This window comes from Orcinus orca, chromosome 1 (assembly GCF_937001465.1).
Source record: "Orcinus orca chromosome 1, mOrcOrc1.1, whole genome shotgun sequence".
Taxonomy (NCBI): domain Eukaryota; kingdom Metazoa; phylum Chordata; class Mammalia; order Artiodactyla; family Delphinidae; genus Orcinus; species Orcinus orca.
In genome coordinates, this window is record NC_064559.1 from 104532919 (window position 1) to 104757416 (window position 224498).

The 224498-nt window shown below is 41.1% G+C and overlaps 7 protein-coding genes and 2 long non-coding RNA genes across 26 annotated transcripts; 4 read left to right on the top strand and 5 right to left on the bottom strand.

Annotated features, from left to right (window-relative positions):
* Positions 1-986: 986 nt before the first annotated feature.
* CIART (circadian associated repressor of transcription) lies at positions 987-5615 on the bottom strand. Of its 2 annotated transcripts, XM_033415535.2 has the most exons (6): positions 5513-5615; positions 4535-4951; positions 4292-4367; positions 3986-4064; positions 3750-3852; positions 987-1646 (listed from the first exon to the last, which is right to left on the bottom strand). In XM_033415535.2, exons 2-6 carry the CDS (start codon positions 4937-4939, stop codon positions 1119-1121), a joined length of 1191 nt encoding a protein of 396 aa, XP_033271426.1. In that variant the 5' UTR covers positions 4940-4951; positions 5513-5615; the 3' UTR covers positions 987-1118. The 2 variants fall into 2 exon arrangements, with proteins under 2 accessions (XP_033271426.1, XP_033271425.1); XM_033415534.2 differs by lacking the exon at positions 5513-5615 and having other exon boundaries at positions 4535-5506.
* Positions 5616-7672: 2057 nt separating this feature from the next.
* On the bottom strand, positions 7673-15193 carry C1H1orf54 (chromosome 1 C1orf54 homolog). Of its 5 annotated transcripts, none has more exons than XM_049693886.1 (7): positions 15114-15193; positions 12902-12967; positions 11627-11710; positions 11167-11225; positions 10639-10749; positions 8424-8525; positions 7673-7751 (listed from the first exon to the last, which is right to left on the bottom strand). In XM_049693886.1, the coding sequence occupies exons 2-6, from the start codon at positions 12945-12947 to the stop codon at positions 8427-8429; spliced, it is 399 nt and encodes a 132-aa protein (XP_049549843.1). In that variant the 5' UTR covers positions 12948-12967; positions 15114-15193; the 3' UTR covers positions 7673-7751; positions 8424-8426. The 5 variants fall into 5 exon arrangements, with proteins under 5 accessions (XP_049549843.1, XP_012394301.1, XP_033271395.1 ...); XM_012538847.3 differs by lacking the exon at positions 15114-15193 and adding an exon at positions 13408-13745; XM_033415504.2 differs by lacking the exon at positions 15114-15193 and having other exon boundaries at positions 8424-8522; positions 12902-13319.
* A 131-nt stretch (positions 15194-15324) lies between these two features.
* On the top strand, positions 15325-18962 carry APH1A (aph-1 homolog A, gamma-secretase subunit). The gene is made up of 7 exons (XM_004285137.3): positions 15325-15671; positions 16229-16399; positions 16566-16639; positions 16876-16998; positions 17152-17279; positions 17701-17824; positions 18162-18962. The coding sequence occupies exons 1-7, from the start codon at positions 15334-15336 to the stop codon at positions 18224-18226; spliced, it is 1023 nt and encodes a 340-aa protein (XP_004285185.2). The 5' UTR covers positions 15325-15333; the 3' UTR covers positions 18227-18962.
* Positions 18963-19295: 333 nt separating this feature from the next.
* On the bottom strand, positions 19296-26279 carry CA14 (carbonic anhydrase 14). 2 transcript variants are annotated; one of them, XM_049693855.1, is made up of 12 exons: positions 25550-26279; positions 25285-25346; positions 23293-23313; positions 22149-22328; positions 21494-21636; positions 21172-21267; positions 20910-20976; positions 20555-20712; positions 20326-20446; positions 20086-20106; positions 19880-19964; positions 19296-19757 (listed from the first exon to the last, which is right to left on the bottom strand). In XM_049693855.1, the coding sequence occupies exons 2-12, from the start codon at positions 25337-25339 to the stop codon at positions 19694-19696; spliced, it is 1011 nt and encodes a 336-aa protein (XP_049549812.1). In that variant the 5' UTR covers positions 25340-25346; positions 25550-26279; the 3' UTR covers positions 19296-19693. The 2 variants fall into 2 exon arrangements, with proteins under 2 accessions (XP_049549812.1, XP_049549808.1); XM_049693851.1 differs by having other exon boundaries at positions 25285-25388.
* Positions 26280-41289: 15010 nt separating this feature from the next.
* ANP32E (acidic nuclear phosphoprotein 32 family member E) lies at positions 41290-56052 on the top strand. 3 transcript variants are annotated; one of them, XM_004285134.4, is made up of 7 exons: positions 41298-41659; positions 44504-44653; positions 45137-45259; positions 46371-46536; positions 47606-47787; positions 52912-52966; positions 53704-56052. In XM_004285134.4, exons 1-7 carry the CDS (start codon positions 41606-41608, stop codon positions 53772-53774), a joined length of 801 nt encoding a protein of 266 aa, XP_004285182.1. In that variant the 5' UTR covers positions 41298-41605; the 3' UTR covers positions 53775-56052. The 3 variants fall into 3 exon arrangements, with proteins under 3 accessions (XP_033271393.1, XP_004285182.1, XP_049568120.1); XM_049712163.1 differs by lacking the exon at positions 44504-44653 and having other exon boundaries at positions 41299-41659; XM_033415502.2 differs by lacking the exons at positions 46371-46536; positions 52912-52966; positions 53704-56052 and having other exon boundaries at positions 41290-41659; positions 47606-47770.
* Positions 56053-59044: 2992 nt separating this feature from the next.
* On the top strand, positions 59045-100640 carry LOC117198531 (uncharacterized). 4 transcript variants are annotated; one of them, XR_007471958.1, is made up of 5 exons: positions 59045-59180; positions 61769-61924; positions 68728-68790; positions 82496-88731; positions 93117-100640. It is a non-coding gene; the product is annotated as an uncharacterized LOC117198531 (long non-coding RNA). The 4 variants fall into 4 exon arrangements; XR_004479738.2 differs by lacking the exon at positions 93117-100640 and adding an exon at positions 59708-59744 and having other exon boundaries at positions 82496-90112; XR_007471957.1 differs by lacking the exon at positions 93117-100640 and having other exon boundaries at positions 82496-90112.
* A 3488-nt stretch (positions 100641-104128) lies between these two features.
* PLEKHO1 (pleckstrin homology domain containing O1) lies at positions 104129-113836 on the bottom strand. 2 transcript variants are annotated; one of them, XM_004285133.4, is made up of 6 exons: positions 113696-113836; positions 112865-113011; positions 108196-108336; positions 107368-107472; positions 106884-106985; positions 104129-104948 (listed from the first exon to the last, which is right to left on the bottom strand). In XM_004285133.4, exons 1-6 carry the CDS (start codon positions 113723-113725, stop codon positions 104244-104246), a joined length of 1230 nt encoding a protein of 409 aa, XP_004285181.1. In that variant the 5' UTR covers positions 113726-113836; the 3' UTR covers positions 104129-104243. The 2 variants fall into 2 exon arrangements, with proteins under 2 accessions (XP_004285181.1, XP_012394284.1); XM_012538830.3 differs by having other exon boundaries at positions 108154-108336.
* Positions 108196-187550, bottom strand: VPS45 (vacuolar protein sorting 45 homolog). 6 transcript variants are annotated; one of them, XM_049698609.1, is made up of 18 exons: positions 187308-187550; positions 186548-186682; positions 177237-177297; positions 173630-173709; positions 172491-172559; positions 172233-172370; positions 171685-171792; positions 169310-169444; positions 168756-168869; positions 168169-168336; positions 159163-159321; positions 158850-158957; positions 157927-158048; positions 144641-144772; positions 113696-114301; positions 112865-113011; positions 109884-109978; positions 108196-108336 (listed from the first exon to the last, which is right to left on the bottom strand). In XM_049698609.1, exons 1-15 carry the CDS (start codon positions 187398-187400, stop codon positions 113722-113724), a joined length of 2202 nt encoding a protein of 733 aa, XP_049554566.1. In that variant the 5' UTR covers positions 187401-187550; the 3' UTR covers positions 108196-108336; positions 109884-109978; positions 112865-113011; positions 113696-113721. The 6 variants fall into 6 exon arrangements, with proteins under 6 accessions (XP_049554566.1, XP_033271477.2, XP_004285180.2 ...); XM_033415586.2 differs by having other exon boundaries at positions 171685-171795; XM_004285132.3 differs by lacking the exons at positions 108196-108336; positions 109884-109978; positions 112865-113011; positions 113696-114301 and adding an exon at positions 119450-120090 and having other exon boundaries at positions 171685-171795.
* Positions 187551-187557: 7 nt separating this feature from the next.
* On the top strand, positions 187558-191165 carry LOC117198530 (uncharacterized). Its single transcript, XR_004479736.2, has 2 exons — positions 187558-187936; positions 188492-191165. It is a non-coding gene; the product is annotated as an uncharacterized LOC117198530 (long non-coding RNA).
* Positions 191166-224498: the final 33333 nt, after the last annotated feature.

The following is a 224498-nucleotide window of genomic DNA, read 5'->3' on the forward strand; positions in this document are numbered from 1 at the left end:
ATTTTCAAGAAGGGGTACCTAATCATACTTGCGCGAGGAATAATTATTACTTGTAGGAAAAAGAATAAATAATTCAATAACAAATGGAAGTTACAAGGTAAAGAGGGCGTAAGTGACTCAGCAAAAGCTCCAGAGGTGCAAGGTAATCAAAAGCACAACTGGAGAAGTTTGCCCTAAGGGGAGGGCATGTTGTCTGAAATAAAATGAGACAATAATTCACTGAGAACAGAGGACTTGGGAAACAGGTGAAAGATGTATAACCAGCTATGAGAAATATGCTAAGTAGCCAATGTGCAATAACTAAAATGACTAAGTAGTCTGAAACATTGCCAAGGCTGGGAGAGGACATGGTTTTGATGGAAACTGTGACAAATCAGAAAGAGTAATGCATGGAGAAGGGTAGACGTAGGTAAATTCACAGACTTCAGTTTTGCCCTTTGATGACACTGGGTAGCATACATTTAGCAGCTGCAGGTTTTTGAAGAAGGAGGCCCAGCATCTGAGGGGACTTCCCATTCTGACAGTTCTGGGGCACCGCTTCCTCTTCAAAACTGGCAACCACAGTGGCTGTTCTGGGCTTTTGTGTCCCTCCTCTGGCAGCAGTAGATTACATATGCATTTAGCCACAAGCATCAACAGCTCCCAATAAAGCAAAGAGCTACCCCAGAGCAGTAGAACCTGCTAGTCTGGGCCAGCTGGAAGGTTACAAGAGTGAGAGACACAAACAGAAAGATACTAGTCTCTGGGCCTGAATGAAAAAACAACCCAACTCTGAACCCTGTAACTGTCCCAAGGGTGTTCCCTAGGAAGATAGCAGCAGAGAGTCCCTTTTCCTCTCCCACAGGACGTATATTGTCCCATCCAGACTTCTAATTTGGTGGAGCTCGGGTTCACAAACATTCCCATCCCCTTTCTTTCCTGCAGCTCAGAGGATAAATATTGGTATTCGAGGCAGAAGGTTTCAATTTCCCCCTGTCAGCAAACTGTTTAGGTATAAAATTTATTTAATCAGAAAGGATTTCTCTTCCCTCAACACAAATTCACACATTAACAGTTTAAAAAGTATATAGAGAGACATATATTTACACAAATTAGAAACTACAGTCTCAAGTCCTGCATTAGGGATTGAGAGGATGGACATCAGGAGCAACAGAAGGGTGGCTTCTCATCTGTTGTAGGTCTCCCATGGTCATCTCTCTGGTCATGGTGGGTAGACCAGGAGGGGATGGGGTACAGCTCCAGTCTGATGGCAGAGTTACTGGCAAATTGTGGCAACAAGGCCCCTCTCCAGATAGTTTCTTAGGATCACCAGGGATGACAGGAGATGCTGTAGTAGTAGATGGAACTGGAGAGGTTGGGGCTGAGTGGGTGAAGGGCTGTACTCCATGCTGGAGGAAAAGGATGACACCGATGCTGGTTCCAGTGCCTAAAGGACCATGGCTAAAGGAGATGGTACCTGGGGAACTGAGAGGGGGATTGCAAATTGGAGTAGTGTGGATCCAAGTGAGGTTCATAGCTGGCCATTCAGTGAGGTGCCAAGGCTGCTTTGGTTTCAATATTAGCTGTCCTAGCTGTGTCTGGTCCATCTTTTCCACAGAAAGTGCAGGAGAGGAAGCAGCTGGATAACTGTGGTGGCCTGGAGAATGCTAGGGACAGGGAGAAAAGAGAAAAAATTATATGAGAAAGCTTTCAGATTAACTCCACCCGGTTGCTTAAACATTTGCTTTCCTTGGGAACTCTGTAATGCTAACATACCTTGTTTTATGCAATAGATAATTTCCTGTCAGGCCATGATTAAGTAAAAGTTTTAGTAACCAAACTGTACTTTCATTTACTTAACAAATTCTTGTACCACACACTATATAGGCGCTGGCTATTCACACGTATACAAAATAAAACAAACAGTCCCTTAGATTCTCACTATTTATAAACTAATTTATTTTAGAACTTCTTTCTAAAAAGTCTATTTTTAACTGGAATCATCATTTCCCAATTTCTGTATTTTAAGTTCTAATTTCCTATGTTGAGTTCCTTAAGAAGTGTAGATTAATATGCAGGCAAGATCCTCCTGCTTATGTTTATGTATTTATTTTTTAATTTTTAAAATAAATTTATTTAATTTATTTTTTTGGCTGCCTTGGGTCTTCGTTGCTGCGCATGCATGGGCTTTCTCTAGTTGCGGCGAGCGGGGGCTTCTCTTTGTTGTGGTGCACAGGCTACTCATTGTGGTGGCTTCTCTTGTTGCGGAGCACGGGCTCTAGGCGTGCGGGCTTCAGTAGTTGTGGCACTTAGGCTCAGTAAGTAGTTGTGGCACACGGGCTTAGTGGCTCAGCGGCATGTGGGATCTTCCTGGACCAGGGCTCGAACCTGTGCCCCTGAATTGGCAGGCAGATTCTTAACCACTGCACCACCAGGGAAGTCCCCCTCCTGCTTTTTTTGTTTTTTTAATTTATTTATTTGTTTATTTTTGGCTGCGTTGGGTCTTCGTTGCTGCGTGGGCTTTCTCTAGTTATGGCGAGTGGGGGCTACTCTTCGTTGTGGCGCGTGGGCTTCTCATTGCGGTGGCTTCTCTTGTTGAGGAGCACAGGCTCCAGGCACGTGGGCTTCAGTAGTTGTGGCACGTGGGCTCAGTAGTTGTGGCTCGTGGGCTCTAGAGCGCAGGCTCAGTAGCTGTGGCGCACGGGCTTAGTTGCTCCGTGGCATGTGGGATCTTCCCAGACCACAGCTCGAACCCGTGTCCCCTGGGTTAGCAGGCAGATTCTTAACCACTGTGCCACCAGGGAAGTCCCCTCCTGCTTATTTACAACTCAATTATTCCCACAGCAGTTGAAAACAAGGACTGTCCATTAGCTACAGGAAACATTCCTCTCCCTATCATTTGAGTGCCCCCTACATACTCTATTATTTGAAGGCACAGAAAATAGGTCATTCCACACTAGATCTAAGAATCTTTTCAGGGACTTCCCTGGTGGTGCAGTGGTTAAGATTACACCTTCCAAGGCAGGGGACATGGGGCCGGGAAGATCCCACATGCAGCGGAGCAACTAAGCCCGTGCACCACGACTACTGAGTCCGCGTACCACAACAACTGAAGCCTGTGCGCCTAGAGCCCGTGCTCCACAACAAGAGAAGCCACCACAATGAGAAGCCCGCGCACCACAACGAAGACTGGCATCCGCTCACTGCAACTAAAGAAAGCCCGCGTGCAGCAACGAAGACCCAACGCAGCCAAAAATAAATAAAAAATAAAAGAATCTTTGCAACACTCTCCTTATGGGTGCCCCATGGGTGCCTTCACCCCTCCCAGTGATGTACTTCTTGTGACCAGTCCTCAAAACCCATGCTTCCAGAAGGATACAAGGGTACTTGGGAAGGAGTAAAAAGAGGGAGAGGGAAAGGGGTTTAGGGGCAGCAGAAGAGAAAAGATTTGCAGAGAGAAGCTGAGGAATCTTCCTGCATGATTCATTTGGCCAGGTAAAAAGCATTCTGTATCTATGCAGAAAGCAGATAAGCTACAACATGAGGAACAGGGCTAAATTCCATGGAGTTCCTTGAGATGATCCAAACAAAATAGAACCCCCAAACACCTAGGAATCAAGACAATGAAGGAAGTTTAGGCATTCCCTTCCCTGAAAAGAAAACTTGTTGAAAAGATCCAAAAGAAAATGCAAGAGGGAGCCCATTTCTGCATGTACACTTCATTTCTTTGGTTATTTCCCCACCTTTTCCTCAGGTTTATAAGTTCTCACCTTGGTCAGCTGACTATGCAATGATGACTTCTGGGCAGCTATATGAGGAAACCAAGTCTTTAACATTCCTTCTACCTGTAGCAGGGTTCCAAGATAACGCTCTCTGTGAGGAGAAAAAAAAAGCCATTAGGTATGAAAAAAGCAACAGGACAGGACTGGAGATAGCTCCTTTTTTATGAAGTACTGAGGAAAGAGCTCTTTTATGAAGTACTGAGGAAAGAATCAAGGGGACTTACCCCATCTGTGGCTTCTGCAAAACACCTACTATACGCTGGATCCTGTCCATTGCCACGCTCTGCTGGAAACTGCTCAATCCTGGGGTCAGGAAAGAGAAAGATCAAGGATCGAGATTCAAGAATTTAATCAGGTAAAGGAAAGACAGAAGGGGTTAAAATGGATTCACCTAAAGAAATTGTCACAGGAGAAAAAGCTAATCATCCAGGCCCCAAACAACGACTTAAGAGAAATACACATTCAAAACATATTTTGAGAGACAGAGAGATGAATGTAGCTCAAATGAATACAAGTAATCAGATAACTACCTCTCTCAAATCGACCCATCTTCAGTCCATTCAGTAGGTCTGTGAGAGGGGGTATGAATCCTCGGAGCTCTTTACACTGTAGAAAAACAGGACAAAGGGTATGAGAAGACCAAGAACTGCCCACACCAGTACTTATTCTTCCATCTCCCAATCTGAGAGCCAATACTATCCTCATGGGGTCCTTACCAACCAACTGGGTGCTAAGCCACTTGGTCGTATCTCCTTTCCCCAGCTTTCTCTTACCTTCTGAGCAAAGAGCAGGTCTCCTTCTGTGGTACAACCCTGGATGTTTAGACTGGTCTCCAATTCACCACCTCTTGATCTTTTGACCCCAGATCCTGACATAGAAGAAGCCAAGCCCCGCTGTTCCGAGTGAGATGCTGTAGGTTGCTTACTGGAAACCTTGGGTCGTTGCCTGCAGCGGATAGGACCAGGGCTGGGCCGAGAACCTCCCCTCTGACCAACAGTGTCTGGCCTGGGGCCATGGGCCCACTTGTCGTCCCTCTCACTATCGGAGGGGAAGCCAGAGTCACTGTTCACTGGGGAGGTGGAAAAAGAGGAATAAAGAGAGTAGGAAGAAACGCTAGATGGAGAATCCATGGGTTCAGAAGCAGGGGCTGGAGAGCAGCTCCCGGAGTACCCAAACATCGGGACCTGCAACTGAAGAGCAAAGAGAGGGAGTTTGAAACCAGAATCTGAGTATTAGGAAATGGACTGGGAGACTAGGGTGTACTGTCTGCGATCACAATATCTCCTCCCTCCCTCCCCAATATTACCTGTCTCAGGGACAATTTAAAAAGTCATCTTCCCCACCTCCCCTCCTCCATTAAGAACCGGGATTGCCTCTCTGGCCTCCGCAGAGCAGCTCTTAGCCTGACACAGACTCTTTTCCCTTAGTTCAGAGTAAATATAATGATTTGACACCTTTCCCCGGTTCGCCTCTTCTGGTCTCATCCTGACCCCGTAGTGAGCCTCTCTACCTGAGATCACGCCACCGGCAAGCTGGAAATCTGCGGCACCCGAACCCACCTAGGGACCCGCAGCAACCTCCCTCCTCTTGCCAATCTTTCTGATCAGGATCCCTGCGCCGGACCATCTCCAGTCGCGCCTGCCACGTGATGCGATCCCTCTCAATACCAATATCCGCGTTGAGTCCCTAAGCCCACTCCCACCGGGTCTGATCCTGCTGCGCGGATCGCTCCCTGACCTGAGTCTCCTCACCTGTGTCGGTCGGCTCAGCCCAGGCTGTCTCCAGCTCCTACTCCGACTGTCGGGTCAGGGCTACCCACCTCCACCTCCCTCCCACTGGGTCCCGCCCCTTCCCCCTCCCAGACACGTGCAGCTCCGCACGTGCCTTCCCCCGGCGTACACAGACCTCGCACCCTCATTGGTTGTCTAGCCGGTGGCACGTGACTCTCGTTACTGAAGTTCACATTCCATTTGCTACAGCATACAGGGGCTCGGCCAATAAAGAGGCAGTCAGGTGACGATTGGTTGGAAGGTAAGCATTCCGTGCTCCGCCCCTACATGCGGCTAGCGAGGAGGACCCGGTGATGAGAGAAGGAGGAGGATGGAAAAAGAGTGGAAAAGAAGGGAGGGGAGGAAAAGGGCGGAGCCTGTGGCTTTAAATAGGATGGTGGTGTGCTGGAGCCGCGCAGCTGGAGTGTGCAGACTGGTTGTGTGACCTAAGGAGTGCGCCTTGAGATGTGGGACTCTTGGCTCTTCCTTGAGAACCGACCCCTCTGCCCCCTCTTTCAGCGCCTCCGCTCACGAGTGCAGCACGTGGAAACGATCAGCGACTTGCGTCTGCAACGTGTGTGAGACAATGGATGTGTGCCACTATGTATACTCTCCCCCTCTCGGCGGCCCAGCTCTCGTGACTTCCCGGTCTCTGTTTCACCCTCCCCTCCTCCTCCTACAAGTTGGGTGCCTCCTGCCCTGCTGGGTGAGGAGGGTGGGGATTGCTGCCGAGAACACCGCGTCCTTTCCCCGGCTCCCGCTGGGGCGGCTCCACCAGCCCTTTCCTTATGTAACCCGCCACGCACGTTACCAGCTCAGATGCCAGCCCGCCACGACTCCAGAGGTCAAAGCCCCGCCGGGTTGCTCCTGACTTTTCTACCCCGGTTCCCCGGGCCCTGCGCCCTTAGTTCTGTGTTTCTTAGCACAAGAAAAGGAGAGTGGGTAGGTCTCTGATCTCCTAGATTATGTACTTGTCCAGATTCAGTTTCTTCATTTGTCCTCTGGAGAAGATTTGGAGGACGGAGGGTGGCAAGTCCGGAGTTTACTATTCACTGGCCCTTGCAGTGCTTTGTTTTGTTTTGTTTGTTTGCTTTCTTTTGCTGTGCCAGGAGGCTTGCGGGATCTCAGTTCCCCAACGAGGAATTGAATCCGGGTGACCGCAGCGAAAGCCCGGAGTGCTAACCACTAAGCCACCGGGGAACTCCCCCTTGCAGTATTGAGAGCACAGTGGAGAGAAGGGGACAGGACCCAGGGATTGTGGGCTGATTGAAGCTATAACATCGAAGAGGCCGCAAGGGGGCAGCCCAGTTCTTTTTAGGGTCGAAGGATAAAAGGAAAAAAAAATTTTTTTTCTTTTTAAAGTTTGTCCCTGGGTTTCCCTGGTGACGCAGTGGTTAAGAATCCAACTGCCGATGCAGGGGACACAGGTTCGAGCCCTGGTCGAGGAAGATCCCACGTGCTGCGGAGCAACTAAGCCCATGTGCCACAACTATTGAGCCTGCACTCTAGAGCCCGCAAGCCACAACTACTGAAGCCCACTCTAGAGCCCGTGCACCACAGCAAGAGAAGCCACCGCTATGAGAAGCCCGCGCACCGCAACCAAGAATAGCACCTGCTCGCCGCAACTAGAGAAAGCCGGCAGCAACAAAGACCCAAAGCAGCCAAAAATAAATAAATTTATAAAAAGAAAAAAACAGTCTGTCCTCGAATGCCTTAATTACTAACTGAAAAGGTACATAGTTAGGAGGGGGGAGATAAGGGGAGGAGGGTGTGAATTTTAAAAATCTATTCTAAGTAGTTTTTGATATTTTACGTATGTTTAACAATGTGCTTATTTTATAAAAAGGGTTCCACTTCAACTTTCTTTCTCCAGATATACTGTCTCAACACCATATATGATAAAGCAAAACAGTAGAATTAGAGGGAATTATAGGCTGTGAATAAACCTGTTGTTTGTGGGTGTTTTTCTCCATTCTTCCCAAAATTTCAGGGTTTATTTTTTCACAGCCCTAATAATTCCCTCTAACTCTACTGTCGCCTAACTCCCTTTCTAATCTACCCTTCACACACTTATATCCTGGTGCTCTCTTCAGTGTTGCAGCTTTAGAACTGACCCTCATAAAGGAGTAGAGAATAACCAGATTACTTCATTTATTTATTTAATCTTCCACTCTCCTCTTCCCAAATCCCCATCCAATGAGTCGTAGCAGCGTTCCCTCTCCTAAAAAAAACACAAACAAACAAAAAAAACAACGAAGAAAGGGAAAAACAAAAAAACAGGGTCAGGGGACTCAGGAAGCCCCTCCCACCTCTATGGAAACCCCCCAGATTTCTTATTTTGAGCTAGATTTCCCCATGACATCCACTACATGTGTCCCCCTCCCCTCTTTACTCCTTCCTTCTGCTAAACCCTTCATGCCCATAGTTATTTAGATTACCAACGTAAATTCCTTCCCTATAATACAGGCTTCTCTTCCTTCCCCCTTTCCACCATCTCTCCCCTACATTAGGGAACCACCCCCACTTCTGCCTCTTGACTCTGCCAGGTTGTAGGGCCCCTCCCATTTTGCCCTCTAGCACCTGAAGAGCCTTAAACCAGGCCAGCTTTGATTCCTCGAGGCAGACTGGAAACCTGGAGAAGTTTCTTCTCCATTCCACCTGCTTCTGCTCTAGGAGGTCCTGAAATCCTCCCAGTTCAGAAAGAGTAATGACTCTTATGACAAAGGCCTTTGCCTCAACATCTCCTAAACCTCCTTAAAGTTAGATAAGATTTTTCTATATGTGATCCCTCTTTAAGCAGCTCAGACAGAATTGACCAGGCTGGAAACACTAGCCAGAGATACTGGTAAAATTGCTTCACAGACTCCCCCAAGGCCAATGGCTGCACTCTCACCTTCTACATGAAATACATCCCCCCCTGAACGAGGGCCCAGGACAGGAGGAGTGCACCAGGACTCTGCAGACTGGATACAGCATTGTTCAGATCTGGACTCTGCTAAAATACAGACATCCCCTCATAGTAGGCTAGTGTCACCCTTCCTACTGCCCACCTCCCACTCTGGAAGGATAACCATCTCTTTACACCAATCTCTGTCTTCTTTCCTCTGAGCTTAGAGAAAGATCCAGCCCTCCTCCCCATCACTATAAGAAGTCCTTTCCTCTGTGCCTTTCAGCCATTCCTGACCATACCAGGGAGACCTGACTCAATTCAATGAGATGTTTTTTGTTTTGTTTTTTAAGCTATGTGCATGACACTATACTAGTCACTGTGCTAGGTGCCATAGGGGGGACATAAATATAATTAAGACAGTGGTTCTGTCCTCACAGAGTTTACAATCTAAAGAGAGCCTACTATACACTTTAAAATATTTATCTGTCCTTGTCAAGCATCAGCTTTCCATTTCTACTAAATCTTCCCATCTGTGTTCAACTATATTCAGACTGCACTTTGATCCTGTTGCCCTTTCTAGCTGTTGCTTCTCTTTTTGCATTACCAGATTTCTCAGATGGTTGGTCTATCCTCTCCCTCCACTTCCTCACAATGTATTCCCGCTCTAACACCACAAAATCTAGCTTTTGCTACATCCACTCAATTAAAACTACTTTCTCTGTGATTATCAATCACCTCCTTCTCCTTGGCCTCTTGGTAGCTTTTGATTGACTGTATTAAGCTTTCTCTTCTAGACTTTAAAATATAAATTTGGCTATCTGCCTACCTCTCCAATCAGCTCGTCTCCATTTCCTTTGTTGATTCCTCTTCTACTAACTACCGGCACAGTCATTGGCCTTTTGGTCTTCTGTGTGTACTGGCTCTAATGAGCTCTACTTTTGTGACTGTGACTTGGCACTTAGAACTGTAGCACTGACTTAATTCAGCTACCTTTACGACACCCTCATAGGGCTGTCATTATAAATTCAGCTTGGCCAATACCAAATTTATAACTTCACTCCTAAATCATTCTAATCTCCCACAGTTCCCATTTTGGTCAACCGTTTTCCCAGATATCCATGTTTAAAACTTTTAAGCTATTTTAACTCTCTCCTCATTTATTGCCCATATGAAATTATCACTGGAGCAAGGCATTTTCTTCAAAATGTTTCTTATTTTTCTCCTCTCCATTCAAAATGCCACTTCCCTAGTCCAGACCTTTAATGGATTGTTTCTGGAATGATGCAAATCTCATGAGTCTCTCTCCACTCCACTGCATCCTTCATACAACCAGATAAATCATTTTTCAAAAATACCACTTTCATTGTGTGTTTACCACACTGAAGAACTTACTAGGCTCCCTATTGCTTATAAGTCTGAACCTTCCCTGATACTTCAGACTCTGTAATTTGGCCCTATCTTCCCATATGTGAGATTATCAAGCAAATATTTGGAGCATTGTAAATGTTATTTCTTAATTTCCCACTGTTCCTTTCCATATACCCTCTCCTTCAGTCATACTCCATCCACTAAACATACCCTGCTTGTTCTATCCCCCTTATCTATGCAGCTCTTTCACTCTTGGAATAACTATTCTTCCCCCTAATTGCTTTCATCCTTTCATAACTTCCTGCCAACCAAAAGCTCACCTATTCTTCAAAGTGTATTTCAAGCATAATTACCTCCTAAAAGTCTTCCAGACAACTTCAGCCTGTGCTAGTCTCTCTCCTTCCACAGCCTAGAGCACTTGTTTGTCATATGCTGTCAAATGTATATGCAATTTAACATTGTTACAAATCTTTTCATTTTGTTTTAAATGTTTCATAAGTGTAAACTTGAGTTTTATGAATACTTTGAGGACAATAACAACATCACAGATTTCTTTTTCATCATCATCATCAGCAGCAGCAGCTCTAGGCATAGGTTACTTACACATTAAATACTATTCAACTGAAATTTAACTGCACCAAATCTTCCCAGTGTTCTGTATACGGGTTAGTATTAAATCTCAGTGAAAGCAATGATGGCCAAGCTGAGATGAACACCTGCATTGTAGTACTAGTTATTTGGCTCCCCCATCCACCAAAGCCTCCCTCTGCTGCACGTCACCAGCTCTGGGATCTATCCAGGGTAAGGGTTGTCTGTCTCCCCGCCCCCCCCCCATCCCCAATCCACTCACTGGTTCCATTGTCACTGGTTTCTCTGTTACAGGCTTCTGATGGTCTGCAGCGTCTGTTTCACGACTAATGGTAGTCTCTACTGCTTCCATTACCTCCTTATCCCACTTGTTCTGCCCTCAGTAGGATTAGGAAACACAGAGTTATCACTGCCTCCATCCAACATCCTCACAGATTTTCTATTTAGAGTTCTTTTCTCCTTCACCACCTCTTCTCCCCCCTTCCCATCCCCCAAGACTTAAACTCAGGGATCTTCCCTACTTCATGTTTGCATGGATTATGTACCCATCCCATTCACCATTTCCCTTGACTCAAGGATTGCTCCTCCCTTTCAGTGTCTTAGCAAACCTACTGCATTCTGGCCTTATCCCCAGCTTTGGTTAACAAATTTGTTTTGGGCTCACTACCTAGTTTCACTTCACCTAACTAATTTTTATTCCTGTTCATCACTTACATTTCAACAATGACCAGTTTCTTTTTAACTGTTACCTATCCTGATCCTCCTAGAGGGTCATGTAGATATCACTCACCAGCCTGTTCTCTGACTCAAACATAGAGTAATCAACAGTGAAGTTTGCACCAAAGTCATCTGGGGAGGAGAAAAAAAATTAGTAGTAACAAAGGTAGCACTAGATCTGGAAATGAGAAGAGGAAGAAACTGTTCAGAATACTTCAATTTGCTCAAGTTGTAAAATTTACTGGTATAATTCTAATGAACTTCTGATGTTGAAATGTTTGTGAATGTGCATGCATTTATATTTTCAATCTGGTATCTAAAATCACGTACAAATTTGAAAAATTTCTAATTTCTAAAGGCTTGAAAATCACTAGTTTGAGACATAACATCATGAGCTTGATAGTCTTTGCTCATAGCCACATTTCTTTCTGACCTAGTTATACCATTGTAAAGGAAACGTCAAAGTGTCAGAACTGAGCATCCCCCAAACCTCTCTCCATCCTGAGAAGGGTCAGAACCTCATACATACTCACCATAGTTGGGGGTGACTGTGTAATAATAGACCACCTGATAATAGTCATCCTCTTCCAGTCCTTCTTCATCCTCATATTCTTGTCCTAGGGGGACAAGGACTAGAGGTCAGGGGGCATCTGGAACTCCTTAGCAATAGAAGGACACCTGACGTTGACCTCAGCTCTATCAGTTTCCTTTCCTTCTGCCTCCACTCTACTATCTCCCTGCCTCTGTACCTCTAAACCTTTCTCAGTCTTCTGGGCTCCATAACTCTGATGAGACCTGTTACACTGTGCCCTTTCAATCCGGGAACTCCCAGAAGAGAAAACGGGTCCCTTCACACACTGTAACCCAAACTAAGCCTTAAAAAGGTAGGAAGCAGAGAGACACCAGAAATTAAGACCTCCAAATCCACTCCTCAGTATGCTCTAGACTTACTGTATTTGTGAGAGATGTTCTCTTATCAGTGTCTCCCACAACTAACACACACACACAGCCTCTTGGACTTGGGCTTTAGTTCCAGTTTCAATGCTAACTAGTAGAATATCTCTGAACAAGCCAGTTAACATCTGCTTTTTTAAAATGAGTCAGCTGGACTAAATGATCCATCTGCATTAGTTTTTCTTCCTTTCCAGGATTAAAAATATGTGGCTTGGACTTGACTGGGTCAGGAATTCTAGGCCTCCTGCTAAATATTTCCCTAAGCTCCTTGAATGCTCTCTCTTAACCCCAAGCAATGACACAGAGTCTGGAGGAAAAGGAAACAATGAGAGCACCTGGCAGACTGGGAACAAAGGAGGGAAGGAGCCAAGCTACTTTTGGGACCTTGTCCCTGAAGGCAGACAGTACTCACTATGGAAAAGCCACCCCTTCTGTGTCTTTACTAATACAAAGTTTTTCTCCAACTCGCTGGGAAAGAAGATACCCTGGCTTCCCTTGCTAGTTTCAGACTGCCCCACCTTCAAAGAGTCCACCTCTCTCCACTCTCACTTTAGTCCTTCTCATCTTGTTCAACTCTGTGGTTATGGTGAGCTGAATTCACTCTTGTTAGGACCTCCCATGGCTGGGGCTCCATCCCCATCAGCTGTCTCTTCTTTGACAGGACTATGCTCTCCTCCCCTTTTCCTGGCCCTAATTTCCAGGTTCCCCCTCTGCCCCTGACATCTAACACAGTTGAGAAAGTGTTATCACTCCTTATTGAACTGCACCTCCCGCCCTCTCCTCATTTTCTTTTCTCCCACCCAATTTATGGTAGAAGACCTGGCTCAAAAGCTCAGAGAGAGACGTGTACTTACCCAGGATGAGTGGCACAGCAAGGATGGCTACAAAGAGGACATCCATTCTGGATTCTGCACTAGTGCCTTGAAAGTAAAAAAGGAAATTACAGCGTTTCCCACCAAACTTACCCCGCCTTCTGCCCTCCTCCAAAGCAGGGAAGGAGCTGCAGCAATCTTCTCCCAGGGGGGGAATTCCCCGCCCACTTGCTTACTGACTGGGTCATCAGTTACTACCAGTGCGGTCCTCAGCCACAGCTGCCCAGATCAAGAGAGGCAAAGTGAACTTTGATGGAAACATGTTCATTGAGACCCTCTGGCTCTAGACTAGATCCATTCAGGCCTCCTGCTGCCACTTCCAGAAAAACAAAACAAACCAACCAACCCACAAAACCCCCCGCCAAAACCCAAACCAAACAACAACAAAAACCCCAGCCTACCAAGGAGTTTCCCCTCTCACCTACTTTCCTTCCTTGTTCCCAGTCCTCACAAAAAGCTCACCCTCCCTCTCACTGTCCCTAACTTACTATCACTATCCAGAGCTGCCCTTCTCTCTGAGGCTTCAGCACAATCTCTTTCTTCACAGTCAAAATATTCTTAGGAAGGGATGAACATTTTTTCTAGACTGAAAATAGTTTTCCTTCTCTGCGTGTCTCGGACTATGAAGTATGGGAACAATATCAACATCATTGTCTGACTCTCCAAGCACCTGCTGCATTGCTTCTGATTTCAAAAAAAAAACAACTTTCAGTCAAGACTAGTTACTTCCTCTCTGCTAAGTACTGATCTCACCTCACTTCTTTCTCAACTTTCTGCACACAGGATGGGAAAAGGGAGGAAGCAGGTAGTCTCTTTCCCTGCTGTATATGCCACACCCCTTCTCCCACTTTCAGTCACTTGGTATGTTCCCTTCATTCTAGCCTACAGGGGTGGAGTTCATCTTATCCTTCTCTCTGCTTTTATATTTCCCATTTTCATTCAATTCAATTTAGAAACATCAAACATAATGTATGTGCTAGGCACAGTGTGCTAGGCCTAGTCTGATAGGCAATTCAGGGTTCAGAGGCAAGGGAATAAGAAAAGAATGCAGGTATTTTTTTTTTAAGGGAGTTAATAAACATCTATTCAACATCTACTATGAGTCAGACACTATGCAAGTCTGTGGAACTACCAATGAACAAGATAGGTTTGATTCCCGTTCTTAAGTCAGCAAATGCTGTGGTAACAGCTCGAAGGAGAGATGAGAAGAGTTGTCTTATCCCTATCTCTTCTGGATTGCTATGCTCAGAAGCAAGACAATAGAGTCTTGAGCACTGGCCAGGATGTTCCCACCCTCTTAACCTTATTGGGGGAGGATTTGCATGGTGACTTCTCACGTACATCTATATAATCTATTCCTTCAGCTCCTTTCCAGAATTTCCTGGAAAAAAATGGAAAACTCTTATGTGGCTGTACATCTATGCATTGCCATAAATCATTTCCAGGAAGGAAAGTAAGCCTGGTTCTCTCTGAAGAATTTCTATAGATTTTTTGGGTACTTTGATTACTCTCTCAAGAACAATATTCCAGTTTCCCTCACTTTCCCATCCTGGTACTCTTTTTCCCAAACATCCTCCCTAAGGACTAACCCCACCTGCATCCAAATGAGGATACAATACCCTCTTCTCATACTTTAACTTTCTTTTGCTCTAATATGCATCCTCTGCGCCTTCTCTTCCCCCATCCTGAGGAAAAGACACTACTGAGGTTCATTTTCAGAAAATAAATGGAGGAAGTATGACATAAAAGGAACTGAGTAACTTGGCGGGCTAGTGGTGGTGGGGTGTCATTTTCCAACTCCATAGCTCGAATTGCTTTTTACAAACAACTTCAACTCCCGATTTTAACTCAAAATCCCCTCTAACCTTCCTAACATTGCTCTCCAGGCTCCTTTTACTTCCCTCTGATTCTCTTGTCATTATGGATGAAGGCTTCATTAGCGATACACCGTATTGCATGCTTCCTATACTAGCCTGTTCAAAGAGCTCCTACTTTTAAGTGTAACCTTCATCTCTTAGGCAGTAGCTCTAGCTCATTTCCTCTCATTCAAGTAAGAACAATACCCGTCCCTATCTCCCTGCACCCTCTATCCTGTGCTTTCTTTGTATTTGTCCTTTAGGTTCCAACAGGATCTTCCCCCCTCTGCAGCTCTTCAAGAAGCGTAGGATTGCTACCACCCTGCCCCATAAAATACCGAAAGGGAACAGCGACCAAAGTCGAACCGAACCAGGAAACTGGGCTCGGGCCCAGCCCACATGTTTAACCGTTTGGAGCCACTCCCAGGGCCGAGGTCCAGGAGGAGGGCAGGACTACAACTCCCAGCACGTCGTGAAGCCACGCCCCCGCCTCCGCAGCTCCGCCCCCGCGGGTTCTCCATTGGCCTCCAGGGGGTGGGGATTAGATGGGAGGTGGCCATGGGGCCGCGGCAGGGGTTTGTCCCCTCCTCGGCTTCCGTAGAGGAAGTCGCGCCGACCTGTATCTGGGGTTTCGGTGTCCCCGCCTTCCCGGGGGTCCGGGGTGACATTGCACCGCGCCCCTCACGGGGTCGCGTCGCCACCCCACGCGGACTCCCTGGCTGGCGTGCTTCATCCCTTCGCCTCTCTTGGCCGGGCCCCCACCTCGCCCCCAGCTGCCCAGCCATGGGGGCCGCAGTGTTTTTCGGATGCACTTTCGTCGCTTTCGGCCCGGCCTTTGCGCTTTTCTTGATCACTGTGGCAGGAGACCCGCTTCGCGTCATCATCTTGGTTGCGGGGTGAGTTAAGGGGTTGGGGAGACGCGGGAGGACGCCGAAGAGAGAGATCCAAAAGGGGCTGGAGGAACTGGGGCGAGCTGGGAGCCTGAGAGGGGGAGACAAGTCGGAGGTGAAAATTGGAGAGGGTCGAGTCAGGGATCTGGGTGATTCGCCCTTTCCCGCAGTTGGTTTCCGCCTTCCAGAGATCGCACAGATTTCTCCTATACTCCTCCTGCGACGTCCGAGGAGGCCCAAGGCGAAGACTTGGAAGGGGGCTGTGCTGACCTCGGCCGGCCTTAAGGGAGTATCCAGGAATGGATACCTCGCCGTCCTGTCCTCCTACACTCTGGCTCTCATCATTCTGAAGACTCTTTAATCAGATTTCTTACCCTTTCCCTGCGTTCAGATCCCTACAAACTCCCTTGGTGGAGACACCTATCCTATCTCCTCCCTGTCTCCCTGGACAATCCGGAAGTCTAACTTCCACTTTTTATGCTGCAGCCTTGGTTGGTTCCCCTCTTTGATTTCCCTGGTTGCCCCCTACCCTTGCTTGTCTGATTGCCTTTGTCTTTCCTCAGGGCATTTTTCTGGCTGGTCTCCCTGCTCTTGGCCTCTGTGGTCTGGTTCATCTTGGTCCATGTGACCGACCGGTCGGATGCCCGACTCCAGTATGGCCTCCTGATTTTTGGTGCTGCAGTCTCTGTCCTTCTACAGGAGGTGTTCCGCTTTGCCTACTACAAGCTGCTTAAGTAAGGAGTTGGGGTGGTCTGGAGGGGAGAAGGGAAGAAGACTGAACTATAAGTGGGGCAGCCCTGGGTGGTGGTTTGAACGAGGAGGTACTAAGGGAAGATATTAGAGGGGAAGGCGATTCCTGCCCTCCCTCATTTTTCCCCTATCCCACCCACCCCACCCCAGGAAGGCAGATGAGGGGTTAGCATCGCTGAGTGAGGACGGAAGATCACCCATCTCCATCCGCCAGATGGCCTATGGTGAGCCAAGGGAGAGGGACTGGAGGAGGGAGTTGGACACTCCTCTCTCCCTGGGAAGTCTCTAAACATCCACATGTCCTAAGCGGCTTCTTGTTTTTCTTCATACCTGACTTCCAAGGAGAGGTGGTCTGGAGGGAGAGTAGGTGTGGGGGAACTGTGACTGGGAATGGGGAGGGATCACTGGTAATAAGGCTATAGTGATCTTTGACATTGATGAAGCCCTCCCTCCCCCCCAGTTTCTGGTCTTTCCTTCGGTATCATCAGTGGTGTCTTCTCTGTTATCAATATTTTGGCCGATGCACTTGGGCCAGGTGTGGTTGGGATCCATGGAGACTCACCCTATTACTTCTTGACTTCAGGTAAGGTCCACTTTCTTTCTTGCCTCCATGCCCCATTCATCCCTGACCCTGATTTGATTTATTGGCCTTCCCTGGGAGACTTCTTTGGCTCAACATCTCAGGAGGCTGGGAGAAGATGAGGGATGTATCTCATCCCCATCTCCCTCCCTGCAGCCTTTCTGACAGCAGCCATTATCCTGCTCCATACCTTTTGGGGAGTTGTGTTCTTTGATGCCTGTGAGAGGAGACGGTACTGGGCTTTGGGCCTGGTGGTTGGGAGTCACCTACTGACATCGGGACTGGTGAGTTGGGGACAGGGGCCTGAGTTAGAGAGAAAAGAACTTAATGGTGAGTGGGATGGAGGGGAAATATATTCTCACTTCTTAACATTTAAAAACTTACCTTGGGAGGAGGCAGAAAGGTGAGTCTTTAGACGTCTCTCACCTCAGCATCAATTGTATAACCTGCTCTGGGGATGCTCTAGGGAGGAGTTTGAATGGATTAGTCAAACTAATGCAGATGGCCTGAGGTGAGCAGGAGTGGCAGAAACCTCTGAGGGGGCTGAAAAATCACAAATGCCCTTAACCGTGATGATATCGGTGTTCTGAAGGACTGGGAGATTCGAGTGAGATATCTGGGGGAGATTTGGGTCAAAGGCACAAAGAGAATATGGGGATTAGAGGAAGAATCTAACCTCTTTTCTACTCTTTCCCCCATCCCCAGACATTCCTGAACCCCTGGTACGAGGCCAGCCTGCTGCCCATCTATGCAGTCACTGTTTCCATGGGCCTCTGGGCCTTCATCACAGCTGGAGGGTCCTTCCGAAGTATCCAGCGCAGTCTCTCGTGTAAGGACTGACTACCTGGACTGATCGCCTGACAGATCCCACCTGCCTGCCCACTGCCCGTGACTGAGCCCAGCCCTAGCCCGGGTCCATTGCCCACCATTCTCTGTCTCCTCGTCGGTCTATTCCACCACCTTCAGGGTTTTGCTTTGTCCACTCATGACCTTTAGTCTCTAGGCTTTACCAGGAGCAGTCTGGGTTCAGCCAGTCAGTGACTGGTGGGTTTGAATCTGCACTTATCCCCACCATCTGGGGACCCCCCCCTTGTTGTCCAGGACTCCCCATGTGTCAGTGCTCTGCTCTCACCCTGCCCGAGACTCACCCCCATTCCCCTCTGCAGGCCGACGGCAGGAGGACAGTCGGGTGATGGTGTATTCTGCCCTGCGCATCCCACCCGAGGACTGAGGGAACCTTGGGGGGGACCCCTGGGCCTGGGGTGCCCTCCTGATCTCCTCGCCCTGTATTTCTCCATCTCCTGTTCTGGACAGTGCAGGTTGCCAAGAAAAGGGACCTAGTTTAGCCATTGCTGTGGAGATGAAGTCAATTGGAGGTTCAAGGGTAGACGAGCTCTGAGTTTCCCAGTACCCCCTCCCCAGACTGGATATCTTAAGTCTTTTTCTCAGGTCTGAGGGGAACCATTTCTGGTGTGATAAAGACCCCCAAATTGCCTTTTTCTTTTGAAGCGGGAGGAGGGAGGAAGTATGTGTTAATTCTTCTCCTAACCTCCTTGGACTATATTTTCCCTCCTCTAATTGCTCCTTATGGCTGGGCTTATATCTATCCAGCTTTCCCCTTGGTCCCAGGCTTTGGGGGAAAGGAAGGAAGTGCATGTTTGGGAACTGGTATTACTGGAACTAATGTTTCAACCTCCTTGACCACCAGCATCCCTCCTCTCCCCAAGGTGAACTGGAGGGTGCTGCGGGGAGCTGGCCCACTCCAGAGCTGCAGTGCCACTGGGGGAGTTCAGCCTACCGTGACATCGCAGGGAAGGAGGGCAGATTTTTTTCTAGTTTTTAATTGGGGGATGTGGGGGGGGGCGGGGAGGTTTTCTATAAACTGTATCATTTTCTGCTGAGGATGGCGTATCCCATCCTTTTAATCAAGGTGATTGTGATTTTGACCAATAAAAAGGACTTTATAATTGTGGGGGAACTTGGCTTTAAAAGGAGGGGATAACATGTTGATTGAGGTTTCTGCCCTCTCATGTCTCTTTTCCAACCTCCCTCCTAACCTGGCAACCTCTGGTTCCCTCCAAGCATAGCTTCGATACAAGGGCAGAAATCTGGGCTGGGGGTCTAACATGTCAGAAGCTCTGGGTTAAGCATTTTCCAGCAGTGGATCTCCCCTTCTCCAGGATTGGGGTAAAAGGAGTTACTCACCCATTCGTCCTTTTCCATACCCTTTGCCCACCTCTGCCATCTGAGGCATTAAGGAATTCTCCCATTCTCAAGAGCCCCCAAAGTAAGGCCAGAGGCGGGGTCGGCAAATTTAATTTCCTAATATATTGAGGGAAAAAAACATAGCAGCAGCAACCCTTTTTCCTAAAGGGAGATCTTGTACTATATCTCGGGACAGGGATACAGAGATGAGGGGGTGGGGGACTTTGGGGCACATCCCCAGCTTCCCCTACAACTAAACACAGTTCACCCTCTGCATTGTCAACATAGGGCTGTCCTTATCTACGTGTTTTGAGAGGCTGAAGGTTCTGTTCTTCCTTGAATGAGAGCCTGTCCATACCTCTGTGTAGGGGCTGTCTGGAGGAAGGAGGGATGTCAGCCTACTCCTACAGTATTTTCTGGCCAGTCCCTGCACCCCACTTTAGAAGCTCCCTGATGGGCGAGGGGAAGCCATCTGTGGTGACCGGGAAGGAGTCTATGCCTCGGTGGTTCGTGCTGAGGTGAAGACCACACTTTTCCGGTTTCCCAGTCTCTTCTTCCTGAAAGGGAGAATGGTTCGTGGAAATGGCTAATGTCCTAGGCGAAACAGATTCGAGGTGGAGTAGGCGAATGCTTTTCAACGCCAAAGAAAAGACTGGAGGAATGGAGAATAGGAACTCACCGAATCTTTCTAGCAATGAAATAAACAGCCAGCAGAAGGCAGAGACAGCCAACCAGGATTCCCACTCCCAGACTCAGCATTTCACCTGGGAGAGATAAAGGTGGAAGGTGTCAGCCTAAGACTAACATAGATATTGAGCTTTTCCCTAACTGAGGAGAACCCTACCCTGCACTCCACCCCTCGATACATGGGTAGGCCTGTCTTACCTGTGGTATACAAGGATCCCACTGTAAGGGAAGAAAACTTGGGTCAGTGAGACTAGATCCCCACCCCAGTTGGGAGTAGCACACTGTGCCAGTACTCGGGGTTGGGGCATGGTTCCCAGTCCAAGCAAGTCCTGGAAATCCCTTCCCCTGTTAGCCTTCTTTTCCTTCCCAGGGGTTCCCTAGTTCCTGCCATTGAGTCCCCCAGTTTCCCGTCTCCTTTTCTGAGCCCTGTACAGTTACCTTGGATGAAAGAAGCAAAGACCGTTCGCTGATTGAGAGGCTGGGGGACTCGGTAGTTCTGTACCAGGAGCTTAGAGGGCTCCTCTTCTGTGGAGAACAGTGTCTCTTGAAGCTTTTCCAGCTGAGAAGTAGAAGAGTGGGATTAAGGGACAAGTGGCACTCGCTCTCGGGAGTGGGAAAGGGTTTGAGGTTACAGCTATGTCTGCTGTCTCACCTCTCCACCACTCACCTGTCCTATTGAAATCTGGGCCCTTCGACTGAAGACTGTCCAGAGCACACTCTGGTAGCAGGGCGGTGTGGTGAGCGAGCCATTGTAACGGAAGTACTGCGCCAGCAGTGGGGGGAACAACTCTCTCAGGTTGAAGGGAGGCACTGAGGTCTTCTGATCTGGGCAAGAACAGAGTAGGACTCATCTCCCTCTCACTGCACCCTCGCTTACCTAGACAGGGCTCCTAGAAGTGAACACCCTACCTACCTCCGGCCCCAACTCACTGCCTCGTTCCAGGCCTCTCAGGCCTTTTTAAGAAATTTCCCTGAAGCCTAATTAATGTTACTTTGTCTTAAGATAGCTTTTTAGGGCTCACCTTTATGCCTGATTTCATGCAAGTGACTCAGAATGTGTTCATAAGCTGGATTCTTAGTCTCACCCACCTGTATGGGGAGGAAAGGGTGAGAGAGTTCGGGATGAGTCCATGTTTGGAGTAAGACACTTGTGTATAGGATAAATAGTCAGAATGGGTTGCTGACTTGTCTTGGGTGGGCGACCAGCAGCACACATGGGCAAAATAGGACTGAGGGATGCAGAGGAAGTGGAGAGAGACCAAGGAGGGATTGGGGGCCACTGACCTCAATGAGGATGCCCAAGACAGCCAGGCCCTGAGGCCTCTGAGCAGCCTCACTTAAGCTTTCGTAGGAATCAGAATCATAATGTACGATGTGGAGCTGAGGGAGGGGAGAGGGAATTGAATCATTTAATGTTTCTCCACCACCCCCTCCCAAAAGCTTTTATCCTAGCCACCACCACCACCTCTAGCACGCCCTAAATCTGTCCCACAAAGCTTGCCCTTTTCCCCCAAGTATGACTTTCCCCAGTTTCCAGATCCTCCCTTTCCCCTGGCACTGACAGTGCCTACCACTGTGTCCTAATCCAGGCTTTGCTCCCTGGTACCTCTGCAGCTGTGGCTTCGCCATTGATCTGGTGCTCTGACCCCCCCAGGGATCCTTTCTGACCCCAGTGCAGGTGGAGCTGGGCAGCTACGTATTTTCGGGGAAGTCCTTCCAGATACAGGGTTGGGGGCAGAGAGAGTTGCACTGTGAGGGAAAGAGAGCGAGTTAGGGTTGGTGGACGAATGTGGATACGTTCCCACCCCTGGGTTGCCACCACTTTGGGGAGATTTGGCCAGCCTTTTCTGTCTCCCTGCACATCACCCACTTCTTCCCGTAGGCCACTGCTTTTCTTTTTTCTTTTTGGCCGCGCCCTGCGTGCGGCATGTGGGATCTTAGTTCCCTGACCAGGGATCAAACCCGTGCCCCCTTGCAGTGGGAGCTTGGAGTTTTAACCACTGGACCACTGGCTGGAAGTCCTAGCCACTGCTTTTCTCGTAAAGATCTAGTCAATGCTATGATGCTAACCCACCCATAAAGCTTGATCTTACACATTCAGTTCCCACCTTTGGCTACAGGAGCCTGATCCCCATTCTCATGTCTCCAAATTTACAGATGAAACCTTCTGAGAATTTAGAAGTTAGGAGAATGCTTCTTCACTTCTGACTCCTAAGATTGGAACTGGAGCTTATATCTCCTTGGAGGCCTGGTCTTTTTACCTGTGTGGCCATTATTGTGCAGGTCCAAAGGCTCGGTGCCAGGCTCTTCATATCCATGGGGCTGCAGAGGTAGCAACTCAGGGTCAAAAGTCACACTGCCTGTCTGAATGTTGATGGGGGACTGGGCATTGCTTCCACACTCAGGGTAAGAGGCTGGCCAGTGGTCTTGACCATGTGGACCTGGTGGGGGTTACCACAGACATCTGTCCTGTCCTCCAGCCCCTAACCACCCTTCAGCAACCCTTCACCCAGCTTTACCCGTGTGGAGGCAGAAATGCACTTCTCTCCACCCCAGATGAAGCCCCCAGGTGTGCGGGGCTGGGTGAGCAAGGAGCCCCTCCTGGACTTGCTGCTGCAGTCCCTTCACCTACGCAGAGGCAGTGATGATTCCCCAGCTCTCCTGATGAATGGGGAGCAGTTGCTTTTACTTACTTGTCTTCTTGTTGGAAGACAAGAAAGCTAAATGAGAGGAAGAGGGGATGGATAGAAAGCCCGCATACCCAGAAAGGTGGGATTTGAGTAGGAGCAGGAAAACTGGGGAAATGAAATGGTCCTAGAGAGGTAGGGTCTCCTTGGGGCCCCCCTATCAGGTGGCCTTAAGATTCAGATCTGCTGACTTTCCATCATTCACTTCTTGCTTTCGCACTGGACCTTGCATTGACTCTGGAATTCGGTTTAAGTTATTAATCAGAAACGCAAAGGAATCGGGTTCCACCTCTGCCAGGGTCACAAACTGTCCTGCCGACCTCTTCCTCACCCCTGACCTCAAGCTCTGTCCCAATTCCAGATTCAGGTGGGGGTAGGATCCATCAGGATAGAAAGCGAGCCAGGAGGAGAATTGGCAGCTAAGGTTATGGCGCCTTTCCCCACCCAGTTCCCTTTCCACTCCAGCTCCCTCATTCCCGCACAGATTGACTGAGGACATAACTGGCTTTTCTGCTGAATCAGGGTGTGTGGGATTTGATTGTTAGAACAGCGTCTAGGCATCATATATGTGAAAGCTGGGGCATGGGGAGTCGGGGAAGGAAGGAGCTAGGGTGAGAAGCTGGAGGAAACCTCCCAACCCACGTGGCTAAGTCTTCCCGCCAGGTGAAGAGGTCCCAGTGGGAAAGGGGTGTCGGTAGGCCTTGGGTTCTGCTCTCACCGTCATATGTCCAGTGTTGACCTGCAAGGCAGAATAATTTGAGTTACAGCCAGCGCAGCCTGGGGCAGGGCCCTCCTCCACCCCGCCCCCCTTTCTCCTCCCTCTGCTCTACCACTTCCCAAAGGAAGCCCTGAAACTGGACACCTCGGTGGAAAGGTCGAGGGTGGGGGGGGCCCTATTTAAAATCACCAACCAGGCTGTGCTTGTGCTCGCTGAGTAAAGGGGGAGGAGAAATGAAAAGAGATAAAGCCAGGAGACTAAAATTAACCTGGATCCAAATGTGCAAAATACCCAACCCTCACTTTTCTACAGCCTCTGCCAAGCCAATCTAACTCTTAGAAGATGGGGCTGAGGTGACGGTGTAGGGTTTGGAAGAAAGGGACTGGAACAAAGAGAGGGGCAAGGAGTTCAGCGTGGGCGGGCAGTGCTGCTGAGGGGAGAGGGCCATTATTCCTTTGCTTGGAAGCATTGCATGAAAGAAGGCACTGAGCTGTGAATTAACATTTAAGTTCCTCCTCTGGTCCCAGGAACTCTAAAGGAAACTTTCCCCATCACCAGGAACCTCTGCTCCCTAGATTCCCAGATGGCTGGGGAAGGTGGGAATCGGGCAGGGTCCGCTCCACGTTGAGGGTAGTGGGTGGGCACAGGCCGCCAGGCTGGCAGGGACAAGGATGAAAGTGAAGCGTTGTGTGTGGAAAAGGGCACTGCCAGCTGGGTCACATGCCAGGCTCTCGTGCAGTCCTGTCTCCAGCTAAAAGGTCGGGGGCCTGCTGGTCCAGCTCTCACCCAGGGCCAAACTGCTTCAAGGGGAAAGGGAGGCCTTCCTGTGGGTTGTCTCTGCATTATTCAAACTGCTAGAAACTTTGGAGAAAAATTCTAACTTCCTCCCTGTCTCTCTCTCTCTCTCTCTTATTCCCTTAAACAAACCCCTCAGACTTCTAAGATATCCTTGATCTCATTGTTGGGCTCTTCTCCTGGCCCATCCCTTCGTTCAGACAATTCTGAAAAGCAGCGCAAGGGAGGGCTGGAGGCAGCCTCTCACTCACCAGCTCAGTGGGACACTTCAACAACTCGAATTCCCTGGTTCTGGGCAGGCTGAGAGCCTTGCCCTTCCCCTCCCACCAAATCCTCAGCACAGTAGTTTTACATCTCTTCCTCCTTTTCCCCAATTGGTTCCTTTCTCCTCAGGTGCAATTTACAACTCTCCTCGGCTGGGTGCCCCTCACCATCATCTTCTTTGTGTTCCCCTTCTGCCCTCTAGATACCCCCCTCATCCTGTTCTTCCAACAAATTTTAATTACACACCTGCTATGTGCTAGGCACAGGGATCACAAAAATGAGGGCTAGGGGTTCTGGGGACATTCCTGGAGCACCTCGGCCTGTTCCCCCTCAAGAGTCCATCCTCCTCTCCTGGGAGTTCCTGAAAGTCCTGTGTAAATTGTAAAGGGCCCAAGAGTGTTGACTGTTATTGCTACAGCTTTCAGGAAAAACCGGGAAATTAGTCGCCCCATAGAACCGAGAGGGGACTTTGGCCATGAGGTTCATAGTCAGGGATCAGGGTGTGAGTTTGGCAGGAGGCAGGAGTATTCCCCCCACCCCATCAGTCCTCTATCCTTTCACTCCAGGCCTCTTTGGCTCCCTAATTGGATGAGTTTGTAGATAAAGAAGACCAGGAGGGTTGCCTGGGACCAGGGCAGTGGGGGAAGGAGCTCCGGAGAGAATTTGCAGCCTGCAAAGTGACTCCCGCAGTGTGTGTACACATCCTGACCCAGGCTAGTTTGCCCCCATCCCCACGAACAGCAAGGCTGGAATGGCAAAGGGAAAAGAAGGAAAGTGGTCTCCTCCCCAGTCCTGTCTTTTCCCCTGCATCCCTGAGCCTATTATTCCAGCCCTAGGCTTCCTCTTACACTCCTCCTCCTCCATTAAGCATGCATGGCAACATGTGTACATCAGCACACACAGACACACACACAGACATCCAGATGTACCTACCCCTGTTGGCAGCCAGGGTCCAAATCACCTCTAGCAGGAGCGTGAAGAACAACATGGTATCCCTGGAAGAAACACAAGGTACTGGGAGTTTGGGGACTAGAGGACTAGGGCAGGGAGAGGGGGGAAGAGAGGAGGGGAGAGAGAGAGGCGGAGGGGTGGGGGAGAGAGAAGAGAAGTTTCCTGGAGTTGAGTGTATTTATCTTTTTCTCTTGCTTTCTTTGTGCCTCTGCGGGCTTCCAGGGGATTTGGTTTTCAGTGGGGGTACCGTGAGTTTCCGGGTTCCCAGGATAAATCTCTCTCTGCCTCTCTTTCTGCCCTCTCTTTTTTATCTCCCTCTGCAGTCTTCACTCCACTTGCTGGCCAGCTACTTCACAATTGCCTCCCGCTTTTAAGGTGGCTCTGGATGGGTGTACGTGGGGAGTGGGGACTGTCTGGGTTGTTGGCGAACAGCTCCTTAAATAGCCGATTAAGCATGCAGGATGGCCTTGCTCAGAGCGCAGCACAGCGGGTTTCGCAGGGGACCTGGCCCTGGCTCAGGAGCGCAGCTGGGGTGAGCTCTTCCTTCCTCTGCTATTCACACAGACACTGTTGAGAAGGGTGTCCCCTGGAATGGGCGGGGGCAGGAACGGAGGGTTTGGGGGTCCGATCCTCTGGGGTCCCATCCAGCTCCCTCAGGGGTTCTTATTCCCCATCTGGCTTCTCCTCTGAGGAGCAACTCCCTGGATGGTGTAGGGCAGATGGTGGGAGGACCCGTTCCCCACGCCCTGCAGAATGTGAGTGCCCTGGAATAGGAAGAGTGCAGAGTTAGGAGAGAGGTAAACGAGAAGGAGCTGGGAGACTCAGGGTGCGGGTGGAGGGGAGGAAGTCAAGGACCAGAACGTGGGGTGTGGAAAATAAGGAAGAGAAGTGAGGCAAAGGGAATTCGTTTGGAGCGATCTCCTTCTCCTGCGCCTGTCACCACCGGCTTCCCACGGTGAGGCTGGGTCCACGTGCCTGTGTGGCCTGGGAGGGGGGTGGTTTTGTTTGCTGAATAAAGCCCATTTGTGTGCCCAGCGGGGGGCGGGGCTGCAGCAACACCCTGGAGAGACAGCGGCTCCAACTGTGAGGCCCAGCCATCTCCCTCCCCAGGGAGCCCAGATCTAGGGCGGCTTTTGTCACCAAAGAGGACACTGACCCCTGGCACGGTGGCCAGGGCAGGAGGAGAGACGAGGTGACCTTAGAAACAATCACTACCACCATCAGAAAAAAGGCGGACTCCAGGGCAAGAGAGGGGAGGGAGCAGAGAGAGACCATGTGATCCTGTTGGAGTGGAAGAGGGGCCCAGGGTCTTCCCTCCTGCCCAACAAAGGGCTGAGGCAGGACTTTTGGGACTGAGTGAAACCTGCCACCAGAGAACTGGGCAAGTGGAGCATAGAGGCTGCCGAGTCTCAGGAATGTGGGCTGGTGTTTGTTCCCCCACGGGACTGGAAATCCCGATTGGAATGTACATCCTAAATCCCTCACTACAGAATGTGAAACCCAAAGATAACTTCAGGCCAGACTTTGAAATCTCTTTTTCCTGATACCCTTCACCGGAGTCACAGCCAGAAAGATGCACCCGTTTGAGCTCCTTCTGCCCTCCTTGCTTCTGCCAAGTAGCAATAAATAGCCAAAACAAAGGGAGCGGAAGCTAAATAAGGGTGCAGGATAAAAGCCAAGTGAACAGAATAATGCATCTGCTAGATCATCAGCCCCTGCAGAGGCAGGAGCCTACCATGCTTTTCTGTCCACTGTGGTTGATCTGCAAAGCAAAGCCATTTTGCAGATGTCATTTCCTTTTTAATTCTTTCATCACCCTCCGAATTACTTTTCCCTTACAGATAAGTTTTATGTTTCAATGTTCCCCCAAAGCCCCACTCATCCCATCTAAGAAGAAGAAAAGGCTTAAAGTGTAAATTATACTTCCTGGGAATCAGGACAGTTAACACAGAGGAACAGAAAAAAGAAAGAAAGCAGAGACATCTTTTGCAAGGTAGGAAAGAAGAGGCCCGGACAGAATGACCTCTGCCAGGACAGAGTTCCCCTGGAGTGTCTGGGGCTGTGATGCAGCCTCCCAAGGTAGGTAACGTGTCTTACCAGGCGCCACCTCCTGGTTGTCTATGAATTTTTTAATTTTTAAAGTTTCAATTCAAAATGTTTTGTGTGTGATTCCTTCTGGGAAGTGTTTCACTACTGGTGGGCTTTGGCATTTTGCCTACACAACTGAATAATGTTTCACAAAGATGTCTTAGCCCCAAATCAGCATCTTCCCACTTCTGAGTGAGCAGTCCCTCCAGGCCCTCATGCTTCCCCAAAGGACGAAGGCCCTGGTATCTAGGAGAGAGGGGGAAAGGAGGCAAACTCCAGGCACTTGCCTTTATTTATTTATTTTTTAAAATTTTTATTGGAGTTACCTTTATTTTTACCTTTGGCTTTACTGTGGATATTCCTGTTGTCACCAGGCTGATTTGGAGTAGTGTCAGGAGGACCCCTACATGTTAAAATAAAAAAACGCCCCCACAGTTGCTACTCAAACTCTGACGCCTTTGTTTTAATTCCTACTTCTCCCTCTAGCCCTTTGCTCACTCTGGGGTTGGCTGAAACCCTGCTAAAACCAAGTTCTGCTGCCTTCTGGCGCCATCTCCTGTCCTTCCAAATGCAGTGAAATATGAACCAGTCAGAGAGTCAAAGGTATCCAAGTGTGGTGACTTTTGGGTTTGTTTTTTCTTGCCTTGTTTTATTTATTTATTTACTCGGCTGTGCCGGGTCTTAGTCGCGGCACGTGGGATCTTTGTTGTGGCATGCATGTGAGATCTAGTTCCCTGACCAGGGATCGAGCTTGGCCCCTCTGCATTGGGAGCGTGGAGTTTTAAGCACTGGACCACAACGTAAGTCCCAAGGGTTTGTTTTTTTCTTAAGAGGTCCTTTTTTTTCTTTTTAATAAATTTATTTATTTATTTATTTTTGGCTGCGTTGGGTCTTCCTCTAGCTGCGGCGAGCGTGGGCTACTCTTCGTTACGGTGCATGGGCTTCTCATTGCGGTGGCTTGTTGCAGAGCACGGGCTCTAGGCGCGTGGGCTTTAGTAGTTGTGGCACGCAGCCTCAGTTGTTGTGTCTTGAGGGCTTCAGTAGTTGTGGCTCACGGGCTCTAGAGCGCAGGCTCAGTAATTGTGGTGCACGGGCTTAGTTGCCCCGCGGTATGTGGGATCCCGGACCAGGGCTCGAACCCATGTTCCCTGCATTGGCAGGCTGATTCTTAACCACTGCTCCACCAGGGAAGTCCCTTAAAGGGTCCTTTCTTAAAAGGATATTTAAACTTACTAAATACGGTAAATAGTCTAAAACACCTTGCAGTAACCCACTAAGTGCTCTGAGTTTGTGTGGTGGGGAATATGAGAGTTCAGCGAGGGAGGGAGGCAGATCAAAAGGAAAGAGGAATGGTCAACACAGAAATGTGCTCAAACAGTACAGGTGGTGACTAATTGCCTAGAAGAGAGAATCGATGAGGAGACAGAATTAGATGGATTCAGTTTCCTAAAAGGGCAAGCAACTTTGCGCCGTGAGTAACATAGTAACACAGAGTAGTAACATAGAGTAACATAGTAACATAGAGATAGTCTATTTTGATAATCGCATTTATTATCACACGCTTGTCTTCTAACACACTGGTACTGAAGGCCCTTAAGCAAACACAAAAGCTTTCAAGAATTAAAGTCAAAGTAATTTGGGGGAGGGGCTGGTCAGAACTCTGGATCATTTTCTCGGTTTTCCAGTTCACATCGCATGACAGATGCAGTATGAGAATCTTGTAGACAGAAGACAGGTCAAAGTTTGTGGTCTGAAATGTTGCAACTTTAATTAAAAAGGAGTAACTTTGTGTCATGCATTGATTCCATGCTCAGAACACTGCCTGGTACATAAATATTTGCTGATTGAATGAATGAGTCTAGTCACTGGAATATTTATTTACTTTCTTTCTGCCTTTTCCCAGAATTTTAGGCCAGGAGGGTCCTCAGGCATCATTTCAACTCTCTTGTTATACCCTATAAAGACTGAGTTTTGAAGGATTTATGGATTCTCCCATGGCTAGTCATAGAGCTGCTAAGCTAAACCAGAAAAAGGACATAGGCGCCATTGAACTTTCTCTTTTTGGTTTTCAAACGTCATTGTACATCAGAATCACCTGGAAAGCCTGTTAAAATTCGGATTTCTGGGCCTCTGACCCAAGGTTTCTGATTCTGTAGGTTTGGAGTATGTCCAGAGATTTGCATTTTTTGATAGGTAAAAAGTAGATTTATTAATAACGCTTTGTAAAGAGGTTGGAGGAAAATGGGGCACAAGAGGATGGTCATGTCCCAGGTCTTGGGCAAGTTCCTGGGACAGGCTGCCAAGTGAGGGTCCTTGGCTTCACTCAGGAAAGAATTCAAGAGGGATTCTTGAATCCCTGAAAGTGAAAGCAGAGAGACACATTCCATAGGCAGAATGTGGTCCTTCTCAGAAGGTGAGAACGGCCCAGAGACTTGCATTTCTAATAGGTCCCCTGGTGACCTGTTAGATGGTACTGGTCTGAGGGCCCACACTTGAGAATCAGTGCTCTACACCTATTGGAGGAGCAGAGGTGGTAAGGAGTTTGCTTTTTCTTTCTTTTTTTTGCCGCACGGCCTGGCTTGATCTTAGTTCCCCAGCCAGGGATTGAACCTGGGCCACGGAAGTGAAAGCACCAAGACCTAACCACTGGACTGCCAGGGAATTCCCAGGAGTTTGCCATTCTTTGTAGAGATTCCAGCCATCTGGAGTTGTTCTTGCAGTCCCTTCTGCAAAGGTTAGCGACAATACTTTCACTAGTTTACAAACATATATTGAGTACTTCTAGGTGCTAGGCAACATGGCAGGCCCTAGAAAGAAAAAATTAATGACATAATCCCAGCCCTCAAGAACTTCACAATCTCTTTAGGGGATGCAGATACCTTACCCAATTACTAGAATACAACAGTGAGAAGTTCTAAATAGTGGTAGAACAAAGTGTTATGTGAACCAAGGGGGGTGGACAATTGGCAGTGAGATTTTCTTTAGCTGATGTCAACAATCTTTCCACAGGATGGGTGCGTAACCAGGGCCTATAGTTATATATGAGAACATAAAAAGTGCACTCCACAGCAGGCAGACCCATGCTTCACTGTCTCTGAGATGACGCCAAAGGATACGTTATGTCAAAGCAGGATTCTCCTTAGTATATTTAATAAACTGCTTCCTCTGCAAGGAAGGAGATCATGGTGCCCTGGAATTATAATAATTTGTTCCATCTACTCTGGTGGCCTCCTCATTCTGCCTGACTTCTCCCTTTTCTTTTTATTCTCTACCATTCATCTAACTCAAATGAAGGTTGTGTTCCAACCCAAGCAAAAGACAGTAACACTTATGCCACTTCCCTTCAATAGTGAGAAGATTCTAGTTAAAGATATTTTTCTTTGTTTTTTAAAGAATTGTTATGTCTGAATTGCTATAGGAATAGGAATCAGATGATAATATAGCAAAATCTTGTGACGATGGTAGCTTATTACTGGTTTAATCATCCCCCAAATAAGAAGTCTGTTCTCAGATCAGATTGTGACAAATGATTTGGGTTTTCTTTGAAACCTTAAAAGAAAAGAGCTTGCTGTGCTTTCATCGACATTTTATTTGCTTCAAAATATCTATACTTTTTTTTAAAAAAAGAGCATGAGGGCTTCCCTGGTGGCGCGGTGGTTGAGAGTCCGCCTGCCGATGCAGGGGACACGGGTTCGTGCCCCGGTCCGGGAGGATCCCACGTGCCGCAGAGCGGCTGGGCCCATGAGCCATGGCCGCTGAGCCTGCGCGTCCGGAGCCTGTGCTCCGCAACGGGAGAGGCCACAACAGCGAGAGCCCCGCCTACCGCAAAAAAAAAAAAAAGAGCTTGAGTCTTGAAAGGTAAAGTGGCTTGGCTGGGGTCATGTAGAAATATTACTAGGACAAAGCAGCAGGCTCTGACAGACCCACCACTCAAAATGTAAGATACTTTAAAAACAAAACCAAAAACCTTTAAAGGAAACAGATGACATTTTTGACTCTGGCTGCTTCTGCCTCAGTTAATTCCCTGTAGCTGGTGGGGAGTCATTGCTTTGAGGAGGAAATACAAATACAAAACCAACAAACCTTTTTTTTTTTTTTAAAGGTTCGAGTCATTTGTAAGGCAATACCTGCAAAAGTGAAATGCAGTTATTTATGAGCTCATAGATCCTGCATTCTCCCCATTTTTCTACCATCAAACATGCTTATTGTTTCATGTATTACATATATTTTATTTAAATAGCACCATCACTGGCTGGTTACAAATCCATGCACATTGGCAAGAATTTCTTTTTGTTCCTTTTTTAAAAAATAAAAAGGAAATGTTGGAGTTGGCTCCAGAATGGTAGAGAATATCAGATCTTAGCAATGGCTTGTCACTTTTCCTCTTAATTATTATTTTACAATATACAAATAATACCTGGTTATTTTAAGGAAAAGAGAAGATTCCAAAAAGCAAAAAAGAAAAATAACATCACTCAAAATTCTCCTAATTAGAGATAACCACTGTTACCATTCTACTAACTTACAATCTTTTTTCTATGACGCTATATCTAAATGCATATATTTTGTGTGTATAAATATTATTTTTTTTACAAAAATAGGACCAAGCTATATACATAATGGGCCTATAACCTTTTTTCTTGACACTACTTTGTGAACATTCTTCTATGTCAATAAATATATATCCCTGTCAGCAATTTAAACTGCATAGTATTGTATAGTAGAAACCCAATGTGTTTAACTAATCCTCTGCCTTTGGACTGGTAGGTGTTTTTTGTTTTTAAAAAATTTTTACCTATGACAAACAATACTTCAATCAGAATATTCTTGTTCATATATATTTACACATTTGTCCAACTCTTTCCTAGAAGTAGAATTGAAAGAGGGTGTATAATTTTTTAAAAAACTCTTTATTATGAAAAATTTCAAACTCATTCCTTTTGTTAAAGTCAGGTTTCTGGAGGTATAATTTACATGGAGTAAAATTCACCCTTCTTTTTTTTGCGGTACGCGGGCCTCTCACTGTTGTGGCCTCTCCCATTGCGGAGCACAGGCTCCGGACGCACAGGCTCAGCGGCCATGGCTCATGGGCCCAGCTGCTCCGTGGCATGTGGGATCTTCCCGGACCAGGGCACGAACCCGTGTCCCTTGCATCGGCAGGCGGGCTCTCAACCACTGCACCACCAGGGAAGCCCCACCCTTTTTAGTGTAGAGTTCTATGAGTTTTGACAAATGCATAAAGCCGTGTAACCACCATCATAATCAGGACATCACCCTGTCCCGGATATAATTCCTGATCTGTTTCTCACCCTATAAGTTTGCCTTTTCCAGAATGTCTTATGTATTAAATTATACAGCATGTAGCCTTTTGAGTCAGGTTTCTTTCACTCAGCATTCATTCATGTTGTTGCGTATCAGGAGTTTGCTTCATTTTACTGCTGAGTTTTTCTGTTATACAGTTGTACACAGTTGGTTTATCCATTCACTAGTTGAAGAATATGTGGGCTGTTTTTAGTTTTCAGGAACCACAAGTAAAACCACTATAAACATTCAAGTACAGGTTTTTGAGTGGACGTATGTTTTTATTGTTCTTAACTAAATACCTAGTGCTGGGTTGTGTGGTAAGTGTATGTTTAACTTTGTGAAAACTGCCAAACTGTTCTTCATAGTGTTTTTTATTCCCACCAGCAGTGTTTGAGAGCTCTGGTTGCTCCAGCACTTGATATAGTCAGTTGAAAAAAAAGTAGCCAATCTAATAGGTGTGTAGTGATATTTCATTTTGGGTTTAATTTGGGGTGTGTACTATTTATTTATTTTTGGCTTCGTTGGGTCTTCGTTGCTGTGCGTGGGCTTTCTCTAGTTGCGGCGAGCGGGGACTACTCTTCGTTGCGGTGTGCGGGCCTTTCATTGCGGTGGATTCTCTTGTTGTGGAGCACAGGCTCTAGGTGTGTGGGCTTCAATAGTTGTGGCATGAGGGCTCAGTAGTTGTGGCTCGCGGGCTTTAGAGCACAGGTTCAGTAGCTGTGGCACATGGGCTTAGTTGCTCCGTGGCATGTGGGATCTTCCCGAATCAGAGCTCAATCCCGTGTTCCCTGCATTGGCAGGCGGATTCTTAACCACTGCTCCACCAGGGAAGCCCTGTTTCTTCTGTTTTAGCCCTATGCTCACCCTCATCTTCAAGGATTCTTAGTGTTTCCAAATTCAAAATCTTTGTGGGGTTCTACAGTGTAAATCAGTTTGTCTCTCAATCTCCTGCAGGCAGTAAGGTTTCAACTTTCTCCTCTCTGCTAAGACAATTACCTCTAGTCTAATGGGGTCTCTGAGGGGGTCCCAATAATAGCATTCCTTCTTTGTGCAAGCATCCTGAACAAGTTGAGAAGTAAAGCAAAAAGTAAATATGGAGGTCAACATATCTCCTTTGTTACTGTTGGAGGCCAGATTGGAGGATGCAGCTTAGTTTGACAGTCAGTGGGCCTGCTAACTGTACCCCAGAATCAGGCAGCCTGGATTGGGGCAGACCTCAGTGTGGAGGAACACAGCAGAATGTGTGTTCTGATGAACAGGCTCTCTCTCCCAGGAGCACAGAGGATGGAAGGAAGTGGAATACTCCACTTAGGGTGGATGAACAAAGGACTGGGAGAGGCCCAGCTGTACTAACTGAGCTCTTTTTTTTCAAGAAGGAAAACATCAGAAGTGAGGAGAAAGCCTTTCTGAACTACATGGTTCATCAGCTTCACAGATTCCATAATTTTGTTGGGCTCTCTCATCAACTGTCTTCTACTTGTTCAGTCTCTTTGTCATTTTGGGTTTAAGTTTATTCCTTCAAAGTCATTTTAGTAGGTTTGGGAAGGAATGGAGGTAAGTATGTACTATATTAAATTCTCCATGTTTAACTAGAAGTTTCAAGTTATTTTTTGAAAGTTACCTTGTTATCAAGGTTACACATTTTTTTTAAGGTAACTATTATCTGTGCTACTGGAGAAATGCAATGATGCAATAATTCTTAGAGTGCAAAATCTCTAAATCATTTCTATTTGATATTGCAATATAGATTTATTTCTAGGAGACTTACTCTCCCAATTTTGTTTTACTTTGACTAATGTTAAAACTGTTTTGTACTCCCTTTGTACACCTCATAAAGAGGTGACTCAAACTGGGGAATATCAACCTAGAATTTTATCCTTTTGCAGATATTTCCTAGAATTTGGTATTCATACAGCAAAACTCAAGAGTTTATTGTAATGGTATGCTTCCCTTTTCGCCACTCACTGAAAATCCCTACAGAGAAAAGGTTCCCAAATTAAAGAAAGAATGAGATTGGAAAAAACCTGGAAAATGTGTGGCAGTTCAATCATTTTATAGTATTCATGGTGCCAATCAAACCCTTTTCTCAAAAAAAAATCTGATAAATATCTTCAACTAAATTAAAATTTAGTGGAGTTCTTACATCTCAACAGGGGTCATAAGATTGAATATCTATGTGTGGCATTTTGGGCATTAATGGGGTAAGAATATTTTAGGGAGCAGAACATTTTGTGTACATGAATTAAACAGGATTATAATGGTCACCTTCGGAAAAAGATGTGAACTTTGATCAGAGGAACCGGGTTTCAGATTCATCTTCACAAAGCACTAATCGTAGGACCTTGAGTGTATCCCTAGTTTTGCTATTGTTTAGTTATCCATTGCTAACAAATCACCTCAAAACTGAGTAGTTTAAAATAACAACCGTGGGGCTTCCCTGGTGGTGCAGTGGTTGAGTGGTTGAGAATCCGCCTGCCAATGCAGGGGACGTGGTTCAATCCCTGGTCCAGGAAGATCCCACATGCCGCGGAGCAACTAAGCCCGTGCGCCACAACCACTGAGCCTGTGCTCTTGAGCTCGCGAGCCACAACTACTGAGCCCGCGTGCCGTGACTACTGAAGCCCACATGCCTACAGCCCGTGCTCTGCAACGAGAAGCCACTGCAATGAGAAGCCCGTGCACGGCAACGAAGAGTAGCCTCTGCTCGCTGCAACTGGAGAAAGCCTGCGTGCAGCAGCGAAGACCCAACACAACCAAAAAAAAACAAAAAAAAAAAACCAAAAAAAACCCCACAACAACAACTGTGCTGGGAACTCTCTGGTGGTCCAGTGGTTAGGACTTGGTGCTTTCACTGCCAGGCCCAAGTTCAGTCCCTGGTCAGGGAACTAAGATCCTGCAGGCTGTGCGGTGTGGCTGGAAAAAAAAAAAACCAAAACCATGCTTTATTTACTTAAGATTCTGAAATTTGGGCAGGGCATGGTAGAATGGCTCATCTCCACTCCACATGATGTTGGCTGGGACAGCTTGACAAGGGCTGGACGATCCAAGATGGCTTCACTCACATGGCTGGGACCTCCACGGGGGTGGCTGGGACAGCTTGGGGGATGTCTGGGCTCTCTTTCTCTTTATAGTCTCTCATCCTCTAGGGCCTCTCTCTAAATATGGCCTCTCTCTCCAGCAGCCTAGTTGAACTTCTTTATTTGAGAACTGATCCCTAAGAGAGCAAAAACAGAAAATACCAGCCCTCTTAAGGGCTAGGCCCAGAACTTGCACAGTGTTATTTCCACTACATTCTATTGGTGAAAGCAAATCACAAAGCTATCCCAGATTCAACAGGAGGGGAAATACACTCCACTTCTTGATGGGATGAGTGCCATATATGCACAGGGTGGGAGAAATCGTCCATGGCCATCTTTGGAGACAATTTACCCCACCATTTAGCCACAATAAACTTCCTTTTTTTCCTTTGGAAAGGTAGCTCATTTTAGATAGTTATAGATATAGGTATAGATATAGATATAGAGATATATAGCCCTTAACTCTAAGATCCTATACAAATATAACAACTTACTTTGCCTTGACGGGTGTTGACCTGGAAGCTTTTCACAGAATATTAGCACAATGAGCCTGTAGAATTGTTCATATTCTTTGAGTATTGATCATCTATCCTGGTGCCAAGAGGGGCAGTAGCGACCCTGTTGGATGGTTTTCTGGGATTTCTCAGAGGTATGGGTAGGAAAAGTTTCTCGTGGTTCTAAATCAGCCTGAACTCTGGAGAAAATGCACTGGCATTAGTTGCACCAGCTTAGTTTTGTCTTGAGACTGCGAATTAACTAGTTTGGAAAACGGAAAGGTAAAAAGTTAAGAGGAAGAGAAGTTTGCAGTTATCCTTAGCTCCTATTACTTATTCCTCAAGAAGGCATCAACCAAACTCTGTATTTCCTAATGGAAGTATGAATTTAAACTACCATCTCAGAGTTATTTGAGACATAATCAATTACTGAACACGTCTTGAGTACCCACTGTGTGCTCAGCACTGTGCTAAGGCCTGTGAGTGATGCCAGAGGAAACCAAGTTACTGACTTGGTTTTTCTCTAGGAAATTCCAATCTGGTTGGGCAAATTGAATTAGATAACACCTATGAGACGTTGCAAGGCAGCATAGGATAAACGCTGAATACGTTTAATAAGTCCTAAGGATTCAGAGGAGGTAAAAATCATTTTGGTTAAAGTAGAAGAACAGCATAAGCAAAACTAAAAACTAAAAAGAGTAGAATGACTATCACCAGTACAGAGCAAAAGGGCACTAGTGAGTCTTGATCAGAAAAATGTGATCGAGGGGGTTGTTCAAGTTACGATTGCTGTATAACAACTCCGAATTTAGAGGTTTAAATGATCATTTTATTCTCTCTCATGGTTTTTGTGGGACAGGAATTGGGGACAGGTTCAGCTGGGTGGTCTGGCTCTGGATTTCTTATGTGGTTGCAATCAGACAGTGGCTGGAGCTGGAAACAGTGGGGCCTGGAGAAACTGAGGGCTGGCTGGGTACCTCTCACCTCTCCATGTAGGCTGGAGGCTTCTCCATGTAGTTTCTCCCATATGTCAGTTTGGGCTTTCTCAGAGGGTAGCTATGTGGAGAGGGGCTCTGTCACATGTTTGGTTCCCTAGGAACTCAACTGTGAGATGGAAATAGCATTCGGGATATTTACTGATATTTTCAGGGGAGTGCTCTTGGGACCAATACCTGTGGAAGGGAGGAGAAGGAAGCAGGATTAAGCTGTGGGAGAAACTGAATGGCAATGCAGTCCAACAAAATTCTCAGTCAACCCCTGGGGGTGCTCTAGAGCTGGGATGAATAAGTCTTGTCAGGGCAAAAGGGCTGGCTGGGCCTTTATACCCCAGTGTTGATCACTCACTGGATGTAGGATGCCCCCAGAAGGAGGTATAACCTTGGGCAAGGCAACTTTCTTCAGCTGAGGCAACCCCTACAAGTACTGACAGCTGAAGGTCATCTTCCGGCAGTACTCCCAGTACCATGGAATAAGTCCTCGTTCCTGAAGGAAAATCTGGGTGGTGCATCACAGTGTTGGCTATAGCCCCAAACAGATCTGTGGCTTTCAGTAGAAGGAGTTGGTCCTCTTGTATCCACCTGACACAGAGGCAGTTGGGGAAAAAATACTCCAACCTCAGTCTCCTGCAGACTTCCAATTTCCTGTCAGTGCCCCTCCCCCATGGACCCAATGCAGGAAGTCATAGGACTTGATGCAGTTCACGTGGGTTTTGGGTAGCAGAGCAGGGTGGAGAAGGGTGAAGAGTGGATCTGGAGAGGCAACAGAAGATATTCGGCAGCGGAAATGACTTTAGTTTTTGAACGTTAAAGATGTTGAGTTAATAATATCCTGATGCATGCTTCTTATTGGTGCATTAAAGGAGTGTTCTGAACTGTCCTCTCATTCATTCCACTCCTTGCTCCTTGACTCCTGAATCCTTAACCTCACTCTTTATTCTACCATTTAAACCCTGCCTCATTACTTCAGCTTAAAACATGTTTTACTTCACAAGTTTGGCTTTTTTCCTGACTCTATTTCTTTTTTTTTAATTTAAAGAAATTAAAAAAATTAAACTATGGTTGATTTACAATGTTGTGTTAGTTTCCGCTGTACAGCAAAGTGATTCAGTTATATATATATGTATATATTCTTTTATTTATTTTTTTGGTTGCACCAGGTCTTAGTTGTGGCAGGCAGGCTCCTTAGTTGCGGCTCACAGGCTCTTTATTTGTGGCATGTGAACTCTTAGTTGCAGCATGCCTGTAGGATCTAGTTTCCTGACCAGGCATCGAACTCCGGCTCCCTGCATTGGGAGTGTGATGTCTTAACCACTGAGCCACCAGGGAAGTCCCTATATATATATTCTTTTTCATATTTTCCATTATGGTTTATTATAGGATATTGAATATAGTTTCCTGTGCTATACAATAGGACCTTGTTGTGTATTCATTCTATATACAATAGTTTGCATCTGCTAGTCCCAAACTCCCAATCCATCCCTCCCTCTTGGCAACCACAAGTCTGTTCTCTATGCCTATGAGTCTGTTTCTGTGTCATAGATAAGTTCATTTGTGTCATATTTTAGCATCCACATATAAGTGATATCAAATGGTATTTGTCTTTTTCTTTATGACTTACTTCACTTAGTATGATAATCTCTAGGTCCATCCATGTAGCTACAAATGGCATTATTTCATTTTTAAAGGTATATACACACACACACACACACACACACACACACACACATACATACACATGCACACTACATCTTCTTTATCCATTCATCTGTAATGGACATTTAGGTTGTTTCCATGTCTGACTGTATTTCATTCTTTTATCCTTCATTTAGCTCCATACACCTGTCTGCTAGTCTGGTAGTATTCTTCTTCATCCAACCCCTTCCCGGGCACCTTTCTTTCTGTGTACTAGCCCTGTGGGGAATTTCTATTCCCCTGCATCTTTTTTATCCTGGTTTCTTGATTAAGACTAGAAAGTTTCAGGGTATTGAGGTAATGGAGATAAGAGATGATATGAAGGTGGGGACAATGGGTATGGGGGGTAAGGCCCACTTTCGTGGATCCCTGTTTATGCTTACTATGGTGTACTTTCTGCAGCTACTATCCAGTGGGGAAATGAATTCATGGCCTTTCCTCACATTCAGTATTTCTAGCCCACTCTCGCATTCTGTCTACTGTGTTCTGTTACAAAAGCCCTACCATTTAACCCCCTTGAAATTCTTTGGCTTCCATACATTTTTTCCCCACAAATTCACCTCCTTCTTTTCTACCTGCTCCTCAATTTCTTTGACAACTATGGTAGACAACTTAACTTCTCTCTCCTCTTTCCCCTCAACCATGTTTTGCTCTCCTTTGCCTGATAAGTCTTCTTATATACATTCTCTGTGGACATCTTATTTTGTTCTCATGCCCTCAACTATCACTCATATGTGGATGACTCCCAAATCTGAATCTCCTTCCCTGAACTCTCTCTGAGATTCCATTCCAGAGTTCCAGACTCTGCAATGGCTAGGGGGATCAGAACACAGGACTTCTTCCTAAGCTGGTACTAAAATGTGCTTCCAGGTTTCTTTGTAGCCCCTTTTTTCCTTCTCTTGTTTTTTAAACTCTTCCTTGAACTGTTCCTCAGTTCATTTTGGTTCAGTTTTATATCATCTTGGCTTCCTTTGGCCTGTATTCAAACAAACAAACAAACAAACTAAACTAACTCCAAATACCTGCCCCCTGCCATGTCATTTTATACCAAAAGCTCTCCCTCTCCCGCTTTGTTTTCATCTTCATAAAATTTCCTTTTCAGGGAATTCAAAGGAAACACTTGGCAAGGAAAAGACAATCACTATTTTGTTTTCCTTTAAAGTACTTAACATGCCAAATACCAGATATTTACATTTTAAATGTAAGCCTATTTGAGGAGCTGTGTGTCTCAGTATGGGAGGAGAGGTGGTGTGGAGTGGTTAGAAATCTGTATCCTAAGGTCTCTAACTTGAGAAGCTGGAAAAATAGCAAATAAAACACTCAGCTCTGGGAGAGGTTGTACTAAGTCACCCACTTCCTTCCCCAAATCATCTGGAATTTCTTTGGGTATTTACCCTGAGAAAGGTATAAAGGAATGGAAAGGACAGAATTTAAGCAAGAACTAAGAAAAACTAGACTCTCAAGACAAAATTTTTTAAAATCATTATTACACCTCTTTTATATTCCACATTGACAGACTTTTAAAAGCACATTTAAACTACAGATTTCCATGGAAACCAACCAAAGGGATTTTAGAAAGGATAGGCATTGCAGTACCATTTCTATGTGCGTTGATGTCTGATTTTCGTTAGGCCAGCACTGTTTTCCCTCCAAGGTCTTAGTGTTTATTACAGCAACAATTACCTCAGTAACAATTCCTCCAGGATAGTTTTATTTAAAGGTGCCTAACTTATACCTCACCCAACTGCTTTCAAAATCGTTCAGTCCTTCCTGCTGGAAGTTAAAACTACCATCTTTATCCCTGCTCTGGTTCTGCACCAGAAGCCTATCTCCGGCAGGACAGTGCCACGAAGGCGTCCTTTTTATGTGATGTGCACGTTGCTGTACACTTTGGCTGCAAAGCAGGAGTTGTGCTTTAAAACCGCCAAGAGCGGGGTGGGTGCCGTGTGCTAAATTATCTGTCTCGCAACTTCCACACGTCAGAAGGATGCTTTCTTCCTTCCTTTAACACTAAAATCAGGCAAAACAAAAACAAAAAGAAACCCGACAGGCTTCAAAACCGTCCGGTCGCCTAGGGAAAGCGCGCCAATCACACAAAGAAAAGGAGGGGGGCTACTGGGATTCAAAATCATTTCCCCGGGACGAACACCTTCCTGGACCTATCGGAGTTAACTGCGCGCTTGGTCGTAGCCAATAGGCACAGTGTTTCTGGCTCAGGTCCTCCCTAAAGACTGATAGACATTTATGTAACCCAATGGAGTAGTGAGATGCTGAAGAATCAACCAATACATTCGGGAGGTGGGTGGAGTGTAGGCCAGGGGGTTGGCGGTGCCGTGTCATGGAGGCTCAGTCTCCGAGCAGCCATTGAAGGGGAAGGAACTGCGGGTGTGTGTATGTGTGTGCGTGTGAGTGCGCGCGCGAGTGTGTGGACAAGAAGGTGGGGGCAGCTGAGTTAGAGTCCCAACTCCTTGGACTCCATTTGCTATTCCCTTCTTTCTCCCCCACACCTATCTGGTGGTGGTGGTGGGCGTTTATATTTGCATTTCTTTTCATTCATTTCCAAATCTTTTAAAATTTTAGGGTTGGGGGTAGTGGGAAAGGCAGGAAAAGGTAAGGGAGGAGAGTAGTAGCAGAAGAGCAGGAGGAGGACATGGAGATGAAGAAGAGGATTAACCTGGAGTTAAGGGACAGAGCCCCGGAGGAGGTGAGATGACTCAGCCCCCTCCCCTTCCTCACCAGCCTTGTATTCGGAGGATCGGGTTTCTGGGGGTCCTGGAGGGTGTGTGGGGCGGGGTAATGAATTAACCCCCATCTGGGGGTAGGGCTGGGGGAAAATATTTAATTTTAACTTTTAAATCATTAAAATCTTTTACTTAAAATGGCGAAGGGTTTAAGTTTCTAGGGGCGTTTTTGTGTGTGCTTGGGGGCTAAGCCCCTTCGCCTCTCCTCGAGTCAGACGTCCTGGCCTCGTGGAGGCGGGAAGCGGGGTGTTGGGGGCCGCTCGGCCGCTTCGCTCCTCACGTTCCAGCTCCTTGGGGCCGGCGGCGTGGGCGCGACCCCCCAGTCCCACTCGCCTCTGCCGCAGCCATCGTCGCCTGAGAAGTTAGTCCAACTTTTCTGCAGTGCTGCCAACTCTTTCTTTTGGGCTGGGGGGCGTCTCCGGCCTCGAGTCCCCTGGGCGTTGGACGACGTCGCGCCGGGCGCGGGCTGGGGTCGCTCGCGGAGTCCGCGGACGGCCCACTGCTGGCGGCGCCCACTCCCCCGGGAAGCGGTGCGCGCCGCCCGCCGCCAGGCGGAATCTGGGTCAGCGGCCCGTTCTTCGGCCGCGGGTAAGTTTTGGGACTCGTCGCAGTGGCCGAAGGTGGGGAGAGGACACGAGGCTTTATCCCCTTCGTCCCCCCGCGGTGTAACGAAATTCGGCGTGTCGTAGTGGTGGCTGCAACTCCAATTTTGATCCCTGGAGACGGTTTCACAAAACTCAACAAATGGGTCGTAGAAGTTTCGTGTTTTCAAGATGGGCTCGGCGAAACTAAATGATGCGCTCTCGCTGCTGTCGCCTTAGTTAAAGAGACGGGGTTGGGAGGGGCCACGTGAGGCGGGGTCGTGGTCAACTTTTCGGGGGTCGGGCGGGAGGCGTTTCCGCCTCCTTTTCGCGGGCGCCTCCTCGGCTTCACCCAGCTCTCCCCGCCCGGGGCGGAGGCGCTAGGGGAACGCGGGCTGGGAGGCGACCCCCTTTTTCCTTGGGGAGTCCCCGCCCCTTGTGGGGTTTCCCGTCGGTCGGAGCGGCAGGTCGCGAGAGCGGGGCCCATGGCCAACGAGGAACCTCGCATTTCTGGTCGCAGAGGAAAATGTCTATAGGGTCTTGCTGATTGCGGCCTCTGAAATAAACCCCAGAATTGCAATATAAGGGATATAATTTTTTTCCAGCAGGGGTGGAGGTGGTGCTTGTGCATACCAGCGTGGAGGATGAGTAGGGTCTGTTCGGTGGGCTGTGGCGGCGTGAAGGGTGGGAATCCAAGGTCCTTATGTACTTTTTAAAAAGTCTCTGTTTTGCTGAAATTGGTAGATAGCAGGGAGGAGGAAACAGTCACTACTATCATCCCACAGATAACTTGAAGTTTCCTAGGGCCTAGTCTTTAGGGGCTTAAGGAAAAAACAAACAAAATCAAAGTTAAAATGCTGTCTCAAAGAAGCACACATTTCGAGTACTCTTTTATGTCTTGGGTTGGAAAAGTGGGTTTGCCCCTCCTTCCCCATTCTTATACCTATCCTATCCCTAGTAATTTCCTTGCCAGTTTTGGGGAGTGCCGGATGTTGCCTTTTTGCAGCCTCTCCTCCTTCCCCTGTGGTGTAATAACGGTCTTCTATTTGTATAGCCCTTTACAGTTTACAAAGCACTTTTCGTGTTTGTTGTTTCCTCCTTCCGACAGACTTGTAAGGTGGATGGTATTGTTGTAGAATCCAAATTAGCAAAAGGAGTCTCAGGGCAGTGAAGTTACTTACTCAAGTGGAAGAACTGGTTTTCTGACACCAAACCTAGTGGCCCTCTCTCCTCCACTCAGCTAGACTAGGAGTCAGAAGACAAAGTGGAGGCACAGCTCTGCCACATACTGTGACTGACCCTAGGCAGTCATGCTTACCCTCTGGGCCTTGGCTTCCTCCTCTCTAAACAGATTATGATGCCTTCTTTGCTTCCTGAAATAATTATGTCATGTTCAAATAGAGAAGGTAGCATTCCTTGTTGCTAATTTTTATTTCTCAAAATACCTCAAACATATTTTTGCATTGAGAATGGAGAGCCAGGGTTTCCTGCCTCCCTCTTAAGATTAAGTCCATTTAGGCCCACACCGGAAAGTTTTGTTACAACTCTGACCTAAGAGAGGATCCAGCAACCCCTTCCCAAGACTGGGGAGAAGTCACAAAAATTCTACCAGGGTGGCAGGGAAAAATAGCATTTTGTCAAGGATGTGTTGTCCTGGGTGATATTGTTTCGCCTCGCTATTAGAACAAATAACATATGAACGCTGGGCTGTCTCAGAAGGAGCTTTCTAACATTTCTTCATGAAGGGTAACAAGGTATTTTTGAGTTTTGGTGACATTTATCAACCAGAATAAGGGGGTTTAAACTGAAAAAGTGAATAAAACAATTTCCTTTCTTCTCCCTGCTGTTTTAGGACTCACTTAAATCCTTTCTCAGTAGCCTTGGTATCCCCTCATGCATAAATATATGCCCTGATGTTGAGGGTCTTTTTCATGAGGGTCAGAAACAATTTTCACATGGGACCTTTTTCAAAGTCTTATTTTTTATGCAATTAAAATTTTTTTATTAGTGATTTGAAGCAGGCATTGAACTTCTTAGTCCAAGTTTAAATTTAAAAAGTTAACTTATAATGATGACTTAAGACTGTATTTCAATTTGGGGGGAGAATGAAAAGGATCTATATGAGGGAATTGATGGTTTTAATATTCACATTTCCAGAGTGTCAGGACCCAGGTCTTTTGCTAAACAGACTGCAAACTAAAGAATCATTCATATTCTCTCTTATAGGTGACAGAGTTGGTCCTTGATAATTGCCTCTGTGTCAATGGGGAAATTGAGGGCCTGAATGATACTTTTAAAAAACTAGAGTTTCTGAGTATGGCTAATGTGGAACTAAGTTCACTGGCCCGGCTGCCCAGCTTAAATAAACTTCGAAAGGTAAGCTGGCACTAGGCGTGAAAGCATCATGATTTTGATGCCGTGGGCTATTATGTATATTTTTTTCCCAAATGAAACAACCATTCTGCATTTTAATTAGAAGGTTCTAAGTTTCTAGAGGTAGGAAAATGGGGTTTTGTAGGATTTTGAAATCAGCTGTCATATTACTTTTGGAAATTTAAATTGACTAATGAAATCGCTTTATGGCATGAATTTAACATCTACCAAATGTTTTTCTTTGAAACATAAAATCCAACTATTATACAACTGGAACCAAAACTGAGTTAGAAGTCTGTTATATAGAGATTCTAATATTTTATTTGGCAGTCATAGGTGGGATTTTGGAAATTAAAGACTGTGACAGTCCCTTGAAGCCAGAGAGAATGACAATTGTTTTCTTCTTTAAATTGATACATTTGAGAAATCTTTGATGTGTCCTAAGCCTTCACCATTCTTTGTTTTCTCCCCATGTTGAATTTATAGTTGGAACTTAGTGACAATATAATCTCAGGAGGCTTGGAAGTCCTGGCAGAGAAATGTCCAAACCTTACCTACCTCAATTTGAGTGGAAACAAAATCAAAGATCTTAGTACAGTAGAAGCTCTGGTAAGTGGAAAGGTTTGTCTCTGGACTTGCTTTTTTTGGTTGAATTTTTCTGAGATTTGCTTGAATTTTATCTTACTGACTTGTATTTATGTCACTCATTTGAAACTTCTGAATTTCTTATATGTCGTGATCTAGATGATACTGCTTTATTTTCCTTTGGAGTAAAACATTCAGATAAATTTTTTAAAAATAAATTTATTTACTTTACGATTTTATGTTTTTTGGCTGCGTTGGGTCTTTGTTGCTGCGCGCGGGCTTTCTCTACTTGCGGAGAGCAGGGGCTACTCTTCGTTGTGGTGCGCGGGCTTCATATTGCGGTGGCTTCTCTTGTTGCGGAGCACGGACTCTAGGTGCGCGGGTTTCAGTAGTTGTGGGTCGCGGGCTCCAGAGCGCAGGCTCAGTAGTTGTGGCGCATGGGCTTAGTTGCTCCGCGGCATGTGGGATCTTCCCAGACCAGGGCTCGAACCTGTGTCACCTGCATTGGCAGGTGGATTCCTAACCACTGCGCCACCAGGGAAGCCCCAGATAAATTTTTAAATCAGTGAGAAATTTATTTTATCATCAACTTCAGGAGCTGAATATCTGGTTTTAAAATTTCCAGTATTTTCTTAAATTCTATTCCTTTTTCTTTCTTCTTGATTATTTTTATTTGCTCCTTTGTTTCCTGGTATGAGGGAAGGAAAAGGGGATGAAGTGAAACTCTGAAAATTGTTGCTCTGATTTTTTAAAAAAAGCTTGGGAGGAGGTTGAAATTGTTGAAAATAAGCTTGACTGTGGATTTAAACTAACCATGTTATTGTTGTTGCCTATTTAGGCACAGATTCAGTCAACAAAGTATACTGAGTGCATACTATGAGTAAGGCACTAAGCCAGGTGCTAGAGATACAGCAGTTGCCAAAACAAAGTTCCTACTCCCGTGGAGTTTAGGTGCCAGGGCCTCATTAAGAGAATTAGCTGTGCTTGATATAATAACCCTTCATTATAAAATTCTAAAAATCCAAAAATCATTCTCTTGATTTAAAGTTTTATACATGTTCTGGTTCATGAATTAAAAATAAATAACATGAGTTTTTAAATCTTGAATGTAATTTTTAACTTTTTACTTTTCCAGCAAAATCTTAAGAATTTGAAGAGTCTTGACTTGTTTAACTGTGAGATCACAAACCTGGAAGATTATAGAGAAAGTATTTTTGAACTGCTACAGCAAATCACATACTTAGATGGATTTGACCAGGAGGATAATGAAGCACCAGACTCAGAAGAAGAGGATGATGAAGGTAATCATTCTTAATACTCATAAATGTGTCACAGTTATAGCCTCCAGTCTAGCTGGCAGATTAGATTGGGCCTGGGTATTTAGGTGTGGGGAAAAAAAGACGTTAGTAAGACAAAAATTTAAAAACTCATAGCCCTAGTCTTGTATTCATTCAGATTTCTGATAGCTTTGGGGAATTTAATGATTGTTATAATATTAAGCTCCATGAAATTTTATATTTCTGTAAACTTAACCACCACCCAGTAAAAGTGGTAACTTTTAAAATAGTACTAAAAAAAAAAAAAGAACCATTCATCACATAATTATCCATACAAGTCACAAAGTAGAAACAACCCAAGTGTCTATCAACTGATGAATGAACAAAATGTGATAAATCCATACAATGGAATATTATTCGGCCACAAAAATGATTGAAGTACTGATACATGCTACAGTGTGTGAACCTTGAAAACATTCTGCTAAGTGAAAGAAGCCGTACTCAAGCCACATATTGTATGACACCATTTATATGAAATGCCCAGAAGAGGCAAATTCATAGAGACAGAAAGTAGATTAACGGTTGTCAGGGCTGCGGGAGAGGAGGATGGTGAGTGACTGTTAATGGATATGTTTTTTTTTGGGGGGTGGTGGTGGTGATGGAAATGCTCTAGAGAGTTGAATATACATTTTTGGATAAATGGGTGACTAATAGATCTGATGACAGAAAAGCTGTTGTCAGTAATGGGACACTGTTACTACTGGTTGAAAAGTTTTTCACATGTAAGAAGAATTTGATAGATAAACAGTGTTATAAAATGATGGAATGATGGACAGGCAGATTTTGAAGTGTCCACAAAGTAAAATAAACTTTAGTCCATGTAATGTTTTGATGAAAAATCTATACGTTGGGAAAATTTTAATATTTAGACACCATATTTCTCAAACAGTAAATGGGATGTTATAAAAGAGAAATCTTAAAAAAAAAAAAAAATCACCCTGATATACTTTCTACCCATTGGCTTACGAGTTTGAGGGGCCAAGGCAAAAACATTTGCCTGGACATTTGCTTATCTTTTAAAATATTTTTAAAGATGGAGATGAAGATGATGAAGAGGAAGAGGAAGATGAAGCTGGTCCACCTGAAGGATATGAGGAAGAGGAAGAAGAGGAGGAGGACGAGGATGAGGATGAGGATGAAGATGAAGCAGGCTCAGAACTGGGAGAGGGAGAAGAGGAGGTGGGCCTCTCATACTTAATGAAAGAAGAAATTCAGGTGAATAGACCTTCTTATGTGCACTGAAAATTAACTGTTTAGGCATAGGGTTAAGTAATATAAAAAGTAAGCTGTGTAGAAATCTGAGAGTTGTTTCTAACTTGTGTGTGTGTGCGTGTGCCTATCTTTTTTCCCACTGCCCCTCAGTTCATATTATATCCAGATAATAATAAACCCTATGATTTTACCTCCTAGATAGCTTTCAAATCGGTTCTTCTCTCAGCAGCATGGGACAGTGGAAACATTTTACAAATGTTTCTGAGCCTCAGTTTCTGCATTTATAAAACTGAGATTATACCAACTTCATAGGGTCGTTAAGGATTTAACAAACTAACATGTGTAAAGTATCTAGTTGCTGGCACGTTATAGGCACTCATGAAAACTTTCCCCTAATTATTTCTTGCTTATGCTTTTCTAGTAGTTTTCTAAATGGTCTCTTTGAGAACAGCGTCACCACTTTGTTGTATCCTCCATAGTGCTTGCCTGTGTAGTCTGCATGCAAATGTGATCATATCACTGGCCTGCTTGAAACCCTTTAATGTTTCCCTGTTGCCACCAAGACATACAAGGCCCTTCATTATCTAGCCTCTGCTACCTTCTCTAGCTTCATCTCCCTCAATACCAAATTAAATCATCACACGAAGCTATTAATGCCTTTCTGTCTGTATACACATTGTTTACTCTATCTGAAATGACTTTCTACCCATGCCTTCTGATGAACTTTACTTCCTTTTTTCTCAGGTAAACATAAATATACTAAAGCATGTAAAGTGGACTGATTTTATGTACAACTCCATGAAATTTTATATATGTACATACTTGTGTAACTACCACTCAAATCATGCCTCGTGATTCTTATCTTTAAACAGTCAACTCTGGCGTTGCCTCATTATTGAAGCTTTCTGTAATTTTTAAGAGACAGTCACTCCTTCCTCTGTTACCTTTGAACCTTGATTAGGTGTCTGTTGCCTGTAGACACTTCTGTAAAAACTTGTTTATTTGGCCACTTTCTACTAGATAGCTCCTTCAGGGGAGGGCTGTTCATTTTTCTATCTCAGCATCCAGTACATTGACTGGGACATAGTAGGTTCACAGGAAATCAGTTGACTTGAACAAATGATCTTTAGTCCCTGGGAGTTTAGATAAGTTATTTTCTCCTAATGTTAAATTATTGAGTTTTGTTTTCATAATTCATAATTTAAAGTAATATTTATTAAAAATAACATCTCTTATTTAGACTAGAAATTGTATTTTTGTTTGTTCTCCTAATGACTTTTACATTAGTTAGATAGACAGTATCACTAATTAATGATGATGTTTCTCAGATACCATTTTTAAAAAAATTTTATTTTATCTATTTATTTTTGGCAGTGTTGGGTCTTCTTTGCTGCGGGCAGGCTTTCTCTAGTTGCGGTGAGCGGGGGCTGCTCTTCGTTGCTGTGCACAGGCTTCTCACTGCGGTGGCTTCTCTCGTTGTGGAGCACGGGCTCTAGGTGTACGGGCTTCAGTAGTTGCGGCACGCGGGCTCAGTAGTTGTGGCTCATGGGCTCTAGAGCACAGGCTCAGTAGTTGTGGCGCTCCGGCTTAGTTGCTCCACGGCATGTGGGATCTTCCCAGACCAGGGATTGAACCCGTGTACCCTGCATTGGCAGGCGGATTCTCAACCACTGCGCCACCAGGGAAGCCCTCTGATACCATTTTAAATATGAAACTAGTGTAGAAAAAATGGGACTTAAACTTGTTTGGGGCTTTCGTGAGTTAGCTTTACAATAATGAAGAACAGAACTTTTAAGCATTTTAAGTATTCAGGGAGAAAGGCAACCTATTCAGTTTACATCAGCATACAACTTGAATATTTTTCCCCTAAGTTTTAATTTACTTAGTAAAATAATGGACTTGTTATTTTGCAGTTTGACTTTGTTTTGTTTTGTTTTGTTTGTTTGTTTGTTTGTTTGGTTGTGCTGTACTGCTTGCGGGATCTTAGTTCCCTGGCCGGGGATCAAACCCATGCCCCCTGCAGTGGAAGCACGGAGTCCTAACCACTGGACCACCAGGGAATTCCCTGCAATTGACTTTTTATTTTCTCTGCCAGTAATTCTTCTTTAAATAGTATTAAGTCATTTAAAAATGACCTTCAGCTAACTGCAAATGTTTATGTTTATCATTCCATGAGTACTGGGAAATATTAACTAAAAATGATGTGGAGTATAGAGCAAACATCTCTAAGATAATACATACAACATTAAGTCAATGTGGTAGCTGGGACCAGAAGTTTTCAATCATGATGAGATAATTTGGATGTTTTTTAAAATGAAGTCTTGTTTTTATTTTTAAAAATAAATTTATTTATTTTATTTTTATGTATTCTGGCTGCATTGGGTCTTTGTTGCTGCATGCCGGCTTTCTCTAGTTGCGGCGAGCAGGGGCTACTCTTCGTTGCGGAGCACAGGCTCTAGAGTGCAGTCTCAGTAGTTGTGGCACATGGGCTTAGTTGCTCTGCGGCATGTGGGATCTTTCTGGACCAGGGCTCAAACCCGTGTCCCCTGCATTAGCAGGCGGATTCTTAACCACTGCGCCACCAGGGAAGCCCGAAGTCTTGTTTTTAGAAGCTAAGAGCCAGAGAAACTTCAGAGACTATAAGACTTAAAAAAGAAATTAGAAGGAAATAGAAATGGTATTTGATTAGCTCTGTTTTGTTTGAGTCTTGTTTCTATTTCAGCTGCTCTTCAGAGGTAAGGAATTAATATGTATAAAGAAGGACTTATGTATGTGTAGTATACTTCATTAAAAATGGAGATGGGGGCTTTAGAAGAATTGGGAATTATGGTGTTCTTGAACTATTCATAGTACAAATGAGGAAACATTTTATTACCCACTAGTTAGGAACTAAGACCATAATCTTTACAGAGCAAGTCTCTGGTAATCTAATAGATGATATATTTTTTTAAAAGGCATAAAAACATGAATTGATTAATCATGTTTTGTTTAAAACAAAATCCAGAGAAGTGATTTGCTTTTTAGACTTGGGCTTTTCTAAATTATCATGAATAAATGTGATTAGTATTTCAAATGGCTTTTAAAAAATTATAAATATTTAAATACCCTCATTTATCATTCCTTGCAGATTTGAAATGTTTAAAATGTCCTTTTCTTTCTCCTTCTTTTCCTCTCTCTTTCCCCACTCTTCCATCCCCTCTCTCCTCTACCCCTCTTCTCTTCCTTTCTTTTCTTCTTTAAATGTAAGCCCACACATTCTCCTGATTTTTACTATAGTTCCTTAGTTTATTTGCTACCCCATCTATTGCTTATGCTCCTGGCAGCTTGGGTGTTCTGGTATGGAATGTTTTCGTGTTTGAATTGACTGTATAAGAATGATTTCTGATATAAGTGTCATGCAGTTTAGTTTCTCAGGGGCTTTAAGCTAAATGCTGGAAAAATAGGTTCTGTTTAATATTTATAGACACAAATAGAGCTGTGGATACTTTGAAAAGTGTGGGTTGTCCAAGTTTTTCCTAACTACCCAGCAGTTTTTAACATTTGCCATTTAAACTATTTTTAAGGAGGGGTAAACTATTTTGGGGTTGGAGGGGGGACCCTCCAATCAACCCCTAGCTTGATTCCATTTTTTCAAACATATATTAGAACTTAACCATTTGGAACACAACCAAGCACAAGGCGGTAACTGTGAAAGGTATACGTAACAAAAGACATTTTCTTTGTAGGAGAGTATTCAAGCCATTATTCTAATCCTGTTTTCTCTTTTATATTCAGTTCTCTGGTAAGCTTGTTGATCTATTTTCTGAATCCATAGCAGATTAAAATTGAAATAGTAACTAACTGCAAAAGAGAAGGCATAAAAACTATGGAAAGATACAACTCAAAGTAGAGGCCAGGGTCATTTTAAAAAGGAGAAAACCATCTTATATATATTAATAGGCTTTGAGAGAATTGGCATATACTAATTAGTGTACTGCTCATGGTCACAATGGTGACTATGACAATTCAAGAAAAAGATTTGTTAGGTTTAGCATAAAATGGTAGAAGTGTGCAATGTACTTTAGAGATTTTATCCCAGTTGGCTAAATTAAAAAATAAATGGTTATGATGTTTCAAGGCTATGTTTAAATCTTAGCTATCCAGAACAACTCATTCCACAGGGGTTGTAGATCAAGTTTTATTGTGATTTTTATTGACATTTGCTATTTTGATGTGTAGATTTTTAGATGTAGAAGGAACTTAGAGATCTTTCTAGATGAATACTTTCTTTCATTGATTGGAAAACTAAGGTCCAGAGAGATTAAGTGACTTATTCAACACGTGTAGCTGTGTTCAGGCTAAGATTCAGGTGATCCTTCCTCAGTCTATAAAACAGAAGACTGTGTCTTTGAAATAGTCAAAAGTTACTCTGTCCATTAGCCACCGGGCACATTTGTTTATTTAGTTAAAGTAAAATAAAATTAAAACTCAGTTCCTCATTTGCACTGGTCACATTTCAAATGCTCAGGAGCCACCTGTGGCTAGTGGTTACTGTATTGGACAGCACAGGTACAGAACATTTCCATTGTTGCAGAAAGTTCTTTTGAACGTTGCTGGTCTCAAACATAACTTGTTTTCATGAAGAAACTAGATTTAGTTGGGTTTTTAAAAAAGACCTCTGTAAGTGAGGCAGAGGTTGTCAGAACACAGGATGACCATAGTTTTTGCTCCTATTGGAATGTATTATTATCAAACAGTGAATAGCCCATGTCATGGCTTATTTATTCTCAAACTGAATTTTTTTCTTTTAACTGAAGTATAGTTGATTTACAGTGTTGTGTTAGTTTCTGGTATATAGCAAAGTGATTCAGTTATACATATATATGTATACATATACATATTCTTTTTCATTATGGTTTATTGCGGGATATTGAATATAGTTCCCTGTGCTATACAGTAAGACCTTGTTGTTTATCTATTTTATATATAGTAGTTTGTATCTGCTAATCCCAAACTCCTAATTTATCCCTCCCCCACCCCCTCTCCCCTTTGGTAACCGTAAGTTTGTTTTCTATGTCTGTGAGTCTATTTCTGTTTCGAAAATAAGTTCATTTGCATCATATTCAAACTGAATATTTGAATCTCAAGGATGAAGAAGATGATGATGACTATGTTGAAGAAGGGGAAGAAGAAGAAGAAGAGGGTGAGTTACATTAGCCATTCAAAAATCCTAAAAAGCTATTATTCATGGATTTTAAAGAATGAGTCTATAATTCAAATTATCACTGATCTCTTTGATCTTGGTAACATATAATAGAATTCCTTGAAAGGTGTAAAACCTTTTTTTTTTTTTTGGTGTAAAACCTTTTTTAAAGAGGAGTTTTCTCAGGGTATTCATTAATTCCATTTAAAAGAAAAAAAACAGCTTGTAACATTTATTTTCTAAACAGGAATGAAGAGATAATGGAACCATAAGCTCAATTTATTATTTTCTTAGGGCCTTTCATTTTGGAGGGGGTGAAACTTTATTTATAAGAGAAGAACAGTTGAACTCCAGATAATGCCCGTTTTAGATTTGCTCTCTGCTTCTCTTTACCTAGGCCTTTCAAGAAATTTAAAAATTCACTAACAATTCCAATGATGTCAAGCCCTTGGTTTTTTGATCTGTACTTCATGATTTGGCCACAAGGGTGCATAGCAAGCTGTCATTATTTATGGATTTCTAAGTCTATTAAGGCGCATAGCAAGCTGTCATTATTTATGGATTTCTAAGTCTATTAAGGCTGTTTCAATACTGAAATTGAAAGTAATGCAGAGGAGAAACTTAACCTATAATTTTCATACGCCATTAACTTTTCACTAAGATTCAAAATTCTGTAGCTTAACAAATATTCATTTGTTAAAATTAAGTATTTTACAGTTTTCCTTTTACTCTTTCAGAAGAAGAAGGTCTTCGAGGGGAAAAGAGGAAACGAGATGCTGAAGATGATGGAGAGGAAGAAGATGACTAGATCATTCTAAGACCAGATTCCCTAATGTTCCTGGGTGTGCAATAGAGTGATCACATCTTCTTTGTTTCTTCATGTACGATAGCTATCCCTACAGAAGATAATGTGTAACTTTTTATAGGAAAAGTGTGGTTTTACTATTTTTGCCTTACCATTCCAAATAAGATTAACTAGTCTGTTAATGATCATATTGTATGTAGAGACAAATTTTCATTGACCCCATTGTGAAATTCCCTAGCAATTTATTTAGAATCTTAATTTTTCTAATTAAAGTTCACTGTGTTAGTCATTTTTAGTATAATTAAAACATGATTGCTTTTACACAGGCGTAATATGGTGCATTTCATTCATAGGATTTTAAAGTTATTTATAAATTAACTGAAATCACAGTTGGCTGGAATCTGGAATGAAAATAGTCTCTTGAATGATAAGTTGGTTATTTTTTTAGGGGCAACCCAGAGATCTTTAGTTTGAAGGCAGTGACTTTTTTTTTTTGGCTGAGGGTATTTGGGTGCTTTTTTGTCACATGAGTAGCTTGGAAAGTAGGAGCAGAATAGTAAAGGTTCTATTCAACAATATAGTTCATGGCTTTTGTGAAGGCTTCTAAAACCTTTTAAGCCAGGTGACTAAGAAGATTTTAGTTTCCAAGGAAAAATTGCTTATACTGATTTCAGAGACATGTAGGAGAGCCCTTTCTTCAAGTCGAAGATCATGACCTGCCAACGGTTGTTACTTTGTTTTGTTTTAAGTGTGCATTCTTTGTTTTCCTCTCAGTGATTCTTTTATGATCACCTTCCTTTCTTGTTTCACTCCCCTCTTCTCAAAAGAGTTGGGAAACTTATGGACACCCAAGATGACTTTGTCTTATACCTCAACCACCTTTTCAGACCTGACTTAGCTTTAAACAAGCTAAGTGAAAGAAATTGAGTATTTTCTGAAATAGGAATATTATTATCAATACAGTTTTATGCAACAGACTCTGCTTACTGTAAATCTCTTTCTTGACAAGATGTACAGACTGTATTAGGAGGATGAAGAAAGAAAAGAAGCAGAGGAGGCTCTTGGAAGCAGCATGTGTGTTCCTCAAAAGTCAGAACAATTGCCTGTTGATAATTAATGAGACATTCAAATCAGATTAGCTTCCCAAGTGATTTAGATACCACTCTGCAAAGTACTTCTAATTTTCCTGAGTAGAACCTTTAATTATTCTTTCTATAGTTTTAAAGCATTACCAGATATAGCATTTAATTGAAATATACTGGACAGCTGGAAAAATATTTGAAACTAAATCAATATTAAAATTAAGATTTGGTTTCAGGTGGATGTCCATTAAAAATAGAAAAATATTTGGGATAACTGTGAGTGTGTGTTTCCTTATACAGCTACTAAATATAATATTATGAGTAGGCAAGTACATCCCCTTTTTTTGTTGTGGAGGCTCCATGTTCAAGGCAATTGCTTTCTTAATCTTGGCTATCTAAAAATTTTTTCCCCTTTGTCTTGAATATTTGTAAGTTTTTAAAAAGTATCAGCAAATTAATTGAAGTTACACTTTCGTACTGGGACACATTTAAATTACTGAATATAGTATTGCTTCTTTTTTGGTTTAAAATGTATGACTTGGGGATTTAACGTAAAAAATGATGAAGTTATTTGTGGATAAACTAAAAAATTTGCATAACTGACTGAAATAAAACTGTTGGGATAAGTTTAGTGGGGGGATTGGAATCTCCAAAAGGCTAACATTTTACTCCTTTTTAACAATTATAATGCCCTGTTTTAGTCCGTTAAGGGTTCTCATTACATAGTATGCCAGATTATAAAATACTTATTTTAAAAGTTAAATCTATATATTGACTTTCTTATCAATCATCTTATTGTGCAATCAAAATGAGAGTTCTTTGGTTTGAAAACAACACTTAGAGCCTCCAAAAAACTTTTTAAGACTTACTTAGCTTTGTGGGTGGTATTTTCATGCAAATAAGTAAGGGTGGGTTTTATATTTTGTAGAAGTTTTTGGTCCTATTTTAATGCTCTTTGTATGGCAGTATGTATATAGTGTGTTGAATTCCTCGAAACCCTCCTTAAAAACTTTGAAGTTAATACTTTTGTGCAACTGTGTTTTGAATAAAGCCATGACAGTGTTAAAAACAAAAAAATGCAGTACTCCTCATTATTTTTTTATTATTTCTGACTGTTCCGTGTTTTTTTTTCTGTGACTGCTGTAACTTAAAGTTTTTGAAACCGAATTGCTTCAAATAAATTGAAGATTTGTTGTTAATGATTAGTTTCACTGTATGACATTCATTTTTTGAACACCACCATTGGGGGCTTTGAAGGTCTTTTTAGAAACAGAATCAGCTTGAAAGTTAACATTCAAACGCTTGGATGTGATATGAGGTACTACAATGTAATAGTTTAACTCATCAGCTTACTAACTTTTTTTCCAAAGAGCAGAAAAAATTGATTTTCCTTTTTGAGTTGCAGATTGAGCCAGTACTTTTTGTATTTTGATTTGAAGTAATAACTTATTACCTACAGTTGAAGTAACTATATCTATAGTTAACTAAAGTGATTATAAACCTCTTGTACACCAAATAGTTTTCTAAAATGAGTGCAAAGTCTCCATTAATACTGTATAATGTTTACCTTCAGAGTCCTTAGGTAGTGTAAGTATAAATAATTCTTGCATGTTAACCTTGAGTAAATCCAACCTGATTCAAACATTTTTTTCTGCTCTCATTTTGGCTTTCCTGTGATAAGTGATTTTTAAAATGTTTCATTTGTAGACAACTCGAATCTATTTTATAAAGTCAAGGCATAAGTGTAATGTTAAGTAATGTTTTCATGATTGCTTTACAGTTTAATATCGAAAAGGTATTTTAATTATGGAATTCTGCTTCCTGACAGATGGAAAATATTGAAGTATATTTCAACTGCAGGAATTATTTATTGAAATTAGTATGGTATTTTTTGGTTTTATGGCTTAAAATATTCAAAGCCTTTCCCCTCTTGGTTAAAGAAGATGGTAGAAATACACTAAAAGTTTTTGGTGGAGGTGTTAGGCAAAGAAGCAATTCTGTGACAGATTGTGAAGGTAAAGAAGCAATTCTGTGACAGATTGTGATTCAAAAATACTTTTAAGTATTGTTTATTCCTTGTTCTATATTTTAAAGAGAGGCTTTGGAACACGTGACATTTATTCTCCCTGTTGCTGAAAATTTCCCCTCTGTTGTTCCTAGTACTGGATGCAATGATATTCTGCAGCTGTTGCTTAATAATAGCATTCTACTACTGTATTCCTTCTTCATGTACTAATCAGCCTAAGATTTGAGAACCAGGCTTGGGTAATTTGGCCTGAGGCAGCTACTTGTGTTACTACTAGTCTAATGAAGAGCCCTAACTTGAAGGAGAACAGATTCTACCACAAAATGGAAATTACAAAATGATTTCCAGGAGAATCTTTAAAAAGGCTTTATATATTGGTAAAATACTTTTATACAAATCTAGCCACTTTTTTGGGTGGTAAGACCCTGAAGCAGGGTTATCCCATGACAGCAGTTCTGCTTGAGTAGGAATCAGAAGCAAGTATGACTTTCAATGTTATGAATATTTACAAATAATTTAGATTTTTGTTGAGGCATCATTTGTACCTGGTTACTTATAAAATGGACACATCCACATTACTTGTCAATACTGACGCCACCAAATAGGCACACAACACTGGTGAAAACAACTCATTCTAGCTGTTCAAGAAGTGACTTTGTAAACAGTTCCCTATTTTCTCTGATTCTCCTATTAAATACTCAGACGGCACCATCTTGCAGATGAAGGCCATGACCTGTGCCCTCCACTTTAGTTGTAACTTTTCCTGGTTAGACTCACTCCACAGCTCCAGAATTAACTCACAGAGGCTATTGGGTTTCTCCACTGGAAGGCATTTTCTCCCACAGTCATCTTCTCTTGGCACCAAGAAGCCAGTAGCAGTGTACTCAATGGAGCTCAATGTCATTTATATAGACAGCTGTGTCTGAGGAATACTAGGGTTGGTAGAAGAATCTATAAGTATCATGGAAGGAACTGAAGTTGGAGCAACTATATTTCTTAAGAACCAATGACAGCAGCAACAGAGGAAGCTAGTGTCTGCAAGGGAAGCAGCAATTACCAACACGCTGCAACTCTAGCAGAAAAGCCAGTGCAGGTTCAGAGCTTTTAGCTGTGCACCCCGTCCCCGTTTTCTGAGAATATTCTGAGTTATGAACAGACTCATTTCTGCAGTGTTGAGGATTTATTATTTGTAGGAAATGAGTGAACTCTTCCTGAACAGGATTCCAGGTGAGGGGTCTTATTTTTACCAAGCTATCCATATTGCGATATGTGGAGGGAAATTTCCTTTTTTTATTGTTTCGACATATTTGGCATCTTATCCTTTTGCAGTACTGCTTGATTTCCCAATGCCAAGGTTCCTGGGCTGTAAAAGTCAGTTCATGATGGATCAGAACCCTAGAAATCAGCCCCATCCATCTTGCTTTTACTCCATGCCCTTCTCACTTCAAGGACTCCAGCTTTAAGACTGAGTTTCTCTAAAACCTGTTTCTCGTAACACTCCTCTGGGGCGAACCAACCACATCTTGCAGGTAATCTTATCCCAGTATCATTGCTTCAGATTCTTGATAGCAGCCTGGAATAAACAGAGCGGGAGATTTTACTTAAATGCTTATATTGAAATAAAGTAGTCTTTTAGGGTATGTCTTTGAGGCTATCTGTGGTAGTCCTGTGGGACACTTGCCTCTTCAAATTTTTACCTTAATTTCCCTAATCCTCTACCACTGAGATATAAAGCAGTTTTTCTCTTCCTAGGGGATTGATTTTACATAAAGGCGCCCTCCAGCGATTCTGGAGTCTCACGCAGTAGGAAGAGGACCTGAGCGTGCTGGGGAGAGAGCAACAGGACTTGAAATTACAGAAATACACTCTAGTTATAGAGAAAAATAAATAAAAAGCGCCAGTCACTTTAGAGTGTGCCACTAATTTCATTCACGGAACACACGGAAGAAAGTTCTGACAAACTAAATTCTTAGATTCAAGAGCGGAGTCAAATAGCCAGGAAATTACGGACGAACAGGGGCCACCCGAATTGCTCTGCAAGGGCGCTTTCCGAGACGCCTCGGATTGGGCCAGAAATGCCGCAACCCGGTCACGTGTTTTCGCCCCGCCCTCCCCGCCTCTAGATAAACGAGGGCCGGGGCGCCCCCTCGTCTTTAGGTCAGGGAGTTGCGCATGCGTCAGCGAGTTGCTCCAAGTCGCGCCGGGAGTCTGGGCGCCAAGGGTCCCGCTGAAGTGTTCCCTCCTCTTCTTCCTCCTCTTCCTGAGTCCGCCAGCTAACGCGGACTGGAACTCTCCCGGAAGGTGGGGTCCTTACGACCTTCCTTTTCTTTACTCACGTTTTACAGCCCTCGCTTAACGGTTTACAGAGCTTCTGTTTCCTTTCTACTTTTCAAATATTGCATGATTCTTAGTCCCACATTCACGAATATCATCCGATTTAACGACTATAAACTGAGATGTGTTATGTCTGTTTTCTAGATCTCTAAATGCGATTCGAGCTGAGGCCACTTTGTTTCTCCCTCTCCTTGTGCCTTTCTGCTTCAAGTTTGCACTTGAGTGACCTTCGTTTGGTGGTGAACTTTGCTTCTTGTCCCTAGGAGTTAGCCAGCTCTGCGGTTCCTATTCCCATTTTCCCTATCTTAAAGCCAGAATTTCTGGATTGATGTGAGCCTTAATAGTTCAGTCAAGTCGGTACCTAAGGACGAATCAATTCTGGAAAATATTAGAGCAACCAACTATCTGGAGGGAAGTCACTAAAAGATGACGCTCAGCCCATATGTAAAATGATAAAGAGCTGTAACATATGTACGATCTTTTCTCTCTCCTAGAATGAAAGAACGCTTCTACTGGGAAAATTTTGTAAAGGTCAGTTTGCAGGCTTTTAGTTAAGGCAACTGAATTGTAGTTTGTTAGAAGTGTCTCAAACTATTGAAGAGAAATTGTCATCAAATTATACTTTTTATTGGAATCGGTAAGTCACCTTTCAGAGACTATTTGATTCAGTTTGTCTTGTACACCAGAAAGGTTTCTTTGGAGGTATGGAAAATGAAGGCAAACGAATTCTTGTATACACAATTTTTATAAAAATATTAAAGGATGGGGAATTCCCTGGCAGTCCACTGGTTGGGACACCACCCTTTCATTGCAGAGGGCACGGGTTCCATCCCAGGTGGGGGAATTAGGAGCCCACAAGCCGCGTGGTGAAGAAAAAAAAAAGAAAAAGCGTTCATGATTTTACAGAATTAGCAACTATAAATATTAAACCTCAGTAAAACTGATGCCAATCCTTTCTCAGGCATTTTCAATGGCTTTTGCAAAACAGCCAAAAAATTGGGTAAAACAAAGGCCATCTTCTTCATTTAAAATAAAAGATGAGAACATACCTGGCTTTTTAGAAGCCAAGATCTGTTAGGTAACAGCATTTCTCAGAAGAGGATTTTCCTTTTGTCAGAAGTAAATATTTAGAAGTTTATTTATTTAGTTCTCCTTGTGTTGAGGGATTGTGTGTGTTTTCACCATGGTTTTGATACTGCCACAGTACTCAGAAATAATTATTAGCAGAGGAGGTTGATAGTGAATTTGTTTTTTACAACCCATAGGACATTGAGAAGCCACCTGCTGAGAAAGGGGCTATTGCCATCTGGTCTATGTTATGAAGCCAAATCATTACACTGATCCCATAATAAACCTCCTTTTCTTTTTGTGTCATCTGTTTTCCCTTCCACCACTGTTTTATATTAGCCTCAGGTTGCTGTTGGAGTTCAGGGACAAATAAGAGGTCATATAATGTAGGTCATTGCATAATGATGAAATATCAATTCTGTAGTCTGTCTCTAAGGCTCTGTCCTTGATAATATAGTGTGCTGTGGTGCTTATGAAGCTTTCACTCCACATTAGATATTATTGTTTTTAGCTCACGTGACTGTATAAGTTCACTTTCAGGTTTTTATGTGTTCAATCTTTATAAGTGGCAGTTAACGGATGAAGAAGTGAGGAGGTTATGCACAGTATTTCAAGGCAAGGAGGCCTGTAGCTATGATCAAAGGCAAAGGATGTAGAAAAATGTTCATTTAACAAACTTTTTAATATCTTTGTTTAAAGCACCTAAGTGCTAGGAAAACAAAGATAAATAATACACAACCCTATCCTTTGAAAAACACAGTCTAAACACAAGATTATGAACTGAGAGAGAAAATGATGGAAGGTAGAGAAATGACTGAGCTGACAGCTTGTGCCCAGGAAGCTCAGAGGATGCCAGAACCTTGACTTGCTCACTTCAGTGAAGGTCTCATCTTCCATTTAGCATGGCTTAATTTTGTCAACGCAAAGTTGATCAGCCTGTGAGGGACAGGCTTGTGCCATGAAAACTCACAAGAGGCTAATGTCTAAACCAGAGGGTCAATTTATTGCTTTATAGGGAGATGGTATAATTACATTGACTGTGGTGTTCTTTTATTTTTTTTTTAGATTTTTTTGATGTGGACCATTTTTAAAGTCTTTATTGAATTTGTTACCGTATTGCTTCTGTTTTATGTTTTGTTTTTTTGGCCGCAAGGCATGTGGGATTTAGCTCCCCAACCAGGGATTGAATCCACACCCCCTGCATTGGAAGGTGAAGTCTTAACCACTGGACTGCCAGGGAAGTCCCAACTGCAGTATTCTTGTTCAGTGTTCCTGTTCAATAGGAATATAATAATATCCACAAATGTGAGCCCCAAAAGTAATTTAAAATTTTCTTTTTAGCCATATTAAAAAAATAAAAAGAAACAGGTAAAATTAATTTTAACAGCATATTTTATTTAACCCAACTTATCCAAAATGTTATAATTTCAACAGGTAATCAAGAAAATTATTACTGAGGTAGTTTATTTATTTGTTTTTTCATACAGAGTCTTCAAAATCAGGGGTGGATTTTATACCTACAGCACATGTCAATTCAGATTAGCCCTATTTCAAGTACTCATGTGGCTATGTGAAGGTCTAGGATATGCCTTTCCTAGAAGAAGTTAACCGGGAGGCCAAGATAATAATCAGAAGACTCTCTGGTGAGCATGGAATCAGAACGGGGGGTGCTGGATAGTCTTGAAGGATACTTTATTGGCCTGACAAGCATGATGAACCTACCCTGATCCAGTAGAGTGTACCTTTTTGGTGGTTTTAGAGTTTGTTGCATTTAACATGTCTTGCATCAGCAGTAATACACTGATACTGCCAAATTCTTCTTTTGAGTTTATGTAAATCACTTTTTTCTATTAACATTTTATTCAAACAGGTTTAAATTTTTTTTACCTCTTTTATATTTAGTCATATTTGAATGCAGACTAGTCAATATTTGGTTTGTATGTTCCTAATCTCTTCAGCCAAACAGTTATTCTTTCATGGGGTTAATACTTTCTATATCTAGCTAATTTCATCCATGATGTGTTTTCTAAAAGTAAATATAAATTTATTATAGATGTATTTTAAGAATGTAAATTACAACCATATTACCAACAATTTGGAAAATAGAGAAGAACAAAATTTGCCCCAATACAATAATTGCTTATTAAAGTGCATATTTTTATTTAGTTGGACTAATAGACTGTAAATCTATATTCTGTTTGTTTTTTCCCTTCATGTAATAATACATTAAAAAAAGCAGTTTCCCGCATTTTTAGAATTTCAAATGAAATGAAATTTCAAAACAAATGGAATTTCAAATGAAATAGAATTTTTTAATGTGTTTATTAATTCCATATCTGTACTCATACACAGATTGGCATGATAGATTTTTTAAAACATCCTTTACATGTAGTTATATATATTTTATAGCCTTTTTCTTATTGTGATAAAAAACCAACATGAGATCTACCCTCTTAACAAAATTTTAACTAAAATTTAACTACATTGTTAACTATAAACACAATGTTGTACAGCAGGTCTGTAGAACTTTTTCATCTTGCATAATTGAAACTTTATACCTATAGCCTTATTTTAAATTAATATATTAATTAATTGTTTTTTCTTTTACACCTGGGTGCCCCAGTGTTGGAGGCCCCTTGTCCCAGACTCCTCCGTGAGGAGTGTGGCTCATCCCACCTATTAAGCAAACCCCAGTCCTCCTCAGTGCCTTCCCTCCTACTCAGAGTCACAGTGCAGCGCCGCCTTGGCTCAGGGCCTGTGGCCAGGTGTCCGGGACAGGGCTCTGGCTCCGACGCTGTGCAGGGGCAGGACAGCCGGAGGCCAGAACGGGGGAGTGAACTGAACACGCAAGGGGCGCAAGTCTCTTCTGGGGCAGTGACGTGAGCCCCTGGCCAGGAACCATGGGGCCCCAAGGTCCAAGGCCAAAGCAACCCGAACGCACATCGTTGGGGCCGGTTGTACCTCCCAGCAGTAGTGAGGTGTCTAGAATTCGTCTCAGGAGGCCATCGCTGCCTGTACCTGGAGCCTCTCCCCTGAAGAACAGACTCAGGGCACCGGTCTCTCGGACCCAGCCCAACTGCCAGCACCCTGCGATGGGGAAACTGGCCCATTTACCCAAGCCCCTCCATCCGGAAATGTTCTCTTTTCAACAGCATAGGGGACTGCTGCAGGCTGGGGCGAGGGCCAGGGCCTGGTCCAGGTGGGTGGAGTGTGGGGTTTCCCAGGAAGGTAAAAACAGAGTGCAGTTGGAGCGCGCAGAGTATACTTTGTGGCTTCGGGTGTGTGTGGAGGTGTAAATGTGGGTACAGATGGAGGGGCACGGAGGGAATGCGCTGGGACGCGCTGACTGCGAGAGGTGGCTCAGAGGATGGCGGGATTTGAAATAGAATTTTAATCTGTGGGTATGGCATACTTTATCCAATGCTTTTTGAATATTTATCTCTCTCTCTCCTTTATTATTGTTTTTCACTCTAGTGAACACCTTGACATTGTGATTACTTCCCCATATTTTAGGATAGTTCCTTAGAATAAATTCCCGGAAGTGGAATTTATAGGTTAAAGGATATTAATATTTTTATGACTTTCAATTCCAAAAGGATTTTTAACAAACTATCATTGATGATGAGAGTAACAGTTTTATTTCACCCATCCTTGTAATGGTTATATCTTTCTTCAAACATTTATTTAACAGGCTTATCCATTTATTTTTTCATTATTTATTGAGCACTTGCTGTGTTCCAGCAATGTTCTAAGCACTCATGACACAGCAGTGAATAAAACAGACAAAATTCCTGCCCTCATAGATCCTCCTGGGTGAAACAGTCAACTAGATAAATAAATGAAATATGTGCGCTAAAGGGGAAAACTAAAGCAGGAAGGAGAACGTGAAGTGTCATTGGGGTGAGCATTTTAGAGTGGCTAGTAAAGGTTTCATTTGAATAAGTGACAAAATTCTAAAAAATGTTTTAAATTTAAATCACAAACCTACAGAAAACTTGCAAGCATAGTAGCAAAACCTTTTTTTTCCTGAACCATTTGAAAGTCAGTGACTTACCTATATAATGTTCCACCTTCCCCAAATATTTCAGGGTGTCTTTCCTATAAACAAAGACTTTTTTTGGTTTGTTTTTTTTTTGCGGTACGCGGGCCTCTCCCTGTTATGGCCTCTCCCATTGCAGAGCACAGCTTCCGGACGCGTAGGCTCAGTGGCCATGGCTCACGGGCCCAGCCACTCTGCAGCATATGGGATCTTCCCGGACCGGGGCACGAACCCGTGTCCCCTGCATCGGCAGGCGGACTCTCAACCACTGTGTCACCAGGGAAGCCCAAGACGTTTTTTTACTTAACCAAAATGTAACCATCAAAATAAGGATATTAACCCTGATACATTATTACTGTCTTATCCTCATCCCTACCCCCCCATCAAATTTTGTCAGTTGTCTCAATAATGCCCTTCATAGCAAAAAGATCCAGTTCTCCGTTATGACTTGTTACATTTAGTTATCTTGTCTCTTTAGTCTCCTTCAGTTTGAAACAGTTTCTCAGTGTTTCTTCAACTTTTATGACTTTGACACTGTTGAAAATTTCAGGCCACTTATTTTGTAGAATAGCCCTTAATTTAGGTTGTCTGCTGTTTCCTTATGATTAGACTTAAGGTTATACATTTTTGGCAGGAATATCACAGAAGCAATGCTGTATTCTTGTTGTATCTTATCAGATGGCACATAATTTCTATTTGGCCCATTACTGATACTGTTTACTTTGATCACTTGATTTAAATGGTGTCTTCCAAACTTCGCCACTTTAAAGTTAGTCGTCTTCTCTTTGTAATTAAGTGTTTTGTGGGGAGATACTTGATGACATTTCTCATCAAATTTTCAGTTTATTTGTCTATGTCTATATGAGCTCATAGTTTCCTGTTTTAATCAGTGAGCTAGTATCATTATTTTGGTGGTAAAACTATTTTCACATTTTCCCGTTGGAACATTTCAAGCTAAGCTTCTGTGTCTTTTCATCATGTCCCGATCATTCTTTGAACATGTCCTTGCTTTCTGGCATACCAAGATGTTCCAGGCTTATCTTGTACTTTCCTGCCCCAACCCTGGAATCAGGCATTTCTCCAAGGAGCCCTTGAGAATGCTATCTTGAAGCCACACTCTGTGCGCTAGGTATGCTCATTGCAATTGGCATTTTGCTCCTTCCAGGTACTTTCAGTGGACCGAGAATATTTTTGTATGTATACATATACATATATATAAACAATATATACATATATTTATTTATACTATGTTTATTATTTATACTATATTTATACTATAACTGTATTGAAAACCATGAGTTCACTTCAGTTTCAATCCAACACTTCAGTTTTCATTCTAGTTTTATCCCTTTCCATCTTTGTACCTCTATACTGTATTAGTGGGAAATTAGCTGTCTTTATCCTCAATGTATTTACTTATTTGATCAAACCCTCTGTGTATAAATAATCTCTTCTTCCGCTGCCACCCTTTCCCCTGCCTCGATGCCCTTCTGACTGAGTATGGGCTCAATATGGGCTCCACCACTCCATGTAAGCACGTCTTCACCCTGCTCAGGTCTGACACCCCATATGCCAGGCCACCCCTCTGCATGGGTGCCCTGTTGGTCCTGCTTGGCTCTGACACACCACTATGGGCCAGTGTACCTTGTTCTGCCCCCACTGAATACCTTTAAGACTGAATTGCCAGGAAATGAAGGAAAGGGGAGGAGGAAAATAAAGGCAAATTTTTAGTAAAGACCCAAAGGAAATTAGAAAGTGAGCGATTTGATATCTTGGTAAGAGCATTCCAGATAAAGAATAGCAAATGCAAAGGCTCTGTGGTAGGAGCATGGCTTGTGTGGTTAGAGGGACACCAAAGTCACATGGCTAGAAGAAGGTAAGCAAGAGGGATAGCAATATTAGATGGAGTCATGGCGATAAGGGATGAGGTAGGGTAAGAAGGGAATAGATCATGTAGGGCTTGTAAAGTCTTTGGATTTTACTTTGAATGGGAATGGGCAACTATTGGAGAGTTGAGCAAAGGAGTGAGAGCATCTGCCTTAGGTTTTAACAGGTTCACTATGGCTACTCTCCTGAGAACAGAGGAAGAGGGGCAAGGACAGAAGCCAGCACACCAGTTAAGAGGTCATTGCAATAATCCAGGTGAAAGATGATGGTGGCTTGGATCCTGGTGGGGGTGGGGGAAGTGAATTGAATTCTGGGTGTATTTTGGAGGTGGAGCTGACAGAAATTGCTGACTGCTGAGATGTGGCATATGAGAGAGAGGAGTCAAGATGGTACCAAGATTTGTGGCCTGAGCAACAGGAAGAATGGAGTTGCCATCAACTGAGAAGGAGAAGACTGCAGGAGAATCTGGTTTGGGAGAGAGGGGCATTATCAGTAGTACAGAATGAGATATATTTGCATTAAGTTTGAGTCTGTTGTTAAAAATTCAAGTGGAGATGGCAAGTAGGCAGCTGGATATTCCAGTCTGAATTGGAGATATAAATTTTGGGAATCAGTGATAAATAGGTGCTATGTAAAGCCATGAGACTGGTTGAGGTCATTAGGTAATGAGTCTAAATACTATTGAATTCCTAGAGCACTTCAACATACAGAGGTTGGGGAGATGAAGAGCAAAAGAGCCTAAGAAGGAGCTGTCAGAAAAGTAGGAGGAAAAGTAGGTTAAAATGGTACCTTGTTGTTGCTTTCATTTTCATTTTTTTGGTTACTGGTTGCGTGGTCCTTTGTAGATTGTTTATAACCTTTATCAATTAGGCTTCAATGATTTGATTTAAAAAAATCAATTGTATTAATTTTTTATGTAATAGGGATTTTAACCTTTTGTCATATTAGATGAAATATTTCTTCTCTTTGTCTTTTTGTTGTTATTTGAATGTTTAAAATATTTATGTAGTAAGTAGTAAATCAATTAGTGTTTTTATTTGTGATTTATCTTCTTCTTATGAAACCTAGAAATTTGTCTCACCCTCCAGAGATTTGAAAATCATTTAATTCTACTTTATTCTAGCTTTTCATTGTCTTGATTTATTTTTATTAACCTTTGTTGTTGTTGTTGTTAACTTTATTTTACTGACTTTATTTTGTTTACCTTACAGAATTAGTTTTGGTGCATAATGTGAGGTCAGGGTTTAAACCCATTTCCTCAAGCAAAGGGCTCAGGCAATCAACACCAAGTATTATTTGGTTCAAGCAGGAATTCATAAATAGAAGGTTCAGGAGGATGCAAGGGGCCATGCACTCACTCTCCAGGAGAGTGGTGTACTTGGTTGAGTGCACCAGGTGTGCTGTGGTCAAACATGGAAGTGGGCTGAGAGTGGAGCTGAATTTGGGTGTCAAATAGCCTGAGCTTGGGTGCCAGTTCTTTAGGGAGCTGCTGGAAACACTAGCTGTCCAGCACTTGGAGACTTTGGAGGAAGGTGAGATCAGGCACCTCCAGATACCAGCCAGCTCATTGTCAGGCAACCCTGGGGGAGCCCCTGGGCCCATTCTTTGGACACTCTTTTTTGTCTCTCCATGCTCCCAAATTGTTAGTTTTTCCAGCACTATTTATTATTGAATCATCTATCCCTTTGCCAGTGATTTTTGATATCTCCTTTTTAGCAGATATTAAATTTTTATGGTTATATGTTACTTATGTCTAATTATTTAAAAATATTAATATCATTAACAGCAGGATAGTAAACTTCATGAAGTCAGATTTTAAGCATATATTAATTTTTTAAAAAATTAATTTATTTTATTTATTTATTTTTGGCTGTGTTGGGTCCCGTTGCTGTGTACGGGCTTTCTCTAGTTGTAGCGAGCGGGGGCTACTCTTCGTTGCGGTGCACGGGCTTCTCATTGCGGTGGCTTCTCTTGTTGCGGAGCACGGGCTCTAGGCACGCGGGCTTCAGTAGTTGTGGCTCACGGGGTCCAGAGTGCAGGCTCAGTAGTTGTGGCGCACAGGCTTAGCTGCTCTGCGGCACGTGGGATCTTCCGGGACCAGGGCTTGCACCCGTGTCCCCTGAATTGGCAGGCGGATTCTTAACCACTGTGCCACCAGGGGAGCCCAAACATATATTAATTTGATATGCAAAACATATACTCTCATTTAATACAGGAACAGGTTAACGTTAAAAGAAAGCATTATTTTATGTATTTACTATTCTTATTTCTGAGAAGTCTTAAGTTTTGTCTGTAATATCAATAGACTTTTCTCTCTAGCTTGAGTACTATGGTTCTCTACAGTAGAGAATTTTCCAATAAAGACAATGCTTAAAATAATGGTTTTCTATTTAATTAAAGCGGATATTTGCAAGTAGGTTTATTTTCACCTCACTTTTGAATACATTTGAATTGTTGTTATACTCTTTTTTTTTGGGCTGTGCCGCTTGGCCTGTGGCATCGAAACCACTCCCCGAGCAGTGGAAGCCTGGAGTCTTAACCACTGGACTTCCAGGGAAGCCCCATGTTGTTATACTTTTGAAGGTGAGGCATTTGTTTATTATTCCTTTATAATTATAGGTGGCTGCTAACATTCTGGTTCATCTTTTTTAAGTACCTAAAAGATGCCCTCTCAGTCTGAAAATAAAATTATCCATTGGAAAATAAAACTAGTAAGATTAGTACTGAATACTAAAAATGAGTCTTGCCTATAAATATAGACTGTGAATCTTAAATAAAAAGACAAGCAAATAAATATTAAAATATATTGAAAGAATAATTAATCACAACTGAGAAATGCTTATCTCAGAAATTTGAGGATGGCTTAATAATAAGAAATCTAATCTTAAAACATAGAAAATGAAAAATCCAAGATCTTTTCAGATGCTGAAAAGATATCTGATAAAAAGTAAACATTCTATTTTAAGTACTTATTAGGAATGGAATAGAAGGATACCTCAACATGATAAAAATATTTTTCAAAATAACAGTATTCTTCTTTCTTTCTTTCTTTTTTTAATTGAAGTATAGTTGATTTACAATGGTGTGTTAATTTCTGCTGTAGAGCGAAGTGATTCAGTTATACATATACATACGTTCTTTTTTATATTCTTTTCCATTACGGTTTATCACAGGAAATTGAATATATTTCCCTGTGCTATGCAATAGGGCCTGGTTGTTTATCCATTCTTAAAATAACAGTATTATTCTTAATGGCAAAAAAAATTAAGGATGTTTCCATTAAGATGAGGAGCAAAATTAAGGAAGCCCGCTATTGCCTGTGCAAATAAATGAAGACCAACCAAATGAGAAAAGCAAAGGCTATTTATTCTGAGCTTGCTATAGCAAAGGAATCAGCCTCTGTTACCTGAGTTTTGTCAATGACTCAAAATCAGGTGCAGAAATGGGAAAGCTTCATAGTGGAAAAAGGGAAGGCTTCAGGTGTGCGCTGATTGGAGGCTGCTGGCGTGGAGAAGCTTGTAGGCAGGCTAACTAGAAATGGGGCATCCTATGTGATTGGTTAGGGGTGCATATTTGGCTTTCTATGGTTGGTTCCACATTGGAAGTGGGGACCAAAATTAGGGAAGCTGTCAGTTATTAATGAAGTCCTGGCCATTTTGAGCCATTTGTTAGAGAAGTTATTGTTTAGCTACTTGGATTGTCACTATAGATAGCAGCCTGGCTTCCTGCAAGTCTGACATAGCAGGCTGGCTTCCTGGGTTGTTTATTGTAGATAAGGGGTTGGTTTCCTGGGCAGGTGGGTGCAGCTGGTGGGTCAGGTTTCTATTTTCTATATGGTCTGGCCATTATCCATTTTTATATTTAGTCTCTCACTATAATTTAAAATTGTTTTGAAATTTCTGACTCATGCAATAAGATAGTAAATAAATAAGTGGTTTAAATCCTAGGGGGAAATAGATGATAGAATTTTTATGTTAAACTGAACATTTGAATTAATAAAGTAGTTCAGGAAAAAAAAATCACTCTACTATTCTGGCAATAATTAGGTAGAAAATGTAATGAAAAATATCTCATTCACTATATCAACAAATAAAATTCATAGGCATGCTTTTATTGAGGAATGTGTTTGACCTATATAATCCAAACTATCAAATTATTACCAGAGAGAAAAAATATTGGAAACACCCTTTAATAGAAACACCCTTAGTTTTTCACCACTGAATGAAAGGAGAGGCATGCTAAGTTTTGGATGGAAACCCTAAACATTTTGAAGATTTCACACCATCTTAAATCAACTTAAAAATTCAATACAATTCCCATTTAAATTCCTTATGGAGGTTTTTTAGGGGGGAACTGAAGGAACTGAAAATTTTTTATAAAGTTAGTCTAAAAGAATAAACAAAAAGACCAAGACAAGTTTATCCATTCAATAAGTACTTATTGATTTCTGTGTTCTAAGCCCTAGGGATGCATCTGTGAATAAGATGTTACAATTTAAAAGTAATCAGGTGTAATATAATGTGTTATCTTCTCTTCTTATGAATTGTTATTATCATTGACAAATGTAATTTTATGAAGATAAGAAGACGTAGACCTGATATTAAAAAATTAGTGATAAAAATTTTTAAAGAAATCAAGTTAAAAAAAAATGTGTTATTTTTTCCCTAAATTCCTATTATAGCATAATATTGCTTTTTAAAAGCAGGTATATTAAAATGATAATTTAAAATTCTCATTAGATTAACAAAATTAAAAAAAAATCCTTATTACTGAAATATATTTAGATAGGATTATTTCTAATAATTTATTCTAAGGAAATAATCTGTAAAGCAGATAGTGAGTGCACTGGGATGTTCACTGCAGGGTTAATTATATTAAGGAAAAACTGGAAGCAGCCTAAATGTCCAACAACAGAGTAATAGTAAATTATTCTTTACTCATAAGTAGGATATTATGGTGTTTTGAAATAATTTAAATGAAAAAGGGAAACACTGGAGTTGAAAGGAGCATTGGTAATCATAGCCTCTTCATTTTACTAGATAGTCTGGAGAGGTAAAGTGATTTGCCCAAGGGTACACAGTAAGGAAGTATGCATTGTGGTTACCAGCATGGGCTCTGGAGTAAACTGAACTGACTTCGAATCTTTACCATTTACTAGTGTTATGAAGTTGGGGCTCATATGATCCCTGAGACTTAATTTCCTCATTTGTAAAATGGAGATGATAATAATAAGGCTTTGTGAGAGTTAAATGTACCTGTTGCAGATCAAGTCCTTAATAAATATTTGTTATTAATATGCATGTAATATAATAAAGAATATATCTAGTCTTTGTTGCCAGTTCCTGGCACAAGCTTCAAAAACTTGGAATTTCCTGAGTATCTTTTGTTATTCATTACAAGCCCCTTTCTACCATACCTGAATTTATGCTAATGAAATGACTCTTGGTGGGACCTTAGATAGTTTCAAGTGAGGGACTGGCCATACCAGAAAGACCTAGCACATGATTAAAGGATTGGAACTTTCAACCCCACTCCCCTAACCCCCACTCCCAACCTCCTGGGAGGGGAGAGGGACTGGAAATTGGATTCAGTCACGTGGCCAGTGATTTAGTCAATCATACCTATGCAGTGAAACCCCAATAAATATTCTGGATCTGAGGCTCCGTGGAGCTTCCTGATTCATAGACACATTAATGTGCCAGGATGGTGATGCACTGGATTGCATAAGGAGAAGGCATGTGTCCCCCTCCTTCCGTCCCCCACCCCAGACCTTGTCCTATGTTTCTCTTCCATTTAGCTATTCCTGAATGGTATTTTTTATAATAAACTTTTAAGTGTAACTACAGTGCTTTCAGTGAATTCAGTGAGTTGTTCTGGCAAATTATCAAACCTGAGGGGTTGTAAGAAACCTGAGAATTTGTAGTCAGCAGATGTGCAGGTGGCTGGTGTCTGAAATGGGGGCAATCTTGTGAAGGACTTTGCCCTTAACTTGTGGGGTCTGCACTAACTCTCAGTAGATAGTGTCAGAGTCGAATTGTAGGACACCCAGTTAGTGTCAGAGAACTGGTGTTAAAATGCAATACAACTAACATACTAATGATAATAATCGTACCACTATTCTCCGAGTCCTCAAATTCTGTCTTACCTCATTTCTTATCTCCTATAACCAGTCTCTCTTGTATGTCCTATTCTTTATAAACCTTATGAGACCATTTTATTTGAGGCATCACAAACATGTTCTATTCCTAAAGTAACTCTCTGCATGTTATTGTGTCTTTTTCTCACATGAGTTTTACATAATAATGACAACTTAATTTTCCCAAATGGATAGTTTCATTAGTAATACTCTTTTACCTAAAAATATTCTGCAGGGGAATTCCCTGGTGGTCCAGTGGTTAAGATACTGGGCTTTCATTGCCGGGGCCTGGGTTCAATCCCTGGTTGGCGAACTAAGATCCTGCAAGCTGCACGGCATGGCCAAAAAACTAAAAAATAAAAAAAAATAAATAAATTTACGAAAAAACAGTTCTGTGGCACGACCCATTGCTTATTCATCAAGGTCTTCTACAAGTCTTTCCTGTGTTATTTTCATTCTTCCCCAAGATGTAGTCTACTTTCTAGCCACACTGAACTTCTCATTACCATATGTTGTGGGTTGAATTGTGTCCCCCCAAAACACATGTCCAAGTCCTAACCCCCAGTACCTGTGAATGTGATCTTATTCGGTAATAGAGTCTCTGTAGATGTAATCTTTGTAGATGTAGTTAAGACGAGGTCATCCTGGATTAGGGTGGGCCCTAATCCCATATGACTGGTATGCTTATAAGAATAGGAGAAGAGACACAGACACACATGGAAGACAGTCATGTGAAGAGAGACACACACAGGAGAATGTGATGATGGAGGCAGAGATTGGACTGATGTGTCTATAAGCCAAGGAACACCAAGGATTTCAGGCAACCATGAGACGCTAGGAAGAGGCAAGGAAAATTCTCCTCTAAAGCCTTTAGAGAGAGCATGGCCTTGATAACACCTTGATTTTTTATATTTATCGTTCAGAACTATGGGAGAATAGATTTTTGTTATGTCAAGCCGCTTAATTTGTGGTACTTTGTTACAGCACCCCTTGGAAAACAGTATACCATATCTCTCTGGTTTTGGTCACACTTTCCCCTTTGCTTGGAATGTCCCCCATCTCTATTCACTAAGATCCTATCCATTGTCAGGGCAGTTTCTTTTATGGATCCCTCTGGATTCAGTCTTTCTCTAACGTATCCTTGGATTGCTTGTCTAGAGGTCCCACATGATGTGGCTGTTAGTCTCTTATCATCATTCTTCTGGTCCCCACCAAAATGAAAACTCCTGGAGGGCAGGAATTGTCTTTGCATCTTCCACCTTTTGCAGCAATGCCTTGTTTATAATGTTTGTTTAGATTTTTAGAATTCCTTAGTTATCAGTTGCCTCATTACAGAAGTACAAGAAGGGAAAAATTTCAAGTATAGGTTAAAAATAGCTAGAGTTTACTTTACTTGAAATATTTTTCCTTAAACTCATACTTTACTTGTTGCACTTTTATGTAATTTTATGTTACATAAACCATAAAGTTCTCTAGAGGCATTTTACCGTATCACAGAAGGAGAAAAAATAAATTGTAAAAAGCATTCCATAAGAGAAATACAGTAAAATCTCCAAATTACTATATATATACGTAATCCATATATTGCCAATTCAGATTAAACTGCTTAGTACAAAGGACACCTTGATGCCCAAAGTGATGCCAGGTGAAAATAAAGAAGATGTTCTGTAATGAATTAATTTACTCTGTAGACACTATTTTAAAAGTTTAAATCACCAGATGATATTGAAACCTGACAGGAGGAGATGAAGCAAGAGAATTTCTGAAGCTTACTTTCTTAAACAACAAGTGCTAAGCTAAAATAATTTCTTCCATTTCAAATCAAGGAATACACCTTTTGGCCAATTTAGGAAACAGCATCTGGATTAAAAATTCTTGTTTTTCATAAGTACTTTGGAAAAGATGAGAAAATAATCTGTATGCAGAGTTTTCTTCATAAAGTTTCAAGAGTCAAAATCATAAGCAGTAATGAACGTTGTTTGGAATTGTATCTTTTCCAAATTTGTCAGTGGGTTGGCAAAGGTAGGAAAGTTGTTTTCTTCTGGGAGTATATGCCATTGTTTAGTTATTTGAAGGTATTGTAACCCTTAAAGATTGTAATTATAATTCCTTAAAGAGTGTCTGAATAATACTTCTCCATGAAAAGGAAGAGTTTGTGGATGCTTGCCATCAAAAGGATTATTGGGAATTACTATATCAAAATGAGGCACCACAGGTGCTGTGTGATGAGCCTCCACAGTGACAGCTTTCACTGTTAAAATACTAGTGAAATGAGATGAGAATAAAATTTCAGCCAGTCCTCTCTACCTACATGAAAGGGATAGGCCTATTTTTCATAATATATCAAGCTCAGTTCTCTCCTACAATGACTTAACTTGTTTATAACAACTGCTACAAAGGTCAGCTTTCTGCTAAAGGGTCACATCAAAGTAGCATTGTTAACTTTGCCATTTTTGTCTTTTGAAGTCAGATTCTATTTTATGAATCAAATTTCAACTTGTTTAACAGCCAGTGTAGTTGGGCTACTGGACTTTTTTTTGTCTCTTGAGATTCGATAGGTAGCTATTGCCACATATTTAAATGCGTGTTTCATGTCCACTAAATTTGTCTTGCAGTGCTAGAGCAGATTCTCCTCATTGTATGTGTACTAGCCTCCAGGTTTTAATCTTGAGATTCATGTTATTAAAGGTGAATAGCAAGTATGTTTTAGTAAAATGTGATAGTTATTAGCAACCAGAGAAAGAGAGCCCCTGTACCTTTAAAAATTATGAACATGGTAATAATATGAGAGGTAATTACTCAAATGCTGAAATTCTGAATTAACAGGATATTAAAAGTACTAAAAGAGTAATGAAATGTTCCTGTATTAGTTTCTTAGTGCTGCTACAACAAATTACCACAAACTTAGTCACTTTAAATAATACAAATTACTTTTTGTATAGTTCTGGAGGTCAGAAGCCTGAAATGGGTATTATGGGAATAAAATCAAGGTGTCAGCAGAGCTGTGTTCCTTCTGGAGGCTCTAGTGGGGAATTCATTCCTTGCCTTTTCCAGCTTCTAGACATGGCCCACATTCCTCAGCACGTAGCCTCTTCGTCTTCAAAGCCAGCTATTGCATCACTGAGACCTCCACTTCCATCATTCTATCTCCTCTGACTTTCCTGTCTCCCTCTTTCACTTATAAGGACCCTGTGATTGCATTTGGCTCAGCCAGATAATCTAGGATATGCTTCCCATCTCAAAATTGTTAATGTAATCATACCAGCAAAATCCCTTTTGCCATGTAAGGTCGCATATTCACAGGTTCTGGGGATTAGGACATGGACTTCGGAGGAGAGGTGGGGCAATTATTCTGCCCACAGGCTTCTAATTGCGGTGGCTTCTCTTGTTGCAGAGCACCGGCTCTAGGTATGCAGGCTTCAGTAGTTGTGGCACGCGGGCTCAGTAGTTTGGTGCACGGGCTTAGTTGCTCCACAGCATGTGGGATCTTCCCGGACCAGGGCTCGAACCCATATCCCCTGCATTGGCAGGCAGATTCTTAATCACTATGCCAGCAGGGAAATCCCTTCCTTTAGCTTTTTATTTTGATCCATGTCATGTAACTTTTCTATGTTGTTGTTTTTAACTTTTCCATGTACATTGTATTTAAACAATATGCATTCTGAATCATTTGGTTGTCCTTTAAAAGATCAGAGCCTAAAACCTCTTTGTCCTTGGCTTTATTATATGACTAGAAGACTTTCTAACTGAATTTAATTGGAGAGGATAGAATGAAACCAATATGAACGTTCAGCAAAGCAACAGCCTCTAAGAGGTCAGGAGTGATCGCAAACTGCTCTGTGCAGCTAAAATAGATTTCCATTCCAAGGTTCTGCTAATAAGAGCTTGACAATTATAGAGCTTTAATACTTTCAATTTCACTAAGCAATAAATAAAATATTAGATCTGAATGTGTTAATAAAAATGATATGTTTTTAATTATATAAGTGAATTAAAATTGTTTATTGATTCTTATTTCTTGTTTATTTCTCCAGTAAAACCAATTGGGCCAGTGAGAAATTTGATGAGGGGAGGAAGTTTCATTCAATGTCAGTCCAAACTACGTTTTATTTTTAAAATATCTAGTCCTCAGTCATTTGTAGGCTTTAAAATTCATAGAATCAGGACTTACACACATAAAGCACTTACATGAGGAAAAAGTCATTCATAGCAGATCTGAATAAACCCTCCTAATTAAACTTCCTAAGTCCAGATTTGAAACATCCTCTGGTATTTTTAAGAATTTTCATATTATGTTTACGACCAATACAGATTCTCTGTTGCCTGACCCTCTAAATTTTGCTAGAACACAGTACAGACACTCATACCTCCCCCCACCCTTTCCCAATCATGTTCCCTATATTCAGCTAGAAGTGCAAGCTTTATTTTCTAAGCACTTTGAAAGGAAGTGAATAGATCTAAGAAGTGAAGCTGGAACATAACGGAGTAAAGAGTTTCCCACCAGCCAAGATTTTGGGGGTGGGGAGAAGAACTGAAAATCTTAATTCTCTATATTTTTGTTTTTCATGCAGAAATGAAAGTTTCTTTTATTTCACTCAAATGAATGAATCTAGAGAGACTTTTTTTGTTTATAACTTTCAGGACTAATATGAATGTTTTGGACAGCCTTTAGCAGTTCTCAACCAGGGACGATTTTGCTCCCCAAGGGACATTTAGCAATGCCTGGAGACATTTTTGTTTGCCACAATTGAGGTAGGGGTGCTACTGCATCTAGTGGGTAGAGAGGCTGGGGATGCTGTTCAACATCCAACATTGCACAGGGCTGCCCCCACAGCAAAGACTTATTGGCCTCAAATGTCAATAGTATGAAGTTGAAAAATCTTTGGTCAAGAGGACGCTATCTAATTTTTGACAGACTTTGATATGTCAGTATTTAAAAATTTTATTCTAAAAGTGTAAGCACTAGAGGGCAGTACCTGCCCAACAGTTGTGACTGATATTACTTTACTTTGGGGGTCTTTCTTTGAAGTTAAAGAGGAGCTCGTTATTTAGGTTACTTGAAGATAACTGACTTTAGGAGACCCTTAAAGAACTGTTTAAGTAATTCTAGGCCAAAAGGCAGTTTTAATGACTACTCTTTCTGAAATCAGTAAAAGCAGAGCGAGCATTTTTTTTTTCTTCTTTTTATAAATGATGCCCTGTGAACTTTTGCCAGAGAAAGGGGGAAATTCACGCTACGTTTTTCACACACAGAAACACTATCATTGCCACCTACACTTCTATTTGCTCTGTCAAAGAAGGTGATGGAAAGTCGCTATTCCTAGGGCATGTGGATCATTGTAATGCTGTGGAGGATGTGTCTGGGACAGGGGGACTAACAGCAGAAAGGCAGAGCTGATTGAACCCATTAAATGAGGTAGAGTCTGAATCAGCTCTTTGAATCTTCAAAACAGGTAAATAATAACCAGTTTGTTTGAAGTTATTTACATTAGTTAACTATGGAAGAATGCAATACCATTTTCTGTTTTTTTCCTAAGGATCAGTCCACTTTTTAAGAATGAAACAATATTTTCTCTTTTCAGTGTGAGACATCCAGGCTGAAGCCTAAGATTTTAGGTATTTTAATAAAAATTGAACCTCCCTCCCCTAAACAGGACAAACCATTTGCTAAACTCACATTAAACCTACACATTCCTTTTTATTTATTATTAAACATTCAAGGCATACAACACAGTATAAAGAATGGACATTTATGAACCAGTCCAATTGAAACCTTCTGTGCACCCTTCTCCAATTGCATCCTTCTCTTCCTGTCTCTCACCCTGCCATCATGCTCAGGTGCCCAGGTAAATGACTTTGATGTTAAACAATCCCATCTGTTTCTTCGTAGTTTTATTATATATGCTAAATATGCACAGTAATATATAGTTTTTGCATATTTAAAAACTTTCTATAAATGGCATGTAACTAAACTGTAATTTGTGTTTCCCTTTCAATGTTATGTTCATAAGATTTATCCATGTTGATACAAGTATCTCCAGTTATACCAATATTATTTATCATCCTCCTATTATAGTTATTTAGGTTATTTCCAATTATTTGCTAATCCACATAATGATGTTATGTATGTTCTCATATGTAGCTGTTTTTGTGCATGTGTGAGAGTTCTCTAAGGCAGGAGTCAGCAAACTATGGCCTGGTCCATAGGGCTTTCCACCTGTGTTTGTATGATCCAGAAGGTAAGAATGGTTTTTACATTATTGAATGGCTTTTAAAAGTTTAAAAAGAAACACCGATATTTTATGACACATGAAAATTCAAGTTTCAGTGTCCATAAATAAAATTTTATTGGAACAGCCATGCTCATTTGTTTATATATTGTCTATGGCTGTTTTCAGGCCCAGTGAGTAGTTGCAACAGAGATTAGATGGCCTGCAAAGACTGAAATATTTACCTTCTGACCCATTATAGAAAAAGGTTGCTGCTTTCTGCTCTAGTGTATACACATAGGATGGAATTGCTAGGTGGCACCTATTTATATTTTGCTCTCATCAATTAAATCTAAGTTTAAAAATGCAAAATCCTATAATCTGTTGCATCAGATTGTATATTTTCTCAAACTCTGAAACAGATATGAAAAGAATTCTCTGAATCTTACGCTTTCATTTGGTTTAAGTAATGAGCTTAAACACATCTTTGTTGTAGCTTCTTTCCCCTTAGCTCTGGGTAGGTACTAATTGGTGCAGTGGTACAGAGTACTAATTAGGTTTATCATTCTTTTGAAAGGGTGCTGGGAATGGGGAAAAAACTAGGAAAATTTTTATAATTTTTGAGCTTACTTTTAAGGCCTTTTAAAAAAAATAAATTTATTTATTTTATTTATTTTTGTCTGCGTTGGGTCTTCGTTGCTGCGGGCGGGCTTTCTCTAGTTGCGGCAAGTGGGGACCACTCCTCGCTGCAGTGTGTGGGCTCCTCACTGCGGTGGCTTCTCCTGCTGCAGAGCACGGGCTCTAGGCGAGCGGGCCTCAGTAGTTGTGGCTTGCGGGCTCAGTAGTTGTGGTGCACGGGCCTAGTTTCTCCGTGGCACGTGGGACCTTCCCGGACCACGGCTCAAACCCGTGTCCCCTGCATTGGCAGGCTGATTCTTAACCACTGCGCCACCAGGGAAGTCCCTTAAGGCCTCTTTTAAATATCCAAGAATATGTGATCTTAAAAAAACCCAAGTAGTTCAGATTGACTTTATTGGTCATTGGCTTTACTGCCCTCTACTAGAATGTAAACCCAATGAAGACAGCAGTTTTTGTCTAGTTTTGTTTATACTTGTAAAAATGCCTAGCACATAGTAGATATCCAAGGAATACTTAGTAGTTGAATGAATGGATATATAGAACATAATCCATCTGAATTAAAGCTTGAAATTCATTGAACTACCTGGATATTTATAATACATCCCTTAATATTAAGCAACACTATATTTGGAATTATACAAGATATTTCCTGTTTTCATCTAGGTATTTTAAACAGTAAGGGCATAGTTTGTGACTTTGCTCTCCTTGGTGAATAATAATGATGATGAAAATAGCTAACACTAGTCTGTAAGTGCTAGGCACAGTTCTAAGTGCATTACATGTGTACAGTCATTTAATCCATATACTGATAAGAGCTCTAGGAGCTAGGTACTATCATTATCATCATCTCCATTTTTACCAATGAGGAAACTAAACACAGAGAGTTTAAATAACTGCCTAGGGTTATAAAGCTACTAAGTGGTAAAACAGAGATTTGAAGCCAAACAAATTTTGGAAGAATATATATATATATTTTTTGCCAAGTCATGTGGCTTGAGGATCTTAGTTCCCCCACCAAGGATTGAACTTGTGCCCTCCGCAGTGAAAGCGGCGAGTCCTAACCACTGGACCGCCAGGGAATTCCCTGGAAGACTGTTTAAATCCAGGAGGAGGGGTCTTTGAAGTCCTGTAGTCCCTCAGGGTAAGCCATATAATAGGAATATAATGTGAGCCAATTTTTTAAAAATGAATTAATTAATTTAGTTTTGGCTACGTTGGGTCTTCATTGCTGTGTGCGGGCTTTCTCTAGTTGAGGAGAGCGGGTGCTACTCTTCATTGTGGTGCAAGGACTTCTCATTGCAGTGGCTTCTCTTGTTGCAGGGCACGGGCTCTAAGCGCACAGGCTTCAGTAGTTGTAGCACACGGGCTCAGTAGTTGTGGCTCGCAGGCTCTAGAGCACAGGCTCAGTAGTTGTGGTGCACAGGCTTAGTTGCCCCGCGGTATGTGGGTTCTTCTCAGACCAGGGCTTGAACCCGTGTCCCCTGCATTGGCGGGCGGATTCTTAACCACTGTGCCACCAGGGAAGCCCCTGAGTCACGTTATTTACTTTAAAATTTTCTAGTAGCCACGTTTAAAAAGTTTTTTAAAAATTGGTGAAATTAATTTAAATAATATATTTTATTTAACCTAATTAACAAAATATTATCATTTAAACATATAATCAATATAAAGATGGTTAAGATATTTTACATTATATTTTCATACCAAGTCTATAAAATGTGATATGTATTTTACACTTACAGCATATCTGAGTTTGCAGGAGGCACATTTCAAGTGCTCGATAGCCACATGTAGCTAATAGCTACTTTAACTGAACAGTGTAGCTCTAAGTTATAGAAGAGGGAATGTAAACCTTGAAAGCACATAAGTTGTCCAAAGTCATGCAATTCGTTGGGTGACTCACAGGTAAAGGTAAAAATTTTATGATTTTGGAGGTTGTGGGAGCAGTGCCAGGGATGATGGCCAATGAGAGTTTCTAAAACTCTGAGAAATGGACCAGGACCAGGGCAGGCCTGTAGAAATACAGGGGTAATGTGAAGTCCTCTAGAACCACTAAGTAGGTCTCAAATGAATTGGTTTGAATGGCCAAGAGGTTATTTGTTCACATTCTGAATTGAGGTTCATCTGGCACTTATTTGTCTGCCTAATATGGCGAGAGTAGTATTAATATACTGCATTTTTAGTAACTACCTGTCAATTATAGTAACTGGTCTCAATTATATTTGATCATTTTGCTAGCTGAACTCTACTTACTAGCTCTTTACCAATTAGAGAAACAGTCATCATCATGAAGTTCTGATTATATGCAGAAGAGCTGGGGAGTGGGTGGTAGGTTCACTATGTAAAAACCATATGATCTTGGCTCTCATTAAGCTTGAAATCGAGTGGGAAAGTAATATTAGTATAGAGATTTAGTTAAATTTTAAACTATAGTCCTAAAGTGCTAAACTCCCAAAGTACTAAATTCATGGTTCCAGAAATGCAGAAGGAGAGAGAGTTCATCATGGCTTCTGAGTTAAAATGAAATAACTAGTTATTTCAAAAACAACTTCATATTCATCCTAGCAGTCACACTGGCATTATTTACACATTATAGAGACAGTATGTTTTAAAGTTAAGCTTAATTTGTTTTGTTCCATTATGAAAAGGACCCTTTGAAAATTTTGAAAATATAAAAAAAGAAAAACATGAATCCATAATTCTAAAGACAACTATTTCTGTATATTTCCTTCTAAGTCTTTTAAAAACATTAAAAAGACTTGTGATCATGAAATAGAATTGTTTATTTTGGTTTTTTCCTTAAAATTGTATCACAAGCATTAAAAATGTTCATCTATTTCATTTAAAATACCTACTTGACAATAGTGAGATGTGTCATCATTTGTTCAGCCATGCCCATTTGATGCTTCAGTGACCATCTTTGTGAACCAACTCTTTTTTGTATTTAGGTTTTTTTCCTTAGGTCCAATTCCTGGAAGTTGAGCTGCCAAGCTAAAGAGTATACCATTTTTAAGGTTCCTGATATATTTTGACACATTGCTTACTGGAAGTATTGTCCCCATCAGCGTGAGGCCCATTTCATGGCAGTCAACAGCACTGAAGTAGTCTCATTTGTTTTTCATTTGCTAAGTTGGGAGACAAAAAATGTTATTTTATTGTTTTAGTATCAATTCTTTGATGACTACTATTAAGTACGAACAATTCCTCATATTTATGGTTATTTCTTTGTGTTTTGTTTGTTTGTTTGTTTTTTTGCGGTACGTGGGCCTCTCACTGTTGTGGCCTCTCCCGTTGCGGAGCACAGGCTCCGCACACGCAGGCTCAGCAGCCATGGCTCACAGGCCCAGCCGCTCCACGGCATGTGGGATCCTCCCGGACTGGGGCACGAACCTGTGTCCCCCACGTCGGCAGGCGGACTCTCAACCACTGCGCCACCAGGGAAGCCCGGTTATTTCTTATTTATTTATATTATTATATACTTTGTAATTTTGTCAGGTTTTATCAGTTTGTTTCAGTTCTTGATGTGTTAAGGTTAAGACATTGCTAGTTTTTTTTTTTTTAATGGATAGTGTTGATAGTTCTTTTAAAATAATATTCCTTTAAACACCAGTTTTCAACATGTAGGGTTTTGGGATTCTAAAAAATATATTATTTGGGGAAAACATTTAGTTTCCATTCTTTTTAGGCACTCTTTGAACTGCTTTCTTATGCTGTCAATGGGTGTGGGCTCAAGTGGTGTAAACTACTTATACTAAGCAATTACTTTAAGAAAAATAAAATTACAAAGATACATTTTCTGTAAAACATACATTGGGTATACAAAAGTGTGGTAAAAAATGTTTTTGGGAAAAAAATGCTTTGGGGAATATTTACTACTTTGAATTATCTGCACTATTTTCCTACGGTAGTGCCAATAGAGTAGATTGTGTGTGAAAAGATTTTCTGAGTTTATTTATTTATTTATTTATTAAAGTTTATCTTTTGAGATAAAATTCACATGTGAAAAGATTTTTACCTTCAGATTTTGGAAGACTATATTGTTTAATTTAGAAAGGAGGCATGGACTGTGTACCTCTTCTTATGTACCCCCAAACCTGAAGTATGCCTTATTGTTAATTCCTAGTGCTCAGAACTGAATTTTTTTTGTTATTTTAAATTAGTGCTCGTTTCTATGGGCTGCAAACTTTTCCCAATAGCTGAAGCAGAGACTTCTGGGCACTGTTTTATTTCTTCTTTCTTCACAGTTTTAAAAGAGCCCCTTGCCTCCTCTGTTTGTCATTACGTGTACTGAAGTACAGAATAGAAAATGCAAAACAAGACAGCTGTACAGGAGGTTTTTCTTTTTAAAGAAGTTGATAGACAAATGGCACAGGGTTCACTGTTCTCGCCAGCTGAGAGTTTAGCTTCCAGAAACCGCTACTTTAGGGGAACAAGTGAAGTAGTGTGGAAGGCCTGAAAGGCTTCATTGACACAACAGCCGGGAGGCTCTTGTACTACTTTGTCTGGTATGCAGTGCCCTTCGGAAACCAGCTCTTCAGAACTCTACACCCCCAACATCCCCAAAAGCTTAAAATATTAGGCTTTTTTATTTTTGGTGGGTTTTTTTTTTTTTTCCACTATACTTGGTTTTCTAAGTGAAATTACTGAAAAGGAGTTTGTTTTTGTTTATCTTTTGCCTTTGAGTGTCAGTCAGTGATTCACATAATCTCTTGGCTTGCTTAGTGGTAACACTGGGGGTCTGGGCAGTAGGGCCAAATAGTTGAACCTAACAAATTAGTGGCCCAGCTTTAGTATTTGCTTTCTGAACTAGAATCTAAGTGCTGCAGCAAAAAGGAGTCCTTGGGTGGGGGAAATAAGACAAATTTGAAGCTGATGATTCTCAGCTGTCTTGAAGGTTGATCTGGAGAGATTTAAGTTTATGCTAAGGAATAACTTTCCAGTAGAACAAGATATTAAAAGTTGTTAGATTTGTATCAGTGAAGTTGTAGACTCACTTGTAGACTTTGAGAGAGTGCTTCAAGGAAGACACAATCATCTGTGGCATGTCGGTTTGGTATAGAAGGGCTGAGGCCAGGCAACCTTTTCATCAATGGTTTTCATTCAAGTATTAATAGAGCTCCTATTATGTGTCTAGCCCTGAGAAAGGATGTGGCCTGTGCTCCCGAAATTTGAGGAGCTCAGAGTCGTTGACCCATAGGCTGTGGAAGATCCTTAGAGATAAGCGGTTCAGCCTTATTCTGCAGGGAGCATTGAGGCCCGGAAAGTTGACTTGCTCGAGATTACATGGAGTTCGTGGCAGATTTTTGACTGGAAGCTAGATCATTTTACTCCCAGTTTGGTATTTTTCCATTCGACTCTTGTTGAAAGTGCCTATTGCTGTCAGAGAACAATTCAAGACAAGATATGCTGAAGTGCACATGGGAAGAGTTCATTGCTACCTGGTGTTATCTGGAAGTGTGACAGATTTTGAAGAATGGGTATGGTGTGGACATTACAAAAGAACCAGAAAAATCTGGTCTCTGTTCTGTGTTGTTGGGGGATATTTACATCGTTCAGTTCAAGTATGAGCCTTTAAATGTTATCTCTGTTGGAGCACGTGCACACAGGAAGTTCCCTTATTAAACATCAAAATGGAAGCTGGGTGAGGGTTGGGAGGTTGGAGGTGGGAGGGGAAGTGCAGTCCAAGTGATTCACAGATTTCTGAGTAAACTTGGCCATCACACATTGGAGGATGAACTTTGAGTTCATTGCTAGAACTTGGGGTCTATGACGAGAGGGGCCCTTGTGGAGCTCTTGTGGAGGTCTTGACGTAAAGAACTTGAGCGACCCCCCTGGAACTTCTGCCTGGCTGCTAGGAATTAGTTCTTGGCCTTAATATTTGATCTCTTCTCACTCTATGCCTATGCCTATAGGTTTCCTTTCCCATTTAAGAGCATTGCTAAAAGCAAAAGCAACAATCTTAACCATCTGCTCCTTAAACAAGAGGAGATTTATTACTTTTAATCGAAAGGATACTTGTTCCAACAGGAGAAGTGTATGCCTCAGAGAGGAAAGCCTGTGGCAGCACATATATTTTGGTCGCTGCTCTGCAGTCAGTTGTGTGTGTGTGGGGTGCTCCCCAAAGTGCAAGCAGCAGATACAAGAGTTTAAGGCCAGAGAGAGCACTGATGGTTCAGGAAACAGAAAGTTTAGTGCACATGCAATACGGCTGGAGTATAGAGCAGGGGGCGGGGCCCTGAGGCATCTAGCAAAGGGAGTGGGGAGAGGGAGATTGGGGCTGAAGAATCCAGATCTGGAGGGCCTTGTAAACCGTGTTAAAGAAAGTAGACTTTAACTCAAGGGCAATGGGGATATGACTATGAGATTTAAATCTTATATCACTCTGATTGCTGTATTGGGTTGGATTATAGGAGAGGGAGAATGAGAAACAGTAGAATCAGTGAGACTAATTAGAAGAATGTTGCATTAGTTGAAGAGAGAAGGGTTGGTGGCCTGAACCTGCAGGGACAGAACCATGAAAAGCAATTCTGGCACTCAAGGCAAACAGCTAAAAATTGACCTTCAAACAATTCTGTAATTCAAGATATGGCTTGTAAGTGGATGTGACTGTGATGTGCCTTCCAATAGCTTTCAATTTAACTAAATATTGTGGATAACCAGGTGCTATTCTTTTAAAATAATTGTGTAAAAGAAAAACAAACCCCAAAACAAAAAAACTTCCCTCTCTGCTTTTTTGTCTCCAAGGGAAAAGCACCGTCAATCCCTAGCAGTTAGTCTGGGGCAGAGGCAAGGGGAGGGAGGGAGGTGATCAGATTTAAGAGATAGTTGAGAAGTCGGATGGACAAGGAAATCTTTTGAGGGAAAAAATTTTTGAGTTCATTTTTTTTTTTTTTTTTTTTGCGGTACGCGGGCCTCTCACTGTTGTGGCCTCTCCCGTTGTGGAGCACAGGCTCTGGACGTGCAGGCCCAGCAGCCATGGCTCACGGGCTCAGCCGCTCCGTGGCATGTGGGATCTTCCCGGACTGGGGCACGAACTCGTGTTCCCTGCATCGGCAGGCGGACTACTCAACCACTGCGCCACCAGGGAAGCCCCTGAGTTCATTTTTAAAGTTGTTTTTTAATTGAAAGAGTAATACATGCCACGGCAAAATTCAAACCGTACTAAAGCTGTACAATGAAAAGTATGTCTCCTTAACCAGAGTCAACCACTGTTACTAGTTCTTGTGTATTCTTCTAGAAGTTTTCTGTACCACTGTAAGCTTAAATTTTTAGTATTTTCATTAAAAATATTTCTTTTTATTAAAACATTTAATATTTTTCTTTTTATAAAAATGGGAGCATACCATACACCCTGATCTTCCCTTTACTAATTCACTTAACATTATATTGTGGCAGTCTTGCCACATCTGCTTCATTCTTTTTAATGACTGTTTAATAGTCCATTGAATGGGGACTTCCCTGGTTGCGCAATGGTTAAGAATCCACCTGCCAGTGCAGGGGACATGGGTTTGAGCCCTGGTCTGGGAAGATTCCACATGCCATGGAGCAACAAAGCCCGTGTGCCACAACTACTGAGCCTGTGCTCTAGATCCCACAAGCCACAACTACTGAGCCTGTGTGCCACAACTACTGAGCCCACATGCCACAACTACTGAAGTCCGTGAGCCTAGAGCCCGTGCTCTGCAACAAGAGAAGCCACCGCAAAGAGAAGCTCGCGCGCCACAACAAAGAGTAGCCCCCACTCGCCACAACTAGAGAAAGCCCGCGCGCAGCAACGAAGACCCAACGCAGCCAAAAGTAAATAAAAAGTAAAATAAATTTATAAAAAAAAGAATGATGCATTTAAAAAAATAGTCCACTGAACGAATGTGTTATCATAATTTATTTAAATTGGTCTCCAAACTGATGGACTGGACATTGGGGCTATTTCCAATTTTTGGTATTTGAATTAGATTTTTACATAAGAGAAGAGACATGAATTAATAAAGGAAGAATTTTAGGTCATGAAAAAAGGTTTATATATAAACAGGGACTCCTGGCATTTTTGTGACTGAGGAACTGCTCTTGACTTGCCTAAGCCTTAGGGTGAATGTAGTTATGAGGGTGGAGGTGGGAGAGTAGTGAGTGTTTATGCAGACCTTTGAGTCTATGTGACTTAAGAACTGGGCATGTCTAACAGGGATGGATTGAAGCTGGCATAGACACTTCTTCGCCAATTAAAGATCTTTCAGGGGAGGAGGCTGCCACAGCTGTGAACACTGACCATATTCCCCTCCAGTAGAAATGCCCTCTTGTCCACCCATGGCTGTCAGTCACTGTATTGTATCCTAAATCTACCTGCTGTCACAGTTGTTTATCTGGGCCCCCTAGCCATCGTGAGAAACAGGAAGTATTTGTAAAAGAGAGTAGGTCTGATAGCTTGGGAGGAATGAGAAATGGGCCATTTTGTAAGGCTACCGCCCACTTGTTCTTCCCTTTGGTTTAAGCACACTTTGTCCTCTCCCACTGATGTTGGAAGAGTTAGTTTCAGATGCAACCATTTACCAGTTGCATGATCTTGGGAAAGTATCAATATCTCCAAACTTCAGTTCTCCCATCAGCAAAATGGGTATAATAATTCCTGGTTGGCACAGTGTTGGTAAGATTTAATAAGCCAATGGATGTGAAAGGGCCTGTGTTTCATTTTACTTTCTTCCAAGACCTTGCCAGAATGGAGTTTGTAAAGCAATATGTAATCCAACCCAAGACAGTGAAGCATATTCTATTCTTTCCTGGGATGTGCCTCCCAGTGTAAGCCTCCCATACCCTCGGCTTTTATGCTTTATTGAAGCTATTCCTGAAAGTTCATCACCTTTAGGAAAATATTACCAGATTTCTTTACATTTCTATAGCACTTTATGGCTGGCAAAGAGACCTGAGCAACAATGATCTAATTTGAGCCTCCCATCAAACCATCTGGGGTAAATAGGGCATGTTTTATTCCCATGTAAAAGATGGCGTAACTGAGGCTTAGAGAAATTGTTATAAAGAAACTGAGACTCACAGAAGACACATTGATAGAGAGCAGGAAGAGGTCCCTCTAGACTACGACAGGACTGATGAGGTGAGAGGTAGCTTCCCTGCTCTCAATCTGCTTAGGCTTGGAATTCTTGAGTCTGTTTCCCCAATCACATTTTACATCCTAGTAAAATACATGTCACTGTAAATATTTGTTTATTTATTTGGCTGCGCTGGGATCTTAGTTGCGGCATGCAGGCTCTTAGTTGCAGCATGTGGGATCTGGTTCTCCCACCAGAGATCGAACCCAGGCCCCCTGCATTGGGAGTGTGAAGTCTTAACCACCGGACCACCAGGGAAGTCCCCATGTCACTTTATTTATTTATTTATTTAAAAAGATTTTTTTGATGTGGACCATTGTTAAAGTCTTTACTGAATTTGTTACAATATTGCTTCTGTTTTATGTTTTGGTTTTTTGGCCACAGGCATGTGGGATCTCAGCTCCCCAACCAGGGATCGAACCAGCACCCCCTACATTGGAAGGTGAAGTATTAACCACTGGACCGCCAGGGAAGTCCCCCCATGTCACTTTAAAAATAATTTCTAATTGGAAAAAAAATGTTGTATTAGTAAGACATTTCACAGTTTGCAAAATACCTTAAAATCCACGTATGCATTTGATTCTTACAATAACCCTATGAAGTAAGTAGAGCAAATGTGAGTAATTCCATTTTGCAGATGCGGAAATAGATTTAGGAATTGAGACCTGCCCAAGGTCAAACAATCAATAAGGAGAAGAGCCAGAATGGGAACCTGGCCTTCTGGCCACAATTTCAATGCCTTTAAAAAAAATTTTATTTATTTAATTTATTTTTATTCTTGGCTGCATTGGGTCTTCGTTGTGGCATGTGGGCTTTCTCTAGTTGCGGCGAGCAGGGACGACTCCTTTTTTGTTTTTGTTTTTGCGGTACGCGGGCCTCTCACTGTTGTGGCCTTTCCCATTGCAGAGCACAGGCTCCGGACGCGCAGGCTCAGCGGCCATGGCTCATGGGCCCAGCCACTCCGCGGCATGTGGGATCTTCCCGGACCGGGGCACAAACCCATGTCCCCTGCATTGGCAGGTGGACTCTCAACCACTGCGCCACCAGGGAAGCCCCAGGGGCTACTCTTTATTGCGGTGTGTGGGCTTCTCATTGCAGTGGCTTCTCTTGTTGCGGAGCACGGGCTCTAGGCACTCGGGCTCAGTACTTTTGGCTCGCGGGCTCTAGAGCGCAGGCTCAGTAGTTGTGGCGCACGGGCTTAGTTGATCCGCGGCATATGGGGTCTTCTCGGACCAGGGCTCGAACTCGTGTCTCCTGCATTAGCAGGCAGATTCTTAACCACCGCACCACCAGGGAAGTCCCTTAAAAAATATTTATTGAGTACCTTTGTGAACTGCTCACCATCTAGTTGGGAGAACGGAAAATAAACAAATGGTTACAATCAAAGACAAAATATACTTTGCAGTTTGGAGACTTGATAAATGGTTTTTAATGACAGCGTGATGACACCTTTTCCTCAAAAGTTAATGATCACTATTGACTTTTGTAAAGAGTGGGAGAAAGAAGCCACACATACACATACCCATAACGAGCCCCCACTCCCTGACATCAGTGAAAATCATCTGAATTTTACATTCCAATAAGTAACTGGCATTTTCTTGGCATGTTAATCTGTAGGGAATTACAGGCTGCAGGGTAGTAGTATATCATCAGAGAATGTCAACTAGATTACAGTATTATGTTACTTTGATGTCACTGCCCAGCATTGTTTTAGTCTTTTCCTTACTAACAGCTACATTTGCTAGATCTTATTTCAGCAACATCATGTAAAAAAAAAAGAGAATTTGTAATAATTTTCTTTATAAACAGCATATTTCTTTTTTTTTTTTTTCTTTAAACAGCATATTTCTTGTTTGATAATAAAGACTTTGCTTACTTCTGTCCTCTTGCTTTCTTGGGGCCATAATTGGTTGTAGGTCTGCTCATCCTTCTCAGTTCTCCAGGGCAACATGTGACCTGAAGCAGACTCTAAAAGAGGAAAGATAGGTCAGACTTAGAGATTCAAGATTAAACAGAGCAGTGTGTTTAGAGCACTAGACTTAGAATTAAAAAAAAAAAAAAAAAAGAGTAAATCTCCCTTGTATAATGAAGAATTAACTTTACCCAAAGAGAGGCCTGGCCTTTGCCCTCAGCTACTGGGAGGTAATATCTAGGCCCCTAAAATGTCCTACCTGATAGGAGTGTCTTTGTCTGCCTGGGGAGTTTGGCCACTGACCAGTCTAACAATGTGATTTATGATGGTGGCTTTGAAAGATGCTGTATCAGTTCTGACCTCCAGAGGACAGGAGACGACAGGTCAGAGGTGTGGGCAGGGTGTGACTGAGCCTCAATAAAAACTCTGGACACCAGAGACTTGGGTAAGCATCTCTGCTTGGCAACACTTTTTTTTTTTTCGGTACGTGGGCCTCTCACTGTTATGGCCTCTCCCGCTGCGGAGCACAGGCTCCGGACGCGCAGGCTCAGCAGCCATGGCTCACGGGCCCAGGCGCTCCACGGCATGTGGGATCTTCCCAGACCGGGGCACGAACCCGCGTCCCCTGCATCAGCAGGTGGACTCTCAACCACTGCGCCACCAGGGAAGCCCTGCTTGGCAACACTCTTGAATGTTGGCACACGGTGTAACCGGGAGGAGGTAATGCTATCCAGGACTCCATGAGAGATGACCCGAAGCTTCATGTTTGGGTCTCACCCACATTTCACCCCATCTGTCTCTTCTTTCAGCTCGTCCTGATTTGTATCCTTTTGTACTAATACTTTAATAGTAAGTACGATGCTTTCCTGAGTTCTGTGAGTAGTTCTAGCGAACTCTCAAACTTGACGGAGTAGTGGGACTCCTGCTCTTGTGACTGGTATCTGAAGTGAGGGCAGCCTTGTGGAGGACTGGGCCCATAACCTGTGAAGTTTGGCCTAAACCTGGTAGTTGGTGCTGGACATCACTGCGTTTTCCCAATACCTGATTTTAGATTTAGATTTTGGCACTTTCTAGCTTGGTTACTTCTCTCAGCTTCAATTTTTTTTTTAATCCTTAATTTGGTGTCATCTCTGCCCTACTTTCCTCACAGGGTTAATTCTTAAGATCAAAATAAGTAATGTATGTAAAAGCTATTAATAGCAAACAGGAATATGCTATTTAAAAACTGTAATGGGGGGCTTCCCTGGTGGCACAGTGGTTGAGAGTCCGCCTGCCGAGGCAGGGGACACGGGTTCGTGCCCCGGTCCGGGAAGATCCCACTATGCCGCAGAGCGGCTGGGCCCGTGAGCCATGGCCGCTGAGCCTGCGCGTCCGGAGCCTGTGCTCCGCAACGGGAGAGGCCACAACAGTGAGAGGCCCGCGTACCGCAAAACAAAACAAAAAAAACAAACAAAAACTGTGGTGGGTCATCAAAATATATTAATATTATTACAATGGAACTAAATGGTTGCGATGAATTTGGCAGATGTGTGCATGGGTTAGGCACCATTTTATTCAGTCATTCATTATGCAAACGATTTTTGCATTTATATTGTGTGCAGAGTGCTAGGGAGGTAACAGTGAGCAAGTCAAGGCCCTGCCCCTATGGGGCTTATATTCTACTCAGGGAGAGAGATAACAACACAGTAAATGAGACAAATAATGAGACTGTGCTAATTGTTGTGAAAGAAGCAAATAGAGGGGCATGATAGGGAGCAGCTCCATTGGAAGGGGTGCTTTTGAGACAGAGTGGCCAGTAAAGAGCTCTCAGAGGAGCTGACATTTGAAAAAAATTTTAAGGAAGAGAACTAGTGTTTTTTTAGGCAGAACGACTAGGAAGGGCAAAGGTCACGAGGTAGGAAAGAGGTTGGTGTGTTTGAAGAACAGAAACGAAGTCTGTGTGGCTGCTTCTGGGCAACATAAAGTGGGAGACGTGCATGGGTCAGATGATGAAGGGGAAGAAGTTTGGATTTTTATTTTGAGAGTGACGAGAAGCTTGGATGGCTTTATGTGTGTGTGTGCGTGTGTGTGTGTGTGTGTGTGTGTAAAGTTTTTTTATTTATTTGGCTGTGCTGGGTCTTAGTTGCATCCCGTGGGATCTTCATTGCTGCATGCGGGATCTTAGTTGCCGCATGCAGGATCAAGTTCCCTGACTAGGGATCGAACCCACACCCCCTGCGTTGGCAGCTCAGAGTCTTAACCACTGGATCACCAGGGAAGTCCCTTCGATGGTTTTAAGTAGGCAAGTAACGTGAAGTGCTCTAAGGATTCCATCTGCTGAGTGGGGAAGAGGAGAAGCAGGGGGAGCTCTCCAGGGTCCTAAGGGACTTCGAAAAGGGAGGTCTGTGGGACAACCACTGTCTGTTGCTGTGGTTGGTCCTGGGGCTACAGCTGGTAACTTATTGTCTCCCTGCTCCATTATCTACTCTAAATTCCAGTCTCCCTCTCTTCTGGAGATCAGTCCACCGTCACCTCTGCTGGTCTTGATAGCTTACTGGGTGGTGTAACCCACACCCTTATTCTTGAGGAGGTCTGAGCCCTGATACCCTCACCCTTCACAGGCTGGGCTGTGCTTGTCATTCATGTCACAGTTAGGCCACAGAGTGCCAAGAGGTGCCCAAATGGATACCTGAGTTCCACACATATTCCTGTCCCATGTAGTAGCAGTTCTACCTCCTTTTGCTGATGAGGCTCAGTATCCCTGAGGCCCCACTCAAAGCTGCAGCCTTGGGGAGTGACATGCATGATATAACTTATATATGTATGTATATGTATTTTAAAATATTTATTTATTTATCTGGCTGCGACGGGTCTTAGTTGCGGCATGTGGAATCTTTGGCTGCGGCATGTAGGATCTTTTTTTTTTTTTTTTTCAGTTGCGGCATGCGGGATCTAATTCCCTGACCAGGGATCGAACCGGGGCCCCCTGCTTTAGAAGCGTGGAGTCTTAACTACTGGACCACCAGGGAAGTCCCTAACGTATTTTTAAAATGTCACTCTGGCTGTTGTGTGGAACCTGGATGGAAAGGGAGTGAGAGTGGAAGCAGGGAGACGCAGGGGTTCCTGTGGTGGTTCAGGTGAGAGATGGTGGTTGGGGCCAAGGAGGTGGCCATGGAAATACTTCTTCTTGCTAGACTACAAACTCCAGGAAGGCTCGGAGCTGTCTCTTTTGTGTAACTTATATTCCAAGCTTCTAGAACAGTGCCTGGCACATAGGAGGTCCTCAAAAAATATTAGTTGGATCAATGAGTGAATAGTTACTTTCTGGAGTCAGACTGGAATCAGGGTTAGGATAAATAAAAGTGTAAGCTCTTCTAAAAAAAAAAAAAAGCTGCAACTTTGTGTGTCTCCCAGTATATGGGCTACAACAGTATTCCTAGGGGGTGGAGCGTATTGTCTCCAGAACAAAGAGGTCCACCAGGGATTGTGTTTCCTTCTTTGTGGATGCAAGATGCAGCAATTTGCCTTTTCTTTAGATGGGTGTCCTAGCTTACCCCTACCACTGGACCCCAAATGACTTTACTGAAGGGGCAGTTCTCTGAATGTTCCTAGAGTTTATATCTCACCCTCTTGAGTGCTTGTGTCTTACCAAGGCTTTAAGGTGCTAGCCACCTTTTGCTCAGTCTCCTGAAACAGCATAATGTCATTGATGCAATGGATCGATGTGATATTCTGCGGGATGTCGAGATGGTCTAGATCTTTTCTGAATATATCACGACACAGATTTGGAGAGTTACCACAGCCTGGGGAAAAAACTAAATGCATGTTGTTCAGTCCACATGAATGCTGTTTCTGATCCTCTTTCCTGATTGGGATAAAGAGGAATGCATTTGCTAAATCAGTGGCCACATATCATGTACTTGAAGTCATATTTATATGCTCTAGCAATGAGACCATGTCCAGCGTGGTGGCTGCAATCGGGGTGGAGTTGAACTGGCAACAGTCTACAGTCATTCTCCAGGATCTATCTGTTTTCTGCAGGACCCAGACTGGTGAATTAGACAGAGGTATGGTAGCGACCACCATCCCTGCATCCTTAAGATCCTAAAGAGCGGCACTGATTTCTATCTTCCCTCCAAAATGGGGTATTGTTTTTTATTTACCATCTTGTCTGGGGAGCAGAGGAGTGGGGAGAGGTGCACAGTTTTGGAGGTTTCCATTTGTCCTTCTCCACTGTGAAAGCTCTTATCACATAAACCAATAACCCAATGTGGCGGCTTCGCCAACTGCCAAATATAGCAATCCCAGCTACACGTTCAGGGACTGGGGCAACGACCACTAGGTGGGGCCATGGACCCAGTGGACCCCCTTTAAGCTGACTTCAGCCAGGACTCCATTTTGACCTGGCCCATGTCCATCACTCTAATGGGGGTCCACAATGACATTTTAGGTCTCTGAATATCAGTATCATTTCAGAGCCTGTGTCCTGCCGGTTATTCCCCCCCAACCTCCTAGTTTACAGTCACCCAAGTAAAATGGCTGTGAGTCCCTTTGCAAGAAGGACTGGTAGAATTATTACAGTGTATACTTGCTGTGACATTGCAGGCTCCTTTCTCCTGGGGACTTGGACACTTTTTCATTCAATAGATTTCAAGTCTGAAAGCAGTTTCAGGTCTTTGAACTGGACAAGGGATTATGACTTTTTTATAAAGTGTTTATTTTATTTTATTTTTTTGTGGTACGCGGGCCTCTCACTGTCGTGGCCTCTCCCGTTGCGGAGCACAGGCTCCGGACGCGCAGGCCCAGCGGCCACGGCTCACAGGCCCAGCTGCTCCGCGGCACGTGGGATCCTCCCGGACCAGGGCACGAACCCGCGTCCCCTGCATCGGCAGGCGGACTCTCAACCACTGCGCCACCAGGGAAGCCCTATAAGGTGTTTTTTAAAAAATATATTTAGCTGTGGTAAAAAACATAAAATTTATCATCTTAACCATTTTTAACTGTACAGTTGAGTAGTGTTAAGCATATTCACAATGTTGTGCAACCCAGCTCCAGAAATTTTTCATTTTGCAATATTGAAACTGCATCCATTAAAAAACAACCCATTTCCCCCTCCCTGCAGCCCCTGGAAACCACCATTCTACTTCCTGTTTATATGACTTTGACTATTTTAGATACTTCATGTAAGCGGGAGCATACAGTATTTGTCTTTTTGTGACTGGCTTTCTTAGCAGTCCTCAAGGTTCATCCATGGTGTAGTATATGACAGGATTTCCTTCCTTTTTTAAGGTTGAATAATATTCCATTGTATGTATATACTACATTTTGTTTATCCATTCATCCTTTGGTGAACACTTGAGTTACTTCCACCTCTGGCCCACTGTTAATAATGCTGCTATGAACATGGATGTGCAAATATCTCTTTAAGATCCTGCTTTCATTCTTTTGGATATATACCAGGAGTGGGATTGCTGGATCATATGGTAATTCTATTTTTATTTTTTTGAGGAACTACCATATTGTTTTCTATAATGGCTGCACCATTTTACACTCCCACCAACAGTGCACAAGGGTTCCAATTTCTCCACATCAAGGGATCATGATTTTTTCTTATTGGGGCAACAGTGTTCAGCTCCCTGTTCACCTAGTCTTGCATTCTTTTTTTTTTTTTTTTTTGCGGTACACGGGCCTCTCACTGTTGTGGCCTCCCCCCGCTGCGGAGCACAGGCTCCGGACGCGCAGGCCCAGTGGCCATGGCTCACGGGCCCAGCCGCTCCGCGCACGTGGGATCTTCCCGGACCGGGGCACGAACCCGCGTCCCCTGCATCGGCAGGCGGACCCCCAACCACTGCGCCACCAGGGAAGCCCTCTTGCATTCTTTTTATATATTAAACAATGCCCATCTATTTTGTCCCTAGGGATATCGTGTTCCATTAACCAACTCAGATCTCTGTGGGTTAAGCCCCCTTGGTTGGCCCTTCAATCTTGCTGTTCATTAAGATAATTGTGACCCCCTGGTTCCTACTGTTGCCACTTGGCCTCAACTGATGGAGATGGGGAGGGGGGTTTGATTATCTCCATTGCTATCAATGATCCCAGCTCTGTGATTGCCTCTCCTGCTCTGCAGAGACGAGCCACCACTGAACTCAGTGATGCTGGTGCCCCTCTAGTGGCTGTGGTGAATGGTTTGTCTTCTGAACCTTCCATGAAATATAATCCTTTGGTGGGTCTTCAGGCCTCAAATAATAGATCCATTCCACTATGTCCACTCCCTAAGCTTTTTAATCCTTTCCTCCACCGTCTGATGTGGCAATTCCAGCATTCCAACTTTGCTCAGTGTGGGACATCACTTTTTCCAGGCTTCTAGGAGCACTCTAAGAACACATTGGAAACAACTCTGGTGTCCTTGATGAAATGTAAACCCTATATCCCAAGAGAGTGCCCCTAAATTAATAAACTCTTTCTTATCCAGTTTTATATTCTGGTACCCTTGATCAAGCACACTCAAAATCTAATCCATGGGGCTTCCCTGGTGGCGCAGTGGTTGAGAGTCCGCCTGCCGATGCAGGGGACACGGGTTCGTGCCCCGGTCTGGGAAGATCCCATATGCCGCGGAGTGGCTGGGCCCATGAGCCATGGCCGCTGAGCCTGCGCATCCGGAGCCTGTGCTCCGCAATGGGAGAGGCCACAGCGGTGAGGGCCCCGCGTACCGCAAAAAAAAAAAAAAAAAAAAAAAATCTAATCCATGGCATCCTCTCCTGCTCCTGCTGTTACATGCTGGGTGTTAGTTCCTTTTCTTCCTTCTGAGGTCCAACATGTTCTCAGCTGAATTGTGCTGTGACTTAGCACCAGTTATCATCCTGGCAGCCAGAAAAGGAGATGGGGTCAGATCCTGACCTCTGCCACCTTCTAGGGAGGGGCCTTTACTGGGGATAGGTGATGCTAGCTCTTAACGGGGAGGGGTGGATCACTTTTGTATGGGAAACCAAAGTCTTCAGGGACATCTACCATCCGAGGATACCGGATGTCCCCACTCCATGTGTCAGGGTTCCAGTACAGGTTTTCTCAACTAGGGCCCTGGCCCTGGCACAACAGATCTACCCTGTCCGAAGGTTCTAGTTTCCTGCCTCAGGTGAAAGTTTGTCTTTGAAGTTCTGCATCTCTACTAGTTTCTGAGTTGGGTCTTCATTCTTTACTGCTCTCTTAACAGCAGGAGAGAAGGACCTCCTTGTAAGCTACCAAAGAAGCCTCAGGCTTTCACACTTAATTTCAATTGGTTGGTAATTGCTTTTCCTTGTCTCCCCATAAGATGCCAAAGCAGTTTAGTAACAATCAGCCAATTTTCATCTCCTTGTATGAGTCATTTCCCTATACTTTTCAAATACCTGAATCATTTCACCGGCAGGAGGGTCTCCTCCATCAGATCATTCTCCTGAATTACCACTGGTGAAAGTTTTTCTGGCTGGAGACTGTTCCTGTCTCTCTATTATTTTTCCAATAAATTTTGCTTGCAAACTGAATGGTTCCTTCTTTGGTTCCTTTCTCTTGCAAAAATACCTTATCATTTACAGCTAAGAAAAGCTTACTGGTACTTTCAACATTCTGCCTGGAAATCTCCTTAGCTACCTCCAATAAGCTCATTAGGTACATTTTCTATCTTCCAAAGTACCATAGGTGACAGTTTCATAAATTATTCCACCACTATTTAACACAAGGTAACCCTTTCTCCAGCGTCCAATGGTAATTTCCTCCCCGATCATCCAGCCTCTACTAATAGTCTCTTGGCTGCCCTTCTAGCCTCTGTTTACTGCCTGGTCCCAATGCCAGTGTCCTGTGTTTTGGGTTTTAAGTATTGCAGTTTCCTACTTTAGTGTTTCAGTTTCTACTGCTGAATAACAAACCACTCTCAAACTTAGTGGCTTAAGACAACAATGATTTATTAATTTCTCACAATACTGTGGGCTGACTGCATGGTTGGTCTTTGGTCTTGCATGTTGTGCTGCATTTAGCTTGCGTTTGCCCAGAGGCTCAGATGTTTGGGATGGTTTCGCGCGGTTTCAATGCCTCTTTCCCCACATGGTCTCATATCCCAAAGATGCTCGGCCAGGTTTCTTACTTGCAGCTAAATTTTAAGAGGGCCAGAGAGGACACTGTGAGACCTCTTAGGGCCTAAACTCTGGAACTTACACAATTGCACGTTCTACTGGTCAAAGCAAGTCACAAGGCAAACCCAGATTCAGACAGCACTTGGAGAAATAGCAATGCCTCTTGAGTGGGAGAAGTAAACTCACAATGCAAGAGCATGGATGGAGGTTGATTCATTGAGGGCCATTATTTAAGGATCTACCACACTTAAATTTAAGGTGCCTGTTAAAATGGAATACTATTCAGCCATAAAAAAGAATAAAATTTTGCCATTTGCAGCAACATGGATGGATTTGGAAGGCATTACGCTAAGTGAAATAAGTCAGACAGAGAAAGACACATACTGTACGATGTCACTTACATGTGGAATCTGAAAAAATATAACAAACTAGAGAATATAACAAAATAAGCAGCAGACTCACAGATACAGAGAACAAAGTAGTGGTTACCAGTGGAGGGGGATATAGGAGTGGGGGAGTGGGAGGTACAAACTATTGGGTGTAAGATAGGCTCAAGGATGTTGTATTGTACAACATGGGAAATATAGCCAATATTTTGTTATGACTGTGAATGGAGTATAACCTTTAAAATTGTATTAAAAGAAGTTAATACATCCTAAGAGTTCTCATCACAAGAAAAAAAAAAAAGATGCCTGTTAGACACCCAAGTAAAGATGCCAAATAGGTACTTAGCTGTAAGTGCCTTGATCCCAGAGCCGGGGGTTAGGCCAGGGAAGGAAATTGGGAATCATCAACATACAGACATGATGCTATGTGAATCATCCTGCCCTGCGGGTTCCTGGTTGCTGCGGCAGTGGACTGTGGAGGAGTCAGGGTGCCAGCAGGATGCAGCGCTCTGAACGAGGCTGGGTAAAGGCTGGGGGAAGAAGGACATTCTGCTCTTGCAGCGGCTCCAAGTCCACTCCCCCACTCGGGTGTAGAGGATTCCACTAGCCCTCTCCTTCCACCTCCCTCCTTGATAGAGCCACAGGCGTTAGGGATGAGGTTAGGACAACTGGTCTGCAGGCAGAGGATATAGGACAGGCAACCATTCCACTGCCTTGTTTTGCCACCTAAAGAAAGGAACCCAGTAAAACGGGGAACGAGCCACATTGCCCTGCTCAATCTTCTTTCTGTTGCACTGCATTTGCTGCCAGGTAGGACAAATTTGCAAAAGCAACTACATTCCCATTGTTACCACTTGTGGCCATTTCCTCTCATTCTTCATCTAGAAGACAGTTTAGGCATCATCCTCAAATGTCCGACAACACTTTGTCAACCCAAAACTGATTACCCTTATTTTAGATTTTTCTGTGTTTCTTAGGAGGAAGGGGCTGTTTGCTGTCATGGTTTTGCTATATGGAAGAGGAAAAGCAAGAATGAGGTTGAGTCTAGTATTTTTGAAAGAAAGAGGTGATTTCAGAGCTATTCCAAACCAGCAGGAAAGACAGGGGAGATAAATCCAACTTGTCCAAAGGAGAAAGCAAAGAGGAGGAGGGAATAAGTCGGAGGCTGTGATGCAGATCAACAGTTCTATGTTACCTGCTCTTCTCTAAGTTACTCTTCTCCGTATTGTCTTTACGAAAATGAAAACTGCCTATGTCCCTCCTTTCTGTAGCTGCATCAGCCTCTCCCTCCTGATAACTTAGGAAGAGCAGGACATCTGTATTCTCCAATTCTCCCCAACCTTAACGCAGTTCTCTCCATACTCGTTAACTCTCCAAGATCTTATTTTTAAGCTGGTTTTGCTAATTTTTGCATTCTCCTCAAGGCTGCTTTCAAGCCCAGGCTGGGGTTGGGGCCGCAGCCGGGGTGAGGCAAGTACAAGAGTTTCTGGCTCCATCTCCCATTTCCTGAGCTGAGCTGGGCTGTACTAATTGACCTCGAGGGTCTCAGCTGTGCTAAGTTGTATGTTTGTTAGATCTCGTTAGGATTGTAATTAGTGCAGAGAATCTAGGTCAGAGGCAACTGGTTGGATTGATGGTCTCAGGGGGCATGAATAAAGGCCGGGAATAGCAAACAGGTTCCTCGTTCTTGGGTGGGGCAGGGAATGGTGGGACTTGTGTCAAACACACAGACAAATAGACACAGGGTCACGTGCAGAGAGGCGCTCAAAAACTGTTAGCGTGTGTGTTAGGGTGTGTGTGTGTGTGTGTGTGTGTGTGTGGTGTGTTCGCTCCCACATTTACTCGGGTTTCTTTTCAACCTCTCCATATATGGTGTGGCTCTAGAGCAGCCTGGGGATTGGCTGCTGTTGTTGGGAGACTCGGAGGTAGGAAGAAAGCAGAAAAAAGAACGAACCCAGCAAGGGGAGGGAGTGTCAAGGGGAGGGGCTGTAGCTGAGCTTTGAGGGTTGCAGAATGGGGCTGGGTCCCCTTGCCTGTAAGGTTTAGAAAGGGGAGAGATTCTTCGGGGCTGCTTTTTGTGTGTAATGAGGTAGAGCTTACTGTTCGCAGAGGGTCTGGGAGAGGGCAGGGAAGGAGGCAAAGCTATTTCCCTAGGGTCGGCACGGCATTGGTTTGTGACGGCTGGAGCGGGAGTTAGAAAAACTTGTTTTTTTTTCCTTTTCTTTTCACCCTAAACAACCTACAGCTATGCTGTGGAAATAGCATGCAAATTAATTCATCAGCTTTCCAGGTCAACACCTCAGATATTCTTCCTAATGGAGGCCAGTCAGGACTGTACCGCACTCTGTTCCCCAAACCTCTACAAGTTAATGGGGGAAGAACAGGAAAAGTTGAGGAAAATGTCATTGAAATAGGAAATGGCATTTAGTTCTTTACCTGTCTCTACCCCTCACCCCATGTCAACTCTGTGTGTACTGGATTTCCTCATCTCCCTTGCCTGGGGCCTCCCAAAAGATTCTCCCTTTTCCAGTTCATTTGTGTAAGAAAAGAATATAGCAAAGATGTTGGAAGAGAGGAAAGGAGGAAGAAAAATACATATCCTGAAAAACGTCTATCGGCAACTGTGTAGTAAGCAGGTTGCCCCGCACCCCTACTCAATCCACCCATTTGCCCCAGAACACGTGACTGGGAGGAAGTAAGGGAAATATTTCAGGTAAAGAAACTGGAGTGATGCAGTGAGGGAAGACGGATCTGGGAGGAGGGAAAAGCTAGAGTTCCAGCATCATTATCCTGCAGCCACAGTGCCGGTGCTCATGCTTCCTTAACAGAGATCACGCTAGCAGCCCACCACCAGCGTACGCTCTTAAGCTGTTTTTCTAGCGGGGAGCCTGGCTTTGTGCTAAGCTCTGAAATTCTTGAAGACAGGAGATCAAGCTTTCTCCCTTCTTTCTATCTCTGGCCTTTAGCCCAGTACCTGGTATTCTCTCTCCTTGAAGAAAGGCTTATGGGCACAGTCTGTGGACTGGATCAACTCGTGTACCAGAACACAGTGACAGTAACCCCATCCCCTAAGCCTCATTCTAACTGTACTCCTACCACCTGAGCTACTGTTAATAGCCCACTGAGTCAAACTAATAATAGCAGCAGCTGCCCCAGCAGCTACTTACCAGCTGGCAGGCATTTTCCATACATTGTCTTTACATTTCCACTTTGCAGATGAGAAAACTGACACTTGGAAAGCTTGTGCCTTGCCCAGGGTCTCATAACTAAAAAGTCAGAATTTGAACCCAGATCTGTCTGGTTCCAAAGCTGGCCTCATCTTACCACCTTGTGGCCTGGTTTTGGTGCCTTAAGACTGCAGGAGCCCAGCGCCCAACCCTTAGTCTCCCGGGGTCCCTGATCTTTCTTTTCTGCTTCCCCTCACCTTTCTCCTCTCCGGTGTCTCCCTCCATCCTCTAGCTCCCCTGGGAGCCACAGATAATTGGCATGTTGGGATATATATGTCATTCTTGCTTTTGTCTTTTTCTTCATTATGTGGGAGCGACAAGGAAAAGAAAGAGAGAAAAAGGCAAATGCTGGTAAAATAAATTAATACAAAAATGCAGACTTACATATAGAAAGTAAATATTTTAACCTAGGCTTTCAATATTTGTGACAACGGGTAGCTCTGCTGACCATGCTTAGAGTTTAGGTGAGCAAAACTTGTTTGGAGGATAGGAAGTCTGGAGACCCAGGCTCCCTGCCCTCCTACCCCAGGAGACTCTGGGAATGACATGTAGGTGGCACTCTGGTGTACTCTCCTCACTCAAGGATACATGTGATTTAGTTATCTACAGGATAAATCTAGGGGAAATCTTCATGACTGTGACTGGTGGGGACCGAAAGAGCATGAGAATCTCTCTTCCCTACAGATGTTCAACTTGGACGGATTCCCCCATCTTGCTTACGGGGGTTATGGAGTAATGTCAGAGCAGAAGAGTGGCAATTGAGGGTCTGTGTTTTGCCCAAAGGATTTTCCTTGTTTCCCTCCTACCCCACCTTCCTGAATGTCACACGAGGGCAGCTTTGTGGCCAGGACGTATGCACAGTTTGTCCCCATTTTCTCCTCTTCTCCCCTCTCACCCTTAGGTGAACTCTAGGTTTTGGCTCTTGGAGGTGAGAGGGGACCTAGGGAAGGGGATCAGGAAGCAAGGGGTCTACAGTTGACCCTTGAACAACGTAAGTTTGAACTGCGCAGATCCACTTACATGCAGATATTTTCCAATAAACCCTACAGTACTACACAGTCTGCGGGTGGTTGAGCCCTCAGGTGCAGAGGAACCATGGATATGGAGGGCTGACTGTTAATTTACAGGTGGATTAACCCTCGCACTTTTCAAGGGTCAACTGTACTTCAAAGTGTTTTTTTTTTAACCCTTCATTACTTGATTCACGGGACTGTCCCCTTCTTTCCAAAAATCATTCATATGTCGCCTTCTTCTTCTCTGGACACTATCACTGTTATTAAACCTGATCTTAGAAACTTCAGAGGGAAGAAGCAATCAAAATGAGCTGTGTAGTCTCTACCGCAGACAAGAATGTCGGGGAGTCTGGCAGCTGCAGAGGTGGTCAGGAGGGTGGTGGTGTGAGCATAAAGATGTTTTTCTAAAGCTGGGGCTTGATTAGTGTTGGAAGTAAGGTTCGAGGAAGGAGAGGGAGAGGCTACAGGAAACCCTAGCTTGGCCGAAAGAGGAACCTGGGCATATATTTGGCTTTCCCCTTCATCCTACCCAGCTTGCATCACAAATCAGTTTCCGTTTTAGTTTGGTTCTTCCGTGGGGTTGACTGTCCCCGGTTCCCCTGTGCTAGGCGCCCCTAGCCAAATGACCAAATCCATCCCATCCGTCCAGGGCTGTATCTCTGAATCAGTGTTGGGAAGGGTATGAGAGGAAGGGAAGAAACACCTCATACAAGAAAGCCAGGCAGCGTGATCGCAATCAGAGGCTGCTAGGCGTGAGAAGCCAGTGCCCGGCGGCGGGGCTGGGGGTGTTTTAATCGCACAAACCCTCCTCGGGACTGGGATAAATTTCACTTGTGTGTGCGTGGACAGGTGGCACTGGCTCCCACATCTCTTGAGCTAGGGCTGAGTGGCTGAAATTTCACCCTCAGATTGAAAACTTGGAATGGGACACAAGAGACGGCCCACACCTCCCCCTCTAAACTTAGGAGCCCAGATACATCTTTGGGAGCAGCAGGATATTCCTCACCACACCTCAGAGGGGTGGTGCGTGTAATACGGTCAGACTGTGCCTCCGTCACCCTCTCTCTCTTCATACAGGTGAAAGCTTCTTAATACTGCTGTAGGGGTCACCTCCTCCCCAGATCTGAGGCAATTTAGGTCTCAGAGAGATAGATGGGGGGAAAGGAGTTTGGGAAATAAGGGCTGTAGGAGGGTCGGGCAGCAGCAAGAGCAACGAATTTGATTGTGTTTTTGTTTTCTTTTTTGACTGAGGTAAATAAAAAAGCTGTATCCTGCAACACTTGGAGATAAGAGTCTGTCCACCCCACACGTTCCAGACTCTGTCACCTTCCTCTACATCAGGCTCTTCCGGTACTGGCTATGCTGGCTGGGCTGTCTGAGGTGGGAGTCGGGGGTCTGCAGGTCCATCTGTCTGTACAGGTCCCTCAGCTCCCTGACTTCCTGGAGCACCCTCTTCGCCTGGCTCCAATTTGATGACGCCTCTCCCAGCAGCCGCTCTGTCTCCAGCAGCAGCTGTTCTGACTCAGAATCGGGAGGAGACCGAGGGGGGTCCTTGGCCTTTCGCTTCCCGTCTCCCAGTCCCTGAACCTCTGCCAGCAGCTCCTGAGTCTTCTCCAGTTTCCTTGCTACCAGGTCCTGGATCCGGGACAGCTGCCCCGGGTGGGGTGGGATGGGGGTCGGGGGGTCCTGGGCCTGCAGTTGGAGGGTGCGGGCTGCGGCAGTGTCCCGCTGAGACAGGATCTCCTCCAGGGAGGCACAGCGGCCTTTTTCTGCGGGGCTCAACTTCTTGGGTGCCTGGGGGGTGTAGGTGGCCCCTCTGTCTGGCTTTTCCCAAAGTCGGGGAAGGCCGCTTGCCCGGTCCGAGGAGGGCTGGATGCGGTCTGAGTCTGCTCTCCGCCGGCTGCCTGCCAGCTGGGCCACAGACTTGTCCAGGTCGACTCGAAAGCTCTCAGCACAGGAGGTTGGTTCCTCAGGGGAAGGGTCTTCCTCCTGGATCAGGTCCAAGGTCAGCATGCCATCCGAGGTAGAGGTTGAAGCCTGCAGAGGGAGAAGGAGGGAATGAAGGGGGTAGATTGTCGTTAGTGAGCATTTCAGGACTGACTGCCTGAAAGAGAAGCAAGCTGTGGTCATTTCCCTCCTCAATGTGCCTTCCCTGAATGAGAAGCCCCCACTCCTGACACAGCCCTCTGACTTTGTTTCCTATTGCTTATTCCTTTGATAGTGACTTAAACTTCTTTCTTTCTTTTATTTTTCTGTGACTTAAAGTAATTTCTCCTGGGGGACTTCCGTGGTGGTCCAGTGGGTAAGATTCCGCGCTCCCAATGCAGGGGGTCTGGGTTCGATCCCTGGTCAGGGAACTAGATCCTGCATGCATGCCGCAAATAAGAGGCAGCATGCCGCAACTAAAGACCCTGCGTGCCGTAACTAAGACGCGGCACAGCCAAACCAAGTTAGCAAATAAATATTTTTTTAAAATACCAATTTATTAAAAAAATAATTTCTCCTGCTTGTTTCCCATATTTTCCATTTTACTACGAGCTTCCTGAAGAGTGTCTTTTTCCTCTGTATTGTGGACTCTAAGCATCAGTTGGGTTTGACACATACAGGATGCCTGGCATGGCAGGGTAACTGTCCTTTTCCATCTGTATTCTCTGAGCCACACACCTCAACCCCCTCTGCTATTTGGACCTCAGAACTTCTTGCCTTAAAATAAAACTTGTTCTATTTCCAGAATACTGTAATTAAAAAAAAAGTGATAATGGTATTCAGCACCTTATATGTATTGATACATATGTTGTTTCAATCACTCCTCACAGCAACCGTTCAAGTGGGCATGATTACTGCCCCACTTTACAGTTGGAGGCGGGCAGCTTCAGAGTACACTGCAAAGCTAGGTTCCAATCCAGTTCTGTCTGATTCCAAAGCCCATGTTCTTTCTTTCTTTTTTTTAAAAATTAATTAATTTTATTTTATTTATTTTAGTTTTGGCTGTGTTAGGTCTTTGTTGCTGTGTGCGGGCTTTCTCTAGTTGTGGCGAGCGGGGCCTACTCTTCGTTGTGGTGCACAGGTTTCTACTGTGGTGGCTTCTCTTGTTGGAAGCATGGGCTCTAGGTGCACGGGCTTCAGTAGTTGTGGCATGCGGCTCAGTAGTTGTGGCTCGCGGGCTCTAGAGTGCAGGCTCAGTAGTTGTGGCGCATGGGCTTAGCTGCTCCGCGGCATGTGGGATCTTCCCAGACCAGGGCTCGGACCCGTGTCTTCTGCATTGGCTGGCGGATTCTTAACCACTGCGCCACCAGGGAGGCCCCCATGCTCTTTCTACTATACCCGAGTGCCTCTTTCCCTAGACACTTAGCGCTCAGACAAATGAAAGAAAATCCTTGTTCCTCTAAGTGCCTGTGATACATAATGCTGTTATCCGTCAGGACAGCTAGCCACCAGACAGTAGCTTATGTTGCCTTGTACTGTATTCATCTCTTCTACTTTTCACTTCCCTTGTGGGTATATCTCATTTTCCCCAAAGGATGATACATTTATTGAGGGCAGGACTTTCAAATTCACAGTAGGTGCTGACTAAATATTTTTGGTTTGGAGGAATCAAGAAAGGGAACAGGGTGGAGGGACTTCCCTAGCCTTTGACCTTGGTACACAAATGCCTCTGGTGGGCTGTCTGAGATACAGTCCTGTCTGAGATGAACTGACGTGGAGTTGGCCCTTCAGCAATTTTTACTTTCTTTCTTTTTTTTTTTTTTTTGCGGTACGCGGGCCTCTCACTGTTGTGGCTTCTCCTGTTGCGGAGCACAGGCTCCGGACGCGCAGGCTCAGCGGCCATGGCTCACGGGCCTAGCCGCTCCGCGGCATGTGGGATCTTCCCGGACCAGGGCACGAACCCGTGTCCCCTGCATCGGCAGGCGGACTCTCAACCACTGCGCCACCAGGGAAGTCCAATTTTTACTTTCTTATAGTCTTACATACCACAGCCATTAGGTGTCCCCGAGTTGGGGGGCGGCGGGAGTGCTGGATTTTTGCCCTGTCTCGAGTTGGGTGTGCGAGATAGCTGTCCTCCTCAACGGTGACCTGAAGAGATGCACTGTGAGTCATGGGTGCTATTTGGAGACTCTGTCCCAACCCAGCTTCCCCTGAGGCCTGAACATGCCTGGACTGGGAATAATCCCACCTCATGAACAATTTCTGAGCAAATCCAAGGGCAAGGGATGTATTGGACATGAAGGGGCTCCTTAAGCTGGCCCAGGGCTGGCCCATGCATCAGAAAGTGGGGAAAGAGAAGTTGGCAGAAAAGACTTAGAAGTCAGAAGGAGAATAGGGTTTCAAAAGGGAAATAAAGAGCAGAGCTGGTGGGGAGCTAGTAAATGGGGCCCACACCATCCTCTTCCCTCTTCAGTGAGTCATTCTGCTCCCTCTGCCTCAGCGTCCCCTTCCCCACAATAAACCTCCTGACCTCATCCAAGATGCGGTTCTTGGCGCGGGTGATGGCGGAGTTGAGGGCGTTGATCCATGATTCCTTCTCTTCCGGACTCACTGCCAGGAAGATCAAGTTGGGTGCCTGTGAGGAGAAGATTCTTGTTTCAGTCAGGGTTTTACATTTGGCCTCACCTTGACAGTGAAGAAGTAAGAAATTATAATCTCATTCTCTTAGACCCAGCTCTTGGAAGGAGAGAGATTCTACTTCTGGAGTCATCTGTAACTAAAGGAAATCAGCCTCTATTCCTGCAAAATGCCACTGCTTGGAGGCTGTTTTAGAAACGACCAATGAGGAGCTTAGAAGGGTACCAGATATTAATACGGCACTGGAGATAATTAGAGGAGGTTTGGGGAAGGACAGGTACTAAAATAAAGATCTTTAAATGTTTGAAGAAATAGAATTTGACAGGAATGGCTTCCCTGGGTTTCCTCAGACAAGAGAAATTAGATTCAGAATTTCAACCGCCTATCACAGTACAGGGAAAAGTGGCTGTCTCCCAAGAGGGGTGTGTTTGTGTATTTGTGTGTGTGTGTGTGTGTTAGAGAGAGAGAGACAGAGACAGAGAGAGGGAGAGAGATATGATCTTTGTGGCTGGACAGTTTAAAGGCTGGCTTGCCTGGAAGGAAGGAAATGGCCATGATATTCTCAGGTTAAATAATAAAAGCTGGCAGGAGAGCAATAATTCAGGGCCTCTGAGCCAAGAGAGCTGAGAGAGAGATCCTGAAGGGGCAGGTGCTCTCCTCTGCTCCCCACACCCCTGACCTGGTCGATGTTCCGGCGGCCCAGGCGGCAGGCGGAGCGTACCGTGTTCCCAGGCTGTTTGGAGTGGGCAAGAGTGAACTTGCTATGATTCTTCTTGCTCCTGCTCTTGGATTTCCGGAGCTCTTCACACTTCTCATAGTCACTCAGGTCAAACACCTCTTGAACATTTTTCTCATCTTTTACCTAGGGGAGGGTTGGAGGTGAGGTGCTGAGGATAAAATTACTTAGTCCCTTCTCCCAAATTGTTAGTTACTGACCAGTCTTGGGAACCAGAAGAAGCCTGAGAGGGGAGGGATGACAGGTTACAGAAAGGCTGTCCTACCCAAGGCCCACAGAGGCCTGACAGTGGGGGGCAGCCCCCCATGTCCTGATTCCTCAGGTGGGTTTCCATTTAAACCCCTTGTCCCCACTCCCCTCAGCCAAGCTACCATTTCCAGAGCCCCAGTAGGTCTCTCTTCACTGTGACTCCCACTTTGTCCTTCAAAGGACATGGTTACAGGACTAACAGTTTAATCCTATCATCCTGAAGTAAGCAAGACCCGGATGGCCCTTGATTGTCCAGAGGGAGGAGGTAAAGGCAGGGTCAATATCAGGGGATGTCTGGAGGGAACGAAGGGCTGCCTCCGCCCTCCCCTGTCCTATGTTTATGCTGTTGCCTTCTTATCCATCCCATTATCCCCTGGCTCCTTCCTTAAATATATACTATTATGAAGAGACTGATCTATCTCCTTCTTTTCAGAAGCTTCAGCACCATAGGAACAGCAGCCCCTGTGTTCAGTTTGTTGAGTTTGTTCAGACAGGGTGAAAAACACACCTGTAGTTCCTACCCCTCCTTCTTCCTTCCAAGGTACCGTGACAACCCAACCTAGCTCCTGTGGGCTTGAGAAGCCACTTAATTATCCACTGCTCTCTAGGCAAAGATGCATTTATACTCTCCCTGGAGGACTACTTGGAAAAAAGCGTTCTGCTACCTGTTTCCATGATTCCAGTTTGAGCCCTTACTGCCAGGAAGTTCTTCCTTGTGTCTAAACTGAGCCCCTCCTGCTTGTAGAATCCATCTTGCACCCGGTTCCACTCTCAGCATTTCTATCCATCATTTGGCTCTTAACTCTCTTGTTGAATGTCTAATCAGAGACCACAGTTCCGTCTACATCCTCCAACCCCAACCAGCCTTTTATGAGTGCCACAAAGCAAATTCTACTAACATTTCTGCCAAGGTCCGTTTTAAACCTCTCAGGGTTTTTTCTCCTCTCCCCTAAGGTATTCCCATAGCCCTAATCCTCTGAAGCTGTGATTTGGCTTGCAAGAGGAAAGAAGTCTTCATCACTGGCCTGGATGGAGCAGCCTGTGATTAGAAAACCCTTTCACCCTCTGCTACTTGCGCCTGGGACTGGAAGACCCTGTGGAATGAGCTGTTCAGGTTTTCCTGGGATGAGAGATGAAAACCACCAGCACTTGTCTTGTTAAAACTAAACAGTCAAAAGTAGCCTCATATGTTCCTTGGAAGACATCTACCCTCTCTGACTGGAAGTATTTCACAAAAGAGTCCCCACATCTCAAGCTCTGAAATAGGAATTGTGTGCCTGGAGGTGACTTCATTAATCCACCTGGTTCTCTCTTCCATCCCCCAGCCGATCTCTGCTCTTGTATCTGCCTATCCTTCTGACTTGGCACTGGACCCAGGGGGCTGACACAGACTCATTGAGGTGAATGGCTGCTCATACACCCACCTTGCTTTGTTTCCACGTGACCTGGCTCCTCCAGGGCTCTCCCCTATCCTGGGCTCCCGGGTTTTGGACTAGGAAGTGACCAGAAGCCTTGAAGGCTGTAGGTGAAAGTGGACAAGATGCTGGCAAGGGGTGTCCCAGAACAATTCCCAGAAACATGGAAGCAGGGATGCTGGGTGATGCATCACTCCTCTTCCCCTCCTTCCTCAGAGCTGAGGCTATCAGCAGAGGCCAGAAATCTTGGAGAGGAAAGTGCTGGGTGTGTATATGTAGCCAGGGGAAAAGAGTTACTTGTTCTGTTTTCCTTAGGGGAGGGGAGGAGAGGGGAACGGAAGGGGAGGGGAACAGAGGGGAAGGGAAGGGAAAGGGAGATATTCTGGCTTGGACACGACTGATAAGGAGCTCTGGGGAGCAGAAGACATTGACAGAGGTTAGCCCCTCATAAGGCAGGGGTAGAAGATGGGGTAAAGCAGTGAAACAAGCATACTCCAGTGCCCAGGGAAGATGGACAACTCCAAGACCCTAGTTCTCCACTGTATTGTTTCTGCCCATCTAATTCCCACAGTCTCATTTATAATTACCACCCACAAAAGTCAACCCTTTCCCCTGATTCTTTCTCCTTAGCCCACAGAAAGGAATTTTTCCCATGCTTGCCAAAAAAAGATGCCTTGAACTCAATTTCCTCTACCATGAGGTCTCCCTAAGGTCTAGTTTCTGTTCCTATACATCAGCTCCATGATCATAAGGTGCCCTTTGACTAAGAATGAAGAAAACGATTATTAACAACAAATACAGAAGGATTTCTTTGGTGGGGGCAGTTGCAAAAAAATACTGGCGCAAATTCTAGGGGAGAGGGTTAGGGATTTCCTGCATTAACATATAAATTACTGGGACTTCCCTGGTGGTCCAGAGGGTAAGACTCCTAGCTTCCCAATGCAGGCGCTGGGGTTCAATCCCTGGTCAGGGAACTAGATCCCATGTACATGCTGCAACTAAGAGTCCGCATGCCACAACTAAAGATCCCACAGGACGCAACAAAGATCCTGCGTGCCGCAACCAAGACCCAGTGCAGCCAAAATAAATAAATAAATAAAATGTAAAAAGCCCATGTAAATTACAAACATCATACTATATTAAAAAGAATCTTGACTCTGTTGGCTCTGGAGCTTTTGGGAAGTGGACAGAATAAAGCCTATAGTCCTTGATCAGTTTCACCTTTAACCTAGGCCTTTGTAGCGTGGAAACTGGCCCCAAAGAAGAGTACTACCAATAGGCTTATTCCCTATGCCTTTCTCAGCAGTGGGCAGTTGGCCCCATGATCGGTCAGATGCTCCTGACTCACAGGATACCAGACATCCTAAGCTGCGGTCATTCCATCCTTTCCCCTGTCTCAGTACCCCTTCCTCCACAAACAAGGGTCAACTACGCTCTTTTGCCCCCTGACTCTGTTCTTTGAACAAATACAAACAAGAAAAAGATGTCTTGTTCCTTCTACCCTTTCCCTGATCACATGTTTTCCCCACTGACGTGTGGGAAGTTCTCCCTGATTGCTACTAGAGTTTCCTGCCATTATGGAGTTCAGGGAAGACAGGAGATACACTTTGACACTTGCCTAAGAAAAAAAAAAGCCAAAAACCACCCCCTGGAAAGCCCACACATTGTGGAAAAACCTTGGGTAGGATTTGGGGTTGGGCAGAGGTGACCCTTAAAAATAAATTCTCCTGTCAAAGTGTTTTCTCACCTCACTCCATCACCAAGTTCTCAGTGTAAACAGCAAGGTTTAAATACCCTTATGAGGGATCTCTTTGGCCCTGGCACAGCTTAGTTCTTTCTTAGCTGCCTCAGTAGATGTCCTGTTCAGATGAATACTTTCTCTAGGACTGCGCATGTGTCTATTTCAATACCATAAAAGGATTTATTTACCTAAATATAGTCTATGCAGAAAGCAGAAGAGGTTAGAACTCAGGGAGGACTTTGCAGTTAGCCCTGGGTGAGGGGGCGGGTGGAGGGTCATCCTACTAGGGGAACTCAGGACAGTCTCCTAGGCGATGCTGACACAGTCAAAGAGGTAGGGACTGGAATGACTTCTAACCTACAGAGGGGCAATTTCAGTTTCTCAATATTACTATGTGTCATTTATCCCAAGAATTAGAGATAACAGAGAGAGTAATCTGGATTCAATATGTGGGCTCAGGTTCTGACCCAATGTGGACTGTGGTTTTCATTTTAACTATAGCCCCAAAGACACAGACACACAGGGATTCATAACTCCATTCTCCCTTCTGCTATAACTGGTGGGGGGCAGCTGGGCAGGAAGGAATGGAGAATGAGTTCCCTGCTTCTTTGTTTTTCAGTGGAGTGGGGATGGGGAACAGAGAACATGTTGGTTAGGGACACTGCCTTCAACAGAAACCACTGCCACTTACAAATACTCTACCTGAGGTCATGTGAGACTGACCCTGGGTTGTATGTGTGTTTTCCGTGATTCAGGGCAGCTGCACTACTGATATGACTTGTATATGTCCCTGTGAGAGACAGGAAAGGGGAGGCTAGCTGGGTTGGGATGGGGAGGGCAGGAAGGAGTGGAGAATAAGCTGAACAGTGTTTCAGCAGCAACAGCAAAGAAAAAATAATCCTACGGTCAGCTAGAGGCCAGGATAGGGTGGGGGCCAGCAGGGGACACTTAAAACTTTTGGGACATTCTTGGGAGGGAGTTATCATGGTTGTCAGAAAGGTATTTCCAAAGAAAAATTTTTAAATAAGATGCAAACTCAACTTCTAATTCTAACTCCAGTCTCCTCATTAAAGGGTGACCTTTCTCTGCAGATAAGATGGGGGTAGAGACCAACCAGACCGCTGAACTAGCTTTTGGAACAAAATGAGGAATGAGGTAAGGGGGAGATGAGAAGTAGATAAGACCCCTGCGGAGAGACAAAGTGGGGACTATGAGAAAACAGGGATAGTTAGCGGCAAAGGGCACCTACCTCTTTTTCGGAGATGTAGAGCTGGTCCCCTTTCAGCACCACGTAGCGGTTTTTCCAAATCTCCCTGAAAATCCCTTTCCCGCAGAATTTCCGGACCCAGCCGACCTTCTCAGGCGGTGCAGACTGATGATTTCCATCCTGAGGCCCCTGCCCCCCGAGCCAGATGAGAACCACACGATTAGGTGATTACAGCTTTTTCCTCCTCCCGTTCCGTCCCCAGCGCCCTCCTCAGTCCCCGGTCCCCTCCTTCCCGCGTCCGCCCCGCCGCAGCTGGAGTCTGGGAGACCCGCGTTCGCTCCCCACTTCTTCAAAGCCTTTCACTCCAAGGAACTCGCTTCCCCATCGCTCCCCTCCCCCTTCTCCCAAATAAACAACTGGAACTGCCAGTGGAAGGGGTGAGGGCCGGGCTGGAGCCGAGGGGTGGCCTTCGGGTCTCCGCCGAGCCCCCCGCCCCCTCCCCCAGCCTCCCTCCTCGCCGCGCCGGGATTAACGGCATTTTATTTTATTTCTCATTGTCTTCTCGCCGCTGCAGAGCGCGATGCCGGCGGCCGCCAGCCGCCCGAGGAAGGGGAGGCCGGGGGTCGGGTAGAAACTCAGCCAAGTTAACCCCCAGCCCAAGTAAACAAACAAAAGCCCCCGCCGGTGCCTCGTCGTGGGGCCCAGCGCGCCGAGGCCGAGGCTAAGGGGACCGGCCATCGGGCCACGGGCCGGAAGGAGGGGGCTGGCGCGGGGCGTCCCCGGCCCCCAACCCGGCCGCCCGCGGCCCCGACGGGGCTGGGGTCCTCGGGGCACAAAGTCAGCGGCGGGCACGGGGCGGGCGGGCGCACTCACCCGCTTGGTGGAATTGTTCTTCTTCATCATTCCGGGCGGGCGGGCGGACGCGGGCGCCGAGGGGCGGCCCCGCGTCGGGGGCCGAGGCCGCTTCGAGGGGGCTCCTGCCCAGGGGGAGGGTGCGGAGAGGCCCCCGGCGCCGCCGCCGCCGCTCCTCCCTCCCTCCCTCTCCCCTTCTTTGTAGCTCCGGTTACACTAAAGGCCGGCCTCCCTCGCGCTCGCACACACACGCACGCCCGCTCCCCGCCCCTCGGCGCCCTCCATCCCGGCGCCCACGCGGCCCGGGCCCCCGAAAGCTCGCCCGCCGCCCGCCCGCCCGGCCCGGCCCGGCCGCTCCCCCGGCCCGGCGCGCTGTGGGCGGCCCAGCCCGCGCCCCACAGCTCCATCCACCCGCCCGCTGACGTTGCGAGTTCAGAATAAAGGGCGAATCGCCGAGCCGGAGAGAGTGCGCTCCCTCCACCCCCCTCCTTTGTTTCTGACTCACTGAGGGTGAAGAAGACAGACCTAAACCCCGCCGGAGAACGGCGTCTGGAGGGGCCGGGAGTCCGAGACTCCCACAGACCGCCGGAGCGAGAGGTGGAGCCAGAAAAGACAGCCCGGGCCGACCTGCCGAGAGAGACGGCAGGGGCGGATGGAGCGGATGATAGAGAGACAGGGAGGTTTATGAAAACCGGCGATAACCTAGATCGGGATCCTCTCCCCCTCAAAGCCAAAACAAAAACAAGAACGTGAGCTGGGAGGGCGCGTTACCCAGGACTGGCAACTGGAATTCACACTCCCTAGGTGGTACTGATAGTGGTCTGGGCAGGTCAACCGTTGGGGAAAAGTTTTATGGAGGGTACCGATGTGAAGGGCGACTCCGTGGAAGAGAAGTTAATATTAATACACATTTCTTCCAGTTTACAAAGCCTTAGGCCTTATTTGAGCCTCAGGAGAATAACCCTAAGTACGAGGTACATATTATGATCTCCATTGCACAGAGAGAAAAGTGAGATTCAGAATGGCTGAGGGATTTGCAGACACACTGTAAGTGCTGGCAGGAATAGAACTGTCTGTCTCCAGAGCCCTGGTCTGTTAGACCAAGTGGCTTTACAGACAAGCTCCAGGTGAGGCTTAAACTTCCTACTACCTGGTATCTCTCCCTGATGCACTGACACGTAAAAATTCCATCCTGTCTACCGCAATGCCCAGAGGATGCCCTAGCTGGGGAAGGCTCTGCTGATCACCCCTAAGCCAGATCTGCCTCAGAGCCCACACACCAGCATCTTGGTAACTTCATTTTTCTCCCAGTACCCATTTAACAGGAAGAGGAAAGTCAAGAAACCTAGGTTTGGGTACTAGTTTCATCACTGCCCCGTGGTCTTTGGTCAAGTCACTGAATTTCTTTGGGCCTCAGTTCCTCTACATATTAAGTAGTGACTGCCAATTCCATCAACAAGGAAAGATAGGGCAATATATGAGATAACCCATGAAAGTCCTTTAAAAATACAGTATTGCCCTCTAGGGCTAATTACTAAATAATAATGAGCTAACGAACACATTGCCTGGCATATGGTAGGCAGACAGTAACTTCAAAATGAATACAAATCCCTGGCACAGAGAAGCAGGGAAAAGAAAGAACCCCTTTTTTCAGAGATGTCTCAAGATAAAAGAAAATGTTGGCCAAATTAAGGAGTGGAGTGGTCTTGGCTTTTTCTGGTATCTGTCAAATAAAGGAGGGGGCTTCTCTCTTTTCTGAGGCCCCCTTTTCCCCAATCCAATAATATTCCTCTTAACCTCTTTTCATTTACCATACTAATTAATTCCTGTATTTTAGACTCATATAGAAATGTACCCTTTCAAAATGCTCTCATATATCATTTCTTTAACTCTTTAGTGCCACCTTGTGAGGTATATATCAATAGAATAAATATTATTCCCACTTGGAAAATGAGGAAACAGGGCATGGCAAATCAACGGACTTGCCCAAGTTTACACAGCAAGTTACTGGCTAAATAGATTAGAATCCAGGTTTTCTGACTCCACTCTGTTTAGGTTTCATACACACACACACACACACACACACACACACACACACACACTCCCCTTCCCACCATCTCTATTTCCCACCCTCTCTATTTAACAAGTGATTTAAAAAGAATGAGAAAATCCAGGGTATCTTCATAAGTAAGGAAGCAAAATGTCCCATCATACTGGTAAGAACACTACCCTGTTTGATCTTTTGAGGGCTTGCTTGCCAGGTAGATAGGAGTGGTTTGGACTCTTAGTTTAAATAGATTCTGGTTTATGGGGAAGAAAGTAATTCATGACTTGCCCCATCTTCCTTTAGTCAGCAAATATTTGAGTATGTCCTGTATGCAAGGTACTAGGGTCCTATGTGCTATATCAGGCAGGAGCTGGAGCTTCGTGGAATATCAGGCAGAGGGACTCCTAAGAAATCAAAACCCTCCAAAGTAATTTTCAGATTCCAGAACAGATGCATGTGGGCTGGAGAACCTTCCCTGCCTATTTGCTCCTGGAGATGTTACATAAATCTCTGGTTTTCTCTCTCATTAACCTGCACCGCTGCACTGCCTCATCTTATCATCCTGCCCCTACCTTCCCTTACTTTGTCTCCCTTTGTCTTGCTACTCATCCCTCTTCCCATAAGCCATACTCCTCCCCTGTCCTGTTCTTCAAGCTTTACTTCTCTCTACCAGGTGAACCTTGTGGCACCTGACTTGGGTTCTATGAACTGAGACTATTTCTGAAGACCAACTCGAAAGTGAGAAATCTCAGAGTAACAACTTATGGGTTCCATTTCTCATTTTCACAGCACTGTCTCCTCAGTGAGCTTGACATTATCGCACACACAAACCACAAAAATAACTCAGATAACTCAATGTCCTTCTTTGGTGGAGATAAGATACGGGTGGGGGGAGCTTCCCTGGTGGCGCAGTGGTTGAGAGACCGCCTGCCGATGCAGGGGACACGGGTTCGTGCCCCGGTCCGCGAAGATCCCACATACCGTGGAGCGGTTGGGTCCGTGAGCCATGGCCGCTGAGCCTGCGTGTGCGGAGCCTGTGCTCCGCAACGGGAGAGGCCACAACAGTGAGAGGCCCGCGTACCGCAAAAAAAAAAAAAGATACTGGGGGTACTCATGGTGGGGTTACCTCCCTAACTGCATCACCATGGATAAGACACAACTGTCAGTAGCTTTATTCTTAAATTGACTATTTTATAAGTAACTCCACTTAAGCGACGAAAAAGTGAGCCATCAGAGATAAGGATTTTGAATTGCTGCCTGCATATTTACTGGGCAAAAACTGTTATCCAAACAGTTGTTTACCTAAAAACAAGCACCTTGGCTTTTGTAGAGTAAATGGGACATAGAGATTTTGACTAGGCACTTCAATCTCTGGAAGAGAGGTCATTAAAAGCATGAGACCTTAATTAGGGCTTCCCTGGTGGCGCCATGGTTGAGAGTTCGCCTGCCGATGCAGGGGACACGGGTTTGTGTCCCGGTCCGGGAGGATCCCACATGCCGCCTGCGCGTCCAAAGCCTGTGCTCCGCAACGGGAGAGGCCACAACAGTGAGAGGCCCGCGTACCGCAAAAAAATTAAAAAAAAGCATGAGACCGTAATTACAATGACGTTTTTAGGGACTTCCCTAGTGGTCCAGTGGTTAAGAGTCCACGCTGCCACGGGAGGGGAGCCCTGGTCAGGGAACTAAGATCCCACATGCCGCGCGGTGTGGCCAAAAGATTGAAAAAAAAAAAATGTTTTTAAAGGGAAAAAATAAAGGACCGGTAATAATGTAATCAGCTCTGTAAATCTTAAATAAAAATATGAATCTTTGATCCTTAATAAAGAAATGCCAACTTCTGGCATAAAACATCCTGAAGGTAAGGCTCATTTCTTAGACTTAAAAAAAATTTTTTTTTGGCTGCACTGCATGGCATGCGGGATCGTAGTTCCCTGACCAGGGCCCCCTGCAGTGGAAGCAAGGAGTCATAACCACTGGACCACCAGGCAAGTCCCTAGACTTCTTGATATTGTTAGCTGAGTAGGCACAATGGAAGCAGGTGAATAATGAGGAGAATGATATTAGAAAAATCTCTGTTCTTATTCCAGAGCTATCTTGCCAAGAGAAAGGCAAGCACAGGTAATCCTGCTTGGAGGAAGGAGGTTTCTGTTTATTTGAAAAGACTATGTAACTTGTAAAACGCTGCATTTAAAACTTGTCTCCCCTAGCCTTAAAAGTAAGGCTGCCTTACTTTTTTTATTATTAAAAAAAAAACAACCAAAACAGAACAGAACTTATTAGATCTTAGCTCTTAGCTGTAATATAGACAAAAGGCTTAGGGCTTCGCATGAGTGTAAGGTGAAGAAACAATGGTAGAGAGTTGAGAGAGGAATGGGGAAAAGGGAGATGGATCAGATGACCCTTCACCTCTTCCCTCTACTTCTTGAACTGCTGATTAATGTAGTGGGAGGATGACAGGAATCCAACCATTTTGTGTAGTGATTTTGTATCCCCAACTTGGAGACAGCAGTCAATCTTATTTACTATTATTAGTCAAATTTCCTTCGATGGTTTACTATATACCAAAGTTCTAAGTGTTTTAAATGTATTCTCTCATTTCATTTAGTCCTTATGCTCCTATGAGGAGGTACTTTATTACTTTTTTTTTTTTTTTTTTTTGCGGTACGTGGGCCTCTCACTGTTGTGGCCTCTCCCGTTGCGGAGCACAGGATCCGGACGTGCAGGCTCAGTGGCCATGGCTCATGGGCCCAGCCGCTCCGTGGCATGTGGGATCTTCCTGGACCGGGGCACGAACCCGTGTCCCCTGCATCGGCAGGCGGACTCTCAACCACTGCACCACCAGGGAAGCCCTACTCTCTTTTTATAGATGAGGAACCTGAGCCACAGAGACTTAATAACATTCCCAAAGCCACATAACTTGACACAGATTTGAGCCTAGGCTATCTGATGCTAGAGAATGTTAATCAACATAAAAGGTCTAAAAAATTTATTACAAAGCACCAAAGAGGGACTGTGATATGATTTGAGCACAGGATAATTTCCTGGTATTAATGACATTATCAGTTTCCACTGCTTTCAAGAGAAGTGAAATTGACACCAGTGGTTAAGAGTCCACGCTTCCACTGCAGGGGGCCCTGGTCAGGGAACTAAGATCCCACATGCCGCGTGGTGCGGCCAAAAGATTGAAAAAAACAAATGACGACTCCTTTTTAAATGAGTCATTTAAAATAAATAAATAAATAAACAAACAAATAAATAAATTTATTTATTTATGGCTGCATTAGGTCTTAGTTGCTGCACGGGGGCTTTCTCCAGTTGCAGCGAGCGGGGGCGACTCTTCGTTGCAGTGTGTGGGCTTCTCATTGCAGTGGCTTCTCTTGTTGCAGAGCACGGCCTCTAGATGCATGGGCTTCAGTAGTTGTGGCATGTGGGCTCTAGAGCACAGGCTCAGTAGTTGTTGCGCACGGGCTTAGTTGCTCTGCGGCATGTGGGATCTTCCCAGCCCAGGGATTGAACAAGAGTCCCCTGCATCGGCAGGTGGATTCTTAACCACTGTGCCACTAGGGAAGTCCCATTGACACCAGAATTTATTATTTGTCTTGACAGACTTTAAATATCCTTTGGGTAGAGGCAATGCCTTCTCTAAGTTTTGTGTAAAGCCAGCTCATGCCTCATCACATAAATTCCCATAAATAGTTATTAACCCCAAAGAAACAAAAACAAATCACTTGTATCTTTTCACAAAATGGATTTTTATTGTAGTCATACATGGTTTCTCAGTACCACAGAAAATTGCAATTTAGGGACAATTTTTGGATGGTTCTTACAGAAATATGATGGGTTTTCAGAAATGAGTTGTTCAGGAATGTGGTTAATGAAAAATAAAAGGGGTCAAGAGAAGAGTCTACAGTATGTGCATCTAATTTTTACTTTTTAAAACTCCTTTAAGCTCTGATAACCCTTTTCTCAAGTAAGATCCCAACAAAATTTGCCAGAAACTGAAGTGATTGTGCTATCAAATACAAGGAATACATTTAGTTATTTGATAAAGAAAACATGAGAGAAGTGTGTTGGAATGGGCTCAGACTTATTCTCAACTCACCACTGGAGTCTTGGTGTCTGTGCCAACAGTTCAGGAATCAGCAGGCTACCTGGAGATGGGTTATAACAAGAAGCACAAAGCCCAAGGCTCTTCTCCAACACCCCTCTGGTCAGTGGAGAAAGCCTGCAGCGAGGCAAGAGGGGAAGTTGCACCATTCTTCTCACCTCTCCATCACCATTTCATCTTCTGCTTGCTAACCTTGATGTAACTTGAGAGCTGTCCTTGCTTCGGCTGTGCAGTCCAGAAGCCAGAACTTCCTCTAGGAAACTGACCAGTAGACTTGAGGTTACTCAAGGGAAAAAAAAAAAAAGCATCTCCAAAACAGAATGTCTTGCTCATGACATTTAACTAGATGAAAGGTTATCATGAATGGAAGAAGCACTGGTCTGATATTTGGGTGCAGAATAGAAGCATCAGTTGAGCACTAAAACATCCAGACTAGAAGGAGAACCCCTTTGTGCGTGTCCCCAGGGTTCTCACTGTGTCTTTTAGCGTTAAACTTGTGAGATCTGTTAAGACTAATATTTCAAGTTTGAAATTTCTAGTCAGGAACCCAGAAGTTTTAAGGGCAAGGCTACTATCAACTCAGAACCATGTTCTATCAGCACCTCTTATCTAAACTCTTGAAACTGCCTCAGAACTTGTATTGTGCCTCTAGTCTTTTCTTTATCCAGTCTACTCTCCAAAGTGGCACCAACTTTCTAAGATACAGATTATATCCTGTTGCATACTCTCCCCTCTTCTGCTTTAAAACCTTTCTTTTGCTTACAGAATAATACAGATTAAAATTCAAGGCCCTTCATAATGTGGCCTCCTAATAATACTTGTATTTTTGTTCTGAGAACTGGTTTGAGCTGTGTGTGTGTATACATATAAACGTAGTATATGTATATATGCTATTATCCTCATTTAAAGAATGAAGAAACCAAGCTATAGAGAAGTTAAGTGACTTGCTAAGATCACAAAAGCTAGTTAGGGTCTTAGCTGGGATTCAAACCCAGCTCTAGAATCTGTGCCCTTCAGTACCACACAATACTCTCACTTGTCTGGTTCTATCTCCCACCAACCATGCAGCCTATGTGCCTTCCATGCCCAACCACTCACTGTTCCCTAAACATGTCCTGCGCTTCCATACCTTTATGCTTTTGCTCTTATTATGTCCTATGTCTGAAATGATAGAGGACATTTGTCTGATGAAATCCCTTTTATCCTTTAAGGCTGAGGATTAAAAGCCACCTTTTCTGTGAAGCTTTCCCAAACTCTCCTCCATGCTGAACTAATCACCCCCATCATTATTATCACTTTGTCCTAGTGCTATTTTAGCACCATATTATTATTAATTAGGTACTCTATACATTATTGATGCCAAAACAGACTGTGAGTTATTTAGGGTGGGACTAACACTTACTCATCTTGGCTCTCCAGGGTTTACCACAGAGGCTGACACCTAGTAGGTACCCAATAAAGGTATACGGAATAAATGAAGTAATTAAAATAGCTACCCATTGGCAAGAAAGCCTTCTCTATAACACAGTTTTGGGGGTATTACTTATAAGTATGCTGGACTCGTTCTCAGGATACAGATCTATAGCAGATTGAGGGTTGGAGAAATGACCAGGTACCTTATTATTACCACAGCTGTGCAGTCTTAGACCTGGAAGATTCTAGGCTTAGAAAATTTAAATTCCAAACTCCTTTGCGAAAGAAGAAAATAGTGAAGTAGAGGGAAAGGAGCAGAAGCTAAATTCATCTATTCCTCTACTGAACACCTCTGTTAATACTGGCACCTCTGTCTAGCCTGGCACCTCTGTCTAGCCTGGCTCTTTGGCCAGTTGGACAGGAGACACTTTGAGGCCAGAAAACAAGTGTCAGGAAATGAGGCAGCATTGCCTTTCTTTTTTGAAAGATAACACAGAAGTTATTCATTAGGGACTTTTAGTAAGAATGAAACAAATATGCTGGGAAACCCTATAGGAATTTATGAGGTGATCTTTGCTTCACATGAGACTCCTACATGTGCAAAGGAAAGGAGTAACTTTCCTGAAATTATACTTAAAGATCCTCCTCTGTGTATCAACAAGACCCCACATTCTTTTTTTTTTTTAATTTTAGGTATCTATTCTTTTTTTAAAAAAATAATTTTATTTATTTATTTATTATTTTTGGCTGTGTTGGGTCTTCGTTGCTGTGCACAGGCTTTCTCTAGTTGCAGTGAGCAGGGCTACTCTTTGTTGCAGTGTGTGGGCTTCTCACTGGGGTGGCTTCCTTGTTGCGGAGCATGGGCTCTAGGCGCACAGGCTTCAGTAGTTGTGGCTGGTGGGCTCTAGAGCGCAGGCTCAGTAGTTGTGGCGCACGGGCTTAGCTGTTCCGCAGCATGTGGGATCTTCCTGGACCAGGGCTTGAACCCGTGTCCCCTGCAATGGCAGGCAGATTCTTAACCACGGCGCCACCAGGGAAGCCCAAGACCCCACATTCTTGACTGCAAAGAGAAAACACTATATTTGCCAGGTCTAATTTTGTCCCCCAGGGCCATTGTGGCTTTTTAAAAAGTATCTATTTGGGGACTCTGATGAGTCATTGCAGAATGCTTTAAAAATTATAGGTGATGAACATATTGGTATCTGTACCCCAAACTTTAGACTATGTTTAAAAACAACAAAAAAGAATGATTTTTCTTTTCTAGATTTGTTTTAAATCAGTCTTACTTAAAAAGCAAACTCAAAAATCCCCTTCCCCTGTGGTACTATAATCCAATTCAATTCAGCTCAGTTCAATTAAATTTAACCAGTATTTACTGAGCATCCATTATGCGGTAGGCACTGAACTAGGTGTTCATATGAACACTTGTTATGACTCCTAACTTTAAGGGGCTCTCAGAGACATACACAATCACAATGCAACATGAGAGATGGTATAAACAGTGATGATCTAGTGGATTAGCACTATTGCTTGCCTTGGTTTGTGCTGTCATCAAGGGTGCTTTCCCAGCTCTATGTAGAGAAGGAAGGTGGGCAGAAAAAATCCCTGATTTTAAAAAGTCAACCTCAAAAAGTCTTGCATCACACATTGAAAAAGAAGTGTCTTCACTTTTAAGTCTTTGGTAAGGGACTAGACACTAACATTTATAGGATTTTAAATTTTAATTACTAAAATAATTGAGCTGAACAACTGTGTTCCTAAACAAAGCTACATATTATAACAAAACTCTATCTATCTATCTATCTCTCTCCTCTTTTTTTTACTATACTCCACAGATAGAAATTACATGTGAGTTTCTTATTATAACAAAGACATTGCGGGAATTTAGAATCAAATCTGAAGAGTGGTATGATGAAAAAAATGAATGGACATTCTGGGGGGCAGGAAAATAGAAAAAGACTTACAGGAAAATAATGAGAAAAAAACCTGAGACATTTGCCTTAATGGAGTAATAAGCTTCTAATTATAGCCAAATACTTAGCTGGAACATAGGAATTAGTGAGAGAGAGGGATAAGATGGAACTTTTATTTTTTTTTTAAGACTTATTATTATTTATTTTATTTTTGGCCTTGTCGGGTCTTAGTTGCGGCACACGGGATCTTTTGTTGCAGCACACGGGATCTTTTGTTGCGGTGCGTGGGCTTCTCTCTAGTTGTGGTGTGCAGGTTTTCTCTTCTCTAGTTGTGGCCCACGGGCTCCAGAGCACGCAGGCTCTAGCTGGGGCATGTGAGCTCAGTAGTTGTGGTGCGTGGGCTTAGTTGCCCTGCAGCATGTGGGATCTTGGTTCCCTGACCAGGGATGGAACCCATGTCCCCTGCATTGTAAGGCAGATTCTTTACTACTGGACCACCAGGGAAGTCCCAAGATGGAACTTTTTCTTTTTTTAACATCTTTATTGGAGTATAATTGCTTTACAATGTTGTGTTAGTTTCTGCTGTATAACAAAGTGAATCAGCTGTATGTATACATATATCCCCATATCCCCTCCCTCTTGCGTCTCCCTCCCACCCTCCCTATCCCACCCCTCTAGGTGGTCACAAAGCACCGAGCTGATCTCCCTGTGCTATGCAGTATCTTCCCACTAGCTGCCTATTTTACATTTGGTAGTGTATATATGTCAGTGTTACTCTCTCACTTCGTCCCAGCTTACCCTTCCCCCTCCCCGTGTCCTCAAGTCCATTCTTTACATCTGTGTCTTTATTCCTGTCCTGCCTCTAGGTTCATCGGAAGCTTTTTTTTTTTTTTTAGATTCCATATATATGTGTCAGCATACGGTGTTTGTGTTTCTCTTTCTGACTGACTTCACTCTGTATGACAGACTCTAGGTCCATCCACCTCACTACAGATAACTCAATTTCGCTTCTTTTTATGGCTGAGTGATATTCCATCGTATATATGGGCCACATCTTCTTTATCCATTCACCAAGACGGAACTTTTAATACCTCAGAATACTGATTACAGTTGTCAGAGCTACCGCTGTGTTTTATACCTCTTTGCTTTTTGCATACACTATTCCCTCTGTCTAGAAAGCTGTCTCATCCCTCTCGCATTTTATCTAGTGGAACGATGCATCTTTTAAAACCCAACTCGCTCTCACAATATTCCTCTAGGAATTTATTTGTTTACATGTCTATTTTCCATGTAAGCCTATGAGTTTTTTGAGGGTACAAGTAATACATGAATACATTCCTTTTGTAAAAGTTTTAAATAGTATACATAAAGCTCAAGTCTTCCATGACTCTTCTTCTCCCCATTAGTCTCTCTAGAGATAACAATTTGATCAACAGACATTTATTAAGCACCTATGTGCCAGGCACTGTTCCAGAAGCTGTGAATATAGCAGTAAGTGAAGTAAAAAAATTCTGCTCTCATGGAATTTATATTCCACTGGGGAAGGAGGGAAGATAAGCAAAATTGATAAGTAAAATATAATAATAATGGTGAAAACATATCACTTACTATATGCGAGGTACTATTGTAATGAGATAGAAACTATCCTATTTTACAAAGAAATTGAGGCACAGGAATCAAGTCTTATATCTTGAAAGTGACCAGGTTGGGATGCAAACCCAGACAATCTTGTTCTCTTATTCAAGAGAACTCTCTCTAGTATGTTAGATGAAGAAAATGCTATGGAGAAAAATAAAGCAGGTTTGAAGGAGACTTGGAGGTGATAGTGGTGGTGTGAGATTTTAAATCTAGTGGTCAAGGAAGACCTCACTGAGAAACTGACACTTGAGCCAAGACTTGAATAAGGCAATGGAAGACATATCTGGGAGAGGAGCAAGCACAAGGGGTCCAAGGCCTGGTATGTTCAGGGAACAGGAAGGAGGCTGGTGTGGCTGGAGTGAAGTTGGGTAGTAAGAGATGAGATTAGAGAGATTAAGGGAAGGGGATGGAGGGGAGTGTGAAGATGAGATCATGTAAGGCCTGGTAAGGATTGTAAGGATTTTGATTTTTACTTTAAGTAAGATGGGAAATATCTGGAGGGTTTTGTGCAGAGATGTGACATGCCCTGAATTACGTATTTTCTCAGGATCGCTCTACTGCTGTATTGAGAACAGACTATAGGGGTTAAGGGTAAGGCAGTTGTAATGATCCCGATGGGAAGTGATGGTGGCATGAACCAGGTTGGTAGTGGTGAGGGGGCATCAGATTCTGGACACACTTTGAAGGGAAGGATCACAAGATTTACTGGTAAATCAGGATGTAGGTGAGAGAAAGAGGGGAGTCATGAAGACAACAAGGTTTTTGGCCTAAGAAATAAGAAGAATGGATAAGTCTGAGGGGTATTATATTTAAGAAGAAATATCAGAAGCTTGGTTTGATCATTGTAAAATATGGATGTTTATTAGACATTCAAGTGGAAGTGTCAAATAGTTAGATATATAAATCTGGAGTCTGGGGGAGAAGCTCAGACTAAAAATAGAGGTTCTCAGTGGGGAAGGGTGTGATTTTATGCCCAGAGGACATCTGGCAATGTCTGGAAACATTTTTGGTTGCCATAACTGCTGGGGTGCTACTGGCATCTGGTGTGTAGAGGCCAGGGATGTTGCTGACCATCCTATAATGCACAGGACAGTTCCCCACAACAAAGAACTGTCTGTCCTCAAATACTAACAGTGCTGAAGTTGAAAAACTCTAGACTAGAGATGTAAATCTGGGAGTCATTAGACGATAAAATTTAAAGCCACGAGGCTACATGGGAGTGAAGTGCAGACAAGAAGAGAGGTAGTCCAAGGACAGAGTTCCAGGGATTCCAAAAACAGGAGAAATGAACAAAAGAGACAGAGAAGGAATGGCAAGTGAGGGAGGAGGACTAGGCGAGTACAGTCTCGGGAAGCTAAGTGACAAAAGTCTTTCAAAATGAAGGAACTGATCAACTGTGTCAAATGCTGCTGCAAGTAAAATGAGTACTAAAAGGTGACTCTGACTTTAGCCATGTGGAGATCCCTGGAACCACAACAGAAGCAATTGTGGGGATTGATGGGCATGAAAGCCTGAATGGAGTGGCTTAAGAGAAGAGGTAAGGTTTAAAAGAAGGTGGAGGTTTAAGAGAATATATAAGGAGAGGAATCAGAGGCAGTGAGTAAAAACAACTCTTGAAGAATTTTGCTATAAAAGAGAACAGAGAAATAGTATAGAATGTGGAAAGAGATAGGAGGTTAATAGAAGGTTTTTAAAGATGGGGAAAAATCCTAGCATGTTTCTATGCTTCTGTGAATGATCCAATAGAGTGGGAAAAACCCATTCAGGATTGAGAGAGGAGCAGGTTTGGAGTGATGCCCTGGGGTAGGTGAGGGGATGCAATCTGGTGCCCCAGTAGGAAGGCTGGGCTTAGCCAGGAGCATTCTCCACTGTGATGTGAAGGCAGAGGATAGCAGCAGTAGTGGGAGCTGTGCAAGTTCTCTTCTAATGACTTCTCTTACCAGTTAATGTACACCTCGAGTAATATCTTCTTGATGTGTGTATCCTTAGTATAAAGTAGATGTTGAATTAAGTATTTGCTGAAGGAATACATGAATCAGATTCATATTTTTTAAAGAAGTTAAGACCTCAGCTTAAATGTCACCTATCATGCTATACTTTTGCTAAATATTCAACAGCAATTTTGTCAGGAGTAAGGAAAAAGTCTGGCTTTCAACATTTATGTCAGAAAATATTAGGAATCTCACACACACACATCATCTTGCTCCTCACTGGTTGTATATACTTTACCCAGAAAGAACTCATTATTTCTCAAATGGGCTGTACCTTTCCCCACCACCTCCTGTCCTCAATTATGCTGTTTTCTCAGTCCTGAATGCTCTTTCTTCCTATGGAAATCCAACTTACTCTTTAAGGTCTAGCACAAATGCTCTCTCCACTGTGAAGCATTTCCTGATTACTCTGCCAGAGTTAATTATATCTATTTTGGATGCATTTTATTTAACTTACATACATTAACACTTCTCAAATTTCTGTTCCTAAGAACCCCTAACAACAGAAGACAATGAATCTATTAGTCCTGAGGGTACAGTCCAAATTGGTTTACCAGCTTACATCTTTCTTTGAGGTCTGGTATTTTGTTTTAAAAATACATAACAATTTTGTTATTTTTCATAAAAGGACCTTTTAAATTTCAACATAAACATATTTTTGACAAGGAATTTAAATTAAATTCCAGTTAAATTATTTAATTCTACCCCTGAACATCCCCTCTCCCCGGCAATTCTAAGAAAACAGACACTCCAAAAGATGTGTCATGTTTATTTGGTGCCTTTGTGTGTCTCTGGTACTAATCATATCCTAATTTGAGAAATACAGATTTGTTTAAGTCCCCTATCTGGACATAAGATCATCAAAGATAGGGACATCTTATTTTCTTTGTATTTTAGGCCCTGCTTTGGAAGTGTACTTTATATAAAGCAGCTACTTAATAAATATCTTCCCTCTTGCTCCCAAACAGTATAATCATAACATTCTGTCAATATCCTTGGCTCACATTTTTTTCTTGCTGCTCTCTGACTGAAGCAATAGTAATAGCAATAGTAAACAAAACAAAACAAAAAACCAACAACTCAAATATCTGTGGACAGGTGAATGGAGAAGCAAGCTGTGGTATGTTCACACAGTGGAATGGTACACAGCACTGACAAAGGAATGAACAAGGTTACATGGAACAATACAGATGAATCTTAGAAGCATGTTGAGTGAAAAAGTATGATACAATTTTTTTATTAAGCTCAAAAATAAGTAAAACTAAACAATGCGTTGTTTAGAATTAGTGATAAAAATACAACTCTCCCCATCAAAGCAAGGGAATTAAACACAAAATTTAGGATAGTGCTTACTTGTCGTAGGGAGATAAAGGATGTAATTTCAGCAGATCACACAGATAGATCCATGTTATTGGCAATTTTCTAGTCCTTAGGTGAAGGATCCAAGAGTATTCATTATATTTTTTAACTTATATTTACACATACTCTTTAATAAAAACATTATATTAAGATAGAATTAAGAAAAAAAGTTATATCTATAGGGTTTCTATACTCTGAAGTTTCTCACAATCTTTAGCATGCTAATGTGACTATCTCTCCTTTCCAGGAGGATACAGTGATTTTTCCAAACTTAGCTGGCTAAGAATCTTTTTAAATGGAATATCTATCGATATCTCCCCAAACAAATTTTCTATAGAACAGACCTTGGGAAACACTGAATTAAGATATAAAATATTTCCTTGATTATAACCAATTCCATTGAGGTTACTTTACCCTATGATACCTTCTTACAAACAGTGTAACTGCCTATTAAAAACTGTAGCTACTCCTTCCCAGTTCCCACCTTAGTACTGGACACCTGATTTATGAAAAAACAAAAAGCAAAGCAAAGCAAAACAAATAAATAGGAGCCCTTGGTCCTACTTCCTCTCCCCCTGTGAAGATACAGAACAAAAAAGCAACCAATGGGATTCTGCATGTATCCAGCACTGTGCCTGTGTCATTCACTGGAGTATCACGCGAGGAGAAAAGACTATCCTCATAGTCCACAGGGCAAGAGATGGACTCCTCAAAGACTGAACTGCCTGTCGTATCAGTTACGTAAAGATACGAAAGGTTATCATCTGAGAATGAAGAGAGCTACAGATGTACTTTCTCACCACTGGGAACATTCAAGACCACGTCCATTTGTCAGAGCAACCACAACTAGAGGAGTAGAATGGTGACCGCCATACCAAAACAAACAAACAAACAAACAACCCCCCCAAACCCAACAGGAAACAAAGCTCCAAATTACCTATCTGTAGCAAACATGGATGTTGAAGACTCTGTGCAAGTCTATTAATTATAGAGGTACTGAGTCTGGAGGCTTCAAAGGGGAAATTTGTGTGAGCACAAATGGAAACCAAGTTACTAAAGCTTTTTCTCCAAAGACCACAAAAGTCACCTGGCAATTGGACTACCGTCAGAGTAAATTTTACCACTGCCCCAGTATATTCCTACCTGGCATGATAATATAATTCTGCTCTCGAATTACGTTAAAGTAGTTTTCAAAACAAGTGATTTGGAAGTATGGGTGACAATAGAGGTGGTGACAATGAGTATCCAAAGTCTTTTTTTTTTTTTTTTTTTTTTGCAGTACGCGGGCCTCTCACTGTTGTGGCCTCTCCCGTTGCGGAGCACAGGCTCCGGACGCGCTGGCTCAGTGGCCATGGCTCACGGGCCCAGCCGCTCCGCGGCGTGTGGGATCTTCCCGGACCAGGGCACGGACCCGTGTCCCCTGCATCGGCAGGCGGACTCTCAACCACTGCGCCACCAGGGAAGCCCCCAAAGTCTTTTTTACTTTATTTTCCCCAAATGTAATAGTAATAACAACAGCAGCAGCAAGCAACACATATTAAGTCAGCGCTTACCCTGCGCCAGATTCTCCTCTAATATTTTATATATATCACCCAATCATCATAACAGTGATATAAGGAGCTATTATTACCTCCATTTTACAGTTGAGAAAACTGAGGCCCAAAAAAGTTAGATAATTTGCCTAAGGTCATACAAGTGGACATATGGCAAAACTAGGATTTAAAAAAGGTAGTCAGTCTGTCACTAGAGGCCTTGCTCTTAATTGCTGTGCTACACTGCCTCTTAGACCAAAGAGTACAATAAGGTGATTTATAAATAACAGGTCTCATTCAAGCCCAGAAGTTCTAATGATAATCCTAGTGAAAGAACTTATGTCCTAAAGGACGCATCATTCAATTGGGGAAGGTAATACAGTTTTGCAGGAGTGTGTAGAGGATAATCAACTACATACTTTACTACTTAATAATCCCAAGGGACATCAACTGACCTTTAAAAATTTGTACAACATCTTCCTCATCATTAAAAAACATTAAAATGTAGATAACATAGGAAATAAAGAAGTAAATGAGTCTCTCGTGTGTCACTACACAGGATTAGCATTTTTGAGCTTTTCCTTTCATTTAAAGTTTTTTATTGTCTAACCCATCAAATCCTGAAACAAATATGCAAACACTGGATAGGGTCTTACATACCACACAAAAAGGCACATCCTATAAACTTGTAAAAGATAATATAATTTTCCTAAACTGCAACCTTCTGGCTGCAAGAGACAGAAACCCATTCAAACTAGCTTAAGCAAAAGAAAAAAAGTGTACTCAACGACATGGGGGTGGGGGTCTATCACTGAACCAGTGTAAGATCAGTGCCTCATAAGGGGCTGGAATCTGGAACTGGAGGCTGCTTTGAAACCAGACAGTACATACCTCTCTGAATCTGTCTCTATTTCTGACTTTTTCATTTATTGGTCTCTTCTTTTAGCTTTGCATTATTCATCTGCTTCTTTCTTCTTTCTTTTGAGTTGAAGTAAAATATTTTTAACTAATTTTCTCCATACAAATTGATGATTTTTTCTTTTCTTTAATCTATTTTTAAAAAATTATTAGTTTTATTTATTTTTTGGCTGCGTTTGTTGTTGCGTGCAGGCTTTCTCTAGTTGTGGCGACTAGGGGCCACTCTTCGTTGCAGTGCGCAGGCTTCTCATTGCGGTGGCTTCTCTCATTGCAGAGCACGGGCTCTAGGTGCGTGGGCTTCTGTAGTTGTGGCTCACAGGCTCTAGAGCACAGGCTCAGTGGTTGTGGTGCTCGGGCTTAGTTGCTCCGGGCTTAGTTGCTCTGTGGCATGTGGGATCTTCCTGGACCAGGGCTCAAACCTGTGTCCCCAGCATTGGCAGGCAGATTCTTAACCGCTGCACCACCAGGGAAGTCCCAAATTGATGATTTTTTAAAATTTGTTTATTTTTAAGAATCAGGAGCAGTTAACTTCAGGGTTGGAAGGGCATGGTGTGAAGCTATAAACGTAAAATTTTTCTGGCTAGGAAATTAGTATTTAGGCATCTTAAAAATGTTAATATTCTCTGATGCAGTAATTTCATCTCAACATTGCTAGTAGTGCATTGAATCTAGGATCCCAAAAATCTGAACCTGAATTCTAGCTTTGCACTTCCTTGCTCTATGACCTAAGGCAAACTACTTAATTGTCTTCACTTAATGTTTCAGTTTCTTCACTTGAAAATTGGAACCACAAGAATATTACCTTTCGGATCATGAAGATTAAATGAGATAATATATGAAATGAAGTCAGAAGATTGTCTGGCATATAGTACATGCCCAATTACTATTATCCCAAGTGAACAAATGGACAAGTGTGTAAAGATGTATATAAAATCATGTTTGTTATAGCACTGTTTATAAGAGTAAAAAAAATATAAACAATGAATATCAAAAAATATTTGTTTTGTTCACTGCCATATATCTAGTCTCAAGATAGCTCTTGGAATACATAGGTGCTCAGTAAGTACTTGCTGAGTGAACAAAAAACTGAGGATTGGTTAAATAAGTTGTGGCACAATTGGACAATAGAATGCTATTCAGTTATTAAAAATGACATATATAAGTATTTTCATTGAAAGTACACGTATAGTATATTCCACTTTATTTAAACATACATGTGTATACATTAATAGGAAAAAACCTAAAAGGGCATACATCAAGATGGTTGATATTTCCAATGGTGTGATGGTGGTAGTATGAATATTTTTATTATCTTATTTTTGCTTAACTGTATTAAACTTTTTTCCTATAAGGAGTACGTATTGATTTTGTAACAAAACGCTATTTTTAATTAAAAAATATGTTTCAATGTACAAATAAATTGGAATCAGGGGACACAGATTTGAATCTTGGGTTAAATTTAGTTTTTTAAAAGAGCATCTTGTTACAGTTATTCATTTATATGCCTATTTTTCCATTAGACACTGAGATCTTTAACGACATAGAATATGTCTTCATCTTTCTAACACCTTGCACAGTACTTTACACATAACAGTGCTCAATAAATGCTTGTCAGTGACAGGTGATACACTCCATCACAGCTCTTGGCAATGGTGTTTTAACACTTTGGTTACAGGAGAAAAGTAAACTCTCCCAAAAATCTCTACCAAGAGATGGTAGATGGTGATGGTTCCAACAGTTTCAAAACTGATTCTGAAATACCTACAAGTGAAGAAGTGTCCTCTGAATTCCTCTTCCTTTGAAATGTAAATTCTGTCACAGGATCCTAATTTTTCAGTAAATAATTCAGAGATCAAACCAACTCGTGGTTATAGGAGAAGGTCCAAGTCTCTAGTGTTACTTGTTTAGGTAGAAATCTATAAAGAACCTGTTGATAATATGAATCGGCATCCTCCCAGCTTCAAATCTATCTACAGAAATTCAAAATGCTGTTTTCTAAGCTCTAAACTGTACTCTCTACAAAAAAAACACTGATGTCCTGACTTTGTCAGAATTATATTATTACCAAAGCTCAGGCATCATCTCGGGTAGTAATGAAACTAACAGCTGCCACTAGTTAATCAAGTTAGTCATTTTTATCCAAAGGGCAACACTGTCTTAAATCTCATTCTTAATTATCTCTGGATGACAGAAATCTTTAAACAAAACTAAATGATTCCTTACTTTTATACTGTTTTTTCTCTGCTTTGGTTTACAATATTTTTTAGTAGGCAGAAAGCTTCACATATTTTCCATTTGATAAAAACATATTTTGCTATCTTGTGACATTTATAAGTAAGGGATTTAAAAAAATTATAGCTAGGGCTTCCCTGGTGGCGCAGTGGTTGAGAGTCCGCCTCCCGATGCAGGGGACGCGGGTTCGTGCCCCGGTCTGGGAAGATCACACATGCCGCGGAGCGGCTGGGTCCGTGAGCCATGGCCGCTGAGCCTGCGCGTCCAGAACCTGTGCTCTGCAACGGGAGAGGCCACAACAGTGAGAGGCCCGCGTACCGCAAAAAAAAAATTATAGCTAGATAAATCTTCCTAAAATATTATTTCAACTGAGTGCCCAGATTGGAAACAAACTGAGTTCAATTCCAGCTTTGCCACTTACTAGCTCTATGACTTTGGACAAAGTACTTAACTACTCTAAGTCTCATCTGAAAAATAAGGTTGATGATAATAATAAAAATACCTACTCACTGGGTTGTTATGAGAATTAAATAAAAATTTAATGAATAAAGCAGCACTATCCAATAGAAATGCAAAGCAAGTCACAAATGTGAGTGGCTATGTAATTTTAAATGTTCTAGTAAGCACATTAAAAAGGTAAAAAGAAATAAGTAACGTCAATTTTAATAGCATATTTGACTTAATCCATATATCTAAAACATTATCAACTTAAAAAATTATTGAGATATTTTACACGTTTTGTGTACTAAGTCTTTGAAATCCAATATGTATTTTATACTTGGGGCACACCTCAAACTAGACTAGCCACATTTCAAGTGTTCAATAGTTACAAAGGCTAGTGGCTACATTTTGGATAGCACGGGTATAAAGTATTAAAACAGTGTCTAACACATAGTATATGCTAAATAAATTTTACTTCTTAGTGTCATCATAATCCCCTCTTAGGAGTTGCTATGGATCAGTGTTTTTCAAATCATGTGCTCATAACACCAGCTAATATCTGGTGGTTCTAGGGCATGTCACTAAATAACACTGAAATACATAGTAAGAAAACTATTTCTTTTTATCTATCTTTCTAACCATATCAAGGAAAAAATGTCAGTTTGGTACTACAGTGCTTTGTTTTTTAAAATTTTAATTTTTTAATTGAGATATAATTCATAGGCAATAAAATGTTCCACTTTTAAGGATATCATTTGATGATTCTAACAAATGTATACAGTCATGTAACCATCTTCTTGATCAAGATATAGAACACTTCCAACACCTGAGTTAGGGCTTCTAAAAAAATCAAGAAACTAAAAAAAACCCTCAATAACAACAAGAGCCATGAAGTCAGCCCCATGCCCTTGAATATATAATATCAAACTGCTTTCCAGAAAAGTTATGGATTTACGCTTCTACTAGCAATATTTGAGACTGCCTCACTGTACATTTATCTTGAGGAAATATTCAGAGATAGGACAAGGGTTTATCAATATACAAGATGGTTACTGCAGTATTTATATCAAGCAAAAAATTGTAAACAATCTAAATGTCAAATGGTAATGGTTAAACAGAGATACGTCCTTAAAATTGAAACTATAGAGCCATTAGGATCATTTTAAGTAATTTTAATAACATGGTAAAATGTTCTCAGTATAATTAAAAGTGGGCAAAGCAAGTACAAAACTTTATAGACAATGTAATGTGATCCTTATTACATCAAAAACAAACATAACACACACAAAACTCAAAAACCTTCAGGTAAAGAAAAAAACACTAGGAGAAAATATACCAAAATATTAACAGTGGTTAGCTCTGAGTTGTGTGGTAGTATGAATGATTTTGACTTTTATATTTAATTTTTTTTATTACAATGAGCATGAATTACTTGCGGGGGTGGGGGGAGCCTATTTTTCTTCATCTGTCTTTGCTAGTTAGAGAGAAAATAACTGAAGAATGAGACCATTAATTATTGTGCAGGCTTGTTAATGAGGGTTTATTTGAATCCAGAACTGTTATAGAGAACCTACTATGTGTAGTCATTATTATTGGTTTGAAAGGGAATCTGGCAGTAAGAGGATTGTTGATCTAGGTTTACTTTTCCTCCTTGTCAAAAGTCTTAAGAAAGTACTGAACTGACTGACAGCACTGGGGAAGACTAAAGAGCTCTCTTCATCCACAGTTCAGGCAGGGCTCAGGTAATGTTGGCAGCACTACTAATACATTCACCTCACCTCCCTTTTCTACTCCACTTCTATCCTGTTTCTGAGAAGACAGAGGGATTTCTTCTATTGGGAGAACAATTCCATCCGTACTGATCTGGTTCTTGGCCTCTCAGCTCACACAGCTAACCTAACATGTCAACTGCTGCCAGCAAGGACCAGAACTCTTTAACACTGATTGACTTGTGAAGAGATAAGGCAAAAGCCAGCTCAAAACCCAAACCAAGGTGCTCATTTATTTGCAAGGTACGATCATGTGCTTCAGAAACACAACAAGAATAATGACTCAGTAGATGAATGCATAATGGGTATAGTTCATTTATATATGTCTAGGAAACTTGCATTTTTATAATAACCCATATTCATTCTGAATATTTTAAGATAAATAATACTTCTCAATTCATATTAACTTGATCGCCAGGGTGATCCTGCTAAAATATAAGTCAGATGTCATGGTTCTACTCAAAACTCTACAATACACACAAAAACTTGTACACAAATGTATATAGCAGCATTATTCATAATAGCCAAAAGGTGGAAATGACTCAAATGTCCATCACTGACATATGGATAAACAAAATATGGTATTTCATTTCACACAATGAAATATTATTCATCCGTAGAAAGGAAAGAAGTATTGATCTAGGCTACGACATGGATGAACCTTGAAAACATTATACTAAGTAAAAGAAGCCACTCACAAAAGACTATATATTGTATGATTCCATTTATATGAAATGTCCAGAACAGGGAAATCTATAGAGACAGAAAGTAGATTAGTGGTTCCTTAAGGCTGGGGGACTCTTTCTGAGGTGATGAAAATGTTCTAAAATTGACTGTGGCGGTAGTTGCACATATCTGTGAATATACCAAAAACCAATGAATTGTATACTTTAAAGGGGTGAATTGTATGGTATATGAATTTTACTTCAATAAAGCTGTTAAAAAAAACCCAATGTCCTACAATGCTCTCTAACTCATAGTGAAAACCAGTCCTCAAAAGAGTCTACAAGGCCGTCCACGATCAGGTGCCTGATACTTCCCTGACTGCAACCCCAGACTCTTCAGTCTCCTTGAATACACTGCATGATCCTGCCTTAGGACACAGCGTTGCTGTGCCTGAGATTCTCTTCCCCGCATCTGTTTTTGGCTCATTCCCTCAACTCCTCCAAGTCTTTGCTCAAATCTCTTCTTAATGAGGCCTTTCCCGATACCATACTGAGCAGTGTGACCGAACCCTACTGCCTCTATGCATTACTGATTTCTGTTCACCTTGCTCTGCTTTTTTCCCCCATAGAATTTATCATCTTCTGATTTACTATAAAATATACTTATTTATTAAGTTATTGTTTATTTCTGTCTCTCTCTGCATTAAAATGTAAGCTTCTTGAGGATTAGGATCTTTGCTTTTATTCACAGAGGTATTCCAATATTCAGTAAATATTTGCTGAAAGAGTGAATGAACTATTGACTATGCTCTTCTCATTTGTTCAATAAATGTTTATCTATTCTAGAACTCATAACTAGGGCAATATTACTTCTGACTGTTTCACAAAGACTTTGGTGAAAGTATTTGTGGTGAGTAGAACAACCCATGTCATATATAATCTCAGAAGTTGAAATTTGACTTATTCCCCGCTAACTGAGGATCTATTAGGCCAGTATGACTAATGAGGCAAATGAAGAGGGAAGTAGTAAGGGCCAGGGGGAAGTATATCCGTAAGATGTGCAAATACTGACACAGGAGATGACAGTCTGCACACTGCAAACTTGCATGGACCCCAGAGACATAACAGACTAACTGCTTAAGGCAAGCACTTGCATGTGTTCAGGTCACTGCTGAATCTATTTACCTAGATCCTTTTTCAGGGCAGGTTCTCTGCTTTGAAAAAGGCATGAAAATTATGCCTGTATAGAGGTCCCTGTTATCAGTTACTATCTTCTATTTCTTTGATTTCATTATGTATAAAAGGAGAAGGGAAGCAATACAAAATTCATATTAAACTTCATATGGCTACGGAGAGAGAAGAAAATATTGACTACCTCTCTTCATTCAGAAGGCAGTTTTATTAAGAATGTTGCTAAGGAGATAATTAGTTTCTGCAAAGTTCCTTGGTGTCTTAGCAGCAAACACACACCATCTATTTTAAATAGTGTTTAAAGCTAAACAAAGATAATTACAATTACACATCATCAGAGCAGGTCCTATAGAAACAACTCATATAACTACAAAAGGCCTGTAGAACTCTGTTTCACTGTCATCAGTGCTTGAAGCACTGAATAATATTGTCACAAAAGAACTATTTTAAAGAAATAAGGTACTTAAGAGAGAGCAGCTGAAATTAGAACTCTAAATGGCAAGTTGAATTTCAGATTCAACTAATGTATATTTATTTCCTTTTAAAATCTAAGGGACATTTTAAGTAGAACAAAAAACTTAAATAAAAAATGTTAGAATTTTCAATGCTTTCACAGAGAATGGCAACCACATTTAACATGGAATAATAGTCCTTTATTCTTAAAAATAAAGCAGATATTTTATAATCAAAAAAACCCCTCTAAGTGACATTTATCTGCAGGTACCTTCTGGCTTAAAACTTAGCTTACTTATACACAGGCCCTATTCTCTCACCAAAAGTTACTTTCATTTCTGGAAATATGTCAGGGAGGGAAGGAAAGAATTGCTTTTTTTTTTTTTTACGATACGTGGGCCTCTCACTGTTGTGGCCTCTCCCATTGCGGAGCACAGGCTCCGGTCCCGCAGGCTCAGCGGCCATGGCTCACGGGCCCAGCCGCTTCGCGGCATGTGGGATCTTCCCGGACCGGGGCATGAACCCGTGTCCCCTGCATCGGCAGGCGGACTCTCAACCACTGCCACCGGGGAAGCCCAGGAATTGCTTTTTATTTTTTGGTTTTGTTTAAAACTAAGATTTTGTTTCAATTCACAGTGAAGGCAATCTCAATGTATTTTAGAAACAGAAGGTATCCCAGGATGAAGGCTGTTCAAATTGCTACATGTGAGGTTCATGTGATTTTCTAGGATGCAAGAGACGAGTTTTGACCCATCTACCTATTACATTAAGTATCTTGCTCCAAATCATAAACTAGTAAGTGGTAGTGCTGGGATCTGACTTCAAAATAAATCTGTCATAATCTCAGATTTTATTTAATACATCAGGGAAATCAAGTGACCTGTATCACAGAAATATCTTGCAATTGGCATTTCCCACTCTGCAAGGATAGTAGCTTCTATATCAGCATATAACACTCTGAGCTACAAGATATGATTTCTTTTTTCTTTTTTTTTTTTTCAGTTGCACCGCAGGGCTTGTGGGATCTTAGTTCCCCAACCAGGGACTGAATCCGGGCCATGGCAGTGAAAGCGCGGAGTCCTAACCACTGGACCGCCAGGGAATTCCCAAGATATGATTTCTTTTCTGCTTATTACAATGCTCACCAATCCAGATCTTTGTGGGGCATATCATATTTTACATAATTCCAAGTATAAAAAGAGGGCACGGAGCTTCCCTAGTGGTGCAGTGGTTAAGAATCCACCTGCCAATGCAGGGGACACAGCTTCGAGCCCTGGTCCAGGAAGATCCCATATGACATGGAGCAACTAAGCCCATGAGCCACAACGACTGAACCTGCATGCCACAACTACTGAAGCCCGCGTGCCTAGAGACTGTGCTCTGCAACAAGAGAAGACACCGCAACGAGAAGCCTGCGCACTGCAACAAAGAGTAGCCCCCACTCGCTGCAACTAGAGAAAGCCCACGCACAGCAGCGAAGACCCAACGCAGCCAAAAATAAATAAATAAAATAAATTAAAAAAAAAAAAGAAAAGCTTAAAAAGAGGGCACTTATTATGGCACATCTAAAAGTATACTCTGTTTCCTGGTTGCCATAGTCTCTCAAAATAATACTTCTGCACGGTAGAGTTTTGAGGTTAAGGCTGTGTCTTTGTCACTTATTCCTTTGGACTTTTAAGAAATAATCCATGTATTACATAGGAAATTGCACAGACTCCCACAAAAATTAAACCCTAACAATTCACAGAAACAAATTGTTCAACTTCTCCCCCCATATTTTATTGCTGCTCACAGCAGCCCTACCATATCCAGGTATAAAACTGAGTTTTAAAAAATATTAACCTTCCCATTTACTGAGAGTCTGGGATTTCAATATGTATTAAGAGTTGTGAACTCTTAATTACTTAACAGTCTAGTAATACCCAAGGTAATCCACATTCATCATGAAAATTGAGCCTTTCCTCTAAAAGCTGAAACTGTTGCTTTCAATTACTTAAGCCTTTACAATAACTGGACTCTGAAATACAAATTGCACTATCTTCTTACTGATAGTGAAAAATTTCACTATTTACTTATTGCTGGAGGCTATATATTTATGAAAGTAAATTAAAAAAACCAGATTTTGGAACATTTATGTATTGCAAACATTAAATTTTTTCCAGGTTGTTAATTACCATAGCAACACCCTCTTCCTAAAAATTTCATTGATCGGGGACCACTGAACAATCCCATTCAAGATTTTATTGACCCTTCTATTGCTTAAGGATATCTGCTCAAATGTAATTTAGTGTACTGCTTAGCATATTGTTAAGTCAGACAAAGAAATACTGAGCTGGCTAGCTGGGAGAATCTAGTATAAAGCTTTTACAAAGCTGCCTTACTTTTTTTTTTCCCTGCCTTTCTTAATTTTATATTAAAGATTATTTTCTCAGGACCTGGGACACTAATTTAAGGAAAAACCTAGATGTTTAGGTTCCTCCCCTATTTTTAATAGTAAAATGCAGTTTTATTCACAGTACTATTAATTAGCCAAACACATCTGAAAATATATGCATTTTTATTTCTATGTAATATGACTAAATTACAAAGAAATATATAAAAATCTTTGCCAATCTATCTTTCCATCTAAATCCAAAGTATTTTCAAAATTGAGATACAGATGTTTAGTTTTAAACGTCTAATGTTTCAAGTTAAAGAGAAAATGCTATAGTTCTTAAGTATGGGCCATGGGGCTACAAATACTCAATGGGAAATATTAACTCTCAGAAAGATCATTTAAAAGTCAATTAGTCTTTCTGAATTCTGATATTAAAGTCTATTTAAAAGCAGATAATTATATATACATTCATGAGAGAACTCATTTAGATTAAGAAAATAAAATCCATTATGGCTATCTAGTAATAAAACATTTTGAACACTAAATTATTAAATATTATTTAGAGAACAATACAGTGTCAGGCATTCAAGTAATACTTATGAAGGAAATGCACAGTGATTAAAAGCATGGACTCTGGCTTTGAGTCTTGGCTCTAGCCATGTTTACTTGGGCAAGTTATTTAATCTCTCTGCCTCAGTTTCCATATACAGAGTGGAGATAATAGTACATACCTTATGAGGATTAAATGACTTAATATATGTAAAGTACTTAGTAAAGTTCCTAGCACATAGTAGATACTCAATAAATATTTATTTTTATTATTATTTATTTATTTTTTTTGCGGTACGCGGGCCTCTCACTGTTGTGGCCTCTCCCATTGCAGAGCACAGGCTCCGGACGCACAGGCTCAGCGGCTATGGCTCATGGGCCCAGCCGCTCTGCGGCATGTGGGATCTCCCTGGACCGGGGCACGAACCCGTGTCCCCTGAATCGGCAGGCGGACTCTCAACCACTGCGCCACCAGGGAAGCCCTATTATGATTATTTTTATTAGCAGCAGCAGGAACAAAGGGAGGAACTTGCATAAAATAGTAGCGATAGTATTGTGTCACTCTGTGCTCAAAATTATTCAATGGTACCCCCACAGACTACTGAATTAGGTACAAAATCCTCAGTCTGACATTTTAGGATGCACGGTTAAGCTTCCAAATACTACCTAAGAGTTTTCAAATTAGAGTAAACTTCGCATAATGTCACTACCATTTTAAACTTTTCCAAGATCATAACCACACTTACACTTCGATTTCTGAAATCAAGGCCAACTAGATAAGGCGAAATTAAATAAAACACATAGAAATGCTGGATAAAAAATGACATACATACTTTTAAATGAATAGTTTAACCTCTTAAGAAATTAAGGGAAATCTCCAAGAGTCATCACAAAAAGGGAACCAAAATTTAGGTTGGTAAGTATAAACCAATGCTTTTAACTACCCAATAGATATATGCCAATGTTCATAATATGCCAATGTTCATAAACAAGGGCACTGTATTTTAACAGCTGCAGAGGGTCAGGAGACAGGGCTTAGGCCTCAGTAAGAAAGGGAATTAGAATTAAGACTCTCGCATAATGTAGAGGCCCTCACTGAAAAGAGAGAATAGAAAAACAAAAATCTTCTATCTGCACAGGAAGATCACAAGGAAACTTGAAAATAAACCAGTATAAAGCTCTGCATGGTTCAGGAACCCTTTAGTACAGAAATTAACATTAAAAAAAGTTCTGAACTGATAATACTCTTTGGGTACGTGGCCTAAATGAAAGACAAACTACACAGAAGAGATATATCTTCAACTTAGGCTCCGAATGAGTCCTGTGAGTCTTCTTTAAGATAACTCGTAATACAAAATTACATGCAGAAATGAGCCATCAGGAGCTAATGTCAGCAGACACAACAGCAGAATTAGACCTCCAAGTACTTCAGATTATAGAATTAATGTGGTTAAAGAAAAATTTGAAAAGGATTTGAAAACATGAGAAGAAGAAATTAATGAAAAATCAGGCAAGTTTGAAAAAGAAGCAAATAGAAATTACAGGCATACAAATATTACCTTTGAAATTAAAAACTGAATGTACAAATTAAACACAGATTATACATAGCTGAAGAGAGAATTACTGAACTGAAATACTAATGTGAAAAAAAGTACACAGAAGGCAGCACAGAGAGATAACAGGTGGATAATATAAATAAGAGGTTAAGAGACATGAAAATAGATAAATGCCTAACATATATCTCCCAGGAGTTCCAGAAGGAGAGAACAGAATAATTGGGGAAAAAATGCAATATTCAAAGAAATAACGACTGGAAAATTTCCAGAAATTATGCCAAACATGTATTTTCATACTAAGTAACATAAATAAAAATAAATCCATATTTAGATACATAATACTGAAACAAGAATACCAAAGACAAAAAGATAAAAAGAGCCAGAGAAGAAAATATTGCCTACAGATGAAAAACAATTGTACCGAGAGAAGACTTCTTAAGAAGTCTACTAAGAAGCAACAATTGAAAATAGTTGCTTGTCTTCTTTTTTGGGGGGCGGGGCCACACGGTACTGGCATTCGGGATCTTAGCTCCCCAGGGATCGAATCCACGCCCCCTTGCAGTGGAAGCATGGAGTCTTAACCACTGGACTGCCAGGGAAGTACCAGTATTCCACTGTCTTCTGATTTCTAAGTGCTGAAAAAAACTATCAATATCAACCTGAAATTCTAAACTTAGCTAAACTAAGATATTTTTAGACAAAAACGTCAAGTTGACCAGAACCTGAAAGAAGTACTAAAAGAGGTTCTTTAGTAAGAAGAATACTGGATCAGAAAGAAGGGCCAGGATGAAGAGGGGGGAGAGGCAAATATGTAGGTAAATCTAAACAAATATTGACTATTGAAAATAATAATGATTCACTTGGGGATTATAAAAACAAAGTAGAACCAATATGCTGGACAATGATAGCTTGTAAGTTGGGAGTAAGGTGATTAGAGATTCTTCTAAGGATCTGTTTGTGAGAAAGGCAGAAATAGATTAATTTTAACCACTGTTTCTTCATTCATTCAACAATTATCTTTTACAGACAGGTAAAACTAATATATAATAACAGAAGTCATAATAGTTACTATTTTGTGTGGAGTTGTGCAAAGGAGGGGACATGAGGAATAAGGGAGGCTTCTAGAGATACTGGTACATTCTATTATTTGATCTGTGTGGTGGTTACATAGATGTAATCACTTTGTGCTATTTCATTGCTTATCATTTGTATACTTTTCTGTATGTAATGAAGTATGTACATGTAATATTTCTGTAAAGTTTATAAAAGGAAACTACTGCACAGTTTACACCAAAATAAAATTTTGATAGATTATAAATATATAACTTTAAATACAAGTCCTAAAAATAATGGAAAAAATAGAGGTTAGTATTTATATAATCTTGACTGGGAAAGAACTTTCTAAGCATGACATCAAAGGCAGAAATCACTGGTAACTTTGACTACTTTAACTAAAAAAAAAAAAAGTTTTTATACAACAAAACACTGTGAATAATATAAAACAAAAATATCAAATAGAGGAAAATATATTTTGCAAATATATTAGAAAATAGTCAATATCCTTAATTATACAGATATAATTCTTGCAAAGAATATGAACTGTCAATTCACAAACAGAAATATATAAATGGCCAGTGAGCTCTGGAAACTGACAAAGAGGTTAACTAATCTGCCTAAATTCATAAAAACAGTTAAGAGGGAAATATTCAAATCCAGCCAATCTTACCTTTCAATTAATATTTGTTTAATGAATGAATGATTATATATTTAAGACTATAAGATGTTTTTATCATAGACTACAAAATGCAGGTTATAAAACAGAATGTACAATGAGGCAAATAATAATAAAAAGTGAAAACGTACACAAACACCTCTAATGCCTCCCTGTGTATCTATGTATACATGGCTCAGCGTGGATCTCTCAGGGTCCCCAATCATTAAATTCAATTATCTGTCTTTCCTACTCTTAGTTTCCAAATTAATCTTCCTAAAATACTATGACCTTCTTGTAATTTTATTGCTGAAAACTTTCAATGATTCCTCATTTTCTACACAAGAAAGTAGAAAAAAATTCCTCAGCATGGAATTCAAGACCTTCTACAATTATGGCATTCAATCAACCTTTTCACTTATTACACACATTCCAGCTAATTGACTACTTGCTGTTCTTTTTCTATGTATGTCGCCTATAGTTTTCTGTAACTTGTTCATGTGGTTAAATCTGCCTAGAATGTACTCTCCCTCCATATGTCCATTTTTTACCCAAGGCTCAGGTTATACACTATCTTCTCCATGAAACATTTGCTAGTTTCTCTTAGCCACTCTGAGAATCCATGGCTCTTTTACATCTCTCTCCAGGCACTTATTTTCTTATTTTTTATGTTCTATCTTTCCTAATAGACAATCACTTACTTGAGGCAGGATCTTGATCTTCTTCATCTTTGTATTCTTCTTACTAAATATTTACTGAATGAATGTACTTAATCAACAAAACAGAAAAACTCACAGAATTCAATAGTATTATGTTTGGGTATCTTTAAAATGCCAGTCTGTTCCTTCAACATAAGAAACAAAACTGTTAACAGTGAAGATTGGTCATTACTCTCCAGGTCTTTGACCGAATTAAGTGATTTATGAACTTAATAGAGTATACATCCTTCATCTAACACAAACTCTAAATTATTCTATGAACTGATGCATTTTGGTCTACAGCAGTTTGGTCAGCACTGACCTTACTTTTCCTACATAAAGGGAATTTAAGCCTTCCTCTCTGGGAAAGGGGAAAGAGTTATAGGACTGAATGTTCTCCCTTACCTTTTTGTGTTATGCACAGTGGTTCCCCCCAGGACAATCCTCACTCCAGGAGTGGTACGGTTCAGGTTATAAACTGTTAGAGCCTCTTCATAGGTGGCTCCTCCAATTATAAACGCAATGATATCCTGAGGTCTACAATAATGAAGGAAGTTAATATCATAGGATAAGGGGGAAAAAAGGCAAAATTTGCTGTTACTATCATATACACAGTTTTAATTTCTGAATCTTTCTTTTTTGGTAAAGGAAGCAGAATTAAAGCAGAATAGAATAAAAGGTTTAAAAAAAGTTTTAATTATCTGAAATTGGCAGGAAACAGAGCAGGAAATGCTGAATAGTGATTTGCTTTCTGTTTATGAGCGGATGTCATAATTTCTGTGCTGTGGATTTCAGAATAGCACAATAGTGTTTGCTGGAACCAAATGTAGGAATATTCTTTTATATTCAAGAGGCTGAAGAGTACTTCACTGTGATATGGTATCAATATAGCAGTAATTTATGCTTGTACTACACATCTCCTTTCACGTATAAGCCCTTCGTCAAATACTTAGTACAGTGTCATTACAATGGCTTCTGTCCAAGGACCTCAAAGCATTTTGGAAAGTACTGGTATATTTGGATGTCCCCATAACACGGGAACAAGAAACATTTAGTATTTTGAGTGCAAAAAAAGAATGGGATACATAAATTAATGGCGCTTCTAGAAATCCACCTCTTCTTAACATCTTTGTTCCTCAATCCTTTGATAAACCAAGAAAAAGAAACCATGGAAACAAAAAACCAGTGGGTGTAGTTTTGACACTGGACATGCTGACGCATCAGCTCAGTCACTAGCCTCATTTAGGTTGCACTGCATAGTTTTACGGTGCTTCAATCTTTATCAAAATAGCTTTATAACAAAAGTGAGTGGTCCTCCTATTAGATCCTTCTGAAGATATGAACAAGAAGGAGATCACATTATTTTCAAAACTGTTAAAGTCTGCCTTGTTTTTCTTTTCTCATGCCACCAAGAGAAGATAAAATTACTTAATCTTAGTAGGCAAATAATTTTGTTAAATCACTTACCGGCCATTATTTAAAATGACATCAAGCAGAAGCAACCATTTTGGAGGTTATAGCACAAAACTAAATAAAAATATCTTTAGTCAAAGGATGTACATGCTTATGTATAAATCATGGAAAGAAACCCAACAACCAACCCTACATTTCCTTTCTGTTTGTCTCTCTGTCTCTTTCTAAAACACCCTGAAGGAATCTCTAACTGAGAGAGTATTTGTTCTTGTGGGACTTCATGAAAACAGAATCAGATGTTGTGGCTATTTAAAAATGTTCTGGTGCAGCCACTATGGAAAACAGTATGGAGGTTCCTCAAAAAACTAAAAATAGAGTTGCCATATGATACAGCAACCCCACTCCTGGGCATATATCCAGACAAAACTATAATTCAAAAAGATACATGCACCCCTATGTTCACGGCAGCATTATTCACAATAGCCAAGACATGGAAACAACCTAAATGTCCACTGACAGATGAATGGATAAAGAAGATGTGGTACATGTATACAATGGAATACTATTCAGCCATAAAAATGAATGAACTAATGCCACTTGCAGCAACATGGATGGACCTAGAGATTATCACTTACTAAGTGAAGTAAGTCAGAAAGAGAAAGACAAATACCATATGATATCACTTATATGTGGAATCTAAAATATGACACAAATGAACTTATCTATGAAATAGAAACAGACTCACAGACATAGAGAACAGACTTGTGGTTGCCAAGGGGGGGATGGGGGATGGGGGAGGGATGGACTGGGAAGTTGGGATTAGTAGATGCAAACTATTACATATAGAATGGATAAACAACCAGGTGCACAAGGAACTATGTTCAGTATCCTGTGATAAACCATAATGGAAAAGAATGTATATATTTGTATAACTGAATCACTTTGCTGTACAGCAGAAATTAACACAACATTGAAAATCAACTATACTTCAATAAAAAAAACTTAAAAAAATAAATGTAAGAATGTTCAGATAATCTCTGAATTGCAGAGATACCCAACAAAGGCTCCCAATAATGAAGGGGTGGTTATTTTGCAATTGATCTAGCAGAGTCAATTATGACATTTCTATGTGAACTTGGGACTTAAAATCATGCCTTTGAAATGCTACATTTTAAGACAAGGTAAGCTTCATTTGAATCTACCCACCTGAAACTATGTATTTAGCATCATGATGCTTTAAGTGTTCCATAGTGTTATATATTCTACAATCATTTTTTGTTACTTTAAAATATACTGTTTTGGGGAATTCCCTGGCAGTCTGGTGGGTGGGACTCTGTGCCTCCACTGCAGGGGGCCCTGGTTCCATCCCTGGTCACAGAACTAAGATCTTGAAAGCCACGCGGCATGGCCAAAAAAAAAAAAAAAAAAAATTATAAAGTAAAATATCTGTTTTTGACTAGATAAATGTTTGCACATGGTATAATATAAAAAAAGGGCATATTGTAAAAAAAAGTAAGTTTCCTTCTCACTTCAGTCCTCTTGCACCCCAGTTTCTCTCTAGAGGCAAACACTATTACTCATCTCTTATGAATATCCTTTCAGAGAGACTATCTATGTGTATATACATATATTTACAAATTTACATATTCATATTATAAGATACATGCATATGTATGTATATATTTAATATATATTTTATATACAGTCTATAAACTGCATTTTATATATAGTTGTGTGGACATACTGTGCATTTTAAATTTTGGTAGGTATCTCCAAGGTGTTCTACAGATGTCATTCTATGAGCAATTCAGGAAAGTGCCTATTTTTCCACATCCTGTCAGTACTGTGTATTATCAAGGCTTTTGGTCCTTTTAAACTAAGTTGATCACTTGCTCCTCCTCAATACTTTCTTTACTTGGTTTCCAGGACATCACATTCTTTTGGTTTTCTTCTTAGTTCATTAGTTGACATTTTTCAGTGACTCTTCATGGTCTCATCTCATCTCCCTGATCTCTTTATTTCTTTTCTTTTCTTTTCTTTTCTTTTTTTTGGCTGTGTGGGGTCTTAGTTGCGGCACACAGGATCTTTCGTTGTGGCACGCTGGCCCTTTGTTGTGGTGTGCAGGCTTCTCTCTAGTTGCAGCGCACGGGATTCTCTCTAGTTGTGGCATGCGGGTTTTCTCCTTCTAGTTGTGGTGCGAGGGCTCCAGAGCGTGGGATCTGTAGTTTGTGGCGCGCGAGCTCAGTAGTTGTGGCACGTGGGCTTAGTTGCCCCGCGGCGTGTGGGATCTTAGTTACCTGACCAGGGATCAAACCCACGTCCACTGCACTGGAAGGCAGATTCTTTACCACTGGACCACCAGAGAAGTCCCTCACTGAACCTCTTAATGGTAGAGTGTCCAGAACCCATTCACTGGTCCTCCTTTCTTCTTGATCTACACTTACTCCCTATATCTGTGTAATGTAGTAGCTACTAGCCACATATAGCTATTTAAATTTAAATTAATTAAAATAAAATAAAAAATTCAGTTCCTCAGTGGAACTAGCCATATTTCAAGTGCTCAATAATCACATGTAGCTAGTAGCTACCTTATTAGATAGCATGGATATAGTACATTTCCATCATTGTAGAAAGTTCTATTGAACTGCACTTCCCTAGATGATCTCAACCAGTTTTGTGGTTTTTAAATACATTTATCTGCTGATGACTCCCAAATCTCTATCTCCAGCCCAGACTGCTCTCCTAAATGCTAGACTTAAGCATCTGTCTAATCGACATTTCTACTTGGCTGTTTAGTTTATTTCTGAATTCGGCAGGTCCAAATCCCTAATCCTCTCCCCCAGGCTTGTTCCACATATAGCTCTCCCCATCTTAGTGGATGGCCAACCTATCTTTTCACTTGCTTAGGACAAAACTTTGGAGCCATCCTAACTTCTCCTTTATGGCTGCAGATATAGTGAGAGGAAGAGAGGGAGAATCTTGAATCTTCTAGGCCATGGGGGGATCACCGAAGGGTTTTAACAGGTTACCATGATCAAACCTGCTTTTCTGAAGGAAAATTTTGGCAGCTATGTGAGAATGAATTGGGGGTTGCTGGTGGGAAAACCTGGAGAACAAAAGTCTACTGTAAGACTTTTGGGAAGATGTGATAAAAGTTGGAACTAAAGAAATACCAGAAGTGGAGGGGAAGGACTGGATATAGAAGACACAAAAAATGTAGACTCTTCATTCAGTAGTTGGTCAATGATTAAATGTGAAGGATGAGGATAAAGGAAGAATCTGTGATAACTTCAAGTATTCTGGTTTTGGTGACTAGGTATAGTGGTTTAAGTTTGAGAACAAAGAAAGCAAGACTGACTGAATTAAGACAAAAACATGCTGTTTTTGAGATACCTGTGGAACATCCCAATGGAGATGTCCACCAGACATCTGGACATTGAGACCTGATGATGTCCCTGAATACAGGTGGCAGCTGAAGCCGTGGGAATAGCTGAGTTCTACCTAGGGGGATTATGTAGAATGAAAAGAGAACCAAAAGACAGAGTTTGGGAGGATTCTTTAACATCTACAGGATAAGCAAGAACAGTAGCTAGCAAAGGCAATTGAGAAGGAAACTGTCAGAAAGGTAGGAGGAGAATCAGAGGGAGAGGCCAAGGGACAAGTGAGTTTGAAGAACAGAATGGTTAAGTGTTAAATGCAGTAGTGAGGTAAATAAGTGAGGATTGAAAGAGACCACTGTGCACATTCTGCAATGTGATTTCGCAAGAAGAGTTTCAGTGTATTAGAGTGGAGCAAGAAGCCAGGGTACATGGATTGAAGAGGTGAGAAGTGAAGATAGCAACTTTATCCAAGAAGCTTGACTGAAGAGAAGACAGGTTAGAGGAGAATCCAGGCTCAAGGGCTTTAAATACATTACTTAACAGGAGAAACTTCAGTATGCGTGTAGTCTGTGGAAAAGTAATTAGAGGAAGACAAGCTGAAAATACAGAAGAAGGAAGGAGGGAGAGGGAGAAGAAGGGGGAGAGAAAGAGAGAGAGGAGAGAAAGTGGAAATAATTACAGAAAGTGCAAGTAATTACAGAGAAAGGCTTCCTTCAATGATGGTAGGAGTCTAAAACGAGTGTTGGCAGAGAGGTTAGTTCTGAATTGGAAAAGAGGATGTATTTCCTTTAGAATGAAGGAAGGAGATTAGGTAGATATATGTAACTAAGTTTATAAACATGGGGGCTAGACACTGAGGGAGCTAATGTCTGACAGACTCAATTTTTTCCACTGTGAAGTAGGAAACACTGGTGTGGGTCACGTGACCTAGACATTATGGAAAACATTCTAAACTGATGTAGTGAATGAGACAAAGAGAGAGAACTACTAAGTTTGACTGAGTATCCCTGAAGGCCCAAGTGAAGTGAGAAACAGTGCATTTGTAGTGGCCCTAATCTATAATTTGTATGATTTCCTCTAGTAGCACAGAAAAGAGTTATGAGCCTTAAGCCTAAATTATTAATCCAATATTAATCTGGTGCTTTAGGCTGCAGGGAAAGAGGTTCTTTATAAACTTATAGGAAAGCATTACCACTGTTCACGAATGACTAAAATTTTCTATACTATCAAGGTTTTTTTCCTTCAAGTATTTGCCTCCAGTTACTGGCCAGCTTTTTCTTGCTGAACAAGGTCATTTGCTTAGGACGAGTTGTATAATTGTGATAGCAATAGTTTTCTACCAAGTATGATAAACTCTCAATTATTTGGGGACTGAATATTCAGGCAAAATACAGGTTCTTGTCTTTTTCTACATCTGGTATGTGTTGTTTCAATTCTTACTAATATTTCTACAGAAGGGGAAGGGGAATATGAACATCTAAAACTCAAGTTCAGCTCTTGTCAGCATCTTTAGGGGTGTATTTCATAAGAAAGAGATCAAATAAACTACAATTGGTTGTAATTTTAAAAACTGGTATGAGTCCCTGTAACTTTTACCATAGTATTACCCTCAAGAATATACACTAAATTTCTAAGGATATATATTTTTAAATCTTCCCACTATATTGGTTCTAGAGGTACCAATGATCTGGATAATAATGGCTTCTGAAGTGCAGTCCCAACTGGTTTAATAGTCATTAAAGAATGAGTTCTTTGGGAAAAAAAATTCCAGTGTTATAAGAACGTGCCATCAAGGAGACTGAGGACTCTACCAACAGTTTGGTCTGTGTTGTAACTATCTAGGGTCAGCCTAGGTGGAAAACAGGAGGAAAAAAAAAGGCTGTTGCAGTATTCAGAAACAATAAAATCCTCAAACCTGAAATGAGTTTTTTTTGGCCAGAAAATGAGTATTTTTTTACAGTAACGTTCCATAAGCAGTGCTCTTGATGTTGAGGGACAAATCTAGCTTGAGACCCTTTATGCAGCTTATCTTGAGTAAATACTCATGAATTACACAGAATACTCCATTAAGAAGAAGGGAAGCAGGTTTCTCCCTTACAGGGGTACAGTGACTGATGAGAAGAATTAGACAGTAACACTTTTGTTTTGAGCTCTTGATCTGGTAAGTCAATTTAAAAAGCAGCTAAGGGACTTCTCTCTGGTCCAGTGGTAAAGAATCCGCCTTCCAATGCAGGGGACGCGGGTTTGACCCCTGGTCAGGGAACTAAGACCCCGCATGCCACAGGGCAACTAAGCCCATGCGCCACAACTACTGAGCTTGCGCGCCTCAACGAGAGAGCCCACGTGCCGCAACTAAGACCCAACGCAGCCAAAAATAAATAAAATAAAATAAATAATAAATAAATCTTAAAAAAAAAGAAAAGCAGCTGAGTGGAGTAATAAGGATCACCCTGGAAAATGATGTTGCTTTTCCATAGCTGCCCTCTGCCTATCACCTGCCTCTAAAGTATATATCTTTCTTATGGAAAAGAAAGGCAAGAACTGGGAAGGAATAAATTCAAGCAGGTTTCTAACACAGCCAGAGAACACTATTCTTTAGTCTGATAATTTCAGGGTGCCAGAGTATTTTCATATTGATGGAGAGGGAAGAAGATGCCACAGGTGGTAACTGTGGGTGTAGGTTATATCAGTGTAACGACAAAACTTACATGTAGGGATAGGCTCTTAGAGCTTGACTCAGTTGTGTACCTAACAAAGATGACTATGTCACATTTGGTTATGAAAACATTAATAAATGTTTTCCTGAGCCTCCTACTACTTAGTCAGGCTGGCTTAAGGAGGAACACTGGTGAAAAAAAAATTAAAAAAAATCCCTGACATTTTTCCTTTTAATTCCTTCCCCTGGTGAATTTTAAAAGTAGATGTTCTGATGAGGCCAACAGTAAAACATACAGTAAATCATTTTTATATGATGGTTGAAGCTAAGTGGAATACACAAGTTCAATTCTTTGTACACATCTTCCTGTGCTCTGTAATTCACCATAGCAACCAAAAGCATTAATTAATGCAGATAGCAAACATTAGAAAACACCAGTCTGTTCATGCTGTTATGTATGTGTGTGTATATATATATATATATATATATATATACACACACACACACACACACACACACACACATATATACATACAAGGACATCTTGAGAACCCAACCAATTTATATCCTATTGTATTAGAAAAATAAAAAAATTTTCACACACAGTGTTTCTGGAAATCATTACTTTAATCGTTAATTATTCAGTTAAGCAGAAAAACAAACTTTTAAGAGGCAGTATTTTATCTACTTTGTGGACTGTTACACTTATGGCTAAAATTCAAATTTTTGAAGCTAGTACTTACAGGTAGTAAAGATCATATGAGCATTGACTGTAGGAAAAAAGGCCAATGAGAAAGGACTGCTGCTTTCATAGAAACAAAAACAACAAGATTCTACTAAATTTGTATAAATGTGAAAGAGTACTTCCTTTTTGAATTGACTAATTCTGGAATGCATGACCAGATAGCTCCCTTTTCTCACCAAATGTTTAAGTTGCTTGTTTTTATCAGGGGTAAGAAGCAATTCTGGAGCGAGAAAAAAAAGACTCTAGCCTGATAAATAGGATATGTGGGAGTCCCATCTGCCGAGAAAGAGCAAACCCAATTTGTGGATATAGCTATACTGCCAAACAGGTTAACCACTAACTTAAAGCTAAGGGCTAAAACATCCCTACAACTGTTCCTGGTTTTGCAAAGTTGTGTTCTTGCCAGATCTCCTTTGATATCTTCTAATATGACAATAACAAAAAAACGAAGAAGTTCTATCATGATGAGACTTAAGTTAACCATAAAGATGACTAAAATCAATGACTCTTTTAAATGTGATAACCCAGTGTGAAGACGGTGCCTAGAGCTGAGGGTGGGTCTAAGTGAATACAGAGCCAAAATACTGTACAGGCAAACTGCGAAAGTCGAAATTGTCTGGTAACATCAACCAAATTTACTCTCTAGTTTACATTTCCCAACTGTAAATCTTGTCGTATCAACTACTACAGATGCCTACATAAGAAACCTGACAATATCTATTGAACATCTATATGCAAAGCACTGTGTTAAATATTGTGAAAAACCCAAATATTAATAAAACATAGTTCTTACTTCAAGATTACAATACTTAATACAATACCTAGTGGGAAGGATAGATATGTATACAACTAACCACTGTCTCAGTATCCAGAGGTAACCATTAGTAACAATTTCCTTCTTCTTTCTGTTAAACAGGGCCAGGAGGTGGCATAGGTATCCCCTGTGCCCCCTACTATGGTTTCATAACCATTTCTCTGCCTTCTTCAAAATTTCCACTATCTTAGAAGCTTATGATATAGTTGCACTGTTTTCTCCTGACCTCCTTTCCTGGTCACTTTCTTATTCCCTGAAGACTTCAGCTCTGGTTTACTGTCCTCCTTTTCATTCCTGCTCCTTTCAAGATTTTCAGTGACTTTAACACCAACATGGATTACTCATCTCACATCCTGGTCTCCTCACCCACACTGATTCGTTCTTTCATCCCTCACAGCCACCAATATCCATGATTATAACATAAACTTTTGCATTACAAGTATCCACAATATGAAATCTTGAATTGAAGACCTCTTTCTCTAATAACCACTCCCTCAACTTTTAATTCACTTATGCTAATGCTGCTACTGTAATATTTCTTTGACCTCATCGACACCTCCAATTCATTCAACAATATTTTTTTCACTATCCAATACCCTCCTTCTTTTTTTGTTTCCTAAAATCCTGGTTGTACCCAGCTATCAGCCTTCTCCTCATTTAATCTAGTGCAGCTAAAAGCTGCTAGAGAAAACCACACAACTAGGTTCATGGGCTGTATTTTAAATTAATGACCACAGAACTCCAGTGGGCACTCAGTCATGCCTAGAAATCCTACTACATTTCCCTAGTAAATCTGATTACAAGCCTACAAGATATCAATTTCACAATGTTTTCTCTTTTTATCCTGTACTTTACCTGATAACTTGACGTCATATTTTACTGAGAAAATAGAAGTAATCAAACAAGATGGCCCCATGTTCTCAACATCAAAGCTGTTACAGTGGGGACTTCCCTGGTGGCGCAGTGGTTAAGAATCCGCCTGCCAATGCAGGGGACATGGGTTCGAACTCTGGTCCAGGAAGATCCCACATGCTGCAGAGCAACTAAGCCCGTGCGCCACAACTACCGAGCCTGTGCTCTAGAGCCCATGAGCTACAACTACTGAGCCCATATGCCACAACTACTGAAGCCCATGCGCCTAGAGCCTGTGCTCTGCAACAAGAGAAGCCACCGCAATTGAGAAGCCCGTGTACCACAACAAAGAGTAGCCCCTGCTCGCCGCAACTAGAGAAAGGCCACGCGCAGTAGTGAAGACCCAATGCAGCCAAAAATAAATAAATTAATTAAAAAAAAAAAAGCTGTTACAGTGAAAGAAGTACCTCTGCTCCTATCAAAATCTTCTCTGCTTGTGTTCTAGATCTCCTAAAGACTTCACTTCTGCAAGTCTTGCCCTTTCTCTTCTGCGTTACCTATTTCTCCTTCTTTAGGATAATTCTCATCAGGTTATAAGTATGCTTTAGAATCTCTCATTCCCCTGAGCCTACAATCTCTTCTAGCTACAATCCCATTCTCTGACCCCTTCAAGCAAAACTTCTTAAAAAGTGTTACATACTGTTTGTTATCTGCATTTTGTCTTATCTCTTGTAACCCTCTCTAATTTGGCTTCCAAACTCACTGAACCTGGGGAATAGTCTGATGGATTTTTCACTGTCCTGAACTTTTTTTTTTTTTTTTTTTGCGGTATGCAGGCCTCTCACTGTTTTGGACTTTCCCATTGCGGAGCACAGGCTCCGGACGCGCAGGCTCAGAGGCCATGGCTCACGGGTCCAGCCTCCCCGCGGCATGTGGGATCTTCCCGGACCGGGGCACGAACCCGTGTCCCCTGCATCGGCAGGCGGACTGTCAACCACTGCACCACCAGGGAAGCCCTGTCCTCACCTTTTTTATGTCTCAGAAGACTGGTCTCAGGTAACCACTCACTCCTTGATATTTATGACACCAAGTTTTTCTGGTTTTCCTCCTATCTTTCTGTCTCTTCTTCAGTCTCCATTGCTGACTCCAATTCTCTATTCAGTGCTTAGTCCCGCGTCCTCTTCTTTTCCCCTAAGTGATCTAGTCTAGTCCCATGGCTTTAAATCACCAAAATCTTGTTGACTCCCAATTTAGCATCGAACATTTCCATTTGATTATCTACCAGGCATCTGCAATTTAACAACAAAACTCTTGATTTCCCCCCAAAACCTGAGAGTTATTCCTGGTTTCTCCCTTACCCTTGTCCCGTCACTCTACTCCATTAAATAAGTCTATTGATTCTACCTTCTCTCCTAGGTTCCTTATCCAAAGCACTTTCATTTCTTACCTGGACTATTGCAGCCACCTCCTAAGTAGTCTTTCTGCTTCTAACTTTGTCTTCAATAATCCATTCTCCCCACAAGGTGATCTCTTAATACATAATTCAGTTTATGTCACTTGAATGCTTAAAGCTCTTCAGTGGGTTCCTATGACATTTAAAAATTTTAAAAACCTCTTTACCAGAGCCTGTAAGACCCTATGTGATCCAGCCCTACTTATCTTCTCAACTTCTTATTTTCTTACTTGTTATGGTCCAACCACACTGGACTTCTTTCTGTTCCATGAACTTGCCAAGTTCTCTTTCTTCAAGGACTTTGTTCTGGTGTTCCCTCTATTTGTGTTGCTTTTCCTCCTAATCATTATGAGATTGGTTCTTTCTTGTAATTCAAAGCTCATCCTAAGTATCACTTCTTCAGAGAGGTTCTCTCCATCTAAAGTAGCCTTCCCCACCTCTACAAAGTTACTTTGTAGGTTATTACCCTATTTATTTCTTCAATAGCACTTATCTCATTCAAATTATATTCAAATTTCTTTACTAGTTTACTGTCTGTCTCCTTCATGTAAGTTCCTTGAAGGCAGGTACCTTGTCTTTCCTGTCACTTCTATTTCCCCAGCAGTTCTTGACATATTGAAGGCATTCAAATATTTGTTATATAAAAGGATGAAGTAACTGAATAATTAACTATATATACATTTAGGTAATAGTGACAAATGCCCACAGATGCTGACAACTGATGAATGTGTGTTTTGTTGGAAGAGCCTCATTTTGAACTTTGTTTGGAAATGAATTCCCCAAATTAGAAAGGTTTGCTCTCATAACTAATCATCCACAATATTCTTCTGGTGGTCTATTATGACCCTTTAGCAATAAGTGGCTAATTTCTTATTCAATAATTCTTATATGAAATTCATAAGAAAATTAATATTTTTACTTTTATCATGTTAATTAGAAGGCTATTTAATAGAGTTATACTGTTTTTCAAAAAGCCTCTCAGATAGGCGAATAGCTTTGGGCTGGTTTTCATTCTTACCACTTAGCTGACATTTCTAAATTTTGATGCCAAATGAGTATACTCTCTGAATTTAACCCCAGATGTTCTGCTTCTCAACCTTGGATTTTTAAAAAGATTTCTTTTTTTTTTTTCTTTCTGTTCTGTTACCAAATTACAGAGTTTTTTTTTTTTTAAAGGAAAAACGTGAAAAAATATATTTTATCATACAAGAGTTATTTATGTACCTCAAAATATTTTTCTCCTTTCAGAAATTCATTACATTTATAAAACACTATTCTTCCAAAGCCTTAGATTATGATTAGCTAAAATAATATAAGAATTATACCAATAGTAACAATTCTCACATTAATCTATCCAACAGGGTTCAGCTACACATATTAGGCTCTTTATAATATGTGGTCCCAATAAAAAATACACAAGAATATAATTTATAACTAGGTAGAATTTGTGTATATTTAAAATTTCAGGTTGGCCTATGTAAGTTGTTCTGGACAACTTTTGTTTTTATTAAAACTAACAAACCGGGCTTCCCTGGTGGCGCAGTGGTTGAGAGTCCGCCTGCCAATGCAGGGGACAAGGGTTCGGGCCCGGGTCCGGGAAGATCCCACATGCCACGGAGCGGCTAAGCCCGTGTGCCACAACTACTGAGCCTGCGCTCTGGAGCCCATGTGCCACAACTACTGCAGCCATGAGCCTAGAGCCCGTGCTCTGCAACAAGAGAGGCCACTGCAATGAGAAGCCTGCACACCGCAATGAAGAGTGGCCCCCGCTCGCCGCAACTAGAGAAAGCCCGCGTGCAGCAATGAAGACCCAATGCAGCCAAAAAAAAAAAAACAAAAAAACTAACAAACCACTGGATTAAAATGACAATTAATTGCTTCCTTCAGTTAATACCCAAAAAGAAAGCCATTCTTTTCTCCTGTGTGACAAAAGCCCTTTGTCAATTAGGTCTCAGTTTATATACTGGCCACATTTGGCAAAGTCCAGTCCTCACCAAAAATAGTAACAACCTGCTCTGGATGGTAATCAAGCAGCAAATCTGTTTTCAGCCTTAATGTTTGAAGCTCCAAATGCTAGATGCCATGGAACTGAACCTTAAACGGCACAGGTAAACTGGTCTGAGACTAAAGGACAGGACACAGTATTTGGGGCTCTCCAAAACATCTGTTTCTTTATTCTAAAAGAAACAATGTTTCAGGCTTAGTAGGGGAATTTAAATCTAACTTTGACACATGTAAAACCAAAAGAATCTTAGAACTGAAACAACTGGGGAAGGAAGATTAGAATGATATAACCTTTGTCGTAGTCTTTTACATTACCCTAAATTTCCTATTTTCTTAGTGTCTCTGGTTTTTTCTATTAATCTTTGTTATCTTACCTGTCTCTGAGTGTGCTGGGGCCTAGATAAGGATACAGGTTTTCCTTGAGCTTTCCTTTGATGAGATGGTCCAGGGTCTCATGTAAGAAAGGCTGATGCTGAGTATATACATTTTCTACTCCCTAAGACAGGGGGAAATGGTTCTTACGTCATTTTTTTTGGAAATTGCAATATAACAGTTAATGATACTCATATCAGAAAAGGACATGTACTCAATAGAGATTTCACGGGACAAGAGTCAAGCAGGAATTTTAGGAGAATTTTATAGTTAATTATTTTCATCAATTAGAAAGGTTCTAATCTTATGAAAAAACTCTGTAATTTAAGGTTAGCTATTATAAAGGAATTTTTAAAATACAGTTGCTTAAATCCTTTATTATCTCTTCACTGACACCCTTCCTTTTGTGGAAATATTATATGATATGTAGAGCAAATAAAAGGACTATGTAGCAAAGGAGACTAGAAACACTCAGGAAAATGGAAAAACTTCAGGAAACATAGGAAAGGCTAGCAGATTAAAACTAATTTTTGACCATTTTAAGAAAATAGGTTAGTATTTTTAAAAGATCTACAATTGTTTGCTTCATCTTTAATTTCCATCAGAGAAAAACAACCTAACAAATCTTAAACAAATGGAGTAAAATAGCTATGACTAACAGAACTGTCTGCCTTTTTACTCTTGGGTATTTCCTGGAAATATCTCATTATTCCCTTCTCAGCTATTTGGGCCAATGATGATGCGTTCCAATACAGAAAGTATTTAAAGAAAAAGCTTTCAAGAGGATGTCTGCTTTAATTTCATTTAACTGACATAGTACTAGATCAGCAGCAATCCTGAAGTTACTTTGAAGATCATATTCATTCACTCTCAGCTTCAGGGACTTCAACTGTTTCTCATTTAGGAAAGCATAGAGATATCATACCTTCAATCCTTTGAGGAACTGTTTAGTAATAGCCACAGCATCTTTGGGGCTGAAGAGGTCACTTCCTCTGATCCGTTTACCACCATATTCAACAACTGTAGACACAAGCTTTTTTTTTAAAAAAAAAAAAGAGAAACAACCTCTTATTGCTTGTGGAACAGGAAGAAAATAACTTTATTAAGGAAATGAAAACATGAGAGGACAGAATTATACATTTCTGTGAATAAAAACAGTATGACATCATTTGTCAGAGTTAAGGCTATAATACTAGAATTTGGTTCCTGTTTGATGGGATTAATATAAATCTGGTTACCTTTCGATACTTCTCAGAAACACCTTTATTCCTGAGGTCCATCATTAATCCTGGTAGGCTATTGCTGCTGTGTCGCTCATAATGTAGAGCATAAAGCATCACCAGGCGCGCAGCATCAAACTCTGTCACTTTGGGGTTCTGCAGGAGCCTCTTCACATTCTGAAAAAAGAGAGAATATTTATCCTCCCTTCACTTGGGTGATGTATAATATCTTAGTTCTAATAATTATTGAATGGTAGTGATACATCTGACTAAAATACATATGACTAAGATCACTACTATGGCAATGTACAAGTCATAGGTTTAGCAACTGTTTCAACTACAGAAAATTAAATGCCTTTTGCCTAAGATAAGAATTAAATAAGGACATAAATTCTCACTGTAATTGCTTTAAGACAAACTATGGTTATTTCCCCTTTTCTTTCCTTTGATTGAGATGGTCCAGGGTCTCATGTAGGAAAGGTTGCAATTTCCTCACTGAAATAAGGAACACATACTATTTCCACCACTATTTCTACCACTTCAGTCAATACAGCACAGAAGAGAATTGACCAGTTGACTTGTAAAACTCTACTGCCTTTTTTAGTGTCAGTGACCGACCAGTGAAATGGAGACAATATGGTAGAATTTTACATAGGAGGACTGGGCTTAATCTCCAAGAAGCATCATATATAACAATATGTCTCAACATGGCTTACAGAGATATGAATATGTAACAGCATATAATCTCTAAACTGAATATGTAAGATCTTAAGAGGGCAGGTAGTGATAGCAAAGGAAGCTAGACAAAACCATGTTTAGGTTGTATCAGTTCTCACATTAAGGGACTTCCCTATACTATAGATTTATATTTATTATGCAGAACAAATTAATTAGAGGCAACAAAGACTTTTTTTTTTTTTTGCGGTATGTGGGCCTCTCACCGCTGTGGCCTCTCCCATTGCGGAGCACAGGCTCCGGACACGCAGGCTCAGCGGCCATGGCTCACGGGCCCAGCCGCCCCGCGGCACATGGGATCCTCCCGGACCAGGGCACGAACCATGTCCCCTGCATCGGCAGGCGGACTCTCAACCACTGCGCCACCAGGGAAGCCCCAAATACTTTTTGATCACTCTATAAGCAAAAGGCACTATGCCAGGCACTGGAGGGGACACAGAGATGAGTTGGAGACAGTTTCTGTCCTCAGTGAGTTCACAGACAATGGGGTAAAGGGGGATAAAACAAGTATGTTCCATTCTGCTATAAAGTATGTTTCTTAATGCACTTAGCTCTACGAGATTGGTAACTATGGGAATAACACAGAAGGCATATTGGTTTACATGTAAATTTTTCAGCAAGTTAATATTTAGAAAAGATCAGGCACAAGTTTCCTCTTTAAAGAGGAAGCTTTACCAATATGTTAAGGAAAAAAGATGAAAATCCTACAGAAGTGTTTTTTTTAGAAGTAACTGATTTTGTAGCTTTAAGAACTGCTGTGCTTTCCACAATGTTAAGCTATGTGGGGAAAGGGCAAGTGCAAATGAAAAGGATGCAAAGATATTTCTGTGTTAAAAAGCAAAACAAAACAACCCCGAACTGACTGATATCCCCATATCGTATTTTTAATTTTGATGACACAAGTCTCTATGAGAAGCAAATATTTTTGAGACCTTATATGTCGAAGAATAAAACATGAGCCCCAGGAGTAACCACAAAGGATGGTCTGAGTGCATTTCTACGTGCAAATGCCAGCGAAATTTAACTGTGTTAGCATTTTAATTAGGATTATTATTTTATCAGGGCTCTGATTACAAAGTTATATAGATTTTTCTTTCTCTTTTTTAGTTATATAAATTTTAAGTGATCTGCTTATAACCCTATTTTCCCATAACCTTTGTTTATTTTTAGTGCATGATTTTGCAGAATGTGAAGCTTTTTCAGGAACACATATGTGGTATTATAACAGAAACATATGCATGCAAAAACCAAAAACTGAAAATCAGTGCAATGGGGGACAGGGGACACAAAGTGAAGAGAAGCTCATCTGGTTACTGAGGGATCAATTATAAAAGGTCTTAAAAACTAAATTTTGGAATTAGTTTGAGAGACTGAAAGAGATGCTATTAATAGGAATATGGAAATCAGAGAAAGAAATGAGTTGGGCTGAAAGACTAGTAAGAGCCTTGGAGGGCACTGGATTCTGAGGACATAACAACTAACATCTGTATAGTACTCTGCAACTTACAAGATGCATTTACATACATTGTCTTTTTAGTACTTCACAACAACCAGGTCTCATGACTAAGAACTCTTTTCTCCACACTAAAGAGGGACTATGATGAAATGGGGAACCTCCCAGGTAGCTTTCAAGTACAAAGTTCTCTGGGTAGGATTCTTATTGTTGCTTTTTAGGTAAACATTTCATTACCATCATCCTTACAGGATCAAAAAGGAATGAATTTCTCTTCTACAGATTTAAACCCTGCAGTCACAAAATTTTCCTTACCTCTTTTTCCTTTTGTGGTAACGTTTCCACACAGCAGTGACTAAATACAGACTATTTAGAATATTTGTTTAAATGTTCCACTAATTTCTACTATAATATGGAGAAAGTTCAGGATACAAATTAATTATCAAGTAAAAATACACAATTTCATATGTATCTCAGTCAACCTGGCATAAGTTTAAAACATCCATCTGGGATCTCTGTTGTCGCTTTTCTTATAGGCACAATGTTTCATTTTCTGCCCTTGCAGTCACTCTCTTTTTACCTCAAATCTACTCAATTTCTGACTGACCTGTCCCTGTACTTCTAAGCAAATCTGAGATACTCAAGTAACTGTAAACCCACAAAAACTGGTATGGGGACAGTCAAAGACTATTTGCAGTAATCAGTTTATACCCTTCCTATTTGCTCCTTTCTAATTACCTTTCCTTGAATCTTGACTCTTGGCTCTATTTCCCATTTAAAAAATCCACTTCTAATCCTTGAGATTTGGTACTGGTATTTAGAGTTCCCGGCTTGACTCTTAGCTCTCCCTTAATGGGAGGCCTTCTGATCCAATAGCCCAGATCTGGCCCAAGACTACGCTGAGTAGAGTACTTTGCTTACTTTTGAGCCCTTAGGACCCAACCCATGGCTCAGGTCAGTGTTCCAGTTAGACTTATCTATTCCCTCATGAAAAGAAACCTGTAGATACAAGCTGAATTCTTTCTTCTTTTTCAGCTATATAAGTCCTTGAAGAAGCAGGGCCTTTTTGTCTGCCTGGATCCCATGTTATCCTTTGACTTAATTTTGAACTATTTCCCTCATGGCTACTTGACTCATCAACTTGACTGACAGTGACATACATTATATTGAGATTCCAGGGTACTAACCAGAGAAGAGGAGAAAAAGAATCTGAAAGACTTTAATTACATAGGAGGTATGTGTTACACAGTGGTATTTATATGTTGGGAATATGACTGAATTATATAATGAACTTTTTGGTATCTCTTTTCTTATTAAATTTCCCATAAACCTTGAGATAATCAAGGGAGAAAAGTATACTGTTACATAATAACAATGGCTGAATAAAGAGTGAAACAGAAAACTACTGTCCACTTAAGAAGATGGGATTTGGGCTTCCCTGGTGGCGCAGTGGTTGGGAGTCCGCCTGCCGATGCAGGGGACATGGGTTTGTGCCCCGGTCCGGGAGGATCCCACATGCCGCGAAGCGGCTGGGCCTGTGAGCCATGGCCGCTGAGCCTGCGCGTCCGGAGCCTGTGCTCCGCAGCGGGAGAGGCCACAGCGGTGAGAGGCCCGCGTACTGCAAAAAAAAAAAAAAGAAGATGGGATTCAAAAATCTTCCAGTGAATTCTAACATTAGTGTAGGCCCAATGAAGGAATAAGAAAAGAAATGCAAAAACACTATCTTTGAAGGTCAAGTTTCAAAAAGGAGCTAATGTTCATTCAAAAGACATTGATTAAAAAACATTCTTCTCTTCTGATATTTAGAGATTCTTCCATTATTTTGGGCTGACTACTTTTATACTTTTCTGTTTTCTTCTACCAAAACTATGAGATAGCAGTACAAGAAAAAACTTTCGTAATGACATGCCTATACTTTAAACCATTGTACAAATTACAGTTGAAGTCTGCAATTAAAGATAGTCCCCATTTTTTTTTTGCTTTAATTTAACCTAAAGAACAGGATCTGTACCTTGTTATCAACTATCACAGTAATGTAGTAAAACACTCAATGAATAGCATTATAAGCCAATAGATTAGAACAGCAAGATGAAATTGGTAGAAGTCTTCAACATGCTGATATGATTAAATAATGAGTCTAATCTAACCGTTTGAGAGAACAGTGTTATGGGACTATAAAGAGCTTATCTAGGAAAAATGATAGAAAGTAGGCAGGACCCAATTCCACTAACTGGTAAATACATGAGTCAGTATTCTTTTATTTAATGACTAGTCAAATTTGGCTTTGGTGTAGGTCTTCTGCTGGTCAACACTGTTTCTGAAATACTAGTCAAATGATAGTTTAGAGAGAAAAGGATCATTTTTACTCTTAGTTGGTAAAAGTAAAATTGTCAGCTCAATGTGTCCAAAACAATTTTCTTACAATTTTAACGAGAAGCAAAAAAACCCTTCTAAAATCAGGGAGAGTTCCAAGATCATGAGTGAATTAAAAAACATGTCTCGGATGCCATAAAGAAAAGAGAATGTACCATCAAACAATAGTACTGAAAATAGCGATAGTTAATATTCATTGAATGTTGTAAGTACCAGGTACCGTATTAAGTGCTTTACATGTATTAGCTCATTACACCCTCACAAAAATCTTTGAAGTAAGTACTGATATTTCCCCCTATTTTACAGACAAAGAGACTAAGACTTGGAGTGGTTAAGAATCATTTTCAAACCCAAGCCATCAAAGATTCAAGCTATCAGCCACTATTCTATACTGCTTCCAACAGAACTCTTTATCTTCATTTCTCTAATGAATATTTGTTGTCCTTACTATGTGTTATTAATGGGATGATTTGAGATCTTTTACTCAAGGTCAGGAAAGAAGGATATAAAAAGACTAGATCCTCCTTCCAAATGAAAAGCTGTAATATGACAACAAAAGGGGGAGAAATTATTTACTTTCTGAAGATTTTTCTCTTTATGGTATGAAAAAAAAATCTTCCTTACTAATCAAATGAGTCTTTTCCAAGGCTATGCATATGTCTCAATGATAGTACACTGCAGTTTGTTTCTAGTGAAATTCTTCTGAATCAAATTTTTTGTTACCCTGTAGGGTAACTGGTTAGAAGTGGCAGCAATTTATAGGTTAAATTTTAGCAATGTATGAGCTTTTTTTGCCTCACCATGATACAGTTACTATTCAATAAAGCAAACCTCATCTTTACTCAAAAGTCAATTCATCGCTTATTATCACCTAAGGTCAAGCCAAGGAATGCTGTAACCCATCTGGGGGTCAGGCCCCTGGCATCTACTCATTATTAAAAGTTCTCTTTACTGACTATTTCTATCATGTTGTCAAAGAAATCCTTTATGATGGGGGAGTCCAAATCAACTGCTCACTGTAAAACCCTAATACCCTGGGCAAGAAAACCTTCAAAAGATCCTTTTTAAAAATATAAAGTGGATCACAAATGGAATTCATATTTTAAAGTATCTGTTTTTCTTTTAAAATGAACAAAAAATAAGATTTCAGGCAAGGAATTACAGTAGCCTTTTCTAACTGCTTTCCATATGGTGAGATACAAATAAAGATGCTAAAATTGGCTAGTGATTAAGTTTGGTTCTATTGTTTTAAAGGGAAAAATAAAATGATAAAGAAACATAAGGAAATTTAAATTTAGTTACAAGACACAATTCTGTTTTTACTTAATAAGAGGAAAAAAATCATTTTATTGAGAAAAATAAAAAGTTTTCATAGGAATGCTTCTATTAGGCCCACAAACCAACTACAAACTCTTATTAATAGTGTTGTTTAAAGTAAGTTGGCCAAGTTAAATAGATTGTGATGTATCTTTACAAAGGAATACTATTTAGTGATTTAACAGAATGAGTGTTTAGGTTCTGGTCTGGAACAATCTCTGAGATACACAGTTAAGTGAAAAAGCAAAATGCAGAGCTATGTGTACAGTATGGTATCATCTGAATTTTAAAAAGAGAGAGAAGGAAATATACACACTCATAGAGGCTTGCACACACACAGAATAACTGTAAGAATGCAAGTGAAACTAACAGACTCAGTTTTTACTATGTATCTCTTTCATCAAGTACTTATATTATCTATTTAAGAATTAGAATTTATGATAAACCATAATGGTATACCATAACAATGATATAAAGAATATAAAACAATGTTGATATATGTATAACTGAATCACTTTGCTGTACAGCACAAATTAGTACAACAGTGTAAATCAACTATACTTCAATAAAAAAATAGATTAAAAAAATTCATATTTAATACAACTAAAAATATAAAGTCAGCCTAAAAGTTCTTTGTGAATATTTAAGAACACAGAGATAAAATTAAGTGTTGACAGAAGTACTTTTCATAAATATAAAGCCAATAGCATCTTTATGATTTTCAAAATGATGGTGTTTTCAGAGGAACTCTTGATAAACATTTTTTTTTTTTTAATTTTTTTTTTTTTTTTTTTTTTGCAGTACGCGGGCCTCTCACTGTTGTGGCCTCTCCCGTTGCGGAGCACAGGCTCCGGACGTGCAGGCTCAGCGGCCATGGCTCACGGGCCCAGCCGCTCCGCGGCATGTGGGATCTTCCCGGACCGGGGCACGAACCCGTGTCCCCTGCATCGGCAGGCGGGCTCTCAACCACTGCGCCACCAGGGAAGCCCAATAAACATTTTTAAAAATTAAAAACCAACAACTATCAACATAAATCACAGTGAAGACTTTGGTATAACTAGAGCAACCACAGGTGGGTGAATTTCTTTCTTTTGATTGTACCGTATCTTTAAAAAATTGTACTTAGAGGAAGGAAACTAACCTTTACAAAGTACCTACCATATGAGAAGCATTTTATATCTCATTAAATCCTGATAACAACCTAAAAGTTTGAAATCATTATCCCTGAGGCTTGGGCAAAATAAGTAATTTTCCCAGAGAAGCTTTGATACATAGAGATAGGACACAAGCCAGGATAGTCTGTGTTGTTTCCATTATACCATGCTGGCTTTATTTTATAAAGCAAAATTGCAGCAGGGAAAGAAAGAGACTAAGTTTTAGAATATAGGGTCCTATTAATAAGGAAATGTGCTTCTTATAATAAGTGGCTTAGAAACAGCTATTTCCCAAAGGACTCTCATTCCCAAGTTACTTACTCTCAGTGATACCACGTTTTGCCACTTCTCAGGAATTTTGGAATTATCTCTGATTTGTTCTGCCTTGTTATCCTTATATCTAATCTGTCACTAAATAGTTATTTTCTCCCTTTGAAATGTCTTTCATATTTGCCCTTCTGTACATTTTTACTACTACCACTATGAGTCGTCTAGCCTCTCTGACTTTAATTTTTTTCATCTCCAAAGCATCCTTACTAGATTAAATTTCCTTAAATACTGCTTTCATCATATCAACTTTTAAGTACGACTCTACACTGGATCTCTTTGCCTATCTCAGCAAGTACAAATCCCCCTTACAAGTGTTTTCATAAACTAGTTCCTGTTTACCAATTCAATTTTATCTCCTATGTCTCTTGCACACCCACTCTCAACAGGTCATGCTGTTTATTATTTTCTGCATAGTTCTGCATCTTTTCTTTGCTGAAATCCTCCTCCAGATTCTATTCATTATTTATGGTCCATCTTAATATCACCTTCTCTAAGAAACTGTCCCTAATAACCTCAAATCTTTAATTATAGTCAGTAGCACAATTTTGACTTAATTAAATATTAACTTGAAACACTGCCTAATTGTTACTCATGCTTTAGTTTTGTCTCTTCAACTTATACTGTAAATTTCATGAGGCTAGGGTTTGATTATGTCACTTTTTTCTAAAATCTTCTGATAGCTCTCATCATTTTAAGATTAAAGCCCAACCTCCTTTCAATGGCCATAACCAGGCCTCAATCTGTCCTTCTGGCTTATCTAAGACCACTCCTCATCTTATATCCAGCACTGGCTACATTGAATTAGTCTCTGTTCCCTTAAAAAAAAAAATTTTTTTTTTTTCGCATCTCCATGCCTGCATTCCCTCTGCTGAGAATTTCCTTCCTTTTCTCTGGTTGGTGCACTTCTACTTAATTACTTGTCCAGAACCAGACCTAATGTCATTGTCTCTAAGAAGCTCTAAGAAGATTCATCCTTAGGGAAAACAGTTGTCCTTCCTTTGTATTCCCATATCCCTTTGTAATACCTCTAGTATAGCACTTATTGCATATATTATAATTCCTGGTTTAAATTTCTTTCTCCCCTACTAAAATGTGAACTTTTTGAGGAAAAGGATGGTATCTTATTCATTTTTGTACCGCTAGATCCTCACAGCACCATGAACATGGAGCAGGCATTCACGTTTGTAGAATAAACAGCAGATGTTCAATAATAAAAACCTAGATAATGCATTTTAATATATTATACCTTTAAAATCTTCCTAACAACCCTGTGAGATAAATATCATTATACTTATTTAACAAATGAGGAAAATGGCTCAGATTAAGCCAACGGCTCCAGGTCACAAAGCCAGCAGTGGCAAATCAAACACTGAAATTCAGATCTTCTGATTTTAGTCTAGCATTCTTTCTAGTTGACTAGGCTGCACTCCTAAACACTCAATTAATTGCCTGAACCCTTTGAGACTGCACATTTTTCTTCTACTGTCCCTCTTATCATACATCTATCTTAAATAATACTAATTTGTGTTCTTGTCTCAACTGCCTGTTACACTGTAAATTCCATGTTGGTTAAGAAGGATTACTTGCCTTTGTATCTCTTGCTCTGCCTGGCACAGTGCCTTACACATAGTAGGTGCTCATAAAATTGGATTGAATAGATACCTGGAGAGCACTAGAATGGTCATTTTGACAGGCCAGTTCTTGCTCAACCTCCGAAACCTCCAGCAGATTCCGCTCACTGACCAACCGAGACAGCTCTCCAACCACTGTCACGTGCTTTGATACAGTCCCGGACATCTTCTTGAATTGTGGGTAATTCTCAACAAAGGCCTGCCATGGGAAAAACATCAGTTAGGGGTTCTGTTATTTCTTGATGAGGATAGGCATATATGAAGAAGGAGGAAAAAAAAAAAAAAAAAAGGAAGGGATTATTCTTCTGCCCAGACTAAGGCATCTAATACTTTCAATCACATGGCATTTTGTTATGCTTAAGAAGAGAAGAACTAGTGTATGTCAGTAGACTGAGTCTTTAAATAGACCAAATATGACTGATGAATGGAAAGAAGTACATGGCTTATTATGAAGTTTTCACTATATTTTTTCCTAAAGAGAAGTATTACAGAAAATAATCTCAAACCAAACAAAAGGAATCAAGGCAGAAATCAGACCCAGAATATTCCAGAAATGCTGCTTACATGAACAGTTCCAAAGTCTTGTATGTTAATCATCCATGTACATGTTCAATTTACCTTCATGTCTGCTATTGATTCTAGTTTTTGCTGTTCTTTTGGTTTCTTCTTCTGAAAGTCTTCCATGAGATTCTTTATGTTGCTACCAATCTCAGCAAAGTTCAGGTACATATTCTGTGAAAAAGGAAGTTGGAAACACAGTCCTATCAACAAGTCTGACTTTCAGACAATTTAAAAGAAGTAAAAAAGAACACTGAATACAGTGAGAACTGAAGGGCAAGAAAATTTCATTATCATTACCAAATCTGGATATTGGCCAGGACACTGGTGATGAATACCATTACCATTTTCACAAAGGGCTAAGGACAGGAGGGAAGTAAATAAATTGGGTTCTAATTTTAAAAGTACAAAACTAAGTATGTGATTACTGTGAAAAAAATATTGTTAAAGGGTCAGAAAAAAGTCTGCCTTCCCTTGAGATGCAGTTTATCTACAGGATGCCTCTATCATCCTTCTACATGAAATCCCCAACCTGCTCTCATTCTAACAAATCAATATTAACCTTCTTACATAAAAACAACTAAAAAAATTTAAAAGAATTTTAAACCACTTACATTAGCATAGAATTCATCATTTTCAGCAGATAGGACCACCTCTCTCAAGTCTTTACTGATCCCTGGCACTCTGGAAAGATCAATCCGATTGTTGTTTATGCCCAGTAGTTCATGGACCATGGCCTGATATGTCCACTAAATAAAGAATTATGAGAAAAAAAAAATTGGTAACTGACAAAACATGGAAATAGTACACGTTCAGGAAAACAAATAAAAACTGATAACATTCTTAGTAACTAGTCTTGTTTACATGGAGGTTCTCTATTTAGCTCAAATTTTATTAATACTTTGTGCTATACTAAGCATTAAGATTGTCATTTTAATTGGTTAAACATCCGACAGTCAAAACGCTTTTAGATCTCACACTTTTGGAAGAAGGGCAGCCAGATTAATATTCCTGATAGAAAGAAAACAAATTAGATCTATCATTAGCTCCAATTTTTGCCTGTGAATTAAGAGTATATTTTTGGCTTCATAGATAGGGCTATATTGGTACTGCAGTTACAAGCTGTACCATTTCCTGTACACTTCTGTGGTTTTCTGCAGCATGAGAAGTGTGTTCTTGCAGATCTGAGTGGTGCTATATTTATCCTGGGAACACTAATATTACCAGAAAAAAACCTTGTGAGTTGATCAAAACACACATATTCAGAAGCTTGCCTCTGAATCCATTTTACTTTATATTTTTACTTAATATGCATTGTGAAGAAGGACCGGTTTCCAGTCTTACTTATTTTGTAAAACTGGAAAGGAGAAACCCCCAAATTTGCCTTCTCACCTTTTATGGAGAACAGGTTACTTTTAGTCACAGGCCCATTAGAGAAAACTAAGTATTTTCCAGCAAATTACCCTCTAAATCTAGAGTCTAAATACTAGATTTGTTAAAATAACTTCAGAGGTTATAAAAGTAGGTGCTTTATTTCCTAAAATATTTGCCAATGAGTCCTTGAAAAGGCAAGTTTCATTACAGCATTTAAAATAAGTACAACAAAATGCTTTATGCTTCCACAGACAGCATCCTGTGCATGCTTTCGCCATTAGCACATACTTCATAATTAAAATGATGTTTACTTTCTCCTCTTTGGATCATGAATTCTTTGAGAGCAGAGACTGTATCTTTTAACCTTTTATCTCTAGTACTTAATACAGTACCTGGCACATAATAGGTCCTCAGTGAAATCTGTTGAATGAATGATTGCTTTTCTTTGGGAAACTAAATTATAAGCAATTATTTTTCTTTCTACTTTTTTATATCATCAAAATTTCTTTAGTTATATTATTAAAATGTATATAAAATATGTAACACATAATATGTAATATATAGAATATATAAAATTATATTACTTTGAATTTTAGGAATATAAGCTATCTATCATATCATAGAGAAGTTGCATTGCACAGCACAGATTTCCCCTAGCATTAACATTATTATTATAAGCTGGGATGGAACTGAAATATAGACTGTGCCTTTTCCTATAAATTTAAAGTCACTATTAATAAAGTATCTACAAAGTGTAAGGCACTGTGCTTGTATTCACAGAAGAACAAACATTAGTAAGACACAGTCTGCCTTGAAGGAATGTATAACCTAGGAGACTGTGAAAACAATCAAAGGTACAACATAGAAAGTGCAGCATGAGACATAAGATGTTTCAAAAACACTTAAAAGATGTTTCAAGTGGTTTTAAAGGATAAGAATTTTGAGAGGTGAAGATGGGAAGAGAATGTATTCCAAACATGCCAGAGTTCAAAGAGAGGTCACAACATGAATAAAATGATGGCAGGAAATCATGAGGTATATCTACACAGTAGTGGGCTGCAGGTTTTCTATAACGTTGAGCCTACATTGTGAAGGCTCATGGATGCCAAGTTCAGGAGTCTGTATTTCATCCAGTAGGCAAATGGGAAACAATTAAGATTTTTAAGCCAGGAGTAATAGGATCAGAACTTACTTTAGTAAAAGTAATTTAACAACATTGTATCCTTGAGATACATTAGAGTGGAGAGAAATTAAAAGTGGGGAATCAAGAAGATGACTATTTGAGGATTCCTATAAGAGATTAGATACACCAAGATAATGGCAATATGAATGGAAAAGAGCAGACACTGGAAAAGTAGAATCTACAGACCCAGAAGTTGCCTTAATTAGGGATGGTGGCAGAAAGGGACAGGAAGGATGAGGCAGAAGAAAGAGCTGAAGATGACTGTGGCTGGAAGAACACTGATACCAGAATGCTAGGAAACACAAGGCAAAACCAAGAATAGCTGAAAATAAGAAGGCAAATAAATGGACCATGTTGTTCATTTCCACATCTGCATTTTGATGAATACCACTTGAAATCATCTTTTCTTTATGCTAACAAAGGGCTCTGCACCTGGTTTAGCAATGGGGTGATGGCATCATCGCAGCGATCTAAAATAAGTAGCAATGGAGGAACCTCAGTCCGCCGGAATTCAAACAGTTCATATTCTTTAGTTATCACCTGCTGTGGTAAGAGAGAAAGACGGTTTGGTGAACCAATGAGTAGCAGATAGAGATGATATAAATAGAAAATTAATACACAAAAACCACATTTAACAATAGTTTCTTGCACTTTCATACGCCTTCCATAAAAGGATTCAAAAGCTTGACAAAGTTTAGTAGCATTCTGTTTAAGGGGTTAGGATTTGAAACTCTATTTTACAAGCGGTTTAATAGGATCAAAAGAAGTTAAGTAGCTTGCAAATGTTTCTTGGGTTAAACCTAAGAATCTTAGCTCTAATTTGTTGCTTTTGGTCTTGAATTACAAATGCCTACTTCTTTGCCAGTAAACTTAACACATCATCTCCTTAGTTTTAGATAAAATATTCCTTTAATTTCTGAAATATGAAAAAGAAATGAATGGTCTTGATGTTTTGGAACTGGAGATAGAGAATGCCATACCTTAACACATTCTGCAAGTCTCTTTGCTGTCTCTGATGAAAGCTGGTAACGAATCATGGGACATTTCTTCAGAGATAAAAGGAGAGCTGTCAGTCCTTGAGTTGCTCTGGATAGTTGGACTGGATCCCAATTTCGACCCTTTTTGTTAAAACATATATTCAGAGAAAATATTTGAATTTTATCTTACAAGTCCAATTACTTACTGAATTAACTCCTACCTGATAAATAAACTTAAAAAAAAATCCTTTCTTTCCATACCTGGCAGCAGCCCAGAATATTGAGGGAAAACAAATGTGGATTCACAGCAATGTAATCACCATAAAATTCCTGCAAACGAAGCACCAAGATTAGTCAGTCATTCCATAAACTCCTAACTGTATCATGCAATAATATTTTTCATATGTGATATAATACTATGTGATACAATCAAATTTGAGGAAATGCAGGTATAAAAGAGAAAAATTGATCAATTAACAATTGAGTAACAATAGTCAATGTGAGGGAATTAATAAGATAATCATAAAATAGTAGCAATAATAATAAATCTTTAACAAAAAAACCCCAAAAAACAAAGTTGTATAAATATACATATCATACTTAAGAAGACTTATCAATTAGTAAAAATAAAACACTGCTAAAGATACACAATGTTACACTCAGTTAGATGAATAAGAACTTTGCTGTCCAGTGTATTCTCATGAGGGAGAATATGATTTAAAATAGGTCATTCTTTTTTCATTCATTTATCACCTAGCGCATCCTCCTGAAAGTCCAAAACTTGTTTATTTGCTTCCCTGAGGACGATATTCTTCACTTAGGTGATAAATGTATTCAAACATCTGTGATAAATGTATTCAAGAACACTAAAGGGTTTAAGAAGGAAAAGGTAACATGAAATGTTCTAATGTGAAGTATTACATAGAATGCAGAATAAACATTTAGGAGTTGCACGTTTTAACCTAATGACAAATCTGCTTACTACTTCCCAAAGCAAGATAATCACAAACAGAACTTTAATAAACCTCATTCACATCCTTTACTTCCTATTCTCTCCCAATCAGACATAAACTATAACTGTGTAGATGAATATTCTTATAGTATAGCTCATAAAACTAGCATAAGACATATCTGGCTCTGTCCCCAACCCTGTGAAACCATCCCTACCAATCCAGTACCTTTCCAATCTCCTCATTCCCACTGCCTACTTTAATTCTATTCCCACTCAATTTGATACCTCTTCCAAACTTTCTAAATATGAGTATAGTCTGGTGCAATGCACATTTATTGTGTCTGATCAATAGCTTCCTTTCTTATGAGACAACACCTTCCATATTTTTAGACTCAAATCTTTAGAAAGGGCCAATATAAGATATGTATTAGAGGACCAATATGTTTACCTGAACTTCAGCCACCACTTCCTGTTCATCAGCTTCAGCTAATGACTTCACATCACTCTTGCTGATCACATTACTGAAATCTGAAACAGACATATAGGTTGTGGTTGACTCAGAGGAGATCACCTCTGCTGCAATTAGACATAAATGGGCCTGACAGTTAAAGTCTAATGACTAAGTGAAATTTAGTATACATTGTGGTATATGTCAAACACCTTCACATTGGAATGAACAGCACAAATATGTTTAAATCTGTAAATTCATAATACTTAAAAAAAAAAAAAAGGGAACCACCATTGTAGGCATTGGAGGATGCTAGGGAACCAAATCATTATATTGAAAATAGCAAATACTGGGAAAGAAGTAAACTTTTATCCTTTTATATGCAAACTGTACCACCAGATAACCAAACGGTAGATGAGGGGAAACTCCTCTTTAAAGAAATTTTCCAGCTAAAAAGCAAAGGAATGATAATGATAGAATTAAAATACCATCATTTTTTTCAAACCCCAAATGAATCAATGGATGGAACTAGGCATTGGGCATTAACCTCTGCTAGTATCACAGTAAAAGACAATCAGTGGAAGCACACAACACTACCTATGAAATATTCTCGTCAAAAAGAAATCAAATCTGAATCTAATTAAGCCTCTGTATCCAAGTACCAATTTACAAGAACTAGAGGACAGAGGGAACATTTTAAATTGCAAAGAACATGTTAAAGTACCCCATGCAGACGCAATCAGCAAGATCCAGGCTGTGGGAAACTTTAACAGAACAATGTAGTTTCTTCAATAAATAGACCGCATGGCGGTTGGGGTAGAGAGAGGACTTATAGAAGATTAAAGAAACTTACACAACGTATCAACCAATAGCAATGTGTGGACCTTACTATGATCCTGATTCAAACAAACAGTGGTGAAAAAAAAAGGCATGAAAGAATTTGAAATTTGAACACTGAATGAATATTTGAATAAATAGGAATTTTCTTCATTATTTGGATATAATAATGGTACTCTTTAAAACAAGTCCTTATCATTTAGAGATGCACATGGAAATATTTATGGATGAAATCATGTGATGTCTTAGGTTATCTTCAATATAATATTGATGGGGGAGTAGACAGCAGTATAGCTAAAACAAGATTGGCCATGGTACGATAATTGTAGAAACTGGGTGATGGGTACATTGGGATTTATTAGACTATTCTGTCTACTTTTTACATATTTGAAAACTTCCATAATAAAAAAGGTTTTTTTTAAATAAAGGAAGGGAGGAGCCTGTTATACAAGATGTTTAGTAGACATAAGAATATACAAAAATAAAATTATTAAAAAATGACATGAGCAGAAGGCCAGTTTTGTGCTAATTAATATAACTTGTGCTAAAAGTCTGTAAAGAATAAAATCACTATATATAAACTCATTTTAGTTTATTTCAATCAAATAAAATTGTGAAATTGATTGCTCCACCCAAGACATTTCAACAGTCCATTTTTCCTAGGCTTTAGTGCTAACTACTTTAACATATATAATTTTTTTGACTTCATAGATTTATAGCCCAAATCAAACAAACTTTACAACCAGAAGAGTAAATATTAGACTTATTTTTGGTTATTAATCCCAACCACTGCATCAAATAACTTTTCAGAGGAAAAGGGAGTCTTTCATCTCATGATCTATTCAATTTTTAGCTAAGAGACTCAGCAAAACAGTAATTCTGTTAGATGTCCAGATAAATTTGAACAGTATGGGGAATCAATCTCTCTCTATATATAAATATATGTGTGTGTGTGTGTCTATGTGTGTCATTGAATACAAACGTTTTTATACTTTCCTATCCTCAGTACCTAGCTTGTAATCTGACTTAAAAAATACTGGAATGACTGCACACCTATCAGAATGGCTAAAATGAAAAACAGGGACAACACTAAATGCTTGTGAGGATACAAAGAAATTAGATCACCTGTACACTGCTAATGGAAATGTAAAATGGCATAGTCATGCCAGAAAACATTTAGCAGTTTCTTAAAACACTAAACATGCAATTACCATATGACCCAGCAATTGCTCCCTGGGTATTATTTATTACAGAGAAATAAAGACTTATGTTCACACAAAAACCTATACACAAATATTTATAACAACTTTATTTGTATTAGCCCAAACTAGAAACAACTGAGATGTCCTTCAACAGGTGAACAGTTAAACAAATTGTGGTACATCCATACCATGGAATACTACTCAGTAATTAATTAAATAAATAAATAAATAAAAATGAGGACTTCCCTGGTGGCACAGTGGTTAAGAATCTGCCTGCCAATGCAGGGGACACAGGTTCGAGCCCTGGTCCGGGAAGATCCCGCATGCCGCGGAGCAACTAAGCCTGTGCACCACAACTACTGAGCCTGTGCTCTAGAGCCCGTGAGCCACAACTACTGAGCCTGCATGCCACAACTACTTAAGCCCACGCACCTAGAGCCCATGCTCTGCAACAAGAGAAGCCACCGCAATGAAGCCTGCACACGGCAATAAAGAGTAGCCCCTGCTTGCAGCAACTAGAGAAAGCCCGTGCGTAGCAACAAAGACCCAATGCAGCCAAAGATAAAATCAAATAAATTTAAAAAAAGAAAAGAAAAGAAAAAAAGGAAAAAAAAGCTTAATTGAAAAAGAAAACCCGTGATTATTAGCCAAAAATAAAACAATAACAAAAACAAAAGTAGGATGACAGAAAAGAATAAAATTGCCTGTTTTTACCTCCTGGGGTTGTTTTAAGGGCTGAATAAAATATGAGAGAGTTCTTATAAACTACAGTGTCTTATCACAAATGTTAATTTTTTGTACCATTATTAAATTGTAGTATATGCGGAAGAAAGTATGTATCTTAGACTATAGTTTAAACCCTAAAACTCCAAAGCCTTCAAGTAAACAATACAAATGCTATGAAGATTAATAAGGACATCTAGAGGAGAAAAGATGTAACTTCCAAAGCAGAATGTATTACATTAAAAAAATCCATATAAATTGTATAGTAACCACAAACCCAGTTTATTTCCAGGCCTCCACCCCCTCTCCCCTCCCCAAAAGTTATGCAAATAGGAGATATCTACCTGATGACTTGTACTTTCAAGTATTACATAAAGTTGCAAAGAGAAGTAGACTGTTTTCATCTGGTATGTAAAGTAAATCTCTGCTTTTCCAACAAACTCAAGTATATCCTCCCTCCAAATAAATAAATCAGCTTCTATGCCTCCGTTCATAAAAGTGTAAAATAGAAATAAATATACATACGTTTTTGGCAAAGGTAGAATGTGAAAGTTGACTACTTACAACTTTTGACTTATAAAGAAACTTGAAGGGCAAAGTAAAACTTAACAAAAAATTTGTTTTTAACCTAAGCAGTCTATGATGAGTGGAAATCACATTTAGCTCTCAGAAACAGAATGTTGGTCCAACACTTTTAACACTTTTAATACTTTGAAATGACAAAAAAACTCACCAGACTCTTTCAGTGATGGATTCAATTAACTTACTGATGATATGAAGTACCCAATAGAACATATTAGCTAGGATTTAGTTACATGATTGAACAGGTGAAATAACATACTTACAAATAAAATATATACTGTATTTGGGTCTTCGGAGCTCCTGAATCAGATAATCCACATTCTCCTAGAAAAGAAAAGAACAAACAAATAAAATATGAGAACTGCTTAAGTGAAAAAGTAATAAATACGTATCATCCACTGATTTATTTAAGTATTTACTGAGTGTCTACTGTGTGCTGAGGTCTAGATTAAGTGTGTGTATGTTGGGAGGGGTGAGGGCTGGGGATTAAAAAGAGCCACATTGAATACAATGATCAGGAATCATGTAACATTAACTAGCTGCATTGCCTTGGCCAAATTAAGATTAAAAAATATAAAGGACATAGATGTTGAAATACAACAATAAAATAGATAATAATTCTGCAAATTTGCCTCAAGCTGTTTGTTTATAAATTTTATTCATCTGATCAAAATTCTTATGTGGAACATCAAAATGTGTCTAGTCCTTTAAAAACCAACATTCAAGAGAAAATATAGTTAAATATATTCACTTGGACTTTTAACTAATTGGGACCAGAGGCTGCAGAACTGCAATATTTGTGAAGTATTTGCAAACAGTAGGCTAAGACCTTTTGTATAATTACATTATTTAAAAATAAAACATGAAATTTAGAACTAAAAGTTGATTTTCAAATGGTCAAAACATAATAATTCCAATTACATACAATCATAATGCAGATCTTATCTACTTTTGATACTATAACATATGGTTAAATTTCAGTATAAAGTTGATCCCCAAATTATACATGATATAAAATATCTTTTTTTTTTTTTTTTTCTTTGCGGTACGCGGGCCTCTCACTGCTGTGGCCTCTCCCGTTGCGGACCACAGGCTCCAGACGCACAGGCCCAGCGGCCACGGCCCACGGGCCCAGTCGCTCCGCGGCATGCGGGATCCTCCCGGACCGGGGCACGAACCCGCGTCCCCTGCATCGGCAGGCGGACTCCCAACCACTGCGCCACCAGGGAAGCCCAAAATATCATTTTTGAATGTTAAAAAACCATACATTTCCTTACAGAATTAAAAGTAACGTAAGCAATACATATTGCTTGTTAAATGGGAAAAAGACTTTAAAAACTGTCATTTAAATTTAAAAAACACGTTAAAAATTAACTTTATAATGTAATCTTAAGGAAAACTTGTTTTTGACAACACATTTTGAGTTTGAGAGAACATACATATGGCGCTGAAAGAGTTTCTCCAATAAAAAATGTTAGGAAATGATAGACTGATAATCTCTAAGATCCCTCCCAGAGCCAAAATTTCATGACTAATATGAAACAATTGGAAACTACTGTATCAAAGAATTAATTGATGTATTAATTAATTCAGGAACTATTTATTGAGTATCCATTATGTGGCAGGCATTGGGGACAGAACAGTGTGAAAATATGCTCTCCTGGAGCTTACTGCTGGTAGGTGAGACATATTAATTAATCACACAAACCATACGAGACTTCAACCATGACAAGTAATAGGAAGAGGAAGGTGCTATAAGTGTTTATGAGAGGGGAGTTTGAACTGGTCAGCAAAGCCAGGAAAGATTTGCTTGAGGGAGTGAAACGTTCCAGGCAAAGAGAAGAACCTGTGCAAAGGTCCTGCGGCATGACGGAACACAGTGGACTGAAAGGTTAGTGTGGCTAAGAGCAAAAGGGGAATGGTTTGAAATGAGGCTATAGAAATAGTAGGAACTAGACCATACAGGGCCTTGCAGGCCACACTTAATGGAGTTTTGTCTTTATCATAAAAGCAATGAGCAAACATTCAAGGATTTCAAGCGTGGTGACATGGTCAGATTTGTATATTGGAAAGTAGATAATGTACAAGCACTGGAGTTAAGAACATGAATATAAAACAAGAGAACATACAAAATAAGATTGAAATAGTAAAGGAATTTTAAAGGAGGACTCAAGTTAGATTTAGAAGATGATGGCTGAAAACTGACAGAAGGCTAAAGAATCTTTAATCAGGGGAAGAGAACAGAGGACAGGAATGAGCATGTAAAGGGATCATAAAAAGGCCAATCTGGCTGCAGTGGAGGAGCAGAGGTAGGACATAGGAGGTTGAATACATAAGGGCAGACCAGACCAGCTAAAGGAGGGCTCTGAGGGCTACTAAATATAAATTTAATCATGGAAGTAAAACTGAGTCATTAAAGGTTCCTGAGCATAGATGTGAATAAAATGATAAAGACTCAAAACACTGATATAAGTATGTATTGGTGGCCCTGAACCAAGATGGTGGAGTAGAAGGACGTGCTCTCACTCCCTCTTGCGAGAACACCAAAATCACAACTAGCTGCTGGACAATCATCGACAGGAAGACACTGGAACTCACCAAAAAAGATACCCCACATGTAAAGACAAAGGAGAAGCCACAATGAGATGGTAGGAGGAGCACAATCACAGTAAAATCAAATCCCATAACTGCTGGGTGGGTGACACAGACTGGAGAACACTTATACCATAGATGTCCACCCACTGGAATGAAGGTTCTAAGCCCCACATCAGGCTTCCCAACCTGGGGGTCTGGCAACGGGAGGAGGAATTCCTAGAGAATCAGACTTTGAAGCCTAGTGGGATTTGATTGCAGGACTTTGACAGGACTGGGGGAAACAGAGACTCCACTCTTGGAGGGCACACACAAAGTAGTGTGAGCATTAGGACCCAGGGGAAGGAGCAGTGACCCCAAGGGGAGACTGAAACAGACCTACCTGCTAGTGTGGGAGGGTCTCCTGCAGAGGCAGAGGGTGGCTGTGGCTCACCATGGGGGCAAGGACACTGGCAGCAGAAGTTCTGGGAAGTACTCCTTAGCGTGAGCCCTCCCAGAGTCTGTCATTAGCCCCACCAAAGAGCCCAGGTAGGCTCCAGTGTTGGGTTGTCTCAGGCCAAACAACCAACAGGGAGGGAACCCAGCCCCACCCATCAGCAGTCAAGCAGATTAAAGTTTTACTGAGCTCTGCCCACCAGAGCAACAGTCACCTCTGCCCACCACCAGTCCCTCCCATCAGGAAACTTGCACAAGCCTCTTAGACAGCCTCATCCACCAGAGGGCAGACAGCAAAAGCAAGAAGAACTATAGTCCTGCAGCCTGTGGAACAAAAACCACATTCACAGAAAGAAAGACAAGATAAAAAGGTAGAGGGCTATGTACCAAATGAAGGAACAAGATAAAAGCCCAGAAAAACAACTAAATGAAGTGGAGACAGGCAACCTTCCAGAAAAAGAATTCAGAATAATGATCGTGAAGATGATCCAGGACCTCGGAAAAGAATGGAGGCAAAGATCAAGAAGATGCAAGAAATGTTTAAAAAAGACCTAGAAGAATTAAAGAACAAACAAACAGAGATGAACAATACAATAACTGAAATGAAAACTATACTAGAAGGAATCAATACCAGAATAATTGAGGCAGAAGAACGGGTAAGTGACCTGGAAGACAGAATGGTGGAATTCACTGCTACAGAACAGAATAAAGAAAAAAGAATGAAAAGAAATAAAGACAGCCTAAGAGATCTCTGGGACAACATTAAACACAACAACATTCGCATTATAGGGGTTCCAGAAGGAGAAGAGAGAGAGAAAGGGCCCAAGAAAATATTTGAAGAGATTATTGTTGAAAACTTCCCTAACATGGGAAAGGAAATAACCACCCAAGTCCAGGAAGTGCAGCGAGTCCCATACAGGATAAACCCAAGGAGAAACACGCCGAGACACATAGTAAACAAATTGGCAAAAATTAAAGACAAAGAAAAATTATTGAAAGCAGCAAGGGAAAAACTACAAATAACATACAAGGAAACTCCCATAAGGTTAACAGCTGATTTCTCAGCAGAAACTCTACAAGCCAGAAGGGAGTGGCATTATATACTTAAAGTGATGAAAAGGAAGAACCTACAACCAAGATTACTCTACCCGGCAAGGATCTCATTCAGATTCGATGGAGAAAACAAAAGCTTTACAGACAAGCAAAAGCTAAGAGAATTCAGCACCACCAAACCAGCTCTGCAACATATGCAAAAGGAAATTCTCTAAGTGGGAAACACAAGAGAAGAAAAGGACCTACGAAAACAAACCCAAAACAATTAAGAAAATGGTCATAGGAACATACATATCAATAATTGCCTTAAAAGTGAATGGATTAAACGCTCCAACCAAAAGACACAGGCTTGCTGAATGGATACAAAAACAAGACCTATATATATGCTGTCTACAATAGACCCACTTCAGACCTAGGGACACATACAGATTGAAAGTGAGGGGATGAAAAAAGATATTCCATGCAAATGGAAATCAAAAGAAAGCTGGAGTAGCAATACTCATACCAGATAAAATAGACTTTAAAATAAAGAATGTTACAAGAGACAAGAAAGGACACTACATAATGATCAAGGGATCAATCCAAGAACAAGATATACCAATTATAAATATATATGCACCCAACATAGGAGCACCTCAATACATAAGGCAACCGCTAACAGCTCTAAAAGAGGAAATCAACAGTAACACAATAATAGTGGGGGACTTTAACACCTCACTTACACCAATGGACAGATCATCCAAAATGAAAATAAATAAGGAAACACAAGCTTTAAATGACACAATAGACCAGATAGATTTAATTGATATTTATAGGACATTCCATCCAAAAACAGCAGATTACACTTTCTTCTCAAGTGCGCACAGAACATTCTCCAGGATAGATCACATCTTGGGTCACAAATCAAGCCTCAGTAAACTTAAGTAAACTGAAATCATATCAAGCATCTTTTCTGACCCCAATGCTATGAGATTAGAAATGAATTACAGGGAAAAAAAAGTAAAAAAACACATGGAGGTTAAACAATACGTTACTAAATAACCAAGAGATCACTGAAGAAATCAAAGAGGAAATCAAAAAATACCTAGAGACAAATGACAATGAAAACACGATGATCCAAAACGTATGCGATGTAGCAAAAGCAGTTCTAAGAGGAAAGTTTATAGCTATACAAGCCTACCTCAAGAAACAGGAAAAATCTCAAATAAACAATCTAACCTCTAAAGGAACTAGAGAAAGAAGAACAAACAAAACCCAAAGTTAGCAGAAGGAAAGAAATCATAAAGATCAGAGCAGAAATAAATGAAATAGAAACAAAGAAAACAATAGCAAAGATCAATAAAACTAAAAGCTGGTTCTTTGAGAAGATAAACAAAATTGATAAACCATTAGCCAGACTCATCAAGAAAAAGAGGGAGAGGACTCAAATCAATAAACTTAGAAATGAAAAAGGAGAAGTTACAACAGACACCACAGAAATACAAAGCATCCTAAGAGACTACTACAAGAAACTCTATGCCAATAAAATGGACAACCTGGAAGAAATGGACAAATTCTTAGAAAGGTATAACCTTCCAAGACTGAACCAGGAAGAAATAGAAAATATGAACAGACTAATCACAAGTAGTGAAATTGAAACTGTGATTAAAAATCTTCCAACAAACAAAAGTCCAGGACCAGATGGCTTCACAGGTGAATTCTATCAAACATTTAGAGACGAGCTAACAACCATCCTTCTCAAACTCTTCCAAAAAATTGCAGAGGAAGGAACACTCCCAAACTCATTCTATGAGGTCACCATCACCCTGATACCAAAACCAGACAAAGATATTACAAAAAAAGAAAATTACAGATCAATATCACTGATGAATATAGATGCAAAAATCCTCAACAAAATACTAGCAAACAGAGTCCAACAACACATTGAAAGGATCATATACCATGATCAAGCGGGATTTATCCCAGGGATGCAAGGATTCTTCAATATATGCAAATCAATCAATGTGATACACCATATTAACAAATTGAAGAATAAAAACCATATGATCATCTCAATAGAGGCAGAAAAAGCTTCTGACAAAATTCAACACCCATTTATGTTAAAAACTCTCCAGAAAGTGGGTATAGAGGGAACCTAACTCAACATAATAAAGGCCATATATGACAAACCCACAGCAAACATCATTCTCAATGGTCAAAAACTGAAAGCATTTCCTCTAAAATCAGGAAGAAGACAAGGATGTCCACTCTCACCACTATCATTCAACATAGTTTTGGAAGTCCTAGCCATGGCAATCAGAGAAGAAAAAGAAATAAAAGGAATACAAATTGGAAAAGAAGAAGTAAAACTGTCACTGTTTCCAGATGACATGATACTATACATAGAGATTCCTAAACATGCCACCAGAAAACTAGTAGAGCTAATCAATGAATTTGGTAAAGTTGCAGGATACAAAATTAATGCACAGAAATCTCTTGCATTCCTATACACTGATGATGCAAAATCTGAAAGAGAAATTAAGGAAACACTCCCATTTACCACTGCAACAAAAAGAATAAAATACCTATGAATAAACCTACCTAGGGAGACAAAAGACCTGTATGCAGAAAACTATAAGACACTGATGAAAGAAATTAAACATGATACCAACAGATGGAGAGATATACCATGTTCTTGCATTGGAAGAATCAGTACTGTGAAAATTACTATACTACTCAAAGCAATCTACAGATTCAATCCCTATCAAATTACCAATGGCATTTTTTATGGAACTAGAACAAAAAATCTTAAAATTTGTATGGAGACACAAAAGACCCCAAATAGCCAAAGCAGTCTTGAGGGAAAAAAACGGAGCTGGAGGAATCATACTCCCTGACTTCAGACTATACTACAAAGCTACAGTAATCAAGACAATATGGTACTGGCACAAAAACAGAAACATATATCAATGGAACAAGATAGAAAGCCCAGAGATAAACCCACACACATATGGTCAACAAATCTATGACAAAGGAGGCAAGGATATACAATGGAGAAAAGACAGTCTCTTCAATAAGTGGTGCTGGGAAAACTGGACAGCTACATGTAAAAGAATGAAATTAGAACACTCCCTAACACCATACACAAAAATAAACTCAAAATGGATTAGAGACCTAAATGTAAGACTGGACACTATAAAACTCTTAGAGGAAAACATAGGAAGAACACTCTTTGACATAAATCACAGCAAGATCTTTTTTGATCCACCTCCTAGAGTAATGGAAATAAAAACAAAAATAAACAAATGGGACCTAATGAAACTTCAAAGCTTTTGCACAGCAAAGGAAACCATAAAGAAGACGAAAAGACAACCTTCAGAATGGGAGAAAATATTTGCAAACGAATCAATGGACAAAGGATTAATCTCCAAAATATATTAACAGCTCATGCAGCTCAATATTAAAAAAACAAACAACCCAATCCAAAAATGGGCAAAAGACCTAAATAGACATTTCTCCAAAGAAGACATACAGATGGCCAAGAAGCACATGAAAAGCTGCTCAACATCACTAATCATTAGAGAAATGCAAATCAAAACTACAATGAGATATCATCTCACACCAGTCAGAATGGCCATCATCAAAAAATCTACAAACAATAAATGCTGGAGAGGGTGTGGAGAAAAGGGAACCCTCTTACGCTGTTGGTGGGAATGTAAATTGATACAGCCACTGTGGAGAACAGTATGGAGGTTCCTTAAAAAACTACAAATAGAACTACCATATGACCCAGCAATCCCACTACTGGGCATATACCCTGAGAAAACCATAATTCAAAAAGAGTCATGTACCAAAATGTTCATTGCAGCTCTATTTACAATAGCCCAGAGATGGAAACAACCTAAGTGTCCATCATCGGATGAATGGATAAAGAAGATGTGGCACATATATACAATGGAATATTACTCAGCCATAAAAAGAAACGAAATTGAGCTATTTGTAATGAGGTGGATAGACCTAGAGTCTGTCATACAGAGTGAAGTAAGTCAGAAAGAGAGAGACAAATACCGTGTGCTAACACATATATATGGAATTTAAGAAAAAAAAATGTCATGAAAAACCTAGGGGTGAAACAGGAATAAAGACACAGACTTACTAGAGAATGGACTTGAGGCTATGGGGAGGGGGAAGGGTAAACGGTGACAAAGCGAGAGAGAGGCATGGACATATATACACTACCAAACGTAAGGTAGATAGCTAGTGGGAAGCAGCCGCATAGCACAGGGAGATCAGCTCGGTGCTTTGTGACCGCCTGGAGGGGTGGGATAGGGAGGGTGGGAGGGAGGGAGACGCAAGCGGGAAGAAATATGGGAACATATGTATATATATAACTGATTCATTTTGTTGTGAAGCTGAAACTAACATACCATTGTAAAGCAATTATACTCCAATAAAGATGTTAAAATGAAAAAAAAAAAAAGTACAATGAGGTATCACCTCACACCAGTTAGAATGGGCATCATCAGAAAATCTACAAACAACAGATGCTGGAGATGGTGTGGAGAAAAGGGAACCCTCTTGCGCTGTTGGTGGGAATGTAAACTGATACAGCCACTATGGAGAACAGTATGGAGGTTCCTTAAAAAACTAAAAATAGAATTACCATATGATCCAGCAATCCCACTACTGGGCATATACCCAGAGAAAACCATAATTCAAAAAGACACATGCACCCCAATGTTCATTGCAGCACTATTTACAATAGCCAGGTCACAGAAGCAATCCAAATGCCCATTGACAGACGAATGGATAAAGAAGATGTGGTACATATATACAATGGCATATTACTCAGCCATGAAAAGGAATGAAATTGGGTGATTTGTTGAGACATGGATGGATCTAGAGACTGTCATACAGAGTGAAGTAAGTCAGAAAGAGAAAAACAAATAGCGTATATTAATGCATATATGTGGAGCCTAGAAAAATGGTACAGATGAACCAGTTTGCAGGGCAAAAATAGAGACACAGATGTAGAGAACAAATGTATGGACACCAAGGGGGGAAAGCCGTGGGGGGTGGGGGTGGGGGTGTGATGAATTGGGCGATTGGGATTGACATGTATACACTGATGTGTATAAAACTGATGACTAATAAGAACCTGCTGTATAAAAAAATAAAATTCAAAAATTTAAAAATAAATAAATAAACAAATGGCAATGGTGTTCAGTGTGATAGGTATGGAGGTTAATCCAGGAATAAAGTGATGTGGGTCTCTGCTGGGATAGTTAGTGGCTTTGGAAGTAGCTGAGAACCTTAAAGACACCTTGAAGGAAAAACTGGCTGTAAGCAGTGACTGAGATGTGGAAAGGAGGAGAGTCATGGTTATAACTCTGATAAACCAGGATAATTATGATGCCACAAATGATGATAATATAAATTTATTTTGCCTTAATAATACTTCCAGATCATAGTGTGCTGTATTTGCCTAAGCAGACGGCAGCTGTTTATGTAGTACCTTTGTAGGTCGAAGAAAACAAATTGCTTTCAGGTGTTTCATGATCTCTCGATTTTGAGAATCAATGCGTTCAAAAAGGTACACTTCCTTCTGGAGAATTTCCGATTGTGTGTATACCATACTCACTATGCCGGTCTGTAAAGAAAAAGAATTAACTAATATTATGCTAGTCCAGAATAATAAAAACAAGCAGCCATACCTAAGCCTTAAAATCTTTTTTTTCATTAACACTACTTAGTTGGATAACTTAAATACTAACATATGTAATAACATTTACTGAGCATCTAAAATAATAAGTAATGTACCAAAATGAAACGTTCTCTCTGAACACGAACAACCCATAAATTTCCCATCACCTTAAAGAGTTCTTTTTTTAAATTTTGTGACCAATAAATAATAACCTGTCACCTCAGTTTGAGCCCTGACAGCTTTCCTTTATAAACATAACGCTGAGTGGAAATAACAGGACCATCCCAAAGTCCTCCGAGTGCGCTGTCTTATATATTATTTCTTGGCAGAGGCATTTAAAAAACGATTTCTGATTTCAATAAACTGTTCTGGGTACAAGAACCTCCGGCAGTGGTTAGAACCATTCAGACTGCAAACCTTCTAGGCAAGCTTTACACAACCTTTCGGTTCCACACTGAACTGACCCTCACTTATAAATCTTTAATTAAATACTATATCCTACAGTGGAATGGGACCAGCTATTGCAAGGGAGGAGGGTTCCCTCACAAACACTGAGCAAAAGCAAACTCACCGTCTCTTTATCCATAAGAAGTACTTTCATGCCCGGTCCGCTGTCCTCTATCATTTTGGAAATGTACTGCTTCACAGCAAAAACCACGTTCATGGTGGCGAATTGACAGGTTAGCACTATAGCTCTTCCCGCCCCCCGTTTTTCTTGCTAAATTAACCCCCGGCCTCTTGTCCGGATCTCAGCAGCCTCCTCCCCGCCAGGCTTTGGCTTCCGGAAGTCCGGTCAGCTGTGGTCCTGGGAGTTGTAGTTTCGCTACGCGGTTCGGACAACCAGCCTCCCGGCTACTTGGAGGAATTCGGCTGAGACACCCTAGGATGCCACGCCCGGACTTGATTCTCGACCCACCTCTAGCCCGGAGGTGTTTGAGGCCCGGACGCTCAGATCTCTCCCGGCCCTTGGCCCGGGGTCCGGGCCGCGGCCTGACGCCCCTCCTGCTGGCTTGGGGAGAGGGTGGCGCCTCGCGGTGTGGAGGAACTTGGCATAATGCTGGCTCGGAGGCAAGAACAGCAGAGCTTGGCCGTGGTCGCTATTCGCCATTAACGCTTTCTTGGGTGGCAGTGAAGGATGGAGGGAAGGGAGATGGCCTTGTGTTCCCGGCAGATGCTAGGGACTCGGAGGGACGGCATTTGGTAAATCTCACGCGGTATTTGCTAAATAGTGGCCGAGATTCGTCTTCCCCGCCTTATTTGTGTCATTAACAAGGCGAGGACACAGTTCGAGCAAAGTGAGGCCCTAATTGCTTTTCCGAAGACTGAGGGGTATCGGAAATTGAACAAATACTTATTGAACGAATAAATAGGGAACGCCCTTTAGGAATGTTCTGGGAGAGGCCTCGGATCTCCCAGGAGGGCCTGGAGGTGGGGCCTGCCGCCGGAACTCGCAGGCCGCGGGTCCAGCGGAGCCCGGAACCACCCAGTTTTCGGCTCCCTGGGCGTTTGGACTTCGTGGGTTTCAACTCTCCCAGGTTGCTGGGGACTTGCGATGCCGAAACAGCGGCAGGAGAAGAGTTAACAGGGTCAAAAATGGGTAGGGGACATGTATTCGGTGGGGCTAAAGCAAAGTAGCGCGGGGATTTTAAGGAAAAACTCAAAATTTTAATTTAAGAAACGACAAAAACTTAGCAACAAAATGAATCTTAAAGCCATCAACTTCCACATGTCTACATCTGTGTTTATACCCCGCAGGTCTTCTCTCCATTATGCCATTTCTCGAAAGGATGGTAAATGTTAGTTTTCTGCACCTTTGCGTTGGGGAATTGTAAAATCAGGAAGACAACAGGAAACAACTGCAAGAAATCAGTGACTTTAATTGCTTGTAAATATTTCTACCCAAAAAATGACCAGTGTTTGTTGTGTTCACAGTTTAATCAATAGGTTCAGCATTACCAAATCAATTTTCTTTCATTACATTGTATGAAGTTTACCGTTAAAACGAGACCTAGAGCACGTCAACAGGAATCTGGCTGTTAAGATTACTTTATAAAACTTTACTTTATAAATTACTTTATAAATCCTTTAAGGGAGATCAGAAACCACTTGAAATACCATAGGTTTTTGTCACCTCTGAAATTGTGAAGATGTGTTTATTTTCTTTCCTTTTCAATTTTTCTACCACATAAATAAAACTTTCCTTTGGACATTTTTTTCTATTTTTGAGATACATTTTGCAAGAACAGTTATATGAAAATGAATCTTTAAATGGATACAAATGAGAAAAATCTAATGTTATCTGAAAATTCTGTTCTTATTCATTTAAAATGTTTTTAAAAATTTTAAATACATTGAATATTTTCTTCAAAGTATATTACAATTTAAAACATAGAAAACAGCAAACCAATGCTAATGAAAAAGTAACTGCAAATCCTGTAAGTTACCAATATTTGAAAATTAATTTCCACTCTTGTGTCATTTGGTTTTTGTTTTTTCTTACCTATAATTTGGATTTCAGTATAGTATAAGGTTGTTTTCCATTTTATGCATTTTTTAGAAAGAACAAGGAGAGAGAGGCTTGTCTATGAACTTTGTGCTTTTTTAGACAATTGTCAATCTGTAAGTAATACATGGAAACTGCATCCTTTTAAGTATTTATATTTGGACAATTATAACATTTTAGAGGAGTAAGAAAAATGCCTATTTTGACAAGACTTACTGACTCATTCCTTTGCCCATGAAATTCCACTGATGTCAGTGGCAGTGTTATTTTACACGTAGGTAAGATACAATGTTTAATAGAATGTAAACATTTTGTACAAAATATTTATTATATATTTAGTGGATTCTATGATGGTCCTGAAGTTTGGCAGCCCATTTCCTTTCTGAAGAAAACTAAAAAAGCCATTTTAAATGTCTCCAGATTAAGAACTTCTTTTGTATTCCCATACCTCTAAAAATAGGACTGAAACCAAAGATCAAGTCCAAACTTTTGCTTTGTGACTCATCCAGTTTAAACCCAGTGACTTGTTTTGTTGTAGGCAAGACAGCAAATCCAGAAGCCAATATGAAGCACATTGCTTATTTTTTTAAAAATCAAGGGTGTAAATAAACTGTAATAATAAGAAATATTTTTAATAATAGAAACTTCAAATTTAAAAAATACTTTAAATATAAATGATTACATTAATTATAAACTTCCTAATGCAGTTACTTGAAAATTTTTTTTACTAGGTTCAAGGAATCAGTGCTTTAAGGGTGAAAAACAGGAAGTTAAAAATTATGGTGTTTATATCTGTACATTTTGTTTAGACTTGTAAAGATGTGTGTAAATGAAGTAATCAAGAATGATTACCTGAATAATGACATGTGCTTCAGCTTCTTACAAAGTGTGTACTATTTAGAGGTTTAACTGTCCATTTTATATTTAATCAAAATCATGTTTCTCCTCCATAAGAACTCAAAGTTTGATATAAAACAAAGGATATGTAAATAAGTTTAGTATAATTGTAATAACAATATGGCCAACTCTTAATTATCTTAGATTATTAATTATTTACCATTCTCCTTGTTGCTATGTGTTAACATAGCCCTACATAGGAGGGAAGTGAAGATGAAAGTCAATGAAACTCAAATTAATTAGATTTTCTGCTTGTTAGCAATTGGAAAAATATTTAGAAAAAGAATGACAGCATTGTTTGTGTCAGACAACCCATCCTTATGCAGTGTTTTTAACCTTTCTAGCCATTTACTCATCTGAGAAGTGGTGGTAATATAATCTACCTTATGAAATTGTGAGAATTTAATGAAATAATGTGCAAGAAAAAAATGTGCCTGGTACATAGTAAAGGCTCAATAAATATCAGTTTTAATTATTTGAAATCAAAAGGTACCCATAACTTTTATTTTTTTACATATGGCATAATTCATTTCCTTTGTCAGTGATATTTAGAAAGAGAATGGATTTCAGAATTTGTAAACTATCTTCCAAATATAATTTCCATAATAACTGTATCTTGCATTACTATATGATAATAGAAATATTAATGGGAATATTTGGCCTGCTCCATCATAATTTCTTTAAAGCATACGGTTTTCGCGAAGACAAAACTTAGGAAAAATGCTTCAAGTGATTTCAGAGACTTAGTGCCTACCCAGCCTCAACTCAAACAGAATTTGTTAAGTTTTTGTCACAGTTGGTAGTTTAGTACCAAACTTTATGGTAGCAAAAACGCTGAAGAGCTTTAAATCATTAAGTAAAAATTATTTGCATGGAGGGTTCTGTCTGTACATTCAGTAATTACAGTGATTCCACCTTTCTGGTGGTGATGTTAACTTTGATCACTTTATTTAGGTTGTGTCTGCTGGGTTTCTCCACTGTAAATTTACTATTTTTCTCCTTATAATTAATAAATATCATATGGAGAGATGCCTTGCAAATATCCTATTCTCATCATACACCTGGTAATTTTAACTGGAATCCGTTGATGGTTCTTCCTTGCAACAGTTGGTGTTTACTGAATGGTAATTATTTTCCTCATTCCTTCTATAGTTATTATTTGGAATTCTTCTGTAAAAAAGTTATCCTTTTCCCCCATTTATTTATACAATCGTTTATGTCAGACTCATGGATATTTAAGAAAATTGTCACTTTTAAATAATAGAAAGGTATAGATAGAGGTTGAGAGTGCAGACTCTGGAATCAGGCAGCCTGGATTTGATTCTGCTGTGTACTAGTTGCAGGACATTGGTAAGTTACATAAGCGATTAGTGACTCAGTTTCCCCATTTGTAAATGGAGAAAATAGCACCTATATCAGGTTAACATGAGAATTGAGATAATACATGTAGTCTTTAGCCTAGCTTTAACTATTTTTTCTTAGTGAATATTTTGTACTGTGCTTAGTTTTGCTATTTATGTTTCCCCACCTACAAACAGAATAAAAAATATTTTGTTATGTGCTTGCCCCCCTGAGAAATTATTAAAATTCACAAAATAAATTTTAAAGTGCTTTGTAATGTTAAGGAGATGCATAAATTCTTATTTCTAAAAAGAAAAAAAAGATTGAACTAGAAATTGCTAAGATCCCTTTTATGATCATGATTCTGTTTTGGGGCTGCTTTTATGTTAGAAATGTAGCTGATCATGAAACACAATGAAATTATTTTCAACATTTTAGATATTTCAAGAGAATAGGCAAGGCATATGAAATAAGTACCAGAAAATTCATGTTCTTATGAATCCTAAATTTCGGTAGTGGTAAAGGAGTCTTAACTATGTTTTTTATACTGAAATAATTCCTTTAGAAATACCTAGTTATTGATTTAATCAAGCATTTGATCAGGATCACTTATTTTTCTTCGCTAGAAAGAATAATGTTGAAAAAATGAGATACAAAATATTTTGTTTACGCATCTTTCCATTTGAAGCAAGTGAAATTGAATGTAGGATGCTGTTATTTAAGATTTCTCTTAATATTAATAAATAAAAACAACCACCTTTTACTGAGCTTTTACTATATGCTGAGTCCTTGCAAATATCTCAGTTAATTTGTGCAACTTTCCTTTGAGGTGAGTATTATCTCCATATTACAGGTAAACTGAGGTTCAGAGAAGTTGAATAACTTTCCTGAGGTAACAGAAAGCAGCACTGAGAGAAGCATATCTTTTTCAGTGGACATCTTACCCTATATTTCTTTGTTCACATCCTTATTAAAAAAGTAGATTGCCATTTCTTTGAGGATAGAGAATTTTTTCCCCATCCTTTTCACCAAGTACAGTGTCCTGTACACAGAGATGCCCAATAAATATTTAACATTGGTGATACTCATTACTGGGCAAACGGCTACAATGGCATGTTAAATAAAGTATAGAGTTTTACATGGACAGAACAAACAAAGAGATCAATATACTTATCTAGGTGATCTATACCAACAATTTTATTGAATGATGTGGAATAAATTCTGGGGAAAATAGCATGGGTTTTCTTTCCAATTCCCAGGTAAATTATAGGGATGTAAGACCAAACCATTCTGGTACTCTTGTAACAATGACATTGTCTTTTCTGACAATATGTTAGCAGTGATTAAAGAGAAGATTAATTTCATAGACTTGTTAAGAATTTACTTGAAAAGCATCAGCTTTAAAAAAAGTAATTTAGCATTGAACTTTTTCTGCACCCAGACAGAGGGCGCCCTTGGACCACTAAGAAGGTATCAATAATTTACAGGCTCTTTTCTTCTTCCACTTACAATGGGGTTACATCGCAATAAACCCCATTGTAAGTTGAAAATATCGTAAGTTGAAAATGCATTGACTATACCTAACTTACCAAACTGCATAACTTAGCCTAGCCTACTTTAAATGTACTCAGAACACTTACATTAGCCTACAGTGGGGCAAAATTATCGATCACAAAGCCAATTTTATAATAAAGTGTTGAATATCACACACACACACACACACACACAAACTTACAAGATCTTTGTAACATTGGGTGCTGGTTCACCGAGTAATGGTAATGGTTACACGAATGAGGGAAAAATGCATTTTTTGGCCAAAATAGATCACAAAATGCTTTAATGTTGTGTTTAATCTGTTTTGGTTTTAAATCTTATTGAACTGTTACATGAATTGACTGCTTTATAATTTTTTCATTTCTTGAGGAACTAGATAAAACTAATAGCTACCAAGTTCAAATCAACAGGCATTCAGTTTGGGAGATTATTTTAATAAATATGAAGTCTAAAATTTGAAGGCTGGGAATCTGATTATAACTTCTATTCATGTCTGACTGCAATTGACAGTAGATCTGTCAACATGAATATGTATGTTTTAGGCCATGTGCTGAGTACTTTCCATGCAACTAAATACAGCATGTGATCCTTTTTTTTTTTTTGCCACGTGGCTTGCAGGATCTTAGTTCCCCAGCCAGGGATTGAACCTGGGGACTCGGCAGTGAAAGTGCAGAGTCCTACCCACTGGATTGCCAGGGAATTCCTGGCAATTAACTTCTTTTTTAAAATGAGAAGATTGAAGCTTAGAGAGATTAAGAAGATTTCTGCTAAAAAGTGACAGAACTGGGATATGAACCTGGGAGGTGTGAACACCAGAATTCATGTTTATACCAGAAAACTATACTGCAAATGACAGTTTCCTCTGTTCATGGCAGGAAATAGGCAATTAATTGTGAAATTGGTTTTTTTCCAGTTATTGTTGAAAGACTACAGCAACATCCAGGCTCACCACAACTTAATTTAGGCATAATATTGGGAAGTTAGGCTTTTAATTTCCTGGTGATGTAGTAATTTAAACTCAGGTGCTATAGAACTCCTGGTCAAGGAACACTCAAGTTTAGAGAGTACCATGATAGAATGAAAAGAGTAATGAATTGGGAGCCAAGTAATCTGATTTATAGTATGTTTCACTACTAATATTTAGATGAGTTTCAGAGATGATTCAAGCTCACTAGACCTCTGTCTTTCAAATGAAGGAAATGGACTAGAAAACCTCAGGTCATAGATCTTTGAGTTTTATATTTTGCATATGGAAATTGTTTTATATCTTCATATTGTACATCGTTTTCAATTTCTGGGAGCAGTATATTAATAGAAATCTAACAGTGTCATGCCTGCTTTAGCACTGGTGTGGAGCCCCCAGAATAGTTCTACATAGGCATCTAGTTCTCAGCACTGATTACTAGAGGATTTGTGGAGGGTATTTATTCTATCAACAAGCATTGAACACCTACTATGTACTAGCCATGGAAATACAGTCATTTGTCTTTGACATTTCTTAGGACATGCTGTCATTTTCTTTCTTTGCATAGGTTCCTGGGGATAGCTTTTTCTTGCTTTCTTAAATGTTGGTTAAAGCATTTCCTTAAGTGTGGGAAGAAGAAGGATGTATCTCCCTTCTTAAACTCCTGGAGGGAGGTGTGGATTTTATCAACTTTTTGAGAAAAGACTGTGTAAATGTGAGGGCAGAGTATCTCTATTAATATTCTTTTGCTTTCTCCTGCAGAATATTTAGGAACTATTCCTTTCTGGAAGTAAAGTAATGGCATCCAGACTTAAGATAGGAAAGAGGTAAAGGGAATGGTGGTCTAATTTTTATGTGACTATTTAATGCTGCTATTTTTAATTGAGTTAAAACATCTAAATTGAACGACACTTAACTTCCCCAAAGTCATTTTTCTGTGTGGTTCTTAGAGAAAATTGTCTGGGTCACCTATATAAGCATCTAGTTCTCAACTCTGGTTACTAGAGGATTTGTAGAGTGTATTCATTCTTTCAAAAAGCATTTATTTAATACCTACTATGTGCTAGCTGTGGAAATAAGCATTGCAGGAATTCCCTGGTGGTCCAGTGGTTAGGACTCGGCACTTTCACTGCCGTGGACTGGGGTTCAATCCCTGGTCAGGGAACTAAGATCCTGCAAGCCATGCGGCTCAGCCAAAAAAGAAATAAGCATTAAACAAAACAGACAAAAATTCCTAATCTCATGGAGTTTACAATCTAGTGAGGACATTCAGACAAAGAAAATAGGTAAAATTTATGGTAATTAGATGGTAATAAATTCTATAGAGAAAAACAAACCAGGTTTAAAGAAGGGAGATGGAGTATTTATAGATTATAGATAAATTATAGATAAATCTATAAATTATAGATAAATCTATAATTTATCTATTTTAATACTAAGTGTCTCTTTTTTATAAAGTTCGCAGTTATAGATAGGGTGGTCAGGGAATCATTCACTGAGAAGTGGACATTGAACAAAAACCTCAAGGAGGTGAGAGGAGTAAAGCCATGTGTTATCTAAATAAAGAAACTTCCAGGTATCAATCAACCATACTCCAATAAAAAAAATTTTTTTAAGATATTGTCACTGGGTATAGAATTCTAAAAAAAAAGAAAAGAAAGAAAGAAAGAAAAGAAACTTCCAGGTAAAAGGAATAACAATTGCAAAACCCCTGAGGTGAGAGTCACCTGTTCATAAAAGAGCAAAGTGGCCAGTGTAGCTGGAATTGAGGCCGGGAGGGGGAAAGATAGATAATGGGAAACAGTTTGTGTAGGACCCTGTTGTGAGAGCGTTGACTTTTATTTTGAATGAGATGAGAAGTCACTGGAGAGCTTTAAGGAGTGGATCAATCCAGCTGCTGGGTTGAGAGTAAACTGCAGAGCAAAGGCAACAAGCAGGGAGACTAGTTAGCAGCATTTACAATAATCCAGGTGAGAGGTAGGTCTGAACCAGGGAGATGGAGATGGTGAGGAAGTGGATGGATTCTGGAGACTGACAGAATTAACTGGTGGTTTGGATGAAGGATATGTGAGACAGAGAGGAGTCCCCGCAAGATAATAGGTTTTTTTTAGCCTGAACAACTAGCAGGATGAAGCTGCCATGAACTGAGATGGCGAAGACTGCAGGAAAAGAGGTTTTGTGAGGGAAGACTGCCCTTCCATTCACATGCTACACACCAGGAACTCTGCAACAACAGATTTTTAGCTTCTTCCTTTTCCAATCCACCCTGTATGCCATAGGAATTAAGATTAGTTTGTTTAGATTGGGGAAAAGCAAATGCTGGGTCAATAGCTAATGCATTTATTTTGTTTATCTAATAAGGATTTGCCTTTGTATTTGTTTTTGAAGTTTTTAATTGTTCAATGAACGCTGAATAGAACTACAAGCAATATAATTATTGCCTCTGGTTTATTAGAGATGGTTTATAATCATGTTAATTATGTTCTAACTAAAAAAGGCTTGCATCTCTTCTTTATAATTGATGTTTATACCTTCTGTAAGATAAATATAAAGCCTGTTGTTCACATTTTAATATTCTTGAGGACTTGCTGTAAGATTGCAGGGAGTTTAAAAGTTGGCAGTGGAGTGGATTTGTATTATTAGTCTGATCTTAATGTTGTAACATACTGATCATGTAAAATATGATGAGTTTTTGTTATGTTATATGATATGTTTTTGTTATTTCACATGCAGAACTGTAACAACACAAACTAGAGAAGATGGCATAACGTACAAGAGAGCAAGTAAATTACTATCTAATTAAAACATTTAATTCTGATATTAGCAGAGTTCTCTAGAAAATGTTATCTTTCTCAATGCTTTTTTGTCTCCTTTTTCCAAAAACTTCCCTCTACTCTGGAGGATGACTGTTGAGGAATATTTCTGATTTTAAGAGCTTAGTTTAAGAGCTTAGCTTAGTTTAAAAACAAATAAAATGTTATCTTTTTTTCAACTAAAACTTGAAATCTGAATCTAACACTTCTTGATACTATTACGATTCCCTTGGCACCGCTGGACAATATTCTGTTTAGGGACCTTGGCTACAACTACTACATAAACATAGTGATATATAATTTATCTATTTTAATACTGTCTCTTTTTTCTATTAAAGGCGCACAATTGAAGAACCATTTTCACAGATTAATACATCTTGTTTCTGCTTTAAATTTTAAACTCATTTTTTCACCTTATAAAGATGCAAGGAGTAGATGAGTTATTGTGTAGGTAGATTGTAATATTGGCTTGTTATATATAGTTTTCTTTGCCATATTTCCTTGACTTTCATGTAAGCAGTGAATGAGTTTATTTGTCCATTGCACACCTGATTTTGATAAGAGTTTTGTATTTTTAGCTCTTAGGTTGGGATTAGCCATCACATATATATACGCAGAAATATGATCTAAACTAAACCTTTAACAACTCTTAAATTTGAACAAAATATAATTGTGTGAGATTTTATTTACTCAGACCAGTTTTTGTATACATTGTAGTAAACCACCAAATGTATTTGAATGCTTGATTATGGAGAAATAGGCTTCCAGTATCGTCTGGAAGTGTTATAATGATTATAACTCTTACTGAGATCATGAACCTAAAATTAGAGAATCTTAAGAATCCTAGGAGTTGGAAGAGAATGTAGAAATCATCTGGCCTGAGGTAAAGTCTCTCTTCAACATCTCTGGCACAAAATCATCTGTGATCTGCTTGAATATGTCCAAATAGAAGTGAACTCACTAATTCACAAGAAGGCTATTCCATTTTTGAAGAGTTCAAATTGTTAGAAATCTGTCTACCTCTAATTTTTGCCCTTTGGACTTACCCTCTAAAAATGATATAGCATAAATTTAAAGTATCTTTCATATGAGTGCCATCTCTTTTGTTCTTCCTATCAAGTTGTTTTCTAGCTTTAAACATCCTAGGTTTCTTCAAAATTCTTTATGTGACATGGTTCCTAAGACCTTCCTACCTGGTTGACTTGCTCTGAACTTACTGAAGCTTATCAGGGTTTCATGTAAAGCAATAGTTGTTAAATTTCAGTGCGCTAGAATAGACTCATATGGGGTGCTTGTTAAAAATGTAGATTCCAGGCCTTCCCTGGTGGTGCATTGGTTAAGAATCCGCCTGCTAATGCAGGGGACACAGGTTCGAGCCCTGGTCCGGGAAGATCCCACATGCTGTGGAGCAACAAGCCTGTGCACCACAACTACTGAGCCTGTGCTCTAGAGCCTGAAAGCCGCAACTACTGAGCCCGTGTGCCAGAACTACTGAAGCCCGTGCACCTAGAGCCGGTGCTCCGCAACAAGAGAGGCCACCGCAATGAGAAGACCATGCACCCAAGGAAGAGTAACCCCCGCTTGCTGCAACTAGAGAAAGCCCGCACACAGCAACGAAGACCCAATGCAGCCAAAATAAATAAATTTATTTATTTAAAAAAAATGTAGATTCCTGGACCATATTCCCCAGAGATTCTGACTTAATAGATCTGAGATGGGGCTGTAGAAGCTCTGCTTTTAATTAGTACTGCCTGGTGATTCTGACGGGTGAGGTCTCTGGGCCTCCTTTTGAGAAATATTGTTTCAAAATGTAGTACTAAGAGATCTCTGAATTCCTTACCAAAAGGCCTCAGCTGGTGAGAAAGATGAATGTGTAAAAATGACCCTTAGAAGGCAGAACAGGGTGAAATGAACGTTGGGGACCACAGGCTGGACAAAACTTGGTGATCTTTAGCTAAATTGATGGTGCCAGTCTTGGGGGCAGTCTTCCCTGAAATGGGTGCTGGTTCTCTGGGCAGATATATGGGAGGGGAGGGGTGGGAGGAAAAAAATATATACTGCCACCAAGTAGCTAAAAAATAACTATCTGCTTGTAAGGTAAGGTGAACTCTTGTAAATAACTTTTGGGTTGAAAAAAAGCAAAATTGAAGTTGAAGACAATACTGAGAACATTACATAGCAAAACCTATAGCATACAGAAAGTAGTATTAAAAAGAAAATACATAGCTTTAGAAATGCACTTAGAGGGCTTCCCTGGTGGCGCAGTGGTTAAGAATCCTCCTGCCAAGGCAGGGGACACAGGTTCGATCCCTGGTCCCGGAAGATCCCACATGCTGCGGAGCAACTAAGCCCGGGTGCCACAACTACTCAGCCTGCACTCTAGAGCCTGCGAGCCACAACTACTGAGCCTGCGTGCCACAGCTACTGAAGCCTGCGCACCTAGAGCTGGTATTCTCCAACAAGAGAAGCCCGCGCACCCTAACGAAGAGTGGGCCCTGCTCGCTGCAACTAGAGAAAAGCCTGCGTGCAGCAGCGAAGACCCAATGCAGCCAAAAATAAATAAATTAGAAAAAACACAAAAAAACCTCTATACTGTCCAGATTACACCCAGAGTATTGACTTTTTATAATTAGCAAATATTCATGTAATTTTTAAACTAAAATTAGGAAGATATATGATAAGGCCTGAAATCTGTGAAATAAGATGTGAAGTCTGTTAAAGTAGATACTTATCCAACTTTCAAGATTTTGTTGCTGTCATCTTGTCTCTCATTCTATTTGTTCCAGAACGCATATGTTTTTATTGCCATTTTAGTGGGGTTTACACAAGGTAAACACTTGAATCCACTGTCTATAGTCTTTTTCTTCAGATTAAAAAACTAGCAATAAGATAAAAAAGATTTTATTTTAAAAGGGGGATGGTAGTATTTTGTGCTACTTGTTGAACATTTTGAGATCTATTCTACCAAGGACAGCTAGCATATGTCCTTAGAAATGGATCTTCAGTATCACTTTCATTAGATAAAATTCTGAGTTGACTGGACCATATCTGACCTAATTTTTGCTAGCTCTTATTTTCTCATATATGCTTGAAAATATGCATAACTAAAGAAAATACCTAATGTAAAAATTAACTTATATTTTGTGTCTATAGGATGAATATGAGCAGTGGAAAAGCAGTTTACCATTACTTTTTTTTTTTTTGCGATACGCGGGCCTCTCACTGTTGTGGCCTCTCCCGTTGCGGAGCACAGGCTCCGGACACGCAGGCTCAGCGGCCATGGCTCACGGGCCCAGCTGCTCTGCGGCATGTGGGATCTTCCCGGACCGGGGCACGAACCCGTGTCCCCTGCATCGGCAGGCGGACTCTCAACCACTGCGTGACCAGGGAAGCTACCATTACTTTTTAAAGACCTGGACCACACAGTATTTATGTTGCTTTAGTATAAATCTACCTGATGAATAATTCAATTCTAGGAATGAATTAAAGACATACATGAACTCAAATGATTCAGTTTTATGGCTGTTGTTAAATTCTTGTGGGGCAAATATTTGTTAAGTAAGATGAGTTATTTCAATCAATATGAAAATCACCCTAAAGCATATTTTAATTTCACAATATTTTTCTGGATTCATTTCCTTGTGGATTAGTCCATTGAAATGATTTTTCTTATATTCACCATAGCTTTATTTATGATCATAAAAATTTCAGCAGTGGAAAAATGATTGATTACATAATGATGGCTGTCCTCCTTGGAATACTGAGCAGTCATAAAAGTTATGATGAAGAACACACTTACATGGTAAATTCTCACAAGAGAACAATGTGTGAGCAAGCGGCAGGCAAAGATATTTCATGCGGGAGGCAGTGTGATGTCATGAAAAGACACTGACTTTGAACCCAAAGCAACCAAGATCTCAGTCTCAGCTTAACTCCCTCACAACTTGTGTGCTTGGCTCCCTGGACCTGTGTCCCCATCTATCCAATGGGATATTGTTAGCTACTCTGCAAGTTTATTGTGAAGATGAGAATTAAACCCCTACCTAGCACTGCCCTTGCCACACAGTGATAACATTATTTGAGCACCTACTACTATTGCAACCATAAAGAAGACTTAAACCTAAGGGAGATAGTAGAAACATACAAATATGGTAACCCCAGTGCTAGGGATATAGTTGGCATGTTGCTTTTCTAGAAACTGGAACCCAGGCAGTTGACAGTTCTGTGTAAGAGGACATTAGATGTTCTAAATGTCACTGTATTTTGTAAGTGAGGGCACCCATGCCACTCACACCTGCACCCTGTGTTCCTCTCTCTGAGGCTCTGGCCTCAGGGACTCAGGCTGCCTTTTTATTCCCCAATGCAACACCATTGGGCTCAATCTCTTCCAAGCCTAGCTCTGGATTGGAAGACTGTATTTATCATTCCTCCCAGGCCTTTTTCATCTAAAAATTTTTTATTACAAACCACTTTGGGGAGTCACAAAGAGCAAACACTGGGAAATTACAAAGCACGTGAAGGTCTTGTAATAGTGGCATTGGGCTATGGCGCCTGCTTCTCTTTGGGATGGTAACTCAAGGGTGGAGCTTACTATAGTAAGCTGAATAATGCCCTCCTCCTGAAAGATTTTCTTATTAGCATTAGGATACTTGGAACTTGTGAATATGTCATGTTAGATGGCAAAGGGGCATTAAGGTTGCAGATGGAATTAAGGTTGCTAATCAGTAGACCCTAGTTAGCAAGAGTATCGCTGACAATAGTAGCTGGTGACTACTATAGTAGTATAGTATATTGATGACTATAGGAGTTGCAAGGTTAAACTATTTTCAAAAAATTTTTAGACATGATGTACCTTTTTCCCCCTCTGTTGATATTACATTGATGGTGCAAAAGCAATTGTGGATAAAACTGTGAGTCCCTTAACACAAATTAAGCAATGGTACCAAACTATACTATTTGTAGTCATTATATTCTTCACTGCCAGGCAATTGCAGAAATAAAGAGGGGCGAGGGGAGAAGAGGAGAGAAGGAGCAAGGAAGGGAGGGTGGGAAAGAAAGAAAGGAAGAAAGGAAGGAAGGAAGGAAGGAAGAAGAAGGAAGGAAAGAAAGAAGAAAAAAGAAAGAGGAAAGAAGGAAGAGAGAAAGCAAGAGAAAGCAAGAAATGCCGGTTTCACTTAAGACTGCTGATGAAGCAGGAAATTTTATTTTATTAAACTTCGACCACTGAGTACATGTGTTTTTGATATGCTGGGTGATGAAATAGGTGAACATAAGCACTCCTGCTGTATACCATGGTATGAAGGTTGTTTTTTGGAAAAACATTTGTGCAATTGTTTGAATTGTGAGTTGAACTAACCAGCTTTTTGGTCATGGAACACCATTTTACTTGAAAGAATGTCTGACAGTCTATGGATATTGAGACATGGGTATATGGCAGGTATTTTCTCAAAAATGAGCAAAGTGAGCCCAACACTTCAAGGGAAACAACTGACCAAATTTGTTGCCAATGATAAAATCTGGGCTTTCAAACAAATACAGGAATTTTGGGAAAGTTGTATCTGCCATTGTAAACTTGACAGCTTCCCACACTTAAAGATTTTCTAATGAGATTATATTCATAAATGTAATATATTGATATTATACAATGAAGTGTGTTAACATTTGGAAGATCTGCATAATTCAGTGGCTCAGTATTTTTCAAATGACCAGTACAAAATAAGTGCAAGATACAGTAATGGGTTTTAATGTAACAGAGTGTGAAAAATTCATTGATATGGGCCTTCCCTGGTGGCACAGTGGTCGGGAGTCCGCCTGCTGATGCAGGGGACACGGGTTCGTGCCCCGGTCCAGGAGGATCCCACATGCCACGGAGCGGCTGGGCCCGTGAGCCATGGCCACTGGGCCTGCACATCTGGAGCCTGTGCTCCGCAACGGGAGAGGCCACAGCAGTGAGAGGCCCGCGTACTGCAAAAAATAAAAAAATAAAAAAAAATTCATTGATATGCTTTCAGATTTCATATTGCAACTAGCCTTTTAGAGACTACTACTTGTTGAGTTTTGGTGTAGTATCAAAGAAAAATATCCACAATTATTTGAAGAAACCCTTGAAATATTCCTCCTTTTTATAACTATACATCTGTGTGAGGCTGGATCTTCTTCAACTATTTTAACCTTTTAAAATAACATATCCCGGAGCTTCCCTGGTGGCGCAGTGGTTGAGAGTCCGCCTGCCGATGCAGGGGACACGGGTTCGTGCCCCAGTCCGGGAAGATCCCACATGCCACGGAGCGGCTAGGCCCGTGAGCCATGGCCGCTGAGCCTGCACGTCCGGAGCCTGTGCTCCGCAACGGGAGAGGCCACAGCAGTGAGAGGCCCGCGTACCGCAAAAACAAAACAAAACAAAACAAAACATATCCCAACAAATTGAATGGAAAAGAGATATGAGAGAGAACCCAGATGTCTTGTATTAAACCATATATTAAAGAGATTTGCAAAAATGTAAAACAATGCCATCCTCTTCTATTTTTTTATTTTGAAAAATATAGTTATTTTTCTTAAAACGTTGTCTATGTTAACATATAATGGGTTTATTTTAAAATGAATTAATAAGTAGTTTTGACCAGATGGACTGTTGAGGTATCACTATGGCAGCACTGTGTTCAGGAAACTCTTATTTGACTTAAAAATGGCCCCAAACTGCAAGAGTAGCGATGCTGGCAATTCAGATATGCCAAAGAGAAGCTGTAAAGTGCTTCCTTTAAGTGAAAAGTGAAAGTTCTCAACTTAATAAGAAGAGAAAAAAAAATCGTATACTGAGGTTGCTAAGATCTATGATCATATGGAACAGAAATAACACAGAGAGTTGGCCTCATCCTCGAAGTTTCTGATGTTTTTTCCAGCATTTGCTAAATAGGCAAACATTTATAGAGCTCAAAACTTATTACAAGTTATTTTAAAGGTTTGGCGGATACAGAATTTCCACTTGTACTGGCAGTGTGACCTCCAGTTAACAAAGCATCTCAGCTCATGAATCTCTCCTGCCACTCATCCTGCAAGTTGGAGAAGAAGAGGCTGCCTACAGATGGTGTTTCAACTGTGTGGTTGACAGGGTCTTGGTGCTCCGGCCGGGTATCAGGCCTGAGCCTCTGAGGTGGGAAAGCCGAGTTCAGGACATTGCTCCACCAGAGACGTCCCGGCCCCAGGTAATATCAAACAGAGAAAGCTCTCCCAGAGGTCTCCATTTCAATGCTAAGACCCAGCTCCACTCAATGACCAGCAAGCTACAATGCTGGACACCCCATGCCAAACAACGCAAGACAGGAACACAAGCCCACCCTTTAGCAGAAAGGCTGCTTAAAATCATAACAAATTCACAGACACCCCAAAACATACCACCGGATGCGATCCTGCCCACCAGAAAGACAAGATCCAGCCTCATCCACCAGAACAGAGGCACCAGTCCCCTTCACCAGGAAGCCTACACAACCCACTGAACCAACCTTACCCGCTGGGGGCAGACACCAAAAACAACGGGGACTATGAACCTGTAACCTGTGAAAAGGAGACCCCAAACACAGGGAGTTAAGCAAAATGAGAAGACAGAGAAATACACAACAGATGAAGGAGCAAGGTAAAAACCCACCAGACTGGACTTCCCTGGTGGCGCAGTGGTTGAGAGTCCGCCTGCCGATGCAGGGGACACGGGTTCGTGCCCCGGTCCGGGAAGATCCCACATGCAGCGGAGCGGCTGGGCCCGTGAGCCATGGCTGCTGAGCCTGCGCGTCCGGAGCCTGTGTTCCGCAACAGGAGAGGCCACAACAGTGAGAGGCCCATGTATCGCAAAAAAAAAAGAGAGACATGTACCACAATGTTCACTGCAGCTCTATTTATAATAGTCAGGACATGGAAAAAATCTAAGTGTCCATCGACAGATGAATGGATAAAGAAGATGTGGCACATATATACAATGGAATATTACTCAGCCATAAAAGGAAATGAAATTGAGTTATTTGTAGTGAGGTGGATGGACCTAGAGACTGTCATACAGAGTGAAGTAAGTTAGAAAGAGAAAAACAAATACCGTATGCTAACACATATATATGGAATCTAAAAAAAAAAAAAAGTTCTGATGAACCTAGGGGCAGGACAGGAATAAAGATGCAGACGTAGAGAATGGACTTGAGGACGCGGGAAGTGGGAAGGGTAAGCTGGGATGAAGTGAAAGAGTGGCGTGGACATATATACACTATCAAATGTAAAATAGATAGTTAGTGGAAAGCAGCTGCATAGCACAGGGAGATCAGCTCATTGATTTGTAACCACCTAGAGGGGTAGGATAGGGAGGGTGGGAGAGAGACGCCAGAGGGAGGGGTTATGGGGATATACATATATGTGTAGCTGATTCACTTTGTTATACAGCAGAAACTAACACACCATTGAAAAGCAGTTATACTCCAATAAAGATGTTAAAATAAATACATAAATAAATTAATTGATTTTAAAAAGTAAAAAAGTAAGTAGTTTTGAAATATCTCAGTTTTAATTTTTAATATGGTAAATATCAGTAGCTATAACCCACATAATAAAAAAACTCTTTGAAGTCCTCAATAATTTTTTAGCGTATAGTGTTCCTGAGACCAAAAAGATTGAGAGCACTGAAACAGAAGTTTAATATGACATTTTGTGTGTTGATCTTATAAAGAAAGCTGCTAAAATTATATGCAATGAACCTTGTTATTACTCTAAGTCATATTGACATTTTTTAAAGGCCCCTAAATAAATTTAAAAAATAAAATATGCGGGTTTGTACAAGTCAAAGCTTGCATATATATTTATATTTTTCGCCTAATCTAATGCCATAACAGCCCCCAAAAATTTATAGTAAAAAACTTAGGAACTTTTATAGAAGCATTGGAAAACAGATTTCTATATTATTCTGACAGAGTCCTATTATGCTAAAAGCCAGAGGGCTGAGCTGCTTCAAATGTTTGCAGAAATGATTTCTTTTTTTAAAGTAGCTCTGTCAGCTGGAGAACAGAAAAAGAACAAACTTGCTGAATGAGGATGGTTTGGAGTAGGCTAGAACTCCTGTCATAATTCTGTAATTGGCATTCCTGCTGCCGCTAGGAGAAACCTAATTGTGTGGGAGATCTATAAGGCTGTCATCTACATCTAACTCAGAGTGCTGATGTGAGTAATTTTTAAGTTCTAACGCAAGTATAGAACTGGTTATGACCTTAATGGAGAGCAATGACCATGTGAGATGTTGTGTTTCTTGTTATCCTGCAACAGACGGGTGCAGTTACCTAATCTGTGAACCGATCATGTGGTCTCTTCATTATGTTCCACAGACTTATTATCATCAGCACCAAACTATATATGTGAAATCCTTTTGAGAAATTAAAAGCATTTAATGAAAGAGATTTATTTTTGATAACAATATTCTTAGAGACATTTTAGTATAGTGGTTTTGGAGTTAGACTAGCAAGGCTTGAATTCTGGCTTTGCCACCGATGATCATGTAACTTGAAACGAGTTTCTTTAACCCGTGTGACCCTCAGTTTTATCTGTTATAATACTTAAAATAATACTTATCTCCTGGGCTACTGTGAGGATTACTGAAATTATATTACAGCCCCTCAATATAATAAAGTGTGCAGTAGATGATAGCTGCTGTTATTAACGATTACAATAATAATTACACTGATGGTAATTTCATACCTTAATGATAGAGGTTAGGAGGGACTGAAGATATTCCATATCTTACTCCTATTATTTACCACTGGCAAGTTCTTTGAGGCATAGAGACATCTGGGTAATATTGATATCAGTTAAGGACATAGCTAAGATTCTTATTTTCTTCTGATCATTTCACTTAGTTGTCTGGACAGCAAGGAAAAGAATGGGGTTGGCCAGCTGGAGGAAAAAATATTTTGTCCTCAAAAGACCATATTTAAAAGATGCTTATTATTGTTTAGTAGACCTTTTCTGGGCAGTATCAATAGCTGTTCAAGGAAATGAGCCAGTGGAAAGGTAAAGCGATACAATATTTTGGTCAGGCAATTCAGCAATATGTATTAAAGATCTTTAACCCAGCATTTCTATTCTTTAGGAAACTTTTTTAAGGAAAAGAGACAAGGATGTATAAAAAGATATGTGTTTATAGATGTTCTTCACAGCATTATTTACAATAGTGAGTTGGAAACAAGTTAAAAGCTTAACGATAGAAACAGCTTATGTAAAGTATGGCCTAGTCATAGAATGAAAGAATATGTAACTACTAAAAATCACATTGGGTATAAAAAGCTTAGCCAGTAAACTAAATGTGTGAATCATCTGAGTATGAGACTCTAGCAAGTGGTGAGAACAATGATAAACTGGAGAGTTCGTGCACCACTCTAAGGCATTAAAATTCAAATTATAAAACAACACTTTTTGGCCAAGAAAGGGTGAAGTCTGAATTCTGCCCATAGGTTTACCAGCTTGAGACACCTACTGTTGAAGAATATTAAAATGTGGGAAAATATTCATGGCATACTTAAAAATTTTTTTACTTTATTGAAGTATAGTTGATTCACAATGTCATGTTAATTTCTGCTGTACAGCAAAGTGATTCAGTTATACATATACATACATTCTTTTTCATATTCTTTTCCATCATGGTTTATCACAGGATACTGAATATAATTCCCTGTGCTATACAGTAGGACCTTGCTGTTTATCCCTTCTATATATAATAGTTTGCATTTGTTAATCCCAAATACCCCATCCATCCCTCCCAAACCCACCTCTCCCTTGGCAACCACAAGTCTCTTCTCTATATCTGTGAGTCTGTTTCTGTTACCTAGATAAGTTCATTTGTGCCATATTTTAGATTCCACATAAAGTGGTATCACATGGTATTTGTCTTTCTCTCTCTTTCTTTTTTGTTTTTGGCTGCACCATGCGGCTTGCCGGACCCTAGTTCCCTGACCAGGGACTGAACCCGCGCCCCCTGTAGTGGAAGCGCTGAGTCTTAACCACTGGACCTCCAGGGAAGTCCTGTCTGTCTCTTTCTGACTTACTTCACTTAGTATGATAATCTCTAGGTTCATCCATGTTGCTGCAAATGGCATTATTTCAACGCATGGTATATTTTTAAGTGACAAAAGCAAATAAGAAAGTGCTATAGTAAAGGATGATTCCAATATTTTTTAAAAAACATGTTTTTATAGACCTACCCTTTTCCTGTCTGTTGGTTGGTCTTATCTATCTGGAAGAATATTTGCCAAAACAACAATAGCAAACACTTACATAGAACTTACTATTTGCCTCGGATTGTTTTGAGCACCTTATACATGTTAACTCATTTAATCCTCAGGGCAAAAATAGATTCTATCACTACCCCTATTTTATAGATGATAAAGCTGAAGCACAGAGAGGTTAAGTAACCTGTTCAAGGTCACACAGCTAGAAAGTAGTAGAGGTGGGATTCAAGCTAAGGCAGTAGAGTCTGGGCTCTTAGCTACTATGCTATACTAACACAAAAAAGTTATAATTTCTTCTCTGAGGTTTTTTGTGTGGGTTTTATTTTCTTTACGTTTTTTGGTAGTTAAAATGTCTTCCATAAAAAATATGTATTTTACATTAGAGAAATGCAAATCCAAACTACTATGAGGTATCACCTCACACCAGTCAGAATGGCCATCATCAAAAAATCTACAAACAATAAATGCTGGAGAGGGTGTGGAGAAAAGGAACCCTCTCGCACTGTTGGTGGGAATGTAAATTGACACAGCCACTATAGAGAAGAGAATGGAGGTTCCTTAAAAAACTAAAAATAGAACTACCATATGACCCAGCAATCCCACTACTGGGCATATACACTGAGAAAACCATAATTCAAAAACAGTCATGTACCACACTGTTCATTGCAGCTCTATTTACAATAGCTGGGACACGGAAGCAACGTAAGTGTCCATCGACAGATGAATGGATAAAGAAGATGTGGCACATATATACAATGGAATATTACTCAGCCATAAAAAGAAATGAAATTGAGTTATTTGTAGTGAGGTGGATGGACCTAGAGACTGTCATACAGAGTGAAGTAAGTCAGGAAGAGAAAAACAAATACCGTATGCTAACACATATTTATGGAATCTAAAAAAAAATAAAATGATTCTGATGAATCTAGGGGCAGGACAGGAATAAAGACGTAGACGTAGAGAATGGACTTGAGGACACGGGGAGGGGGAAGGGTAAGCTGGCACGAAGTGAGAGAGTGGCGTGGACATATATACACTACCAAATGTAAAATAGCTAGCTAGTGGGAAGCAGCCGCATAGCACAGGGAGATCAGCTCTGTGCTTTGTGGCCACCTAGAGGGGTGGGGTAGGGAGGGTGGGAGGGAGACACAAGAGGGAGGAGATATGGGGATATATGTATATGTATAGCTGATTCACTTTGTTATACAGCAGAAACTAACACACCATTGTAAAGCAATTATACTCCAATAAAGATGTTAAAAATATGTATTTTATAATCAGAAAAAGCACAATATTTTATTAAATGTGCACATTTATTGCCTAAGCGTGTGCTCCTTTTGGCTTCCCTAATTACTGTTCTCCATTAATGAAAATTAGTTTGTCTGATTTGCTGGCTGAAACCTTAGGCCCTGAGGAAATAAAAAGTAGGACAGGTAAATTTTATGGAGGTGAAAGGGAAAGCACATCAGTAACAGGTTCTCTGGGACAGCTGAAGAGCATTGAGCAGGAAAGAGCCAGACTAGGTTAATGAGGAATGCAATGAGGGTGGCTATTGCTGGAGAGCAGTTTTGTTTGGGCCTGCCCCCATACCTCATCTAAAATATGATGTTACAGCGCTCTTCCATATCACTTAACATTTTCATTGATGTATTTAACAAATAATCATTAGGTTCCTCCTTGCTAGGCACAATCGAGCACACAATGAAAAATTGTTTAAGGAGTCTATAACTTAGTAAGCGAGATTAGGGAGTACTAGAAAATGATCACTACAGTAAAAAGATACTATGTACCTTGAGAGGTCAAAGTGGGGAGAGATTTATTTATTTTTCCAGCTTTATTGGGATATAATTGATATATAACTGTATAAATTTAAGGAATACAAGGTGATGATTTGACAGACTTATATGTTGCAAAATGTTTACCACAATAAGGCTAGCTAACACCTCCATCACCTCACTTAATTACCATTTGTGTGTGTGTGTGTGTGTGTGTGTGTGTGTGTATGGTGAGAACACTTAAGATCTACTGTCTTAGCAACTTTCAAGCATATAATACAGTATTGTTAACTATAGTCACCATGCTGTACATTAGATGTGCAGGGAGAGCTTCCTTTATCCAAATTTTTTTGAGCCCCTGCCAGCTGTTAAGCACTGTTCTTGGTACTGGGAGGACTGCAGATGACGAGACAAACACAGTTCCTGCTCTCACTGAGCTCATATTCCCACATCGAAGACAGAGAAATAATTATAACTTAGCCTAGTGTAAAGGCACAAAAAAAGAAAGAAAATGCTCCAGTTTACTTTATAACCTGGCAAAGCCAGGATATCAAAAACATACAAATTAGCACCAGAAAAGAATATTATACCCCATTTTCACTTATTAACACAGTGCAAAATCTTAAATATTAGAAAATAAAGTCAATAGTGTATTTTTAAAAAATAAATTTATTTATTTATATTTGGCTGCATTGGGTCTTCGTTGCTGCGCGTGGGCTTTCTCTAGTTGCGGGGAGCAGGGAATACTCATCCTTGCGGTGCACAGGCTTCTCATTGCATGGCTTCTCTTGTTGCGGAGCATGGGTACTAGGTGCACGGGCTTCACTAGTTGTGGCTCATGGGCTCTAGAGTGTAGGCTCAGTAGTTGTGGGGCATGGGCTTAGTTGCTCTGCGGCATGCGGAACCTTCCTGGACCAGGGCTCGAACCTGTGTCCCCTGCATTGGCAGGTGGGTTCTTAAGCACTGCACCACTAGGGAAGCCCAAATAGTGTATTAAAAGAATAATCCGTCATGACCAAGTAGGATTTATTCCACGTTTATAGAATAGTTCAATATTAGAAAGTCTATAAATATAATTCACTAGATTAATGTACTAAAAGGGGAAAGATCATTTCAGTAGATGGATAAAAAAGATTTGATAAAATCCAACACCCATTCCTGAATAAATAATACAAATTCTTAGCAAAAAAGGAATAGGAAGAAAAATTCTTAACTTGATAAAGAGTTCTTAATGTATACACAGACATTATACTTAATAGTGCAACTTTAGAAGAATTTCCAGACAGGGGAATTCATCACTACTATTCAACATTCATTAGGAGGCAAACAAATATGAAAACATGAGAACAATAAAAGGCATACAGACTGTAAAAAGAAAATTGTTTTTATTTGAAGATGACATGATGATCTACATAGACAAGAAAATAAATGGGCAAACTATTTTTAAAAACACCATACACAAAAATAAACTCAAAATAGATTAAAGACCTAAATTTAAGGCCAGACACTATAAAACTCTTAGAGGAAAACATAGGAAGAACACTCTATGAATAAATTACAGCAAGATCCTTTTTGACCCATCTCCTAGAGAAATGGAAATAAAAACAAAAACAAACAAATGGGACCTAATAAAACTTAAAAGCTTTTGCACAGCAAAGGAAACCATAAATAGATGAAAAGACAGCTCTCAGAATGGGAGAAAATAGTTGCAAACGAAGCAACTGATAAAGGGTTAATCTCCAAAATATACAAGCAGCTCATGCAGCTCAATATCAAAAAAACAAACAACCTAATCCAAAAATGGGCAGAAGAACTAAATAGACATTTCTCCAAAGAAGACATACAGATGGCCAAGAAGCACATGAAAAGCTGCTCAACATCACTAATTATTAGAGAAATGCAAATCAAAACTACAATGAGCTATCACCTCACACCAGTTAGAATGGGCATCATCAGAAAATCTACAAACAACAAATGCTGGAGAGGGTGTGGAGAAAAGGGATCCCTCTTGCACTGTTGGTGGGAATGTAAATTGATACAGCCACTGTGGAGAACAGTATGGAGGTTCCTTAAAAAACTAAAAATAGAACTACCATACGACCCAGCAATCCCACTACTGGGCATATACCCTGAGAAAACCATAATTCAAAAAGACACATGTACCACAATGTTCACTGCAGCTCTATTTACAATAGTAAGGACGTGGAAGCAACCTAAGTGTCCATTGACAGATGAATGGATAAAGAAGATGTGGCACATATACAATGGAATATTATTCAGCCATAAAAAGAAATGAAATTCAGTTATTTGTAGCGAGGGGGATGGACCTAGAGTCTGTCCTACAGAGTGAAGTAGGTCAGGAAGAGAAAAACAAATACTGTTTGTTAACACATATATATGGAATCTAAAAAAAATATAAAATGATTCTGATGAACCTAGAGACAGGACAGGAATAAAGATGCAGCCGTAGAGAATGGACTTGAGGACACGGGGAGGGGGAAGGGTAAGCTGGGACGAAGTGAGAAAGTGGCAATGACATATATACACTACCGAATGTAAAATAGCTAGTGGGAAGCAGCCGCATAGCACAGGAAATCAGCTCAGTGCTTTGTGCCCACCTAGAGGGGTGGGATAGGGAGGGTGGGAGGGAGACGCAAGAGGGAGGAGATATGGGGATATATGTATATGTATAGCTGATTCACTTTGTTATAAAGCAGAAAGTAACACAACATTGTAAAGCAATTATACTACAATAAAGATGTTAAAAAAAAAAGAGTACCCGCCACTTGCCGCAACTAGAGAAAGCCCGCACGCAGCAACAAAAACCCAATGCAGCCAAAGATAATAAATAAATAAAATTAAATTAAATTAAAATTCAGAGATGACAATATGGTGCAGTAAAAAGAGCAAAGGTTTTGGAGAACCCATTGCATTTCCTGGCTATGTGGCCTAGGATGACTTACTTAAATCACTCTGATCTTCTGTTTCCTTATATGAAAAATGGGAAGCCAGAAGAATGCTGATACCAAATTGCTTGTCTTCAGGGACTGTGGAGCCTGAAAGAATGAACAACCTCTGCTGGAGGCAGCTGTAAATAAATGTGTTCCTAGATTTGCTTTGGGTTAAATTCTGAAACTTCTCCTGGAATCTTTAATAAGTTCTACTTATTAAAGTATCTTAATAAGTAGAACTAAGTATACTTATTAAAATACTGTCTAAGCTATCTAGTAGTACAAATCTAAAGCAATCTCAAGGGATAGGGTCAAACTTCAGTTACTTATCTGCTGGAAATAAGACTTTACCTGAGTCACAGTTGAAACATAGACCTCACACAACCTCATACTAGGCCAAATGATCTTGATAGGATTTACTCCAGTGGTTACTACAGTGTAAGCCGGGCTCTTTAGAGCTTGCTGCTACCTGCTTGGTTCCTTGTGCTTAGTTTCACGGTGTCTGTTGAATTAAGGACACAGTTGACAACTGTATCCTAGAGCCTTGCCAAACCTGTTTGATTTAAACAAATAACTCTTTTGAGTAGAATGGTTATGTACAGATCACCTAATGAAAACATGAATATCATTGAAGATTACCTACTATCTAATAACTTAATTTTTCTATCTGAAGGAATTCAACTTAAATTTCTGGTTTCATTATTTGGATATTGATATATTATTTTGGCTATTTCAGAAAGCTTTTTTTCTAGTATTTTCCCCTGTATTAAAAATGTCTGAGGACTTCCCTGGTGGCACAGTGGTTGGGAATCCGCCTGCCAATGCAGGGGACATGGGTTTGAGCCCTGGTCTGGGAATATCCCACCTGCCGAGGTGCACAACAACTGCTGAGCCTGAGCTCTGGAGCCTGTGAGCCACAACTACTGAGCCCGTGTGCCACACCTACTGAGGCCCGCATGCTTAGAGCCCATGTTCCGCAACAAGAAAAGCCACCACACTGAGAGGCCCGCGCACCGCAGCAAGGAGCGGCCCCCGCTCGCTGCAACTGGAGGGGGCCCGCGTGCAGCAATGAAGACCCAATGCAGCCAAAAATTAATAATAAATAAATAAAAATTTTAAATGTCTTCTGGTCTTGGCTAATTAATCATCTTAATAATTTGAACTCATCAAATTAGTTGAGGAAGTTTCTTTTCTACTTGAAATCTCTCATGATAGAGTAGAATAGAATTTATATATTTCATAGGGAAGGGATAAGGTAAAGAACTATTTTTAATTCAGAATTTTAAGAAAATGCACTTTGTCTTAGCACTTACTCTTTTAGCACTGGAGGAGACTCGTAGAGTAGTCAATTAATTATTACAAAGAATCTTCTTTGATAAATAAAGTTGGAAATGTCCAGCTGATCACTCCTTCCTTTGTACCATTGCCCACCTTTTACTTATCTCTATACTATTGTAACTATTTATTTCCTCTGCCTCCCCTACAGAGGATAGGGATAAAGGCATAATCTTATATCCCTGGAACCAACCTAACAGGGTGCCTATCACATATAGAAGGCACTCAGTACAATACTATAGAACACAAAAGGGACTTCCCTGGTGGCGCAGTGGTTAAGAATCCGCCTGCCAACGCAGGGGACATGGGTTCAAGCCCTGGTCTGGGAAGATCCCACATGCCGCGGAGCAACTAAGTCCGTGTGCCACAACTACCGAGCCTGCGCTCTAGAGCCCGCGAGCCACAACTACTGAGCCCGAGTGCCACAACTGCTGAAGCCCACGTGCCTAAAGCCCATGCTCCTCAACAAGAGAAGCCACCGCAATGAGAAGCCCATGCACCACAATGAAGACCCAAGACAGCCAAAAAAATAAATTAATTAAAAAAAAAAGAACACAATATATTTGATTTATATTATCTGAAGCCTGAAAGTTAAAGATTATTTAAGCAGGAGCTCATCACACCATTAATGGCATACACTGTAGATGCATACAGTATAACTTTGTCTAGAAATTAAAAATTTTTAAATATTTAAAATTTAAATACAAATATACTTTTTTTTTTTTTTTTTTTTTTTTTTTGCAGTACACGGGCCTCTCACTGTTGTGGCCTCTCCCATTGTGGAGCACAGGCTCCGGACGCGCAGGCTCAGCGGCCATGGCTCACGGCCCAGCCGCTCCGTGGCATGTGGGATCTTCCCGGACTGGGGCATGAACCTGTGTCCCCTGCATCAGCAGGTGGACTCTCAACCACTGCACCACCAGGGAAGCCCCCAAATATATTTTTTTTTTTCAGACAAAGTTAGGTAAAATTTAATGTTTATCATAATTCACAACAGACTTTGTGTTTCCCTTAACTTGGGTGAACATTTCTTCACCTGAAACAGTTTAAATATTATCAAGAGTTGCTCTGGAGGTGGATTTATTCATAACAACTAACCACACCATGTATTTTGTAGACAAGGTAGTCATTCTTGCTGAGATGGTCATGGTTCCCAGCACTGCTGACGTGGCCAGTAGCCTGACCTGCCTTTTTCCCAGTGCACAACTGAGTGTCTGCAGGAACACCGTGAGCTTCAGGGCTCCTTCCTTGTGGGTGGACATTGAGGAATCCCCAGGGCTAGCAAGCACTAAGAACAGACAACTCCTGGAAGCTCCTCAGGACTCCAACATGCTGGGCAGGTGACCTGGTCACAGTGCACAGATTCACTCCTTCTAGAAGTGTTCATTTCTAACTCTCTCTGTCACAGCCAGTGACATTGGAGCTCAGGGAGCACAGTTCCCACTGCACTGGGTGAGAGAACATGCATGGTTCTTGGAAGTAAACCTTCACAGTGAATGGCTTGCAGAGCATGATGGCGTCATGGTAAGAGGAAAGTCCAAATATACTTTTGATTACAAATTACAGAAAGCCAAATGGAATGAACTTAAGCAAGAAAGGGGATGTATTGGCTTGTATTGCCAAACTGAAGAAAGGGCAGGAGTCACGCTGTTCTCATAGCTGACTGGCTCCAAGAGCTTAGATATCATCCAGGGTCTCCTCATTTCTTTCTTTTCACTTTTCACCTCTGCTTCTTTCTCTGTGTTGGCTTTAATCTTTTAAGTTGCTGTCACCATATTTCAAGCATAGCCTTAAGTAGCCCTGAGCTATATACTTATGACCTCATAACCTAAGAAAAATCCAACTAGAAAATTCCAGGGAGGGTCTGTGATACGTTGAACTTGGGTTATGTGTCATCTTTCTGCTAATCACTGAGGTCAAGGTGGATGGCAATGTTACATTTGAAAGAACTTGGGTCAGCAGCTCATCTCTGTGGCCAGGGAAGTGGAATACTATTATTGGCAAGTCCCTCCAATATCACATGGTTGCAGTCGGAGAGAAAAAGTTCCCCGAAGAAGATAAGTACTGTTATAGTCAGGCAAAATAGTAAATATTCATTGCATGGCCTATATTGTTAGTTTTCTTTTACTATTCCTTCCGATCTTCTTCCTTAGTAAAAGAATTTCTCATTTTAACTTGGCAAACAGCTACCCAGAATAAATAATATATTTACATTTATGAACTTTCTCTGCAGCTGGGTGTGGTCACGTGACCAAGTTCTGGCCAATGATGTAAGCAGAACTATTGTGTGCAGTGTCTAGGAAATGTTCTAAAAGAACATGTGCTTCTTCATTTTTTTCCTCCTCCCTTTGAGGAACACTGGAAAGCTCTCACTCAAGGCCACTGTTGCTCCAGAGCTCTCCAGATCCCCTTGCAGCCCTATAAGACTCTCCCCGCTCTGCTTCCCCTATACTGTTTTGTTCCAAGTATGAACATAAGCCCCTGACCACGTTGGCTTCTCCAATCATGTAATTCTTATGGAGGCTTCCATGTTCTTTTTTTTGGCTATGCTGTGCTGCATGCTGCAGGATCCCCTTTTCCCAATCAGGGATCGAACCAGTGTCCCCTGCAGTGGAAGCACGGAGTCGTAACCACTAGACTGCCAGGGAAGTCCCGGCTTCCATGTTCTTATATGACTCCTTGTAGCTGGCCATGCTCATTGGTCTAGGGCCAGACACAAGACTCAAACATAATATTTCACTATTCCCAACATTAGACATAATTCATTGGTCTGGTGATGGGCACCAGACCCACTTTGGTTCAATAAGAGCCCTTCTTCCAGATTTTTTAACTTGGCCAGAGAAAGCTGGTCTCAGATCTTCTCTGGTGGTGAGAGCACTGTGAGACGTGTGGCTCCTGGAGTTGTTACTCCCTCTTGTGTAAAAGAAGCCAGTCTGTGCTGGGAGAGAGTAAAGCTCAAACGTAGAAAGAACTTTACTCATGATAAAGGCTGCAGAGAATCCTGGAAACATTTGAGCCCTTGGTTTCAGTCACTCCTTCTTGAGGTCGCTCATATGTTGGACCTTCCGCAACTCAGCTCAGATCAGGTTGTGGTGTTTTATAAAACTTCACTGAAGACTTGGGGTTAAAAGAAGAATTGTTGAGAGGATTAAGTGAGAAAACCATCATCAATCCTTTAGTTTTCTGTGCCTGGCATACAATACACTCTAAAATGATAGCTGCAATTATTTCTATTTATTGAGATATTTGTTCTCAAATCGCTATATTTATGTCTTTACAATTCTTGTCATATAATGTCATTCAGGCTAAACTCTTAAAACATCAAAAAAAAATTTTCTAGCTTTTGTGCAGAACATGGAAAGCAGCATACAGATCAATACCTTTAACCCTCTTTGGTGTTCTTCATCAAGCCGTCTGTTCCTAGGCTTTATCACCTTGTACTCAAATCCCTTATCCTCTTTATTGTTCTCCTCCTATTGAAGCTAATGTTCCCTCATAAGCCTGTGAGATCCTTTATTCCCCAGAGTGCAGAGGCAATAATCAGGGACAAGCTCCTGCCAGAAAAACTGTTACCTCAGACATTATTGTTTGCTGTGGTCTCATTCTTGACAACAAAAATGAAAATGGCTCTGTTTGAAGGGACTTATAATTTGTGATCTAAAATAGATCATGGGGGCTTAGAAAAGCTAAGCAGGAACTAGATTTGACTTGTAAAATGGAATATTTATTCCATTGCCTTATGCAGATAAATACTTGTGAAGTCTTTTTTATTAATATGCTAAGTAGTGGTGCTCCACTGAGAAATAATTGCCTTTCATGTCCCTAGAACCCACCACTAACTGATGTGTCACAACTAGGAAGGAAATAGTTGTCGGCTAAAGTAGTTCAATTCTGTCATCACTCACTAACACGTGTAGAAGGAAGCAGGAAGTATGGATGTCACTAGGTCAGGCTACTATACCTTTCTGTATTTAATGTCAATAGCCCTTCCTGATTCTGCTTTCACACTATACACCGGGTAAGAGAAGTCTCCCTGTCTTTTCTAGTGCCTAGTCCCCCACAGCCAGGTATCACTTAATTGTATAAACCTCTTGCCACAATGATGGCAAACAATAAAATCTTATTGGATACTAATGTCCCTTAGCTGAGTCTCCTGCAGATAATGTTCTGGCCTTTTAGTAAAGAGACTCCTTGGGTTTTTTAGTAATAGGGCACTTTGAGGTGTTTCTTTTTTCTCTTACGTTCTTAAAAATATACCTACCATTGGACGTAAGATGAATCCCGTGAAATATTAGATAGCTAAATAAAACTGCAGGTAAATGGAGAGTGACTCCTGACTGACTTGCCCAGGGGACATACTCCCATCCGTTGTTTGTGGTTTGCAGAGTCTGTTTTAGAGACATGGTGATAAGATGTCATTACATGGCCTGTGGAATCTGTCTATGCCAACAAGTCTACTTTCCAATGAACTCCCAGGTGATGTACTGTTGCTGGTCTGAGAACCACGTGAAGTACGCGCTCTGTTCACGTGAGCACGTGTGGACGTGGCTGTTTTACACAATTCCAGGTACCAAGGGCTGGAGTTGCTCCCTCAGCCAGATCAGCTGCTTCAGACTTAGGCATGAGGCTTTATAGTATTGGTTACAGTTGAAGAGTGTCGAACTAACTCCGACTCATTACTACCTCCATTCTGAGTTCCAGAAGCTGGGGCAGGGAAGCAGGAAGAATAGTTTTTTTAAAAAGAGAGAGATATGCTAGATTTTTCTTCATTTTGGAATAAGAAACTGTTGTTTCTTAACGACTGTTGAAACTGTTGAAATGACTGGGTTAGATGTTGTATTTGGTGGCAAGAGAAAGTCTAGTGTAACCACTGTGTCTATAATATTAGTGAATTTTAAATGTCCACGTTCGCACCTTTTTCTCCCTTTTGCCTCTCTTCAGGAAAGCTGCTGAGTTTGCTGGCCATATGCTTATTCTAATACTTCTTATATATTCTTCATACATGTTGTTGACTAATTAATAAATGGATTCCATCAACTGAAAGTAACCATTGAGCACTAGAGCCTGGATTCCACTGGGCTGCTGCTGTCGTGTCTTCTTCACTAAACCTGACCTGGGCTTAGCCCATGTTTGCTCATCCCATACCAGGGAGCTCTGGTGCTCAGTCTATTTCATTCTGTACTGGACCCTTTCACCTCATACCTGCCTTAGTCATGGTACTTGAGTTTCCTGAGTTCCTGCTCTCTGACTTCATCTTCTGTTTTTGGCTCTGAATTTGCCCCTCGGACTTGATGACAAGATTTTGCTTCTCCAGATTAATAATTAACCCCTGCCAGACCTCCCTAATATAGTTTTACACTCACCCTCTGGCTTCATTCACTCCCAGCGGCTGTGAGTAAATACCTTTCTCAAGTCCTCCTAGCCTCTGGGACCCTGCCCAAGGCTGGCCTGCTTTCCTCCTCACCCCCACTGGAAAAAAAAAAATCAGACATCAAAAGCCTTACAATACACTATTGAGCAAAACAGAGCATTTCCTACTAAAAGTATATGACCCAAAGGGGGAAATTCTGAGTCACTGAAAAAAGATTGTTAGATTTTTTTTTCTTTTGAGAGAAAAGAATACAAAAGAGTCGATTCATTTGCTATTGAATAAAAAGTCTTTTAATCTATGTACTTAAAAAATATGTGACTTTCCTTTTATTAGAAGGCTGATGGAAGTGGAAGGAGGGAGACTGAGGCCAAGCAGAGGAGAAAAGGTGCGAACAGCAGCCCCAGCAGAGACCAGAGCAGGACCAGATAAGGCAGACTAGGGCCAGGATCCAGGCCCTTGTTTGGAAGCTAAGAAATCAACAAGTGCCCATAATTATTTTGTTACACCAAACATGTGTGGGGAAAGTATAATTTTTAGATACAGACAATTATTTGACAGGGTCTACTTCACCTTAGAGAAAAATTTCCAGGTAAATCAGTAGCTGTAAATAAAAATCTAGGTTTGTAGTCCAGTTTTAATCAATAGCAGGGAAGCATATTTTCTCTTAAATATATAGTTCTCTAGTCCCAAGCACTTTATTTTAAATAGGGTCACTCCTAACATTCGTAGGCATGGGGCAAGAGTACAAATAGAGGCCCATATACCATATGCCTAAATATTTAAAAGTTATGCATAGAGCTAAGAAGTTATTAGATAAAACATGTTTTATCTTCCTACCTTAACAAATATATTTGCATAACAACTTGGAAGGCAAGGTTCAAATTTAGAATTATTGGTCTCCTGGGGTTGTGGCCTGGGGTGTTGCAGCGTGGGAGGAGCTGGCCCACTGGTGTTTGTGATCACCCTCAGAAATCTTGACCCGGAAAGAGGCCCACATAGGCCCTGGAAGTGGACTCAGGAATTCCAGATTCCCAAGCACCTAGCATGTGCTCTAGAAGTGGGTGCCAGGCTCCAGATGTGTATGTCTCCTGATTCTACAGAATCCTAAGGCCATCAGAGGAAGGTAGGAATGGTACCTTTTCAAGTTCAGGGCTCAAAGCAGAGGCCCCTTGCATGAGCCCAGTGGGTGGTATAATTTGTCACCTGGGAACCACCCTTTATAATTCCTACTCTACTACAAAGCCCCTGTCTTTTGCTTCTTTTCTTGTCTACTGTCTTCCCTCCAAATACACAGAGGTTACCAACTGTTCTGCTCAGATACTAGTTTCACTAAATAGGACACAAGGATGGTATCTTCCATTATTTCTCTCTTTGATTCCAATTCCCTCTACTAATTATCTGGGACCTTTCTTATTAGCAAAGTTAACCCAGGGGAGGAAAGAATGTGGGTGGCAATAAGTCTGGGGAAGAGACATGGCGTTTTGTTTTCACTGAGGAGGAGGCCTTAAGAATACTACTGTTCACTGGGTTTGTGGCAGATTCCACCCCTGGGTAGAGGAGCGGTGGCCCCTGGAACAGTCACTCTGGGAGGGAGGGAACACTGCTTGCTGACCACAGCTGGAGGAACAGAAAACGCACAATGGAACAGGCCTCTGAGCAGACCATTTTGAATGAAAGGAAAATGAAAAATGTCAACACCATTATCAGATAGGTATTTATTTAGTACTCATGTTGTGGGCACTGAGCACATACTGGGCCCCCGGAATACTCACAGGGAACGGGAGTCAAAAGGGAATACACATCTCTCATCAAATCGTAACCCATGTTTCTGTGAAGGTTCCAGTGCTTTTGTACAGATACCAGTGAGATTCAAATGAAACTGCCTTAAGCCCATTCTCCTGTATGGTCAGAGCCCTCAGTCTCTCCTGGAATTCTGGAGGTGGGGGTGTGCCTTATGCCTTTCCTTGTTAATGATTGGTTCAATGGATAGATTGGTTCACCATCTATAGTGGGCTGTTGCTGTTTTCCACCACATTGCCCCAAGATGTGAAATGACCACTTTCTTTTTCCCCAGAAAATACTCCTCGCACAGGATATTTGTGTATGTGCTAAGCTTTGCTGAAGATTTGGAGGCGATGAAGAAGTTTTATATTGCCATATTGCTTGTTCCTTTCTCTTCACTTAAAGATGCCTTGGGAATTCCCTGGTGGTCCAGTGGTTAGTACTCTGTGCTTTCACTGCTGAGGGCTTGGGTTCAATCCCTGGTCGGGGAACTAAGATCTCTCGCTAAGCCACGCGGCACAGACAGAAAATAAATAAATAAATGAAAAAGACTCCTTATTTTCCTGATCTCCTTCCACGGGGCTCCCCTCTTATAATTTTATTCTCCTTTTTTTGTTAGAGCCAAGGACTCAGTAATGTGTCATGCCAATTTGTGGATCATCAGTTCTAGTTCCCATCCTGAGACTCAGAAGGACCACCTGAGCCTTGCAAAGGCCACCACTCCCTTCTTCCATTTCTGTGAGGGGAAGCAGGCAGTGTGAAGAAATTTTCGTTTTCTATATGAATTACATCACTGCCTTTAAAAGGCAGCAGCTGTAGTCAATTTTGGTTTTAAATAACATTACATATTTTCTTTCTCAGTTTACGCAATGATCACAAAGTAAGCTACGAGCGCTTTGAATTCTTTTAGTCCCTCAGGGATGTATAGTGCCAACCACATTGACCAAAAAAAGTATTCTATAAGTATATGATAATATGATTATAATATAATAATATATATGTAATAGAATTATAATATTTAATTTAATATTATAATATACCTATAATAATTATTATTATCATCATTATTATTATTGGCAGTAGCTACATTTTGCTTCAAGGACAATTGAAGGTTTTTGAACAGGGGAATGATGTGACCAGACCTTAGTTTTAGACAGGGCATGAAGGATAGTAGGAGAAGAGAGAGATGAAAGGCAAGAGACCAGTGGTGGACTTATTTTACAGTAGCTTAGGTCAGAGGTCATGAGCTAGGATTATGGCAGTGGGAATTGGATGAAAGGAACAGATTTAATGATTCGATGTAGAGGTATTGACAATAGATTCAGACATTAAAAGAAAACTAACCTGGGTTTAAGCAGGGACACTAGTGACAAACTGAGTCTGTGGTGTAACCTAACTGTAGATGTGTGTATGTCCAGTGCTAGGGTCCAGTGCTAGGGGTATCCCACAGAATAGGCCAGAGCACTGGGCTGTGCTTCAGTGTTAAGAAGTAACCACCATGGGCTTCCCTGGTGGCGCAGTGGTTGAGAGTCCGCCTGCCGATGCAGGGGACGCGGGTTTGTGCCCCGGTCCGGGAAGATCCCACATGCCGCGGAGCGTCTGGGCCCGTGAGCCATGGCCGCTGAGCCTGCGCGTCCGGAGCCTGTGCTCCGCAACGAGAGAGGCCACAACAGTGAGAGGCCCGCGTACCGCAAAAAAAAAAAAAAAAAAAAAAGAAGCAGTTTGCTGCATAAGGGCCTATAAATACTATTCATCTAGAGATGGAGGCGAGGAGGAAACTAAAGATCAAAAGGAAGTCATGTAGGAAGCAGGAAATCAATGACAGAAAGTACAGTACCGGCAGTAAGAATTGGCCCTTTCAGCTTCTTTTAGGAATGGATGTCTGTAGTCAAAGGCTACATTGTCCTTTTATACTCTACATCACCTTCCTTTTGTGTGTGTGTGTGTTTCTTTTTTGTGGTTTTTTTTTTTTGCGGTACGCGGGCCTCTCACTGTGTGGCCTCTCCCGTTGCGGAGCACAGGCTCCGGACGCGCAGGCTCAGCGGCCATGGCTCACGGGCCCAGCCGCTCCGTGGCACGCGGCATCCTCCCGGACTGGGGCACGAACCCGCGTCCCCTGCATCGGCAGGCGGACCCCCAACCACTGCGCCACCAGGGAAGCCCCCTTTTTTAAAAAAAATATTTATTTATTTATTTGGTTGTGCCGGGTCTTAGTTGCGGCACGTGGGCTCCTTAGTTGCGGCTCGAAGGCTCCTTAGTTGTGGCATGCAAACTCTTAGCTGTGGCGTGCATGTGGGATCTAGTTATCTGACCAGGGATCGAAGCCAGGCCCCCTGCATTGGGAGTGAGGAGTCTTAACCACTGCGCCACCAGGGAAGTCCCACCTTCCTTTTTTTTTTTCTGGATTAGGTGAAGGCTACGTGTCATAGAAGGATTTGGATTTCTAATGCCTGGTCTTGCTCATGAAATCTCCTTAAAGACTATGATTGTATTTTTGCATGCCTTACACATGGTGGGTGCCTAAAAATAGCAAAAGAATTCACTGAATGGTATTAATTCCCATTTTGTTGCTCCTGTAGAGGATCTAAATAAGGAGGCAAGTGTTCTGGCGCTATATTCAGTATCATTTCCTGGCAAGTAAGAGCAGGGCTGCCACTTGTGTGTGATCTCTGGCCCAGAGGAGGAGAAAAAGGACACTGCCTGAGGGAGGCTAGACCACTCAAACACTGTTTCAGGGGCAGCATCCCTGACTAGCACTTGTAACCTTCTTCGAGCAGGTCTCATTTTTCAGCCCCTCAGTTTTCCTTCCTTTCTTTTCCCATAGTCAATGCTTTCTCATAATCAATGTCCCTCAGGCCTTACACTTTTCTCTTGGGTGCCCCTAGAGTACTTTACTCATCCATTCATCTCCCTAGTTCTTGGTCTTGTTCTCATTTCTTCTGACCTCAGGATTTCATCTCTTCTTCGACTAGGAAGGTTACCTAACGTGCTAGGGTAAGGGTAACCTAAGGTAACATTTTGACGCTTTTCAAATCCAGATTTTTTTTTTCCAGCAGAAAAAAACTATCATCCATTTACTTCTCTATGAGGAGCTGCTATGATCTGCAGGCTTGTCTACAGAACATAAGCAACATGGGAAAAACCCTAATGCTGATCAGTTCAGTAACCTGGAAAGAGGTAGTCAGAGGGTACCTACAGTCACTCAACTATACCACTTACAGCTGGATGGT

What these genes read in the sequence shown, in the direction of transcription:
- CA14 (XM_049693855.1), bottom strand. Translation starts at nt 25,339, where the DNA reads ATGTTGTTCTTCACGCTCCTGCTAGAGGTGATTTGGACCCTGGCTGCC. An exon ending in GCACAATAATGGCCACACAG is followed by an intron (nt 21,637 to 22,148) that starts GTAAAAAGACCA and finishes TTTCCCTCACAG; the next exon opens with TGCAACTCTCTCTGCCCCCA. An exon ending in TCTTGGGCATCCTCATTGAG is followed by an intron (nt 20,977 to 21,171) that starts GTCAGTGGCCCC and finishes CTCCCCATACAG; the next exon opens with GTGGGTGAGACTAAGAATCC.
- APH1A (XM_004285137.3), top strand. Translation starts at nt 15,334, where the DNA reads ATGGGGCCGCGGCAGGGGTTTGTCCCCTCCTCGGCTTCCGTAGAGGAA. An exon ending in CTATTACTTCTTGACTTCAG is followed by an intron (nt 16,999 to 17,151) that starts GTAAGGTCCACT and finishes CCCTCCCTGCAG; the next exon opens with CCTTTCTGACAGCAGCCATT. An exon ending in ACCTACTGACATCGGGACTG is followed by an intron (nt 17,280 to 17,700) that starts GTGAGTTGGGGA and finishes CCCCATCCCCAG; the next exon opens with ACATTCCTGAACCCCTGGTA.
- CIART (XM_033415535.2), bottom strand. Translation starts at nt 4,939, where the DNA reads ATGTTTGGGTACTCCGGGAGCTGCTCTCCAGCCCCTGCTTCTGAACCC. An exon ending in ACCTGCTCTTTGCTCAGAAG is followed by an intron (nt 4,368 to 4,534) that starts GTAAGAGAAAGC and finishes GTTTTTCTACAG; the next exon opens with TGTAAAGAGCTCCGAGGATT. An exon ending in GATGGGTCGATTTGAGAGAG is followed by an intron (nt 4,065 to 4,291) that starts GTAGTTATCTGA and finishes TCCTGACCCCAG; the next exon opens with GATTGAGCAGTTTCCAGCAG.
- C1H1orf54 (XM_049693886.1), bottom strand. Translation starts at nt 12,947, where the DNA reads ATGGATGTCCTCTTTGTAGCCATCCTTGCTGTGCCACTCATCCTGG. An exon ending in TTGAGTCAGAGAACAGGCTG is followed by an intron (nt 10,750 to 11,166) that starts GTGAGTGATATC and finishes TACTGAGGGCAG; the next exon opens with AACAAGTGGGATAAGGAGGT. An exon ending in AACCAGTGACAATGGAACCA is followed by an intron (nt 8,526 to 10,638) that starts GTGAGTGGATTG and finishes TCTGTATTTTAG; the next exon opens with CAGAGTCCAGATCTGAACAA.
- ANP32E (XM_004285134.4), top strand. Translation starts at nt 41,606, where the DNA reads ATGGAGATGAAGAAGAGGATTAACCTGGAGTTAAGGGACAGAGCCCCG. An exon ending in TAATGAAAGAAGAAATTCAG is followed by an intron (nt 47,788 to 52,911) that starts GTGAATAGACCT and finishes TTGAATCTCAAG; the next exon opens with GATGAAGAAGATGATGATGA. An exon ending in GGAAGAAGAAGAAGAAGAGG is followed by an intron (nt 52,967 to 53,703) that starts GTGAGTTACATT and finishes TTACTCTTTCAG; the next exon opens with AAGAAGAAGGTCTTCGAGGG.
- PLEKHO1 (XM_012538830.3), bottom strand. Translation starts at nt 113,725, where the DNA reads ATGATGAAGAAGAACAATTCCACCAAGCGG. An exon ending in TCTACATCTCCGAAAAAGAG is followed by an intron (nt 108,337 to 112,864) that starts GTAGGTGCCCTT and finishes ACCCTCCCCTAG; the next exon opens with GTAAAAGATGAGAAAAATGT. An exon ending in GGGGACACCTAATGGCTGTG is followed by an intron (nt 104,949 to 106,883) that starts GTATGTAAGACT and finishes CTCCCTCTGCAG; the next exon opens with GCTTCAACCTCTACCTCGGA.
- VPS45 (XM_033415586.2), bottom strand. Translation starts at nt 187,400, where the DNA reads ATGAACGTGGTTTTTGCTGTGAAGCAGTACATTTCCAAAATGATAGAG. An exon ending in TCACCCCATTGCTAAACCAG is followed by an intron (nt 169,445 to 171,684) that starts GTGCAGAGCCCT and finishes TTCTTTATTTAG; the next exon opens with TGGACATATCAGGCCATGGT. An exon ending in ACCATTCTAGTGCTCTCCAG is followed by an intron (nt 159,322 to 168,168) that starts GTATCTATTCAA and finishes CTCTTTTTTCAG; the next exon opens with AATGTGAAGAGGCTCCTGCA.